This window comes from Talpa europaea (genome assembly GCF_964194135.1).
Source record: "Talpa europaea genome assembly, chromosome: 13".
Lineage (NCBI taxonomy): Eukaryota > Metazoa > Chordata > Mammalia > Eulipotyphla > Talpidae > Talpa > Talpa europaea.
Window position 1 is genome coordinate 14392918 of NC_140080.1, and position 288358 is coordinate 14681275.

The 288358-nt window shown below is 40.6% G+C and overlaps 3 protein-coding genes and 1 pseudogene across 8 annotated transcripts; 3 read left to right on the forward strand and 1 right to left on the reverse strand.

Moving 5' to 3' along the window:
- Nucleotides 1–1841: 1841 nt before the first annotated feature.
- On the forward strand, nucleotides 1842–66149 carry LVRN (laeverin; the record flags this gene model as incomplete). The annotated part of the gene is made up of 20 exons (XM_084251956.1): nucleotides 1842–2536; nucleotides 18474–18616; nucleotides 19641–19777; nucleotides 23618–23744; nucleotides 30520–30674; nucleotides 32789–32902; nucleotides 38345–38488; nucleotides 39016–39081; nucleotides 39167–39232; nucleotides 39622–39794; nucleotides 41892–41968; nucleotides 42317–42456; nucleotides 44446–44501; nucleotides 47463–47616; nucleotides 49234–49328; nucleotides 51802–51909; nucleotides 52620–52787; nucleotides 53280–53417; nucleotides 60859–60934; nucleotides 66006–66149. The coding sequence occupies 20 exons, from the start codon at nucleotides 1842–1844 to the stop codon at nucleotides 66147–66149; spliced, it is 2976 nt and encodes a 991-aa protein (XP_084108082.1).
- A 20667-nt stretch (nucleotides 66150–86816) lies between these two features.
- On the forward strand, nucleotides 86817–92398 carry ARL14EPL (ARF like GTPase 14 effector protein like; the record flags this gene model as incomplete). The annotated part of the gene is made up of 3 exons (XM_084252216.1): nucleotides 86817–87157; nucleotides 88317–88456; nucleotides 92176–92398. The coding sequence occupies exons 1-3, from the start codon at nucleotides 87062–87064 to the stop codon at nucleotides 92396–92398; spliced, it is 459 nt and encodes a 152-aa protein (XP_084108342.1). The 5' UTR covers nucleotides 86817–87061.
- A 944-nt stretch (nucleotides 92399–93342) lies between these two features.
- Nucleotides 93343–95630, reverse strand: LOC311182814 (transport and Golgi organization protein 1 homolog; annotated as a pseudogene). Its single transcript has one exon. The product of its transcript is annotated as a transport and Golgi organization protein 1 homolog (transcript).
- An 8992-nt stretch (nucleotides 95631–104622) lies between these two features.
- On the forward strand, nucleotides 104623–227334 carry COMMD10 (COMM domain containing 10; the record flags this gene model as incomplete). Of its 5 annotated transcripts, XM_084252744.1 has the most annotated exons (7): nucleotides 104623–104799; nucleotides 106532–106622; nucleotides 113861–113971; nucleotides 115348–115503; nucleotides 130657–130767; nucleotides 226533–226592; nucleotides 227296–227334. In XM_084252744.1, the coding sequence occupies 7 exons, from the start codon at nucleotides 104759–104761 to the stop codon at nucleotides 227332–227334; spliced, it is 609 nt and encodes a 202-aa protein (XP_084108870.1). The 5 variants fall into 5 exon arrangements, with proteins under 5 accessions (XP_084108870.1, XP_084108867.1, XP_084108868.1 ...); XM_084252741.1 differs by lacking the exon at nucleotides 130657–130767 and having other exon boundaries at nucleotides 104759–104799; XM_084252742.1 differs by lacking the exon at nucleotides 115348–115503 and having other exon boundaries at nucleotides 104759–104799.
- Between the last annotated feature and the right edge of the window lie 61024 nt (nucleotides 227335–288358).

Below are 288358 nucleotides of genomic sequence, written 5' to 3' on the forward strand. Positions count from 1 at the left end.
TTTTCCCCTTCCTTGGAAGTCTAGAATCTTTCAAGAAATTGTCCTGGGTGGGTGGTAAGGACAATAATGAATTAGCTGGGCATCTGTAACCATCCCCATCTGAATGATGACCCAATTTCAGAGACCCCTGCTAGCTCAATGGCTCCCAATTCTGTCAGCATGATTTATAACAGATTGAGTGGAGAGAAATAGAAGGAAGGTCTCCCTTAGCTCGATCTGGGATTTTCTTTTATTTTAAAATACTTTTATTTTAAAATTCTTTTATTTTAAAATCCTTTTCTGAAGAAAGCAAGTCAAACCTGGAATAAGGTACTGGTCCACAGACCCCAGCACAAACATCTGGATGAACCTGGTGACCGCTCCTTCTTACTCCTTGTTTTACTGGTGGGGGGGCGGTGTTCTTTGTTAAAGTGAGTCGTTTCAGTTGGGGCGAGTGTGGGAGAACAACACCTTTCCCAAGAAATCACCTTGGTCTGCTCCGTCTCTGAACTCAGGTGCAATAGTTTCCTCGCTGGAGAAGAGACACGGTGCAAAACAGGAAAGCAAGTCCGTTTTTATAGCTGCGATGGCAAAATTCTCTAAGCTCTGAAAAACAATACAAAATCGTCTCTGAAGACGAGATGCGCGCACACAGATCTTCAGCCAGCAACCGGATCCTTGACCATCCTGTCTCTTCTCTAGTTCCTCCTCAGTGATTGCAACCCCGTTCCCAATTCGCCGGAATGCGCGCGTGGAGACTCGTACCCTGTCCCCAGGCTCCCCAGGACGCTCCGGGAGCACCCGCTAAATAGCAAACAGATGCCGGGCACGCCAAGACCTCACCCGCTATGGCACCGCCTGGGAAGCAGTTCCAGCCAGGCGCATTCCGGCTGGAGAGGCTGGCCTCTGCATTCTCCTTTGCTCTCGGCTTGAAACGGGCAGATGTTGAGATGTCTCTTTTTCCCCAGGAGGGCTGCGAGCGCCAGGTCCAGCTCTGAGCACCCGCAGATGTGCAGCTAAGCGGTGGCTTCCCTGCTGACCCCTTCGGGAGGTAAAGCGCCTCTTCCTTCCCCATCACCCGGGAGACACCGACGCCAGGTTCCCAGGCTTTTTTGTTACTCATCTGCACCCCTACCCCTGCTCCTCCGCCCCCCCTCGCCAAGCTCCAAGCGCCAGGCGCCAGGCGCCAAAAAGACTCCGGGACCTCATTTCCATCCTCGCAGCGGCTGCTTGGGTTGCGCGAGTTCCCAACTTACTCGAGAAGCGAGTTTTGGGCCAAAGATTTGGCTCGGAAGCCAGTTCTGACGGCGAGGCTGTCCCCCTCAGGGTCATTTACGTGCGCATTCCCAGGTCCTTAAGACTCCGCCGCACCCTCTAGCGCGCGAGCTCGGGGTGGTGCCCGCCGGTGGGTTCGCAGCAGCTGCTCAGGGCAAGCCAAGCGCGCGCGCGGGGTGCTCTGTACCTGTTCCACTCTGCGAACTCCGAGCCGGGCACCCAACACATCCCAGGAACCCGAATATCCCCGTCGGAGGTGTCCAGATTCGAGTTTGGTCCAGTCTGTCCTGCCTCTTCGGCGAGGTCTTTCCCTTCACACCCGATGGGGCGCTGCGCCTCGGTGGGGCGGGTGGGCCTCCCCGCCAGGCTCCTGCGGGGGCGGGGGTGGGTGGGCAGGGACCTGGATCTGATTAGCTGGGAGGGGGAAACCGTGGTCCCAACCGCTGTCTCCTAGCCTCCTAGAGGAGGAGGAGGGGCCGCGCAAGACGGGAGGGGCGGGGGTCCCATCGCTGAGCATCCGCGTCGGGGATTGGAGCCGCCGCGGCCGCGTCTGGGTGCTCACCTCCCCCGGGCGCCGGACGCCCGCCATGGGGTCCCCTTCCAGCTCGGGCTTCTACGTGAGCCGCGCGGTGGCCCTGCTGCTGGCGGGGCTCACGGCCGCGCTCCTGCTGGCGCTGGTGGTCCTCGCCGCCCTGTACGGGCGCTGCGCGCGCGCCCCGCCGTCGGAGCTTCACGGCCGCGGGGACCCCGACGCCGCGTCCTCTCCACCCCGCGAGCAGGCGGAGGCGCGGTCCACCCAGAAGCCCGGCCGGGATGGGGAGCTGGAGGCCCCCACTCCACGCAGCTGGCGACCCCCAGGGCCCTGGGACCAGCTGCGTCTGCCGTCCTGGCTCGTGCCGCTGCACTACGAGCTGGAGCTGTGGCCCCGGCTCCGGCCCGGCGAGCTGTCGGAGCTGGCGCTGCGCTTCACCGGCCGCGTGAACATCACCGTGCGCTGCGCAGTGGCCACCACGCGGCTGCTGCTGCACAGCTTCTTCCTGGACTGTGAGCGCGCCGAGGTGCGGGGCCCGCTGCTCCCGGGCGCAGGAGACGCCGCCGTGGGTCGCGTACAGGTGGACGACGTCTGGTTTGCGCTGGACATGAGCTACATGGTGCTGGAGCTGGGCGAGGCCCTGCAGCCAGGGAGCCGCTACCAGCTGCAGCTCAGCTTTTCGGGCCCGGTGTACCAGGACACCAGGGAGGGGCTCTTCCTCAACGTCTACACCGACCGGGGTGAGCGCAGGTAAGGCCACCCCCCTCCACGCCCCAGTGTCCGGGTGCAGGTGCTTGCAGCGTGCAGGTGCGTATCCCTTTCCCTGCCCAGAGCGCCCAGCCTGTCCCTCGCGACGTCCCCCCCCCATTATTATACATTTTGCATCATTGTTCATTTTTGTGCAGAGTTTGATTTCTCCCCTCAGGTGTAGTCTCCGTAAAATTCTCTCGCGACTTTTTTTATTCAGAGCTAAGGGTGAGCGCCTCCTTCCTCACGGTCTCTCTCCAGGGACCTTGCTTGGAGTAAAGGCTTCAAGACCTCGGTTCTTCTTCCCCTGGCCCATTCCTGCCCATCTAGTTTGTTTCTATCCTTGCCCTTGTTAAGGTCGTTGCTACTCCCAGAAGTTTATCGTCTCAGAAAGTCCCTAACCCAGAATGCCCTTGCTCTCATAAGCAAATCCCTTGCTACTCAAAGATTGGTGCTTGGACCAGCAAGAGCTGTAATATGTGGGGGCGTTTTAGAAATGCAGACTCGTAGGCCCCACCCTCGATCAAGAGGAGCAGAATGAGTTTGGAGGAGATCCTCTAGGGATCCCTGGGCATTAAATTTGCAGAAGAGCAGATTTAGCCAGACTTACTCACTCCGTTGTTTGCTCCCAGAGCACCACTCCACGCTCAGCGCCCAGTTCTAGCTCTAACCTGGGCGCTCTGCAACTGCTACTCTTGCAACAAATGGACCACGTGGTGGCTGTTTGTTTCATGATCATATTTTAAAAAAAAAAATTTTTTTTTTTGCTAAGTTTCTCCAAGGTTCGGAATCCTCTTTAATTCTTCCCCCTGCCCACCCCTCCACCCACTGCCTAGGGCCCACATCTGATTTTGCTAATAAGGGGTCGCATCCTCTATCCCTTCTGGCTATTTGAACAGCTTAGCACTATCAGAGCCTGTGCTTTCAAGCCTACCCCCTCAAATAAATAAATAACTAAATAACTAACTAAATAAATAAATGTGATGACAAGAGCATGTCCCTCTGAGCTTGCAAACTCACGTAGAGTACATGTGTTCTCTTCCACTCATTGGAGATAATGTCTCCCACAGGGAATGTGCCCAGCTTAAGAATGGCTGCTTTCCACTCTGAGACCACATTACTGACCTCCAGCGAGTGCCGGGGAAATGGCTTTTGTGAAAGATACTGGGAAGTTCTTCCCCCCAAACGCGATCTCCTTCACTCACGCACTGATGGAGTCTTTGCGGTTTGCACAACTGCCTGTACTTTGCCCTTTATTATTAAAGAAACTGCTCTCAGATGTTCTCTAAGGGAAAGAAACCCACGAAATTACCCCCTAAATCATCTCCTGCACTAGTTTCAAAACTTCAGGGGGTTTAAAATAAGTTTAATAAGCTGCCTTACTGGATGTGTAATCCGTAACTTGTTTTTAAGGACCGTATGCCTTGTTTCTCTCTCTCTCTCTCAAAAAAAAACAAAACAAAACAAAAACAAAAAACACGTCATTGCTTGAAAAATAGTTCTGAAAAGTTTCTCATTAGTGTGAGTGCTGGTCTTATGGGCACTGGACAGCTTTCAAAATAATTGTGTGTGTAATTTTGGGTGCAAGATTTTTCAGAAGTTATTGAAAACACACACAAACACATAAACACTGCACTTGCCCACACATCTGACACTCTTTTCTGCTGTCAGTCAGTAATTCTTCATATGTTGACCTGTCTCTTCCTTCCTGTCTTAATGGGACCATGGCCTTGACAAACTGCCCAGCAAACATGGGAAAGGAAAGTCCCTTACCATTTTTCAGTTGTGCTGCCAGCTCTAGTGGGAACTAAAAAACCATATTTGAAGAACATTAAAATTCAAATAAGGGCAAATCTTAAAGTCCTGCAGACATTCGCAGACTAAGGTAGAGCTCAGGAAGCGTGGCATCTCAATGGGGCTGTTTGCCTCCATGTTCTTCTGAGTCTCTGCTTCTGAAACCAGAAGGAAAAGAAATCATCCACGGAGCTTGAAGCTAAGGACACAGCAAAGCTGGACAAAATAATGTGAGGAGGCAGCTTTGGAAGCCCAAGTGACCTGAGGTTGAGTTTGAACCTGAGTTGTGTGACTGGAGCCAGTCTCTGCCCCTCTTTCTTTCTTTTTTAAAAAAGATTTATTTATTTATGCATACAAGAGCTGGGGTACAGGCCAGAGGTGCAGGGGGTGAGAGGATTCACCAGAGACAGAGTGGGAACAGAACAGGCAGATTGACCGAAGTACACTGCTGAGGGGAGCAGTGGGCGAGGCAGGAGAGATCTGCTGTGCCATGTAGGTATCTTCCTGGCTGGCTGGGGATCAAACTCATGCTGCAGTGGCTGTGGATTGCTTCATAGTGCGGTGCTTAACCCCTTGCACTACCAGGGAGGCCCCCTGCCCCTCTTTCATTCATGGGAGAGACCATAAGTGCCAGCCAGTAGTGTTCGGAGAAAGGAGGTTAATGAGGAACTGTGGCTTGTGCACAAGCTGTGTACAAGGAGCTACTACCACAAGCTCATGTCCTATGGTTAGGAGCAGTCTCCTGTTACTTAAACATGACCATTCCTGGGAGATAATGAGTGCAAGGAGTTTCCAGATGGGAAAAGCTGCCTGCTGATTGCATGTTTTCTTGGGGTATTTCTAATTCCATCTGCAACTGTTGAACATGTTGGTGACTCCTTATCACAGTCAGAGCAGGCTAATGGTTTTAAGTAATTTTACTCTATGCTAAAGGAAAAGAGAAAGAAATTCATTCCAGGAACAAAAAGAGCATCTTAGACTATATCACACGTCTAAGCTTTAGGTCACGATTTTTAACTTCAGAGGTTGCTTGGGATACTTCCACCTGTTCTCAGCCTTTTTTTTTTTTTTTTAAAGATTTATTTATTTTTATGCAAGAGCTGGGGTATAGGCCAGAGGTGCAGGAGGGTGAGAGGATTCACCAGAGACAGAACGGGGAGCAGAACAGGCAGAAGGACCGAAATACACTGCTGAGGGGAGCAGTGGGTGCGACAGAAGAGGTCTGCCATGCCATGCGAGAATCTCCCTGGCCAGCCAGGAATCGACCCCACGCTGCAGAGGCTGTGGACAGCTTCACAGCATTGAGCTCAACCCGCTGCGCCACTGGGGAGGCCCTCAACCTTTTTTTCAATTGGCATGTCCCCTAAAATTTCTGCCACATAGGAGCCATCATGGAGATTGGTCATGTGCTGCTCTCTGTGCACAGAACATTGAGAGCAAGATCCAAATGTTAATGTCTGTCAAAGCAGTATTTCCTAAACCTCATTCATTGATATATCACTATATCAGATTTCACCATACTCACATATCTTTGGTCATATTATTTGCTTTAAAAGTGACTTGATGTGAGCCTCCCCGGTGGCGCAGCAGGTTGAGTGCCGTGCTATGAAGCTGTCCGCAGCCCCTGCAGCGTGGGTTTGATCCTGGCCGGCTGGTGAGAATCCCACGTGGTGCAGGAGACCTCTTCTGCCACACCTGCTGCTCCCCTCAGCAATGTCTTCTGTCAGTCTGCCTGTTCTGTTCCTCGCTCTGTCTCTGGTGAATTCTCTCACCCTCCTGAGCCTCTGACTGGACCCCAGTTCTTGTATAAATAATAAATCTTAAAAAAAAGTGATTTGATGTGAACAAAGACATTAAGTAGATGTACTAAAAGGCAACTTTATATCATTATCATAAATAGGAAAACACTTGCAGTTGATAGTGTGTAATGGCACAGATTAACAGAATGAAAACAAAACAGTGTTGATACTTCATATCACTACCTATTATTGCTACCTAAGGATTTGAAGGCTGATCTAAATGTGAAGGCTGATCTCTGTTAAAAAGAGAAGGTAGATATTCAACATTAATAACAGCAAATTAAGACTTTCTCTTGACCTAACCGGGATAATTTATAAAATTGCAAAAGGATTGACTTTCTCAGGTCATCGCTATAATACCGTGTCTATTATACAGAGGTCTACTAAATATTTTTCTGTTGCATCGGGCAACAACACACTGATAAAGAAGCGGGAGTCGTACAGCGGGAGTCGTGGAGCAGGCTACATAATGCAGGATGCTGCTGAAGAGCAAGATCCTGGCCTTTTTATGGATAGAAAAATTATCCTGCATCAGTAGAGAGGAAGGAGGAAAAAGAGAAAAGGGAGGCGTGAAACTAGAAAATGTGCTCTGTCATCTAGAGTGTCAGGGGTCTTGAGTCTGATCTCCAGGCACTTCTCATCTGCTAGATGACTTGCTATTGTAATTGAGATCAAGCTCTAGTTCCCCAGCCATGGTTTCAATCTTATCAACAAGGCTTTCCACTGATCAGCTTCTGGGGTCCCTTGTTGTACATCGGTCCTCGGCCCCCTGGGTTTTCCCAGTTGTACCTCGGGATGTATAAGTCAAGAGTACTTTATGCATCCCCGGTCAGACCTCCTGATGCATAGCCTTCCCAGCGTGATCGGACTTTATGCTCTTGATTGATTTGAAAGGCACCTTGCAGGGTTGGGCTCCTGTCCCTAACTGACCAGGCTGTTCTGACCTTGCTTAGGATTTAGAACTGTAGGTAACAAAGTGGTTGCTGAACAGGCAGCTTAGAATTAGCAGACCCACAATTTTCACGATGTATCCTTTGGGAATCCTGACTGACACACTTTAATGTGTATTTATTAAACATGTAGATTTCTGGAGCACCCTCAAATATTCCAGATCAGTGCACCCATGTTCATAGCAACATTTTAGCTACAGGGTAGCAATAATAGCTACAGGATAGAGGCAACCCAAGTGTCCAATGTTGGATAAATGGACAAACAAAATGTGGGATATACATACAATGGAATATTATTCAACCTTAAAAAGAAAGGAAATGGTGGCTTATGATATAACATAGATGAACCTTGAATAGGTTATGTAAGGTACCTAGAGTAGTCAAATGCATAGAAACAGAAAGCAGAATGGTGGTTGTTAGGGGCTGGGGGAGCGGGGGACTGTACTTCAGTGCAGTACATGTGGTTTACTGTTTGGAGGCTATTACAAATGAAGCTTCTACAAAAAAAATTGTATATATGCTCTTGTATAGATGTGACTTTTCATCATTTCTGGGAAAATAACCCAGAAGTGCAATTGCTGTGTATGGTAGATGCATGTTCAATTTTTATAAAGCTGCCAAGCTGTTTCCCAGTGTTACCCACCATTTTACATTCCCATCAAGTGATTGAGTTTCTTGGCACCCTGAGACCATTTTGTATTTCACTGTTTTTTAATTTCAATTGTCCTGACAGGTGTATTGTGATAGCTCACTGTGGTTTTAATTTGATTTTTTTAATTTGATTTTTTTAATAACTAATGGTGAACCATTATTATATTCCATATATGATGAACCTCTTTTGATGCTTACTTGATATATCACCTACAGTAAAATGTCTTTTTATGTCTTTTGCCCATTTTCTAAATGAATTGATTTTTCTTTTAAAGATTTATTTATTTATTTACACAAGCACTAGGTATAGTCAGAAGCGCGGGAGGGTGAGAGGATTCACCAGAGCCAGAGCAGGGAGCAGAACAGGCAGACATACTGAAATACACTGCTGAGAGGAGCAGCAGGCACAGCAGGAGAGGTCTGCGCGCCATGTGGTACCCTTGCCTGGTGGCCGGGGATCGAACCGGTGCTGCGGAGGCTGCGGACAGCTTCGCAGCCCATTGCTCTACCGCTGCGCCACCAGGGGAGGCCCCAATTGATTTTTTTTAACTGTTGAGTTCTTTAAATTTTCTAGATCTGAGTCTATTGTGAGATATTTATTTACAAATACATTCCTCCAGTTTGAAATTTGTCTTTTCTTTCTTAACAAGGTCTTTTAGAGGGTAAAAAATTTAATTTTAATGAAGTCCAATTTATCATTTTTTTTTAAATCATGCTTTTGGTATTATATCTAATTTTTTTTAAAAAAGAATTTATTTTTAAAAACAATTTTAGATTGGCTGCAAGTAAAGGGAGGTACAGATTTCTCCTATACCTTCTGTCAATATTCACAAGTTAAACTTGCTTAGATTTTAACTGAAATTGAAGAATGTCTTATAAAGCCCAAACATAGCCTTCCCCATTATGAACATCAGTCATAAAAACGGTGCATTTATTTTTAACCAAGGAAGAACCTATGCTAACCCATCATCATTAGCACCCAAAGTCAGTAGTTTACCTTAGGGTTCAATCTTGGTATTGTACATTCTATATATTTGAACAATGTAATTTTTCTTTGTGTATTTTATTTTATGTAGTTTTTATTGTTTTACTTTCAATCCTATTGATGTTCTGTCTAGTGCAGTGTCCAATCTGCTTTTAGGCTGATCCAGTGAAATCTTCATCTAAGATGTTGCATTTTTATTTCTAAAACTTCTATTTTTTATATATTTTCCATTCATTTCTCAGTATGTTCATGTTTTCCTTTATATTCTTGAGCATATTGAACATATTTAAGTGTATTAACTTCCTTGTATGCTAATTTCATTATCTCTGTCATCTTTTATTTTGTTTCTGACTTATTTTTTCCAGGTTATAGTGCACATTTTCCTTTTTCTTTGTATTTCTCATAATTTTAAACAGCTTTATTGAAGTCAAATTGACATACAATATGCTGCACATATTTCAAGTGTACAACTCAATACGTTTTGGCATATGCATACACATGGGGTAATAAAACCATCACCATGATCAAGATTATAAACATATCCACTACCTCCAAACATTTCTTGTGCCTCTTTATAATCCTTTCTAATATCCTGACACCATCATCCTTACACAACAATGGACTTGCTTTCTATAACTATAGGTTAGTTTCCATTTTCTACTGCTTTATATGACTAGAAGAACATAGTAGATACTCTTTTCTTTTTGACTTCTTTCATGGAGGAAAATTACCTTGAGATTCATCCTTATTGTTTATAGCAATTCCTTTTTGTTGCTGATAGCATTCCATTGTGTGGCTATATCAGCTTCATTAGTCACATATTAAGGGAAATTTGGATGTTTCCAGCTTAGGGGTTAAACACAGGTCCACAAGGGAATTGAAATAAAGATGATTACCATTCACAGCTTCTTCAAGGGGCCATGTGAGGCCCTCAAGTCAGGGTGAAGGAGCAGAGAATAATAGGATCTAGGGTACCCTAATACCTTTGTTCGGTCCATCAGCAGAGTATTTTGAGGACCAGGGCTAAGGCCAGATTGGGCACATTAAACAAAATTCTGCATGGCAGGCTTTGGGAAGGAGGAGAGTTTTTATCACAGGGCTTTTGGGGGGAGTCATATCAGGAAGTTACATTTGTGACTCTGTGGACTGCTATCTATGGCAGACACTTACATGATGAGGTAACGCCAGTGGAAGACCCCTACGCCACTTGGTCCAACAAAATGGATGCTGAGGCAACAGTACTTTGGAGTAACATAGCTAAGCTCTCAGTCATTCTCTTGTATTTATTGCCTAGGTGAGCTTGCTGTGTTTGACTCTATTTTTACTTCCTCTTTTCTTCTTTAGATGCTCTTTCTTTGTTTTCCTTGCCTAGTTCAGTATCTCAAGTATCCTGTACAGTGTTGAATAAAAGTGATAAGTGAAAATTTTATGTGTTTTCCTGTAGCATTATTATAGATTCCATTTATCAGGTTGAGAAAGTTTTCTTCTTGACTTTATAATTTTCTGAGTTTTTTTTTTTTAAATCAAGAATGGATGTCAGATTTTGTCAAAAGTTTTTTCTGCATCTATTGAGGTAATCATATGGTTGTTGTTTTGTTTGTCTTTTTAGCCTGTTAATATGATAAAGCACATTGATTTCCTAAAGTTAAACTAACCTTATGTTCTTAGGATAAATTCACTTGGTCTTGATATATTACCCTCTTTAGATTTTCATTTGATTTACTAAAATTTTGTTTATAATTTTTGCACCTATGTTCATGAGAGGTTTTGACTTGTAATTTTTTTTTTCTTGCAATGTCTTTGATTTTGGTAGCAGAATAACACTAGCTTTGGAGAATGAGTTTGGAGGTATTCCTTCCTTTACTTTCCAGAAGAATTTTTGTAGAACTGGCATTATTTCTTCCCTGAATGCTTGCTGGATTTCACCAATGAAGATGCCTGGAACTTGGGCCTCCCCGGTGACGCAGCGGGTTGAGTGTAGCGCTGTGAATACGTCTGCAGCCTCTGCAGTGCAGGTTCAATTCCCGGCCGGCCAGGGAGATTCCCACATGGTGCAGCAGACCTCTTCTGTCTCGCCCGCTGCTCCACTCGGCAGTGCTTTCAGTCCTTCTGCCTGTTCTGTTCCCTGCTCTGTCTCTGGTGAATTCTCTCACCCTCCCGCTCCTGGCTTGTACCCCAGTGCTTGTATAAATAAATAAATCTTTAAAAAGAAAAAAAGAAGAAGTTACCTGGAACTTCTTTGTGGGATGGTTTGTAAACACACATATTCTTTAATGATGTGGGAATATTTAGTTATCTGTTTCTTTTTGAGTCAGGTTTGGTAGTTTGGCTCTTTCAAGGAATTTGCCCATTTGATAAAAATCATCAAATTCTTAGAAGAAAGTTGTTCAAAATATTCCTTTATTACTGTTTTGTTATTTGTACTGTCTATAGTGATGTTGCCTCTCTAATTCCTGATATTAGTCACTTGTATCTTCTCTTTGAAAGATTGAGTCCCAGTTCTAGTACCACCACAGCCACTTCTTAGTTCTCTAAACCAATTGTCTAAGCTCCCAGGGTCTCAGTTTTCATATATGTAAATTAAGAGGGTGGGATTGGATTTTGAGGTTACGTGATCAAGGGAGCTGGAATGTAAAGCTAGGTGAACAGAATTTTTTAGCATTTGAGAACACTTTCTCAGAATGCTGGAATATATATCCTGGTGCTTATTCTTTTCATCATGGATTTTCTTTGCATAACCTCAGCAAGTACAGGTTACTAGAGTCTTGGCAGGTCAAGAAGAGTTTTTGGCAGATTTCTGAATGTCTCTCTCTGCATAATGACCTCCTGTTTTATAATCTACAAATTTTAGCTATCTAGACCTCTGGACTCTACTCTCTAGTCTCTGTCTCCTCAACTCTGTGAGACCTCTGACCTCTATTTCAGTTTCCTTCTTCTGCTGCAATTTGAAAATTGCTTCCAGGTAGAAAGATTGAGTGGTTGTAGGGGTCACCTTCTTTATTTCTTTGATCGGGAATCACAATCCTGTACTCCCATTAACTTTTGTCTGAAAACAGTTGTTTCATTTTTTTCATGTTTTTTGTTGCTTTTAGCAGAAGGCTAGTTCTAATTAATATTACTACCTCATAGTGTTAATCAGAAGCCTCCCTATCTCTAGGTTGGTAGTACTAGTAATTATAAAGTTAATCCTTAGAAAATTTCATATTTAGTATGCTTTTAATATTTAGTATATATTTCAAAACAGATGGTGTACTTGAAGGACCCAAGGCTGGAAAACTGGGGAACCTGGTTCTGGTATCATCCCTGCCACTTACTAGTTATTTAATCAGTTGCATAAACTCTTAATGTTAAGATTTAGATGTTGACACTATCGAAGATCTCTACCACTTTTGAAATTCAATAAAAAAGATAATGTATGATCTCACTCTTGTTCAGAGTGTCCTTTGGGAATACTTGTTGCTTTTCTGATCATGCCATTTCCTTTAAGAAAGGCTAAGAAAGAATTTGGCGGTATTAGAGATGAAAATGTAAAAATAAAGAGAAGGAAGTGACTTGCTGTTGTGAAATAACTGGACAGAAATAGAATCTTATTTGGGGACAAATTAAGTTAGAACAGAATAAACAAAATTAATTGATTTGTGCAGGTGTGGAAAGAGTGAACAAAGAGTTTAAATAGCCTTCCTTGCAGTTTCTGTTTATGCTGGAAAATCTGGCCTGGTCCTTTGGGTGTGACACACAAAGAGAAAGTTGAATAATATTAGGAAAGAATTTAGAATTGTCTCAAACAAGGTCAATGAACTCAAGTGCCAGTCATATGATGTTGTTCATATGACAGAGAAAAAAAGATAGCTGTTTTGTTTTCCTATAGACTTATTGAAAGCACTTACTTCATGTGACTGATCAATTTTTCCAGGGAGGTGATTTTGCTCATCAAAGATTTAGATCCTGTATCTTTTGAATAAAGGTTTCACTAATGTATTGAAAAAGCACATGTCAAAATGCAGGAAAATGCAACTGTGTTTCTCTCAAAGTCCTTTTACAACTTAGTTTCTGGGACAATCTTTTCTGTTCTAGCAGCCCATATTTTCCACCTAATTCTTAGGTGACAGATGACCTATAGTTACTGAGTCACAAATGCTGCTCAGATGCAAAGACTAGAAAATCCTCTCCTGTATGACTGAAAACTTTGAACTTAATTTGCTGTTAAATCTCCGCTGCTCCCTCTCCACCCTCACTTCCCCAGGCTTGGGCTGGCTTCAGGATAGAAGTCTGCAGTAAGGTAAGGTGTAGTGGTACTTTTATTTCTCCAACCCATGTTTCTGGTTTTCTCCTTCCATCCTAAAAGCTGCTATTTCAACCCCACCAGTCCCAGTGGGACTGGAAGAGGTGACTAGTGGGGCTGTTTCACTTCAACTAGAACTCTTGTCATTTGGTCTTGCTCTGACCTAACAGATGCCTTTTTCTCTTGAGATGTCTCTTTCCAGGAGTCTAGAGTTTTCTTACTGTTTCTCTTACTCCTATCATTCTGTTGACCTTGCGCGATACTACTTTTATTTCTTTGTTCTGCTGGCCACTTATGATTCCTTTAGCTCCTGGGCAGATGGCTCCATTACTCAGAGCCCAAGACAGTTCCCAAATGGGTCCATCTGTGTCTCAGAACCCACCGTTCTGTCAAGAAACACTGATGCATCCCTTTCCTGGAACTGACATGGATCTTAAGGCAGCAGTACTCTTTGGGTTCTACCTCCAAAGCAGTCAGTTCTTCCTTCCCTTTCAGAATCCCATCTGGGAGAAGTTAGACTCTGCCCAGTGATAATTTCAGCTCTCTCGAGAGCAAGTTGGGCACCACCCTCCAAGTGACTCAACCTTAGGAAATACTTCTCCCTTCTGAGGTATCTTCTCTTCCAACTTAAGGTTAGAAGTTGCCCCTCCTCCCAAGTCATGTGGGCTTGGCAAAATAATATTCCACCTAAGATATCTCTTCTTTGATTTTTCAATCTCCATTCCTTGACCTTTCTATGTCCTGGATGTAGCTTAAAACCTGAGAATCCACAGATTCTTCAGGCCATTTGCTTTGAAAGTCTTCACGGCATGATTTGGTGCTTTTCTTTGAAATTGTATCTATTGTGTTTTGTTTCCTGCTGGAAATTTCAGTTTTAAAATCCTATTACACAAGTAGTAAACAAATATGATTCATGGGCCGATCCTTGAACCTTGATCCAGTGGTATAACATCTGTCTTTGTTAATCATTTGATTTCTGAGTGTGTTATTGTGTTAAAAAAAATATTGGGGGGAGGGAGGGGAATAGTTCTACAAAGAATCTTATTTAATCCTTGACCAGTAATGTTATTTAGCACTTGTCAACTAGAGCTGTAGGCATACGGACTTCATAAAATTATTTGGAATGAAATACGAAGTGGATATTTTTTATGTGGTTGTAGATTGATCCCCAAGGGCATCATGTGGTCTTCACCACTAAGGCCTCTTCCAGCACAAGAAAGTGGTGAGTTCATGATTTTCTGTCTGGAACGTGGCTTTGCAATGCTGAGCCACTAGGAGACAAATTCTCCCGAATTAACTGCATCACAGCTGACCATTCTGAGCTTAGACTTCACAGGCTGCTTAGTAGTATGTCTCGGTGATGTTTGAAGGGAGCAGAGGGTAATGGGTAGTTCTGTGTTCTGAGGTCAAGATTTCCTTACAGGGTTCTTTGAGTCCAAAACAGAAAGAGAAGCGTTATCTCTCACATGTGGCCTAGCCAGATTTTATGTGCTGCTGGCTCTCCCTGGCCTTTGCAGGTAAGATGGAGACCCAGAAAGATGTGTATTGTAGGGATTTCCCCATTTTTTATTGTTTGCATAAAGCCAGGGAGGAAAAAGTCTGCATAAAATCCAAGAGAGTTTCTTTTAGTTCTCTGAAACCTGAATTTTGGAATTAGAAGGCAGCTGCTTAATGTTTGTTTTGTTAAAGAAGTGACTCCCTGAGTTGTTGTTTCTTAACCTTTTTGAGCCTATGTCCTTTCTGAGGCACATAAAAGCTTGCCATTCCTTGAAGAGGCAAAGGTTTTCTTTGTCTGTCCACCTTGCTGCCTCCTTGATGTTCCTATGCTTTCTGACATCATGGGAGCAGAGATGTTATCAAACTTTACTTCCTATAGATTCTATTACAAAAACAACAGGTATTTGTTGACTCTTCAAGTATATAAACAGGTATTATACAGTTGATTGTGCTTTTTCACTCTATGTTACATGTTTTCATGCCAATATGTTGTTGTTGGTACAAAATATCCTTCAATTTCAGAGACCTCCTGAAGGCCATACATGAACTCTCAAGGGATGGTTTCTCCCTGCACTGGTTGACTCAGTGGGCACTCCTAGACTTCTCTTTCCATCCTTAGATATTTTTATCCCTGTTACACTCAAGCTTAGAGCCCTAAGTATACTGAGGTTTGGCTACTACTCCCATCCCTACATTTTTATTGACATGTGTCCAAAGAGTTTAAGCAGCTTTCCCAAAGTTGCACTACTATATTTATGTAGGAGATCCCCAGAAAGAACTCAAGTCACCAAATTATCTGCTTAAAATTCTTTCCATTATAGGGCCTCCCCTGGTGGTGCAGCAGCTGAGCGCTGGGCTGCAAGGATGCCTGCAGCCTCTGCAGCGCTGGTTCGTTCCCCGGCCACTGGCAAGGGTCCCACAGGAAAAAAAAAAAAAATTCTTTCCATTATATTATCAATTGTTTCAATTTTCTCTGTTATCTCATTCCTTCTGAAGACAGTAACCAATACTATAAAACAAATTTGCAGGAAAGAAAAACCTGCAAAAAAAGTTCATATTCTTTTGCACATACTAATATCAAGGTACCTTTATTTTATAGTACCTCCAACACCAAGAAAATACTTGTTCAGTTGCTGTGAACCTGTATTTTTGCCAAACATAATAAACAATACAGAAGAAAAAAAATGTATGTAACTCCTAACTTCTGGCAATTTAAATTTTATTCAGCAGACAAGTCTGGTTTCACATTCGACTGTGACATTCTGGGCTTTTAAAAATGCATTTATATACACAATGGAATAGTATTCAGCAATCAAAAAGGATAAACTCATGCCATTCACAGCAACATGGATGGAACTTGAAGGGATTATGCTCAGTGAAACAAGTCAGAAGGAAAAAGAAAAATACCAGATGGTTTCACTTATAGAAAGAATATAGGGAGTCAAAGAAAAAAAAAGATAATCACAACAACAAAAAAACCCACAACAAAACTAAAATAAACAGACAACTGTAAATCAGAGATGTTCTGCAGCTGAGGGGGAGAGAAAGGAATTAAAATGAGGGTGGAAAGGGCACAAGGGACTATGGTGATGGTGCACAGGTGAATTTATGGTAGAAATTCTATGGGGATTACACCTGAGAAAAGAAAGCAAACATTGCAAGAATAAAAAATAAATAAATTAAAATAATAAAAAAAAATAAAAAACAAGTTATCAACAACGACAAAAAAATAAAATGCATTTATAATTAGTGGTTTTCAGCTCTACACCCCTGCTATATAACTTCTCTCTCCTTGAATTCTCCTGTAGTTCATCTATGTCAAAGAATAATTAGTGAGATTGGAAGGAATATAGGAAAAGTCAAAGGTCATTTATTGGTAAATTTAGTTACCAATATTGGAGCAAAAAATGCTCAAATAATAATAAAAGGTAAATAGTAGTATTATTTTCTAGATGGGGAAACTGAGATTCATGATTATGTGACTTGTTCAGGATAGCTCAGTCAGTAATAGATGGGGCAGAGTCTTGCAGCCAAAATGGCTCGTGGCTGAGCCCACAGACCTGCTTTCAGCCTATGCAAAGAGGGTAAATAAAGTGGGAAAAAGCAAATAGGGAAAAATGGGTTTGGTTAACAATTAGTTTTGTCATGCAGAGGTTATAAGTATAGCAATTACCTGTGTGAGGTTTTTGAACATACTAAGTATTCCTTGTGTCATTCCTAAAGTTGTGCAACTGTTTGTGTGAGCGGGAACATTTCCAAGGTAGAGAAGAGATTCCTAGAGGAGGAACCGGAGGGGTCTTGTTCTCTCTAGCTAGCTTTGTTGATTTTCCCTCTTATTTGTATAAGAACAAGCCTGAAGTAAGAGTAAATACATGAGAGATGTTAAGTCTCAGGCCCCATGTATAAAAAGGGAATTTAACCATCACAGCTGTGATCTGGAAGCAGATTTCCAGGTCACCAAGTGTTGACAATGGGACAGTGACACCATGGGTTCCTGTGAGGAGAAAGCCATTTGCTGTGACCCACCCTCTCGTCAGACTCAGGCAGTGTTTACAGAGGACAACCCACAACACTACACTGACAATCTCCTGGTTTGTTCAGGGCCTTCTTTTTTCTTTTTTTTCAATTTTTTTTTTTTAATATTCCCCATACAGTTGCAACCCCGATTTTGACCCCAATCCCTCCTTCCCTCCGACCCCAAAGAGTGTCTCTGATTCATAGTTGTTTGTTGATTTTGATTTTTTCCTTTCTTATAGTTATTCTTTTTCCTGGTCCCTTATTTAGGTTTTCCTACTATGAGTGAGACCATCCGGTATTTTTCTTTTTCTTTCTGGCTTATTTTGCTGAGCATGATCCCCTCCAGCACCATCCATGTTGCTGCAAATTGCATGTGTTTATCTTTTTTGAATGCTGAGTAATAGTCCATGGTGTCTATGTACCACATCTTCTTGATCCAGTCATCTATTTTTGGGCATTTGGGTTGTTTCCAAAGCTTAGCTATTGTAAATAGTGCTGCTATAAATATGTGGGTGCAGGTGCTCTTTGGAATTAATGTTTCTGTGTCCTATGGGTAAATACCTAGGAGTGAAATTGTTGGATTATGTGGAAGCTCTATCTTTAGTAGGTTGAGGAATCTCCACACAGCTCCCCATAGTGGTTGGACCAGTTTGCACTCCCACCAGCAGTGCAGGAGAGTTCCTTTTTCTCCACACCCACGCCAACATTTGTTGTTGCTAGATTTTTTAATATGTGCCATTCTCACTGGTGTGAGATGGTATCTCATTGTCGTTTTGATTTGCATTTTGTTCAGGGCCTTCTTATCCCTCTGCTTTTCCCTGTAAATCCCTAGTGCCCGGTGGGATAATGTCACTTTTTGTATTTTTCCCTGGAGGTGAGGGAAGAAGAAGTAGGGAGTTGATGAATCTACTCACATGAAAATAAAAGTTGTTTTATTCCGTTGGCATGTCCCTACGTTGTTTACTCCCAAGGGTGTGCAAAGTAAAACTTGTTTATAAGTTTTCAAGCAGTAAGAAGAGGGAACATGGAGAAAAGATTAAAAATATAGACTGTATGAACTGACTTGCTTTTGGGTAGAGAATGAAAGTAACAGACCATTCCCAAAGAAGCAATCCTGGTTTAAAAAATACTTGGTTCCCAAAAACCTGGCATGTGTAGTTGTTTTATTTGTGCCCCCCTTTTTTTTTGGTAGGCGATTTTAAGGGTCTATGACATAGTGGATTTTATTTTCTGGTTGGAATTTAAATAGTCCCTTTGTATATTAGGACTTACAAGAATCCTAAGGTGCATTAAGAATTGGAATGTGTCTGTGTTTGGGGAAATGTGAAGAAGATGAAGGGAAAATATTTTAGTTCCTTCCTGCAAATAATTATAAGTTATTTTACCATAATATTTTTTTTGGTCTGGTCTCCACTGATTTGAGATAAAAATAAATAGATTTTTTTTCCCCAAAAATGTATTTCAGGGCTTTGTTAGCGTCTCAGATGGAGCCAACATTTGCCAGGAATGTTTTCCCTTGTTTTGATGAGCCAGCTCTGAAAGCAACTTTTAATATTACAATTATTCATCATCCAAGTTATGTGGCCCTTTCCAATATGCCACAGCTAGGTAAGTAAAGTTTCTTGTCTCACTTATTATATCATATATATTGTACACATATATATTTAAATATGTTAATTATATATATACACACACACAGTTCTTTAATATCTTTCAGATCAATAGCATTTCTAAGCAATGTGTTGCTGCATCATAATTACAATGGATTATTATTAGGGGACTCTGTCCAACAGGGTCTGTGTCAGCACTCACATCTTAGAGATGGCAAATCGAATTCTTCTTGTATTAGGAGCAGGCACCATTATACTGTTCTACATTGGCAGCCTGTCTGCCCATTAGTTTGGGACTCAACTATTGATCATTAGTGATAACAAGCTTAGCCTGAATCTGGCACACAGATGTGTTTTATTTGGCTCACATGACTTTTTTCTTTTGATTGAGTTGTATCCAACTTTTAAAACTCCAGAGATTTCACATAAAGATTCTTCCTTCCTTGAAAACTCAGAAGCCCTAACAATGCTGGGCCTGCAGGTCCTACATGACAGTGGTAGTTATAGCACAGAAAAGGCTGCCCCCTGAAGGCTGGGCCTGCATCCCCAGCCTTATATGTCCCTGCCATGGCCCATCAGCGGATGTGGGCCACTTCACATCAAGTACCTGGCCCTGGTGGGTATTGGAGTTAGTGATTTTGGTTTTAAAGACTGTACCCTGCCTCCACTGAACAGAATGGCAGAATTGTATCTTTGACCATGGGCCTGGGAAGTTCTTGTTAAAGTGTTGGGAGAAATGGGCTGGACAAGAAAGAGGAGAAGTGTTTGGAACAGAGAGAAGGCTGATGACGGGCCTAACTGACAAGGCTCGTGGATTTGGCCCTCAGTTAAGACCCTGTTAGTCAAGATCTTGATTAAAGACCAAGCTGCTGTCCTGAGATCTTTTTAATATGGTTTTGATACCTTAGAAATCCAAACTGCTGGACTATGAGGAGCTACTGGGTGACAATTGACAAATTATCTCAAAGGTAGCTATTATTGCTTATGTCTACAGTGATTTGGACTAAAGCAAATTTCTCTAGGTCAGTCTGAAAAAGAAGTGAATGGAATTAATTGGACCGTCACCACCTTTTACCCCACGCCCCACATGCCTACTTATTTAGTGGCTTTTGCTCTATGTGACTATGACTATGTCAACAGAACGGAACGGGGCAAGGAGGTGAGTAAGGAAGACTCCAGGTAAGGCACACTTACTACCGATGGTTCTTCCATCTGCTTGTACTCAGGGGTTCTGCTTACACAGCCCACTGTCACCTCCTGATTCTCTCCCCAACTTTTGCAAGCTCTGCTAGAGCTCTTGGTGTGACTTTGTGGAATGGGCTGTAAGAACCCCCCCTGGAGCTCTGTGGAGGGTTTCCATGAAAGGCTGCACACCAAGCCCACCCCCACAAAGCAGCTAGCTTCTGGGCCTCCTCTACCCAGCCAGTGGCTGCCTGTCAGAGGATAAGGGAGAATAGAGAGAGCTGCCACCTTGAAGCTGAGGTTGACTTGTTATCTGTCTAAACTACAAGGTACTGCATTCTTTTTTTTTTTTAAGGATTTATTTATTTATGCATACAAGAGCTGGGGTACAGGCCAGAGGTGTGAGGGGTGAGAGGATTCACCAGAGACAGAGTGGGGAACAGAACATGCAGAGTGACTAAAATACACTGCTGAGGGGAGCAGCAGGTGAGTCAGGAGAGGTCTGCTGTGCCATGTGGGTAGCTCCCTGGCTGGGGATTGAACTCGTGCTGCAAGGCTGTGGATAGCTTCATAAGTTGCGTCTTAACCCCTTGTGCCACCATGGGAGGCCTGGTACTGCATTCTTAATGCTGGGCTGATACTCAAAATGCTTAGCAACAAGTGTCATATGGGTGCCAACCAACCAAAAAGGACAACTCTTGTGGCTAAAATGGCACATGGAAGTTAAATATAAGCCCTATCTTGAAGCAGCACTGCTGGCCCCCTGCACTCTAGGCCATGCGCCACTTCCCTAGTTGGGCACTGTCCTAAACTATCCGGTTTTCACCCAAGTATACATGGTGGGGCTTTCAGATCATATCAGGGTTACAGTAAGAGTTTATCCTTGACGCAATCCCTGTAATCAAATGTAGTGGTAACTAAGGCCAGTGCCTGAGGCCCAGTTCTTTCTCGTTGATCGAGTTCACGGGATTCAGGAATATCTGTCTTTAACTGACTGAAGCTCTCTCCTGGGCCCGAGATCTTCCAGGCTCACACCACTGACTTGAGGAGATAAGAAAGCCATGGGTGAGCCAAGCCTCTCCCCAGAGGAAGAATCACTCAAAGCTTCTCCTCCTCCCTCCTCCTAACCTAGTGATGAATTAATAACACTGTGTTGAATGAGAACAACAGCAGATTTTCTTCCTCAGCTGTTGGCTCCAGCCTGCTTTCCCTTTTTGATGACTCACTGGTAGGTCCTTGATAGCTCAGGTATAGCACTGGCCAAGTCAAACATGCACAGCACATTGATAAATCTGCTCAGGCAGGATTTGCAAGTACTTGCTTGGAAGCTGGCATGAAGGCTGAGGGCCCAGAGCTAACGACGGAGGTGGCCCTTCAGCATCGACATTTCAAATCGCCTTGCTGTCAATGCTGCTGCACAGGGACCAATCCTTACAAAAGAATCAAGGCTGCTTCTTTGTGCAAGATCCCTTGAAAAAGAACACCAGCTGCCATGGAAGCAGAGAGGAAATGGGACATGCCTACAAAAGTAATGTTCTTAGCCAGAAGATTGAAATTTGGGATGAGTTTATCAGTGGAATGTTGCATTTTGGCCGTGGCTCAGCTGTAGGAAGTGAAGGAGTCCTACATACACCCCACAGGGAAGGCAGAATGTATGCTTGGACTAGCATCCAGACTGTACAAAAATTGCTCATTAAGTGAGAGATAAGAATTTAGTGAAATTGAAAATATGGTTAATGTATGGCATGAGGAAAGACACAGTTAGGTAAGATGTAACTGGGGATGAAATGAGCATATTTGGAGTGGAACTTACACACGTGGGCTGTGGAAAGACATCCTCTCCTAGATGCTAAGGTCAGACTAGGAGCGACTCTGCAATAACTTTAATGGCTGCCTCTCCAGAACATTCCTTGCTGGCTTGCATTCCTCAATCCTTGGCCAGGGGTCACCCATCCCTCCGTCCCAGCTTGAAATCACCATCATTTGCCTCGCTTTGGCATATAGAATGGTGGCTTAAGAGAGGAGCTTTAGAAACTGGAAATGAACATATATGCATAAATCATTATTACTGTTATTTTCCAAAGGCTTCAGTTAAAATGTACACACTATCTTGAAAGTGGAGAGACGTGAGGATTATTTCCACTCAGTACTGTGGGCTTTAGTCTAGCAGTCTAACTTCTGAGGCAGTTAGAACTAGAGGACAGAAGTTTACAGTAGGGTAGGCTGAGGCCTGGGCCTCTCTTCCCCAGGATAATAAGACTCCATGACATGAGGAATAGAAGGGGATGAGAGGAAGGAGGAGACCAAGGCAGGAGTCCCCCAAAATAGGTGGTTGGACTTCATGAAAGAGAAACCTTCCTGAAGGCTTTACATAATTCAAAATTTACATAGTTCAAGACAAATGTTCCAGCAGAAGTAAAAGTACAATGGGTATGTTCTTGGAGTACAAAAGTCTGCAAATATTGTTGTGCTGCCTTTTTGTTTTCTTAGCATTTTCTTTAACATTTTGAGAGAGTTCCTTCTTAAATTAACTGTATTCATTGGGACAGTTATTTTAATTCCTTCATCTTTAACTTCTGTTCCAAGGTTATTGATTTTTACACATATTCTTTAGCACCAACACTCCAGACCCCATCAAAAAGTATTTAGATGGTATTGTAGAATAGAAAATGATTTCATATTAAAATAATAATAAATGTTAAATTGATCCCTGCAAATTGATCCCTAAGATCACACAAATAAGTTCCCAAACAACACCACAATTATTTTTTTCTTCAAAATGTCTTTGATTTGCCATTCATTTACAAAAATATGTGTTTGGATGTGTGACTTTATACCTCAACATAGAATACTTTAAACTGAGAAAACATAGTAGGGATTTCTGTGGTGGGGGAGGATTTCTTTTTATCTTCTTTTTTTTTTTTTTTAAGATTTATTTTATTTATTTATTTATTTATTTATTTATTTATTTATTTATTTATTTATTTATACAAGCACTGGGTATAGTCAGAAGCGCGGGAGGGTAAGAGAATTCACCAGAGCCAGAGCGGGGAGCAGAACAGGCAGAAGAACCGAAGTACACTGCTGAGGGGAGCAGCGGGCGGCAGGAGAGGTCTGCACGCCATGTGGGACCCTCCTCTGGTGGCCGGGGAGCAGCCGGGGATCGAACTGGCGCTGCAGAGGCTGCGGGCAACTTCGCAACCCAGCGCTCAACTGCTGCGCCACCGGGGAGGCCCTCTTTTTATCTTCTAAGAGTGTATGTGTCATAAGGAGAGAATATCTTTCACTTTCTTCAACAGCTATAAAATCACAAGACTTTGGTGACTTTCTAAAATTAAGAGACTTAGTTGACCTTACTTCAAAATATAAATATAAGATGGGACTATTAATTCTTTCATTAGCAAACCATTTTAAATCTGCATGTTTCAAATTTGTTTATTATCTTCCAGGCTATGTGACTCCCACTTAGTGCATGAATCTATTTTAGATCATTGGAAATAGGTCCTGCAAAGAGGCCAGATCCACCCTTACCTTACTTACCATCGCTGCATTTCCTGCTCACCACTCCAGGAGTTGTTTTTGAATTACCAACATTATACATGTTTTTGTAAGATTGCAATAACATGTTTTCCGGGGCTACCACTCTTCACAATTTAGTGAGTGCATAGCTCTCTCGGCTTTTCTCAGGGTGTGCATGCCCTTCAACATTTGATTATATAGCATCTTCTGCACAGATAAGACTTGCGCTAAGTGCACCGGCTGCCACTCTCCAAAAATCACTATTTTTCCTAATCAAGCCTTAATTGTCTTCGTTTAGATCCGCATCTGGGCCCGGAAAGATGCCATCGCAAATGGAAATGCAGACTTTGCTTTGAACATCACAGGCCCAATCTTCTCTTTTCTGGAAGATTTATTCAATATTAGTTACCCTCTTCCAAAAACAGGTGAGAAAAAAAAAAGTAAACAAAAGCAAGTAAGGTGTGTTCCCTTCTAATGCAATGAATTTCCTATTATGGGGACCTTGAGATAAGTTCAAAGGGCACCCAGAGTGGAGACCCTTTGTCACCATTTACCATTTATCTACTGTTTTTTAGTTTTTAAAGATTTATTTATACAAGAACAGGGGTACAGGCCAGGTGTGTGGGAGGGTGAGAGGATTCACCCGAGACAGAGTGGGGAGCAGAACAGGCAGACTGACTGAAATACACTGCTGAGGGAAGCAGCAGGTGAGACAGGACAGATCTGCCACACCACGTGGGTTTCTCCCTGGCTGGCAGGGGATCGAACCTGTGCTGCAGAGACTGCGGACAACTTCACAGTGCGGCGCTCAACCACCTGCACCACCAGGGAGAACCCTGTTTTTTTCTTTTTAAAGATTTATTTGTTTATGCATTCAAGAGCTGGGGTACAGGTTAGAGGTGCAGGGGATGAGAGTATTCATCAGAGACAGAGTGGGAAACAAAACAGGGAGATCTACTGAAATACACTGCTGAGGGGAGCAGCAGGCAAGTCAAGCGAGGTCTGCTGCGCCATGTGCGTATCTCCCTGGCCGGGGATCTAACTCCTGCGTGAAGCTTCATACTGCTGACACTTAACCCCTTGCACCACCAGGGAGGCCCACCATTTATCTACTGTTTGGAGTTAGTCTCCTGGCCTTCCATCCCCTGACTAACACAGGGCCTCCCGGCTGCACTTTCTCTTTATAGTGCCTGGCTCCCGGCAGGTCTAGGAGAACTTTCCGTTTTCCACCCCTCCTGACTACCATCGCAGCCTCACATCCTCCTGAAACTGCTTTCTCTCTTGTCTCCTGTGCTTTTCTCTCGTAGCACAAGGGTTCAGTGCAGCATTTTAACGGGCCTGTGTGAGTCGCCCCAGTTCCCTTTAGTAAGTTTTTATTTTTATTTTTTAATATTCTTTAGCTGTGAGTCATTGGATTAGTGCTTGGGGGTCCCATCTGTGAATTTTCGTTGTATAAAATTGGAATCATGTGTGAACATAATATGATCCTTGAGGAAATATGTAAACATTTTATCTCGCATAGATTTGTACGGTATGTCCTTAAAATTGTGTAAGCCACTCAGCTCAGAAAGTTGTTCTGTGTTTTTCTCTCTAAATTGAGGCTATCATGTAAATGGATTTTGTTCCCTTGACATGTTAGCTGAAGTCATGGGAAAAATATGCTTAGCCTATGCTGGCAGATGGTGGAAGACTGGGTACTGAACATTTAGGGGCTCAAGCCTCCTGAACTCCAGGAAGCCAGTAGCTCTGCAGCTCCAGTCTTTTGGCCAAGGAACAATAGAAAATGAAGAAATAGAACCAGTGTTGGCCCATTCTAGGAACTCAAAGGCACTACTGTTGGTTAGAGAGTTGGAGGCTGCAGGACCCTGGGCTTGGAGACCAAATTTGTGGCACTTCTGTGTATGGAGGATCTCAAGATGGCCCTTGTCTAGGCAAGAAAAATTCCATTTGTCTTTGTTCAGCGTAACAATTCCTGACTTATCCTTAATGACCTGTTCCTTCAAATCACCTCCTCCCTCCAATTAGCCTCCTCCTTAGTATCTCCTGCATGTGTTCATTTCTTCCCAGGCCTATAGTTTCTCCCTAACTTACATCACAACATCTGTAACACAACAGCCCTCACCTGAGTGTACCACCTTCCCCTGACTGCCTCCATTCTGTCTCTCACACTGAAACCAGAGGATCTTTCCAAAGAAAAATCTGATCATGTTGCTGTTCTCTTTAAGACCTCTCTGTGGCCTCCCTCTGAGCTGAGGTCAAGACCAGACCCCATACTCTGCCTTTGTAACAGTGTTTTTCTTTTCCGAAGCTCTCAGGGCTTCTGCTAATTCTTCAGAGAGGGAAGGGTGTGCCAGTGCCATCTCTGTCCACTTTTACACGTTTATCTTCCGCTCCTCTCCCCTAGGCTTGTACACTTGCAGTTTGCCATCCTAAATGCCTTCTACTCAACTGGTTAATTTTTTAAAATAAAGTCTTTATTTTTCAAAATGTAGTGTTGGTGGGAAATGGTTATGCATCTTCACAAGGAGCTGGGACAGCTTCACCCTTGGTGTTTCTAGTGGATGTTACTTGAGCCCTGTGTCTTGAAACCAGGGGAATAAGTTCTTTACTAAAGAGCGCCTGACGGGCTGCCCTAGCCAAGGAGCCCTGGATTTTGAGCCTTTCAGATCCAGCAGCTGCGGTTATATGTAGGAATTTCCTTATGGATTTTGTCATATGTGGCTCTGTCAAACAAGACTAGTTTTTTGAGTTTGTCCCGAACTTTGCCTTTTTTACCACTTCCTTTTGGCCTTGCCCTTAGATTTGTTCACTGGATCTTTCTCTTTTCTTTTTTTTTAAAGATTTATTTATTCATGCATACAAGAACTGGGGTACAAGTCAGAGGTGCGGGGGGTGAGAGGATTCACCAGAGACAGTGGGGACCAGAACAGGCAGATTGACTGAAACACACTGCTGAGGGACCAGCGGGCGAGATAGGAGAGGTCTGCCGCTCCATCTGGGTATCTCTCTGGCTGGCCGGGAATCAAACTTGTGCTACAGAGGCTGCGGACAGCTTCACAGCGATGTGCTTAACCCCTTGCGCCACTGGGGGTGGGGCCAGATCTTTGTCTTTCTTGGCTAACTTTCTGGCATCTTTCTACCTTTCTTCTTGTAGTCCTTGGGTAGCATCAAGAAGTTCACTGAGCAGCAGCTACCACGACAGCCTTGCTAAGATATTGACAAACAATAAAAAGCTCAACTGGTTCTACAATGTGCACTTCTTGTAAGTTCCTACAGAGTGCTGCTGCTGCTGGTTTGGGAATCACAGTATGAGTTAAGTGTAGTGTTCTAAAGTAGGGACTGTGAAGCTATCAACTCTGGCCCTTGCCAATTTTTTGCATGTCCCATGACATACAAATGGTTTTCCACTTTAAAGTGGTTTTTAAAAACCAAAGAAGAATGTTTCGTGACTCATGAAATTCATATAAAATTCAAATTTCAGAACCCATAAAGTTTTATTGAATATGCAAAAGAAAACATAGAGCCCCACAAAACCAGAACTATTTACTATATGGTTCTTTATAGAAAAATATGTCCCAGCCCCTGTGCTAAGTGTAAATAGTGGATGCATGGAGGTTTATGTTATCAATAATTTAAGGAGTTAATCATGAAAATAAAATAAACAGGGCCCTGTGTGAATGAATGATAGCTCATCAAGAAACAAGAATTTTGCTTACCCCAATGCTTTTCATCTGAAGTAAAAAAAAAAAAATGTATTTTAAATATTCATCAGGTTTAATAAGAAATGACTTCTTAGAACAGGTGAGATTGGTGGCATTCCCTGGGGGAGGGAAGGATTTCCTGGGAGACCAAGGAGTTCTCACAGAGGAAGTTTCTGTGGTTGCAGAGAACAGAACAGAGAACAAAGGGCATTGTCTTGGGTGCAGCAGAGCAGTCTTTCTTTTTTTAAGATTTATTTATTTATTTATACAAGCACTGGGCACAATCAGAAGTGCAGGAGGGTGAGAGAATTCACCAGAGCCAGAGCGGGAAACAGAACAGGCAGACTGATGAAATACACTGCTGAGGGGAGCATCGGGCACGGCAGGAGAGGTCTGCACGCCATGTGGGACCCTTGCCAGCGGCCAGGGATCGAACTGGTGCTGCAGGAGCTGCGGGCAGCTTTGCAGCCCAGGGCTCAACCACTGTGCCACCAGGGGAGGCCCAGCAGAGCAGTCTTTTGTGAGGAAAGTGGGCGGGATGGATACAGGTGGAGGAAAGGAAGGGTAGAAGTAAGGGATAGACAACTGAGTTTGCCCAAAATTAATATAACAGCACTAACAGGCAGAGGCTATGTGATGACCTGGGTACTTTACCACACTTGTCCATTTCAACCATGTGGAAGGTCAGTCTCAGTGATTTGACACAGCAAAACATAGAATATCATGAGACCAACATGGCATGGATTATAAGAGTGATGTTTCTTCCATTAGCAAAAGAAAATAAACAAAACTTTTTCTTTTGGGCCTCCCTGGTGGCACAAAGTGTTCAGTACCACAATGTGCACTTCTACAATGTGCACTTCTTGTAAGTTACTACTGAGTGCTGCTACTGCTGGTTTGGGAATCACAGTATGAGTTAAGTGTAGTGTTCTAAAGTAGGGACTGTGAAGCTATCAAATCTGGCCCTTACCTATTTTTTGCATGTCCCATGACATACAAATGGTTTTCCCACTTTAAAGTGGTTTTAAAAACTAAGGAGCAATTGCAGCCTCTGCAGCACGAGTTCGATCCCCTGCTGGCCAGGGAGCTACCCACATGGCACAGCAGACCTCTCCTGAGTCGCACACTGCTCCCCTCAGCAGTGTTTCAGTTGGTTTGCCTGTTCTGTCCCCAACTCTATCTCCGGTGAATCCTCTTACCTCCCCTCCCCCCGCACATCTCTGGCCTGAACCTCAGGTCTTGTATGAATAAATAAATCTTTAAAAAAATAAAATCTTAAAAAAAACCTTTTTCTTTTAGCTTTTACAAAGTAATAAATAGTCACATTATAGAAATTTTTAGAAAATAAGGAAAAGCACAAAAAGAAAAGAAAAATTCTCCTAGAATGCTACCCCTCAGAGATAGTCACTGCTGATAGTTTGGCGTGTATTTTCCCAACAATGCCTACTTATCCATTCGACAAATTAATTTATTGAATCCTCTGTGGTTCAAACTTCGCACTGATTCCACACTTTTTGGAGTTACTTAAAAAAACTAAAGGAAACGTCAGGAGATGTGTGCAAATATCCATGCTTATTTATCCAAATAAGCATTTTGCTATTGCTCCAGAAAGATTGCCGCAGTCCACACCCTCACCAATAGCACATGGCAGTTCTCCTGCACCTAATTATTAACACTAACAACAACCAATACTGTTGTAGTTACCAAACTTATATCTTTGAAACCATTGTTATGTCATTGTTTCAAGATTTGTTTTTGATGACTAGTAAAGTTGAGCAATTTAAATAATATTTCTTGGCTTTTGAATTATTTCTTTAGAGATTTATTCACATTTTTGTTTTCTCTTTGTGGCTGGCAGAGCTCTTTCAATATTAAAAAAAAATTATCTAGTTGTTTGCGCTGCAAATATTCTCCCTTGTTTATTAGGTCTTCAAATTTATATACAGTCTTCTGGGGAGCTAAAATACTTAATTAAAGTAGACTTTATTTTTTTAAGCAGTTTTAGGTTTACAGAAAAATTGTACAGAAAGTATAGAGAGTTCTAGTGTACCTCTTCTTCCTCCCTTCCCTTTGACTGCTGCTATCATCCTGCATTAGTGTGAGACATTTATTACCATAGTTGAAATAATATCGACACATTATTATTAACTAAAATCCATAGTTTACATCAGGATTTACTTTCTGTTGTATAGTTCTATGCATTCTGACAAATGAAATTTTACTAATACATAATTACAGTAGCATAGTTCCAATCCTATGCTTTGTCTGTTCATTCTCCTCCCCAAATCCCTGACAACACATATATGTATGTGTATATGTGTTTATATATGTATGTATTTATGCATGTGTGTATATGCATGTGTGTATACACACACACACACACACATATATTCTCTCTTTTTAGTTGCACTTTTTCCATAATGTTATATATTTGGAATCATACCATGTGAAGCTTTTCAGGTTCACTGCTTTTACTAAGCCATATGTGTTTACTTCCTCTATGTAATTTCACAACCTGATAGCTCATTTCTTTTCATCATTGACTAATACTCTACTGCATGTACTTTTTAAAAAAAGTACTATATTCCCAATGAAAAAACAATTATTCAAAAAGTGGGACAGTGAATAAAAACAAGGAAAGGTCTGTGTAAATAGATTCTGGGTGAATTTGTACTGTTTGATGGGTCATAGTGATGAGAATTTACAGCCCATTCAAGGTTCAGGTATTTATATTTGAAGATTGACTTGACAAAGTTCTCTTTGTCTACCCTGTCACCCATTGAAGGCTATCTTGGCCACTCCCATTTTTGGCAATTACAAATAAAGATGCTATAAACATTTGTGCGCAAGCTTCTGTGTGAACATAGGTTTTCTACTCATTTGGGTAAAGAGTTTAGAACTCAACTGGTAGACTAAATGGCAAACCTATGTTTAGCTTTCTAAGAAACCGCTAAACTGTTTTCCTAAGTGTTCTACCATTTTGTCATCTTACAAGCAATGAATCCAAGTTCCTGTTGCTCCACATCTTCTCCAGCATTTGGTGCTGCGTTCTGGCTTTTAACCTTCATTTCAGTTTGTAGAGGTATCCCGCTGATCTTTTAATTTGTAATTTCCTAATAACATAAGATAAGGTGTTGAATATCTTTCATATATTCATTTGCCATTTGTATGTCTTCTTTAGGGTCTATTTAAATCTCTTGCCCATTTTGTAATTGAGGTTATTTTTTTTTTAATTGTTGAGTTTTTGGAAGTTCTTTCTGTATTTTGGCTATAGGTCCTTTCTAGAAAATTCTTGATTTCTTACATGGTCAAAACCAATTTATTTTCTGGCTTCTGTCTGATATTAGTCTTTAAAGCCTACTTTCCTCTCTGATGATAATTATTCACTTGCATTTTCTTTCAGTAATTATGTGATTTCATCTTGAGAGATTTATAACTGGAAATCTCAAATATTTTTGAAGAGATGATTTCATTTCTCCTTCCATTTAACTCCACTTAGATATAATTGCCTTGCCTAATTTTGACAACCGTGCAATGGAAAATTGGGGACTATTGATATTTGATGAATCATTATTATTGCTGCTACCAAGTGATCAACTAACAGAAAAAAAGGCTGTGATCTCCTACATTGTCTCTCATGAGATCGGACATCAGGCATGTGGTAAAATGTTCTTTTTTTATTTTACGTGAAGATACTTTCCAGCTGCTCTACCAAAAATAGCAAATTTCTTTTAAAGTACTATATTCCAAACGAAAAAACAATTCTTCAAAAAAGTAGAACAGTGAAAAAAAACAAGGAAAGGTCTGTGTAAAAAGATCCTGGGTGAATTTGTGCTATTTGATGGATCATAGTGATGAGAATTTACAGTCCATTCAAGGTTCAGGTATTTGTATTTGAAGACTGACTTTACAAAGTTCTCCTTGGGGAAAGTAAACCAAGCAGAGGTATGATAATTTGTTTTTCATACTTTTTAAAATAAGGAATCTTCAGAAAAGGTAGATGTGAAAGATATCCATGTTTCTTCAGCAGACTGTTACAAACTGGTTTTTTTTATTCCGGATAATGGCAAAGGGAGGCAAGTAATATATTAGCAGCAAGGTGAGTGGCAGAAACAAGTATTTTGTTTTTTATGCTTTTATTTATCTACATTTTAAAAGGACAGGTGTATTATGAAAAGGAGAAAAAGACAGGCACCTGCATAGTCACAAGCAGGCAGGATTGCTGATAACCAAGGATTGATTTTATTAGATCTGCGCGCTTTCACACTATGATTTTAGAAGTTTAGCTACTTGACTTGATGGATTTTCTTCCGTTTATATCTTTGTTTAAAAATTTTAAAAGGGCCTCCCTGGTGGTGCAAGGGGTTGAGACACAACCTATGAAGCTATCTGCAGCCAATGTAGCACAAATTCGATCCCCAGCCAGGGAGGTGACCCACATGGCACAGCAGACCTCTCCTGCCTTGCCTGCTGCTCCCCTCAGCAGTGTTTTTCAGTCAGTCTGCCTGTTCTGTTCCCCACTCTGTCTCTGGTGAATCCTCTCACCACCACCACCCCCCACCCTGCACCTCTGGCCTGTATCCCAGTTTTTGTATGCATAGAAAATAAATCTTTAAAAAAAATTGTTTTTAAATACTTATTTATGCATAAAAGAACCGGAGTATAGGCCAGAGGTGTGGGGAGGGAGAGGTGAGAGGAATCACCAGAGACAGAGTGGGGAGCAGAACAAGCTATTGAAATGCACTGCTAAGGGGAGCAGCGGGCAAGACAGGAGAGGTCTGCTGCGCCATTTGGGTCAGATCCCTGGCCGGGAATCGAACTCATGCTGCAGTGGCTGCTGATAGCTTGACAGTGCTGAGACTTTACCCCTTCTGCCACCAGGAAGGCCCACTTCCATCTATATTTTGATCTCTATTAATACAAATTTGTCAAGAGAAAAAGCATGTGAATTAGGAAACTGCTATTTTCTTATGTAAATCCATAAGAAGTTTTGGGAAAGAGTGAATTTCCAGGGTAGAATAGTGCCCCATTACTAGGTCAACACATACTTTCACAAGTTTTGATTAGTTACCCAAAGTGTCATCTTTTATTATATCCTAAGTGACACATTGTTTTGGAATACAGGCTGCTAACTATTAAGTACATCACAGCTGTTATAAGAATTCGGTAAAATAGTAGGGTGTGGATTTGTTGGTTTTGGAAATTATTGTGGTTTTCTTTCCTGATTCTATTCATCATCATTTTGACACTTTCTTTCTGTTCAGCTGAAATAGAAAATAATTATAGTTGAACCACATAGCAGAACATATGATTACTTTAGTGATTTATACATGGTGCATATCAAGTCATGTTTTTAAAACATAACTGCTAGCAACAAAATCCAGTTGTGTTCTGTTCAGAGTAGAAGGTGCTGGCATTTGTAGGGGTTAAGTGAACATTCAGTACTTTTGCTGTATTTGACTCAATTTAACTTTTGGACAAAATGGATAGTTTTAGAAATGTTACTCTAACTTATGTTATTTGCAAACATCACAATTTTAAAACAAAACATTGTTTTCAATCATTGGATGTTAAATAGTTATTTCAGAGAAATGCATAACTGATCCTCTCTTCATATTGAAACAACATGTTTTTTTGGACTCCTCAAGTTTTGTTATTGATAGAAAATAAAGTTTATTTTATGTCTTTGATCTTACATTTATTTGACATGCAATTACAATAAATAGTACTTTAATTGAAGAAAACTTCTTTTCTCCCATCTGCAAAAGTGGTTTGGAAACTTGGTTACCATGAATTGGTGGAACAATATCTGGCTCAATGAAGGTTTTGCATCTTATTTTGAGTTTGGAGTCATTAACTACTTCAATCCCAAACTCCCAAAAGTAAGTATGTCTGTTAAATTTATTGTAATTTATTTCTCCTAATTATAAAAGTGATGCACATTCATTGTTGAAAATGAGTGAAATACAGAAAAATAGAAGGAATACTATCTTGTTTGTAATATCAGAGATGTTAGCATTATCATTTTGTCTTTTTCTTCTTCCAGGCATTTACTTGTTATAACTATTCATTAAAGTGGAAATTATACATAGTAATTCCTGTTTTATCATTGCCATTTCCATAAATCATTAAGTCATTTTTGAAAACAAGATTTTAATGGCTGACATACTTTATTCCATCAACTTATAATGTATTTGTGTATATATGTAATTTTTCCATGTGTTAGATTTTAGGTTATTTTCACTTATACCTATTAGACTAAATTTTAATGCAGTGATATTCAGCAGTCTATGACTTTAATGATAACATGCTGCATTATGTACATTGCAGATATATTGTTTCATATAAGATATAGCTGTTATTTAATTATTAATACCTGTACAAATATGTTATACTGAGATTGTTTTGCTGTTTTGAGTAAATAATAATACTTAAAAGTAAATTAGTGGATATGCAAATCTGATTATTTTGACTGTAAGTTACACTTTGGATAATTTATTTAGAATTATTAAGTCATGCTTTCAAAATGGCATGATAAAGCCACACTGATTTTATTTTATTTGGTTAATTAAATGTTTAGACTTAATATCATCTCTTGACACAGACATCACTTTGTATAGCAAATCAGAGGTCTCCCTTAGCCCCACTTCCTCCTGTTTCAGCTTCCTGTCCTCTCTGTGTGGGGCTTGCGCCTCGTGCTCCACTCTGCTGGCCTCTTCCGGCTCATCTCACCTCCCAAGTGTTTCCAATCCTCGTTTCTTGGCCTCTTTCCTCGCCCCACTACCTGCATGCATTCAAAGAGTTTATTGCTATTGAAATACACATCTCCACTGACCAGACCTTCCTTACAGGCTGTTTGCTCACTTTGAGGAGATGCTAAAAATTTATTCTTTCTATTATATTGGTGGTAAAATTTTAATTTTATGAAATGATGGAGATTGCCAATAGATGATTTGTTCTTCATTGATTTTTTGATAGTAGAAAAAGTTGACAAAGCTTTCTTGACTCTACAGAAACTTAAAAAAAAAAAAAAAAACACATTTTTACCTGTTTGTGAAATTGCATTTTCTGGGAAGTTCTGCTACAGCAGCCTCTTAACACCCCAGTTCCATACCACACTGCCTACACTTTGCAGGTATCCTATAAAATGCCTGGCTCTAGCAGTCAAGCCTCTATTGTACCTCTGCTTTTCCTCCCCTGGATATGCAGAGACACATGTTTGTCCCAAAGGGGAGCTTAGACATCATTGTATAGATCAGGAGAATTAAGAATTGAAAGGTTAAGTAACTTGCCCAAGGTCGTTTTTCCAATGAGGAAAGAACAGTGACTGTAACCCAGTTGTCCAGGCTTAGTCTGGTGATGCATACCATGACAATAAAAACAATAATAATATATTGCCCATTCACTGAACTTTTCGGACTTAAGTGTCAGTCAGTGGGAATTCTTTACATATATCATCTTAAAGAATCTTCAGAGCAGTAGCAGGATGTAGTTAATTGTGGAGACTGAGGCATAGAAACATTAAGTCATCCAAGGCTTCACAGCTATTAAAGTCAGAGATGAGATTCAGTTCCAGGTTTTTCTGACTGCAAAGCCCATTATTTAATCTCCTATACTCTGCAGAGAAGGTGTCCGAGAGTGTTCTTGGCCTCATGGAGTGTGTGTTCTTTATACTGGTCTTTTTTTATATGTTAAACTTGTTACATAGAATAAATATCTGTTGTCCTCAAAAGTCCTTTCTATATACTCTGGTATTTACCAAATTGTTTATATTTCTCTTTTATAAAACAAAATCTACACGTGGTCAGGGTAGCTGTTTCTCAAAGTGTTTGGTTGTATCCTTAATTAACTCCATGCTTAGAGTCAATAAAGACATTCGATTCCCATATCATGATTAAGTTTACCCTCTATTTTCTTAATTGAATAGAACATATCATTAACATCAATCAGTTACCTCAGTGCAACTAAAATACCTAAGATATTCTCATATCTGAGAAAACTCGATGAAAACATATTACTGATGATTGTAAAGTTATAAGGTTAGCTTCTTTCTGCAGCATTTAGTTATTTCTTTTAAACATTACTCTTAATCACTCTTTTGAATCTGCATGTCTCAGTTACTGGTGGAGCTGAATGAATATACCCTTGCCAAAAGAGCTTCAGAGCCCATTGCTTGAGGAAATGGCATTGGGTGAACTTTGTTTTTAAAAAGCTTAAGGCCCTGTTTCAATGATCTTTGAAACGTCAAGAACTTTGGCTTCCTTTAATCTAATAGATTGAAATTGAGTAAGAGAATCACAGAACCACATGCAGTAACATATTTGCATTTTTTTTCTATGTCTTGCTCTAATTGCAACTGAAAGTCATTAAAACATTAGCTGAGTGACTCAGCGTTAAAGACCAATCGCTTTCTTGGCCCCTGAAACTCCAGCTCTGCATTGCTACTCACTGATGTTTCTCTGTCTTTCTTTCTCTTGGTCTCAGGAAGCAGCAGACTTGGTGGAGGGAAAGGCTTGTGGGCACTTTTCAGCCAATTAGATCTTCCTCTTTTCTGATCATTGTAGTTGAAGAAAACAGTCAAACATTTACTTGTAAGCTTTTGTTCTTCATCTATGAAATAAGTTTCATTAAAGTCATTCAGCCTGTTTTTATCAACCAGGAGCTGTTATGATAATGATCATTTACTAAGCACTTGTTATGTGCTTGTAGAGTATTCTATACATTATCTGATTCCATCTTCATAGCAGCTCTGCAGAAATAGTAAGAACAATGTTAACAAGTTATCTCAGCAATGACTTTAAACCTTGTTGAGCATTGCTATCTGCCAGGCACGGTGTTAGGAACTTTATGTAAATTAATTCAGCCCTGATATTAATCTAATGAGGACACTGTTGCTTCCCCCCAATTTCAGATGGTGAAACTGAGTTTCAGGGAGGTCAAGTTGATTGCCTTTCATAGGTCACATAGCTGCTAAGAGCCTGAGATTGCATTCAAACCCAGGTAGCTAGACTCCACAGCCTGTGCTTTTAACCACAGTGGTATTCCATGTACAGTTATCATAGTGGATACTGTTCTATTTCTTCATATAACAATGGGTTTAATAGAAATAGGCCTTATTTTCTGAGATCTCACAGCTTATAGGAAGAAGGTGATGGTGTGTACAAATCCACTTTATCCAATCACTATATGTGATGGCTAGATACATTTTTAAAAACTGTCATCATTTTTTTATGTAGTGATTCCCTCCACCAGGGCTGGGACAGGCTGGGACAAACACGACCTACTTAGGGGAATAGAAGGACTTCCGGGATGCATGTTATGTGCATGTTATGTGATGTCTGGGATGCATGCTTCATTCATTGCAGTTATCTTGTGTGATTTCTATGATACCAAGATTATGTGAAACTTATACCAGACAGCAGAAGAGATACAGACAATCCATCCTGAGGGAAAGTAAACCACAAAATATGGGAAAGGATTTATGTATGGAAGTGTTCATTAAAACTCTATTATATATAGCAAAAATCTGGAGGCAACTTAAATCCCTAACTAATAGGGAATTGATTATGTCAGTTATGGTCTGTTGACCTATACTGCTATGCATTTATTTATTTAAATGTTTCACTTTTGCAAAAGTTGTAACTGTTATTCTTTGAAAAGAAGAAAGTCATCTGTGATTTGATTACCCTGTAATAATCACTGTTAAGTTTTTTCCCTTCCAATTTATTCCAATCATTAATAGGGATAGTTATAAAGATGAGATGCAAAATGTTAATACGAATGGTATTACAAGCTAAGCAGGAGAGAAAATTTTTACAACTGTGAGAATAAATAAATACATAGAAAAGAAGATGGGAATGAGCTGTACTAATATGATTTTTTTTAATTAACATAGGTTTACAATACTGTAAGTTTCAGTTGTATGGCTTCATACATTGGCATCTGTATGTACCACACCACACCTACCAGCAAAGGTTTAGTTACCATCCAACACCATCCATTTGACCTCCTTTGTTTTACCCTCTGCCCCCAATTCCCCTGCCCCTCTGGTAATCACCATTTTGTTGTCAGAATCTTGTACTAACCATGGAATGATGGCAACCTAAGAGTACGGTATTATGACTGTCTCTTATTCATTTTCTGCATTTGCTTATGTGACACACTAGTCAACAATGAGACCCTTTCAAGAATTCTTAAGTGTTAAATTTATAAAACGTATCTTTAATGAATGAATAAGATCAGACTTATGCAAATGTCTCCTCTAAGCCCTTGCTGCTCCAAGTGTTTCTCAAACCAGCAACATCTGCATCATCTGGTAGCATATGTGAAATATAGGCCCCCATCCAGATCAACTGACTTACAATAATCCTCAGGTGATCCTTTCTCACATTCAAGTTTGAGATGCATTGCTGTAAACAACAGACTTTCTCATCTCTAGAAGATCACAGTTGAATAATAGCCTCATCACTGGTATTAATAAATCTAAAAATAATATGCTAATAGGATGGGGTTGATTGGAACACTGGCAAATGCAAGTGGGGAAGAATTTCAAGGTTTATCTGTCACTACTAAGGAATCAAAGAATCAATGGGGAGCTGGAGGGAGGTTCCCCCAGCTTTCCAGGGTAGGCGCTAGCTCACTCTGCAGCTTCTCCACTGCCCTCTCTTCTGCTCTGTCATCCCACACACCTCCTTAGCTAGGCATTGGTTTACATCTAGCTTTCCTTCAGGGAGAAATAGTCTTTGCTTGAGTCTAAGAGAGCTCAAGCCTTTCAGAGAGTTCTGTACTTGGATTAAAAGATAATGAACTGCCTTCTCATAATGTACAAACTATAAACTATAGTGTCTAGTCTGTGGATTTATTTCCAATTACAAATTATTTCATTGGCATCCTTGTGTGTTTGTAAATCGGGCAGGCCTTTGGTTTGTAAATGTCCTTAAAAAAGAGATCAATTTTAAGGGGTGGCTCATAAAATTACCATCACAATCCTAGAGGATTAAACTACCCAGAGATGCTATTCCTTGAAGGGCCCCTTTGGGTTGCTAGGGACTTCTTTATGCGAAATGTAGATTACTTCCTGGGAAACCACATTAGCTCTCATAATTGATTTTTTAAAATTTGAAGTAAAAAGAGATATCAAATGGGAAATAACCTAGAGTTTTATTATTCCAGGAGTCCTGATTTCTTTGGCAGATTGCAATTCCCAGCTCACTTCCCTGTTATTATTTTTCTTCAATGTCAGTTTTTGAAAGTATTTTAGAAACATTGACTTCAGTGTTTCTGCAATACCTCAGAAGATAATATGGTCACTCTTTTCCTTTTAGAATGAGGTATTTTTTTCAAATATTTTGCATGGTGTACTCAGAGAAGACCACGCCCTGGTGTCTAGAGCTGTGTCCATGAAGTTGGAAAATTTCACAGAGACAAGTGAAATAAATGAACTCTTTGACTTATTTACTTACAACAAGGTAAAGTTAATAATAGATTTCCATTTGCCCTGAATTCTTGCAGAAAGTTGCATAAAATGGATTTTAAGGGCCATAAGCTAATGTGTTACTCTGTCACCTCTGATACAAGTCACATTTTTATTCAGTGGATGGATTTCAGAAAATGTGGTTAAATCACTTCTCTTCAAGCACATATGAGCCAAGTCTATAATAAGTGCTCAGTACTTTCCACTATTATAAATAGACTTAACTTGCTACTTTAAGGGCAAATCCTTCAGTTTGGTGGAAATTTACTTCTAATATATAAATATCTCAAGTAAAAATTTTGTGTAGCCTCAACTTTTCATATGTAGGACATTAGTTTTCCTTCTATCTGTTAATTACTGACAGTCTATCATTTTGCTAGCATATTTTGGAGTAATCCAAAATTCAACTAAAATGCACTGTGCACTCAGGAGCACAGCCCAGAGTATTGCTAATCAAAATGGAATGTATCAATCTTTTGTATTGAATTTTGTTCAAATAATGTTCAGCTTCTTCTGTCTTAGGGAGCTTCTCTGGCCCGAATGCTTTCTAGTTTCCTGAATGAGAACTTATTTATCAGCGCACTTAAGGTGAGTCTATAAAATTATTGTGACCTGAAAGGCACACTTGCCCAGGTGTGTATTTATTTTAACCATTACTTTTCTACTTTTACAGTCATATTTGGGTGCATTCTCTTACTCAAATGCTGAGCAAGATGATCTGTGGAGGCATTTTCAAATGGTAATTGTCCTGCTTCCTAACACGATTTTGCAAAGTTGTTTTATATGAACAAGCACAACAATATGGAGAGGCTGTGGGGGTATTGCTGTGCTGCTGGAAAAGAGTTTTGCCTTGTTTGTGAAACTTTCTTATGTCTGGGGTTGTTTTCACCACAGTTTTCCTGGTGCCCAGAACAGACCCTGGCACACAAATACATGATTCATAGATGTGTTCAGTGAATGAGTGAACTAAGGGACAGAGTTCTGAGTTAGGTCCAGAATATCCCCTGCTGGGAATTCCTATCTACTGTACATGCGGAATAGAATAGTGATGTAGTTTCTTTCAGCAGATTGCTACCTCAAAAGATTTTGATGATAAACGTCTGCTTTTGTGATGCTTTTTTAAAACAGGCCATAGATGACCAGAGTAAAATTCTTTTGCCGGCAACAGTGAAAAGCATAATGGACAGTTGGACGCACCAGAGTGGTTTTCCAGTTATCACCTTAAATGTATCCACGGGTATCATGAAACAGGAGCCTTTTTATCTTGGAAAGGTTAAAAATCAGACTCTTCTACCCCACAAGTAGGTAGATTTGCTCCCCTCTCTACACCTTTGCTGGGGTTGAACTCTGATCTAGTGGAACCCAGTCTGTGGGTGAGGAAACGTAACCCTCCTGGGTACACCCCTATATGCCAGTGACACTGGGGTGGTGCCTGGAATGAGGAGAATACCCAACGGTGCTGGGGGGAGGGGAGCACCCAATGTCCTAAGCAAGGCCAGAGTGCTGACTCTCCCCTGAGGTTTCAGGTCACAAAAGAGGCAAAGCGTTAGGTGTTAGGTATCTTGTCCTACTGGAGAGGCCGTGAGATGGATTTGGGGATGGCCCCATGGTAAGAGAAAAGGGTCCCCACTACAAGCTCCACTTCTCATCCCTAGAAATAGAAACTCATGGTAACAGCATGCTTGGGGAACAGTTCTGTCCAAGTCCACACATATCTATAATAGAACCATGACTCCCTTAACCAGGGTTCAAATATCAACCTCAAAAAATTCAAACCTGGACCCTCCTACGTGGCCTACGGTTTAAGTCTCAGCTCCAGCCTGAGTTTGATCCCCAGCCAGCCAGGGAGCTGACCTACATGGCATAGCAGACCTCTCCTGTCTTGCCCACTGCTTCCCCTCAGCAGTGTATTTCAGTGAATCTGCCTGTTCTGCTCCTCACTCTCTCTGGTGATTCTTCTCATCCCCCTGTGCCTCTGTCCTGTACCCCAGTTCTTGTATGCATAAATAAATAAATATTTTTAAAAAATTCAAACCTGGGCCCTCCCAGGTGGCCTAGGGGTTAAGTCTCAGCACTATCACCACTCCAGCCTGAGTTCTATTCCCGGCCAGGGAGCTACCCACATGGCGCAACAGACCTCTCCTGACTCACCCGCTGCTCCCCTCAGCAGTGTATTTCAGTCAGTCTGCCTGTTCTGCTCCCCACTCTGTCTCTGGTGAATCCTCTCACCCTGCTTCGCCTCTGGCCTGTACCCCAGTTCTTGTTTTCATAGATAAATAAATAAATCTTTAAAAAAATTCAAACCTTAGGTAAGTCTTATTTAAAATCTTTGTGTTTCTGTTGCCTTATCTATAAGGCAAATATAATAACACATATCCAAAGGAATTGTTGTAAAAATGAAATGAAATGATGAGTGTGATGAATATAGGGAGTTGAGTGTTCAGCACTTTCCCCTTCCCTTCCCTGTCTTAACTGACTTGATAATTTTCAGCTATTTTTTAAAATTATTTTTTAAGGTTTTTTCATTTTCATACAAGAGCTGGGGTACAGGCCAGTCAGCTATTTTGGATAAACTTTTTGTTCCTTACATCTCAATGTCGGAAGGATCAGCACACATGAATAATTAATTCTCAAAAAATACCATGACCCAAATTTCCAGGTCCCACTACTCTTTTTTCAAAATGCCAGAAGGATCCTTCTCAATAGCCTGTGACCTTTGGGAAGAGGTGTGCTTTAGCTCACCCTTAGCAGGTAAACACAGACTCACGGTTCAAAGCCTTTGAGAAACCAGACTTGTGGGCATTTGAGCAAGATTGGTTACTGCCCCAAATGCAAGGAGAGTCTCGACAGATGACTAATGTCCTCTCTGTGGTCAGCTGCTTCATCCAGGACACGTTGACCAATGTGGGAGAGAATTGAATTTCAGTAAATAAGACTGCTCTGGCCGATTACGGCCGAACACTTCTCGGAGAAGGAGAAAGCTTGCGGTGGAAAAGTATTTTGAAATGTTTCTCAGGTTTTTCTTAAATTGCTCTTCACCTCTCTTGGCATGAATGGATTTGAGTCTGTCTGCAACATTTAAATGACCGCTAACTGAGTCCAGGTGTCTATAATTTAATATAAACAGATCTTGGAGGTTTTGGGTACAAAACAGTCTTGGCAACCACCTTAGTGTTAAGAAGTAAATCTCTAAGACACAAGAGAGAATAAATAAATAGTCCAAGCAAAACTGGCTTGTTAAAAACAACAGTGAATAACCCTAAAAACAAAGTCCCATATATTCAGAGGAAATAACCAAAGATTTGAGTTGGTTATTTTATCATCTCGTTTAATTTTGACTCACAGTTAATACTCTTGTGTATGAAAATTAACTGAATTTTTAATTTTTTTCCAATAAGTAACACATGGATTGTCCCTATTCTTTGGATAAAAAGTGGAACAACCCAGTCATTAGTCTGGCTAGATGAAAACAGCAGTAAGTAACACATTTTAAAAATGTCTTTACTTATACACATGAATATATTAATATATGTATAAAGACAGAGAGTAAAAATTGAAATATCTAGCTTTTGAAAAGCTTTCCATTTAAAATTAAATTATATCATTCTTATTAAACAAAGAACTTTAAAAGACATTTCTAATTAAAAACAATTATGTGTGGAAAGCTGTAATTATGTGGTTAAGGTTGATACATATTTTAGATGCCCTTTATTTTTTGTGTTTTCAGGACTTTATTATTTAGAATGAAGAGGCTATAATATAGACATTGCATCAAACTATGTTTTTAACTATTTTTTTTTATTTTTGACATTTTCCTTTGTAGAAGTATTTCCTGAAATGCAAGTTTCAGATGCAGATCATGACTGGGTGATTTTAAATTTGAATATGACTGGATATTATAGAGTTAATTATGATAAGTTAGGTTGGGAGAGATTAATTCAACAACTTGAAAAAGACCCTAAGGTAAGGATTTTTATTTTTTGTACCTTTTATTAAGTATCATTGCCTTTTACAGGCAGAGCTTTTATAAGCTCTCGCTCCCAGTTATACTGGATCTTCTTCCTTATTCTTAGAAAAAGGGGTTGGTTAGGATTGATGTATCATGCTTTTGAATATTAATCTCACTTCTTCCCAACAGCTTTACCTTTCTAAATAAAAATCAGAATCTATGACCAGTTAATCATTCATTTTGTGATCTTTAGAAAGTTATTGAATGTTCTGTTTCCATTTCTTCACTTTAAAATGAGAACAGCATTCTATCTTTCTTATTCAATATAACAATTAGAGATGATGTAGGTAAAATATACTTAATAATTTTAAGCTTAAAACAGATGCTCAGAGTATGCTAGAAATTTTCAATTTTCTAAAAATCATATTCTCCCTCAGAGGAAAGAATTTAATTCTCCAAGTATCAATAATAATCCCATACTACTTTAAATTGCAAAGCAAGTATAAATGATTGTGTGATGTATAACTATTAAAGCACTGGCTACTTGAATCAATCAGATTTTTAATTACCAAACCTGCATTTTGGAGATGGATCTGACTTTGGACTCTGTGGAGTTGGTTCTGTTGTGAAATCTTGGGCAATTCAGTGAGACTCCATCCATAAAATGAGAGTGTTGAACTAAATGGTGGCTTGGTGTGTTTCTCTCCTGCAAAGTTCTCTGAGATGCTCAGCTGTCTCACTGCTTTTGGTCAGAGCTTGGGTCTCCATCAGATACACATGAGTTCCTACTTTTATTCCTTCTTTACTAGATGTTTGACCTTGGGTCTTTAATTTGGCCAATCATGCCTTCATTTCCTAATCTGCATACTAATGAGTTTAAAAGACTGATCTTAAAAAGTTGCCATGAAGATTAAATGACGTGATGCACATATTATGTTTAACAGAGACCTGACTCAACTCAGGTTTTCGGAACATCTTCAATATATTTTTTTTAAATTCCCTTTGAGCTTTTGAATAAAGACTCACTTAATAATATTTTATTTTAAAGTCTTTTTCAATGTACTAAATTCTTACTAATTCATAGCAGATTGATTCCTTATTACTAGCCATGGAAGCACTAGGCCAGCCCCAACATGATGCTTATGATTTCTTAAGACCATTGTGTGGTCTAATGAAATACCAAGACTGATTATTCCTAAAGCAAATACAACTGCATTTTTACTGTTAATATTAATCTAGAAAATATAAGCATTATCACTAACAGAAAAACTACATTAAGATTATACTTAAGTCCATATAGTATAGCAAGACTGTACTAATGAAAGAATTAAGCTTGGCTTGCTCAAATGCCTGAGGGGATGTTGTGAAGGTAACTTCTCTGGGTCCAAATGCTTGATATGCCTTGCCTGGAGGTGTTGAGGATGCCATAGCCTCTGGGACCCCCAGCTCAAGCAGAGCCCCCAGGGGTGTGGCAACCCGAGAAGGAGCTCAAGCAGATGCCTAAAAAGCCAATGTAGCCTTGGAGATGTGGGTTTTGTTAACAGGATTGTGTCAAATTAGTGAAATCTAGAGATGACAGATACCATTTAAAAGAATTCCTCAATATTACCAAAATAGAGCTAAACAATATTTATTTAAGACATCCTATGCCAAAAATTTCCTCGATTTGAACATTATAATTCAATTGAATGTATACTCTGTTTTGGAGAGATCCTTTAAACTTGGCTTCCCATTTTATTTTTTAACAAGCTGTTTTTCAGGGAGTATTTTGGCATAACTCTATTTCATATTTAAGCTTTATGATTAATGCCCAGAGGGATCATTTATCAAAAACAGATGTGTAATAAATAAGTAATGGGGCTATCCTTAGTAATGATCATTTCTGTGCACATGAGATAACTCAAATAAAAGTGCTTTCTAAGCATTGATGGTCTTTAAATATTATTTTGAAGATTTTTTTTTCAATAAAAGATGTTCTCATCTTTTCTTGATCTAATTTGCAGGCTATTCCTGTTATTCACAGACTTCAGTTGATTGATGATGCCTTTTCCTTGTCTAAGTGAGTATATTTTCTTCTATCTCATGGTTTTAGAATATTAAAAAAAATTGAGAAAAATTCTTTTAAATTTCTCTATATTGAGAAATTTAGAGAAATAGTAACCTCATCACTATGAAATTGGTTCTTTAGTATATATACCTAACTTACTCAGATTCGGGTAAAATTTTCTGATTAGAGTGGAATTTTATAATGTGAAAGTTGCCAGGATATGCAATAATATGAAGGGAGCTTGAGGACTTTATGCCAAGTAAAATAAGACAGTCATAAAACTACCATTTCACTGATATGAAGTACTTAGCATAGTCAGAATCATAAAGACAGAGAGTAGGTGGTGATTGCTGGTGTCTAGGAGGGGAAGTGGTGGAGAGGGAGGACTGGGAAGCTACTCTATAGTGTTTCAGTTTTATAAAAGGAAGAGTAGTAGAAATGGATGGTCATCACGGTCACACAACATTAGGAATGTATTTGACACCCCTGAGCTGTACACTTAAAACTGATTAAGCTGGTCGATTGTATGTAATGTATATTCTATTACAATAAAAAAATAATTGGAAAAGCTAATTTTAAAAAAGTCTATTAGGAAAAAACAATAATGTTCCCTACTGCTAGAAGGAAAGCCATAAAAGTGTTTTTTTACAGTAATTTGAAGGGAAGGAATCTGTTCCTTCTCAGGTCCAAACTTGACAATCTGTTATCAGATTTTTAATACATTTTTTATCAAATTAATGTTGGTGAAAAAGTATTTAAGCTGACCATGGAAATTTTTTTAAAGGTCTTAAAAGAACAGCAAAGATGATTCAATGGTTTAAAAGAAAGAGCTTAAAGGAAAATATCTAAAAGCACGCAGGAGTGAAGCTATGAATAGGAAAAGATAATAATGTTTGAATATAGGATTATTTACAAAAAGTAAAAGTCTTTTCTTTTTATTTTATTATTTCTTTTTCTTTTCTTTTCTTTTTAAAGTGTGTGTGTTTTTTTTTTTTTTTTAAGATAACATTGGTTTACAACACTCTATGTTGGTATACAACACTGTAGGGGTATATTTCACAGACACACCCTCTTCAGATGCATGTCACCACACCACACCCACCACCAAAACCCCACAGTCCTCCACCATAGTCCATTAGACACTCCTCTCCTCTTTGCTTCCACCTCCCACTCTCCCCTTCTTTTAAAAACCCCAATCAAGAATAAAAACGTAGGGCCTCCCTGGTGGCGCAGCAGGTTGAGCTCAGCGGCACAGCAGGTTGAGCTCAGCGCTGTGAAGCTGTCTGCAGCTTCTGCAGCGTGGGTTCGATTCCCGGCTGGCCAGGGAGCTACCCTCATGTTGTGGCAGACCTCTCCTGTCTCACCCGCTGCTCCCCTCAGCAGTGCTTTCTGTCTGTCTGCCTGTTCTGCCCCCCACTCTGTCTCTGGTGAATCCTCTCACCCTCCTGCGCACCTCTTGCATAAAAATAAATCTTTTTTTAAAAAAAGAATAAAAATGTAGATAAAATATAAGTAATTAAAGCTTGCATTAATAAGACTGTTAAATATTAAAATATATAAATATGGGAAGATTATAGAAAATGTGTTCATATCTTTCTATGGTCTTAGAAGTTAAAGAAATAAAGTAACTGACATATTCCTTTAAAAAGTTGTTAAAAGAGAATGTCAATTGAGATTTTGAAGTGATTTCTCTTATTGAAGGGTAATGATTGTATGTATAATGAATGAGATATGGTCTGTATTGTAACTAGTACAGAATTAATGATTTTATTTATATTAAACTTGTTCAATAGAAGCCATGCTGTTAAGTGTTTGACGATTTAAATTAATTTGTGTTCAGAATTTAAATTGTCAGACCATAAAATTAGGGGAGTTTGCAGGAGAAATTTTTCAATGTGTTCTGTTTCTTTGGCCTGGCATATATCTTGACAAGAAAATTCGTTTTTACCCTTAATTTGAGCATTCTTTACTAATGCTTCCCACTGTGACTTATGACACATCTTTCTCACCACTAAGCTGAAACAATTCCCAAGATTACCATGACTTTGATATTTTGGCCTTCTTCTGGAACCCTTGTTTTTAATTTCTTGTGACTTCATTTGCAAACCTGGTTCTCCTGATGTATCTAACTTTTATTCTTGCTATTAGGACATCTTTCTGGTCAGTCATGGCTATGTTATTTTCTCCTTTCTCCCTTAGATAACTCAGGCATTCTTATGCTTCAGTGGTCATTGTATTATGTACCTATATAGTTCCTGGCAGATATAAAGCACTCAAAAAATGTTCGTGGAAGGATATCTTGATGACTTCTAAACCTGCATCTCTTCTTGTCTTCTTTCCTTATCTTCATCCTAACCTACTTTCTTCTTTCTCTTTACCCATTTCAACCTTACCATCCTTCATTGCCCTTCTGCAGTTCCTCCTCTAGGAAGTCCTCTATGACTTTTCCATCATATGCATATTTTATTACATCCATTGCCTTTCCTAGACCCTTTCAAAAACAGCTCCCTGTGCATATATCTTAGCTCCTCACTGAAGTAATAAACCTCTCAATGGCACATAGGCGTGGTGTCTTATATATTAGTTTGTGTACCCACCAGTAGCTAACAGCTATTTAACAGAGAATAGCTTTTTATAAATATTTGTTGACTGAAACTTATACTTTCATAAGATGTACACTTTCATAAGATGCACAAATGTTCTATTGCCCAATAATCTGCCAACACTTGGCCAGGATTTTCTACAGCTCCCAAGACTTTGAGCACTTGTACATGCCAAACTGAAAGGGAGAGTCTGTCGATATTGCTTGGGTTCCATTTTTCAATGAGATGGGCCTTTTACCCTCCAGCTGTTAGATTTTACATGCCTTGTTAAGTCAGCCACTGAACCATGCATGGAACAGATATAGGAAGTGTGCAAATCATTTAGTGAGTGAAGGTTTTATTTGAGTGTGTGTTTTTTTAAACCAAACAGAAACAATTATATTGATATTGAAATAGCTCTTGATTTAACCAAGTATCTTGCTGAAGAAGATGAAATTATAGTATGGCATGCAGTCCTGGCGAGCCTTGTCACCAGAGACCTTGTGTCTGATGTGAACAACTATGACATATACCCATTATTAAAGGTAATTCCATTTTTTGTTATGTGGTTTTAAGAAAAATCTTCCCTTCCTCTTTTCATGTTCTACCCAGCACTGTGAAATCAGTCTTTTGCAAAGCAATCATCTGTTAGCCCTGTATATGTATTAATTTTCTTAGGAATGGCTGATCATTCTTAAAGGAAAAAACCTTAGCTGTAGTACTGATCTAGGAAGTGAGTATAAGAAAAGTTTGGAAAGGTATTTAATTCTTGATGAAGTGACAACGGTCCTAAGAAACCAGGAATGGGTGGAAATTATATTCCTTTTTTTTTTTACTAGAAAAGTAGAATGCTTTTAGTAACTATTTCCTTAAAAGATTGCTAGTCAAACAGAATGACTTTTAACAACTCCCTATTCATAATCGAAATACTCTGATTTACAAGGCCAGCACTTAAAACCAGAGAGGTACATGACATGAAAAGTGAATGTAACTGCTTCTGATGTTGAGAAAAGAGAGAAATTATGATTAGTGAATGAAGAAATGATATCCCATCAGGTCATTGTAAAGGGGAAAATAACATAAAACAACATAAAAGGGAGAAATTCCATTAGAAGATCTTGATCACTGAGCGTAAGAACTATGGCAGAAGTAATCCTCAAAGTCAAGGTTAGGGAGCAATGCTTCCAAGGGCATAGGGCCACGGATAAGCCAGCAAGTGTGCTAAGTGAGTTTGGGGGGCAGTAATGTCACCCTGATACTGGGTGACATCACAGATACTCAGAGATCCCAACTTTCTTTTATCTAGTGTCTGAAGTACTGAAGGGAACCTACTCGGATGTGGGGGTGGTAAGCAATAGAAGAAGGCACTTAAATGTTTGTGGGACTGAGGTTACTAATTGTGGGACCGAAGTTACTGGTTCTGAATAAAGAACTAAAAATGAGCATGTGTTTTTAAAGTATTTTGAAGAATAGCATCTAATTTATTCTTAGGGATATTTTGGTAAGTGTGTATCTTTTATAATCTTATTATTTACCAACTTTTAGCTCAGCAACAACAAAAAAACTATTTCAGACTGAGGACTTAAATTTGCCCAAGGTGTAAATTCTTGTAATCTTGGAAGTATATATATTAATCATGAAATTTTTTCCTTATCTATCTCTCTGTCTCCTCTTCAATTCTATTTATTGAGGTAAAGATGGTTTACATCATTGTATTTGTCTTAGGAGTTATAGGTTTAACCTCTACAAATGTATGTTTTCATACCGTGTCCACCACCAAAGCCTCAATAATCATGGAAGTTTTAAGGTAGAGAGCTTAATAGTTTCATCTTTTCATATTTTTTCCTGTATCTTGAAGACAACTGAAAATGTTTGGGGTGATACTGAATAATAATAATAGTTAATGTTGATTGAGTTCTTACTATGTGCCAAGCAGTGTGTTTGTATGCGTAGTATTATTTATTAATTGTTTACGTACGAGGAAAACAATCGTAGAGAGGTTAAAAAATAACCCAGTTACTCATTTTGTAACATTTTATTTCTTCATCACTGAAGAAATATCCATCACTTCTCTATTATTGTCTTTTTAGAGAAGAAGAAATGTAGAGCAAATTCATTGCTGTGAACCAGAACTAATGGTATATTTTTGTTACCATTTTTAGAAGTATCTATTAAAGAAACTTATCCCAATATGGAATACTTATTCAGCTATAATTCGTGAAAATGTGGCAGCCCTGCAAGATGACTATTTAGCTCTGTAAGTATTCTTTTGAGCAGTTGAATAAAATGGTTCATATTCATATGTTGGTTTCCATTGGTAAACTAGGAACTTAAGACCTATTTAAGAGAGATTTTGTATGCCAGTGAGAACATTAGCTTTAGGATTGGTGAGCTACATATACCCTACTAGGGAAATAATAACCTGAGATCTTTTTAATTTACCTGCAAAGCACATACATGTACTCTGTATTTTCAGATTTCTGGCTAGTGATTGAAATTGAGTGTCTTACTATTTATGACGGGTAATGCTAAATAAAGTCATCTTATACCAATGAATTAAAGAGCATGGGAGAGCCAAATGGGAAAAAAGTTTCCTCTGTGTATTATTAGTAACAGAAATCCTACTGTGATGTAAATATGATTAGGTAGGTTGACAGTGAAGTATATCAGTCACTGGTGTGTGAGCAGAGAAAATATGACAAATGGTTTTCACAGCATTGGTTTGGTGAGACATGATGATCTAGGAAGAGGGTAAAAGGCAATATAGGGTGGTGGTGCCACTGGCATCCCTATGACCCCGGGTTTGGGCGTGTAGTTTGGGTGCCTGGATTTAGGGAGAGAATTTGTAACAAAAAACAGTACAGGGTTTATATTTACAGCTTCAGTCAACATCAAGCTGAAATCAATTAGACCAAGTAAGAAGTGCAAAATGTGATTATTCTCTCTCAAGAGTCTCCTGAGGGGAGAGATTTTAGTGCCAGGTTGTGTGACTGGAGGGCATAGAATTGGATGGACAAAAAGACGAAGGTGTTAAGTGGATAAGGAAGTTGTGTGAATGAATGGAAGGCAAAAGTGTACTCAACCTCATCTAGCTTAACAGCCACAACTCAGCTCTATCATGCTGGGGAGACCTGATTTTTTTTTTAAAGACTCAGAATGGCTAATTTAGTTATTTGCATAGAAGAACTGGGGTGTAGGCCAGAGGTGCAGGGGGTGAGAGGGTTCATCAGAGACAGAGTGGGGAACAGAACAGGCAGATGGACTGAAATACACTGCTGAGGGGAGCAGCAGGTGAGACAGGAGAGGTCTGCTGCGCCATGTGGGTCAGCTTCCAGGCCAGGGATCAAACTCAGCTCATAGTGTTGATAGCGCTGAGACTTAACCCCTAGGCCACCAGAGAGGCCTGAGACCTGCTTTTTGTAGCACTCCTAGCCTAGTTCTTCTTCACCATGGAGAGTTAGTCTTTGCTTCCAGAGAACACCCCCTTGCTGAAACCAACTTGGCAATAGGTAGGAAAAAGGAGTGAGTACAGTGAACTATCTCTCATGGGGCCTCCACCCCTGGACAATCCACTTCTGCTTATTAGAAGATCACCTCTGGTTGGGTTTAAACTGGAGGGTGGAGCAATGGAAATTTGGTTCTTATATTTTCTGGAAATCTTATGCCAGTTTGCATTCCTTTACTTCTGACTGCAAACTCTAAGTGCATGCATCTGCCTCTCAAGGGGCCATTCATCTGGGTTTATTATTGTTCTTTGTTGTATTTCTTTGAATATATTTTATTTTGAACCATAATGTGTACCTCTGCTCAGCTAGAAAAACAAAACAAAAGTACCAATTTTTTTCGTGGACATGATTATGTTAGCCAGGAGGAATAGAGGAAGAAACAGAAGCTGAAGCAAAGCTCCAGGGGAGAAATAAACCATTCCCTCTTGTTTTCATGTCCAGGGAAAGAACTTTTCAAAGTGTATTAGATCAGATACTCAAAAGTCATTTTTTAAAATCCATAAAGCAATTATTGTAAAAGGGAAGAAAAATAAATTGATAACAGATGCAGAATGTGTACACTCCCCTATGTGTTTTAGAAAGATGAAAGTTGGCAGTAATTTATTTCTAACTTTCAAAAAAATACTGGTCTTAGGAGCTTATTTGGTGCCTGAGAATCTCTCAGCAAATATTTCTCTGCATCTTCAATACGTTTGTCATCCACAAAAGCCAATTTTTAAACAAACCTAATGTTATTGAATGGATGTTTTAAATATGCACACTTTTATGAAATACGTATTCTTTTCTTAATTAAAATTTTTATTTAAATAACATAGTAGCATTGCACTATAACATCATATACATTTCAGATATAGGTCATTAAAAATCAACAGAAATATGGGCCTCCGTGGTGGCGCAAAAGGTTAAGTACAGCACTTGTGAAGCTATCCACAACCTCTGCTGTAGCGGGAGTTGGATCTCCAGTCGGCCAGGGAACTACGCACATGGTGCAGCAGACCTCTTCTGTCTCTCCTTCTGCTGCCCTCAGCAGTGCATTTCAGTAGATCTCCACTCTGTCTCTGGTGAATCCTCTCACCCCCCCTACCTCTGGCCTGTACCCCAGTTTGTGTATGCATAAATAAATAAATCTTTTAAAAAATCAATAGAAATACATATTCTTGAAAGCAAAAATAATTAAATGCAGTAATACAAAACAAAATATTTTTCTTTGACTTTCCCTTCAAGAATATCACTGGAGAAACTTTTTGGAACTGCCTGTTGGTTGGGACTTGAAGACTGTCTTCAACTTTCAAGAGACCTCTTCAGAAAATGGGTGAACCATCCAGAGAATGAGTAAGAATGATGTTGTAACTGCCTTTATTTTTGCCCAATTTCAGCACTGACAAGTTTTTTTTTTTTTTAACCTTACTTGACATGCTCACTCTGGGAGTAACTGATTTGGTTTCTTTCAAATATCTTTCTTTATACAACTGTCTAATTGTAGGTCTTTGCAGAATGAGAGGACAGAGTTTATACAGTGAATTGTCTCATAAGACCTTTCATTGCCCCTGATTCCCTAATAAGCCCTTATGCTTATTTTGAATCTTATTTAGGTTGTTCCTAACGATCACTATTGTTCTATTCATTACTACTTCAAAGCACCTTTCTCTATGAGATTGCATTCCCACCGAGAGCTGAGACTAAGACCCTGTAAATTTGCTTTATTATATTCACCTTTAATATATCAGCTCCGATGGACTCTTAGGAAATGTGGTAATAAGATATGAGACCAAACTTAATTATCAACATACACTGTTTGTACTATTCTAATTTACTTCTCTGTTAAAACTCCTTAGTTGTTAAACAGAGTTAATGATCTGTTCTCATGACATTAATGCTAATGGCAGTTTCCACATTTCCTTTCCTGGATTCTTACTTTTTGAACTTTATATCTGAGATCTCAAAGGTTTTCTTCCAGATTTAGACTTTGAAGTATATGGCAACCTAGGTGAACATATAACTCAAACACTATGAGAAATATCATTGTATGTTATACCTTACAGAATACCTTATCCGATTAAAAATGTGATTTTATGTTACGGCATTGCCTTGGGAAATGATAAAGAATGGGACTTTTTGTTAAATGTCTACAATAATAAGACAAAGGAAGAAGAGAGGCTTCAACTTGCTTATGCCATGAGCTGCAGTAAAGATCCGTGGATACTTAACAGGTGATTATTGGCAACTTTACCTCTAAAGCTCCTGGTACAGAAAACCATTAAACCAAAGGGAGAAAAAGAGAAATGGCTAATAGAAAAGTATACTTGCACATCACGAACTTAGAGCCCTAGGGGATTTTATTTTATTTAAAGATTTATTTATGCATATAAGAACCGGGGTGTAAGCCAGAGGTGCAGGGGACAAGAGGATTCACCAGAGTGGGGAGCAGAACAAGCAGATCTACTGAAATACACTGCTGAGGGGAGCAGCAGGCAAGGCAGGAGAGGTCTGCTGTGCCATGTGGGTTGCTCACTGGCCATCCAGGGGTCAGGGATTGAACTCGGGTTGTTGCTGTAGTGGCTGGTGATAGCTTGATAACGCTGTCTTTAACCCTCGTGCTGCCAGGGAGACCCCCCTAGGGGATTTTAATGTCACTTATTTAAATTAACTCTTTATATTGGGCACTTTTTACATATTTATTTTCTGCAAATGCACTTTTGCAGATACATGGAATATGCCATCACCGCATCCCCACTGACTTTTAATGAAACAAATATAATTGAAGCTGTGGCAACATCTGAAGTTGGTCGGTACATCGCAAAAGATTTTTTAGTCAACAACTGGCAGGCTGTGAGTGAAAGGTAAGAGGAAATGTGAGGTTTGGTGTTCAAAGCTTGGCTTTAGTCAGGATAGGTCACAAAAGTTCTTTGCATTAATAAAAAAAAGTGATTAATTTTCTGCACTTAGTCTCCCCGAAAAATGGCTGTACTGTGAAAGAAAAGGTCATTCATCCTCAATTTTGGCTTTCTGCATGAAAATAGATTTGCATAGAATAGTTATCAACCTCATTTTCCCCATTGTGCCCACCAAGAAAGAATCTAATCTTCTAAGACACAGATTAGAGCAAGTTCATGTTATTTGTCATGAATATACATCATTCATTTGTTTATTTTATGAAACCATTGTTATGGCAGCCTGGATATTGCTCTTGACTTTCATTTGTCAAATTGACTTTATGTAATTGGTTTCCATTTTCTTAAGATTTTTAATTTCTCACCTTTTAAAGTTAAATCTTGCTTCCTAGACCCTCTGTTGGGTAAAATACGCGTCAACATGCAAAAACCAGGCAGTATGCCATTGGTTACTGCTTTTTCTAGAACATTACTTAACCATGTAATCTGAAAAGCCTAGAATAATATGTTCTACAAGTATTCACATACTGTTACAGTTGACAGATACAAAGTAGCCAACCGTTCAGTTTCTTTCCATCTGTAAAGTTGGAACTTACTTTTGTAAACTAAGTTTATTCCTTGGAAACAGAAAATACATGTTTAGAATAATTTAGAAATATAGAAGCATTTTGAAATTACAAGATTTCTAAATTCAAATTAGAAAAATTCTAAATCTAGAAGAATTTAGAATGTGAAAGTGACTCTTATAGAACAAAATAATGGAATGTTTCTCTTTTGTAAACATTTATTGAACACTTTATGAAACCAAAAATCTGCTTCCAAATCAAAAGTTTTATTTTATTTTTTAATTTTTTTTAAAGATTTATTTATTTATACAAGAACTGGGGTACAGGCCAGGTGCTTAGAGGGTGAGAGGATTCACCAGAGACAGAGCGGGGAACAGAATAAGCAAATTGAAATACACTGCTGAGGGGAGCAGCCGGCGAGACAGGAGAAATCTGCTGCACCGTGTGTATATCCACGGATGGCGGGGATGGAACCAGCACTGCAGAGGCTGCTGACAACTTCACAGCGCTGCGTTCAACCACCTGCACCACCAGGGAGGCCCAAGTCAGAAATTTTAAATGTGTAGATAAAAGCTTATTTGTTCAGCATCATTTTTAGGCTCTTCAGTGGAAGACTCAGCACTTACTCACATATTGAAAAAATCATCCTTATCTCCTGATTTAAATTATGTACCACTCCAGGGTCATTGCTTCAGAGGGTCTTGTGAGTTCCTTAAATTTTCAGAGATCCCTAAATGGTGTCTGCCATTTTTGCTTTAGTTTTTAAAGATAACACCTTCCCTCACAGACTCTACTTCCTGCTAGAATTTGGGAGTTGGATTATAAATGAGAATTATTTACACAGGTCCCCTTGTTCCAGAGTTTCCAGCCTCATAGTGTTGCCTGTTAGTTTCTGCTCTCTCTTCCTGGATGTGCCTGAGTTTGCTTGGGCTGTGAACCTCTGCTGCTGTGGTCATTTTACCCAAAGACATTCACTTCAGCTACAGTCCTTGACCATCTTCTCCCACACCTTCCTGCTGAGCTGTCTAGTAGCAACTTTGGAATTAAAATGTGGAGAGAACAGCAATTTTAAGAAATATGCCATGATTTGCCTCAAGGCACCAAAGCTGTCACATTCTCCCTTCCTTCTGGTACACACAGGTGCGCAGTTACTTTCCAGGATAGTCTGTGGTAGTCCTGGCATTTGGTGTGCCCTTGTAAAGGTTAAGTGTTGTTCATACTGCTGTGGCCCAAAGTGACACAGTGCCTGTCAGCCCTGCGCCATGTCCTCACTCAGACAGGGGCGCCTAAGCACAGTGCACATCTCTCAGGTGTAGCAGGGCTTCAGGATCAACAGGAGTGGCCAGCGAATCTAAAGCCTCCCAAATCTACTATTCCTTTAACAGCAGAACCTGCTAGAAAGGTCAAGAAGTCAGAACCTTTCACTAGATCTCCAGGTGAACTTGATACAGTTTCACAGTTGACAATGCATTTAATAAGTATGTAAGGCTGCATTGCTCAATATGATAGTTACTGGCTAACATGGGTGTTTAAATTTAAATTAATTCAATAAAAATTAAAATTCAGTTCTGAAGTCATCTAACCCTGTTTTAAATGTGCAGCTACTGTGTCAGACAGCTCAGGTATAGCACGTTTCCATGACTGCAGAGTTCAACGTGAAAACACTGCTCTAAAGGGTTAATGGCCCCTCAATTTTTTATTTCCTCTCTTGCACCATCCACAGGGCGTGTGCCAATTAAATCCTCAAATGGCTTCAAGAAACCCCTGGGAAAGGTTGTTCTTAAATTGAAATGATCTTAAGTGTGTTTTAATTTTTATTCCTCAGAACATTCTGTCTGCATTTAGAGAATAGGAACATATTGGCAACACTTTCTAGAAATTCATTGTCTAGCAGTTTATGTACAAGATTGCACAACTTTAATAAATAAGAGCATAGAAGCAGTAGGTTTTTGAAAAAAACATTATCCCCAAGAAATTCCTAGGATTTTAAATGCATGAACTTTTAGCCATGGCTTGAATATTTTTATCTTTTATCAACAAAATGTCATACTCCTGAAGTTGATGCCAATCTTATTACCTCCAAGGAATTTCTAGAATCAAAATGCATGATCTTTTAACCAAGACTTAGATCTTTTTATCCTTTATCAACAAAATATCATGCTCATAAAATAGATGCCTTTCTACTTGTGGTAAATTCATCCCCTTTCACTCCTCTGCCACATTCTGCCACAAAAAAATCTTTCAAACTCAAACAAATGTGTTTTCTACATATATTGCATTTATAATACATAAATATTTACATTATTTTAAGGTTTGATTTATATTAGCCATTCTTGCTGGATTTTGCTAACAACGTTGTTTGACTAGACATTAAGATTATTTATGGGGCCTCCCTGGTGGTGCAGCGGTTGAGTGCTGGGCTGTGAAGCTGCCTGCAGCCTCTGCAGTGCTGGCTTGATCCCTGACTGCCAGCGAGGGTCCCACATGGTGCGCAGACCTCTGCTGACACGACCGCTGCTTCCCTCAGCAGTGTACTTCATCAGTCTGCCTGTTCTGCTCTCTGCTCTGGCTCTGGTGAATTCTCTCACCCTCCTGTGCTTCTGACTGTACCCAGTGCTTGTATAAATAAATAAATAAATCTTTAAAAAAAAGATTATTTATGAATTGTTAGAAGGAAATAAAAGTACGAATTAATAATAAAAATATTATGTACATTAAAAGAGGCACAGGAATGCTTAATTCTTTGTACATTAGCATATGTAATCATATATTGAAGTTATATTTAATATGAATATTTTACTAGTCTTCATATAATGATGAAATGTAGAAATATAAGTAAACAAATGCTTATGAAATTTAATATTAATTATGTGAAAGAATTTCCTCTGCATTTACTTAACTATAACTGCTCATTGGCAAGCTAGCACTATAATAGTGTTCCTGCAGTGTATTCCACTCAGCATAATTCACGAAGACGTGGGTAAGCCTTCTTTTGACAAGGGAGACAATAGCCCCATGCATTTTGTCTGCTTCAACCTCTGCCTTTGCAAATTCACAGTATATGTTAGCATAGTAAAGGCTCCAAGAAGCCCTGCAGAAGAAAATCTAGAGTTTTCCATATACTTTGCCAGCATCTTATTGCTGTAATCCTGCCATGTACTTTATATGCTAATATAAACATAAACATTTGTCATTAGATCTCTTGTACTGGGGAGAAAGATGAGAAACGAAATTCTTCAGCGTTTTCCTCTGGAACTAAAAACTTGAAGAGCATCTATTTATTACTTGCCTATTTAGTTAGCATTTAGGACTCATATTCCCAGTCTACAAAGTAAGAGACATTGTATATGGTGGGCTCTAAGATTCTTTCTAGTAACTGAAAGTTCTGGGTCTTTTATGCCAAGGTACAGAAAGTTCAAGCTATTAGTGGTGATAGAAAGTAATCAGGTGTGGTATCTGGTAAATGCTGTAGAGATGGGGAGGCTTTGGGGTTTCAAAGGGAAGAACAGGACTGGAGTGGGATTTGAACAGGCCAGGTTTTTGTACATAGAATGACTGAGAAGGAGGCTGGTCAGAGCACAGGGCCCTGGACAGGAGCAGATGGAGCTGGCAGTGTCAGAGTGGAGAACACTGCCAATACTAGTTCAGCGCTCTCCTTTCTAGTCTCAAACTATATTTTGGAATATTTAATTGGCTTGACCCTGCATCTTCCAGGACACTGTGGGGTGATGAGTTCACTGTTGGAGCAACACTGTTGATCTTTTAAGTACCAGTTTGGGAACGTCCACTGACCATAAAGCATCTTCCAGGTCACAGAAAAAACAGTATGTACTTGCATGTGGAAAAGCCTGCAAAAGACTTTGTGGACAGAGATGAAAGCAGGGATTTTTAAGACACTCTCTTTTATGTCCTAGAAACAATATCTCTGTCCTTATCTTCTTTGTCAAGTTGCCTTTGACTTTCTTTAAACAATGTGGGCTTCACCATCTGCAGAAAAATTCTAGTTAGAATAGAATATAGAACATAAGGTGTCATCAGTTTCAAAACCCAACTGGTCTAAAACAAATATTAGCCCTCTTCTTCACCAAACACTGGATCTCTTCAGCAAATACTGGCATATGGTCTAAAGTCCTTGCCTTGAAATTTTCACTGCTACTCTTGTATTTCATGATGGGGAGTACAGAGTTGAAAGGGTTAAATTGGAGCACAGGGGAGCTGAGATGCCATTGCAGTGGCGTCTCTTCCCAAGGACTTGAGAGACTCCTTTCCACCCTTTTTCCAGGTAGGACTGATGCCTTGGGGCCTGTGTTGCCTCAAGAAACCTGGCATGAGGATGTAGGGAGGGAGGGAAATGGAGAAAAGAGAGAGGCAGAAGGCAAGCAGCGGAGAGTACCCGATCACTGTGTCCAGAGTAGTGTTGTATGTTACCCTTCTTTTTTCAGTTGAGGAATATTCCATTCAGTATTTGTCTTTCTCCTTCTGACTTATTTTATTTAGTATAATCACCTCCAGTTACATCCCTGTTGTTGCGAACAGCAAGAGTTCGTATTTTTTTTAAATAGCTGAGTATTACTTCATTATGTGGAATGGAACACTCACATCTTCCTACTCTACTCATCTGTCCTGGGGCACTTAGGTTGTTTTCATACTTTGGCTATTGTGAATAGTGCTACAATGAACATAGGAGTGCATATATCCCTTCAAATTAGTGTTTTCACGTTCTTTGAGTAGATACCTAGAAGTGGAATTATTGGATCATATGGTAAATCTATTTTAATATTTTGAGAAACCTCCATAGGGACTGGACCAGTCTATATCCCACTTGAGGTTTCCTGTTTTCCCACATTCTCCTAAACACTGGTTGTTTCTGGTCATTTTGATATGAGCTGTTCTCACAGGAGTGACACAGTAGTTTTCATTTGCATTTCCCTGATGCTAAATGATAATGAACATGTTTTCATTGTTCCTCTTGTACATCTGTATATGTTCTCTGAAGACGTACCTATTTAATTCTTCTGCATATTTTTTGATTGGGTTATTTGTTTTTGTTTTGTGTGAGATTTTTTTTTTAAGATTTATTTATGCATACAAGAGCTGGGGTGCAGGGCAGAGGTGCTGGGGGCTGAGACAGAGTGGGGAGCAGAACAGGCAGATCTATGAAATACACTGCTGAGGGGAGCAGCAGGCGAGTTAGGAGAGGTCTGCTGCACCAAGTGGGTCAGCTCCCTGGTCGGGGATGGAACTCCTGCTGCAGTGGCTGCAGAGAGTTTCACAGTGCTGAGACTTAACCCCTTGTGCCACCAGTGAGGCCCCTTGTATGAGTTCTTTATAGATCTTGGATATCGGCCCCTTTTCAGATGTTACCCATTTTTTAAAGGGTAACTGTACTCACACCCACTGGCTCTTATTTTTATGTTAACTAGAATGTATTTAAATATTTCTAATGTACTTATTTTTGTTCAGTAAAATTTTTAAACAATTGCTATCACAACAAGAGTGATAAATCATCTCTAACTCAAGAATATTCCATCTTGAAGCTTGGGAGACAGTGTGTGTGCCAGGTATTTGATAAATGCTTCAACCTACATTATCTCGTTCAATCTCAGAACAATGCTTCTCACTATATGTTACTCCTCATTTTTACAATTTAAAGGTTATCCAAGGTCAAGTCAAGCCTACCCTTCCTCTCCCAGTAACCAGCCTCCTGTATCTGATAGAAAATCACGCAATTAGCCCTCTACATCATTTTCCTATTTTCTGCTTTTTTAAACTTTGGTTTCTTTGCAAATTTTGCCAGCTTTCTTGAGTCATCTCACGGACTTTGATTACCTGGCCAATAAAAATGGAGAACTATTTCCTCTTTCCCCTTAGAAATAGGTTTGCTTGCCTGAGTTACATGAAGACTGTCTCTTATTCTCTCCTGTGCTCAAGTACACACAGCTTCCCTTGCAGCTGGGAACTTAAGAACTTCAGTGTCCTCGGCGCTCACCTCCCTGTGGATCACAGCAACCCAGACTCACAATTTCTAATTTCAAGTATATATTTTTGAAGTAAATTGATTACGGGTATTAATAATCAAGGCAGTTCAATCATTTCTTGCTCAATCCACTATATTAACTCTATTTTAATTTTCTTTCTTTTTTAACGCATCCCAAAGTCTTTATAATTTTTTCTACTACAGCAACGCTTTAGGCAGGTATGTATCTGCTTTTTCTCCATAGCAACGCTTCATGACTTTATTTTCAACAACTCTGATTGTATATTCAAGGGCACTAAGCTAAAGGGGAAGTTCTGAGTCCTCTGCCTTCAGTGATGACCCACATGTGAGAATTCAGAAAACAAGGGTCCTCTCTCCAAGAAGCATAGGCAAATACAAAATTTTAAAGAAGCTTTAAGGGTATGGCAATTTGAGTTACTGAAATTGATGAACTGCCAGTTGCCTGAAGGGACTAATTTGCATATCTATTGACTCAGGTATAAATGTTCTTAATTGGAGGCCTGTGACTTCCAGCCTAATCACCTCATTTAAAAAGATAGAAACAGGTATCCTTGTTTTAACTGCTTTCTACAATTGAGTAAAATCTTTAAATGTATGTGTTACACAAATTAGTACTCATAAATGCTTTTTTAGTAATACTAGAATTTTCTAAATAATAGATTTTCTGTTAAAAGATGTGGCTAGACTACGTCATGGCTGGTTTCTCTTAAATTTGCCCAGACAGGTATTAATAGGGGCCACACACTTAGCATTTATCTGCTGTTTCAAATGTACCTTTATCTCGTACAATATTCTCTTCCCTGATCAGCATCTTGTTCTTTTGTAGGTATGGATCACAGTCATTGGTTACCCTGATGTATATTATAGGGAGAAGCATAAGTACAGATTTACAGATCATGGAGGTAAGTACTTTACCTGCTGTGATTTATGATTCGGAAGCCACCTTTTGTGGACATTGGAGTTACTAAATCAAAAATAATGCACTTCTCTCAATTATTATGTTCTGTGCTCCAGGGCTATTCTATTCTGTACTGTTATTGCTGGGCAGAACAGGTTATTTGATCAGATCTTGTTCCTGAAATAGGCAGCCCTCCTTGGTCACAGAGTGCTGGGTTCCCCTGGCTCACCAAATCACTGCAAGAGACCTGGCCAGGCTTGTCTGCCCTCCACCCAATCTTTCATGTTGCTGTCACCGTTGTCACCAAGTCCCAAAGCCTCAGGAACTCATCATAGATTTTAGGAGAAATTTTAAAATCTTTTCATTAATATCCCAAACCACTCCTAACCTGGCCCCTGCCTTGCTCTCTAGCTTCGGTTTTGCCCACATCACCTCCACGTGTCAGAGGAAAAGTGAGTCAGATACTCCCAAATACTTTTCCCCTCACTTTGCTATACCACTTATGTACTTTTGGGGATGATGGTGTCTCACATTTTCTAGGTCTCAGAAACACTCTATCTTCCATCTGCCTAATCATCCATTATCACTCTGTTACAAAGAGCTATTCTGGGAATTTTTAACAAAGCGATTTACACCCTGTCCTGTGTGCTCCCAAATTGTCTTATGAATATGTTTAAAGAGCTCTCACCACAATATTCAGAAATCAGTGCGTGGCTAGTCCTGCATGAACTCCCGGAAGACTATGTTTTAATCACGTCTGTGTTCTGGAACCTAACTTGGGACTTGTCATTGCCAGGCCCTGCCCTCCTCTGGCTGAATTTTCTCTTACACAGGAATTCTCCTTGTGGAGCAAGCATAGGTCCAGGCACAGGTGATCTTTAGTATCCTCAGTCACACAGGAAGGAATCCTTTCTCACCCACTTTACAGGTCTAGCCCTGAAGCAAGGACTCTGGTTGGGCCTGCTTGGGTCATAAGACCCATCAAGGTGGCCAGGCAGAATGCAATGCTTTGACCCTAACCTGGGAGCCAGACCAACTTTGGAGCCAGCCCTACCCAAATCACAGGCCCCAGGATAAGGAAGGGGTCATTGTGGAAAGAAAAGGAAGAGCCAGAAAGTAAATGGATGGGCAAAGGCAAATGACTCCACATGCTCATACAAAGTAAAACAAGACTGATATGAATCCAACCTTTAAATACCCAGCAGGTGGTTAAATTTAGAAAGATTCACTATACCAAATACCAGCAGAGTTGGGGAGTGACTCATTCACTCTCAATCTGCTGGTGGGATGTAGCATGGTACAACCACTCTGGAAAATAGGCAGCTTTTAAAAATGTTAGATAGGGCCTCCCCGGTGGCGCAGCGGTTGAGCGCTGGGTTGCGAAGCTGCCCACAGCCTCTGCAGCGCCGGTTTGATCCCCGGCTGCTCCCCGGCCACCAGAGGAGGGTCCCACATGGCGCGCAGACCCCTTCTGCCGCCCACTGCTCCCCTTAGCAGTGTACTTCCGTCCTTCTGCCTGCTCTGCTCCCCGCTCTGGCTCTGGTGAATTTTCTCACCCTCCCGCACTTCTGACTGTACCCAGTGCTTGTATAAACAAAACAAACAAATAAAAAAAAAATGCCTCTATTAAAAAGATAAATAAATAAAATAAAAATGTTAGATACATGTGACATAACAGTTCCACTTTTAGGGTTTTACTTGAGAAGTTAAAACCAACATCCCCACAAAACTGATGCCCCCCATACATGAATGTTCATCACAGCCTTATTCCCATGAGCCAACAACTAAACTCCATCCAAATGCCTATCAATAGGTGATAAGGAAAATGTAATACAGCCAAACAGTGGCATATTACTCTGCAATAAAAAAAGAAATGTTTGTATAGTAAGATGGACAAATCTTAAGATATTCATGCTGAGTGAAGGTAACCAGGCATTTGCTGGAAACACAAATATAGAGTCCCTCAAGGCAGAGATGGACTGAAAAAGGCTGGAAAGAAAAACATACTGTAATCTCAATTACAGCTGTGGTGTCACTGTCTCCACAATGGTGGAACCCACCAATATGTGTACTTTCAGTGAACATAGTTAATTGTGCATAAATTATGTATCGATAAAGTTGATTTTTAAAAAAAACTTTACCTGAGTGCAGATTAAACACCAGGGTCTGGAATCCTATTTAAAGGAGCAGAAAAGAAAATAACTGCTCCAAAAAATAAACATATGTATGTGATCTACCTATGTAGATCACAGAGAACTGGAATATAATCCTGAGCAAAATAACAAAGAGCAGAAGTGGTCACTTCTGGAGCTATATAATGAGAGAGGAAGAACTGAAATTCCCGAAGGAATTGTGGTGTTAGATTTTGGGGCTGCCTGAGGCTGGGCTGCTGGGACCTGACTTATCAGATGGAGCACAGATGAAGGACTTGCCCAGAAATGCTGGCAGGCAAGCAAGACTGAGCTTGGTTGCTGTTTTCCCCAGGGCATCAAGCTCATCTTTGTCGCTATGAACCCAGCTCTGCTCTCAATGAATGAGTGAAGTGTAACTGTTAGCAATCCTCCAAGTTCTGAAATGCTAGTCACTGATTGTTTATTTTTAAAAGGCAAACATGGATTCAGTGGTGGTTAATTTACTACAAAATTGGAAAACAAGCAAATTAGCTACTATGGCTATTCTTGTCAAAAAGATATTAATGTCTGACAGTCCTACTATAATGTATCAGTTCACACAATAATATCAAAAGTCATTATCAAGGGCCTCCCCGGTGGTGCAGCGGTTGAGCTCTGGGTTGCAAAGCTGCCCGCAGCCTCTGCAGGGCACCGGAGGAGGGTCCCACATGGCACTCAGATCTCTCCTGCCGCCCGCTGCTCCCCTCAGCAGTGTACTTTGGTCCTTCTGCCTGCTCTGCTCCCCGCTCTGGCTCTGGCGGATTCTCTCACCCCCCCGCGCTTCTGACTGTACCCAGTGCTTGGATAAATAAATAAATAAATCTTAAAAAAAAAAAAAGAAAGAAATTAAGCAGCTGAAAATATTTTTTAAAAAAGTCATTATCTAAAGGGAAAATTAAAAAGTCACAAGTCCCTCCTCCCTCCTTATCAGCATAGTTTCCCTATCCTCTGCATCTCCAGCTCCTCTCTGCTGAAGTCTGTCGTCATTCATGCTCTCAAGTTCACATGAAGGCCCCCTTGTACTCCCAAAGACCCCAGTTCCACCCTGCCTGCTGCTGGCATATAGACACAACACCAAGCAGTGGTGTGCGAGGTGTGAATAGGGGTTTCCCATCCTGGCATGTGTGAGCAAGTGGGAGAGAGTAGGAATTTTGTTCCCAGTTCCTCAACCTGCTTTTTCTGTGAACTGCACTTTTCTTTCACATTGCCTTTAGGCTGGACAGCCCTGTGACTACTTAAGTTCAAGTGCATTAGGGTTTAAGAGACCTTTTGTGACCTGGACGGCCATGGTATCGTCTTACAGCAACATGTGTTCTGAGTTCTAATCTATGATGCCAAAATGGGCTTGCAGAATATAACTTAAAAGTCAGTTGAGATCTGGCTCGTACGTAACATTGAAACACATTTCCATAGCTGAATGCTTGAGCTGACCCAATAAAGGAATTGGCCAGTGGATCAATAAACCATCTAAGTATTCTTTCTTGATTAACTCATGCCATTTGCAGCAACATGGCTGAAACTGGAAGGAGTTATACTAAGCAAAATAAGCCGGAAGGAGAAAGACAAATGTACTTGGTGTCACTTCTAGGTGGAATACTGAGAAACCCAACAAACAGTCAGGCAAAGACATACTTTAAGAGCAACCCTTGAAAACTGATCACAGATTTGTGGCTTTCAAGGGGGGAAGGGTGAGAAGGGACAGGGAAAGCACAGTGGACTCAGGTGGAGGTTTATGGGTACTTCGGTGGTAGAAGAACTGCAGTGACTATAACTGAGGAGGGAAATCGTATATAGTCCAAACACCAGCAAGGATGTCACACTATGGCACTTTACTAATAACCGAAATAAAGAAACAGAAGAAGGAACGAACTTCGTGTATGGCAGGATGGTTGTGCAACTCAGTGGGGGCAGGTAAAACTGTTCAGCAGACCCATATCAGACCAGCTGTACATTTAGGGAGACAGTGCAGTTTGGAAATAAATAAACTTTCTTTTTTTTTTGAAAATTTTTAAAAATATTTTTTGATGCAGTAATACTGGTTTAGAAGGAGAACATTTGTAAAGACACATGTGACATGTTAGTTTTGAGCTTTGGAAGTTAACAAGTCTCTTTTGAGGCCAGAAAATGTCTCACTGTCTCTCTGCCCTCAAATCTTGTGTGATATTGTAAGGGCCGGACTGGACACAGGTGCAGGTTTTCTGATCCCATGCAGACCGGGTAAAGGAGGAGTCAGAGTCCTCAGTGGTTTTGCAGGTCTTTTATTGGGGTTCACCAGGCATATGGCAGGCAGGGGTGCTGGCTGGGGGCCTGCCAACCTCCCAGCCCCCAGCAAGTCTTTACTCTATCTGGGCTCTCTGGCGTTCTCTGCTTCTGCTTCAGCTTCTCCTTCAGGTTCTGCTGCTGCTGGCTGGGGCTGCTGCCGTCCCCATGACGCCGCCCTTAAAAGCACAGTCTTAGCTCAGCTGAATCCCATCTACCTATGCCCACACCCTATTCCAGGTGCCCGCCATCAGGCATGCATTCAGGACAAGGATCCATCATCTATCCTGATGGCGGAAGGGCAGAAAAGCCTGATTATTTTCTTTACCCTACAGATATCCAATATGCACTCAGTAAGTCTTATTGAGCACCTACTACATCCCTCAGAAATAGACCAGTGAATAAAACAAACAAAGCTCCCCGCTTTGTGAAGCTTTTAGCCAATCTGCTTCTTAGGGGCAGGTGTGGCCTTCATCACATTCCCTCGGTCACAGTCTCCCCAGGGGACACACAATTTAGGGATACACATTTCCAATCCTTCCAACTGTCATTGCTCATTTGCAAAACCATGTGGCATGAACTCCGTGTTATTTTGTCTAAACAGGAGTTAGGTTGCCCTGACCGACTGTCTCTCTCTCCTTTCAGCTGCAACGTTTTTTCAGTAACATGTTGGAGGAGCACCAGCGGCTTACAGTTCAAGCCAAATTACAGACAATAAAGAAAGAAAATCTGAAAAACAGAAAGCGCAGTGCCAAGATCGCTGCATGGCTGCGGAAACACATAATCTAGCACCAGGTCGGCCTCCTCATGCTCATTAGCATCCTGTTTGCTCACAATTGTATTTCTCAATTGTGCGAGTCTGGGAAACCACACGTTTTATTATCTGTGTTTCACTCCCTCATCCTCCTCAGCATCCTGGCCTCCCCCCACACTGTCATGTTTGCCAAGGGATTGCTGGGGTTCCACCAACATTGCTGTATTTCTGGGGGAGATTTCCCTTCATGTTGGGCTATTAAACCACAAAATTGACTTTAAATGCCTTGTAAAAACAAATCTACCTTAGAAAGTCTTTTAGTCTATTGTGAAAACCTGTGGAACATTAAACCATCAACTAAATGAACACATTCTTTTCTGAGGGAAATACAGATTTGCAATACTCTCGGGCCTATTTAGTTCAGTATTTGGAAGAGTGATGAGCAAATCACATGTCAGGACAAGGAAACAGAAACCAGGAAAATAATATTCTCTGGAAGACAGAAAAGTCAGAGAAAAGCAAGCTTTATAAAGTTAGGAACACAGAATTTCATGAGCCACGTTAAATGTTCTAAAGGCAAGAAATGTGTCTCTTCTTCCCCGTCCTCTCTCCACAGCACCTACCACTCCACACCTCGCCCTGCTGGCTGCTGAGTTCTAGGGTGTCACAAAAGGTGCAAGATTGTAGGATGTGTGAAGCACCCTTAGGACTACAGGTGTGGAGGCCCAATTAGGAGGAAGTCTCTGTGCTCAAGGCCCTTCATAGCATGGGTGGGTTAAGCCCTCTTGCAGCCAAAGTTTATGAGCAAAATTAATGGTGTCAAACAAGAAGAGCAGTTTTGGGGTAATCTTTAGCACAAAGGGAATACATCAAATAAAGGGAACTAGAAGAAGGGCTAGCCAGAGCTTAATCTTTACAGCCGGACACTCAGAGGATTAAATTTGAGATGTCATTTTCCTTGGTATAATTGCATCAACGTGTAATTTGTACAACTTACAGTCACTTACTGTGACTGATTTTCATCAGTCACAATAGATGGAATTAGCTTCGTTTTGTTACCCCTGATTAAGTCAGCTCAGCCAAAGCATCATCCCACTCTAGACTTTGTGTGTATAGGATTTAACCCTGCTAACTTTTGATTTTGTTTTTGTAGAATGGGGGTAAAACTACAGATCTCCTGTCTACCTCAGAGTAATATTGTAAAGATGAAGAAATATATCAATTAAAAGTCTTTAAATATGTTACATAAACTCAAGGTAATGTGACCTAAGGGTTTTTCTCCCTGTCTCTTGTCTAAGTTAATGCAGCCCAAATATAGTGCTCATTCTGTATTTCCTGTGATCCTTCTGATTATAGTCTCATCTTTTTAAAAAATATTTATTTGTTTATGCATACAAAAGCTGGAGTACAGGCCAGAGATGCGGGGAGTGAGAGGATCCACCACAGACAGAGTGGGGAATAGACCAGGCAGACTGACCAAAATACACTGCTGAGGGGAGCAGCGGGAGAGACAGGAGAGGTCTGCTGCGCCATGTGGGTTTCTCCCTGGCCGACTGGGGATTGAGTTCGTGCTGCAGAGGCTGCGGATTGCTTCATAGTGCAGTGCTTAACCCCTTGCGCCACCAGGGAGGCCCTATAGTCTCATCTTTTGATAATCGTGTCACATGCCACAGACAGGGGTCTGATGCCTGTTATTGGATGATGCCAGTGCTGCTAATACAAACAAAGAGCTCTCCAAACCTTTTCTTTTCTTTTTTTTTAAAAAAAGATTTATTTATTTATGCATACAAGAACTGCGGTACAGGCCAGAGGTGTGGGGGGTGAGATGATTCACCAGAGACAGAGTGGGGAACAGAACAGGCAGACTGAAATACACTGCTGAAGGGAGCAGTGGGTGAGACAGGAGAGGTCTGCTGTGCCATGTGGGTAGCTCCCTGGATGGGGGTTGAACTCATGCTGCAGTGGCTATGGATAGCTTCATAGCGCTGTGTCTTAACCTCTTGTGCCACCAGGGAGGCCCCTCCAGACTGTTTCTTGACAATGCAGGACCTGTTACATCTTTATCTGTGTAGTAAATACACAGCATTGTAAGTGCTTATCCAAAATCCAATGCCCAAGTATTTGGTTAATAGTCCTCTCCTTACATGTGGAAAAGAATTTTGAATAATGTACATTTTTTTCTTCCTTGGAAGAGGCCAACTATTCCAGAGAAGCCTTACATTTTATTATACCCCACCTTATACTGAGTATAAAAAGGATTGTTAATTGACTACTGGGATAGCCTGGAAGTTAGACTGAGGCAGATTTTTCCAAATGGTGCAGGCCTTTCATTGACATATAAACCAGCTTTTCTATTAGCATCCCAACTTTTTATTGTTCATTCTTAAACAAGTTAAGATATACAATGTATTTATAGTTTTTTGTTAATTAGAAATTAATGTTTTTTTCTTACAATGTTATGCTCCAGTCCATTCAGTGACTTTCCATTGTTGATTTCAAATAAAAGAGCAAATGCCTTAGTCTTGAAAACTCAAGCTCCACTGCAACTTAGAGCCCTGGTGCTAACCTATATAGCAGTTTATCTAGATGAATGAGTGAAGAAGCAGAATGAACAAGATTAAATCAAGAGTTCTTGACTTTTTTCCTGTTAGCTTCAATGATACCCTTTTTTTTTTTTCCATTCAAACCCTAACAGGATTAGTATGTCAAGCAATGTCTTAAGGGGAACTTACAAGTCCATGTAACACAAAGAATTACATAGAAAAATCAGCAGCATTTGTATCCATTCATACATGGCCTGTACCTTGCTTGCTCTTCTCTTTAATTCCACATCTGCAGAGGATCTTTTCCAGCCCACATGTGAAGGAGTTATTTGGCCTCTTCCTCTTCCCATCTGTTGAGAAGGGTCAAGGCTGTGCTAATAGGTTTCCACAGCCAACAGGAGCCGAGGAGGAGCTGCGGTGACTCCGACCAGGAATGGGGTGTAGGAGCTGAAGCAGAATGAAGAAGGTGTCTACACAGCGGGGTGTGGCAGAGCACATGGGAGGGCAATGATGGATGCTGGGATTTCAGAGATGTACCCCAGAGCAGTAAAGCGATACTATATATGGGGTTTGTGGGACCCCTTCTGTATCCTCAGGCAGCGATCACCCAGTCATTTAGGATGGGCCCTCAACCCTCGTATGTCTTACCTGGGGTCAGTGGAATCTGTTATTCCCATCAGTGTCTCAGAACTAGGACAATCCCTAGTGATGTCAGAGGCCCAGGTCTCATTTAACGATTATCCTAAGAATGTCCCATGGAAAACCCAGTCATTTATTTTTGGGCATTTGGGTTGTTTCCATAGCTTAGCTATTGTATATAGTGCTGCTATAAACATAGGAGTGCAGGTGCCCTTTGGAATTAATGTTTCTGTGTCATTTGGGTAGATACCTAGGAGTGGAATTGCTGGATCCTATGGAAGCTCTATGTTTAGTAGGTCCAGAAATCTCCACACAGCTCTCCATAGTGGTTGGACCAGTTTGCACTCCCACCAGCAGTGCAGAAGAGTTCCTTTTTCTCCACAACCTCGCCAACATTTGTTGTTGCTAGTTTTTTTAATATGTGCCATTCTCACTGGTGTAAGATGGTATCTCATGGTAGTTTTGATTTGCATTTCCCTGATTAAAAGTGGTACATATATACAATGGAATATTACTCCGCAATCAAAAAAGAAAAATGCATGCAGTTTGCAGCAACATGAATGGAGCTAGAAGGGATCATGCTCAGCGAAATAAGTCAAAAAGAAAAAGAAAGATTCCAGATGGTCTCTCTCATAGCAGGAATTTAGAAAACTTAAATAAGAGACCAGGAAAAAGACTAATCAATACAAAGTGAAAATCAAAATCAAAAAGCAACTATAAACCAGAGACACACTATGGTGGGGGAGGGAGAGGAGGGAGAGAAAGGACTAAGGTCAAAATAAGGGGGGGTGCAATTGTATGGGGAATATAACCAAAATGACAATGCATGCATTGTGCAAAGATGAAAAATGATGTAAGAATTATATAAAATAAAACATTAAAAAAAAGAATATGGACAATAAAAAAAAAGAATATCCCATGGAAGAGAACAGAATGTTCCTCAGAGATATCAGCAGAGAATGCAAGGCCTTCCTAATCGCTAGACCAGAGGGTGGCTCCCAGCAATGAGAGGGAGGCTAGACAGGGGACTGACTTCATCAAGGAGATGTCTCCCTCATCGCTTCCCCACCCCCAGCCTGTCAACACACACTCCCAATGTTAGAGAAAATATGCTTAAACAAGTTCTTAAAACAAGGAACTTGTTTTGTTCTAATTAACAAAAAACTATGAACACATTGTATATCTTAACTTGTTTAAGATATACACATTACCAATAGGTTCAGAGAAAAGTTATGACCTACCACATGGAGCAGAGAAGGGAGGTAGTGGGCAGGAAAGTGCTGCCCCTAGAATGAGCCCCCTGCTACTTGGACTCAACCTCCAAATAACCCAGGAGGGGAGTAGCCATCAGGGTCCAGTCAGGACAAAAAGCAGATGGTTTTTGTTGTTGTTTGTTCTAGCAAAAAGATTTAGTTTTTTCTATTTATTTATTTTTATTATTATCTGTTATATATGTTTTACATCATTCTTCCTTTTTGTACAATGTGGGCTTTGTCCTCTCAGGTGCAGGCCCCGTGAAATTCCCACCACCATTTCACCCGCACACCATCACCACAGTGCTCTTGTGTTCTTCCCGCCCCTGTTTTGATCCCTGTCCCTCCTCCGCCCCTGCAGATTGTCTCTGATTAATAGTTGCCTGTTAATTTTAACAAAGAGATGCAAACGTTAGGAATTTGCTCATTGGGATTAGAGAAGTGAGAATATGCAAAAGAAGAACCCAGTTCTAGCGCAGGAAGTAGTTCTCCCTTGAGCTTCCCAGAATATCAGGCAAAGGTTGGAGCTCAGAGACTACAGAGTTTAAAGTGGGGAGCACAGACTTGCTGTTTTATTGGAGCCCACCCACATGTCCCTCTCCCAAGCTCAGGATCTCCTTCCAATCAGGCCGTGAATTAGAATTAGATTGTGACCTTGCAGCCTGCAGAGTAGCTTCAAGAACAAAGAGCTTCCATCATTTTCTTCCTCAGCCTCCGGCACACCCAGAAACCACCATCAGCTCCCAGAAACCACCATCAGCTCCCACAGCAGCCTCTCAGTCAGCAGGTTCCTCCGGGCCGGAAGGCACTTTGCTCAGCAGGTACCTCACTGTGATCAACCACAAGAGACTGATCGATCATCAGGCCAAGGACAGTGCTGCGCCTGACCTCAGAATCCCACCTGTAGCAGGTGTTGGGAAAACAGAGCTAGATCCCCTTTTCTTGAACTGAGAAAACTTATAAGGAAAAGTTATGTGAGGAACTGAAGAGGCAGAAAAAAAGTAACACTGAACTAACACTGAGCTGTTTTGTAACACCAAAATAGAAGAGGTGGGGTTACTTAGAACCAAGAAGCAGGTGCTTCTGCCTCCAAAGCTGAGGTTAAGCGCAGGACAGAGCTGCAGCCCCACACTGGGGAGGGCCAGCTGGTTCTGGGGCTGAGACACTGGTGTGGGGGAACCCTGAAAATGGAATCCTACAGCCACAGTCAGGATCACTGCTGGGGTGAACCTGGTAAAAACAGAAAAAACAAGGACAACCCCCAGCCACTCTCCCTCCCTCTGCCAATCTTTCCGTGTCTCTCAGCACCCCCTGTTGGCAGAATTCGAAATGTGGTTTGCAAAGCCCCTACTCTCCTTCCCCCCAACATCACACAGGCCAAGATAAAAAAAAGGATTGGAACGGAGACATTTTGGATTAATGAGCAACTCAGGTCAGTATAATTGTATGATTTTTAACTCCTGGAAAACAGAAGCTTAAGGCAAGAACCAGAATTTAAAACCCACTCTGTTTACTGTCAAACTCCACTTATTTGGATTTTTTCTTTGCCTTGGTAAGTTAGGACATAGCAAAAGTACTATTTTATGTTGAGAAACCTCATGTGAAGGCTTTTGATCCACACACATCCACCGGAGACCTGAAAGCTAAGGTGTCAAGTAAGCATTTTTATGGCAACAGTAGGCAGAGACTGCCAATAGGTTGGACTCCAGCTCTAAGCATGTTTTTTTTTTTTTTAATAAGAAAAGAAAATTAAGACTTGTATTGAGAAGTGTTAATACAAGCTTCTCATCTGGAAAGTGAAAGCATTGCCATGCGTTAGTGGTTCTCTCTAGGACTTCTTGGAAGTGTTTTATGGATCCCATAGGTGGGGGTGAAGTCTAGCTAGTTCTTGATTACATCAGCCATCGGGGAGAGTCAGGGGAGGGCTCTTGTCTTCAACCTCCTCTGAAATCAAGGAGTTCCAGTGTGTTGCTTTCGTATATGAAGATTTGTTTAGAGAGAAATCTAAAAAAAGACATTTGAAAAGGGATGGGACTATATCATTGCCAAAGTCCTTTTCATCCACTTTATTGCTCAAGAATCCTCACAGGTCACCTTGCTCTGCAACCTCCTGTGTTCCACACATCCCCGATTTACCTCTGAAATGACTGACACTGGCTGTAAGAGGTTAACCAAATTATAGTTAATGGGAATGAAAATTAGGGAGACAGTGTCTATTTTGACTGACCCTGGTCGGGAAACATGCCCTGGGGACACAGCTATCTTGAGGCAGTAAAGGTTACTGCTTTGGGGGGGGGGGGGATCTGTTTTAATTTTGGCTGAAGGTTTTTGCGCCATCTGCTGGACATATATATTTTGGACATACTGTGAGAGAACGGTAGTGTATTCTCAGAAGCATCTTTTTAAAATATTTGTTAATGCTTTAAAAATTATAAAATATATGATTATTATAGGAAATCAGTAAGAATGGGAAATAATCAAGGATAAGACAAAAATCCAGAGATACCTTCTAGTACCTTGCAGTATTTCTTTACACACACACCAAATATGTGATTGTAAGGTGTGTTGTTTGTTTAAAACACAGATCTGAGATCAACCCTATATTGATTTAGGTTGTGACAAAGATAAATAGAAAAGAATGCCTGGAAGATACGAAATTCACCAGAAGGGGCTGCTCTCCGCCCCTGTCCTGTGTGTGAGCTGTAAGTTTTACTTTGCCTGTTAAGCAGAAACCCAATTTTTTTTTTTAAAGATTTATTTATTTATGCAAGAACTGGGGTACAGTCAGGGGCAGGGGAAGGTGAGAGAATTCACCAGAGACAGAGAGGAGAGAAGAACAGGCAGATGGACCAAAGACACTGCTGAGGGGTGCAGCGGGCCTAACAGGAGAGGTCTGCCGCACCATGTGGGTTTCTCCCTGGCCAGCCGGGAATCGAACCCGCACTACAGAGGCTGCGGATAGCTTCGCAATATAGCGCTCAACCCGCTGAGCCACCAGGGAGGCCCCAGAAACCCAATTTAACAGTATTGGGGAGTGGGTTAGAGCCTGGCAAAAGTGCCATATGTTGCTCAGACTCTCAGGAAATGAATCCCCAAGTTACTGTTCCTGCAGGTAAATGTGCTTTTACTCCTTACTGGTAGTAGAAGGCGGCCCCAAGGTGCCAGTGCTGCGGCATGAGCTATAGGATGAAGGGTCTGGCAGATGCTGCCTGGAGGGGACAGAAAAGCAGGGGAGATCAGGATGTAAATAAATCACTACTGTGCGAGCTTGCAAACAGAAGCTGGCCTGCTTATCCTAGCTGGACGACAGTCCCATTCTGGACTTCTCCTTGCACACTGACAAATAAAACTTACAACTAATAAAAAGTATAGACCAAATACACTATAATGAACTAGAAAAACAAAATACAAAGGAAGGATGGAAGGGGGGAGAGAGAGAGAGAGAGAGAGAGCAGGAAATATAAACGAGCTTCTTCATGGAATAAAAAAAATTACAAAAAATTTCTTCTTTGAATCAAGAGGTCAAATCAGGAAGAGGACTCCAAAGAGACCATAAATGGACAAAAGAAGATAAAAAGCAAACTGGGGTGGCAGTGCACTGGCAGAGACAGACCTAATGATATTTATATCCACAAATGTTCATATTAAGGGGGAAAAGATAGGAAACTAACGAGCTAAGCATGTCTTAAGACACAAGAAAAACAACATTAATATAGAACCAAAACAAAGAATAATGAACTAGAAAAACAAAATACAGAGAAAGGAAGGATGAAAAGGGGAGAGAGAGACAGATCGAGAGAGAGGGAGAAAATGAAAGAAAAGGAAAGAAGGAGGGAAGCAAGGAGGGAAGGACAGAGGGAGAAAGTTTAACAAGATGAAAACTGAGAGAGAAGGCACAAATAATAATAGGACTAGGGCCTCCCCTGGTGGCGCAGCGGTTGAGTGCTGGGCTGCAAGGCTGCCCGCAGCCTCTGCAGCGCCAGTTCATTCCCTGGCTGCTGGCAAGGTTCCCACAAAAAAAAAAAAAATTAAAAAAAAAATAATAATAGGACTAAAAAGAGAGACATAGCTCCAGATGCTGCAAATAAAATAAAATGTGATTATGACCAACTTATGTTAATAAGTTTGAAATCTTGGAAAAAATGGTTCTGTTCCTAGAAAAATGTGATTTACCAAAACCGTTTCAAAAAAAAAAAAAACTTAGATTCTCATTTGGCATCTGCTTTCTTAACAATGGTATGTATATTTTTCTTTCTAGCAACAAATATATGTCCAAATTACCGTTTTATATACAATGATGATAGTGTATTGTATTACATTATTTGATGATTAAGTTGTTAGATTTTTGCTCTTCCAAACTGGCAACTCTATAAAGTAACAGTCATATAAGATGCCATTTTTTTTTTCCTCAAGGACCTTTATCTTTCCTTAACAGAAGTTTCCCAAAGAAGAATTCTGGGTCAGAGATATCTATTTTAAATCTTTTATTGCGCACTGAATGGTTATAATCTTTCTTTTTTGTTTGTTTGTTTGTTTATTTATATATTTATACTAGCACTGGGTACAGTCAGAAGCGCAGGAGGGTGAGAGAATTCACCAGAGCCAGAGTGGGGAGCAGAGCAGACAGAAGAACCGAAGCACACTGCTGAGGGGAGCAGCGGGCGGCAGGAGAGGTCTGCGCGCCATGTGGGACCCTCCTCCAGTGGCCGGGGAGCAGCTGGGGATCAAACTGGTGCTGCAGAGGCTGCAGGCAGCTTCGCAACCCAGCGCTCAACCGCTGCGCCACCGGGGAGGCCTGGTTATAATCTTTTGAAAGTGTGAAGTGAAGCTGTTCCTGGTAAAGAGAATAACAGGAACAAATTTGGTATTTACAGCAATGATAAAATGTGCCCTGAGAATGGCAATTTTAGTCTATAGTTAAATGTAATATGACATTACTAGATCAAATTAGTAGGGAATATTAGCACAATCATTATAATTGGGATGCATATGGACACAATATTTTATAATCATAAATGATACTACAATAAATAAGCTCATGAGTTGTGTTGCTTTTGAGGTACAGGGCAAATTACAGATTAATATACAGCTACAAACTTATAAAATAAGTTAATACAATTATAAAGTTTTCCACTGTCCAGGAATTAATAAACAGAGCATTATTTCAGCATGTGAATTCTTCATTTGAAAAAGCAGCCAATGTTGATTTACATTCAACTGATCCTCTAGAAAATCTGAGCACTCCGAAGAAAAGAAATACTTTTTCTGAGTAAAAGTCATCTCAAAGTTGAATAAACTCTGGACTTGCACATCTAGAGGTATTATTAACTTTGAAAAGTACTCTTCCAGTTTTTAATATAAAGTTCTTCAGAAGATTTGCCAGTTAAACCATTAATTCAGAAAGCTCTTAGCTTTTTGCTTGAGAAACTTGGAAATAATACAGGGTAAATTATTTGGTATGATTTATTTTGTATTTTATTTCAAAAAAAAAATAGTAGCAAAGTAATGGTTTTTGGTCCTGTGGCATACTGTTATTTCCTTAGCACTTTATTTTTTAAAACTATTATCTGCACTTTTCTTTTTTTTTAAATTTATTTTATTTCTTCAGGCATACAAGAACAGGGGTATAGGCCAGAGGAGCGGAGGGTGAGAGAATTCACCAGAGACAGAGCGGGGAACAGAATAAGCAAATTGAAATACACTGCTGAGGGGAGCAGCCGGCGAGACAGGAGAGGTCTGCTGCGCCATGTGGGCAGCTCCCTGGACGGGGATTGAACTCGTTCTGCAATGGCTGCAGATAGCTTCACAGTGCTGAGGCTTAACCCCTTGCACCACGTGGATACCATCCTCATCCTTTAGATTTCCCTCTGTCTGATTAGTTTTAGGATGACTGCCCTTGCATTTGGTTGTTGCGATGTTTGCTATTTTGGGGTTCATTTTGGCCTCTCCAAGCCTCTCCAAGATGTCCAGAACAGACGTGTCACCCTGCCCTCTGGGTTGTTTAAGCTGAGGTCTGTGGATACCCTGCAGGCTCAGGAGATCTTTTACCATTGCCTTACCTGCCTAGAATAATGAAGATTGGGGGCATTATCCAGATTTAGGGTTATCTCCGTAAATAACTTTTCTTGATCAGAAAAGTTTCTTTTCTATATGGCAGAGAGTATCTGGTTTGTCATGTGAGTCCCCCTCCTTCCTCCTTGATGCCCCAGGCCTCTACATCACCCCTTAGCCCAAGATAAAAAACCTCAGCTTGCCCTATTTACACTGAAAGGTAAAGCAATGTGGACTCTTCACACACAATAATTAAATTTCTTCTTTTTTTCCTTCTAAGCTATCTGATGTTAAGTTGATTGCTTGACTAGCCAGAGATGACCCCAAATAGGGGTAGAAGGGAGTTTTCCCTCTGTTTCTACAGGTAAAATCAGTGGAGACTGCCTTTTCCCACTGATTGTTGGCGAGGGAATGTGTTTTTATAAGTTGTGATTGATGGTGGAGAAGACTGGCAGGATATTTACCTGCTGTGAAGTTTAGCAAAACATAATGGCAAGTTGGCCATGTTTGATATGTCAAATTTACATAGTAATCTCAAAAATATGGCCGTTGCTTCATGGAGGTAAAGTTTAGGTCAAACCTACTTCTACTACCACCTTAAGGTTTTACTTCATTGCCAGATGGGGTGCAAGCTATTGTACCGGAAGATTTTGTTGCCTTTTCTTGTTCTTTGCAGCGAAAGTAATTTGAAATGAACTGGTGATTTTATTCTATGATTCACAAATGAATGGGGCGGGTATTCATGTGCCCGTGAAGTGGTTTTAATGACTCATAACAAATCTGAGTCCTACTGGCAGATGACAGGGGTTGGAGAGCTGTCATTTAGAGATGAATACATGGCTTAGCTTAGCTGATCACTGGGGCTTATATGCTCTTGGGACAGCATGTTTTTGTTCTCATATGGCAATAGAGATATCGGCAGAGATAGATAGAGGTAGATTTCTAGAAACTTAGATATAGACCAAAGTTTAAAATAGCCACTGGTAGCGGTGAACTTATTGTAGTATATACAGTTGTTAATTCTCAATGATGAACAATGAAAGTTACATGTTGTAATGCTGTGTTATTCAATAGGCAGGAAGGAAGAGAGGAAGAAGGGAAGTTATAATTTGCAAGATTATGGGGGAAAAAGGTTGGGAATAATTGGGTGTTAATATTAGTTCAACACCTCAAGTCAAAATATGACATGTCAGAAAGCGAAAGACAGGTATCAGATGGTTTCACTCATTGGTAGAATATAAGTCACTGAAGTAAACAAACTGGCAAAGCACAACAAAAGAAATTCTTAGACTCTGGAGAAAATGTACTGGAGAGGAGGGATGGGAAAAAATGGGGTTGGGGCATTGGCATAGGAGTTTTGGTGGAGGGTGAGTGAAACATATACTGGCGAGGAAACATACCCCCAAAGTTATATAGGCATATAAGTGATGGCAAAACAATAAAACTTGAGGGGAAAAATAAAGAATGGTTTCTGGGTAAAGCACATTTTCCCAAGGACTAAATTTAGCTTCTCTACTTCCCCTTCCCCCCACCCTCTAAAAAGTAGACTTAAAATATAAGACTCAAAACTTAAATTCTAAATTTATGACTTATTGCAAATGGAAGATGGACAAGAAGATGAATATTCACTGGCGGATTGCTTGTGATTTTACAACAGACGGCAGTGGGAGAGAGTTAACAATCTCTTCTCCTCCCAGCTGATATTATAAAGTGTTAAATTGTTAGGAGCACCTTAGAGGCCTTATGACTTTTTCCCTGGAGGGGTCTATGGTTTCTCAGCAAAACAAAGGAAACAAGGCAGGACAGTTTCTCTTTCCCCCTGTATTTTTTCCTCCTTGTTCATCCAGCTGGAAGGTACGTGCACTCCTCTTGACCGTGACCCAGGCCGCTTTCGCCCGCAGGCAGGGCCTCAGGCTGCGAAAGGGCCCCTTCTTCAGCAGTGGCTCCTTTAACCCTGATTCCCTCTGAGGCTGGTAGACAGAAGAAGCAAAAGCAAGTCACGGGATGTGGACTCTGAACATCTACTGTGATATTGCTGTGTTGTAGTGAGGTGTGGAGGGAAACTGAACTGGGGTTCTTCGGTTGCTGTGCGGTCTGAAATAAAGTGGAAGTCAAGAAGTGAGTGTTCAAGGGCCTTAGGGATCTGGGAGAAAGAACATTCACAAGCAAAAGACGGGGTGAGTGGTTCTGAACTCTGTGAGGATAATGCTGGATGTATCTATCGGGAACCCTGAGAATCGCCCAGTCTTCTGGTCTCCTCAAAGAGTTTTCTTCCTTGTTTCCATTGATGCGTACAGATTGCAAGGAAGAACTTAAGCGGGTGATTCCTGGGATCCCAATAGAAACGATATGTGGCTAAAGAGGCCCTGGTGGAGGCTGACCTGAGACTGACCTGAGAGCTGGATGGCAGCTTTCAAGGCATTAGCAGTCTTGACTATGCGGTTGTGTTGTGTTTCACACCTTGTCAAATTCTTTGCTGAGTGAGCTTGCAAATTATTTTAAGTATTTGATATTCATTTTCACATTATTTTATATTGAGCCACAGAAGTGTGTGTGTGTGTGTGTGTGTGTGTATGTGAGAGAGAGAGAGAGAGAGAGAGAGAGAGAGAAATACAGCAGTCAAAGGATCGCTAGGAATCTTTACCTATTGTAAGTAGTTACTCTGAAAGCTAGCATTGCTTATCTGAAAACATTGTAGATCTTGGCCAGGGAGATTTGGGGAGAGGCTGTTGGGCAGTTTTGGGACTTTGGAAACAGCTGAATGGCTGGGAGGGAGAAGCCAGGAAATGACTTAATTGCTCCCCTGCACCGGAGCTGTTTCTCTTTACCAGACAAATCCCTGGTGGGAGTTGACTCACCTGTCCATTATCACCATGACCTGTCATTTTTAGCAAGTATAGGAAGGAAGCCTGGAGACTGGATGAGGGTAACAAACTGGACTCTCTGCAGTGATTGCTTTGGGTGGAAACCTGTCTGAGCCACTGCTGCTTTATCCCCTTGAGGTTCTCTGAGTGTATGTTCATGTGTGTGTCTTTTACATCTACTTTCCCAGGGGTATTTTGCAGATAGTGTCTCTGAATAGTCTCATCATCTGCTACTGAATAAAAGCAGAGACCAACTTTGGGGCTAGACTTTTCTTAAGTCGCTAATATCCTTAGAAACAAAAGTGAAAAAAAGACTTATTCTCCATTGTGTGACACAATCAGCTCACACATATTCAATTCTACATGCTGACAGCACTGGAAAGATAAGACTAAGAGGTTCCAGCATGAGTCCTTTGCCTGCATTTCCTTCCATGACCCTGGCCTCAAAGTGAGCAGAAAAGAGGAGCCAGACCTGGAGCTGCTTCCTCCGGGTCCGTGGGGGTGGAGGTGGGGGTGGGTCTGAAGTTTAAAGATAAGCATAATTTAGACACATTGACTCCTATGCTTGAGCCTACAGCTTTATCAGCAGTTCCACCTAAGACGGGCATTACTTGTCCCAAAACTGGAGGAATGCCTGGGTGTGCAGAGCTATTCCTTTGGAAGGGATTTTCTAGGCTACTTTTGTCTATGTACGATTTCCAAATCCAGTGCTCAGGTCAGATGTGGGGTGTGTGTGTGAGGCGGGAGGGAGTTTTTCCCCTGCGCACACTTAGAGATGTGTGCTATGACAGAAGAGACAGAGCAGGCAAATTTGGGGTTATCTAAAGTGCATTCTCCTTTAATCCCCTAGGCTTCTTTTAGAAAAGACTGTGTAGCTGGCATTGACTGCATCTCCTCCCTCTACAATATCCTGTGTACAGATGGTGGTGATCATTAAAATAAATCTTTTTTTTTTAAACTTTGGATCACTGCTTTTTTTTTTTTTTTTTAAAGATTTATTTATTTATTTAAACAAGCACTGGGTACAGTCAGAAGCGCGGAGGGTGAGAGAATTCACCAGAGCCAGAGAGGGGAGCAGAGCAGTCAGAAGGACCTAAGTACACTGCTGCGGGGAGCAGTGGGCGGCAGGAGAGGCCTGCGTGCCATGTGGGACCCTCCTCTGGTGGCCGGGGAGCAGCCGGGGATCGAACCGGTGCTGCAGAGGCTGCGGGCAGCTTCGCAACCCAGCACTCAGCCGCTACACCACCGGGGAGGCCCTAAAATAAATCTAAGGCAGCATAATATCCTGGAAAGGATTTAATTTGGGGGCCAGACATATCTGGGTTTCAAACCATGGAGCCTACTAATAACTCTGAGCTAAATGACCTTTCTGGGGCCTCCTCATTGATGCAGTGGGTTAAGCACTGCGCCGCAGCCTCTGCAGCGCCAGTTCGATTCCCAGCTGGCCAGGGAGAAATCCACATGGTGCACAGACCTCTCCTGCCTCGCCTGCTGCTCCCCTCAGCAGAGTACTTTGGTCCTTCTGCCTGTTCTGCTCCCCGCTCTCTCTTGTGAATTCTCTCACCCTCCCGTGCCTCTTACCTGTACCCCAGTTCTTGTATAAATAAATAAATCTTATAAAAAAATAATTAAATTGACATAAGACATTTACAGGAGAAAAATAAAATAAAATAAATGACCTTTCTGGGTCCTAGTTTTCCTCATCCATAAAATGGAGATAACCATGTGACCTTCACGGTGTTGTGGAATGAAATGAAGTAGCATATATAGCCTTTTAGCAGGGTGCTTGGCACAGAGTAGGTGCCTGATACAGACATGCTTCGCGCAAGGATGTTTCGGTCAATGGAGGATGGTGTGGACCCTGGTGTCCCCCCGCTGTGCCTCAGTGTGTGTGGCAGGGGATTGCAGCTGCATTTGTGTGATTATTCTGTGATGTTTGCACAGTGATGAGATTGCTTACCAACATGTTTCTCAGCAGCCTTCTCCATTGCTAAGGGATAATTGTGGCCTTTTATTGAGCACTAATTAGGCACCAGTTGTGGTCTTGCTGGGGGCAAGGGGAGGTAGAGGGCTGTGTCCACATTAAGGACCTAGTAGAAATAGGAGCTTGTTTGTGAAAATTGAACCAGCCACAGAGACAGATGAGTGTCACAACCAACACAAACTCCAGTGCCACTCATGGTCCCTGTTTATAGTGAATCAAGGAATTTATGCTGAATGTAAATCAGGGAAATGCCTCCTCCAGGAAGATGGTGTTGCTTGAAGGAAAATGTCAGCTGCATGCCCAGTGCACTGAGTGAGGCAGCTGCTTCCATTCTGGCCCCTGCCTGCTCTGGGCATCTATCAGGTTGCCCTCAGGGGGAGCCTCTGCTCTTTGTGCTAGACCTGGTCTTGGCCTTTCATTCTGCTGTAATGTTAGGAGCAAGGAGAGTATTAGGTTGATTTCAAGGTGGTAACCAGGATATACCACCTCACTGCAGTCCTCTGTTGGGGGGGGGTCAGCCGCCTCTGTAGCCTCTGTAACCAGGAGCTGTGGCTTCTCATCACCACCTGCAGTGGAGGTGGTGGTTGTGTATCCTCTCAGCCTCTTTGCAAGGGCTCGTAATCTTATTTTTCATATCATGGATCCTTCTATCCAACTCTGATCTGTGGACCATTTCTCAAAAGGATGTTTTGAATCAGATAAAATAACATGTGTAAGATTACAAAGAAAGGCAATTAGATCGAAAGACACCAAAAGGTTAAAAACAATCTGTGATAGTAATAGAACTGTTTCATTAATGTATCCTATAATAATCTAGCAGCGGGTCTCAGAACCATCATCATTTTGAAGAAATGACGATCGTAAATAATGTTTTGACATATCTACACCAACTCTAATGGGTTATGAAAAAATGTGTTTTCATCTGTAACGAAGCTAAAACTATTGCTCAAACTATTGTGGTTTGCTGGTTGCATTATAGTAGAAGGAAATGCTAGAATTTCAGTTAGAGGTTCGTGAAAACAGATATGTGTTCATTATTACTCATGCCAGTCAAGGTTCCCCCTGCATGCATTCTCCAGCTCAGAACCCCTACCATGCAGAGGGGGAAGGAGTTCTGAGCCTTTTTATTCTTTTTCTTTTTTTCTGGGACAGATATTTGGGGCTTGTAATAAAATCCAATTATGATTTCAGTCCCCGGTGAAATGCTATTACAATTTCCAGGTGCTTTATTTGGAACACAAAGGAACAAGTTTTCCTCCCAATCTATTTGTGGAGACCTACATTTCATGAAGAACTTAGACAAAGTCTTCTCAGGCAGAGGATTTGCCTAAGAAGCTCATTTCTCCCAATCAGTTACCTGGATCCCTTTTCAGGAAAAGGTCTTGCTTACAATGATGATCCTAATTTATTAACCACATTTATTCCCACAAGAAGAAAATGTTGTTACCTGGGGAAGCTAGAAGGTTTGGGGACCCCTTTGCCGGGATTTTTTTTCTTTTGAGTAAGTTTCAAGATGAGTAAAAGGCATCTTTGTGTGGAGTAAAGTGAACAGGGAAGGCTTTTCGGAACAGAGGGAGGGACCAGAGTTGAAAGGGGAAGAGCTAAGGGGAATGAGAAGGTGTGTGAGCGGAAGCAGGGAGTTAGGTAGCTCTGGCCCAAGTGAGGATGGAGCAGGAGTGATCCTGAGCAGGTAGGAGAGCAGACAGGTATGATGAACCTGCACCCATAGGCCAGGGGTGCAGAATATCACTGACGGGGAAGTCACTGAAGCCTCTTAATAGAAATGAGGGGATATTTCTCACTTAGAAATATTAACGATATCATAGGTGCACTGGGGGTGGGCAGAAAATAGGGCCAATGACCTCACAATCCACTGGCAAGACTGGATGGAAGAACATGACACACCTGGAGAACTTGCTGCTTTTATAGATGACCAAGGTTCTCTACCGAAAGTGGTAACTCCGGAATATCTGGGATTTGAAAGGGAATTTATCAATATTAAAACAGTTCCATGTACTTTTATCTTCAGACAGTTGGAAACCTTACACCCCAGAAATGTTTGGCTGATCAGATGATCAGATGTGAAATTGCCTGTGAAGATGTCAAAGCAAAATTTGCCCTGGACAGAATGAAATGGGCAAAGGAGAAGTTATTTCAGGCTTTCTATATGAATAGGGGAAAGGCCAGAACTCAGTGAGAGCTTGACTCCACTGAAACAAAAGGCAGGAGGAAAATACCACAGGGCAGTGGGGATGTAGTGGATCCTTGGGGTGTGGTCTGAGCATTGAGGTATTCCCCAATTTGCAAATGTTTTTCTCTGTGATTAGGCCATCTGTGTTTGCTAATTGGCATCCATCGATTCCCAATTAGGCTCCTGCCCTCCCACAGAGACTGGCAGACAGGGGCCTTCTCTTCCCCACTGATTGCGTGTTAGGGGGGTGGCAACTAATCCTGGAGAAAGCCATCCTGGGTGGTGAGACTGGCAGGAGGCTGTGAGATTGCCATGTCAATGAGGCAGAGGAGGAATTGACAATTTCAAGTTCTCTGAAGTAAATGCTTCTAGAAAACGGAAATCAGGGCCTGGAGTCAATCTAGAGTTTAGCAAAGCGAAGGGAGCTAAGGCGATGCTGGCTATCGGTAAGATATTTCTGTTACAGGTTCTGAAGGGTCCGTGCAAAATGAAATAAAGCCAGACTGGACTCCCGGCTTCCACCAGCTAACCCCACCCCCCATTTTGAAAAATCCAATAATAGGTTTCAACCAAGGAACATTTATTGTGGTCTACACAACTGAAGAGGGGCAGCAACAGCCCTGAGCCACATTCTTGGCCTGAGAGCAGTGGGGGGCATCCCAGCTTTATGGGGTTGATTACCAGGGTGTGGTATGGGGAGCAGTGTCATGGTGTGTTTTAGGTTGGGCTACACTGGGGCATGCCCAGATGCGTCTTCATACGTCGCACTTCACAGACATCCCCCTTGGTGTCTGACTGACCAGGGATTGTGGAATTCTTAGCAACCTGGGGGCTCAATAACAGGAAGATGAGGCCGGCCAGGTGTAGGTCTAGGGGCCTTATAATACTGCTGTTGCTGCTACTACTGTTAGCTGTCAGGGTGAGGGGCACTTCAGCACCCCCAAACTTGCATGCTCTGAACAGGTTCTGCCATCCACCACATACAGATAAAATATGCTTAGTGCGTAAAACCTTCAATGGAAAAGAACTTTAATAGAAGTAGCACGTGATAGAGAGAAGAGAAAGAATATAATTTCCAAATCAAGCACCCAATGTAAACTATTTCCTCGTGGGTAAAAGCCCAGCCAAACAGGGTTGGCCCAGAGCAGGACCACTGAGGCCCAAAAGCTTGCCATGAGTCTAAGGCACCTTCTGGGGGTGACCCACAGGAAAGGGGCAGAAGGGGCCAGGCAATTATGGAAGGGAAAAACAAAATCAAAATCAAAGTGAACATAAAGATGGGGGTATAGCTCAGTGGTAGAGCATTTGACTGCAAAGTGAACATAAAGGCTGCCATTGTCATCCTGCCCACAGGCCTCTCACCCACATCTCTGTCACTTTCAAGTGTCTCCTGCCGTGTCCCCCAGGTCCCTGCTACACGTCCACAGCTTCTTCACATGTCTGTCTGCTCTGTGTACCTCCTCCCAATCTTCTTGTCTCCTGCTTCTTCCTTCCTTGCTCCTTATTCTTCCCTGTGTTTTCTAGACTGACCTCCCTTCCCAGCCTTTCTTAGGGTGGGAGTACCCCGCTTTCCCTGCTATATTACTACTGCTGCTGGCGGGCAGTAGTACTATTGCCAGCATCTTTAATGTGGAGTCTGCCTGATAGAGAGTAGAAAGAATCCACCTTGGGAATATCAACTTTCCTCCCACACTTAATGTTGGGAATTGAGGCAGGGCCTCCAGAAGAGTCTAGAGACTTGGCTGGGGAGAATGAAGATGCATGGAGACAGCTGGGATTTCCAATTGGCAGGCAAAGTGCTGATGCCAACCGACTCAGTAAATTGGGGTGCTTAGCTTCCTTGGGGAGAACCAGCTCACTGATGTGCCTCTGGAGCTGATGGGAGGGAGGGGCAGCAGCAGGCTGTGGCTCATCCTTGGAACACTGCACTCTGAGGAGCACTGCGAGCTGCCAGCCTCTGCAGTTATCCTGGTGTGGTTTTTGGAGTTAGTGCGGGGTCCTTGGGGTCACTCTGGGAAAGGTGCTACTAGAGCTTCCCTTTCAGTGGCACGCGGTGAGTTTCCCAGGCGAGTTTCTCCATGAGACAGAGACGCTAGTTATATTTAAAGGGCAGGTTTATGAGTGAAAGGGACAAAAGAGTAAAAGCCACTTGCATAGACACAAGTGTGCAGGCAGAGCTGCCCCAGAAGGGACAGGTTTGCGGAGAGAGGCCTGCATGGTGGCAGGCAGGCAGCCTTGAGGAGAGTGGCCTCCACTGAGAGAGGTCAGTGAAGAGAATTCCTGGCATGTACAGGTCACGGGCAGGCAGGGAGGCTGCTGCCCTGCAGAGGAAGAGAGATGGTGAAAAGAGGCACCTGCAGAGTCACAGGTGGGCAGTGGGGGTGCTGCCCCCAGCCTGTGCAGAGACTGCACTGGTACAGTCTTCTTCTATTTGGGAGGGGTCACTCCTCCGTGGAGTGGGTAACAGGCAAAACCAGGAAGGACCAGAGATTTGTTGCTGATGTTGGGTAACAGGCAAAACCAGGAAGGACCAGAGATTCCAGGGTGGGCCCAATCTCCATATCTTTACCCTCAGGCCTGTGCTCCACTCCCTAGAGCATTCTGATCCTGCTTGGGTCTTGTGCCCTGTGATAAGGCACTGATGCCTAAGGGTCCTGATCTCTACAGCTGGGTTAATGGTCATGTTATTCCCCTCCACCTCCTTGTGAGTCAGGTTCTGGTCTTGGGGTCCCTCCTTTGCAGTCTTTCTATTCTTGTCCTCCATCAAACTTGTGTGAGTGTCACTTCTGCGAGGTACCATTGTGCCCCCTGTATGTCTACTGAAAGCATTTAGAAGTAAGGAACAGGCATTTCTGCAGCTGGGTTTTATGGGAAAGAGATGACTTCCATTTAGCACACGCTGTATGAGAAATTTGTCAGAAAAGTTGAGTGAGGAGGCCAGGGCTTTGTGAGCAGCTTGGGGAGTGATCCCTGAGGAGGTGACAGCTGAAGCCATGGGGGTGTATGACATTCGTGTGTCTTACTTTCTTCCAAGGGAGTAAGAGTAGAGGGCGCAGAATGGAAGTCTAAGGACCCTAATCCTCTTACCCAGGATGACTGGCCTCAAGGTTGTTGGCTCCAGATAAGGCGATGATGCTAAGAACTGTGAATGGTGCATTAGATTTGCTCATAGAACACCCAGCAGGGAAGAGCATCAGGAAAAAGATGTGGGGGAGTCAAATGCAAGAGTGAACCTTTAAAAAAAAAACGGATGCCAGCAGTGCAGATGGCTTTTTTTTTTTTTTTTTTTTTTTAAGGAAACCTGGCTTCGAAGGGAAATAAAATGCAGGGAGAGAGCAGAAAAGTCACAGGGTTACGTTACTGAGGATGTATGATATTAATGTGTTTTAATTTTTTCCATTTGCTTTTTTTAGTGATCAGAAATGAGTGAACAATCAGAAAAAAACAATTCCACGCAAGAGGGACACCCAGGTCAAAGTTCTCCTGAGAAAAGCTGTCCAATAGGACAGAAGCAGCTGGTATGGTGTATGGAAATTCTGACTCGTGGTATTTGGGGAGTGCCCAGCTCTCTGATCTCTGAGGTGCCCTGACTTGGGTGGGCTGGTGGGCTGAGTCACCTCAGGAAAGATCTAAGCTCCCAAGGCTGATGGAGTGCAGTTAACCAAATAAACTAAATGAACTGCAGAAAAACCTGAGGTTCTGTTACCTGTTTATTATTTTGAAATTCATACATTAAAAGTCCTGCCCTTATGCCCAAAGGCAGCAAAGACCGAAGTAAAAGCCCCATTTAGTCCTGATCTAATCTTTACATATTTTTTTCCTTACAGTTGCTATTTTTTTTTTTTTAAACAGGGAGAAGAAGTAATGAGCTTGCTAGAAAAAAAACTTTCTCCTTTGCCTTTTGTTTCCAGGTGTTGAATTTTGTGCAGATGTCAGCCTACAAATTTGGGGGCTATTCTGATTATTTTCTTCTGAAAATCCTTCAAGAATATATCCTACCCTCATGACGTGTGTGATACACATTTAAAGATATTATCAAAGTCATTGAAGTATCTTTGTTGCTCTCTTCTAGATTAGGCGCCATTTAATTTCAAATTATAATTGTCCCCCAATGAGACTTCTGAGAATATTCTAGAAAGTTGTGGTAGCAAGGTTTTCTTCAAATTTGGCCTTGACAGAGTAGATACTTCAGGGGTCTGTGTTTACACAGATGCCTGGATGGAGGCCATGGTCCAGGGTAGTGAGTGTGTGTTGGGGGGGGGAGGCGACCCTTAACCCTGAAGGGGAAGGGCTGTGTGAACTTTGGACTCTCCCTGTGGTTTCAGAACCACACAGCACAGCTCGCCTGCTTCTCTAACACCTGTGGAAGGGCCTTTACTCCCATGTCCTTGGCCTTTTACAGGTATATTCAGGTGTGTATCCCATATCTCGTCTGACTGGTTTTTACATTTTTATTTTATGAGTTTTATACTATGTGTTTCTTCATCTGGAAAAAATAACCTACTTTCACAAAATTCACATCCTTTTTTAAACTTCATCTGATTAAGCTTTATTTCTCTAGATGAAAACATCTAGACCTTCATGTCGTGATGGTAAAAGTTACAGGAAGTTCTTTTTGATATGTCAAACCAGTAAAAATATGCGGTTCTTATACTTGGCCTTTTATTTGTTTCATAGCAACAGATAGAGCGGCAGTTAAAATGTTTGGCATTTCAAAACCCTGGACCGCAGGTAGCTGACTTTAATCCAGAAACAAGGCAGCAGAAAAAGAAAGCCCGGATGTCAAAGATGAATGAGTACTTTTCTGCAAAATACAAGTAAGGTCATGATTTGCTCTATTTGATTTGTGGGTTTGTAATATGCGTGAATTCTGCTTGACAAAGTAATTAAAGGTTGCCTCTTTTATGATTTAAAGTGTTTTCTATAATGCAATGTTTTCTATAATACATGTGTCCACAAGTTGGCAACTTGAAGACTTAGACTATAACCTCAAAAATGGAATCAGTTTTTTTAAAGAATTCAGATGCCCTGAGATGAAATGAATGACTTAGTAGAAAAGAGGATTAAAAATAAGAAAGAGAAATCATTTGAAGGAGAAGTAATAGAACATTGGGAATGGATTCAGGTATCAAATTTGCACAAAATGATCATGAAATATAAGGGTTATTAGCTTAGCAGAAGTAGAAACTAAGCAAAACACAAGGAAAAAGTCAATCAATTTAACTACATTAAGATGAAGAATTTATGTTTATTAAAAGATATTGTCCCTGCTCAGCTCCACCCTTCCTGGGGGTGGGGGAAGGGCTGGGAACTGGGAACCTCCCCTTTCTCTGGGGACCACCCTGTTACAATACCTCCCCTCCTACCCATGGGAGACAAATCACTAAGTAGGAGAAGTTATCAGTATCCAAAATATAGAGAGAATCCTACAAGTCAATATGAGAAAGGTGCATATCTTATGAGAAAAATAAGGCAAACAATCAACAGACATTTCACAGAAGACAAGGCTAATAACACCCAGGATGATGAACCTCTTCAGTGTAAGGTGAGAAAGTGTTTCACTCCCCAGAAAGGCAAAGAGGTTAGTCTGACAGTATCATTGTTGATGAAGCTACAGGCATGGGTGCAAAATGGCACCAACCCTATTTAAAAACAGCCTGCCGTGACCTGCATTCATTCTAGCCTAACTTCTTCACTCCTGGGTGAAGTGAAGAAGGAAAACTTATACATGGGCAACAGAAGATACATTCCAGAAGTTTCATAACTTCAATAGTAAAGAAAGTAAAGTAGTAATCTTGCAATAGTCCACCTGTCATTCTTACAGTGGGATACATATAGAAGGAAAAAATGCTTGATTACAGCTACATTACTGTGAAGGGTGAATCTCAAACTGTGATGTATTGATAGAATAGAAAAAGAAAATTGCAGAAAAAGAAATGCAACCTGGAGCGACCTAGCCATGTGGCATTACTGAAGCTCGGAGATGATTTTTATAACATCAAGGTGTATTTCCTCTTGTGGGGTCCGGTGGGGTATGCAATGGGTGGGTTATGATGAGGACTATAAAGGCATCATCCTCTTTAAGTATTAAGTATTTTTGATCAGTGGACGCATGGACATTTGTTCTTCTTTATCTGTGCGTGTATTTTTTATATGCTTTTGTATATATGATTAAGTATTTTACAAAATTCAGCATTGGGTATGCAGGAGAGTGTAAAATTTGTCTTGATGTGTGAATGTTTGGGTTAAGGCAAAGGGAGGACAGAATCTGATCTGTGCAACAAGTGGCCCTCACACAATCACACATTCTCATCATTCTCATAATGGATTTTATTTTTATTTTTTTTAAGAGGCATGTATTTTATTTATTTGTTTGTTTGTTTGTTTGTTTGTTTTGTTTATACAAGCACTGGGTACAGTCAGAAGCGCGGGAGGGTGAGAAAATTCACCAGAGCCAGAGCGGGGAGCAGAGCAGGCAGAAGGACCGAAGTACACTGCTGAGGGGAGCAGCGGGCGGTAGGAGAGGTCTGCGAGCCATGTGGGACCCTCCTCCGGTGGCCGGGGAGCAGCCAGGGATCGAACTGGTGCTGCAGAGGCCGCGGGCAGCTTCACAACCCAGCGCTTAACCGCTGCGCCACCGGGAAGGCCCCACATAATAGATTTTAAATCTCCTGTTCTGCCACCTGAATTTCCCAGCAGCCTTGGTGGGGCGGGGGTTTTATTTCACAGATGAAATGCTTCAGTGTAAAATCCTCATGGGGAGTCATTCCCCCACAGTGTGATAAGTATCCATAATGAGTACATGTAATGATCCCCAATCTTCTCCCTGCTTTATTAGGAAAAGGAAGGGGCTGGAACGAGAATACTTAACTGAAGAGGAAAGTGCTAGGCTAACATAGGCAGTGTGTGGCTGTCCCCACTCAGAAATGACCAGGTTGTAATGTAATCCAGAAGGCATTCGTCTGAGTATAGGGACCGTGCTCCAGATCCACAACCAAGGGGCACTTCCAAGCTGTGGTTCACCAGAGTCAAGGTTCAGGGGATCATGGATCTAGGGGAGTGGTCTAAATTCTAAGATTACGATTATTTGAAATTCTGGGTTGGTGACAGGAGTGTTCAGGTAGAAAAGTGCAGTGTAGAAAGTCTCTTTGTAACAACTATCGTTAGTAACAGCGGCCTTCCTGTTTCCTTTCTAGCCACTGATAAAGAACAGGGCCTTGACGTTCTTCCCTCATCAGTTTAACCTCAATACAGAGAAATCCCGAGTGCACCTTCTCTCAGAGTTGCTGACAGGGAGTTGAGTCTTTCCCCTAGAAGCCTCTTTTTTTTTTTTTTTAAGATTTGTTTATTTATTTATACAAGCACTGGGTACAGTCAGAAGCAAGAGAGGATGAGAGAATTCACCAGAGCCAGAGCGGGGAGCAGAGCAGGCAGAAGGACCGAAGTACACTGCTGAGGGGAGCAGCGGGCGGCAGGAGAGGTCTGCGCGCCATGTGGGACCCTCGCCTGGTGGCCGGGGATAGAACCGGTGCTACAGAAGCTGCAGGCAGCTTCGCAGCCCAGTGCTCAACTGCTGCACCACCAGGGGAGGCCCTCCCCTGGAAGCCTCTTTATAACAGTTAGAGACAAAGAGTCTGACTCAAAATAGGTTCCACAGCTCTGGGGAGATAAAGGGTGGTGCTGAAATTCCTAATTTCACCACCCTAGTTTAGGGTCAGCCTTTAAGAAATGTCCACTGGTATAACTGTAATACGTAAGCTGTACAGAGGGACCATTGTTTCTCCAGGATTTCTAGGCAGCTGATTGGAAGGATTATTTCAAAATGGGTCGGTTTGGAGAGGAAGGTGAAATTCTTGTGAAAGCTTTTGTCTTGTGCACACGTTGCAGAGGCTGACAGAGAAAGTGTGAGGTGTGGATGCTAGTGTTCTACGCTAACCTCATGCCTCCCCTCAACTTAGGATGGATCCTGCCCTCTTGCTCACTTACTTTCTCTTGGCCACTGGGCAAAAACCAGAATCAGAAAGGGAGCAGAGCAATGGACCTGGGTGGGGACTATGAGCCAAGGAGTGTTCTTTTTTTTTTTTAAATGGTGACAGTGTAGTAGCTGACATTTCTGATGTTTATCTCGAGTCATTCAAAAATGTGATTGCATTCACTCTATTGCTTTTTCTTAAGAATTGCAGAGTATAATTTACAAAGGAAAATACCATCCAGGGTGGTAATTTTAGAGGGACACTGGGGACATTTGTAGGAGGAAACTTGAATGAACCGGTCCTCATAATTTGCTTAGGCGGGATACTAGATCCCCAATAGGCCTGGAAAATGAAGTGTTTCTCTCAGTGGCAAGTCAGGGTGGGGTTGACTGAGTTTCCCGGGACACCACCACCCCATTCAGTTCTGAAGGGCTGCAGGGTAATATGTAGGGTGCTGTTTCCTCAGAGTAGAGGATGATGTGTGTGAAGCTGGCTGCAGGGCCATGTACTCTCGGTGCTGAGGGAAGGTGCCCGCCATGGTAGCGCCATGCTTGTCTTGGCAGAGTTATGAGGAAGTATGACAAGAGCGGCAGGCTCCTCTGTAACGATGCTGACCTGTGCGACTGCCTGGAGAAGAACTGCCTGGGCTGCTTCTATCCCTGTCCCAAATGCAACTCCAACAAGTGTGGGCCCGAATGTCGCTGCAACCGGCGCTGGGTCTACGACGCCATCGTCACTGAATCCGGAGAGGTCATCAGCGCGCTACCCTTCAGCGTTCCTGACTAGGGCCTGCTCATCTGGACTGACTCGTTTGCTCTTCTTGACATTTAAGTCAACCCTTTCGCTCACTGAATTCTAGGTCAAGTCAACCCTTTCTCTCAGTGAATTCTAGATCCTGGGAAAAGTGTTGGATAAACATACTCAAGAGTCTTGTTCTTGGAATTTGTGGAACCCTCCACAGAACTGGCAGTCGACCCATTGTCTTCTCTCATATCCCTTCCCCTGTGACCACAGACTGTCTCCGTGGGTGCGTCTCGGTGTCTCTCACCAGCACCCCCATCTCTACACTGCCCTCAAATGAAAATTCCTTTTCCTCTCGGCTCTTCCTGAAAAAATGTAGTTTTAAGATGTTCAGTATTCTGTAATATTTTTTCTTACATCAGACACAGACACATACTTTTATATTGCAGTTATCCTTTATCTTTTACACATCACTAGTTCTAAATCAGAATTGTCACTTAAGTTTTGTTTTAACTTTTTTTTATAGTTTAGTGACCGTTTAGTAAACACTTTTTAGTGTAACAGTCTTTGCAACCAGGTTTTTTTAAAAAAAAAAATCAAGCTTATACACACCATTGCTCTGTATTGACTGGTGTTCATTAAAAATAAGATAGCAAATGGAAATACACGTTCTTATGGCATTTCCACAGGAAATGTTCATATTTTTTCATGACACTCTAAATCATTTAGCAATTACATATGCCACATCAACTGAAACACAGGTATTCTTTATTGTACCTTTTAAAATTATAAGGAGTGTTTAGGTTATTAGGTGATTTGGAGGGGAAATAATATTTTTTAATTGTTTGGCTCAAAAATGCATGCTGCCAGGGCAGCTTATGTCTAAAAATAAACCTTTTAAAAGAATTTTTTGGATTGTAAAGCCAATGAAATCTTTGACTGTAATGAATAGTACATAGTATGCTTTCTTTTCCGACTACATGTGAGAACTATGCGCTCTGTTTTAAAGCCTGCAATCAGTCCTGACTATTGATCTGAGAGGCAGGAGGGGGCTGGTCTCTAGAGACAGAAGCTAAGAAGTTTCTTGCAGCAGGTGGAGGTGGATAATCCTGGAACCCATAGGGTGGGGGTGGTATTCGGGGACCAGGAAAAAAATACTCTCTTGGGCCAGGAGGACCAAAAGGTCTAAAAGGTGGGTGTCCTGGTACAAACTCTAGAGGATCAAAAGACAGTTTTCCTGGTGAAATGCCTGGTACATACTCCCTTGGGCCTAGAGGTGGACGCATACCAGGCCCAAATGGTGGAGGAAGTGGTCATGGCCCAAAAGGCCCACAGAATGCAGGAGGTGGTCCATATCGAATGGGTGGTGGTGGAATAGGGCCCCCCATGGGGGAGCTCATGTAGGGTACCACCCCTGGGAAAGGAGGGGGGCCTTTTGCAGCAATGTTAACCTTGCCCTCATCCAGCACCTTACTAGGTGAAGGGCCTTGTGAGTTGCTGTTCATCATGGGAGCTGCGCCAGAGCGCGATCAAATTCACCTGGAGGCACCTCCATTGGACCAAGTGTAGCAGAGAGCAGTCTAACAGGTGAGTCAGCTGTCAGTGGGGGGCAGCACTCTCCACAGCTCACGGGAGATGGGCCGAAAGAGCCCTTACTGCTGAAAGGACCTCTCAGAGGAGGGTTCTGTATAATGGGCCTTCCTGGCATTGGTTTTACAATCACAGGTTCTTCTTGCAACACTGCTGTCTTTTGGGTGACTTCCAACAATTGGTGTCTTAAGTTAGCAGCTTCCCTTTTCTCTTCAGCCATAGCGCCTCTGCAGCACGAGCTTTGAGCCAGTTATCGTGCACTTTCTGCTCATGAGTAGCTATCTGGCTTTTAAATGAGCGTTCCGTTTTCTGTAATTCTTCCTCCATTTCTTTAATTCTCTGCTTGTAAGTTTTCACTTCCCCTGCAGCCAAAACTGCCTCCTCATCTGCAGCTGACAGCTGTTGCTCTCTCTCTTGCTGTTCGTACAACTTCTTTTGCAGAGCTGTCTCCTCCTGCTGGTAGAGTTCGTTCAGAATCTCCACTTTCTGCCTCAGGGTTTTGCATTCATTCTGCAGTCCAGCTTTGACAGAGTGCAGAGTGCACTGATCATCTTCCAATTTCTTTATTTCATCTTCCAGGTTACATTTAGTGGACATCGAGGCTCTTAGTTTATACCGTAAAAGTTTTAGATCCTCTTCACCTACTGAAAAAGCAGTTGGTGGTTGGTGTCGGAGAAACATCCATCAGGTGCTGATCTGAGCTTTCATTTTCTCACTAAGATCACCTGCCTCTTCTCCATTTGCTAATTCATCTAATTCATCATTTGCTAATTCATTTAGTTTGACCCTCAGGTTCAGATTCACAATGTAATCGATATAACTGTGTGATACAATCAGTCAAAGCATTAATATTATCCTCCTTACGAGTGAGAGTTACTTCCAGATCTTTCTGAGATTTCTCAAATGATTTGATTTGCTCACTGACTTCAGCATGAGATTTACTCTAGTTGTTTATCTCCTGCTGCAACTGTCTTTTCTTCTTTTTAAGCTTAGCATGTTCTTCTTGAACTCAGTGGCATTCAGATTTCACCTTCTCTTCATTTAGTTTTGCCTCATTAAGAGCAGTTTGAACCTCTGATAATTCTGAGGCATTCATTGAAATAACATCCTTTAACTTCTCTACAGATTTCTTGTTTTCCAGAATCAAGTCCTTATTTGTTGCAGTTTCTTCTCGTTCAGATTCTAACATAACACACAGCCTGTGAGCTGTATCACCCAGAGCTTCTTTATGTTCTTCAAGTGTCTTGATTTTATTCTTAAATTTAACCACTTCATCTGATAGAATAGTGTTTTGTTTCTCGGTTTCCTGGACGTGCTTCTTTGATTCCTTTATCTTCTGTTCATAATCTGACAACTTTTGTACAAGTTCTGCGTTTTCTTTCATGATATTCTTGATCTTCTCAGATATCTGCTGTTCAGTGACTTGATAGACTCTACTCTTTACAGCAAGAACAATTCTCCAGAAGAAAATGGAGAATGAAGCAATTCCCAAAAAGACAGTCATGAGAACAGGCTTCCACGGCAGTCCATAAAAATCAGGCCCAGGCTGAGCATCATCAGGCAACTGAGCCACCAACTCCAGGAGCTTAGTTATCAGGGCTGTGTAGAGCATCGACAACGATCCCAGAACCTCCGGGTTTCCCGGAGAAACAGGTGCAGAAGACCCAGTAGCCAGAACCGAGTCCATGGCGTCTTGACAGCGCGGGGAAGGCGATGCCTCCCAGCCGAAAGGCGCTGGGCCCTGCTCCTTGACCGCTTCCTCTCAGTGAAAGCGCCAGCTCAGGGGAGATCCACTGATCCACACCAGTGAACGTCGCCTCCCCAACTGCCCACGCTATTGCCAAGGAGAGCAAAGCACGTCACAAACGCCTCCCCCACCCCTTGGAAGTGAGCGCACTTCCCAGAGGGCGGGGCCAGCACTTGGGTTTTTTTTTCTTTTTCTCTTTAAGATTTATTTATTTATGTATATAAGAACTGGGGTACAGACCAGAGGTGGGGGGCGGAATGAGAGGATTCACCAGAGACAAAGCAGGGAACAGAACAGGCAGATGGACTGAAATGCACAGCTGAGGGGAGCAGCAGGCGAGGCAGGAGAGGTCTGCTGTGCCATGTGGGTATCTCCCTGGCTGGGGATCGATCTCATGCTGCAGTGGCTGGGATAGCTTCATAGGTTGCGTCTTAACCCCTTGCGGCACCAGGGAGGCCCTTACTTGGGCTTTTTTTAAAGAGGAAAATGAGATTTTTGTACTGTATCGCCATAGCCTTATTTTTTTTTATCGTTTTAATAATAAAACTTAAACATGGTAATGTGGTCTATTAAAATATGTATTTTACATACAAAATCGACAAGTTAGGGCTTGCAAATCCTAAAAAACCTGTAGTTAACTTTTTTTTTTTTTTAATTTCAGGATCGGTATTTCAGAATTTTTTTTTAAGGGAGAAAGAAACTCAGGTTCTTATAGAAAATTGGTTGTTATCCTTGCTCATTGAGCATTGTAAGGAAAATGGGTTAAAATAGGGTTATTTTCCACCTTCCATGCAATAGACAGCCCGTACCTTGAAATGCGATATTTCCACCATTTAGACATCTAAGCAAATGGATGGTCTTGTGTTTGCAACCATGTGTGGGCTGTGGCTGTGGGCAGTGGAGTTTCTCTTCTGCCTCTCTCAGAGTTTTGGAGTCTCTCTTGCTCTTTCTGCCTCCCATTGTGTATGGTGCCCTGTCTCCGCATTAAAGGACTCCAAAAATCTACCAAAGTCTCCAAATTCTCTATGGTCTGTGAGAACTGACAATGAACCTGCCAGGCCTGGGACAGTTACATATTGATAGAGAATTTACTAGTGACACTGTGTTTTGTTTTGTTTTTTTCTATTTTGATATACAGAAGGAGGTTTATTTGTTTGCTTATTTGTTTAAGATTTATATTTTATGCATACAATAACTGGGGTACAGGCTAGAGATGTGGGGAGGTGAAAGGATTCACCAGAGACAGAGTGGGGAACAGAACAGGCAGACTGACTGAAATACACTGCTGAAGGGAGCAGCGGGCGAGACAGGAGAGGTCTGCTGTACCATGTGGGTTGCTCCCTGGCTGGCCAGGGATCCAACTCGTGCTGCAGAGGCTGCAGATAGCTTCACAGTGCCGTGCTTAACCCCTTGCGCCACCAGCTAGGCCCCACAGTAGGAGGTTTAGAGAGAGTTGAATTCAGCCTTCTTTAATTTTGTTTCAGGACAGAGTCCTGTTTGCCTTGCATCAAAAGTTCTCATATTTCAGTGTCTTTTAGAATCACTGGGAAGACTTGTTACATCATGGATTTTGTTCTCCCACCTCCAAGGTTTCTGATTCATTAGATCTGAGCTGAGGCACATGAATTTACATTTCCCAGGTGACACTGAAGCTGCTTGGTAGGGGCCACACTTTGAGAATCATTCATTTAAGTTCTATGGGTGCCTAATATATGTAAATGTTTGAACAGAGTAATTAATGCTTTTTAAAAAAAAAATGGTATGAGCATTTGCTCAAGGTAAACTTGAAATGTTACTCAGGGTTTATTTTCCTCCACACTCAGTTTCAAAAAACTTATTTCTGCATATTCCACATGTATGGGGGGGGAGGGGGGATTTCCTGATAATTCTGGATTTCTTTCTTTTAATAATGACCTGGGACAAAAGTAACCACAGTCCTGAAAGTCACGCTGTGACTCCAGCACTTCTGTATGTGTCGTGGGAGAACTTAATCTGTTTTCTGCAGAACTTACTGGCTTTCTAAATTCAGCTTGCTTTTATTCAGCATTTACTGTGAGCCAAGCAATGTGCTAAGTGCTTCCAGTTCATTCCCTTTACAGGTCACAGCCTGGGGCCTGTCCTGAGGACACTGCAGCCAGAAGACCAGACAAAAGGAGTGGGGGCTTTTTGGGTTTTCAGTTTGTTTTGTTTGGGGAATAATTATTATTTTCTAAATGACTGACCAAATGAATTGCCTTATTATTTATCTATTTTAGAATCATAGATTTTTAAAGTTAAAGGGAAGCTGACAGCTCCTCTAAATAATGAGTTAGTCTCCAATACCAACCCTCAGGCTATCTGTGCACAGAGACCAGGCTGGGCCTATGGGATTGAGCGAAACCGGACTCCTGTTTTCAGGGGGTTTTAGAGACTAAAGCCTGTCTTTTTGTTGTTTGTTTGTTTAATTTTTAACAACGGTGAGAGTTTATGCAGGTTTGAACCCTAAGACCAGATCTGTGTTCTTTCCATGACATCAAGTATTTCCCAAGTGTGACTGATCATAGAACTCATCCAGGTGCTTTGAAAAATACATAATCCCGAGCCCCCTGCCAGCCCTCAGGAATCAGAACCTCTAGGGATGGGACCAGGGAGTCCATATTTTTAAACAAGCAACACAGGTAAGTTTCATGAGCTGGTAAGTTTGGGAAACCTTTCCTTGTCTCTACATTTCCAAATTACATATTTAAAAAAAATTCATGCAAATAAACATTAGAATACCTTTCCCTTCTGTCTCCTCTTGTCACCCAGTCTTAAATATTAGGTGAGATAATCTGCTTTCAAGTGGTTTGGTTTAAAAAGTGTGTCAGCAGTCTGTGGCGCAGCAGTTAAAGACAGTACTATCGAGCTATCACCAGCCACTGCAGTACAAGTTCGATCCCCAGCCAGCCAGGGAGCAACCCACATGGCGCAGCAGACCTCTCCTGTCTCACCCCCTGTTCCCCTCAGCAGTGTATTTCAATAGATCTGCTTGTGCTCCCTGCTCTGTCTCTGGTGAATCCTCTCACACACACACCCCCCCTCCCCTGCACCTCTGGCTTACATCCCAGGTCCTGTATGCATAAATAAATAAATCTTAAAAAATAAATAAATAAAAAGTGTGTTGGCAAATTATGTTGGTGAGTTTTCAAGTAAAGTGAAAAATAAAATTAAAAACTGCATAATTACTAAGCAGACAGCTCATCCAGATTTTATGAAAGACTTGTAAAACATCTGATGAATTCCTTTTTTCTTGAAATCAGGTTGTTTCATCTTTATCTAATGGCAATTCAATGCCTTTTTAAAAAAACCTCCTGCACTAAATGATCATTGCAAAAATGATTTATGTGAATTGTCAGAAATTCATTCTGCAAGTATCTAATTTTATCACAAATGAATAAAGGTCTTTAGTTATTTGAACCAAATTCATATTAACCAGGAACATAGCTGGGTTATCTGATTACATTAACTAAGGAAATTGTCCTGTCAGCCGTAATAGGATTTTTCTCTTTCTGCATGGCTGTCTTTCAATACTGATGTTGTGTCTTCATGAATATGTAAAGTAATGGTAAGAAAAGCTCTTTCACAGAAGGTCATTTAAATATAAGGTGTTATGCATGGAGAATTTTACACAAGTTGCCTATGACCATTTACGTAAGGATTTACCGCTGGAATGCTATATCACATCAGTTTGCACAATAACTTTGTGTCTAATTGGTAAGAGCTTAAGACTATCCATACGGTGTCTAAGGCGATCCCACAGCTCCCCCTTCCCTGGATACAGCATCCTGGGTTCATTGCAGGTAGAGTCTCTGGAATGTTATTCACAGAAAAATCATCTCACCTCTTTGTGTTTACTTGCTTTTCTGAAAAGTGAACTATGTTGACTTGGATGTTTTGTGGGTGTCATAGATTGTAGTTTTATAGTGCCTTGGTGATTTGAAACATTTGGGCTCTTTGCTGCCTGTTCAGAAGGTGCTTTTCACATACCTACGATGCCAACATCACCCCCTAGAGTTGAACTGTAGGCATTGCAACTGCGGTCATTAGATATATGGATTATTTTTAAAATTTTTATTAAAGTAATACTGTATTATAAGATTAAATACGTTTCAGCTGTGCATCATTATAAATCAACTGGATTCTTGATTAACATTTATTCACACTTGGTAGGTGCTAGACATTGAGTGCTTTAGCTGAGTTTGTATTCCTGTATAAAAATTATTAAAAGAAAATCCTTACATATTGTTTCTTTCCCTTTGACTTCTTTATTCTGCATGGTGTCTACAACAGCAGAAGACAGTTCTGGGGCTATTTAGGACAGTGGTCCATGTATATAATTTCACCTAAGCATCTCCTCCCTGTCCCAATCTATATTTTAAACCTACATTTGGAATGTTCTTTTTCATATTCACCGATTTTATAAAGTTCTGCTTCTCCCATATTATTTTCCTTCATTCTGCAGAAGGGATACAACTCTCCTCATTACTCTTTGGGCCTAGTAAGCTGTTTATTTTGTATCTATACCTTTAGTAGACTTGCCCTAAACACTCCCTCTTTGGGTGGTTGTCTTTTTTTTTTTTTAAAGATGTATTTATTTATTTATTTATACAAGCACTGGGTACAGTCAGAAGCGCAGGAGGGAGAGAGAATTCACCAGAGCCAGAGCGGGGAGCAGAGCAGGCAGAAGGACCGAAGGACACTGCTGAGGGGAGCAGTGGGCGGCAGGAGAGGTCTGCGCGCCATGTGGGACCCTCCTCTGGTGGCCGGGGAGCAGCCGGGGATCGAACCAGCGCTGCAGAGGCTGCGGGCAGCTTCGCAACCCAGCGCTCAACCGCTGCGCCACCGGGGAGGCCCTGGGTGGTTGTCTTTGTTCTTTTTAAATTAGTTAATGGTTGGTCAGGCATAATACATTCAAGAGACAGAGGACTGACTTGAATTCTTTTTCCTTTGATAGGGCTTTTACTGACCATTCATTCATTAGCACCACTTACCACACACTTTACTAGATGCCGAGGGTGCAGTGGGTAAGACAATACACCCTGGGGTATACAGAATCCAAAGGAAACCCAAGCACTTATCACAGCGCTGTTCAGCATGCCCAAGGTGCGACCCCCTGTCTTCCCCACTGTCCCTCTACCCTTTAGCTCTGCTTTGTGTTTGTTTTATTTACTATCCAGAGATTTTAGCTGCACTTGGTGGAAAGAATCATAAAGTACCTGTACCTCATCTTCTCAGAAGTGGAAGTCCCCTGTTGGGCTTTGATATCAAGGTCATCTAGACTCACAGAGGAGTCCAGGATTATTTTCTCTTTGATCTTCCCTGGAAGGCTTTCTGACATTTTTCTTCCTTAAACATTTGTTAGAAATTTACCAGTAAAACATTTGGGCCTTATTTATAAGAAGGTCTTTTAATAATACATCATCTGCAAAATTTTTTTTATTTTCATATCAGTTTTGGAGAGTTCTATCTTTCTAGTAATTTTATCTAAATTATTGCCTAATATTTCCAATGTGTGAACATTAAGTTGTATGAAATAATATCACCATTTTAAATTTTAAAATATTTGCTCTCATTTCATTTTATTTTTAAAAAAGATTTATTTGTTTCTATAAGAACCGGGGTACAGGCCAGATGCATGGGAGGGTGAGAGGGTTCGCCAGAGACAGAGCAGGGAACAGAACAGGCAGACTGACAAAATACACTGCTGAAGGGAGCAGCGGGCGAGACAGGAGAGGTCTGCCACACCATGTGGGACCCTCGCTGGCCAGGCTGGGATGAACCAGCGCTGCAGAGGCTGCGGACAGCTTCACAGCACTGCGCTCAACTGCCTGCGCCAGCAGGGGAGGCCCTGCCCCCATTTTAATTACAAGTTAATAAAAGGAGACTATAAACAAGAACCCTCTCAAATTAGTCAGAGTTGGATTTTCTTGCTTCTCAACAAAACACCCTGGCTAACAGGGTATTGTCCAGAAAATGGAGAGAGGCTTGTATCCAGTAATTTGTTTCAGTGAACTTTCACAATAAAGTGTTCCCTCTCCTTCCTAGTATACCCCTAAGGCCTGGTCTAAGAGGTCTGAGCTTAGGCCCTATTGCCTCTTTTCAGGACTTCTTTACCCAGTATTAGCCAGTGTGTGCCCTGAAGATGAACTAGAGAGTTGTGGCTCTGTCCATAGTTTGAGTCAACTGATAGAGAACACTAACTACCTAGCTTTGGGGGTGTTGCTAAACAAGTCCCAGAGAGAAGTGAGAAAAACAAAAGGAGAAGAGAAAGAGGGAGGGAGAGAGGGATTTCAAGAGACAGGAACAGATCATTTTTTGAACACCTTCAGATTCCCAATCTATCTTTAAAATTTGTTTATAGGGCCTCCCTGGTGGCGCAAGGGGTTAAGACACAACCTATGAAGCTATCCACTGCCACTTCAGCATAAGTTCGATCCCCTGGCTGGCCAGGGAGCTACCCACATGGCACAGCAGACCTCTCCTGACTCACTGGCTGCTCCCCTCAGCAGTGTACTTCTGTCAATCTGCCTGTTCTGTTCCCCACTCTGTCTCTGGTGAATCCTCTCACTCCCCACACCTCTGATGTGTACCCCAGTTATTGTATGCATAAATGAATAAATCTTTAAAAAATTGTTTATAAAGCACTTGGCAGCTAGGAGCATTGAAATTATATCCTTTATATCATTTTTGCATGTATTCTTGAAAGATGAGGGTCTCTTGCACCTTGTGGTTCTTAGCCCACCTTTCCAAAAGCTAAGTAGAAAAGAAAAAATTTGCATGAATGTTTTTGCCTCCCTCTGCTGGCCATTCACATGTACTGTCAGTTTTATCCAGAGCAGAACTGAATACCCCCTCTTTTTCCCTCAGCTCTCCTCTCCTCCCATCCCCTCTCCCTTGAAGGTCCTCTACTGGCCAAGAAAATGTCTACCTGTCATGGCGTTGCACCCCACAACTTGTATGTAATAACAGTCATTTCCTATCTGGCATCTTTGCTTACTTCTTTTTAATGTAATCATGCCAATGTAATCTTCAACACAGTTTGCCTAAAAACGTTTAATGACTCCCTATTTTCTTTTTTTTTTAAAGACTTATTTATGCATATAAGAACTGGGGTGCAGGCCAGAGGTACAGAGGGTGGGAGTGAGAGGATTCACTAGAGACAGAGTGGGGAGCAGAACAGGCAGATCTATTGAAATATTCTGCTGAGGGGAGCAGCAGGAGAGGTCTGCTGTGCCATGTGGGTAGTTCCCTGGCCAGCCAGGGATCGAACTTGTGCTTCAGAGGCTGCAGATAGCTTCACAGGACTGTGCTTAACTCCTTGTGCAACCAGGGAGGACCCGAGTCCCTGTTTTCTACCAAATTAAGTACATATGCCACCATCCAGCACCCAAAACATCACGCCCCCCTGCCACAGAAAGCTTTCCTGGTCCTTGTTCAGATGGCTTATTATTGTTCTCACCTCTGAACCTCCTTAACTACACTATATATGCTTTTGTCTAAGGTACAACAAGGTATTTGTGAAACCCTCTGAGATCCTCAATGGCAGTCTCTGCAGTGCTGGCTTCCAAAGAGGTCACAACAAATACTTGTCCATCCGAACTCTGCAAACCGCAAGGGCAGAATTTTGGCCTTTTGTATCCTGTGTCTAGCACAGTGCCTGGCACATGGCAGGCACAGTGCTCTGGGGATGTGGCTTAAGGGAAGACCCAGAGCCCTGATTGATCACACAGTGTCCAGGCCAATGTTGTGGGCCGCACCTCACTTGTTGGGGGTCATGTGTGGGGCCCTGGGCTCAAACTCAGTGGTTTTGGATGGTGAAGAATTTCTTTGAGTTGACGTCAAGGAAGTTTGTCACTGACCTCTAGACTTAAACTATGAAACATGAATATTTGCGCTAGAAATAGTTTATTTATTTTTTAAAATAAATTTTATTTTTATATTCCCCATACAATTGCAATCCCCTTATTTTGACCCTAATCCCTCCTCTCCCTGCCCCCCACCCCCCATAAAGTGTCTCTGGTTCATAGTTTTTTGTTGATTTTGATTTTCACTTTCTTATAGTTATTCATTTTCCTGGTCCCTTATTTAAGTTTTCTAGATTCCTGCTATGAGTGAGACCATCCGGCATTTTTCTTTTTCTTTCTGGCTTATTTCGCTGAGCATGATCCCTTCCAGCGCCATCCATGTTGCTGCAAATGGCATGAGTTTATCTTTTTTTAATGCTGAGTAATATTCCATGGTGTATATGTACCACATCTTCTTGATCCAGTCATCTATTTTTGGGCATTTGGGTTGTTTCCAAAGCTTAGCTATTGTAAACAGTGCTGCTATAAACATAGGGGTGGAGGTGCTCTTTGGAGTTGATGTTTCTGTGTCCTTTGGGTAAATACCTAGGAGTGGAATTGCTGGATCATATGGAAGCTCTATGTTTAGTAGGTCTAGAAATCTCCACACAGCTCTCCATAGTGGTTGGACCAGTTTGCACTCCCACCAATAGTGCAGAAGAGTTCCTTTTTCTCCACAACCTCGCCAACATTTGTTGTTGCTAGTTTTTTTAATTTGTGCCATTCTCACTGGTGTGAGATGGTATCTCATGGTAGTTTTGATTTGCATAGAAATAGTTTTTTTTTAAAACAATTAAGAAATACGATAGAAAAAAAAAGTGCATGTATGGGTACACAGGCCTAAATGTATGTTTATACACGTACAACGTTCATAATACAGAACACAGATACACAGTCACATCCAGTTATGCGTACACATATATCATGAATGTGTGTATACATGAGTGGATACATGTACTGCCTTTTTTTTTTTGTTTTTTGCTTTTATATATATTTTTTAATTTTCTTTTTATTTATATTAACTCCCAAAGGGAGGCCGGGGGAAGCCACCGCCTCCTGCAGTTCCTGGATCACCCAGCAGGGGGACCCTCAGCAGTCCGGGCGGCTCTGCGCGGCTTGGCCCTTCCGGCTTCCCGTCCACCTCGGCCCCCATTGGCTGGGCCCAGATCAGCTGACCCGCAGCGACCCGGCGTGGGAGCTTCGAAGATGGCGGCGTCCGCAGCTCCGATTCTGCGGGAGAGCCCCAGGTAGCCGGCGGCTGCGCTTGCGGGAGCTGCCCCCAGGATGGCGCGGCCAGGGCGGGCGTAAAGTCGCCCCTGCCGTCCGTGGCCTTGGCGCCGAGGAGCGCGAGGCCGGGCGGGGCGGGCGCGGGCCTCCGAGGTCGGGAGAAGTGGGAGCCTAGCGGCCCAGGTCGCAGTGTGTGCCCGCAGGTTCCAGTGGGAGAGCGCGGATCGCCGCCGGCTCCACCTTCACGGTGGCTCACCTGCCTGGGGCCACAGGGCGCCTGGCAGCTGAGGTCGTCGCGACGGTGTGCGGCGTCTGTCACTGGCCCCCGAGTGTAGCATCACGGGAGCGCGGGCCTGCAGGGCGTGGTGTTGAATCACGTGCAAAGAGCTTCCGTTTCCGCTTTCAATTATGTTTTCAGAATTTTTGATTCTGATAAATGCTCCCATTGGTACTGGAAGGACTTTAATATCTCATAGGCGTTCATACCCCTTTTCAATCCTGATAGAATAGACCCCAGGCCAGGGCGTTTGGGGCTGGTAGGAGAGACCAGAATTTGGAGTCTGGCTTTACTTTAGTTTTAACTTTATTTTGCGTTGAACTAATTACTGTAAGTTAGGTCGACTGCCCTTAGTGGTGATGTAAAGTTCTTTTTTCAAATAAATTTATTTGAAAATGGCTCAGTTTAATGAAAAGTAACAGTGCAGGTGGTATTTGAATATGGAAAAAATGCTGAAGTATATAGTATAATTGAAGTTGGAAAACAATTTATTTGTGTCCAAATTGGGCAAGAATCTCCTTAAAGGTAGTTTTCATTTCATTTTTTTTAAGATTTGTTTTTATTTGTGCATACAAGAACTGGGGTGTAGGCCAGAAGTGTGGGGGAGTTGAGAGGATTCACCAGAGACAGATTGGGGAGCAGGACAGGTGGATCTACTGAAATACACTGCTGAGGGGAGCAGCAGGTGACACAGGAGAGGTCTGCTGTGCCATGTGGGTCAGTTCCCTGGCTGGGCATGGAACTTATGCCACAGTGACTGGCGATAGCTTAATAGCTCTGAAACTTAATCCCTTGCACCACCAGGGAGGCCCAGTTGTCATTTTAAAGTTTTGCTGTCTTCCTGGATTTCTTGAGTTCTGACAGCTAGTTCCTTTCCTCACACTAGTGTCCTGGTAACACTACATCAATAAATGATGTCCCATATGTTGTAGTGGAATGGCTGTTATCAGGTAATTTAAAATTGATCATTACAGGTGAGGCAGAGCTTTCAAACAACTCTATTTAGTAATCCTAAATGCTTTTGTATGTGTTGTTATTTTTTAGTCCATTATCTGCACTACAAATTTCTTTTCTTTGTTGGGTGGTTTTTTTTTTTTACCCCTGGTGTCATTGCCTTAGTTACCACTTCCCTCTTTCCACTCTTTTCAGAGTCCCTGTTTGGGTTAAGTGGATACTTATACACTCATTGCTAACTTACTGCTCATTCCCAGAGTGCAATCTTCCCCTGCTACTTTGCCTTCCCCACAGAAAGAGAACATTTTTCAAGTGGGCCTTTGAACAGGAATTATTTTGAAGGACATTGTTTTTTGTATGGCAGTCTTGTTTTTCTTTATTTCACTGCTCCTTACCTTGTAGCAATCAAAGTTGTTAAAATGAACACTTGTGTAGACAATCACAGTTATAAACAACTATTTATAGCAAGTACAGTTTCATTTGGAAAACTAATTTTAAAATTTGGCTTATGAATTTTTTAGCATGAAGAAAGCAGTGTCGCTGATAAATGAAATAGATATAGGAAGATTTCCAAGATTGCTCACCCGAATTCTTCAAAAACTTCACCTGAAGGTTTGTGGTTTTGCATTTCTATGTTTTGTAATACTTCCTTATAATTTCACTGAAACTGTATTTCTACTTGGAGAACTTTTTGTGAAGTCTAGTACTCTCCAGTGTATTCTTGGGAACACTAGGTCTCTGGAAAATTTGATAATGTCCCATGATCAAAAGTTTTGGAAACTCCGTCCTAATTAATTGTCTTTTACTATGGAATTTTTCAGAGTTTTTTTTTTTTTTTTTAATGCCAGTGTTTATTGGAAATATTTAAGCGTGAATATGGTGTGTAACATTTTCCAAAATGTGTTTGACCTTGAAACTGCTTTATCACTTATGTAATTTGGGACTAAAGTTCTATGAAACATACAATGGGAAAATCCATGGAAGATTGCATGATTTCATTTTTCTATTTTTTGCTGTCAGCCAATATTTAAGCTTGCATTTAACTTGTTCACTTTTATTTCAAGGGTGTGGTTATTTTGGACATATTGATGTTTAGTAAATCACTGCTTAGTCTCCAGTCTAAGTCCATTTATCAGTTTAAAAAATATTAATTCCCTCCAATACGTTTACAGAGCTCCTACTGACTGCTCTGTCTGTTGCCAGGAATTCATATTAAATGAAAACAGGGACTCACTTCCCCATTTCCGCCCCCCTAGTCAGGAGCCAGCTGCAAAAGCCCTCGGACGTGTCTTTCAAATCTAAATTCTCAGCCCTGATGGAGGTCCTCATTTTCTCTCTCTTTGTTCTACACTCACCTTCAGATTGGTATGTTTGCATACAGTATCCTTGTCTGTCACTTCTTCACAATGCTATTCCATTTCTCTCTCCAACTTACTTATCTTAAAAAAAAAGGTTGATCATGTCTTTAGTGTTCAGAATCATCAATTCCTTTTTTTTTTTGCCCCATGGAGAAAAGTTACATATTTTTAACATTGTGGTATAGTAATATATCTGCATTGCATATTATAATAGAGCATCTCACATATTATAATAATATAACATTTGGTACCACTGTTATGTGGCTATAAACTATGTTCTTCACACTTTGCAGCTGCTTTGTTCACACTAGACTGGGTGCTTTTTTACTAGAATATGTGAGGAAATTTTGATCTCTGCGTCTGCATATGCTCCTTCCTTTGCCAGCAGATGTCCTTCTTTCCTGCTTTAGTGAATAAACTGTTCATCCTTCAGGGAGTTCACCATTGCACTCCCATCACTCTCTCTCTTCTGTGCTTCTAAAACGCTTTGTTCATTCTCACCTCACTTTAGTGCTGTAGCAGTGTGTTTGTTTCATGGGTAGAGGGTCTTTGACCTTGAATACCTCGTTTTACTCATCTTTGTATTTCCTGTACTTAATATAGACATTTAATGTAACTCTTCTTGGAGTCAGTATTTTCCTTCCCTGGGGAACACAGACAAATGTAGATCCTCTAAATACCTGCCTGTAATGAATTGGTGATGTATATGGAGAGGCAGGAAGAAGAACAGCAGCAACACAGGCTACATTTACAGTCACATTGTTCCCTCTGTGAGTGGAGCTGTTTCAATGGCTCTGTATCATTAGCACATCTGATCTTTACAGTGGCTTTAGGAAGTGGATTCTATTGTCATCCATTTATCCATGAGGAAACTGAGATAGAGGTCAATGAGGTAGATTGCCCAAGGTCACTTGGTTCCAGAATCTACCCCTTTACACCATTACAGTAAGCCCCAGGAAAGAACACAAAATACTGGATATGTCATTCTAAAAGTGAATGACGCAGTCACTAAAGATGGAAGTTTTGCTTTGGTTTCTGGAGCTGTTTGCTGCCTTCTTAAACAGGTAAAACCAAATGCGACAAGAATCTTATACACATCTTTTAGTCTCCAGCTTGAGGGAGGATGGAATATTTGGAGGGGAGATTGAGATGTGTAGCTTTCCCTTTGTCTGCTCCGTCACCTCGGGAGGTGAGAGTAAGCTCGTGTCATCGTAGCGTAAGGAAGCCTTGCACAGAGGCATATGAACGCTGAACACATCACAAGTGGGGAGTAGAGGTGAGAAGTTGTGATTGTTGAGAGCTGAAGCATCTGAAGGCAGAAACTGCTGATATGTGTGTGAATACTTGTCTGTTGAGAGAGAAAGAGAAGGAGCAATTTATATCCTGAACCAATTCAGGAAAATCTCTTTTTGGAGGGATTCCTCTTGTGATAAGGGCTCCTCTATCAAATAAGGCTTGTACTTGCCATTGAGGATCTGCCCAGTTTCTCTTCTGCACTCTTGATCTGTCCTATGGCTTTTGCCTTGAGACAGGCAGAGCCTTTGGGACAGTGAAACCTGATGTAGGTGGATTAGTGAAGAAGTTTGGGGATGGGTTTGCTGTTCTAATTGTTACCGACTTGACAGTTTGATTTAACTAAGGTTTCCTGCCTCAGGGCAGAAGGTATCTGTTTTTCTCCAGACTGGTTCTTTGGAATACCTAGTAGGAAGAACCACGGGCAAACTAAGCTTTTGAAACGTGTGCCTGTCCAAACCTGGGTTTGCAAGTCCTCTGAACTGGCCATCTTCCTGGCCCATCCTGGCATATTGAGATATGTGGGGATGTTTTTTTGGTTGTTATAATGAGTGGAAGATGCTGTGGGTGCTTAATGCCCAGGTGCTTTAAAGGATTCGGATTGTGCACAGCAGTCCTGCTGGAGAATCATCCCATCCCGTGTGCTGACAGAGCGCACTTTGGGAACATTGGGAAGTCAGACTAGCTTCTGTAGCTGGGAACTTAGGCATAAATATTTATGGCTTCTGAGTTTTAAAAATAGCTGTCACTACTCATGCAATAAAGAGAACTCATATACTTCACGTCACAGAAGAGCCTTTTAGGCCCTCACAGAAAGCCTATTGATGGACCTATATAGTGTGTCTGGTTGGGAGGGGTTAACTGTCTGGATTCCTGGCCATGGCAGGCTGCAAATAGCAAAGTGAGGGTTTAAGGTGCTGCTATGATGAGGCATGTAGGCAGTTTCAAGAATTGATCATGGATGAAATAGGCATATTATGAAAATCAGACACAAGAAATATAAAAGCACAGAAATCTGAGTTTTTTTTTTTCCCCTGACCTGAAAAATCAACAGCATATCCGAGAAGTTCTTTAGGATACTGCAGGATATCACTCTGGTGCTCATAATTATGACCTGACTTGTCATAAGAAATTAAGCCAAATACTTTGTTAGCCAAATCTAGAATGGGTTCCATATAGTTTAGGAACGTTTCTTTCAGAAGTTTAAAGTGCATGCACATGTACGTGTGGGGGGGAGCGGTGAGTCAGCTTGAACTCTGGATCACAGAGTTCTCTCTAATTTATGTTCTGAGTTTTAAAACCATAATTGCATTAATAATTTCTTAGATTATGTATGTATATTTATATTTATATGCATTTATAGAAAACCTTTATAATTTTCTGACAGATGTGACCTGATATCAACTATATATGGACTTGAGATTAGTTCCCTATCATATATGTTAAAATGAGCTTTTCCTCCAAAGAAATAAAAACTTGGAAGAATGGATTTTTTTTTTAAAGATTTATTTATTCATGCATACAAGAAGCGGGGTATAGGCCAGATGTGCAGGAGGGTGAGAGGATTCACCAGAGACATAGCGGGGAACAGAACAGGCAGGTCTATTAAAATACACTGCGGAGGGGAGCAGCAGGTGAGACAGGAGAGGTCTGCCGCGCCATGTGGGATTCTCGCCAGCTGGATGAGATTGACCCCACGCTGCAGAGGCTGCGGACAGCTTCACAGTGCTGTGCTCAACCGCCTGCACCACCAGGGGAGGCCCCCAAGAATGGATCTTTTAATTTACTTTTTTAGTGCCCTTGAAGTTCAGCATGCTTAGAGTGTTTACATTAAAATTTTAATAACATTTTAAATTGCACATATAGTTTACAAATAAGTTTTTGTTCTAAAAAATTTAAGCAGTGTGGACATACTGAAGTGACCCCTGGGTTAACTCTTACCCTCCTCCCGCTTTAATCCTCTCCTGTGTTAGCTTTGTATTGCTGCATTCTGAATTGCCACAAAAAATAGCAGGGGGCCTCCCCGGTGGCGCAGCGGTTGAGCGCCGGGCTGCGAGGCTGCCCGCGGCCTTTGCAGCGCGGGTTCCATCCCCAGTTGCTCCCCGGCCACTGGAGGAGGGTCCCGCATGGCGCGCAGACCTCTCCTGCCGCCCGCTGCTCCCCTCAGCGGTGTACTTCGGTCCTTCTGCCTGCTCTGCTCCCCACTCTGGCTCTGGTGAGTTCTCTCACCCTCCCACGCTTCTGACTGTACCCAGTGCATGTATAAACAAAACAAACAAACAAACAAATAAATAAATAAAACATGCCTCTATAAAAAAAAAATAGCAGGTTGAAACTATAGTAAACATTAATTATCTCTCATAGTTCCTATAGATCAAGAATTCAGGAATGGCTGGGTTGGGTGGTTGTGCCTTGGGATTTCTTAAGAAGTTGCTGTCAGGTATTGCTTGGCTGCTATTATCTGTAGGCTGGCCTGGCGCTGGAGGATTTCTTTCCAAAGGAGTTAGCTGCTGGAGGATGTTGGTGGGAGACCTCCAGGACTGCTACAGCAAGGGAGCCAGGAGAGGGAGGTGCTGTCCCTTGTGTGACCCAGACTTGGGTATCACATAGCTCCACTCTCATTGTGTTCTGTTTGGTAGAAGTAAGCTGTCAAGTCTGGCTCACACTCAAGGGAAGGGAAATCGGCTTCATCTTTTGAAGGGAGGAGTTTTAAAAAATTGGCAGGTATAATAAAGCCCTCACACTTCCCAAGAGGTAGCCTTTGTTGTTAATTGGGTTTTTATCTTTCCAGAACTTTTCTCATGCACTAATAAATGCAGATGTGCACAGAAGTGCACACACATGCATGCACAGGCAGTTGAGTCTGTGGGTGATGTGTTATTGTGTAAGTGGCATCATACTGTATACATCTCTTTTTGTGTGAATCATCTTTTCCCTTAACACTTTATCTGAGATCTTTCCATGTTAATCTGAATAGCATGATCTTATTCTTCGTATGTGGTGTTTGCCCATTTTGCCTGTGTATGTATTTATGACATATATAGAAAAAAACATCCACTTTCCACTTTAAAACTTACATTTCTTGGACATTTCATCTCTAATTATGTAAGTCTGGGACTTAATTTCCTCCCAGTTGAGAGGATAAAAAAATAGTATATCTTCTGTACTTTTTTCTCAGTTTTCAGATCTTGTACTTTGCTTTTGGTAGATAGAAAAAAATTGAACTGCTGCTCCCCCAAAAGAGGGACTTCCATTTAATGTTTCTCAGCTTCATAATTGGAGCAAGATGTTGAATATATGTCTGTACCTTTGTTTTATAGCTGTGTTCTCCATTTGCTGTTCGGCTGACAGATTTTAAGGTCTTCCTTATTTTAAAGGTGCATGATGATGTACCAGTGGATGGGGGGAGGTGAATGTCCCCTTGTCTGCGTCACTTTATTAATATCATGTCCTCAAAGATCCTGAGAGCATCCCTTTTGTTGCACTATCTTTGTACATGTTGGGAGCACTAAATTTAATTTTTTACATTCCAGTTACTTTTTTTTAAATTTTGTCAAAACGGCTTATTTGGTGTATAAGGAAGGTGTAAAAGGTAAAGGTGTAAGGTGTAAAAGGAACCAGATTGACCGACTTGGAAATTAAATTATAAATAAATGTTCATTGGATTTGATGCAATGTGTGGTTGAAGGGGAAAGATTTAGGTGATCTGAAGAGAAATCAGATATATAGAATCATGTGGTTTAGTGATTATATAGAGATAATGCTATTTTATTCCTTGCACTGATAAAACCTGGTACTATAGCTCATTAGTTCAAGAAGATGTATCCTAATCACAAATTTGGGACTTTCAAATCCAGCATTGCTCTTGAGGTGAGCGAGTGACATTTTGGCTGAATTGGGTTCCTGCTTTTGTCAGGCACAGAACATGTAATAGGTGAGCGAGTGACATTTTGGCTGAATTGGGTTCCTTCTTTTGTCAGGCACAGAACATGTAATAGGTACAAGGCATTTTGGTAACTAGCTTTCAGAAACCAAAAGTACGTCTGCTTAGATTTTTTTTTTTTTAATAGAGGCATGTTTATTTATTTATTTATTTGTTTGTTTGTTTGTTTTTGTTTATACATGCACTGGGTACAGTCAGAAGCGCGGGAGGGTGAGAGGATTCACCAGAGCCAGAGCAGGGAGCAGAGCAGGCAGAAGGACCGAAGTACACTGCTGAGGGGAGCAGTGGACGGCAGGAGAGGTCTGCGCGCCATGTGGGACCCTCCTCCGGTGGCCGGGGAGCAGCCGGGGATCGAACCGGTGCTGCAGAGGCTGCAGGCAGCTTCGCAACCCCCCGCTCAACCGCTGGGCCACCGGGGAGGCCCTGCTTAGAGTTTTGTGCTGCTTCAGCAGAGCAGTTGAAAATCACCCCTAGATGCCAAGAAGAGACTTATGGAACTTCTGAGTCTTCTCCATATTGCTGTTAGAGAGAGGCTGCTGCGGGGAAAGTTATTTTTAGTATTTACGGTTATTTTAAAACTGTTCTAAAGTTGTGCATGTTTCATATTTGATAAATCAGTATCTTTAGCTCAAGAAGATTATTTTGGAAATGAAAGAAAGGAGACCAACCAGAGATTACAGTTAGATGGCTGTCTTCCGTATATTGCTTGTAAAAGTATATATGTTATGGAAAATATTGAAATTCTAGAAAAGTTATAATTTCCTGCTCTTGATATTATAAATTATACTGTGTTGTATGTTCTTAAAGTAAACCCTACCTTTGCAGAACTTTTCCAAATAGAAATTTGGTAATTATTTGATTTTAAGTCTTTCTGATTTGTCTATTTTATGCCTGACTTCATGAACTGTGTGTCTATGGAGCATATAGTAGATACCCAGTAGCTATTTTTGACTTGTGAAGATGGAAATTACTATTAATTAACATTTAGAGTTTTACCTTCTAATTTGTTCTAAATGTTCTTTTGTTATATTATTTGCTGTTATTTTCCACCTCCTGGAAATCGTGGAATTTAAAATACTGTTCTTTAAAGATGAACTTTCTTTGGCAAATTCCAAAAGAACTGTATTATGGTTATGAGGTATTGAAATTTACAAATGCATCAGCTTCTTTCTTTCAAGTTCTCATTCATATGTGAATGAATGGGTCTTCTGCTAGCTGAGTTTTGAATACCTGAATGTGGGCTTTATGTTTTATAGACTGAGAACAGTTTCAGTGATGAAGAGGAAGAAAAACTTCAAGCTGCATTTTCTCTAGAGAAACAAGATCTTCACCTAGTTCTTGAGACAATATCGTTCATTTTAGAACAGGTATTTTTATTAACCCAAATTTTGTAACCATGGTTTGTTGACTACATGTTTGTATTGCTATTGTGTCTATAACTTTCTGTGCTCTAAAAAAACGTGTGCAGGTGGAAGCTGTGAATATATTTTAATCAAGAAGTTAATGTAGTTAAAAAAATATTTGAATAGATGATTTTCCCCCATATTGTTATATTCCACAAAGCAGTCTTCATATCGAGTTGCCTGCCAAAGTACTTGACAGTAGAAATCAGGCCTTCATTAACTTGAGACAGAAAAGATTTTAATTTGTTGTTTGGTATAATAAGTTGGAAAAATGAGCACATTTTATTTAAGTGATTTGGGAGAAATTGTTTCACCAGGATGATAAATGAAACATTTAGGAAAGAAATAGTTGTCTGAGGAGCTTTTGTCATACTATTTCTTCCCACTCAGCTTCCCCCTACATCCCTTTTTTCCATCTAAATTGTATTCATTATTTAAATTCCCATTCAAGTAATATCTCCTCTCTCTGCAGCCCTGACCTCTCACACATACAGTCTTCCCCTTATTTGAATTCCCTTTCTCCTTGGCTCATCATAGTAGAGACCTTGTTAGTCTTATTTCATATGTGTCACTTATGTCTCCTTCACTGGATTCTGAATTTTTGGGGGTCAGGGGCATATTTTTGCGTATTTTGTGGAAACCTAACACATAGCTGGGTTTAACATAGATTTTCAAGAAATTCCTCTTTGTTATAATGTGATGCTTGTGAAATAAAAGTTTCAGTAGTACTGTAGCTTCCTGAACATTCTTGTGAGCAGACATGTCTGGGAGAACAAGCTGCTAGGCATTGCAGCACACAGCCTTAGACAGGCTGCACATCATAAAGATGACTCACCCTTGGTGGGTGATCAAATAGGACAGAGCAGCATTGGGCTAATGGGGAAGTTGTAACAGAATAATGCAAGAAATAGAACAGATACCAATGTCACAGATTTTTTACGATTTTTTATATCACCTAGGAATTTGGTAGAGGAAGTTAGTTTTGAGAAAATTGTTCTTGAAAAAAGGTTGTTCCTTAGGCAAGAAAGTCATTATACATTTCTTTAAAATGCTTAATTGAAGCAATTAGGGTATCAATGTATGTAGCTAAAGAAAAGACCTGTTTCAGTGAAGTGGAGTTAGGACTACTTAAACCATAGGGCGAAAAGGTTAGTCTGAATAATTTATGTCATTTAGTCTTGAATCTTCCAGCCATTGGCTGTATATGTTGTTTTTTGTAAAACAAACATTTGTGCTATAGAAGTCTGAATATTCTTTCGCTTTCCATCATCTGCAAATATAGTTTTATCTTTGATTTTCATCTGAGGTCTTTGTATGACTATCAGATTTTCCTCCCACAGGCCGTGTATCACAACATGAAGCCAGCAGCTCTGCAGCAGCAGTTAGAAAACATACACCTCAGAGCAGACAGAGCAGACGCGTTCGTCCACGCTTGGTCTTCTATGGGTCAAGAGACTGTCGAAAAGTTCAGGCAGAGGGTTCTCGCTCCCCACAAGGTATGGGATATACCACCCAGACATCGTTTTCAATAATGTATGCGATAGATCATTATACTCAAAGGGTTTTTGCAGAGAGGTAGAGTCAGGTAAGAGAAAGACTATATGCATTATTCCTATAAAGTTATTTCCATGTATTATTATGGAACTTAACCCTTTGCACTCTGAACCATTCTGGACATTGGCTACCAATGTCCCCTGAGAGGGGACAGCGGAGTGCAAAGGGTTAATTGTAATTGCTAGTTTAAAATCATGCCTCTTCGGGCCTCCCCTGGTGGCGCAGCGGTTGAGCGCTGGGCTGCAAAGCTGCCCGCAGCCTCTGTAGCGCCGGTTCGATCCCCAGCTGCCGGTGAGGGTCCCACATGGCACGCAGACCTCTCCTGTCTCTCCCGCTGCTCCCCTCAGCAGTATATTTTGTCAGTCTGCCTGTTCTGTTCCCCAGTCTGGCTCTGGTGAATTCTCTCACCCTCCTGTGCTTCTGACTGTACCCAATGTTTGTATAAATAAATAAATCAATCTTTAAAAATAAATAAAATCATGCCTCTTCAATTTAAGAAAAGAAATGAAACTTTTTTCTGAGTCCTAAGGCAGAGTTGGTTGTTCTTTTAACAGTCTTCCTTTGTGGAGACCATACTATTATTTTTACTGATAATAAAATAATTTGTTTTGTGTCTGTAATAATGACTAGTACAATGCCTTGCATATAAAAGGTACTCAGTATTTGTTTAGCATGAAAGAGTTAACAAAATAAATACTTTGGGAAAAATATAAACATTGTCACAAAACCCTTTAGTAACCTTTAGTCACTCCTAATGGAGGTTAAGATCATACAGATTTTCCCTTTTTTTTCTAATGAATATGTTATAATACATAATTTCTTTTCAGGTCTTCAGCGAAGTTTGTAATCTTTCTTGTCTAATGCTTTTAGATGTTGTGTTTGATTGGCTACTGGTTTCATTTTTTTTTAAGATTTATGTATTTATTTATGCATGTAAGAGCTAGGGTACAGGCCAGAGGTGTGGGGGTGGGGGGTGAGAGGATTCACCAGAGACAGAGTGGGGAACAGAACAGGCAGATGGACCGAAGTACACTGCTGAGGGGAGCAGCGGACAAGTCAGGAGAGGTCTGCTGCGCCATGTGGGTTGCTCCCTGGCTGGCTGGGAATCGAACTTGTGCTGCAGTAGCTGCGGATTGATTCATAGGTTGCGTCTCAACCCTTGTGCTACCAGGGAGGCCCTGGCTAATGGTTCTTAAGAATCTTTCCATGTATGTTCCTGAGTGATACTGGTCTGTAGTTTTCTTATGATGCCTTGGGTAGCCTGAGGGTAATACAGACCTCAGAAAATGAATCGCAGCGTGTTTCCCCTTGGTATTATTCTGCAGTTCCATCAATAGCATTAGAGAGTTCCAGGCTTTGTAAAATCTTGTCAGCACTTCACATTGTCAGTTGTTCCTAATAAAGCCATTCTGCCAGGTTTGTAACCGCACTTTGTGCACGGGCGGGTGAGCGGATTCACTAGAGACAGACTGGGGAGCAGAACAGGCAGATTTACTGAAATACACTGCTAAGGGGAGCAGCAGGTGAGACAGGAGAGGTCTGTTGCACCATGTGGGTATCTCCCTGGCTGGCTGGGAATCGAACCTGCGCTGCAGAGGCTGCGGACAGCTTCACAGCGTGGTGCTCAACCCACTGTACCACTGGGGAGGCCTGGTCAAAGTATTTTGTTGTGATCATATCCCGCTATGACTCAAATTTGTGTAATGTGTTTTATCTTTGAAAAGGAAAAAAATAAATATTTAGAAAGTGTAACTTTACCATGTTAATCCAAGTGGTTCAAGATGAAGCTGAGAGAGGAATCAGATCTCGTGTGTAAACCTGTTGCCTTTATTCTCATGCTCCTGCTGGCAGCTGTAGCACTTTCTATAATACTTTTGTCTGATAACTACTTAGGATATGGAGGTTAAAATAGCCATGCATAAAAATAGATATTGTCACTTAAATTGTGACAAGAATATGTGGCAGTGACTTAGATAATGAAAGAAAGGTGTGTTTACAATGACTTGTTTTATGGTAATGTAGGGGCTGGCTCACATGAACTGTGAGTGGTGCTTGCAGTGCAACCTCTGCCAGTGAGCATTCCAAATTCAGAGTCAACTTTAATTACACAATACAGTCAACTTTAATTACACAATTAAAAAAGCAAAAGGTGCTTATTTTTAATTCAGCTTATTTTTGTTTTCTATTTTTATTTATTTTTTTATTTTAAAAAGATTATTTATTTTTAAAAGATTTATTCATTTATTTATTTATACAAGCACTGGGTACAGTCAGAAGCGCGGGAGGGTGAGAGAATTCACCAGAGCCAGAGGAGAGAGCAGAGCAGTCAGAGTGACAAAGTACACTGCTGAGGGGAGCAGCGGGAGGCAGGAGAGGTCTGCTCACGATGTGGGACCCTCACCGGCAGCCGGGGATTGAACCGGCGCTGCAGAGGCTGCGGGCAGCTTCCCAGTCCAGCGCTCAACCGCTGGGCCACCGTGGAGGCCCTGTTTTCTATTTTTAGACCCGATAAGTAAGAGGTTGACAGTTGATCTTAATGATAGCTTTTTCAGGAAATGACTGAGGCATTTTAAAATTTTATCCCATCTCACTTTTAAAAAAACTTACACTTAACCTCTTTGGAGACTTGAAACTGAAATGTCACCGCTACTTAACTTCAATTTGTATTCTTCCCTCTTTTATCACTATTGACTGTGTCAGCAGTGTTCTTCTGACAGGATTTTTTGCTTAATTTTTGTTATAATGCCTGTGTAAAGAGGGTGTTTATTAAGTTATGAATCCCCTTTCAGACAGAACCTGAGTACTATAATTTTACTCCTTAAAATCTATTTCGAGTTCCTTAACATGTTTTTTTAAAGAAGTGTTTATTTTGGTAAGATTTCTTTATTTATGCATACAAGAACTGGGGTATAAACCAGAGATGGGGGTGGCGGGGTAAGAGGATTCACCAGAGACAGAGCGGGGAACAAAACAGGCAGACTGATGAAATACACTGCTGAGGGGAGCAGTGGGCGAGTCAGGAGAGGTCTGCTGCACCATGTGGGTATCTCTCTGGCTGGGAATCAAACTCGTGCTGCAGTGGCTGCAGACAGCTTTATAGTGCTGTGTCTCAACCCTTGCGCCACTAGACAGGCCCCTAAAAAGTTTTTAATAAATTCACTTTTCAGTTGAGGAAACATTAGCACCTCCCCCTTTCCCCCCAGTTATCACCACCATGCATATGTTTATACTATATTAAATATAAGAACTTACATACCAAATATTATTGGCATATATATCTTTTTTCTGAGACATTATGGAGAAGAATTAAGTTCTTCTTTATATAATATTTTTCTAAACTGTCTGTGACATTCATCTCTTACCGTCCTCCACCTGCCTGCTTTGGAGACTGTTTAGCTCCAGAACCCTTCTCTGGATGTTCAGATGTTTGGCTTTTTTTTTTTTTTTTTTTTTTTTTTTTTTAGCTTTTTATTCAGATGTCAGATCTATTGGTTCCTCTTATGATCATCATAGTTAAACTGTCCCCACTTCTGTGGTACTTTTTTTTTTTTTTAAAGATTTATTTATTCATTTACACAAGAACCAGGGTACAGTCCAGATGCGTGGGAGGATGAGAGGATTCACCAGAGACAGAGCAGGGAACAGAACAGGCAGACTGACGAAATACACTGCTGAGGGGAGCAGCGGGCGAGACAGGAGAGGTCTGCCGTGCCATATGGGACCCTTGCTGGCTGGCTGGGATGGAACTGGCACTGCAGAGGCTGCGGACAGCTTCACGGCGCGGCGCTCAACCGCCTGCCCCGCCAGAGAAGGCCCACTTCTGTGGTACTTTCTGACTTCATTGTCCCCCATAATATTTATTCTTATTTGTCCATTCTGTATTGCAGATGTGCATTGATTTTCTTGTCTTTATTACTAAACTGTAAGCTCTGCAAAGCTAGGAATTTTTGTCTTTTTTGTTCACTTACTGTCTCTTCACTGCTTTAAATGGCCCTTAGTAGATAGTGATTTCTCAGTATATAGTTGTTGAATGAGTAAATGCACCTATCCCTGCTTTACAGATTATGCTATTTTGATGTTGTTGAGTCTATTAGGTTTTCTTACAAAGATGGGTATTTGTATTGATTGGCAGAGAAAAGAGCAGTAAAGTCAGGAGGGTGTGGATTACATTTTGTATTTCCTAGTGTGCTTTTGTATTTTCATCTGGTTGTCTTTAAGTCGTGGTGTGTTTATTTCATGACTCTTGAGTTTTGCTACAATACTACATTCAGTCATTTGCTTTTTTTCACCTTTAAAAGTGGGGATATAGAAAGACTTGCTTAAACTTGAAATGGAAATTCCCTAGGAAAAAATAGATGATGTCATTAGCTGTTGATGCAGCGATCAATTTAAAGAATTTTAGATCTAAGGGACCCTTAATCAGCCTTACTAGAAATAGAAATATGTTCTCTGCTTTATAAACAATTGGCTAAAACCAGAGCCATTAACAAATTAAATAAAGATTTTGCTAATGCCAAAGATGTGTGCTGTTAGAGAAATGGCTTCTTATGTCATAGTTTCAAAGATGTTCTCTTGCTAAATAGAGCTGATGTGCTTTTTTCGAGCGTTGCCAATTGTGAGAGCATTAGTTGAATGACATTACAGTGTCCTTAAACTTGTATTGTTATCTTCATACATCCTTGACAAGGGGGTGGTGGTAAACAGTTTGAAGGGTGATTCACTGATACTTCCCCTCAATACCTTGCAGTTTAGATATGAAGCCATAATTAGTTATTTGTGCTGAGTCAAGGAGATCGTTAAGTTCCATGCCACCCTAGCAGTAAGAGGAGGTTGACTTTCCTGTATCTAAACTTGAGGGTATAGGTTAGGGCATCTTCCTAAGTTGTGGTGTTTGTAATTAAACATTTGTACCTCTTGTTCAGATTAGATATAGGGCAGCATTGTTCCAGTCCTTTTTGGATCTCTGATGTCCCCTGGGGACTGCCTAGTGGGGCCTGTGCGGTATGAGTTGTGCAGAGTGCCGTGGAGGTAGGCTGCCTCCTGGCTGCAGGATAGCTCCTGTATTAACTTTAAGATTTTTATCTGTCTGCATGTATTCAATCTAATAGATTCACATCTGTGTAATACGGATACCCTAAAGCATAATAGTCATTTCTGAGGACCTCACATTGTCTTTGCATACTTAGCCTTGTCAGATACGTTTATTTCTCCAGGAGGCAAGTAGGAGAGTTGCCTGGGCCTGGACCCTTGTAGCCTAATGTTGCCAGTGACAAGCAGAGGATGGGCAGATTGAAGATGCTGTAGCATTGCATCTCTACATTCTTCTGTTATAGCTTTTTGCAGATTGAAACTTTTTAGAAATAATGTTACTGAATTATACTTCACGTAGTTTAACAACTGTATTCTTTTAAATTGTGTAGTTCCATGATTTTGATAGATGTATACCCATGAGATTATTACCGTAGTCAAGATCCAGAGCATTTTCATTACACTCAGATCTTTTCTCATGCCCCTTTGCTGTCTCTTCACCCCTCCTCCCTGAAACCTGACCCAGGGAAACCACTGATCTGCTTTCTGTCTCTATACATTACATTTTCTAGGATTTTATATAAATGCAATCATACAGGTGTATTTGTTTTCTGTCTGCCTTCTTCCACTGAGGATGATTTTGAACTTAATCCATGTTGTGGCATGCACTGGTAGTTGCTTTATTGCAGGGTGGCATTCTCTCATATGGCTTGTCCCTTCACCTGTTGCTTGTTGATAGGTGTTTGGGCCTTCTCCATTTCTTGGCCACTTTGAATAAGTCCATTAACATTCATGTACATGTTTTTGTTGGACCTATATTTTCACTTTTCTTGGGGGAGTACTTAGAGGTGGATTGATTAGGTTGTAGGATAATATATTAATTTGAAGAGAAACTGCCAGTTTTCCAAAGTGCTTAGCCATTCCAAAAGCAGCAATTTATTTTGGCTAACATTTGGTACTTTCAGTCTGTTAAATTTCAGCCACCTGATTAATAATGTAAGGATATTAAACATAAGCATGTTCAACATCATTTTCTGTGTTTATTTGGTTGCTGTTACTTAATAATAAGTCTTGAATTTAGGTAGTTTGGCTCCTTGTTTAAACTTAAAAAAAAAATCACGTTGACTCTTTTAGGGTCAAGTTTATTTCCATTTCCATTTTAGAATCAGCTCATCAGTGAATGGTTCCCTACACTCTTTCTATTAAGTTACTTGGTGACTTAACCACTACTTAAAATTTTACTCTATTTGTCAATTTATTCTAAGTTCCAAGCAAGTTGATTTTTTAGAGTGTAGCTGCATAAATTGGGTACTGTGAACTTAAAAATGAGAACTAATATCTGGAATCTCCAGGAGAGCTTCTAATTGACAAATGGTTGAAATTTTGCCGATATGATCAATGAACCTATTTGGGCTGATCACAAGTACGTTCTTCATATTCTATAGCATTTTCTTTCCAAAGGCAAAAAGTGAACTATTGAGGTATAGTCATCTGTGCTCTTATTGTGGACAGGTATGCGGATGTTGCCAATGAATTGTACTCCTAAATTGGTGGTGTCATCTTGTTTCCTTTGGGAAAACTCTGTACATATATTGCCTTAGGAAATAAATCTCCATATAGTATAGTAGAAATGATGGAAACTTGGCGTGACAGACTTCTCCTGCCATGCCTGCTGCACCCTTCAGCAGTGTATTTTGTCACTCTGCCTGTTCTGTTTCCCACTCTGGCTCGGTGAATTCTCTCACCCTCCCGTGCCTCTGACTGTACCCAGTGCTTGTATAAATAAATAAATAAATAAATAATTTTTTTTTAAATTATTATTTTTTTTTTGAAGATTTATTTATTTATTTATTTATTTATACAAGCACTGGGTATAGTCAGAAGCGCGGGAGGGTGAGAGAACTCACCAGAGTCAGAGCAGGGAGCAGAACAGGCAGAAGGACAGAAGCACACCGCTGAGGGGAGCAGCGGGCGGCAGGAGAGGTCTGCGCGCCATGTGGGACCCTCCTCCGGTGGCTGGGGAGCAGCCGGGGATCGAACCGGCACCGCAGAGGCTGCGGGCAGCATAGCAACCCAGCGCTCAACCGCTGCGCCACCGGGGAGGCCCAATTTTTTTTTTTTTAAAAAAGAAATGAGGGAAACTTGTCTATCTTAAAGAAAAATAAAATTATTCTGAATCCACTTAAATGCAGGTTTAATTGTATACATATACATATACACATGCCATTTTTGAAGGATCTTCTGTCATTGAATTTCCCAGCAGATAATGTTTTCTGATGATACAGGTTTATAATGAGAAACATTTCAAGAGGCTAACCTAACGCAGGTTACATCAAATTGAAAAATGTCTTTCACTGTGTGACAGATTTAGAAAAGTTTGTATATCATGCTTCATTCTGTATGTGTAATTTTAGAATACAGAGAATATGCAAAAGCCATCTAGAATTATAGAACCTTGTGGAGGAATAGGTTTGTTTTAAATACCAAAATCAGATACTGAAGAATGAGATGTAAATATGAATGTGCAAATTTTCCATAGTTATTCATATTTCTCTTCTCTTCTTCATGCCTCTTCCCTTTAAAAAAAAAAAATCAGGGCCTCCCCTGGTGGTGCAGCGGTTGAGCACTGGGCTGCAAAGCCCGCTACTCCCCTCAGCAGTGTACTTTATCAGTCTGCCTGTTCTGTTTCCCGCTCTGGCTTTGGTGAATTCTCTCACCCTCCTGCACTTCTGACTGTACCCAATGCTTATATAAATAAATAAATAAATCTTTAAAAAAAAATCAGGGCCTCCCCTGGTGGTGCAGCGGTTGAATGCTGGGCTGTAAAGCTGCCTGCCGCCTCTGCAGCGCCGGTTCTATCCCCGGCCACCGGCGAGGGTCCCACATGGTGCGTAGACCTCTCCTGCCGTCCACTGCTCCCCTCAGCAGTGTATTTCGTCAGTCTGCCTGTTCTGTTCCCTGCTCTGGCTCTGGTGAATTCTCTCACCCTCCCCCGCTTCTGACTATACCCAGTGCTTTTATAAATAAACAAATAAATTTAAAAAAATCAGTCTCGAGGCAATTGTAGATTTGCATACAATTGTGAAATAACACAGGGAGATCCCAGGTATCTTTTACTCAGTTTCCCCCAATGGTAACATCTTGAATTTTTTATTTCAGATTTAGTCTCCTTTTAGGAGATTTAATCTCCTTTTTTAGAAATTTGATCTCTAGTTTTCTTCCTTCATGATTCAGTTTTGATCGGTTGTATGTTCTAAGAATTTACCCATTTGTTGTAGTTTGTCTAATTTGTTGGTGTGTAGTTATAGTATGCTCTTATTATCCTGTGTATTTCTGTGATATCTGTTGTAATGTTTCCTTTTTTGTTTCTTTTTTTCTTTTTTTAAAGTTTATTTATGCATACAAGAACTGGAATACAGGCCAGAGGTGTGTGGGGGGGGTGAGAGGATTCACCAGAGACAGCGTGGGGAACAGAACAGGCAGATTGTCTGAAATACACTGCTGAGGGGAGCAGCGGGTGAGACAGGAGAGGTCTGCTGTGCCATATGGGTAGCTCCCTGGCTGGGGATTGAACTCGTGCTGCAGCAGCTGCAGATTGCTTCATAGTCGGTGCTTAACCCCTTGCGTCACCAGGGAGGCCCTAGTTTTGGTATATTTCATTTACATTTTTGTTTTCTCATGGTATTTTTTTTTTTTTTTAATTTCTTCTTTGGTTCATTGGTTTTCAGCATTGCATTATGTTTTCATTCTCCACACATTACAAAAGCAACCCTGAGAAAGGAGAGAGGAGGTTTATATATTACCTGACTGTGAACTTTACTGTAAAACAACAGTATTAAAAGCAATTTGGTATTGGCACAAAAGAAGATACATGGATCAATGAAATAGAATCGAAAGGCCAGAAATAAAACCATATACATATACACACTAGCACCTAATGAGCATAAAATGGGGAAAAGACAGTCTTTGTAATAAATGGTGCAAGGAAAATTGGAAAGCTACATGTAAAAGAATGAAGATAGATTACTTTGCTAGTACCACACACAAAAATCTCTGAATGAATTAAAGATTTAGATATATGACCCGCAATACTCAAATACATAGAAGAAAACATAGGCGATATATTCCATGATGTTAACAACAAAGATAGTTTTGGTCACTGAACTCCTGTAGCAAGATAATTAGGAGTAAAATAAAAATTGGAATTACCTCTATACAGTGAAAGAAAATACAAGATGATTAAAGTGATACCCTGTTGAATGGGAGAAAAAATTTAGGTAATATATAATTGAGAGGAGATTGATATCCAAGATATATAAAAAATGTATATAATTCACCAATAAAATTAATAAATGGACAGCCAGTGTAAACAGACAGATCACCGAAGAGGATATCCAGAAGGCCGAAAGACATGAAAAATTGTTCCTTCTCACGTCTAATGAGAGACAGTAGATTAATACGACAGTGAGATACCACCTCATGCCTGTGAGGATGACATTTTAAAAATCCTCCAATAACAAGTGTTTGAGAGGATGTGGAGAAAAAAGAACCCTGTTTCACTGTTGGTAGGAATGTGAACTGGTGTAACCGTTAATAGAAATTAATCTGGATTTACCTCAAACAACGAAAAATGGAAATAATGATAGGATCCAGCAATCCCACTGATGGGCATATATCTACAGAATATGAAACTGTCAAATGGAAATCCTTATGTTCCACAGTGTTCATAGCTAGGACATGGAAGCAGCCTAAATATCCTTCAAAGATTAATGGATCAAGAGGATGTGGGATTTACATACCATAGAGTATTATATAGCCATAAGAAAGGATGAAATGCAGCCATTTGCAACAAGATGGAGGGAATTTGAGAGAATTATTTGCAGCAAAGTCAGAATGATAAAAGCAAATATTGGATATTTTCATAGCACATAATTCAATAATATAAAAACATTTTCAAAAACCGGTGGGCCTCAGTAAACATCCTGAGGACTTTGGTTAGGAGGGAGTGGGGAGAGAAAGGCCATGGGGACACAAGGATGATGGGGTGGCGGGGGGCAATACTTTAAAAATACTAGCCAGTGAGCAAGCCAGCAAATAAATATGGTTAAAAAAAACAAACCACAAGCCCATATAATGTCTTTTTGTTCTGTAAAGAGACCTCAGCTTTTTTTTTTTTTTATTTTGTCAAGAGTTTATAGATGTTGTTTGTGTGTTTTTTTTAATGTGCACTGCTTGATACCAGTACATACTGTTTTTAAGTTGGAAATTCCATGTAAATAATCGTTACTTTGTACAGGATGGCGTTATTAAAATCGAGACAAGTTCTGAAGAAAAATTTGTGGAACAGGTATTTAAGTAAGTCTAAAAATAGGTTCATGTTCTTCTTATATTAAATACATGCTCAACTTCTTAACTAGTATTGACTCATTATGTAATGAATTTCTGAAATGCTTATTGTATTTGCCAGGTTTTTTTTTTTTTATTTTATTTTTTTTAGAGATTTATTTTTATTTATTTATACAAGCACTGGGTATAGTCAGAAGCTTGGGAGGGTGAGAGGATTCACCAGAGCCAGAGCAGGGAACAGAACAGACAGTCGGACGAAATATACTGCTGAGGGGAGCAGCGGGCGGCAGGAGAGGTCTGCGCGCCATGTGGGACCCTCCCTCCGGTGGCTGGGGAGCAGCTGGGGATCGAACCGGTGCTGCAGAGACTGCGGGCAGCTTCGCAACCCAGCGCTCAACCGCTGCGCCACCAGGGAGGCCCTGTATTTGCCAGTTTTAAGATAAAATGTGGATTATAATGACAATATGGATAGTATATTCCAGTTTAGCAGTTATAGCTCTAATTTTATGTTTATTCATTATTTATTATAATATCAGTAAATGATTGTTTGATGAATAGCCATGCACACAATTCCTAAAACCCTTCAGTATTCCTTCAGTATTTTTAAACAGTATTTTAAAACTGTAGGTAGCCTGTAGATGGTGATTTAGTGGGTAATAAAATCAACCTAGAGGGTTTTGAAATAGCATTTAAAAAAACAAAGAAGGAACATAAAGACATGGAAGAATACTGTTCTGGGTAAAATTGTTTTGTGGAACTTTTTGTTTATCAGTTTACAACCTAAGATGTATTTCCTGCCTTGTGATGTCATCCAAACAGTGGCTATTGTTTTAGAGAACCACTAGTTAAAATCTGGCGATAACTTTACATTTTTCTGTTGCAATTTAGAAGAGTAAATATTATTGTACTTTAGACTAATTTTTTATGTGCTTAGAATTGTGGTTTATGAAGCAATTATAAAAATCTAAGCTTATATTGTAGTTGTTACTTGGAAATTAGAGGAAGAACAAAGATACTGTATTTTGAACTAACATCTTAGTAACATTGTCAGGTAAGAAGTGAAATGCATAAAAATTACCATTTTAACAGTTTTGGCATGTGTTGAAAAACATTAAAAATATTAGTGACTCATTTTCTTTGGGTTTTATATTGTTTTGATGACATTAAAGCTAGGGGGTTGATTGATGTATAAGGTCTCAGATTTAAATTTGAATATGAAATAAATCCAGTTAGATGAACATGGTGCTTGGGTATTTTAATTTATAAATGTCTGAGATACACAGGATAGAAATGTGTTTTAAATAGAAGCAAATGTAGTTTAGCTACCTTCAGGCAAAATTCTACACTAGATTTTGTTGCTTCGTAGGTAATTAAAATATTGATGACTTTCATATTTGTTTTTCAGTTATGAGTCTCAGAGGAACAATTAAATAATATGCTGTAAGATTTTCACCTTGGCAAAGGGTTTTTTTCTTACTCATGTTTATATCACTTACTATTGACCAGAGAAATAATATAATAATGTGTTCTAGTAATGCAAGGCATTACTTGCTTGTCTCAGCTTTTCCTTGCCTTATAGGACTTTGATGTTTGAAGCTTACATCCTACTTATTTTATGTGATATTTCCACTTTTAATTTTTCTGTTATTTTTCATGATCAAATTTGGATCCTGATGTTTTGGCTAGGAAATTGCCTAAGTGACATGTGGGCCTCACAGGATGCCATAACTAGACGCATGTCTGTTTGCCACTTTTTGCTGATGTCAATTTTGACCTTTTAGCTAAGATGTTGTTTGTTTTTTTCCATAGCATAATTATTGTTTTTCTTTTGTAACTAAAAAGCATGTGTGGGTAGACACTTTGTGACTGTATAAGCATCCCATTCCAAATCAAACTTTCCTCACTTAGATTTAGTTTCCTTTGATAATTCTTAGATAAATTCCTTGTAACTTTTGACTTATTTTGATATAATTCCCAGGTTTGAGAAAAGTTGCAACGATCACCACAGGAACCTCCATAAACTTTACTATAATTCACCAGTTGTTTGTATTTTTCATTTTTACATGGGAATAGAGTACCTATCTCAAGTAGTGTGGGCTTTCTTTGTCTCCTGCTTTCACTGAAAAAAGACTTTGCTTTTTTTGTCTTGCTCTAATGAATTGTAAAATTTCTTTAATTTCTGGTTATCCTCTCTGTATTTCCTCATTTGAGGTTTCTATCAGTCGTTTTCTCTGAAATTTTATGTGTAAGTGTATGTATGGGCACATGCCTATGTATAAACTTAGCAATTTTTTTTTTTTGTTTTTTTCAGTTACTCTTTTGTGTGGACAAAGGGCAAATATTTTTAAATCACAGAATTTAATAGTAAGTTCTGGAAATTTAAAAAGCCAACCCACAAACATTTAAATCATAAATCTTAAATATTATCTTTCTTTGGGTCTCCCCTGGTGGTGCAGCGGTTGAGCACTGGGCTGCGAGGCTGCCCGCAGCCTCTGCAGCGCCGGTTCGTTCCCCTGCCGCCTGCGAGGGTCCCACAAAAAAAAAAAAGATTATCTTTCATTGTGAATATTTTGTTAATTTCAATTTAATTTAACAGAGAATGCCCACTATATTGAAAAGATACTAGAGAAAAAAATTAATTGCCAAAGTAACTTATATTTACAATGCTGTTTCCAAAACCTGTAAGTGTGCATTTTCCTATTAGACATTATCAGTAACTCAAAAAAGCAGATAGGTGGATTTATTTCCATTTTTCATAAAGGAATGGAGATCTTGAAAGATTGTGACTTTAGCACAGTCATATAACTAGTGAGTAACAGCTTAAGCTTCAAGCAAAACATAAGGTTGGGCCTCCCCTGGTGGCGCAGCGCTTGAGCATTGGGCTGCAAAGCTGTGCACAGCCTCAGCAGCAGCGGTTCGATCCCCAGTCGCCAGGCGAGGGTCCCACATGATGCACAGACCTCTCCTGCTGCCCGCTGCTCCCCGCATTCTGCTCTCCGCTCTGGCTCTGGTGAATTCTCTCACCCTCCCGCGCTTCTGACTGTGCCCAGTGCTTGTATGTATGTATGTATGTATGTATGTATGTATGTATGTATAAATAAATAAATAAATAAATCTTTAAAAAAAAGCTTAAAATTCAGTGTTTTTTAATTCTCCCAACACTGTAGCTATGAGGGACAAACTGAGTTAATTTATACGTAGACCAGACCACAGTGGGATTATTTTTTAATTTGTAAACTCACTATCTTCATCATTTATCTTAAGTGGTTAAAGCATAAGAATCTGATCGGTTGAAAGAAGTGATAGCAATGTCAAAAAGTCCATGTGAATACCTAGAAGGTGCTTTTTAATACAGTGATATGTATCAGAGTGCTTGCATATGTGAAAAGTAGTTATAGCGTGTTTTTTCCTGTTTTATTGAAGAGTCTGTTGCGTGTGACCGTGGAATACAGTGGTTACTGTTAGACACTCCGCTTACTATTACCAGTATTAAAAATCTGTACATCAAGGATCCTTATTTAATATGCACCATGGAGTTGGTTTCTTACTTATGGTGTTAGGGATGATGTCTCCACAATGTGTTCCCCCCTTTTACCCATAAACTTTAAAAGGTTCAGTGCCAGAAAGAACAGAACTGTATCTTTATTTTCTCATCACATCCTCTCTCGAATAGATAATACTTTCATTGCTCTCTTTCCAATTTGGCTTTGAGTCACTGCTGTGATTCTAGCTGTTGAACAGTCTTTCAAGTTAGCAATTAGTATTCTGGTGAAGTAAAATTTGTTGTGAAACTGCCATTCTTACCAGTGTAACTAAGGTAGTTTTAATAAATAATTTATTAGGGGCATGTTGTCAGAGGTATATGACAGTTGTATTTTGCAAAACTTCCGTAAGTCTTGGTACTCATAATTTCTTGGAAATTAAATCTTATACTGAATATTCATAGATTCAGGGTTGGAGAAAGCAGTAAGTTGTCAAGTTCAATACAGCCACATTTATGCCATTTGATATTTTAAAAGAAATCTTAAACTGTTTAGTCTGTCTTTATTTTTTTCTTACTTGATTAAATTTTACTGTCATGTTAATTAATTGGTTCAAAGGAAATGATCTAATTAGTTTGAGTCACAAATGAGAACCACAGGAACTTAAGAGAACTTTGGAAAGCCTTGATAATCTGCTGGTAGCACCTCCTCGGTGGAACATGTCAGGTTTTTGTCTGACCATATTGTGCTGTGTGTGAACCTTTCACCATCTGGGCGCTTCAGTTTCCCTTCAGATTAAAAAAAGAAGTCTGTCTTGGTATTACACCTAATGCCCACATTTTTGAAAGACAATAAATACATTAAAGTATTTATCATCAGTGTATACAACTTGCTATTTAGAATTTTTTAACATTTTTAATTTCAAGATGTGCTGTTTTGAAATAGTAATTCACTATTTAACAAACACTGACTCTCTTAGCATACTTCATTGCGTTGTCTTAGAACTTTTATTTTTAGAACACAGTTTATTTAAAGACCAATCTCATTGTTGAATTTGACAGGCGTGACGTGAGGCCAAGCTCATGAGCCCAGAGGGAGAATTTGCAGAATGAGAATCTTGGAACTTACTTTCTACTTCTATGCTATCCATGTTCATTCCTGCTTAGTGGAGATTTGCTTAAAGTTGACTGTTTTCATCTTCTGTGCCATCTGATTCCAATCTGCACTTGTCTTTTATAGCTCGAGACGGTTGGATGGCAGCTTAACCTTCAGATGGCTCACTCCGCTCAAGCAAAACTGAAATCTCCACAAGCTGTCTTACAGCTGGGAGTGAGCAACGAAGATTCAAAGGTAAGGACTGGTGGCCCATTTAGATGATATATTTTGTTTATGAGGTCTTGTATTTTATTGTTAACAGAGTCTTTGGTCTCTGGTTTGAAAGTCTAATATAACTCAATTAAAATTATACCAGGGCCAACAAATTGACAGATCTTTATTTGTGACAGATTTTGATGTCAGATTCACATATCACCGCTATTTAAAGAAATTGCTTGTCTTGCAAGGTGCCTTTCTAAAATTCTTGCAAGAATCTTAAAATATGTTTTAAATTTTGCAGGGGGAAAAAACTGGGAATAGCCACCTAAAATATTGTAGGTATTTGTGGTTATTTCTGGGTATTTTGTGAGTTCGTCTGCATACCTATGGTAGAGGAGATACTTTCATCTCTCCAGTGCCTGGAATATGAAGATGCTGGGATTGTGTTTGTGTGTTTGTGTATTTGTGTGCATGTGTTTCAATCTCAGCTCTTGCAAAATAGAATTTTGGATTAGTTTTATCCTACATGGTAATTTCCTCTTTAGTATTAATTTTGGAGAACTTGAACATGCTATGAAAGGTTAGAGAGTTAGGCATTTGTTTTTCTTCTTGCATCATATAGAGATATATATTTCATATGTCAGTGAGCGTTATTATGATAATAATATTAATTTTTAAGATAGAGAAGGATGAGCGATATGATCCCACCTAAATGAATGATGTTTTGTCTCATCTTAAGACAAAATAGAGATGAGTGTCTGAGGAAGGAGAGATTGCAATGGCAGGATTATTCAGAGCATAATAGGAGAAATATTGAAGGATGGTGCTAGTACTGCTTTGTTATTAGCACCTTTGCTATTTGTTACAACATGTGTGTTTCTGTCTCTCTTAAGAGCTGGGGCCAGTGACTATTCCAGGTTATTTTAAGCAGTTGAGTTGGGTCTTATTATGTACTTAATTTATAAATTCACTACAGTTTTCACAAGAAAATAATATAAACTTAGTTGTTAGGAGTTAAAGTGTATTATGTATGCTTCATACTAGTGGTATAACTTTGGGCTGGTCACTTAATTTTATGATTGTCAGTTTCTCCATCTGTAATATGGGGTGATGTTACCTGTTTCACAGGATTTTTATGAAGACAGGGTACCCAGTGTATGTAAAGTGCTTAGTTTTACTCCTAGTATTATGGCACATGCTTAATAAATACCCAATGAGTCACATTTTTGGTCCAATGAATAAGTAAATATATCTGTTTTAAACTGAAGCTCTTACTAAATTTATTTCCTCATAACATTAACCTTCCCCTCCCCCCCTTCTTGCATTCTTTATCCCTTTTATTTTGTGGTCATATTTTTCACATTTATGCTTACGAGGAATTGGGGAGGGAAAGGATAGCCTGGAAAGGATAGCCTGGAAAGTCCTTTTTCCCTTCTGCTTTGAACTCGGGAAGACTTCCTTCAAGTTTAGGAAAATCACCCAGAAGTCGCTGGTGTGGACTAGGACATTCCATGAGTAAACATACACACACACAGAGCTATATAATAGATACATACATACAATTCTCTATATATCTTCACTGTTACATTTCTCATGGCTGCCATATGTTAAGTCTGAGGAGCTAAAAACAACTGGCACTGGTTGAAGGATACTATTTTGACCATCTGTTGGCTCTTCTTTAAGCATCATGACTGGCGGTGAGTGTCTTTGGGATTCTTGCGTCCTTCTAACTCCTTTGTTATGTCTTCAAAATATGCCTGTGTGTCTGTTACAGTTGTAGCCAGTAGGAATGAATGAATAGTGCTTCTAGTAAAAGAATTTTCAGTTCATATTATTCAGGAAATCAGTATCGATGTGAAATCCAGCACGTTCAAGATACAGGCTTGACTACATTTGTGTTTTTCTGCGTGTTGCTATTTTGAAATTTTGAATGAACATTTGATTAATCCTCATAACTTGCGGAACTTGAGTAATTTTATTAACAGACACACACTTTGGAAGAAAGTAGCGCACAAATGTAAGAGATATTTGCATTTTGTGTGTACCTCAGTGGACTGTTTCTCTGTATTGTCTCTCTCCCCTGTAGCGTTGTATGGACTTGGTTCCTATTTTTTGTATCTCCTAGATAATAGGCATGTCATGGCGTGTACATCCACTGTCAACCTGGGTAGAAAGTTGTTGCCTCCAGGTGACGTGGTGTGTCCTGGCTATGAAGGGACACTTCACTGCTGCCCCTCTGCTGTTCAGTGAACTGCTGCCTGGAGTTTTTAATTTTCCTTTTGTTTATATTCTCCCTGCTTTTATGATCTGTACTCTATTCTTTGTTCTCTTCTTACATCTGGTTCTTGGATGTTAATTTTTATGTAACTCCTGTTATTAAGGACCACACACTACTTTACCCTCAAACATTTGTTTTTTTCTGAAATGAGAATTGTAATTCTTGTCAGGTTGAAACATTAGGTAAAAGGAACAGGGGGAGGGGGCATGTTTTAAAAACCAAGTTTGTTCATGGACAGTAGAGCTTTGATTTAAAGGCAGATTTAAAGTTATCACTGGTTTGTTTATGATGCAAAGTACCATAAAGCATAGTTGTGAAATTGACATTTTTAAAAGCAGGACGCATTTAGATAAAAGTCTTCTAAGTGTATGTTTTATAGGTAGATGTCCTGAAAATATTCCTATGTTAAAACAATTCCGAGAGGATGAGAGTCAGCGCAAATTGAGACTATTTTGATATAATTTATTTTTGAGCAACTGTACTGCAAATGTGCTGTGATTCACTGAAGAGTCTGTTTTCTAAGAATCTCTTTCTTCTCATTCACTTCCAACATACACATGCGAAGTGTGGCCTGCAGTGGAGTGTAGCAGCTATCACATTAGATAACATTGTTGTACTGGTCTCCTTTCTCTTAGAACATTTCTGTCTCAAGGCTTTCCTGTTTTGCTACTAATTTTATCTTGAAAGCTGGGTGATTATAGCTTTTCCTATGGTATTTTGATATATAGTCTAGTTGTTTTCAGTTAATTGTGTTTGTCTACTACTGCATTTAGCAAAGTAAGATTATTTTCCTTTTTCACAGATACCTCAAAAATAGTTTTCTTAGTGTTTTTTTTTCATTTATTTCAATAGGGGGCAGTAGAACTCTTTGCTTACCTAACCTCTGGCATTCACAGTGTTATTTGAAATAACATTAAGAATAATTGTCAAGTCAGTAGTTGTGGGAAATGTTAAGTATTTACATTTCTAATCTGTATATAACAATAGAGTTATCTTGTTTCCATCAACAAAATTAATGCCTATTAATCAGATATGTACAGAACAAATAAATGAAATCATCGTGATTTTAGCCTGGGTTAATTTGTATATGATCATTTGCCAAGATGAAATTTATTATAAAGCTTTCTACACTACTGACTTTTTTGTTTGTAGGTACTTGTATTAATTTCTTTTTAAAGGAGAAAAGTGAATAAAATAATCCCCAAGCTAGTTAAATGACTCCTTTAGGCTATAATGTAACTAGGTCCAGACTAAAATAGGCAGTTGAAAGTTCTTTATGTATAGAGAATAGCAATTTTGTATGTAACAAGTATGATTTTAAATGACATAGACACTTTAAGTTTGAATATCATAAAACACTGAAATATTTAAATTTTTCTATTAATTTTTGCATTATTGCATTTCCCCCAGTACAGTAATTTTACTGTGGTACATTTGCTTTTATAGCCATATGTAAACCTTTTCATAGATACTCACATATTGGCGATTTTCAATGAGGGAAGTGGATCTTAGAAATCTTATCTTTGTGTTAGAGGGAATTCTGGTAACTGCTAAAGTCTGGATTTTTTTGTTGCAAGGTAAAACTCTTTTCTAGGGGTGAACATGTTTGGACATATAGTTTGAAATGTCTTTTGTAAAAAATTGTGTGTGTGTTTATTAATTCATGAAGTTCTCAAATGAAGAAAATTTGCTTCTCTCCCTCTCCTTCCTCATATTCTTTTCTTCTGTATAATGGAGTAGAAAAACAGTTTTTCAGATATCCTATTTATCTTAAGGGGTTCCAACTCATTTGTCTTAAAAGAATACTTTTACCCCAAGTTAAGATGTTGTCACTCCTTGATAAGGGCAATATAATAAAAACTCCAAAATAGCTTTTGTAATTCTAAGTAGTAAAACGATGGAAGAAGTCTTGTTTTCCAGCAGAAAGAGATCTTAGGTAGGGCCTCCCCGGTGGCGCAGCGGTTGAGCGCTGGGTTGCGAAGCTGCCCGCGGCCTCTGCAGCGCCGGTTCGATCCCCGGCTGCTCCCCGGCCACCGGAGGAGGGTCCCACATGGCGCGCAGACCTCTCCTGCCGCCTGCTGCTCCCCTCAGCAGTGTACTTCGGTCCTTCTGCCTGCTCTGCTCCCCGCTCTGGCTCTGGTGAATTCTCTCACCCTCCTGCGCTTCTGACTGTACCCAGTGCATGTGTAAACAAAACAAACAAACAAACCAGCAAACAAATAAATAAAGCATGCCTCTATTAAAAAAAAAAAAAAAAAAGAGAGATCTTAGGTAGATTTGGCTCTGAAGTTTTAGAGATGACCCCAAAAGCATGAACAACCACAAAACAGGAAAATTGGAAATACAAATCCAAATCGGATACCACTTCACATTCATTAGGATAGCTATAATTATAAAAAAGAAAAAGAAAAATAACAATTGTTGGTGAAGACATGGGGAAATTAAATTAGGACCCTCATATGTTGCTGGTAGAAATGCTAAGTGGTTCAGCCACTGTGGAAAATAGTTTGCCATTTCCTCAAAAATTCAAACAATCTTCATGTGACTCCATAATTTAACTTCTTGATCTATAACCCAAGAATTGAAAACAGGGCCAAGTACATGTACATGCATGTTTGTGACAGCACTAGTCACAGTCACCAAAAGGTGTACCCAACCCAAATGTCCATCAGTGGATAAATAATTAATGGTTTAGATGTATCCGCACAACAGATTATTACTGAGCAATAAAAAGGAATTAAGTTCTGACACATGCTACAGTGTGGATGAATCTCACAAATACTCATTTTTGCTCCGTGAAAGAAGTCACATGTAAGGTTACATATTACGCATTTCCATTTATATATAATGTCCAGTTTAGGACATTAAGATTGGGGAGTGAAAGAGGTTATAGATTTCTTTTTGGGGTGATGACATTGTTCTGGAATAAGACAGTGAATTACAGCATTGTGAATGTATTGGAAGCCACTGACTTATACATTGAGAATCTTGAAAATATAAAATGGGAGTGGGATATAAAAGAGGAAGACTTTGAATATGGGAGAGGGAGACCTTAGGAACATTTCAACCCTCTCAGTTTACTAATGAGATAAGGAAGACCCAGGGAGGTTAAATGATTTGTCAGTCAGTGTTAGCAGAGCCAGATGTGACCCTAGTCACTCCTAATGGAGGGATTTGTATGCAGAGAGGGAAGACTGAGTTTTAAATTCTTAGACCTTATGCAAGAATCTAAATATTTCTGTGGCAGATTTCCCATTTTGAAAATGTGTCTACTTATACTTGCCTCTTAGAACTATTGACAGAATTAAATGAGAGGATGTCTGTGAACTGCCTGTGATGTCTCTCACGTAGCAGGCCCTGAGTGTTAATTGAATTGGAATTTGGGATGGTGGTGTTTAACATTGTGTTAGGAATATAAGTTACTCTGGATAATATAGGAATACATGATCTTTGAAGGAGAGTTGAGTGCTGGCTTAGTGAGCAAAATAGGTTGTTCTTTTAAAACAATCGTTCAGCATTAAAATAGTCTCCTTTGTAACCAGTCTGTTAAAATTAAGATTGAATTACCTGTGGATACCTTTTTTTTTTTAAACAAATCATTGTTCCTTTTCTCTTAATCAGTAGAAATGACTCTCAAATGAATATAGAGCAAGAGTACCACTTTCTTAATTACTAATATTGCATTGTAGGCCACTTAAACTCCCTGTGGGATTTTTTTTTTGTCCCACTCACAGTGACCTTTCATAGAGTATGTGCTCTGAAGAACAAATCCACAGCCGGTATTATGGCAGCATGCCAATTACAAATCTAATTTTCTATTATATTGAACTAGCTCTGCTTTTATATCACCATTCTCATTTATAATACTTTGTATTTACTTAGTAGCTTTCAGCTACAGGGCTCAAAACTCTACCAATATTAAATTTTAAAATACTCCTCTGAGGCAGGCATGCTATAATCATTCTATTTGTTACAAAAGGAGAGTTTCATCATTAATACTATAATAATACTATAAGAGAAGAAAACATTAATGAAAATGTTGCTGTCTATAGGATGGTCTTTTTTTTTTTTTTAATAAGCCAAAATTTCTTCTGCTTCATATAAATGATGGTCAGATTTTCATTCCCATTTTAATCTGGGTATTTCCTTTTCATCTGATTGTAATGTAATATTAACTTATTTTGATTCTAGATTGTAAGAAAATATGAAAGTTGTAACATGTACCAAAAGTGATTTGCTTGAACTATTTGAATTTATCAACCTTTTTGCTATAGATAGATGAGTAAAATAATTCATAGATTTCTTTTTTTTTAAAGATTTATTTAAAAAAACATTTATTTAAAGATTTGTTTATTTATATAAGCACTGGGTACAGTCAGAAGCGCGGGAGGGTGAGAGAATTCACCAGAGCCAGAGCGGGGAACGTAACAGGCAGACTGACGAAATACACTGCTGAGGGGAGCAGTGGGCATAACAGGAGAGGTCTGCGCGCCATGTGGGACCCTTGCCAGCAGCCGGGGATTGAACCGGTGCTGCAGAGGCTGTGGGCAGCTTTGCAGCCCAGCAGTCAACCACTGAGCCACCAGGGGAGGCCCATTTCATAGATTTCTTAGCTTTGATGTTTTGTATATTCAGTTACCATCACATAATAGTGTCCTCAAATATTTTAGATTGGCATCATAACAACTATTTAACAATAGCATTGCTGCCATCTAAGTGCATTTATGCTTCTCTTTTAGCGATACACATGCCTTTTGTGAATAAAGTATTATCTGATCCTGTATTTGTCAGTTTCTAAAATCTCCCTTAGTGTACACATTGAGAAGAAACACATTCCCATTTCCCATCTTGTACTCACTCTAGGACTTATACTCATTTTGGAAAATGGTGGACTTTTTTTTTTTTAAGATTTATTTATGCATACAAGAACTGGGGTACAGGCCAGAGGTGTGGGGGGTGAGAGGATTCACCAGAGACAGAGTGGGGAACAGAACAGGCAGACTGACTGAAGTACACTGCTGAGGGGAGCAGCGGGTGAGACAGGAGAGGTCTGTGTGCCATGTGGGTAGCTCTCTGGCTGGGGATTGAACTTGTGCTGCATTAGCTGTGGATAGCTTTATAGGTTGTGTCTTAACCCTTTGCACCACCAGGGAGGCCCGAAAATGAACTTAATTGCCAGTGTTATTTAATTATGCTTTCTCTGCAAAGTGTATAGTTGAATTCATAGAAGTGAATCATGGTGAAATTGATGTGAATTAAATATTGTGTCATTCTTCTATATTAACTGAAGACCTGTGTTGTTTGTACTTTGTCCCTCTTATGTTTTACTTATTCATGCCCTCAGAATCTGCAAATCCTCATTTCTTGTAATTCAGTAATATTACTGTGTTCACTAAGAAAGTCCCTTGCCTGTTACCAACTTCCTACTGACTTACAGGATCATTTCATTATAAACCGATAAGTTTAATACTTATCTTATATTTGTATATTCTTTAAAAAAATTTTTTTTTAATTTTTTACATCATTGTTCATTTTTAAACGATATTTGCTTCCCCCCACCCCCTCAGGTGTAGTCCCCATAGAGTTTCCTTCCCCAAGGCACCTGTGCACCATCACCTCAGTCCCCTGTGCTGCTCCCTCCCTCCCTCTGATCCCTCTCCCTGCCCCTCCCCTGCAGGGTGTCTCTGGTTTATAATTGTCTGTTTTTTGCTTTGTTGTGTTTTGTACTGTTACTGTTTTTTTTATGATGTCTTATTTGGTTCCCCTATATTCCTGCTATAAGTGAAACCATCCGATATTTTTCTTTTTCCTCCTGGCTTGTTTCACTGAGCATAATTCCTCCTAGCTCCATCCACATTGCTGTGAATGGCATGAGTTTATCTTTTTTGATTGCTGAATAATATTCCATTCTGTGTATTTATATTTGTATATTCTTGTAGAAATCTTGTGAACATTCTGTGTGTCCCAGTAAAAAGAGGGGGGGGTAAGATATAATTGGTTTAGGTGTTAACTTTCAAATTGATGTACTGACCTGGTGAGTGCCAGTTTGAAGAATTCTATTTCTATTATGATTCTTTTTCTCCAAATGTATTGAGTCTGGTTATGTTGCTACCAGCCAAGTTATTTTAATTGTATTCACATTCAGATATGACCATCTCCTATGGTTTCCACTCTTGTAAGCTCTGTTTCTATTGCTTTATATAGTAGAGGTTTGCCTTTATTTATATTGGCAGCTTTAATCACTTACTAACTTTTCTATATTTTAAGCCATTAAGACATATTACATTCATTTGTATAAGATCAAATTCTGACCTTAAACTTAGACAATAACAGCTACTCCACAAGGCTTTTTGGAAAATTAAATATGATCAGAAATGTAAAAATGTCTATTACATTGCAGATACTGCAGTGACAACTCATTGCCTGAGAGGTCTTGCCAGGCTAGGGCAGGTGAAGCGCCATGTCAGGCTCTTCATAACGCCATTCATTGTTGAGTCTTGCCAACAGGGGAACTAACTGCAAATGTAGAAGACATAAACAAGATAATTCCTTCTTCATCTTTTAAAATAATTTTTCAAATGTCTTTAGGGTAAATTACTGTTTATAGCAGTTGGCAGAAAATATGTGAGGGAGTAGGTATGTTAAAAGACCTTGCTGACTTTGATGCTGGAGATCCTTTTTTTTAAGCATTTGAGGCAAAGTTGAAAAGAATATTGAATAAACATTCAAGCAAAAACTTGGGTCCAGTTTTCTTACTTTCTGGTTTACTTTAGTTACTCAACAACTGTATATCTCTTCAGAGAGATGTCAACTTCAGGGGTACTGGAAGATAGGCAGTGTGGAAAGAAAACTTGTTATATTTGGAAATAGAAAATAAAAAAATAGATTTTATTACAACATTTTGGAGAAAGTATACAAATCACCAGATAAGAACATTAATTTTTATTGGAAAAGTGCATATGAAATAGAAATTGGGGGTTAGTGGCACCCTAATTTCATATTTGTAATAAAGACCGGAAAAATTAAATGTTTTCAGATTTTGAATTTCTAACTAGAGAAAGCTTATTTTCTATGAATATATATATTTATACAAATCAACTACCAACTTGTTTCTTAAGTGGTTATTTAAATCCTGCAGAAATTTCATCTGAATTAGTTAGTTTTAGCAGCATGTAGTATCAATAATTATAATATAAAGTCAGCGTGATATCTGAATCTTTTAAAACTGTTTCGTGAAATTTGCTCAATGCAATTTTATCCAAATGTGAAGTGACTTTGGATTTTTTAAGCAATACCAGTCACAGTGGTGTCCTGCAAAAGAAGCTTCAGTAAACTAAAGATATTTTAAAATTACTTAATGATCATACTTGGTCAAGAGAAATTACCATATTACTTCCCTCAATTGAAAAGAACAGAAGCAGTGAAGTAGATTTAAAAATAAAATGAGTTTGCATCAATTAAGGCCAGGAAGGGAAATTTACAGAAAATTCTGTTGTTGATATAAAGACTTAAACAATATACTGGAAAAATATTAACCATTCAAGTATGCATTAAAAGTTGTAAAGGGAGACATATGTTTTTCTTTTTGCCCAGGTTCCAGGACTAACGAGAACATTACAATAGTACACGTCCATTTCTCCCCTCCTGGCTTTTGCTATTATTGTCATACATTTTCCTTACATTTCTTATAACCTCATACCGTGTTATTTTTGTTTAAAGTGATTTAATTAAAGTCCCAAATCAGTCAGTTTAAGAAAGGGAAATTATATAGATGGGCCTGAGCAAATAAGGCATGGCCTTTAAAAGCATAAAGTTTTCTCTGGAGGCAAAAGAAGCTACTAAGTTAGTGGTAATTAGTTATGCAGCAATAAAAAACAGACCTCCAGCTGCGGAACTAGATCTGTCCCACTAGAATGAGTGTGAAGCAGATTCGTCCATTGAGCCTGTGAGACCTAAAACTGAAAACCCAGCCAGGCCTGTCTAAAGTTCTGACCTGCAGAGCTGGGAACTAATCATTAGGTATTTGAAGCCACTAAGTTAGTGCTAATTAGTTCTGCAGAAATGAAAAACAAAAGTCTTAGAACACTTTTTGCTTATTGGAACGTTTCTATTAGGCCCTGTATTAGGTATTAGATCTTTGTGAAGTCTTAACATAACACTTACAGGCCCACGCTGGATTTGACCTGTACCCGGAAGCCTTTTCCTTATTTCAGAAGGATTTTGTCATCAAGGTGCTTGTTACATTTCATGGTTTTATTGTGTATGCAAACATGCCCCTGCTCCTCTATAGTTAACAGTTCATTCTTTTTCTAAGATTTATTTATTTATACAAGAACCTGGGTATAGGCCAGATGTGTGGGAGGGTAAGAGGATTCACCAGAGACAGAATAGAGAACAGAACAGGCAGACTGACTGAAATACACTGCTGAGGGGAGCAGCAGGTGAGACAGGACAGGTCTGCCAGGCCATGTGGGTATTTCCCCGGCTGGCTGGGATTGAACCGGCACTACAGAGGCTTCACATAGCTTCACAGTGCTGCGCTCAACCGCCTGCACTACCAGAGAGACCCTAACAGTTCATTCTTGAGCCCATCTCTTTGCCCTCATACGTTAGCATAGGCAGCTAGAAGAACCTGGGGTGCCCTCAGTCATTGAGATCCGTTAGGAACATTTCTCATTTTCATGTTTTCTGCCCACTGAGATGTTTCTCAACTTTCTTCCACAATGAAATAAGGATCCTCTTCCTGTAATCTCCAATAACATTTCCTCCCATTATTTTAAACCCTCACCAGATATGTTTCTGCCATTTAGGCTTCACTGCGCTATCCTCAGTGCTCTTTAGACTCTAATAGTCTCTACCTGGTCCTATTGCCAATGGCAGCTAAACTCCTAAGACAGGAGGACATCACAGTTTCGTGACTTAGCTTCTGAAATCACTTAGCATCATTTCTCTTGTCCTGTATGCAGTCGCAAAAATCTGCCAGGCTGTATCTATCTCTAAAGGAGAAGTGCTAAAAAGTCACATTTTTAAAAAAAAATTTTTATTTATTTATTTATTTAGACAAGCACTGGGGTACAGTCAGAAGCGCGTGAGGGTGAGAGGATTCACTGGAAACAGAGCAGGGAGCAGAACAGGCAGACTGACGAAATATACTGGTGAGGGGAGCAGCGGGCACGGCAGGAGAGGTCTGCGCCATGTGGGACCCTTGCTGGCGGCCAGGGATCTAACCAGGCTGCAGAGGCTGCGGGCAGCTTTACAACCCAGCGCTCGACTGCTGTGCCACCGGGGAGGCCCAAAAAAGTCACATTTTAAAAGGTTCATGTGGGAGAATAGACACTATTTATATTTGGAGAATTAACTTTACCACAGATCTCAACATTTTAGCTTGTCATTTAAAGTTGCTCTTTGTCTGATTTGTAATGGTCTTTAAAAATCAAATGCTACTAACCCTGTAGCCCCTTTCACAATTATGAATCATAGGAAAATTGAAAGTTTCATTTATAGTATATCCAGAACTAACATTAGCCAACTGGTACATTCTAAACTTAAGTAACCCAAGCAGAATTTTTTTTTCCCTTGTTTAATGAGTTTTCACTAAAAAAAAAAAAAAAAAAATTCTCTTAATTGAAACAGTCTGTAACCCCCTTTTGTGCTTTTTGTTACAGATTTCCAAACTGAGCAATAGAATACAAAGTAGACAAATGTTGATTATGGTGTATGAATTCTAGCATTTGTTTTAAAGTGTTCCCTCTTTTTTTCTATAAGAGACTGTTCTAATGGCAGCTAGGTATGATAGCCTGTTATTGTCTATTGTCTTGCTTATGTCTTATAAAAAATCAAGTTGATAGGGCCTCCCCGGTGGCGCAGCGGTTGAGCACTGGGTTGCAAAGCCGCCCGCAACCTCTGCTGCGCCAGTTCGATCCCTGGCTGCTCCCCAGCCACCAGAGGAGGGTCCCACATGGCGCCAGACCTCTCCTGCCGCCCGCTGCTCCCCTCAGCAGTGTACTTCGGTCCTTCTGCCTGCTCTGCTCCCCGCTCTGGCTCTGGTGAATTCTCTCACCCTCCCGTGCTTCTGACTGTACCCAGTGCTTGTATGTATGTATGTATAAATCAATCAATCAATAAATAAATAAAAAAAAAAATCAAGTTGATAATCTTCTGGGGTGCAGTACCCCATCCTTGTGGGACATCATATCTTATGGACTCTCATCTCTGATTTTTCCCTAGTGGAAAAATCAAGACTTGTACTTTCAGCTGTAACAGTACTAGGAGGGAATTCTACTCAAATGCTTTTCATTACAGTAGACATTCACTCACAATTTCTGAAGAACAACTAGATAAATGATGGAAGAATAATTTATCAGAACTTTTTGAACTGCTATTGAGCACAAATCTCTGTAAACCATTACTAAAAATGAATGGTGCTCCTGATCAGAGGCAGTCACAGTTCATGTAGATTTTATAGAGAACCCTCTTTTTCCCCTTTAAACAGAATAACAAAATAAATACATGTTGTTTATATAAGTTGAATAAAATCGCAGCACAGCATATCATTTAAAAAAATAGTTCTAGGGTCTCCCTGGTGATGCAGCAGGTTGAATGCAGCGCTGTGAAGCTGTCCGTAGCTTCTGCAGCTCAGATTTGATTCCCGGCTGGCCAGGAAGATACCCACATGGCACGGCAGACCTCTACTGTCTCACCTGCTGCTCCCCTCAGCTGTGAATTTCAGTCAGTCTGCCTGTTCTGTTCCCCACTCTGTCTCTGGTGAATTCTCTCTCCTGCACCTCTGGAGTGTACTCCAGTTCGTGTATAAATAAATAAATCTTAAAAAAATTAAAATAAATAAATTGTTCTAGTTCTTAGTTTTTTTTACTATGACAGGCTCACCAGTGGCCTTACTTCCTCACATCTCTTACATATGCTAAATTATGTACATAGAGAAAAGTGCATAAAACACAGATGTACTGTTAACCAAAAGCTCTCATCTGTGTAACTACTACCTAGATCGATGTATAAAATATTGCCATCCTGTCAGAAGTCTCCTTGGTTTCCTCTAAATAACTTCCTCTTCTCTTTCCTCTCATGTAATTTACCCTCTATAATAATATTGTCTTGTCTCTTTATATTTTTATCCCCTAATTATATATGCCTAAACATCATAGTTTAGTTCGTGATGTTTTATTTTCAACCTTATTTAGAAGGAGTCATATTGATTATATTCTTATGTTTCTGGCTACATCAAAATTATGTTTGTGATACTCTTACTATAGGTAGTTGTAGTTTATTCACTTCTTATGGATATATAGAATTTTATGTTAAGATTAGACCATATTTTATTTATTCATTGTTTTGATAGGCATTTGGGTAGTTTCCAGTTTTTAACAATTGCTAATACTTCTGCTCCGGATGTTCTTGTCCCATGTGATCATCCATTTCTGATGGCTGTCTGCCTGGGTGTGGAATTTCTGGGTGTTGTGATATGGCAGAAGCCGCACTTGGAATAATTTCTGAGACCCGTGTCTTTGTGCAGGCTTACTTTGGTGGTGCTTGACTGTGAGATAGCACCTTTAAGTCTGCGAAAGGTCTTTTGTTAAGCTGAGAGGATCTCCACAATTCTTATGAGACATTAGTACAATGCTTTATGCTCTTCGTTTGACTTGGCCTAGTTATAGAAGATACTGCGTTTGGGCATTGTTTTGCCCCTTGAGAGACTGGACCTGAGACACAGTTGAGTCTTTCAACTCAGCCAGTCCTGCTCCTTTTTGTCCTTTTAAATTTTGCTTGTGAACTGATCAGTTTTTTTCTTTAGCTCATCTCTTTCTTACCACATTACCTCATGATACTCACTGAGGAAATCAGCCAGCTGATTTTCACCATCTTGCCTAGAGATCTCAGGCAAATCCAAATATTTATTTATTTATTTTTAAAGATTTAGTTATTTATGCACACAAGAGCTGAGGAACAGGCCAGAGGTGTGTGTGTGTGGTGGGGGGGAGATGAGAAGACTCACCAGAGACAGAGTGGGGAACAGAACAGGCAGACTGACTGAAATACACTGCTGAGGGGAGCGGTAGGTGAGACAGGAGAGGTCTGCATGACATGTGGGTTGCTCCCTGTCTGTCCGGGAATCAAACTTGTGCTGCAGTGGCTGCAGACAGCCCCATAGGTTGCGTCCTAACCCTTGCGCCACCAGAGAGGCCTCAAATCCAAATATTTATAAAGTAACTTTCTCCAAGTTACTATAGGCCACACAATTTGGTCAGTTTGTTTTGTTGCTATATAACATGGGTTCCTGTTTTTTCAGCCTCCGTTTGAAATTGCAGGCTAGTTTAGGATGACTGCTCAGTGCAGTGAGTGGGCCTCAGGTACTATTTATCTTCATTCTATAAATGAACAGCCAAGCAAGATCGTATGTCTAGTAAGATACTGAGCTGAGATTTTGAACCCAGATATGTCTCACTCCAATGTAATAAAGCCTTCTTCAGTGAGTAACTCTCCTGAGTTAGAGATAAAAGTTATTTCAGCAGTTGACTTTCTATATAAAGCTGGGGGTGGGGAAAGGTCAGGAATGAGGGTATGAAATGTGAAAAGTGTATTGATGCTGAGCAATCAATTATTTATGTCAGTTTCAAGTGTAGAAAAACGTCAAGAATCAAAACTTGAAGATGCAGATCAAATTATAGTCTTCATATTTTGGGAATACACAGTTGTATATTTCTGTTAATAAAAAGCCCATTGTAAATAAAGTGTGAATATTTGTTCAAAACTTATTATGTGCCAAGCTCTGTGAGAGGTGTTGAGTGAATAAAAATGGGGAATTTTCCTCCTCTGGATAAAAATCAGTGATACAAGATGGAAAGACTGGGAAACAGTGCAGATGTTTGGAAAATATGTTAAACACCTAAACATACTTGGTGTCCAAAATCTGAGCTGCTTCTAGATTGTATTGAATTATGAAGGCTTAGGCCTCCCTGGTGGTGCAGGGGCTAAGTCTCAGTGCTATCAAGCATTCACCAGCCACTGTGGCATGAGTTCGATTCCCAGCCAGGGAGCTAACCCACATGGCGCAGCAGACCTCTCCTGTCTTGCCCGCTGCTCCCCTCAACAGTGTATTTCAGTAGATCTGCCTGTTCTGCTTCCCACTCTGTCTCTGGTGTGTCCTCTTACTCCCTGCTGAACTGGCTTACACCCCAGTTCTTGTATGCATAGATAAATAAGAGTATATCTTTTTATTTAATTTTAATTTTAATTTTTTATTTTTTTTAAACAATATTTGCTTTTCCCCCAACCCCCTCAGGTTGAGTCCCCATAGAATTTCCTTCCCCAAGGCACCCGTGCACCATCACCACAGTCCCCTGTGCTCCTCCCTCCCTTCCTCTGATCCCTTTCCCTCCTCCTCCCCTGCAGGATGTCTCTGATTTATAATTGTCTGTTTTTGCTTTGTTGTGTTTTGTACTGTTATTATTATTTTTTACATTGATGTCTTACTTGGTTCCCCTATATTCCTGTTATAAGTGAAACCATCCAGTATTTTTCTTTTCCCTTCTGGCTTATTTCACTGAGCATAACTCCTTCTAGCTCCATCCATGTTGCTGCGAATGGCATGAGTTTATCTTTTTTGATCACTGAATAATATTCCATTGTGTATATATACCACATCAATAAGAGTAAATCTTTAAAAAAAAAGAATTATGGGGCCTCCCCGTTGGCGCAGCGGTTGAGCGCTGGGTTGCGAGGCTGCCCGCGGCCTCTGCAGCGCCGGTTCGATCCCCGGCTGCTCCCCGGTCACCGGATGAGGGTCCCACATGGCGCGCAGACCTCTCCTGCCGCCCGGTGCTCCCCTCAGCAGTGTACTTTGGTCCTTCTGCCTGCTCTGCTCCCCGCTCTGGCTCTGGTGAATTCTCTCACCCTCCCGCGCTTCTGACTGTACCCAGTGCATATATAAACAAACAAACAAACAAATAAATAAAAACATGCCTCTATAAAAAAAAATTAAAAAAAAAGAATTAGGAAGGCTTATTCATCGTGCAGTGTGAGCACACAGTAGGTGGGCTTGATCTTGTCTACATCCATAGAGAAGGCTGCACAGAGGAGTAGACACTTGAATTAGACCTTCAATGTGAGGTAATGGATAGTCTGAGTGAGGGTAAGAGTACATGCAATGATTAAATTTGGTAAGCTTAAACCTAAATATATTGTCCAGAAAAATCTTAATTCACCTCCCTCATAGCTTTCTTTTTCCTATTAGAAAGCCTTTCATTTACAGTATTAGGAGATTCATCCATGAACATTGTATTCTGTCCTTAAATGGAGTCAGTGACAAAATCAGGACTTTTTTTTTTAATCTTTGAGCATTATAGCTATATTACCTAGGTGTACTGTATAAAGTGTAGTAGGTCAATCGGGGTACTCTTTAATCCTCAAAAAGGAGACTTTTCCAAGTGTTTTTTGGTTTACAAAAATTATTTCATACAACTTTATTTCCAGGTGATCATTTAGAAGCTTTAGATGGCCAGTGAGTGTGACCCACTCTTAAGACTTCTTAGTACAATTCGGGATGAAATAATGATGCATCAGAGATTGGAGGCTATAGATTATTTAATGTGGTAGCTAATAACCTAGATGCTCATAAATGATAACAGATTACAGAGGGCAGTTCTGAGTGTAGTTGGATGACAAATGGTGACTTGGATTCTGTCTCTTGGCTTTCCTCCCATGACCCTTGACTTTATCCTCTAAAATTAAGACTTAGAGACATGAAAGAGACTGCTGTGAGTATTTAGATATGTTCTCAGAATGGTCAGAACTTTTACTGTTGGTCTCTCTTTTGAAGATTACCTTTTTTAAGAAAATGTAAATTTAGTATGAGCATTTATTTAGCTTTAATTTATTGATATTTGACACTTATCTGGCATTGGCGATAAGCTAATGCATTCCTTGTGTATTGACCTTCAAATAGTAATTTAGTCTCCTAGTACCAGAAGCTGCATCAAAACACGAGGAAGACCAGGTCCTTAATCTTTTTAATTAAATGTGATAGATAAGAGTAGAAGGACAGGAAAGCAACTGAAGATGGATGAGTCTCTTACATATAAGGTATTAGATCTGTACTCTTCAGTTGCTTTTTTGATTGTATCAGATACAAAGATTTTGTATTTGGAGGGAAAACCTATAGAAGGACTGCTGCTACCTGTGGAAACACATAGTAACACTGGAAATATAATAGTAAATCTGGAAATAATACCAGAAGTTCCTGTAACTTATTTTTAAGCCTCTTTGTTTTTAGAGCCTTGGCACTTTAAACTTCGAGAAAACCAATGTCTTTGGTCAAGGTGTTGGACGCCCTACCACCTTTGTACTGAAATTAGGAAGAGGGAGTAGGATAATGGTTTTCACTTCTCTTTTACTGGACGCTGTGTTTCAGAGCAGTTGCCACTTACCTGTCAAAGGACCTTGGCTGGGCTGGTGAAAAATTTCAGTGTAAGGTGGTCAACTGCTCTTTCTTCAGAAGACTTGTTTCTTATTTTGAGATTATAGTCATCCTTTTGTCTCCAAGGGGACTGATTCTAGAATCCACTGTGGATACCAAAATTTGTGGATGCTTCAGTCCCTTTTATAAAATAAGTACAGTATTTGAATATAACCTTACGTATATCCTCTTGTATATTTTAAGTCATTTCTAGATACTTAAAATAACATAATCTGAGTGCTATGTATGTAGTTACACTGTATTGTTCAAGGAATAAGGGCAAGAAAAAAGTCTGTGCATGTTCTGTACTGACACAACCATATAGGGCTAACCCCATGGTATGAATTTTATCCTCCATTGGTTGAATCAGTGGAACCAGTGGTATGGAGGGCAGACTGTATATCTTTCTGTTCTTCTTTGTGTTGTTACTTTGTTTCATAATATAATCCTAATGGTAAATAGTAGAGCTTTTAAAAAATATATCACAGTCACATAACTTACAGTACAGTACATTGTTATAATTTATTGTATTTTTTTATTATGGTTAATCTCATATTGTGCCTGTTATAAATTAAAATTTATCATAAGTATATATGTATAGGAAAATGGTTAGAGTATATATGGTTTGGTACTGTTCATGATTTCAGGCATCCACTGGGGGTCTTAGATTATATACCTTGAAAATAAGGGGGTACAACTATAATCAGAGCCAGATCCTAAGAGAACTCATATAGTGTTTGTTGCATTTATTTATGACAGAGAACTTTATTAGAATCCAGTGCATTTTAAGCATTTTACTTTTCCTCTCTTGCGTCCTATGAAACATTTTAATCCATATTCTTACAAAGTAGGAGTTTTATAAAGAGAGTGATTTCCCTGAGGTCACATCACTGACCTTATAATCAGAAGCAGAATCTGTCTAACCACTAACCCCTTGCTTGTTCTGATATCTGGTGACTGCACTTGTTGCCATGGTGGTTGTATAAAACCAGCCAAAGGAAATCTTTCTTGTGCAGATGGTTGGACTAGATGACCCAGATGCTTTGTTCCAGGTTTATGAGCAACTAAATTTTTTGATTTACATATTTTACAGAACCCTTTTTAAATTGCTTTGAACACCTGGAGATTTCCATGTAAAGTAATTCAACTGGACCAAATCTGTGCAAATCAACTCTCATTTAGTAACATAGATTATATAGATCTTATTCGTAGTCAACTACATGTTTTTGTAAGGGGTGTGTGTGTATATATATATAAATAGAGAAATAGGTGCAGTATGTGTGTATTTAAAAATTTTAATTGGGAATGAGCTGTAACCTTTGATGACTCTTTGTCTTTATAATTAGGCACCCAGCCACCAGGATAGGTTGTGTTCTAGCCCAGTAGACTTTGGTAAATTTCTTTGCTCTGAGAAGAATATATGACAGGTCTCAAATAACATCTTTTCATTGGACGTTGTTTCTGCGACACTGATGAGAAAAAAGGAAACCTGAATGAAATATTGTGATTGGAGGACATGATTTCATTTTCTGTCATTTTTTTTAAAGTTACAGTTTCCAAGAACCTATCAAGGACAGTGGGTGAGGATTTAGCGTGTTTGGGAGGTGGAGGTGACCAAGCCCCAGGCTGCCTGGATGGATTATGTATATTCATAATTCTCCAAAATTGAACTTGGTAATTTAAAACTAATTTTGGTTGCAGGTTTTAAAGTATAGATAACAGAACAGTATAATGAGCAACAAAAATGTGCACCTTGATGTCTGAATGGACAGTCTGTATGCTATCTTGTCAATTTTGTGAGATAGGAAATATACATCTTCGGGAGGAGATACTCGCACATGTCCTCATTGATGTCTGATTATCATATAGAGAACACATTATCAGATCTCCTTTGGAGGAACAATTTTGGAGCTATTTTTGATGCACACCTTTTCAAATAAATCTAATATTCCAAGGCATTCTCAATCTCTCTCTCTCTCTCTTTCTCTCTCTCTCCACACACACACATACACACACACACGTATTTGACAAAGATGAAGCTACTCTTGTTGGGTAAACTGGCCTCCCCTTACTTCCCCTTTTGGGCTTTTCTCTGCCACTTTAGGATTCCTTACTACTTCTTTAGAGAATCAAGTAAGAAAAGACTGAAAGACTAAGCTAATAGGAAAGAATTACTTATTTGAGTGAAAAAGATTTAAATAATACAGCAGTTAACTAGACATATGCAATATTTTTAATATTAAAAGACAAAACTTGTTAGTACGTCATAACAAGATTTGCTCAGATTTTTTAAAAAGCATCTTAAGATTTATTTTTAAAATGTCAGTATTTTGTCCTTGAAAAGATCTTAAAATTAAAAAACCCTCAAAACCAGTATGAGGAAAGTGTGTTGATTATTTGTTCATAGTTATGTTTGGATTTATTTTGTGGCATTACATTCTTGAATTAGTAAGAGATTACTCTCTTGCTGTTACCAGGTGAAGTACCAAGTGATATTTTACTTTTAATCCATTTTTTTTTAATAATTTTTTTTTTTATAGAGGCATGCTTTATTTTTTATTTGTTTGCTGGTTTGTTTGTTTGTTTTGTTTATACATGCACTGGGTACAGTCAGAAGTGCGGGAGGGAGGGTGAGAGAATTCACCAGAGCCAGAGCGGGGAGCAGAGCAGGCAGAAGGACCGAAGTACACTGCTGAGGGGAGCAGCGGGCGGCAGGAGAGGTCTGCGCGCCATGTGGGACCCTCCTCTGGTGGCCGGGGAGCAGCCGGGGATCGAACCGGTGCCGCAGAGGCCGCGCGCAGTTTCGCAACCCAGCGCTCAACCGCTGCGCCACCGGGGAGGCCCACTTTTAATCCATTTTTTAAAGATAGTGCACTTTCTGATTTCTTTAAAAGATGAACTGATGTACTTATTTTATTTTGAAAACTGAATGATGCACAAAGAAAAAAGCCACCCAATTTCCATTTGAATGAAATTTATGTGTAAGTTTCTAATTATATCTGGTATGAGTAAATAAATATACTTTTTTCCCTTTCCCCATTGAAGCTATGGATTTATGAAAGTATGTGTGTAGATTAGTTTGAGATTAGTAATTATTTTCCCTAACCAATAGCAACAAATGCTGAATTAGTATATTTTGAATTATGGGCTAATATTCCCCTACCTCCAAATGTGGGTGACTAACTGTTGTTTGTCCAAAGATTTGGATTGATAGATGATGAAATTTTCTTCAATTTAGAATTAGTCCTCCTGTGTATATGCTTGTATTATCAAAGTTTCATCCCATTACTGCTAATGAAATCAACATTAATTATAAAAACTGCCATGCTTGACAAATGGCCCCATTTAACTTTATTTCAAGGAAATTGTGGGATATTTTTTATTTACTCATAATATGGGAAATCATAAAACAAAGACTATGGTTCTGGGCTTTATTGCTTAGTAGTAAGATTAATACTAAGACTCTATTTCATAATTTTTGGGGAAAAGCATTTACTTTTATGAAGGGGTTTTGTTGTGTAGCTCAAATAGAATATTTTTGATAGTCACTTAATAAACTATAATACAATATAATGTGCTCTTGGCAAAGTTGAATGAACAGGGCCTATCGTCTGAGCCCTGTTTAAAGTTTGAGCTCAATTTTAAGTCCTTAGAGGATATAGTAAAGTACCCCTTAAAGACCTGGAAGTGAAGAAAATAATTTGTGCTTGGAGAGTTTTCTTGTCTGTACACAGAATGGATTGTGGCCAAAGTATGAGAAGTCACTGATGCAGCCAGTGTTGGTCACAGCCTGTAGCTTGTAGCTTTTCCAGATGTTAGAATCTTTAAGGAAAGTATGTGCTGCTCTGAAGTACCTGAAGTGGCCTTTTTCTCTTCACACTGGAGTCTCTGAAATACCGACCAGGATTGGCCATGCACAGGGACAGAACTGTAACACAGAAAAATCTGAACTATCTGTTGCTATTGTTAAGGGAGTGCCCATGGCAAGAAGGATTTTTAGACTATTAGAATGTCCTGTTCATCAAACTCTGGTGATTTTGGTTAGTGGCTCCAAGCACAGTTCTAGCAAGGAGTACAGTTGATGATGTTATATTTTGGGTAATTACACTTTGTTATTGTGAATTTATAATTAGTCACTTTAATAGGTGTTATGTCTGGTGTATTAGTCTGGTAGGGCTGCCATAATGAAATACCAGACTGTGTGGCTTGAGAAATCGGTATTTTTTTCTCTCAGTTCTAGAGGCTGGGAAGTTCAAGATAAAAGTGCCAGGAAATTCACCCTTTGGTGAGAGCTGTCTTCCTGGCTTATAGACAGCTGCTTTTGCCCTCTGTGGTCACATGACCTTATTCAGACGTGCTCTGCTGCAGAGCAGGTGAGCTTTCTGGTGTCTCTTATTATAAAAATGCTAAACCCTTATGGCTTCATTTTACCTTAATTCCTTAGAGGCCCTATCCAAATACACCGGTGCTGGAAGTTAGGGCTTCAACATGTGAGGGGTGTGGGTGTGTGCTTGCTTGTGTACATGTATTCAGTCCACAGGCCAAAGTCCAGGACTGAAACTATAGAAATACTTTAATGTGCTGTTGTTTGTTTTTTTTTTTTTTTTTCATCTGTACTGTGTCCAGCTGTGCTAGAAGGGATGCAGGGTAGCTCCCGAAGAGCTTAGAATGACACATGTTGCCACCACAGTACACTTGCAAACAAGGAAAGGTCCCAAACTTAATTTGATCAAGAATATGTAAGGGAGACACATCTCGCAGGGCAGATGAAGGGTAACTAAGTGTTATGGTCAGTTACTACATGAAAACAAGATTCACGGATAAGAAACGTTTATTATTGCTAAGGAATTTAGGAGATTCACCAAAGCTATCAAGGATTAAGAGAAAAGCAGTTTATTTGGGGGGATTTTAATACTGACATTCACAGAAATTAAAAAGTTAGAGAGTCAAGTTAGAAGGCATTAAAATTCAAGCCAAATTGCGCAGACCTCTCCTGCCGCCCGCTGCTCCCCTCAGCAATGTATTTCGTCAGTCTGCCTGTTTTGCTCCCCGCTCTGGCTCTGGTGAATTCTCTCACTCTCCTGCGCTTCTGACTGTACCCAGTGCTTGTATAAATAAATAAATAAATCTTTAAAAAAATAAAATAAAATTCAAGCCAAATGGAAAAAGGGAGATGCCTAGTAGGTAAGTGAAAACAATAAATCAATAAATAATCATAGAGAGATTATTGGTGAGCAAGGTCATTGGCTCATCAGAGAATACACAGAATAATTACAATGCACAGAGAATATCTAACATGATAGTTGAAATATGAAGTATTAGTATTCATAGGGGACACTGAAGGAATAGTTCCAGAATTGAAAATTCAGTTTCTAGAGGATCTAAATCCTAAAGATCTTAGTATTCTCCTTGAGAATAAAATGTAAATGCCTGAAGTAGTTTTGCAAATCTGAGTTTAGCTAGCTTGTGCCCTAGAATTTCAATGATTGCGTAAAATGTAAAAACCAAATGTCAGTCTTGTTTGTATTTTTAATGTTGCACTCAGTTCTCCATGGGACTGTTAGAAGGACGTATATAATCCATATCCTTATGAAAGTGAATGATGGGCCTCCTTGAAATTAATTAGGGTAAAGACTGTCTGAGTAGTGTTCAGTTTAAACTTGTGGCTTAGTTTCAAAAGAAAGCTGTGTTCCAAGACAGATCTGTTTCTTTACCTTTGAAAGAAACATACCATTTCTGTTTTGTTCACAAATATATATTCCCTACACTTAGTACTGCCAGAGACATACTGAGCATTTGGTAAATGCTTGCAGAATAAATGAATCAGTATGAATTTTACTTTCAGTTTTGGATTTTTCTAGGAAGCTGATAAAATATAAAGCAGTTCATGTGTGGTGCCCTAGGAAACATGAGACCTACCTGGCCGGTCTACAGTTATCTGTGTTTTGAATGTAGTATATCAGATCTTTTGTATTCATTCCCTAATTATGTATTCATTGTTTTATTAATTATATATTCTGCCTTTAGTACTTTTTCTGAAGCTCTTGATGAAAATCAACTTTCCTTTAGAATAATTTGAATTTTGGGGTGCTCCTTTTCTCATGATCCTGTAATTCACTGATTATTTGCTCAAATATTTGTTTCCATAACCTTTGTTACTTTTATGTAGATACATTTTAGTGTTGGATTTTCATCTCCAGCTAAATTTTATGGCTTAATAATAGTGGTTTACACTAACTCCTGGGACAGAATCATGAGTCATGTAGACATAAAATTATAGCATAATGAACACCAAACCTAAAGATGCAACATCTACTTTTACTCCAGCAAATGTGGAGAGAATAATTTTTTTCCAAAAGAAAACAGATTGAGCAGAGAGCTGTTGGAGTGACTGTGTTATACACTATTAATATAAAATATTATATGATAATTCACAGGGATTGAGCTGCTTTTAATGTTATATATGAGAAAAACATTTATGGGTTTTTAGCTACAGATTTTTGCAGATATTTTTGTGTTTAAAAGGAGCCTTTGGTTAATTTTTCAACTACATTGTTGATGTTAAAAAAATACTCCATCATCCTATCTGCATATGAACAATGAAAGTGACAGATTTGGGGCATCACAACAAAGTAGATTAAATGAACTCTCAATTACTTCATGTATTAACATTTACATGTAAGTATATTCCCAGCATATTCTAAGTCAGGCCCACAACCAAAATGTAAAAATGAATATATTTTCTATTTAACTGAGTTGAGAAAACGTATTTTAGTAATTAAGTTTTTTTAGAAATAAAATTGCTAGCTTCCAAGTACTTATACTTTAATTAAAACAACAACTGTATGTTGTAAGCTAATTTCTCTTAAATAATTTCTTTTTATCTTTTACTTTATTTTTCTTTAAGTTACAGCGCTGTGTCTTGGGTAGCAGAGTAGAAGGATAATGATGGACTTTCCCCCGAAAGTACAGAAGCAGTTTGGTAACAGGAGTTGAGTGACATTGTTTCCTCCCAGTGTGTAGGTCCAGTCTGGATGGGCATCTGGGAGTAAGCTAACACGTCATGTGAGCTTGCAACAGAAGGTTGACTGTTAGTTTCCAGTAGCTACCACGCACACTGACCCAGAGGAATGTTGGTCTCCTGTGTCTTACTTTGCTCCATCAGTTATACCGTTTATGTTGAAGGAAGAAGCACCTTGTCCATGATGGGCATCACCTACTCTAGAAGCTCAGAATTCAGCCTCCTTGGTTTACTGATTGCCTTAAGCCACTGCAAGCACGTTGTACTTGAGGGAAGTTTGAGGGACGGGGACAAGGATAGGGTGGAACTATTTTTTTAATTTTTAATTTATTTTTAATTTATTTATACAAGAACCAGGGTACAGGCCAGATGCACGGAAGGGTGAGAGGACTCACCAGAGACAGAGCGGGGAACAGAACAGGCAGACTGACGAAATATACTGCTGAGGGGAGCAGCGGGCGAGACAGGAGAGGTCTGCCATGCCATGTGGGACCCTTGCCGGCCGGCGGGGATCGAACCGGCGCTGCAGAGGCTGCCGACAGCTTCACAGCGCAGCGCTCAACCACCTGCGCTACCAGGGGAGGCCCTAGGATGGAACTTTTTTTTTTTTTTTCAGGAATTCTATAAGTGAAATTAGAGCTAAAAGAGTTGATTAGAGTAGCCTGTTTTTGCTTGTTTTCTGCCTAAATCGTGTTGATTTTGGAGATATATTTCTTTCGTTTCTTTTCAGTAAAGAGGATGCTATTAAATAGTATCATGGTAAAAACAATGTTTACTTCATAACCACTGAAACCTTGCTTTTATGAGAATAATGAATTACATTTATGAATGGCTCATTATATACTAGGGTTTATTCCAGCTTTCTGAGTTTGCCCTTCCCTCCTTGAAAGCCCGTTTGGACCACATCGTTCTCTCATGTCTCTTGATACAGCTGAGAGTTTTGAGCACGAGACTTACACCCACCTGGTTAAAAACTCTTCGTGAAACTTCACATCTGAAAAAAAAATCCGCAGAAACCGGGGACACTTTTGAACCATCCCTCTTGCTCTGCACCCATGTGCATGGAGGCCCAGGTACCCTAGTGCTGGTGGTGCCGGCAGAGGCCTTCCCTCAGTGTGATCTAGATTGCAATTCTAGCTCTTTATTCTTTAGTTCTGCCTTGTTTTCCAAACCTTTTTTTTCAGTGTCATCATTTTTGTGTCCTACCTGAGTCCTTTTCTGCTTCAGTTAACAGAGATTGTTTCTGTTCTTTGCAATAAAGAACTCTGACTAGTACAGTTATTTTTGGCATAAATTGGTCTTAATCTCTAGCTATTTGTAAATATGTACTTTTTTTTGGGGGGGGGTGGACATTGCTGCTCAAACCGTGAATTTTAGTTATCATTATAAAAGGAATTTAAAGGGGTGAGTATAAGTTTTACTTAAGTAGTGGCATCAGAAGAAACCAATGAAAATCTAAAGAATACTGTTTATAAGAAACTTTATATTTTTCACCAAATTGAAAAGGATAGCACTTTTTTGGTAGATGTTATTGTTGTTCATATAACCTTCATTATGAAAGGAGACAAAAACTGCTCTTAGGGGAAGGCCACCCCACCAGGCTACTCAAAGGGGCTGTGCACAACTTACACCCACACAGTCTTGAACAGCATCTCCTCAGATACAGATTGGGTGCATATCAGTGCACATATATAACAGTACACTTTGACTTGAAAGATGGCTGTCGCAGCTACAAGCATGCCTCACACATCACGCGGGGCTAGACAAGGAGACCAACATAAAAGAAAGCAGATCTGAGAGAGAGAGAAACAGTCCTGATGATATATCTAAATCCAGCCATGCCTGCAGCTATCCCTATTCCTGTGTATTTACTCCTGTGAGCCAATATGTGACCTTTCTGTTTGTGGCAGCTTGGGTTAAGTTCTCTGTCCTTGGCAACCAAGGAACTTGGAAACCAAGTTTCTTTGGAAAGTAAATACTAAATCATCTTGTGGTAGCATGACAATATATTGCTATCACATTTTTAGGATTAACTTTTCTATGATATCTTAGTTATATATAACTTTTGTACCCACAGTATTAGCCAGGAAAGCCAACCAATACTTGAAATACCAATCCAGAAAGAGATGAGCATGAAAATTCAAATCTTCAATTCTGTAAAACTTGGAGATAACTGCGTTTTTCTTCCAATATGATGTAAAACTCTAAAGCACAACTTGGGAAATAAAAGCTTAAAAGAATATTTAAGTCACGTAAAATGTGTATTTGTAAAGAGTTAAAATTAGCAGCCATATTATAAACATTTGCTGGATTATATTTGCTTTGTAACAAACACTTTCTTATAATAATATTTAAATTCTAATGTTACCTCATTATATATAACTTTAGACAGTTTTGACATTGTAACATCATTTTCTCTTAAATCTCAAGATTGAAAAATATGACCGTAAGGATAAGAATAACACTGGCTCCAGATTTTTGTTGAAAAATATATTTATTAATGTTGCTTTTAACAGCTCCAGTTTCTATATATCCCAGTAATAATCCTCCCCTAATCATCTTTGATTTGAAATTGATTTTCTTCATTTCCTTTGTCATTTACTGCCTCCTTAGATACAGGAATAAGTAAGGAACAAACAAAGTGCTCCATGGGGAAGGTGAAGAAACCCATGTTAGTTGGGATTGTCTTGGGTGCTAGTATTTGAGACCTAATACATTAAAATCTACTGGGTCTAATAACTGCTAAGGAACAAGAGGTGTTTCTCTGATCTCAGTCGTGACTGGCCTCGAGGGTTCAAGCAATATCCCCACTGCTTTTTCTCTGCATGTTTCCATTTTGCTTTTCTCTGTGTTGCCCATGTTCTCTGGCAGGTGCTCTTCATGGGCTGCATGTGTCCAGCTGTATCATTCTTACAGCTGCAAATCTCAGGTAAGTGTGTGTGACTGTTGTAATCCCCAGTGACAATTAAAAATCTCCAAGAAAAAACCCAAACCAAAAAAAATAAAGCACATTGGCCTGGCTTGATTCTTATGGCCACCAGGATTGGGAGAGGAAGGAATGTTGTCGAGAAAGTTCCCAGTAGCACTAATCAACTTCTGTTTACAAACTTTTCTGCTTACTTTTGTTTCACTACCTGATGTCTGAAATCCTTTTTCAAAGGTAAAAATAATACTTACGGCAGCATTTAGTTATTTTCTTTTTTTTTTTTTAAAGATTTATTTATTTATACAAGCACTGGGTACAGTCAGAAGCAGGGGAGGGTGAGAGAATTCACCAGAGCCAGAGAGGGGAACAGAGCAGGCAGACTGAAGTACACTGCTGAGGGGAGCAGCGGGCATGGCAGGAGAGGTCTGCGCGCCATGTGGGACCCTTGCCAGTGGCCTGGAATTGAACTGGCGCTGCAGAGGCTGTGGGCAGCTTTGCAGCCCAGCGCTCAACCACTGCGCCACCAGGGGAGGCCCAGCATTTAGTTATTTTCATCCAGGGTAAATCACCATGACTTCTGAGATGCAGCTGGAATCACCTGGATTGCAGAACTGGGGATTTTGACTGTGGAAGGGAAAAGTGTGGTGATTTAGCAATCACCACAGCAGCTTGGACTTGGAGAGGCAGCATGGACTTGTGGAGTCATGTTGACTGGCTGTGACTTGATCTCTTCCCAGCCAGGTGACTTCAGACCAGTCACTTAAGTTTTCAAAGTCTGATGTTTTTAATCTGTAAGATGAAAATAATACTTAGCTCATACAGTAGTATTGAATATTAAACAAGGTAAAATATGTAAAGTGGTGGGTGTTCAGCACATGATAGCTGACACTGTTAATCACACAACTGATCATGGTAATAGTGAACTCTGCCCCTTACACCTCTGTTCCCAGGCAGCCCCCAACTACCTAGGGTTCTGAGTTTTCAACATTCCTGCAGTTCAACTACATTAAGGTTTACATCAAATTTTACAGAGAAGTCTGGAAGCCTGATTGCTGGTCATACCATTGGTGATATGGGGGAAATTTTCTTCAGCCTCAGGATGATATTTTTGTAACCCAACACTTGCTCCATTTTTTTTTATTTTTTCTAATTGTTTCTTTTATGAGGGTCAGGCAATCAAATAAGGATCAGAAACCATTCAGTACATTATTAGATCTAAGGTATATTCTAGAATAATAAAATATATTTGTACAGGCTGCTGACTGCTATAAAGTTGTATCCTGATTATGTGACTTGCTCTGGGGACTGTTTAACTTGGAGCCTCATTAAGCTACAAATGAAAATACAAGCTTTTTCATTGGGTTTTTGTATTCAGGTATTTAACATTTCACTTTAAAAGTCCTGTCATAATTTGTGGTACTTTATAGTGGAGGGCTGATAGACTCATTATGAGGAAATGTGGTTATGGCAAAAAATTTTCTTTAACTTAAGACTATCGTTGTGAAAACTGATCTCAGTGAAAGTCACACCAGTATGTCAGGATAAATGTACAGCTACTCAGGGACAGCCAAGAGAGCATGCTGTCTGTGGTTTTGTCAGTGATGTGTGTGTGTGTGTGTTTGTGTGTGTATACATATGGTTGAATATTTTGGAAACTATTCATACTCAGAGAATTTGAGACTTGTACTTCTGCAAATTTGCAGTTTCTCAACTGTTGGTGATCAGTGAGAGTAAGTAATTTATGAGTGAACAATTTTAGAAATACTGAGCTCCAATGATTTCTTTCTGGTATAAAAACTTTACAGCCAAATCTTTGAATACTGTCATGCTTGCTTCAGCTAATGTAAGTGATTGTCACAAGATATTAAGGAATAAGAGTTATGAGTTGATGCTATACTGACTCGTTAAAGAAAGTTTACTATTTTGATCTGTAGACATTGCATGGCACGCTTACATTTAAATATCCTCATCCTTTTGTTCATCGTCAGTATGTTAAATGTGTGCATATGAGTGGCTTGTCACAATCTAATGTTATTGGAAAATAGCTAATATAGTATATTCTAAATGATGGCTTTTTATCTTCAAATGTTAAAGAGAGCATATTACTAATTTTCAAGAAAAGATGTTACCAAAAAAACCCTTAAAAATTAATGGATATTGGTTTATAGTAAGAGGTGATTTTCTAAATAAAATCTGGAAGCATTGTTGTAACTGTATTCCCTCTTTTAGTGTACTTACAGATAACATCTTCATGATCTATGTCTTCCCTTTTTGGGTTGTCAGTGATTTACATCGGGAGTATATAATCAAGAAAGTATAATTGTTTCTGACAAATAAATATCTATCCTTTTTAATTATTTTCTGCAGTAAACACTTTTGGTATTTTTAATGTGTGGTTGTCTTTCATATTTCACATCATCTACTCACAATCATAGAGTCTTCAGTTTTGGAAGAGACCATAAAGGTCATTTATTCATTCCTGGTGTATTTGATGGTAATGTGCTCTTGCAGATGTAATACGAAATTAACACCTTAGGGAACATTTTTTACTTTCTAAAATGTCATTGTATTTCATGTAAACAGCTTTTTTTTTTTTTTTTATCTTTCTTGCCAGTAAGAATTATAAGTAGAATTGAGGACAGAATTTCATTTTTTTTAAAGATTTATTTATTTATGCATACAAGAGCTGGGGCACAGGCCAGAGATGTGGGGGGTGCAGGTGAGAGGATCCACCAGAGACAGAGAGGGGAACAGAACAGGCAGATTGACTGAAATACACTGCTGATGGGAGCTGCGGGCGCCACAGGAGAGGTCTGCTGTGACATGTGGGTTTCTCCCTGGCTGGCCAGGGATCGAACTTGTGCTGCAGGCGCTGCAGATTGCTTCGTAGTACTGTGCTTAACCCCTTGCACCACCAGGGAGGCCCAGAATTTCATTTTTGTAGAAATCGAAAATCTTTGAAAGAGACTCTGTTACATTTTCTTCCTTTCTGATAAGGGGGAAATACGATGTGAGTTATCATATAGACTCCCATAGGCATAGCCAGTTACCCTTTGAGTATAATCCAGTCCAGATCCACAAGAACTTGCTGGGATTATGTACTGAGTTAGTGTTTATTAGAGATGAATTGAAATACTAGGCCCGATTGCCAGGTCAGTTCAGCGCAGAGCCATGGATGCTTTCCTTGTGTTATAATGTAAAGTGTTGACAACCAAAGGCATAAAGAGAGTCGCCTCTCCTTGCGTCTTTCCCTCTCCAGTTTCCTCCCTAACTTTCCTCGTGCCTCCCCCTTCCACACAGTCTCGATGATTTTAATCATTTTTCCCCCATCATACACACATGCAATCACACACACACCCATACACAGTTTTGGTAAGTTTTTAAAAAAATTTCATTTTATAACTTTAAGTCAAGGTATCTGAAGTGCCCATTGCTACCCTTAAAAGATTTTAATATTAGTCACAGCTGGAGACAGAAGAGGAAGCCTAGAAGGAGCACTTCAGTTTTCAAGTACATTCTGGTTTTTTCCTTACCATAAATTGTTGATGCTTATTTTTAGTAGATGTTCGCTTTAGAAACCTGTCTTTTGCCCTCGTCATCAGTTGGTTTCTGCGGAAATCACTTCAGCATCATAGGCTGACACCCTGACTCTCCAACAGTGTTTAATGAAGAGAGTAAGTTATTTGGTTTTGAGTCTGTAAAGCAAATTCCAGGAAGGTTTTTCATTTACCCAAAGTTATATAACCTGTATGTGACAGAGTTGGGACTAGAACCTAAATGTTTGCAATCTCTATCAAATTCTCTTCCTACTGCAATAAATTCCATTTTTTAGAAAATAATATGAATGGTTCATGGAGCGATATGTTACCTGAGGCTTAAGTGATTGTTGTCTCCGAAGTGTTTTCTCTCCCCTCATTCTTTTCCACACTTCTTTATTAATTTTCAGCTTGGATCTGGTTCTTTATTGTGCTGAATTTTTAGAGAAATATGTCATTTTTTAAGGATAAAATAGCTAATGATATAACCTTCTTTCTCTAAGTTCAAATCTGCCTTCTCCTTTTTTAAAATTTGGATTTATAATACATGTCAAAATCATTTGTAATGTTTTTGTTTTGCAAACCAAAAAATCATGCAGTTTGGAACTACTTACATGTTAAGAATTCATCACCACATTTAAATTGCAAAATTTAATGTCATTATATTTGATTTAATGTTAGTATTTGATCTTACTTATAATGTCTGATTGTGAGTTCTTTCTTTATTGTGGAGGTCATGATACCCATTATTAAAGAAGACTTAACTAGACTTGATTTTCCTTATGAGCGCCCAGGTTCCCCTAGCAATTTCAGGCAACACATGCTGTTTTACTGGAAGAGTAACTGGACGATAAAGTCTGATTACTTTTTACCTCCCATGATAAACCTTCTGTTTGTTTTCTGAGTTTACTAGTTAAAGGTACATGATAAACTTCCTGTCTCTGTTTGATGCTGCTAAATCAGACAGTAATAAAATGGCTGCCAAGCTGTAGTAGCTCTTCTCTTAATTCTATTAAGCATGGATTTCCTAGATGGTCATGCATCTGGTGTGTCCAGAACCTTCTTACTTTGAAAGCACTAACATCTGCAATATCAATTTTAAACTTCAAATGATAGGTTAGGAAGGGGCTTCCACGTAAGTGAAGATGAAGTGTTCTTCCAATTTTTTATGGAAATTTATTTTCACTTTTCTGACTATGATCTGCTTTTCCTAGCAATATGCAACAATTCTCTGCAGTCATTCTCACTTAATTGTTGAAGCAGAAAAGTACATTAAATCTTAATTAGCCATACTACCTATAGTAGCATCTGGTGTTACTGATTTTTTGCTGGCATCCAAAAGCTGTGCAGTAATCACTCCTTACCTGGAGGAAAAGACTCCAGCATTCTATTTCATTAGGTAATTTTTCTAGCATTTCTTTCAGTTCTATGATTTATGGGGAAAAGGACTGTACTTATCCAGTTACATGATTTGTTAAAAGTACATGTATCTGTATATGTACACACATTCATGTACACATGTGTATGGCTTATATATATGTGTGCTCCTTTTGAAATAGTATTCTCTTTTGTACCTTGAAAAATAGAAAAGAACCAAAAAATAAGGTCAAGATGGCTTTTTTTTTTAAGATTTATTTATTTATACAAGAACTGGGGTACAGGTCAGAGGTGTGAGAAGGTGAGAGAATTCACCAGAGTCAGAGCAGGGAGCAGAACAGGCAGACTGACGAAATACACTGCTGAGGGGAGCAGCAGGCACGACAGGAGAGGTCTGCTGCGCCATTGGGTATCTCCCTGGCCGGCCAGGAATCGAACCTGCACTGCAGAGGCTGTGGACAGCTCCACAGTGCAGCGCTCAACCCGCTGCACCACTGGGAGGTCCCGAGATGGCTTCTTTAAAGGATTGTTCCCCTGCTTCATTTCATCTCACATCTAAAATATCTTCAGTACTTTTAATTTGGTTTAGATATTTTTTAGCATGTGTTTGGTTTCTACTTTCGTTTTTTGATACTCACTGTGCTTCCTCTTCTTCTCAGTGTTTATTTCTCTAAAACACTCTGAATTCACTTACATTGATTCTGTCCCCTGCTTTGTTAGTTTACATATCAGTTGTGTGGTAATATTTGAAAGTAAAAGTGCAATTTAGAAAGTTGAGTAAAATTTCTTTTTTTTTTTTTTTTGATTTTTTTATTTATACATACAAGAGCTGGGGTATAGGCCGTAGATGAAGGGGCATGAGAGGAGTCACCAGAGACAGAGTGAGGAGCAGAACAGGCAGACTGACTGAAATACACTATTGAGGGGAGCAGTGGGCGAGACAGGAAAGGTCTGCCTCGCCATGTGGGTTTCTCCCTTGCTAGCCAGGGATCAAACTAATGCTGCAGCGGTAGCAGTTGCTTCATAGTGCAGTGCTTAACCCCTTGTGCCACCAGGGAGGCCCTAAAATTTCGTTCTTAATGAATCATGAGTCTCAGATCTGAAGATTATTTACTGAAATTATTAGCTCATTGTTGAATTATCTTTCAGATGTTATCATTCAAGATATTAGCTATCAGGTGCTTCACAGTTTAGCTTGTGGTCGGGGAATAATTGTATATTGCGTAAAATTCATAGAGGACATGTCTGTAAGTTTGTCATGAGTTATCCTCTAACTGAACTTCCTGATCCACTTGTACCATGAGTAGCCTTAGAATTGAAATAGCACTTTCCACTTTCCTTAGGGGCAGGTAAACCCATGGATACGTTAATGATTTCTAACACTAGGAAAAGAGAATTGGATGAGTTTGCTAGCTGGCATTTAAAGGAGAAAGGGTTGGAGGGAGGGGCATTGATTTTTCCAAACATAGGACTAATGTGAATTGTACGTATTATATTTTGTTACAATAGTATTTGATGAATTTGTATATTCAAATCTTGACCCAGTAAGATGCATAATTTCCTGTATTAGAGAAAAATCCCCTGAATTCTTCCTGGCCCTTCAAGAGATTGCATGAAAATAATGTAGGTGTTCTGTCTTGCTCTTCAGGTGCTCCCAGTTGACTACAGAACATTGCAGTATGGAGTGGTGGGCAGGAAATCAGTAGTTTTCTGTATCACATCCCTCACTGTGAGCACTGTTTTCTGGTTCTGTCTTTTGGCCATCATTTAATGAGTCCCTCCCGTGAGGCAGACATCACACCAGCTCTGGTGGTAAGTGACCTTTGTCATCCCTGCCATTACAGAGTTAGTGTAATGGTGGTGGCAAGTAAAATCATGGGGACTCCTGAGTCCTGCTACCTGGGCTCTAGTCTCCATTATATCACTTCCTGGTGAAATTGGACAAGTCATTTCATGCCACCTCACAGGACAGCAGCGTTGGGGGCAGTGCCAGACAAGAGATGGATTACTCAGAGTCCAAACCGGCTAGAGCAATGAGAAGCCTAGAGGGGCTACACTGGAAAGTAATGTGCAGCCCCGATCCCAAGGTAGTCTCGTATGTATGTATGTATGTATGTATTTATTTATTTATTTAAATTTTTTTAAAGATTTATTTATTTATACAAAAACCGGGGTACAGGCCAGATGCGCAGAAGGTACAGGCCAGATGCGCAGAAGGGTGAGAGGCTTCACCAGAGATAGAGTGGAGAACAGAACAGGCGGACTGACGAAATACACTGCTGAGGGGAGCAGTGGGCAAGACAGGAGAGGTCTGCTGTGCCATGTGGGACCCTCAAGGGCCGGCCGGTATTGAACCAGCGCTGCTGAGGCTGCAGACAGCTTCACAGCGCTGCGTTCTACTGCCTGCGCCACCAGGGGAGGCCCTCTCGTATTTATTTAGAATTAAGTTCAAAGAAGGTGGTTAGGCACGTAGGGAACGTACATGTGTGGGAATGGTGTTGGGGGATGCCGTTACTGCCTCATGCACTCTAGGGTGGAGTGACCAGGGGCTCTTACTTGGGGGTCTCCATTGTTCCTGCCAGTCAAAGTGTATTATCTCTGTTCTCTAGACTTACCTAACTTTCTGTGAATCTCTGCAAATAAGGTGTTTTAGCTGATCTTGTTAATCTGGCCATATCTGCCTGCTGTTTTCAGCAGATACTGGTTTTCAAGTATGTTCCTCATACCAGGACCTTGTCCTTGGTGAGAGGCACCCTGCCTGACTGGACATTTAGTTGACCAGCAAGAACTCTGAATTCCGCGACAGTGGCCCCGAGAACAAGGAGGGCCGGGGATCCCACAATTTTATCATTTGTTCCATCTTTCTCTTGTGAAAATGAATATAGCAACTCTGGTGAATGAGATACTGCTTGGAGTAAATGAGGAAACATTCAACACATAGAAAACATTAGCATTGCTGTTAGGAAAGGGTGTTGTAGCTTGCTGTGTCTACTCTTCCAAAAGTGATTTGACAGTTATATGTTCTTTTATTTTTGGAGCCCTTTCCCAGTGACACTTTAACCTCTGGCATGTACATTATTCCCCTTTCCTTTTTCTTTCAAAAAACTCCTTCTTGGAAGCCTGTTGACTCTAAGACTCCTGGCTGGACCTTTCTCTCCATGCAGCCCCAAGACTCTGTTCCACAGTGTGCAGCAGTGCGTGGTGTCTCTCTCATCCTGCATGTTGCCAATGTGGCTTGTATTTGTTTCTTTGACGTGTGACTCATGGCGTAGCGGTTGAGCCCTGGGCTGCAAAGCTACCTGCAACCTCTGCAGCGCCGGTTCAATCCCCAGCTGCCGGGCGAGGGTCCCACATGGCATGCAGACCTCTCCTGCCGCGCCCGCTGCTCCCCTCAGCAGTGTATTTCGTCAGTCTGCCTGTTCTGCTCCCAGCTCTATCTCTGGTGAATCCTCTCACCCTCTCGCACATCTGGTCTGTACCCCGATTCTTGTATAAATAAATCAATAAATCTTAAAAAAAAAAAAGAAGGGAAGAAACTAGCCACCTGCACGCTAGGCATTTAAAAATTGAAATAAATAAAAGCAACTTCCATTCTCCATAGAAGTAAGCATAGCTCTTTTTCCACTGGTCTGTTTCTGTGGTTGAGAGCAAGCAGTGCCCAGAACTGGCCTGTTATTTTATCTGTTAAATGCAAAAGCATAGCAATTTCTGTTGAACCCTTTGTAGAACAAGTTACCTCTTTCATTCTTAGGCTTCAACACAGTTTTGACTGTATTTATAGGAGATACATACTATTTCTCCACTGCATTGGTTAGATCAAACTTTGCAGGTATCTTTTATTTGAATGGTATTTTTCTACATAATTCCTTTTCGATTTTTCTGCCAGATTCTTTTCTGTTACTGAGATGCTCATCTCTGATGCCTTTCCCATAGTTACTTAATGTTTCCTAAGTGTTATGCAAAAGCTTTTCAAATATAGCGACTTTGACAAGCCATTACTTAACACCCAGTAATTTTGGATTTGCACAACTCTATGACCCTGCATTTCCAGGTGTTAACACCAGAGAATATTTATATAAGGCAGTTGTTATTTTACTGCATAATGGTGACTGAGTGGAACAGTGTGATGATCTTTTCTAGCTGGATAATTAAACAGGTTTATTTTCTACAGTGAGACATTGTATTGCAGTTATTGTGGGAGAGTTAGACTTCCATGTTGTTGATATAGATACATTTCAGAAAGCAGTGCTGACTTAAAAATAAAGCAAGTCGTAAAATGAAGTACAGTTTGTTAACAATTTTATAAAAATTTAAGACAAAATATTATAAAATGTTTTATGCAATAGAAGTAAGAAAGACAAAAAACATCTTCATAGCTTATAAATTACCTCTTTTTTCCTATAAGGTGTACTTAGAGGCTTGGGGGAAGAAAGGTGAAATATAAAAGTTAATGTTACTTGAAATTGCCACTCGGTTAGCAAACTTTCAGTTTTGCTGCTTGATGTACTACGAGGAGATCATGTTGTTAAATAAAAGTGTGATGATAACTTAATTTAGCCTGCTATTTTTACTCATTAGTATGTTAATATAAATTTGTGTGAAGGAATTTCTAGTAAAGCTGAAATCACACATACAGATGAAGTTTTTCTGTTGCTTTTCAAATATATGGTGAATTTTAAATACATAAATTATGAGAATCAAAACAAGTTTATTTAATACACATCTATTTGTTAACTACATTTTACATACACACAAACATGCTGGTGGTCAACAATTCCTGATATTAAATTATATTATAGAGTGATATTTAAAACTTGAAATACATACACAAGACAGTGAAATATAGTGGTTAAAATTACACGGTAAAACTGCATTTGAATTTCTTACTGGCAAGTTTGGATCAGGTAAAACTGCATTTGAATTCCTTACTGGCAAGTTAATTTACCTTTCTGAGCTTTGAATGCCTTAGAACATGTTAAAGAGTTATAATTCTTACTTCATTGTATTGATTTAATGAGAATATATCTAAACCACTTAGCTCAGTAATACTCGCTATTTTCATTTTAACTCTGTTTTCCTGAAAAACAGTTTGATAAATACCACTTGTGTTTCTGTTCCAGCTATCCAACATTGATCCATAATGTAACACGGAATACTATAAATAGCACCTAGAGTGCAGTGGCCATCTGTAACAGTGGTTTCAGTGGAAAATACAGTCTGAGTTCTAATTTGAGAAGCCAGAAACAGTATTTCCCCCTCCTGAAGTTTCAGGAATACAAGCAGTAATCCTCTGCCCACACCCTTCTCCTTTGAGAAGTAGCAGTAAATACTGTCACGTCCAAGCCAGGGTGGTGACTTCAGTTGCCTGGTGCTGGGACCCTGGGGGCTTTTTGGCAGAGTGGGGTTTGCAAGGGGATTGAAGATTAGAAATGAGGTTCCAGTGACAGGAGGTGCTGAAACGCCATGTGTGTCTGGGGAAGGGGTGTTGTGGGAATGGGCAGATGGATAAAGGCAGGTGTAAAGTGGTAGACCAGGGAGATGGGCGTGTAGAACTTCTGATTTAAAAAAAAAAACAAAAACCCACAAAAACATGTCAGCTGTCAAAAATTGCTCTTGGCATTCTGTTGAAATTAAATAATGTATTTATCACATTTTATGATCCCAGCCTTCTTTATTTTAAGAAAACCAACTGAATTTTAAGTGGTTTGCTTTAATGTGATGATGGTATATGAGTGAGTACAGATAATGAAGGCTGCCAGAAACACATTAGAACTTTGTTGAATCTAGGAACTGAAGAATATTCTAAATATATCTAACCCTTATACCTACTAATTTTAGGGTGTCTGTAATAAGACTTTTGTCTCATGGATCTTTGTGGTTGGCATTTTAAGAAATAAGCCTAGTGGGTAATATATATTGAGTGCTCTTAGACAGTTAGTGTGTCATTTTTCTCTTATCTCTAAACTACACTAGGAAGTAACAAAATAGGGATTTAATAAATATGTTAATGAATGATTATCTGTGGAGATAATATATATTATTTCATTTGATTTGTTATCTTTTATAAGGCTTTTTTTCTTTTAGAGAATCTTCATGGTAGGGCTTTGCTATAGAACTTGAGGATATGAAAGCACTTTGTACCTTTCTTATTATGACAAGTTCAAAGACCTTTTGAATTATATCACTGAAGCACTTTTTGAAATTCTTCTACTAATAATAAGTTGTGAAGATGCCTGAGATGTGAATCCCAGGCTCCCTTGATAATTGAGTGACTTGCAGCTTTACATCAGTCTCTCAACTTTCTTTAAATGTGATTCAACTGGGTATCTCCGCGAAATAACAGATTTCCACACCATGGTCCTGTGTCATGGGGAAAGTACTCGTTGACCATCAGAGGTTGGTAAGAATTCGTGACCTGGATATATTCTGTTTTCAGAAGGTCTGTGAAGCTCCTGAATTTCTTCTGTGCTCTGTATTATGTGTGCATATACATTTTTTTCCCTGAGAAGTCTGTAGTATTTATGAGTACTGTCAAGTCTGAAACCCAAGAAAGGTTGAGGACTAATGGATTAGGAAACTCCTCAGAGATCTTTTACCTTGAATACACATTGACATCTCATTTCCTTGATATACAACATACACCCCTGGAGGAGTAAAGATACCCTGTGTATTTATCAGTGTTATTTTAATTTAAGTCTAGAAAATTTGTGGCCTTTTTATAATATAGTAGCATTCCTTTTTAAATGTGAATTCATATTTTAATGCAAAAGCCAGTGCTACTGAGTGAATGTGATTGATAAAATAGGACTGAAGCTTTATATGGTTTTATTATTTATGTACCTGAATTAATTATTAAGAGTGGGGAAAGGAAAGTTTCATATTTTACATGCAGCTCTTTTTGTGGAGTGGAATATTTTAAAATCACTTTTGGATTTCATTTTTAATTTTCATATTCAAAAAATACTGCTCTTATGGCTGTATATAATTCCAACTCATCCTGTAGCTCTTCGAAAATAGTGGTATAGTATCGAGAGAAGCCTAATAATGGTTATTATCTGTGCACGTGAATATTTTATTGGATTTCAGCTGACTTTATGACAGAGTCACACTTCATCTTTGAAACCTGAGCTGTTGTTTCCTGGATATTGTGTTACTTAAGGGAAACAAACTTCCTTGATAGTGGAACTATCAAAAAAGTTGAAAAGAAACAAGAGAAGAATTAGGAGATATAATTGCAATCTAATCTTAATGTTTTGAACTAGACAGTGGGTAATTTATTTCAAGGTCCCCATACCCACTGTCATGAAATTTACCACTTAAATGAGTAAATGTGCTGCTGTTTTGCTGACTCAGCAATTATATTTTTGCGCATAAGCCATTTTCATTCTGTCATCCAAAAGGACACTGGTTATGTAAATTAATAATTTATAAATATTTATTAATTAATATTTATTCAAAGTAAAATATTAGAGTTAATGGCCACCTGTTGGGCCCCTGTTACAGACAACTTTTATATGCCAGTTCATTTGATGTTTATAAGCATGTGGATAAACAGTATTGCGATTTTCACGCGGAAGCTGAAATGTAGGATAGATAGCTCATTCATGGTGTTCTTTGGAATCTTTAAAATTAGGTGGTAGTAGGTGTTCCATATTTGTTAAATTGAATTACATTGATATTGTGATTCTGTGACCACTTCTTTTTTTAGTGTTTCCGTATCCCCCATTTGTCTGTGGTTGTATTATACCTGTAGGGCTATCGTCCTTGATACACATAACAGGGAAATATATCCAGTGAAATATATGTAATGCTGTTAATAAGCTTCTATAGCATTTAGGAGAAATCTGATTCTGTGTTTTAATTCGATGTAAAAGCTAAGCAAAGCAGATTTCCTGTATCTCCACTCCTACTTATTAATCACCAGTTACTGGACTAGAGATTGGTTGAAATGTATTGAAGGTCTTTTATGCACTAACTTCCATGCCAGTGGATTTGGTTCCTCATTTTCTTAATACTTGGGTTAAGTAATTATCCATATTGCTTTTGCTCATTTTCAGATAGTCTTTAATTCTGTGAATAACTATCTAATTTGTGTATTATGTCATATGAGAAAAACAAAGGAAACATTACATTGTATCATCAGCATTTTATGAAGATCTAGGTATACAAAGAAAATTTATTTAAATAAAGTTAATACCATAGAATATTTGAAGTGTTAGGGAGCTAGTATTTGTGCATTATAGCTGAGGGCATTTTGTTGAAGGGAATGTGATAGAAAATAATTTTGTCTTGTACTGCAATGAACTTTTATAAAATGGAGCAATTTAAAAAGTAAAGTTTATAAAATATTTTGATTATGCAGATATGGTACTTAATATAGAAATAAATGGCTTTCTCTATAATCCTTTTAATCTTTATATTCCCTATAATTCTTTATAATCACTGCATTGTAGCTCAATGAAGAGAGGGTTTTTTTTTTAAATAAAGTTTTTCTTTATGAAGAACATTTTGTTATGAATAGTGGAAGTTATACTGAGTGCCTGGAAGAAAAACAAGGTTTTTTTCCTTCTTAATATAGAGGTCAGAATAAAAACCCTGCTTCTGAAGTTGCCTCGTGTGGGAAAGGAAAGGCCTTATCATTACAGAATTTTATATCAAGGGTACAGTTGTATTTAAGTAAGACAACACAGACCATTTACAGCACTGATAACTTTCTCCAATTGGACAGATTAGAGTTTTAATCCTAAAAGAACAAAGTGTCCATTATTTTGTGATAGTGTTTTTTGCACTGAAAAGAAATATTTTTAACATTAAGGAAATCCTTTTCCCTTTGACTTACATATTTAACCATTACATAATGTTTTTATTGTTGTAAAAAAAAATAAGATGGCAAGCATGAGGAGATTTAACATTGAGGAGAAAATTGGAAGTTTTGCAGTTTTTATTAGCAATATTTCCTGTTTCTGTTAAGTCAGAAGATTGTTTTACATCTCAATTATGTACATGAAGAAAAGGGAGAAAAATAATCACATAAAATCCACATAGTATGTGTATAGTATTTACATGGATGTTCTCATAAATAATTTGAAAATATTGTTATCTTTTATGTAAGATCCATATTTCCATTAAAATTATTTCAAACATCATAATCACTAGTAAATTTTACACACGCCCAGCATAGGACTCCCTAGAATGGATATGTAAGTTAAGTATAGTATTTCTAAATTATAATTTTGTGCAAATTTTTACTGTCTTCCTATAACTCCTGCACTGGATCTTATGTATGAAAAAGGTGAAAACTTTTAAACTTAGATTGTAGGATTCAGAAGGATTGTGTGGAGGGATAGATTTGAATAGATCTTTTAGTAAATGTAGTCATTAGCTAATACTAAGAACTCAAAAATGTGTGTATTTTTTATCAAAGACTTTTGAAATTCTAAAAGCAAACAGATGACCATTATAGAGGATTTGGGAAATGTAGACAAATAGAGAAAGAAAAAAATACCCCCACTTGCACCACCCAACACCTTAAACAGTAAACTCTGTGTTAATCTTGACTACTGTGTAGATTTAGGTCGTTTATTCATTTTCAGTGTTAAACACAATTTGCTTTTTATAGTTTCTCAGGGTACTTACTAATTGTAGCTGAACAGAGGTTTCTAAATAAATAGAACCCAATCTAAATAAATAAACAAAACCAACGGTTCTTTATTTAGAACTTTAGGAACAAGTGCACGGGCTGGTTGTAGGAGCTTACCTGACAGGTTTGACATAGCTTTTACAGAAGCGGGGAAACTAGAGTCTTATTTCCCGAAAGCAGTTTCTTGGCAAGATAGGATAGAAGAAAGAACAGGCACTATGAGAAGCCTATAGGAGCTGTCTTGGACAGTAGAATAGTAAGTGCTCAAACAAGCATGTAAATTCAGTCTCTTGTCATTAGAAAAATCCAGTTAGCCTTTAATAGGGCTTGACTCTTCCCTGGTATGAACCTTCACAGAGTGTTGTGGACTGAATTGTGTTTTCCCAAAATTCACCTGCTGAAGTGCCGACCCCCAATGCTATTGCTTCGTTGGAGATAGGACCTTTAAAGAGGTCTTTGAGGTTAAATGATTCCATGAGGGTGGTGTCCTTGTAAGTAGAGGAAAGACACCAGAGATGCTTGTGAGGACATAGCAAGATGGTGGCCATCTGCAAGCCAACTAGATGCTGCCATCTTGATCTTGGATGTCCAAATAAATAAATTTCTGTTTTTTAAGACACCTGTTTTGTGGTATTTTATGATGCCAGCCCTAGCAAACTTACGGAGATCAATCTTTTTCTTTATTTTTTTTGTTTTGCTTTTTAAGAAGCTTTAGGATTTATTTTATTTTTAAAGATTTATTTATTTATACAAGAACTGGGGTACAGGCCAGAGGTGTGGGGGTGGGGGTGAGAGGATTGACCAGAGACAGAGTGGGGAACAGAACAGGCAGACTGACTGAAATACACTGCTGAGGGGAGCAGCAGGTGAGACAGGAGAGGTTGGCTGTGCTGTGTGGGTATCTCCCTGGCTGGCCGGAAATCGAACCTGCACTGCAGAGGCTGCAGACAGCTTCACAGCGTTGAGCCCAACCCACTGCACCACCAGGGAGGCCCTCTTTCTTTTTCTTTTTTTTTTTAAGGAATAATGTGATAGGATAATGACTCCCCAGATACCCAGTGCTAACCTCTGGACCCTGTAGGTGTTTTCATTGTAAGGAAAGGGTTTTTTCCAGATTTGGTTAAATTCAGGATTTTTTTGAAGATTGATTTATTTATGCATACAAGAACTGGGGTACAGGCCAGAGGTGTGTGTGTGCAGGGGTAAAGGTGAGAGGAGTCACCAGAGACAGAATGGGGAACAGAAGAGATTGACTGAAATACACTGCTGAGGGGAGCAGGAGGCGAGACAGGAGAGGTCTGCTGCACCATGTGGGTAGTTCCCTGGCTGGGGATCGAACTCATGCTGCAGTGGCTGCAGATAGCTTCGTAGGTTGTGTCTTAACCCCTTGCGCCACCAGGGAAGCCCAAATTCAGAATCTTGAGATGAGAGATTATATTGAATTATCTGGATCGATCCTAAATACAACCACAGATATACTTGTAAGTGAGTGACAAGGAGATTTGGCACAGGCACACATGGAAGTTGAAGAGAGTCCTAAGGTAGAGAGTAGAGAATATGACCACAAATCAAGGAATGTTGGCCGCCACCGGAAGCTTGAATAGGCAAGAAGCAGGTTCCAGAGGGAACACAGCTCTACTGACAGGTACCTTGGTTTTGACCCGGTGAGAATGGTCTCAGACTTTGTAAGTTTCCCTTGTTTTAAGTCATCAAGATTGTGGCAATTTGTTAGACAGTTCTAGGAAATTTGGCTACTAAGTTTACCAAATACCTTTCAGCATCTACTGATAGGTAACCTTAGGATTTTGTATTATATGACCTTTTTTTTTTTTGCTTTCTATTTTATGAAGTGATGAATTACATTGATAACTTTTCTGTTGTTGAATAATCATCTACTTATCCTGTTCATTTGTTTAACGCAGCATTGCATTTGATAATATTTTGAAGGTAGAATGTTAGACTTTCTTTCCTGTTTAAAGGATGGAATTAGTCTCCAGTTGTCTTTTTTTTTTTTTTTAGTACCATCTTTGTCATGTTTTGTTTTTTAAATAAGTTTGAAAATATAACAGGAGCCCAGATTATGCTAATCTTGAGAACCATGCATCAGAGCTGGAGTTTCTTCTCATAGGTAGTTGGGAGCTCTTGCTGGTTCATAGGCAGGAGTAGTAACTTCATGATAGGCGGTTTAGATGAGAAAATATACAGGTACATCCAAGTCACCTGTAGTTTACCTGTAGAGCATAATCAGATATTACAGATAACAATCCATGTACTGAGATTTTGAGCATATTCCCCTCGCTTATGTTCCTCAAGAGTGAGAGCAAATTATATGGCATCTAGCCAGGAAGCAAAGGCACTCAGCGCCATACAGAATGTCACCATGGATGACTGTGTCATCTTACTTATATTCGCCTTGTGATTCTTCCATTCCATTTTGTTCTTGTTAGGAGAGATGGGTATCACAGTGTCAAAAGTCTGGCAATGTTAGTGGATGACAAGAAATTATCTCTATAGATCCAGAGTTTCTGAGCTTGTGGCCTTGGACTCTATGAAAGAAAGAGGGATGGAGTTAGGGTCTGCGCACCCATACACAACCCAGGCATTATGTAAACACCAAAAAAATAGCACTGCTTACATTTGTTATTACAGATTTTCAAAAATACACAATTATCTGTCTCACAAATACCTGTCCAGATGCCCTGTATAAACCACCAACTGAACAATTATGTGTTTTCATTTGTGGTACCTTCAATTGTTAATGATTTCAGCAACAAATAATAAGAACCTGTCATAAAGTTGTTTAATTTTTAAATTCTAAAGGGACTGTCTTCTAAATAATCAGCCTTTTCTCATCTCATCGCTGAGAATATTAATTTCTTTGTATTTTCAGTCTAGTCAGCTGGTTAGGAGTAGCCCTGCTGATTGTTTTGGCTATTATTTTTTAGTTCTTTCCACCATTTAAGTAGGTAGTAAGAAGAAAATAGGGTGGATAGTAACCTTTGTTCATTTTTCCAGATTTTTTTCTTACCAGAAGAAAAATAGCATATTGATAAATATAAATGGACAGACTTCATCCAGAAAATAAAATGTAGCCTGTGCAGCAAGATTGTGAGCTGAACTCAACCCCCTGGCTGGCTCATATTCTTTAGTTAGCAGGTGGACGTGGTGGCCTCAACTCAACAGCCACCGATGATCAGTGTGTGATAGATTCTAAATAGAGGTGTGATGAAAGGAGGGAAAATTGTTAGAGCTCCCAGGGGTATTAAAGAGTTGAGGGAGGGGACAGAACTTCATGAAAAAGAAATGGACACCCTACTCTCTGGCAGTCATTGAGTCCAATATAAACCTGTAACAATATTCAGAGTAGAAAAGAATAAATTGTAGGACACTTTATGTGGCACTTAAGAAAAGTAGTGTTGGCTATGAGAATTAAATTTTAATAGTTTAATTTGGAAATCTACTCATCCTGAAATCTTTCTTGGTAAAAACATGAAAACTTGTAATACGGTTAGAATTCTTTTGGTTAGCAATTATACTTTCTGTATTCAATAGCTATCAAGCTCTTATATTCCAGATGATATTAAATAGACTCATTGAGTCATCTAGTTAAATGGGATATGCTTTTGGAAGTACAATAGAGTCTACTGGTGGTTGTAAACTTGACACTGTGTTTTATGAGGACATTTAATTTTCTATTCAGGAACAGGAACCTGGACAGAAAGATAATTTTATAAGAAATTATCTCATTTATTCATTTTGACCTTTGGTCACCACTGAAACTAGAATTCAAAGGATAATAACACTTAGACTTTTTTAATACTATGGTTATGTTAGTCGATTGGTAGCTACAGAGCGCTCAAGTAGAGTATAGCATTTTATGTTATTTAATTTTGTTTGTGTGTCTTGTTGCTTTCAAGCTGACCTTTCTCTATATTTTTTCTATCCATTTATAGATTATTCATTGACAGTCTTTACAGAATCAGATATATTTCATATTAAATGATACTTTTCTCAAAATAGAAAAAAAAGGATAAAATGTGGGGAAATCAAATCTAGGAAATTTTATTAGAAATAGTGGATTTCTACTTATTCTGTAATGAGGAGTATAAAGTTAAATTTATACACCAGAAAAAGAGTTTCCATTTCTAAGAGTTAATATGTGAAGCAAGAAATAACAGCAGTTTGCTTATCCGTATTTTAATTGAATGCCATTTATTCAAGAAATATGTATTTAAAAGTAGGTGCTTGGATCCCCCCTAGTGGCCTAGGCCTCAAGTCTCGGCATTATCACCTCTATGATCTGAGTTTGATCCCTGGCCAGGGAGCTAACCCACACAGGGCACAGCAGACCTCTCCCATCTTGCCCGCTGCTCCCTCCAGCAGTGTATTTCAGTCAGTCTGCCTGTTCTGCTCCCCACTCTGTCTCTGGTGAATCCTCTCACCCCTCACACCTTTGGCCTCACCTCAGTCTTCTATGCCAAAAAACCAAAAAAACAAAAAACAAAAAACAAAAACAACAAACAAAACACCACGAAACCAACAGAGACATTTAAAAAAAGAAAGAAAGAAAGAAAGAAAGAAAAGAAAGGAGAAAGAAAGGAAGGAAGACTGTAGTATACATTAGGGAGCTCTGAAAGGTGTTTATGGTCCCTGGAATGGAGTCAGTCACATGAGGTGAAGTCAGCCTAGAATGATTCAGAAGGCAGCACTTGAAATCTTCTGATTAAACTAAGGTACTCAAGGTAGCTCTACGGAGGAAGGTATTCCGATTGGTGCTCCTTGCCTAATTGCCTCCGAGCCTTTTAATGATCTAAGTGCTGAGTTCATTTTACTTATTTATTTTTTTTAAGGAAAGCCTATATTAGAAGCACCAATATAAATCCACAGAAATGATTTTGCTCTTAATTTCTTCCTTTGTAGTGTGTTTTCAAAGAACAGAGCATTTAAAACTTCTGTTATCATGTTTTTTCATTTAATTGTAGTCGTCCCTCTCCTTCAGTCCAAGTCCTCTAGGGACACTGAGTTTGGAAGTTTAACTCAATCCTTTTTTTTTTTTTTTTTTTTTACTAATTGAGCCAATACTTTTTCACTGAGAAATAGACCATGCGTCTTGCTGCTTCAGTAAGTCATTAATCTGTATGAAGACTTTGGTAGGGAAGCTCCTTTATGTATGTTCCCTGGAATTACAGGATGGTGTCACTTGTATGTGGAATAGAGAGAAACATAAGGGCCAGTGAAAACCAAATCAGTAATCAACTCTTTAACATAAGATGGCAAATCTGAGGCAACCAACCAGATTTGAAGGGGAGGGAAGGGGTAGGAGAAGAGGATGGAAGAGTCCCAGCAGAACATGGTAGAGGATTGTTGGGGCACTCGTGGTTGGCAGAGTGGGGAAATTCACTTTGGTAGAGGTTTGACCCTCTAACTGTGGAGCTTATTGAGGTAAACCTTTACCTCACTAAACAGATGATGGAGGGTTAGGGGGGAAGTACACTTAGATAGGAAACATCTTTGATATTTCTTATCATCATATCTCCAGTGCCCAGCAATTGCTGGTTGTAGCATTGACGCTTTATAAACTTAATTGATTGAAGTCACACTAAACTTTTTCTTCTAAGTTCTGTTATTTCACAGTTTCCGTGGTTCTATGGTAAAATCTAGGCATAAGGTGAAGTATTATAGTATGATTTGAGTAATTTTTTCCCTTTAATTATAAATATAAGATGGATGAGAATATTATTTTGACATTTAGATTATTTGTACCCGCCCAAAGATTTCCCTCAGGAATGTTGGAAATCTGTTCTTGTCCCTAACCCATGTCAACTACTGGTTTGCTTTCTGTTCATTTAGATTTGTCTTTCCTGGAAATTCCTAGTGAACAGAGCCATGCAATGTATGGTATTTTGCTTCTGATCTCTTTCACTTGACGTTATATTTTTGAGGTTGCTCAATGTAGAATATATCAGTGGTTAATTACCTCTTACTGTTTAATAGTGTTTCTGTAGTATAAATATATTCTGTTTATCCATCTAACAGTAGATAGACATTTGGATTTTTTTCCCTCCTCAATGTGACATCCTTCCACTGGGATTGCTTTTTATAAGTGACATGAAAGCTTCTTGAAAGCTCCCATTAACTGGAGCATTCCAATACCCTACCCTTAGATTATAAGACTAGATAAGCATTATACAACACACCTAAGCTGATTTTTGTTATTTCTTTGCCCTATTCAGATTCATTTTCCATTTAGTAGACAAGATACACAAAATAAGGATGCCCTAAAATTCAAACTCTTAGTGAAACTAATCATTTCTGTGGTTGTTAGAAATATCACACCTACATACTTAATGATGTTTAATTCTTAGTAATTTTTAATGTCTTTTGCAGCCTTTACATATCCTGAAATCTGAGAAAACGAAAGAAGCTGATATGCTAATTAAATGTAGACAGAGGAAGAATATTTTGTAGTATGGTTGTTGAGTGAGATGGGGTCAGTTGGTTGGTTTACAAAGCTTAAATGTTTATTTTTCAAGAGAAATTATTCCTTTGCACAAATATTCATGCTTTATATTTCAGGAACACAAATCAGTGCCAAAGTTTCAGGGATGTAAAGCTAATAAAATCCTTTATGTTTCAAGATCACTTTGTACTTTGAAAGCTACTGGCCTTCTTCACCTTCTTTAGCATCTCTCATGGAGTCATACTATCTGCAAAAATTTGCACCTTCCTTCTTTCTTGATTCAACCACAGAAACTTACAGAAAGCTACATGTGAAACTGCTAATAGCATGTTAAGGGTCATAAAAAATCTGCTATTATTGTTATGAATAAGTATGGAATTGCAGTTCTCCTGAAGTTTCGAGCTGGACATTTAAAAATTACCACTGCTTAAGGACTAGATTCGGTTTGCTGATAGGAATTCTTTCCTCTTTATTTCTCTCTTGCAGAACCCTGGCTCTTACCTAATTGCCTCCTTCAGACATCTCGTTTTTAATTCACATGACTTGAATTCCTTTGAGCAGACATTATTATTCCTACCAATAGTTTTCTTAATTTTCTGGTTAACTGATAACTCTTACCTATCTTTTTTATTCTCTTATCACTTCATTTTAGGAATTCTTTTCTTTTTTAAGATTTTTTTATTTATACAAGAACCGGGGTACAGGCCAGATGTGCTAGTGGGTGAGAGGATTCACCAGAGACAGATTGGCGAGCAGAACAGGCAGACTGACTGAAATACACTGCTGAGGGGAGCAGCGGGCATGGCAGGAGAGGTCTGCGCGCCATGTGTGTTGCTCCACAGCTGGCGGGGATCGAACCGGCGCTGCAGAGGCTGCAGACAGTTTCACAGCGCTGCGCTCAACTGCCTGTGCCACCAGGGAGGCCCCATTTTAGAATTCTTTTATTTTCCTTATCTTCTCTTACATTGTATCTTTGAAAGACTCCTTTTATTTTACAAAATCTTCTTCCCCTTTATTTTACACCCTCACTACCCGCAAGGAATTTTTATTCAGTGCATAGTACTTGTTATTTCATAGAGTCATACTATCTTTTCAATTCCACTTTTGTGTCTTATCTCCTGCCTTCTAGCTGCCAGTCTCCTTGCTCCTGTGGTTTATAGGGGACATGGGAACACGGCCAGAAGGATGAAGACCACCCACTGATGTGATTTCATTCCTGTTTTCTCCTTTCCCGAAGGTATTGGCTTCGGGATTACTTTTCCTTGTGTCAGCACAGGGCTAAGTTTCCTGACATGGCCTGGTGATGCCGAACATTCGCAGCTTTTCAGTTTCTCTGTTGAGAAGCAAGGAATTTTTAAAAGTCACTATCGATGCCTTTTTTATCACAAAAAAGACAAGTAGAAGGAACTAGTTTGTCTCCCCCAGGGATGTCAGCGTCTGTATATCAGTGGGAGCCAGATAGCTGGTCTAGGTAAAATCACTTATCACAGTGCACCTTCTTTTCACTGTGGTAATTTTAGCTGAACCAGGTCATGTTATAAATGTCAACAAAGCAAGAGAGAAAATAAAATGTCATCAGAAAAATGCACATATACTTATATTTCAGTAGAACTTGAAATCTTTCAGACCAATCAGCAATCAGAATTAGATTTTACTTTTTTCCTCCGGTATAGTGATCAGTGTGAATACAGTGACTGTCACTATGACTCTGCGTTAGGTGTTCATTTTGGCCTCATCCCTTCTTTTCTTAAATTAGAAAAGAATCTCAGTTTTACTATTGGGAATTGGTGCAGATTAGAGCTATTCAACAAATTAGATAATAGTCGTAGTGGTTTGAGTTAAAAATGCTCTATCAGGGCCTCCCTGGTGGCGCAGCGGGTTGAGCGCTGCGCTGTGAAGCTGTCGGCAGCCTCTGCAATTCGGATTCAATCCCTGCCAGCTGGTGAGAATCCCACGTGGTGTGGCAGACCTCTCCTGTCTCACCCGCTGCTCCCCTCAGCAGTGTATTTCTGTCGTCTGCCTGTTCTACTCCCTGCTCTCTCTCTGGTGAGTCCTCTCACCCTCCCGCACCTCTGGTCTGTACCCCAGCTCTTGTATAAAAATAAATAAATCTTAAAAAAAAAATCTCTATCAGTTCACCTTTACACATGACCTGGGGGATGAAGTGGAGTGTGGAGTGAGCAACAAAACCACCATTTGATAGCATCATTTCCATTCGAGACCAGAGTGTTAAATTTCAAAAATAATAAAATAAAATTTTATTCATTATTGTTAATTTTGTGTGACACAAAGTAGATGGAATTTTAATTTAAATTTATTTAGGCCAAGTAATTAAAGTGAGGAAGAATTACATTTATAATGTTCATCTATAGTAACTTTTTTCTTGGAATGACTTTTTCTATTTCAAGAAATAATTATATATAAAAGGGTATAATAAAATTGATTTGTCAAATAATAGGCCACTGTCTTTTTTTTTCCTTTAAAGTTTAAATTAAACTTAAGGAGATAATATAGTCCTGTTACAATTTTATTTTATTTATTTATTTTTAAGATTTATTTATTTATTATTTATACAAGCACTGGGTACAGTCAGAAGTGCGGGAGGGTGAGAGAATTCACCAGAGATAAAGCAGGGAGCAGAACAGGCAGACTGATGAAATACACTGCTGAGGGGAGCAGCGGGCGAGGAGGAGCCGTCTGTCGCACCATGTGGAACCCTCGCTGGCGGGCAGGGATTGAACCGGCGCTGCAGAGGCTGCGGGCAGCTTTGCAGCCCAGCGCTCAACTGCTGCACCACCAGGGGAGGCCCTCTGTTACGATTTTAAATGAATGTTTTCCTGGTTGTATAAATTGTAGTTTGTCATGAATTGGAGGATTGTAAATGACAGTCAAATCTGGGTTCTAATCCTTTTTTCTTCTCAAGTTCCCCTCTACAAAAATTTCTTCATTTTGGTCAGTGAGCACTGAGACATAGTTTTACATTTAGAAACTAAAGTTACTATGAGAATTATTTATTTAGTTTTATCTCCCACCCGTGAGAGGGTTAAAGTAGATTACTTATCTTCTTGTAAAATAGTGTGAAGGGGCCTTCCTGGTGGTACAAGGAGTTAAATCTCAGCTGTCACCAGCTGCTGCAGCACAAGTTCGATCCCCAGCCTGGGAGCTGACCCACATGGTGCAGCAGACCTCTCCTGTCTCTCCTGTTGCTCCCCACAGTAGTGTATTTCATTAGATTCACCTGTTCTGCTCTGCACTCTGTCTCTGGTGAATCCACTCATACCCCTCACCTCTGGCCTACACCCCAGCTCTTGTAAGCATAAATAAATTAATCTTTAAAACAATTAAAATTTTAAAATATCACTTTTATTATAAATTATAAAAATATAAAATATAATTTATAAAATTATAAAATAGACTTCACTATTTAAAATAGTAGAGTTTCACTTTAGAACAGACTAACCTCCCTTCTCATTTGTACATAAAAATGCTAGCCTGTGGGGAGCATTTACAATTGATCTACTTTAAAACTATTTTTATTATTTCTCAATTCACTGTTTTCTAATTCTCAATTGTAGAATGAAAGATGTGGGCAGTGAACGTTCCAGAGCAATCTTTTGTTTGGTGTCAGATGCAAGCTAGTAAAGGCTAGTAAATTGGTATAGGTTTTCGGGTTCAGTGTGTAGGTGACAGGTAGTTGTGTGTAATAAAACTCACCACTCGAACTGGCATTGATTGTCGTCATTGATAATCCTGGCAGGAGCAGCATTGATTGAATAAATGTAAAGATTGAATTTGCCTTCTTCCAGCAAAGTAGTCACAGAAGCAGGTTGAAGTATAAAACCTGACAGCACCCCGGCATTAAATCTATTCAACTGTACCTCAGAGAAAAGAAATGCCACTGATTAAAGTTACTGTTCAATTCAACAAGCATGTATTGAACAGTTCTTTTCCCACTGCTATGTTAGCTGCTGGCTGATAGAAAAGGAGAAAATGGTATAATTTGCCCAAAAGAAGTTTATCTCTAACTTGGGAGACAAATGGCGCATCTATGAAACAGTTGGAGAACAAAATATGACAATGTATAATTGAGTGTGGGGTTTGTGCAACAAAATGCAAGCACAATGAACTTTTCCTGTAGTTGAAAAGATCTACCTGTATGATAGAGTTCTTTGCGGTGACATCAAGTGACATAGCCTGGGTTACTTTAGACTTTTGGTTATTTAAAATGAAAAAAGGTCATTTAAAAGATGTTTATTTAAACTAACCTTTAGCCTACTAAACACCAATTAGATATGTGATCACTTCACACATAAGACACTAAATAAATTCAAGAACACTTTGTTCCCTTTTAATGGCTTAATCCATTGTGCATAAATTTTACTAGGTTTTACCCACGTTTCTTTCTTTGCCTCTGGTATCCTAAAGACGCATTCACTCTATTTTGTAGTACGTCATCCATGCATCTAGATAGTTTATTTTCTAACTTGAAGGTGTGTGTATACACACACACACACACACACACACACACCCCATTATTAATCAAGTCCTGTTATTTTACATCCCTGTTAATTTTTTCCACAATGTAGGATTTGTTCCCTACTTTGGTGTGGCCTTGCAGGTATTCTGGATTGTGAATGTTGCCTCAGAGAGCAGAGCCATTCGCTCAGTCATGTGTAAGGCTGCCCTCTGTCAGTGCAGCTTCACTACAGCCTAATCTTTGTTATATTTTTCTTCATTGCTTGCTCAGTATTACTTGTCTTGGAGGGTTTTTTTAAAATTATTATAGTAAGAACAATTAACGTGTGACCTATACTTCTAACACATTTTAAGGTTGTCTTTAGACACAGTGTATGCAGCACATCTCTAGAACTTAATCACCTGAGTAACTGAATCTCTGTGCTTATTGCATAGGGTCTCCTGTTTACCCCCACCCTGCCCCCAGCCCTTGGCACCATCGTTCTGCTCTCTGCTTCTGTGACTTTGACTATTTTAGACCCCTTGTATAAGTGGAATCATGCATTATCTGTCCTTCCACGACTGTCTTATTTCATCTAGCATCATGTCTTCCAAGGTCATCCATCTTATTGCATATGGCAGGGGTTCCTTTCTTTTTAAGGCTGGAGAATATTCCACCCTATGTGTATTGCACATTTCCCCTTTCCATCCATTTATTCGTTGATGTACCTTGCAGGTTGTCTCCACATACTACCTCCTGTGAGTGATGTGGAGTGGACATTTGTGAGTCAGGCTGACTGTGTAACCTGGCGGTGGTGGGCCGTAGAGCTCTCAGGTTGACTTGAAATACAATCATCCATCCAGTAAATAAACAAGTCAAATTTTTGGTGTTGCAGTTTTTCATAGGAGAAAATTTTAATGTCAACTGGTTATTTTTGACCAAACTACATTTTCTTAGTTAAGTGCTTAAACATCCAGATAGTTGGAGAATACAGCTCTACCTAGCAGCAAATAGGAATTCTAAGTATTATATTATTTTGGACTATTTTCTTCAAAATCATTATTTCAGAAACCAAGGCATTTAACTTTTCATTTTTGTAGGTGATATTTCCTGCCAGTGAATACAAGAAATTTTCCAGTTAAGTTTAAAGGAGTGAAATTTGAAGTTGTTGTTTTTGTTGAGGCTTTTCCTGAACACCTGTTTCAAATGCAAATGAAGACGGTTGGGTTTGGCCTTCTTTTAACTGTAGCCTGCTGGTCTTAAAAGCACTGAAATAATATCTGGGATGTTACATGTTGCAAATATGTGGGCTACCGCTGCGATTTCCTTTACTGGGAGTGTAATAATCAGTGCTAATCCTAACTTTAATTTATGACAAGTTTTTATTTTTTTTTATCCTGTTTCTTGGACATCACATTCCCTTCAGGTTATTACTGAAATTCCTGGCCAGGGCATTATTTAATGAACGTAAATAAGAGGACAAAGAAAGTATTTTAAAACATGTATTTTAATTAGCATTTAAAAAATCAGGCATTTCATTGATATGATTCGAGATGCATTCCTTCAACTTGATCAGAATTTTATCTGCTTGTAAAAGTCCACTTCAAATATACTTCTTTATTACTTTGTTTTTATTGAGGCTCCATTGATTTGCAATACTGTGTATGATCTAGAGGTGTCGGATCACCCCCCTCAGGTGTATGTTACCACAGCCACCACCCAGACAAAAGGCTTTTCATTTTCAATCTCTTCTGTTTCTTTTTGCCTTCCTCTCTTCTCCTTTCTCTTCCCTGATTTTTCTACATATCTGTCTTTCTTTTCCCATGTTATATCTTCCATTCTTTCTCCTATTTGTCTGCACTTTTTCATTTCCTTTTTCTTATGTATTTTTCACTTGCCATTCTGTATTCCCGTTTTTGAATCTAAGAAAGGACATATTCTGGCCTCATGGAGCGATCCATTGTCCACTTCTCCTTCCTGTGCTCATTTGTTTCAAACAAATAAGAAGGAGAATAAGAGTTTGGAGAAATAGAGTTTCATTAAAATAACATGTTATTAGCTGTAACAAATTTTGTGAGAATTGTTAACTAACCAAAAGTGTGTACAATCCACTGTGATCCTTGAAGGAAAAGAGTTATGTTAGAATAGTGTTAGAATAGTATTCTTGGTTTATAGCTTGGTTTTGATTGAGTAAAAGTCTGTGAATAACATTAAAAAAACAAGCTTTGCTCTTCCTTTCTCTCTAATCAGACAGACAATAGAAAATTTATATTTTTAAAAAACAACTTGTTGATGCAGTATTGTGCTATAGAATTCCTTTAAGCTTGAAGCAAAACTGAAAACAACAGCTTGCAAAACTAAATGCAAAGTCTTCAAAGCAGTTTTGGATCCTCCAACTAGTCTAAATATTGAGGACATTAAACAGACCGACATTTGTGACTGGCAGAAGTGATTACTGACTTAGGTATTATTCAGCAGGACTTTGTCAGAACCGAGTCTCCCTCACGACCCTGGTCCTGTGCTTTGCTGGGGGCTCCTACCCCAGGAGTTTGCACCACGTTAGGAGTCTGGACTTGGATTTTTCATATTGTTGCCAGTAGGAATTGGTTTTTATGGCTTAAGTAGAATTGATATTGTTCAGTTTAATATGAACTCCTGGGGAGCCTACACATTTTTCTAATTTTCAAAACCAACTGTTAGATTAATGTTGAAATACACTTCTAATCCTGTTACAGCATAGAGGGTACTTGCTTGTAAGATTCTCAGAGCAGAACCTTGAGGTTTGTTGAATAAAACTTAATGGGAATTTAAGCTGATTTCTAACTATTAACAGATGTAACATTTAGGGAAATGCTTTAAAATTATATTAAACCAGTTAAAAGTGGTCAGGACGATAATCAGAGATTTGAAAGTTGCCCAGTGTAGATTCATTGAAAACTCCTGCCGCTTAACTTTGATTTAATCATGAAAACGTTCTGTTCTTAATTGTTATGTGTACAGTAAATCTGAGCAGTTTTTCTGTGTCACCAATGCTGTGAATAATTAAGCTGACGATTTCCTGATAATGCCTTATTGTGGTGCTTGCAAGCAATTCTGGAAACAGTATTTTAAGAAATATCTTGCTTAGAAGCATCATTTATTCCAGGAAATAGCCTTTCAGATTGGTCTAAAAAGTTCAAGAATATGGCATCCCATTGTAGCTCTGGGGTGTTACCATTTTCAGACTTTGTCTGTAGGTGATATTGATTTCCATATGATACGAATTTATTCAAAACAGGAGATTGTAATGTTCTAAGGGCAGATTGTTTTTAGCTTTATTAAATTTACTTTGATTACAACTAAGAAAATTGCCCTGAAACAATGACATTGTATTCTGACCTCCCTTAGCTTTGCTGTTGATAAACTTTTCCAGTGTTTCCACTGTTACCCTAGCTACTCTCACTAAGAGTTGATGGCATTAGTAAAATCAGGACATGAGAGATTTGACAACACTGGTGTGCAAGAAATGCAAGCGTATTTATAGCAGTTTTTGTTTTAAATAAAAATGCAGCTTTTAAGTTAGGCATTTGTTGGAAGACATAGGTAACAAAATGTCAACAAGGCTCTTGAGGAACCTCACTGGATAGCTGCTTCTGGAACATACTGTGCAAAAGTAATATGTGCTTGATAGTGTGAACATTAATATTCAGAACCCTACTTCTAGGTCTGAAGGTTAGAGAGTATACCCATAAACTGCATTTTTCCTTAATAAATATAACCAGATGAGCTTTGCTAAGTAGTAATTTCACCATACAATATAAAGTAGATTACAGATAATTACTACTTATATGATTGAAATATTTTCCAAGAGTATTTCATCTTATAAAGCTTGCATGCTATTTTTTTCTGTAATATTTATTTACATTTTAGAATAGAAGCATGGTGTAATATTTCTTTCAAAAATTTTAAGCTTGTGATAGAAGTAAATTACAAATAAAATTATTGTCATTTCTTTACTTGGATCATTAGAGGTTTTAATAATACTGCCAATCAAAAGAGAACATGGTCAAACTTTAACCATTATTCTTTCATTCAGACTCAGAAATCTCTACATTAGCCTGCAAAATCCTAAATGATGTGACTCCCTAGAGATTCTCTCTCTGATCTAATTTTCCTTGACTCTGTTTCCCTTACTCAGTTCACTTCACTCACACTAACCTTACTGTTCCTCAATAGGCCGGGGACTTTCTGATTTGGATCTTTGTCATTGTCACATTTCTTCATGGAATGTTCTTCCTCAGATAACCACATAACCATTTCTCTACTTGCTCATAGGCCAGCTTCTCAGTGAAGCCTACCTTGATCATCATATTTAAAAATGACAACTTGTACATACCTCCTTATTCTGCTCTACTTTTTTGTTTCCTATAGCATTTATTGTTCTAACAAATGTGTAGCATTCTTATTTTTAAAGAACATAACGGGTGAAATAAAACACAAAGGATATTCAAAGGTAATGGAGGGGCACAAATTATGTGCAGAGAGAAAATTAAGTAAATAATAACAACTAGGATTATAATAATGATGATGATGAAAATCACAAGACCCAAAGAAAGCTATTAAACTTCAAATGGAAAGGCCGAGCAAGGTATCAAGCAGAATAAATGAATAAGATACTCCTATGTATAAATATGCTCTTCAAGTTTTACTCTGCCAAAGATAAAAAAGAAAATCCTAAGAGAGTCCAAAGGGAAAAAAAGTGGATTACCAACAAAAGAACACAAATCAACAACTTTTCATCAGCAACTCTGCATTCAGGGTGCAGTAGAGAAAATGGCTTTAGGATTCTGTAGGGAATGATTTTGAAACCACAAGTCTATTCCCGTGACTCTGTTTATGAAATGTGAGAGCAGGAAAGATAGCTCAGACATGCAGGAACTCTGAAAAGTGAGTCTCCGGTAAAATCACAGTAGATGAAGAGTTGAGAGCCACGAGACAGAGACTCTAACCCAGGAGTGTAGTAAGCAGGTGGAATACCTGCCACACAGAAGTGACACCTTTGCAGCTGTCCAAGAAAAACAGCTCATTCAGATGGGAACTCAAAATTGAACACACAGTGGCAGCCCTATAATTAGCAGCCAAAGGGAGTTACAGCTTTTATGATTCTGAGTCCTGAAGGACCAGGAAGGCTCCTCGAAGGAATTAAGAAGTATTCATTTTCAACCTGTTCTGTTTTTAATCTATGTTTTTGATTATGGGCTTCATTGTTTTTATTGAGGTATAATTTACATAACATGTTACTTTTTTTATATAGAATTTTTTTTAAAGATTTATTTATTTATTTATTTATTTATTTATACAAGCACTGTACCCCGCCAGAAGCGCAGGAGGGTGAGAGAATTCACCAGAGTCAAAGGGGGAGAGCAGAGCAGGCAGACTGACGAAGTACACTGCTGAGGGGAGCAGCAGGTGGCAGAAAGGTCTACGCGCCATGTGGGAACCTCGCCTGGTGGCCAGGGATCGAACTGGCACTGCAGAGGCTGTGGGCAGCATCACAACCCAGCGTTCAACTGCTGCGCCACCAGGGGAGGCCCTACATAACATGTTGCTTTAAAGTGTATAACATAACGGACGATTCGATATTTGTATTTACTGCAGAATAAGCACCACCCTCATCTAGTTTAAGATCGGTCACCATACCCACTTAAAATTTTTTTTTTCATGATGAGAATGTTTAAGATTTATTCTCTTAGCGACTTTCAGACATGCAACAGATTATTAACTGTAGTTACCGTGTTCTTCATTACAGACCCATGACTTACATATTTTATAATTCAAGTTTGTATCTTTTGACCTTCCTCACATACTTCAGCTACTACCTTTCTGTTTTTTATGACTGAGTACTATTTTATTGTTCATGAAGCTCTTTCCTTAATTGTGTCAGGGTTGCTTGTTGTTGTTGTTTTTTTTAAGATGAGTAGATTTGGCAAATTTCCAAATGGAAAAATAAAAGGCAGCGTGTTAAAAGGCAAAGATCTGAAATTATGTCACACAAATGATTGATTTCTATGTCCTACAAATGGTAGCTTCGAAGAGTAGAGTTCATTGGTAGGATGGTGGATAAACCGTGTAAGGGTTTTCTAGCAAGTGAAAAATGTCAGTCCCCATGGAGAATACTGGACTCCTGCTGAGTGACTGCTTAGTGGAGCCATTGCCTTTCCCCCCAATATCCCAGAGGCCCCAAATATGCTGCTTCCTGTGCTTCCCCAGCTATTTCTACTCTAGGGGATTTCTTTACAAAAGGGACTCTGAGATGCTTTTAAAATGAGTGCTATTTAACCTTAGAGCTGAAATGTTCCTATTGGGTATGTTTTTAGAACTCATATTATTTCTTAGCTAGTTCATAACTCAACCTGTGTGTAAATTATTTACAGATAAGTGCAGTTCCAGCCAAATTGCCTTATTTAAATGCATCATTACTGGACACTTCAATAGCTTCTCTATTTGAACACTGAATTCTACTTCATTTCAAATGTATTGCATAAGCAGGCTATGTCATTCCTTATTCATCCATTTTACTGTATTAAAGTAATAATTTTACCCATCTTCAAATCCATATGCATTTGATTATTACTCCCATGAGAATTCATATGTGGATCTGGGTATGTTTTTCAGTTTCTATGACCTTCTTTTGATGATTATTACAAAATTGAAATTGTTTTCCCCTCACTGCTATCTCATGCTTTCTTAGTTTTTAAAACAGGCAGTCTTTGACATGCCTGACTTGAGTGTTAGCACAGTTGCCCCACCTGCTTGGCATAGCTGTCCAACGACGCTGTCTCCTCCCTTGTGAGTATTTCTGTGAGGGATTTATTGTCTTACCCTGCTACTGTCCTTACTCTCCTATTTTCCTTTGTTACTTCTGCCTCCACTGTCACCTGGCTTCTGTGGCAGATGTCAATTCAGACCCAAAACTTCTAACTTCACTGCAAGTGAAAATTTTTGCCTCTTCCTTTCTCACTGCCAACAGGGTTGCTGACTCTTCAGGTGTGTCAACTTTACTGATGTTACAGTTTCCCCGGTTTTTTGTTACTTGCTTTTCTTTTGTTAGTGCAGAACCCCACTTTTCCAATGACCAGAGACTCTTTGAAGTATTGGTTTTCTGTGCAGATCCCTCAAATGGCTTCCCACGTAAAGAATGGCCAGAATCCCGGCAATGGTCTTAGATAATCTGTCCCACCACTGCCTCTCTTACCTGATCTGCTCAGCTGCCTCTTGCATATTGTGTTCTAGCTTTTCGGTCACCATGTTGTTTCTAAAAGACACCAAGTACACTTTGTCCTCAGGGACTTGGCACTTGCTGATTTCCCTTCTGGTATGGTCTACTCTCGACATACTCTTACTTTTTTTATACCTTTATTTCTTTCAAATTTTTACTCATATGTCACCTTATCAGTGAGACGTTCTCTATCCATCTTATGAAATAACAATTCATTGTGTTTCCAGCATTCTCTATGTCCATATAGACAAACTGTATGTTTTATTACCTATCAGACTCTATGGGAATACAAAACTCCACAAGGGCAGAGGACTGTTAGTGTCATGAATTATTACATTCTGAGCAATTAGAATAGTGCCTGGCCCTTTGCAAGTACTCAATAAATATTGTTGAATGAATGAATATATAAGTGCCACAGTGCTCCGTATCTTACGCAGTTATAGGCTGTAGCTAGAATTGACCTGTCTCTTTTGTCAAGCATGGAATTACAGTCACCCTGCCTTAGTTCAAATGCTATTCATGTGATCTTGTTCAAGTCCTTGACTTCTTTGTGTCTCATTCTGTATCACATAGTTTGCTTGAGGATTAAATGAGTTAAAGCAATTATAACAATATCTGGCATATATGCGTAATCTATAGTTTTAGGTCTAAGAAAATATTCCACATTATCAAACTTGCTTTTGTGATTTTTTCCAGAAGATGGGCATTGTTATTTATGAATATTTATGCCAGGGTCCTTTGGAGGTGAAAAGTACTAATTCTGACACTGCAAAACATAAATGTTTTTCTAACTCATTTTTTGATAGCATGATTTTCATACTTCAATATAACAAACTTTCTGTAGTATGGAAGTGCTAAACTTGTCTACAGTGTTATATATTCCTATTTTTGAACCCCACTTTAAGATCAAAGCCCTCACTTTCTAATCAGTGTTGTGTTGATTCAACCCAGTTTACTTCAAACCATCTAACCAATAAATAAATTGGAAAGGCAGGTAACAAAACAAATATGCCAAGATGTCCTGGCCTTCTGAAAATAGATGCAGTGGGCAATCTTGACTTGCTGTTTTATGTAGGAACCCTGGTTTCTGCCCCTTAAACTGTGGCAGTGCACTTTGTAGTTCTGTAGGTCTTCAGCTCAGCATGAAGTGACTCCAGCTTGAGACAGTTGAGTTCAGCTGATTAAGATAATCTCTCTATCTTGGGGGAGCAGGAAATAGTGTCATTTAGATCAGAAGTCTCTGTTTTTATTCCTGTCTTAAACAGTTCTTTAAATATAGCTTGACTTATATTTTATGTAAAAAGCATTTCATTTTATGCTCTTTTGTCTGTTCATTTCTGCATTGCCTGGAAGTAATTATTCAAACATTCATGTTCACCTGTTACTTCCCAGTTGGTTTTTTTGAAGACTTATAAGTTTCCAGTGACTGTTATATAAAAATTCAAATAACTAATATACTTGCTAAATGATGATTTTGAAAGAATGAGTTCATATTAGCTTTTAGACTAAAATAACTTCACCTTTCCCATTAGTCATTAGGACTCTGTGCAAAGTTAGGAGAAAAAGTTGGCCATTGTTTAAGAAAGTAAATTCGCCTTCAGACTAAAGCTGCTTAAGTTAGTGTTTGGTCTCCATATGTTTAAAAAAACCTACCTACAGTGTTATGTATACCTATTTTTGAACCCCCACTTTAAGATTGAAGCTAGTGTTTTTCATTCTATTTTCTTATTGGAGTAATGTTGGTTTACAATACTGTATATGATTCAGAGGTACAGGTTCAGACTTCTTCAAATGTGTTATTAGATCACATCTACCATCAAGTTACCCATATTCCTCCACCATAGTTCACTGGCCCTCACCCCCCCTTTTTGCTCCTTACCCCCAGTATGGGCTAATTTATCTGATTTATTACTTTCTTTATTTCTTGTGTGCTACCTACTTTCTGTGCTCTATTTAAGAAATTTCATTCTAATGTCATGAAACATTCTCCAGTGTTACTGTCTGAAAATTTTTTTTGTTTCAGTGATTTAATGATTGTATGTGCTATCAATAAAATTTTTGGAGTATGTACTCTCTCTTTACGTATAATTTATTTATATATTTTTTCAAAGATTTATTTATTTATTTATGCAAGCACTGGGTATAGTCAGAAGTGCAGGAGGGTGAGAGAATTCACCAGAACCAGAGCGGGGAACAGAACAGGCAGACTGACCGAAATACACTGCTGAGGGGAGCAGTGGGTGCAGCAGGAGAGGTCTGCGCGCCATGTGGGACCCTCACTGGTGGCCGGGGATCGAACCGGTGCTGCAGAGGCTGCTGGCAGCTTCGCAGCCCAGCAGCTCTCAACCGCTGCGCCACCAGGGGAGGCCCTATATGTTTCTTATATAAAACAAAAAACCCAGAAAATACTGAATAGAATAGGTAAGTATATGTGTTCTTTCTTGATACCTCAGCAATTTATTTTGTATTTCCTGACTGATGCACACTGCACTGTGTCGTCCTTTTTAGAATCAAAGAATATTTTCAAGTAAATTATTTTAAACTGTAAAGTAGGACATTTAACTCATTGATAAATCTGGTTATAAAAATATTATTTGGGAATTTTCACTTGATGTCACATTGAAAAAATACCCTATTTATGAGGTAGAATAGTTATTGCCTAAATTTTAATACATCTTGTAATTTAGAACTTCCATAGTCACCAATTACTTTGGCACAGGACACATATTCAGAAAATAATGCAACTCAATTTTTTCCAAAGTGTAGATTTAATCATTTTATTTCCCTACTTTAAATCCTCATATGATTCACCAATCAGCTTCTTACATATTTGTCTAAAGATTTTCTTATTTTTATAATATTTGATCAGATAGTGAAAAGGCTTGACCTAACCACGAAAGGTTAAGAAAAAGAAATTTCCTACTTTTCTTTTTTTAATAGTTGAGAAAAAGACTTGAAAAGAATTCTCCTATTTTCCAGTACATCAGTTAGTGGTCTTTGATGACTTTTGTAACTAAGCCAATAAATGTTCTTCCACTATCTTTCTCTCTCAGAAAGCTCCTTACATATGGAATCAGCTGTCCCCAAAACAGACCATTTAGAAATGGTGTTTTGAAATAAGTGGATACTGATATCTCTTTTCTACAGGAATTGACATACTTTAAAAGAAGTCTTTTCTCAACTCAAAACTACTAATTTGACTTTCTCAACTATTTGTTTCTTGGACAACTTAATTTGGCATCTTTACAAAAAGATTAGAAAATAGAGGTTATTTCTGACTTTTAAGGAATTATCCTCTTAGTGTTGGAAAATATTCTTCTGCCTCAAAAATAAAACTTTGCATTAATGAGTGTTTTCTTCAATCCTTATATGAGAGTAAGGTCAAATGAAAAATAATGTCTTAGTATTAATTAAATTTCAAAGCAATGAAGAAGGAAATAGTTTTCCTGGAATTTTGGCATCTGGTTTCCCACTGTATTGCCATTAGTTTTAAAAGTTGATTTCATAGTTATCAGGACAATTGGATTCTGATAAGATGCAATTTTAATGCATTTGAGTCAGGGTAAATAGTTTTAGGCTTGGAAATAAAGAGTGGAAAAAAAGAAAAGTCTGATGTAGCTAAAATTTTTTTGTACCAGATGATTTCTAGAGTATAGTCACTTAGTTACCATAAATATGTTGTCCTAAGTGGTAAATGTGATAAATTGTGTACATGTCATTAGACACATGTCATTAGAGTTATGATATTCTGAATGCAGAATAAGTAAGAAATTAGAAATTATGAGAGTGAAATAAAGTTTATTTGAAAAGCACGATATATATTTTAAAAAAAAGAGATTATAGACGTGAATTTAAAAATGGACCATATGCATGTAACTATTTCTAGACCATATAATCAATTTAAATCCAGAAGAGGGGCACCATGCAACCCCACTACAGTAGATCCCCTGTAATCACTGATTAAGTTTTCCTTATCATGGAGAGATTATTGAAGAAAAGATTATGAAAGTTTCCCCCCTGAGATGGTTGACTTCCAAGCTATCTTATCTTGAGTATTGAAATCTGCTAGGTATAAACAGATAATGTCACCCAGTTCACCCACTGCACTGCTTTGCCCCCCAAATTCATGCTCTTGCTTTTCCACAATTCATGTCTTGCTTTTCTTAAATGTATCAAGGATCAAAACCTGAGTATTTTCCCTTATGCTCTGGACTGCCATATGCTCAGAACATTCATTAAGCAGTCATCTGTCTGTGACCTTGAATTCCCCTTAAATAAAATTATAGCGTGCATAAATTGACTTCAGGGTAGCTTTGGGGCAATGCTGACAGTTACAGTTCTGATACAGGTGAACTGCAAGGCAACCCTGTGAGGAATGATTAGTAAAATTATAATGTGAAAGTTAGGGAGATAAACCAGAAGGCAGAGAAAGGAGATTTTTAGCAAAGCCTTGGGAAAGATAAAGGAGGACATGAGAAAGGAAAGCTGGTACCCCAGGTCTGTGCCAGGGGTGCCAGACACTCGCCATTCATCAGAATAGCCTATGAATTTGGGCTTTATTTTTGTGATTTTCTTTTGTTCTCTTTTATTTATTTATTTATTTATTTATTTATTTATTTATTTATTTATTTATTTTTATTTAAATATTTTATTTTATATAATTCTTACATCTTTTTTCATCTTTGCACAATGTATGCATTTTCATTTTGGTTATATTTCCCATACAATTGCACCCCCCTTATTTTGACTCTAGTCCTTCCTCTCCCCGCCACCCCCACCCCCCCCCCTCCCGTAGTGTGTCTCTGGTTTATAGTTGCTTGTTGATTTTGATTTTTACTTTGTATTGTTTAGTCTTTCTCCTGGTCCCTTATTTAGGGTTTTCTAAATTCCTTCTATGAGTGAGACCATCCGGTATTTTTCTTTTTCTTTCTGGCTTATTTCGCTGAGCATGATCCCTTCCAGTGCCATCCATGTTGTTGCAAACTGCTTACATCTGCCCTGGCCTGAAGATTTACAGAATCTTTATGAGTGACCCTGAGCATAGAAAATTTTCATAGATGTTGGTTCTGTTAGTGCCAAAGTTGAGAACTGTTGTGACCTACTTGCTACTGCTCTTTAAAAACAAAGCTTAAATAAAAACCTTAGATGTGACATTTTAGGTGATCCATGGATGTCTCTGTTTCTTGGGTCCTGAAATGTACAAACACAATTGAAATCTAATCCAGAGATAGAAAGAAGGGTGGCAGGGGAGAGGGGAGAAAGGCAGGCAGTTTTTTAATGTGCGAGTTTCTTGAAGCAAAACGAATTTTGTTTACTGACATCTTGTTTAAACATCCCTGAGATGGAATAATAATAGAAATAAATAGACAGTAATAATTATTACAACTCTGAGCTGTGTTAAATGTCAATAATATTATCTTTAGCAACTTTTTTTATTTGTTTTTAGTAAAAGAAAAAATGTTAGACTATTATTTCACTTGATAAGATGTTGCCACCTATAGTCTTCCTTTAAAATTTAAGCTTTCTCAGGCCTCCCCGGTGGCGCAGTGGTTGAACACTGGGCTGCAATGCTGCCCGCAGCCTCTGCAGTGCCAGTTCAATCCCCGGCCGCTGACGAGGATCCCACATGGCGTGACAGATCTCTCCTGCCGCCCGCTGCTCCCCTCAGCAGTGTACTTCGGTTCTTGTGCCTGTTCTGTTCCCCGCTCTGGCTCTGGTGAATTCTCTCACCCTCCCGCGCTCCTGACTGTACCCAGTGCTTGTGTGTATGTATGTATGTACGTATAAACAAACAAACAAATAATAAATAAATAAATAAATAAATAAATAAATAAATAAATAAATAAAATCAAAGCTTTCTCCACATAATTCTCTTTACATTTGTTATATTCAAGACTCCTATCAGGGCTATTGCAAACATAGAAATGATTACAAATGAGTATTGACCTTTTATTTTTAAGATGTTCACTTTTTGTCTTGTGACAAATTAGGTAGCTCTGAAACATTGCTTCAGTGATTATCATGGATTAGTATTTGTTCTTTCATTTATAATACATCTGGATAAATCAAATGACCTAGCCATAGTAAGGCACAGTCGTATTTTTTTAGTGCTCATTTGTCTTAGTGTAAGATTTTAACTGTAAGATTTTTGAATTACTGTGTTATTGAATAAAAGTTGACTTTTATTTTAATTGTAATAAAGTATTAACACACACAGAATTTGAATTCTAAAAGATTAAAAGATAATGCTAGCATAGCTGAGATGTTCCATGGGTGTATCAAATAAACTATACAATATAGTTTTTAAAACTGTTTTTCTCTATATATAACTAATTAAAATCTTAAAAATAGTCTTGTAATACAGTGCAGATTTTTAAACTGCCTTTAGGACTTGTGCTTCTTGTTATATTTCTGTTTCTTTGGGAATACTTGGACAGAGTTCAGTTCCACATCTGATTTTATGAACCAACAATGAGAGAATGGCAGTAAAGTAATAAATCAACATAATGATTCAATTAATTGTGTTTCACATAAGTCACTTAACAATCATGTTTGTTATTCAGTGGTATGTTTGTCATAAAGTTATTATCTGTTTCTTGAATTTGTAAGGATTACATTATTGCTGTTTTTTTTCCCAAATTTGATTGTATAAATAATGGTAATTTCTATTCTCCCAAATGTCCTTATACTATTGTAGTTAATCCTCTTTTTGTTTTGTTTTGTTTTTTGCTTTTTTAGTGGGGGCAAGAGAATTTTTATTTTCAAACTTTAGTTTTCTTTATCTTGTAGTTAACTGATAGTTTGAAATATTTCTCAGTGTCTCAAATAGCAATTGGTTTAGATATTTGGAAAAAAAATGTATTTTTTTTCTTTTAGCTTGTTAAGGAAATCTTTGAACCTGAAACAAACTGAATTTTTTTGAGATTTGCGAGGTGGATTAGGTTTTTTAAGCTCAGCATTGGGTGTAGTCATAGTAATTTGTTATCCTTCAGGTAGACAGAGGGAATGGCTTTCCTACCCATAGACAATTGATATTAAATTGAAATGCTGTGGAGTTTAAAATGTGTTTATGTCTTAGAATGGTTAGCTGGTCTACAAGTCAAAGACAAGATTTTTATACCCAACTACAGGCCATAGATCGATGTATGATCTGGTTAGAAATTTTAAAAGTATTCTTCTCTGGTGTAAGGTGGAGGGAAACCTGAGCATATATGCTGACTTCTCATCCCTCCTGAGACCTCCCTAAAACAGATGCATAGCAGCAGATAAAGGAACAGATCTATGCAATAAAGAAAATTGGAGACTCACAGTACTTGTAGGCTTCAAGAAATTACTGGGAGAAGAAAAGATGAGGGATGAGTTGCTGGTGAAACAAGCGATGAGGAGGTGAGGGGAAACTCACCTCCTCCTGCCTGAACTGGAAAGGCCCGCTTCATGGAGAACTGCGAATTTGAAGTAGGGCTGGAAGAAGATAGGGCTAAAACAGAGGAATAATTCCTGACTGTACCTGAAACTAGGACAATTGGCTCCCCTTCCTGGCATCTGTAGCCCAGGCCAGGAACCAGACCCTCCTCTTAGAACAAAGGGAAAGACCCATCTGGCATGGGTACCAGTATTGTTTTGCATCCTGGCACTTGACTAAGAAGCTTCCATCATTCTAGTCTTTGAGGAGCTGCAGCTTGACAGCCTACCTGCTCCCTACAGCTCCCTCCTATTGTGAAGCTTGCCTGTGTCCAGGCCTACCCATGTATGCAGAGCTCTTGGTTAATTCTCCTAGACAACAAATGAAACCTAATGTTACGATTATGTGCATCCTTTTTTTCTGACGTCTTCATCTAGTGTAAGTGTTACTGGGCAGGAAGAGCAGCATCCTGTTATATAAGTACTTAATTTTCTGTTATATTTGTCTTTTCATTTTTATTGTTTATTAAGCATTTGTTTCCCATTATAAATTTTCTTCACAATTAAAGCGACTGTTTCACTGGTAATTAAGTTTTGATATCTCAGTCCTAGGGATCAACCAGGAACCATTTTTTCCTCTGAAGATGTTTTCTTTGGCTAATACATTGATGGGATATGATTTAGGAGCAATTAGGCAGTTTTTACAGTTCATAATCTTAGTTTAAATTTAATGATAGCATAAACTATCACTGATAGTTAATAACACGCATGTGGGCTAAAGCAAAATTCAGATTTATTTAGCTCCTTAGATTGTATCTCTTTAGCCTGTAAGATAGAGATTGCTTTATTATAACTCTTGATAAGTGTTGATCTCACTAAGTGCAAAAGGGAACCTACTATCTTTAAAATAGTAATGTGAATTGAGTTGTAGTGTACAGAAATATTGCAGTCAGACCCAATATTTAATTTTTCTCATTTCCTTACATTTATGGATATGCATATTGAGCTATTTTTGTATTCATTTTCAGCTAAATAAATCATCCCAAATATGCATGCCTGAAATTACCTTCTATAAAAAAAATTCCAGAAGCATTTGAAAAATCTCCCAAGGGTGGCAAGTCCGTAATATTTTACTTTATTAAAATGCTGTTCCTGGCTTCTGGATGGATATATGATTAGAAGAAAAGAATCTAAAAATGTAATGAAAGTTAACCATACTGCTGTAAAGTCCAGAATGATCTTACATCATTGAAGGGGACTGACCTTGTTGACTAGTGGAAACCAGGAGCAGCAAAGTTTCCAATTTCTATTCATTTTGGAGTTTTTGAGGATATGAAGAATACCTGTTCCTGAAGGTCACTAAGCATGGACGTAGTTATGCTAACATATAATTTGAGTATTAGTTTTAATCTGTAATAGTCTTTAATGTTATGTACTTAGGGTGCTGTAGAAATTAGCTTTCTCGTGAATTCATGTGACAGTTGAGACCTGAAGAGTCTTGAGTAATGGTCCTTGCATTTATGTTTCAAAAAGCCACAGTGTGACCATTTCTGTCCTCTGCTTCACGTTAGCATTTGAAACAAGATGTAAATAATCTGTAGATCTTGCAAAGGCCCTTTATAGATTATTAAATATATGGCTTCTTCTTGTCTGCTGTGTAGAAAGATAGACTTCTTATTTTCAACCTCCGTATTATACATGGCCACATCCCCTGTGCTGTAGGAATATTTATTTATTTCCTTCTGAAATTTATGAAAGGAAAATGCAAAACATTTTAGCGAAACAATATAGAAAGATTAGCTATTGACAGCCAATTTGCTTTTAATGAGTCCATAGTAAATTGAAGGCTCATTTTGACCCTGGAAATTAACTTCCATGAGCATTCTTAGTAGCGGTTTCTCTACCTGAAATCATGGTATTAATTTAGGACTTTGTGTTCTTTCCTTGTAAATACTAGTTCTTTTGAAAATTCGTTCTGTTTCTCAGAAAGAAAAATAAGATCTCAAGTTTATTTACTGAAAAAAATGAAGAATATTGTGGTGGGGTCAGGTCACTTTTAATTTTAACATAAATGGTAGATAATTTGGAGATTCTTGTATATGGATGGGCTTTGTGTACTGTAACTTCATGATAACTTCTGTGTTCATTTGAATTTGGGGGGAATTTTCTTAGAATTAATACTGAAGTTTTCCAAGTCACAGTTTCATATGTCTGATTTCACTATTTGGTTACATGTCATGTTGGACATTCACAGTCATATGTAATCATTTTTGTGTAATTAGTTTGAAAGAGGGTTTAGCATCTCTTTGAATAGTTTAATGGTGATATTTACACACCATTTTTGATAAAGATTATTGGCAAGGTTTATTGATAAACAAAAATAGGAATATCTAGAGAAAAGCAAACTAATATTAAATCTGGAGGTGCTGAAATTGGATTTTTCCCTATTATCAGTATCCTTTTAATATAACCAAATGAGGGCCTCCCCAGTGGCGCAGCGGTTGAGCGCTGGGTTGCGAAGCTGCCCGCAGCCTCTGCGGTGCCGGTTCGATCCTCAGCTGCTCCCCGGCTACCGGAGGAGGGTCCCACATGGCGCGCAGACCTCTCCTGCCGCCCGCTGCTCCCCTCAGCAGTGTACTTCGGTCCTTCTGCCTGCTCTGCTCCCCGCTCTGGCTCTGGTGAATTCTCTCACCCTCCCACGCTTCTGACTGTACCCAGTGCATGTATAAACAAAACAAACAAACAAACAAATAAATGAATAAAAACATGCCTCTATAAAATAAATAAATAAAAATAATACAACCAAATGATATAAATATTTTGATAACTTAAAAAATCTTGCTGAGCACTATTTACAATAGCTAAGCTTTGGAAACAAACCAAATGCCCAAAAATAGATGACTGGATCAAGAAGATGTGGTACATATACACCATGGAATATTACTCAGCAATCAAAAAAGATAAATACATGCAATTTGCAGCAACATGGATGGCGCTGGAAGGGATCATGCTCAGCAAAATAGGACAGAAAGAAAAAGAAAAATACCGGATGGTCTCACTCATAGCAGGAATCTAGAAAACCTAAATAAGGGACCAGGAAAAAGAATAACTATAAGAAAGAAAATATCAAAATCAACAAACAACTAGGAACCAGAGACACTCTATGGGTGGTGGGAGGCGGGGAAAGGAGGGCTTGGGGTCAAAATAAGGGGGTTGTAATTGTATAGGGAATATAAAAATAAAATTTAAATAAAAATAAAAAAAATCTTGCTGAATGTTGCCATTCTTTTCTAACAGTGTCTAGAGTTTTAAAAAGTATATATATATATGTATATATATATAAAATATTCTGAACTTTTGTACTTTAATTTTAGATTCTAATTTCTTTTTAAATTATGTATCAGTAATTACTTAAATTGAACTTTACTGTTTTTTGAGCATTAAAATTTCCGTTATTTCATATCTCCCTTGTTTTTGGATTAACTTTTTTTGTTCTATGGAAATGAACATTTAGTAATTCTTTTGGATTGTATTTGAAGTTAACCTGAGTTTTTGCTTTATTGAAAATGTATATTTAATCTCTCATTTGATTGTTAATTATGTTTGACATACTATTCTACATAGAAATATTTTTACCTTAGAATTTTAAAGACATGTACTGTTTCCTTCTGTTGTTTGATTTTGCTAAAAAGAATTTTGATCTCAATATAAATTTCTGTTGCAGGTTATCCTTTTCTCTTCCTTTTGACTCTATCCCCTGACTCTACCCCTTCCCCCTGCTGCCTCTTGGAAGATCTTGAAGTTTGTATTCTTGGAGTTCTGGTATTATACAACCATGTGATTAAGTGTTTTTATTATTACTTTTCTTCAGTTGCTTCCACCTTGTTGTCTGGAAACCTGAATCTTTCCTGGACTCAGGAAAATTTTCTTCTTTATTTCTGCAATTATGCTTTCATCTAGTTCTGCTTTAACCTTGTACTGTGTTGATTTTGGGACTTCTGTATCTACCTTCCACTTTCCTTTCCTTGTTTTTTCTCATTTTGCAGTAGATTCTGGAGAATTTCTTGTCTTGATTGTCTGGCTCAGTAAATAATTTGATCTTTAAATTTTCAGCCCATTTTTTAAGACTTTATTTTATTGTTATTTTATCAATCATGATTTTAATTGTTAGAACTTACTTTAAATAACCTGTTCTCTTTTGATGTTGCTGATGTGCCATCTTTTTGTCTGTTCCAGAAAGTTAGTTTTATTTAAATTTTTCTTCCAGTTTTTTTTTTAATTCTCCCTGAATGTTATTTTTGAAGTTTAAATTTGATGACTTTTTTTGCTTAATTTTCTTCGACTGTCTGGTGATTCTTGGTTGGCTGGCAGTATATGTGTAGTACAAAGCATAACTGAACGGGTTTGTGTGGTTGGAGAGTATTCCTTAATACAAATGAAAATCCATCTGTATTTACTTCATGGGGTAATAAGATTCTTACTACAGATGCCTTCATCCAGTGACTGCAGGGCAAAAAATGAGCAGGGTGGTCTTGTAGGAATTTGTAATCAGGGTTTGGGACTCCCTTCCCATATATTTCCTGCTACCATGTTCTGTTCCTCTAATCCTAAGGACCACTTTAGGACTCTCCACAGTCAGAAATCACATTTGAAAAACTATGCTCCTGTTTTGCTAGGTATTGACCTTGAGCTTTGTGTTTCTCTGTGCCTATGCAGTAACTTTGCTATTGCTTGTTTTAGCTTCAGTCTCTGGTTTGATTGTTTCCCTTTCAATTGCTCATATATCCTCTGGTTTTTAGTTTATAGAACATCCTCAAATGTTCTGACCTGCCTTGGTATTCTTTCTCGTTTCCTATGCTATTACGTTTTTTTTTTTTTTAACTTTTATAGATATATAATAAATACAAAATGCATTGTATGAAATTTAATAAGAGAGAGGTAAATATGTCCTCACCATCATGATCTATTTTCTTTTAAGCTAAATGTAAAAGTACAAATTTCAAAGTTAAGAGAAACTAGAAAGATGATGAAAGATGGATTTCATGGAGGCTTATCAACATATTTTAAAGAAGGAAATTGTGCTGAATGTTTATAGTGCTTAATGAGTTTATAAAAGCCATTTATTTAGCATTAACCTTCTTCATCATGAGCTCATTTTGTTACTAAAAAAAAACAAATGGAAACTACTGACTTTGGAGAAATTTCTTGTTAGTTATCCTGTTTAAGAAGAACTTGCTTAAATTGTATTTTTATTTCATGCTAACAGTGACTCTTTTAAAATTGTTATTAGCGTATCCTTTTAATTGAAGTAACACTAGGATTCTCTCCATCAGGTATTTCCTCCATAGGGTAACCCACCACCAGTCACCCATAGTTCACCACCATAGTCCATTGTGCTCCCGTCACTCTTTGTTCTAACCCCTCCTGCCCTGCCTTTTCTGGATGTTTCAGTTCTATAATCAACTTTCAATGGTTACTTATTTTTTTTAAAGATTTATTTATTTTTATACAAGAACTGGGGTACAGGCCAGTGGTGCGGGAGGGTGAGAGAATTCACCAGAGACAGAGCAGGGAGCAGAAAAGCATATCTGCTGAAATACACTGCTGAGGGGAGCAGTGGGCAAGACAGGAGAGGTCTGCCGCGCCGTGTGGGTATCCCTCTGGTAGGCCGGGAATCGAACCCGCCCTGCATAGGCTGTGGACAGCGCTGCGCTCAACCTGCTGAGCCACTGGGGAGGCCCCAATGGTTACTTTTTAAATTAGTCTTCCGCTGGCTTTGGCTTTGGTTTCTCTATATTCCACTTATTAGTAACACCATCTGGTATTCATCTTCTGAATTATTTCACTTATTGTTGTCCCTTCTAACCCCATCTGTATTGCTGCAAATGGCTTGCGTTTATCTTTTTTGATTGCTGAGTAATAACAAATAGATCATTTTGATTCTTAGTATTGACCTATTTTATTAAGTAGACATTGTTTTCAAAAGTCGCATGACATGTCAGCATTTTGATTGGTAAATTTTAGTTTAATTTTAAAAGAAGGAAATTATTAGGTACCATAGTGGGAATTATAAAAGAATTTTACTGTCTTGTTCTAGGAAAGAGGCAGTGAAAGGAGAAAATCAGATATATTGATAATCATGCAAAGCAATAGCTAATCTAGACAAGTGAATTGTGTATTAAAATGGACCAGTTGAATTGTTTATAGCCTCATTTTAAATAATTACATTTTTGAAATGGGAATGCAATTTACAATTAAACCCAAGGCTCGAATTTGTCATATTTTTCCTAATTGTATTTTGAAACAAAAATTCTAATATGTGTTTAAAAGGAAATGAGGAAAGACTTTAGTGGGCATAGTTCTGGGTTAATAGTGTATTTTATATTTTTTCATTAAACTTCTCAAAATAGGGAGACATGAAACAGTATGTCTCCTGTGAAAGTTAGAAATTATTAGTAAGTCAGTAAGAGTGCATTTGTATATGATTGCCTCATGGAGATTTACAAAATAGGATTTCATTTTTGTCTTTTACTTTTTTCCTAGCAAAACCAGTTCCTACTTAAAGACAGCAGTAGCCCATGGAAATTTGTTGCTTATCTTTGAAAAGTGCACCTGGATCCAAAACTGATTAAAAACACACTTAGCAAGAAAACTACCATAATGAATTACATTTCTCTGTAATACCTAATTTGCCAATATGACTAGTTTTGATTAAAAAGAAGTTGATTATAATGTTCAAAAGTGTTTATTGAACAGAAAAGCGGGATGCAATCAGAAATCAGAAGTGAACCCGTGGAGATACTGAATCTGAAATCTTGATGTGAAGATTCCTGTTTCCTTTTGAGATTTTACGAGTGTTGCTAGGGTTATACTGCAAGTGTTTCCAATATTTCTTGTTGGGGAGGTAGAGTAAGGCTTCTTGCTTTTATTTTCTAGCAAGTTTAGAGTGATGGTAATGTGTATTTTTATTATAAGTAAAACTATTTGTCAAATTGATCAGTACAGTCCGCACCTGAGTACTACTGGAAATATGTTATCATGATTAGAAGTTTTCTTTTCAGGGTATTTATCTGACAGCATTCTGTCAGCTAGAAAATTATTGTTGACCAAAACACTCGACTTTTGCCTCTTCCTTCTCCTGCATGACATCATGTTGTTCATCTCTTTTGCCTTTCTTAGAATGTATTTTTTCAAGCTAGCAGCTTGATCTGTCACAGTTTGCAAAATGTCTTGAGCACCTTGAGAAACAGGTGCCATCTAAACACGAAATTTCTTTTAGTTTGAGACATTTAATTTGCCTTGGCATTTAGGACAACATTGACCACTTTAAAGAAGGCTATACTGTGACCTATAATACTTACCATGATTAGGTTTCTGTCTCCAAAATCTCAGATACTATGTTCAGAGTACCTGGTATTTCATTTTGTTTTCTCATGTTCATAAAATATTAGTGAAAATATTTCTCAAATTAATATTGTGACTTCATCTCTGAATTGTTTACCATTGAAAATGAACTTGATAAACTCATTAAATAAATTTTGGTAGTTACATATTTGATAGTTAAATATTTGGTAGTTACATATTTTGCATTAATGTCTTCAAGACACATTAGATCTAAAAATAATTATGGTTTGAATATGAAGCAGTGTCACATGGGAAAGGAAGCCATCTCTCCATGTGCTCTCTGCCTAGAGCATAACACTCTTATCTATCTATCTATCTATCTATCTATCTATCTATCTATCTATCTATCTATCAAGATTTATTTATGCATACAAGACCTAGGGCACAGGCCAGAGATGCGGTGGGTGAGAGGATCCAGAACAGGCAGATTGACTGAAATACACTGCTGAGGGGAGCAGCAGCGGGCGAGTCAGGAGAGGTCTGCCTTGACATGTGGGTTTCTCCCTTGCTGGCTGGGGATCGAAATCATGCTGCAGAGGCCGTAGGTTGCTTCATAATGCAGTGCTTAACCCGTTACACCACCAGGGAAGCCAACACTCTTATTTTAAACATTACATTTGAGAGAGTTTTGTTCTCTCTAAGTGTTTTCCATGTGACTTTATTATCCATTTGATTTGAACAACAACAAAAAATTCTATTCAAGTTAGCAAACATTCATTAAACATTTTTTGTATATTCAAGGCCCTGGGATAGTACACATGGGGTATAAGAAGCAGTGATGAGGAGGCGCAGGATGGTGATGATGATGATGACTGAAAATAGTTACAATATTGGTTTCTTATTGATTACCAGACTGGGCCACTCACCTAACTTTATACTTCTTAATTCCCTCATAGCTTCATTGGGTAGGCACTATTATAACCCCATGTTATAAGTGAGGAAAATAAGAATTTTTGGTAATTCTGTAATTTGCTCAACTAGTTGCTTGTGAAGACTGTCCTAAAACACAAGCAGTGTGAGCCCAGTGATCACACACTTATCCATTGTGCTAACCTGAGATGAAGATGAGATTCAACCCTAAAGCCGCTTCTGTCCTACAGGAAAATTGGTGATATATTCAGGGGAGAAATGGAGTAGAAGATAGAATGTGTTAGGTACTGCTCTCCTGGCTCAGTTGTGGAGGACACTGGATCTCAGGAGAGATGCATTCCTTCTGGGAGATGGAGGACACTCTCGTTCAAGAGAGGTTCAGCTCTTCCTTGAAAGCAGGATTTTGCCATCTGAAAGTTAGGACACGTTCTCACTGAAGGGGGCAGTAGAATAAAGATGTTGTCTTGGGAAAATACAGACGTGTTGAAGGATGGGAATTGGCAAATTTGTATAGCATCCTTGGACAGGGGTTAGGGGGAAGGTAGTGGGCCTTGAATTGTGGGAGGATTGAAATGGCAACTTAGGAAACTTGAACTTTTACCAGTAGTGAAGAATCGTTGAAGGTGTCTTAAACTCCAGAAAAAAAGTGTTTGGTCAGAGTTGCATGGACTGAAGGTGGAAGAAAAAACTGACCCAGAACTTTATAAATCTTGGCCAGGAAGCATATTTAGGAATTTTATAAAATATGTAGACTATATCTTACTCTGAAACGGAATGAAAATCAGGGTTGCTAAAGTTAATTGAAACATGGAAAAGAAAGTCTGTGCTTACACAGATTCTTGACTATAATGTGTATGTTTTTATTTGAGTTGGAAACTTTACATTTTTTGAAGCTATGATTAAATCATAGATCCATATAATAGATTATTTTAAAATTGAATTATTAATTTTTTTTTACTGTAGGACAGAATTTCAATGAAAAGGTATCCAAATAAATTGTAATGTATTACATCTAAACTTAGAAGACATGGTCTATAGCTGAACTAATATGTCTGAGTTGATATAAGAGGAATAAACTCACCTTCTATAGAACTACTGTTATTGCATTCTTCAGTTTAAAATTCTTTCCACATCAGCCAATATTTAAAATGTAACATTAAAGAGAGTTCACGTACAGCAAAATTTCCATTTTACTACTTTGTAAATGGTTTCAGATGACTACCTTAGTCAGAGTACTGAAATAGCATTCAGAATGTAGTATTTCTAGAGAAAAGATGTCTTATCTCGCCTATCAAGGGAAAGCTGATATTTCTGGAGAATTTGTGGGCTACCCACCAAATCTGTGATTTCCTGACCGAATTTGTGAACCAAATTATACACTATGGTCATTATGCAATGATTTCTGCTTATGACGTTCATGGTTTCATTTTTTCATTTCCCCTTTTTCAGTGTAATTTGTTAGTAATTTCTCTTTTTAAATTGCATCTAGAGCCTTTTATTGCCTTAATTTTAAAAATTATGCTGAAATATTTTCCCCACCTCTTTGACTCTATTTCTCTCCTCCTTCCCACTTAACCTCGAGAACCTCACTTAGGTTATCAGTGTCCTATAGTTTATAATTATTTAGCTTTGCCAAAATCACCTTGATTTCTTATTTTACTCATATATGTGAAATGGTTCAATATTTGTCTTTGTCTTTCTGACTTACCTTCCTGCACTTAATTACTTAAAACTGAAAAATAGTTCATCATGTGAATATACCACTTCTTTGTCCAATCCTGTCATTGGACACTTAGGTTGCTTCCAAATCCTACCAGTTGTAATAATGTTGCAGTGAATACTGTAGGGTGTATTATTTTTTAGTTGATGGTTTCATATACTTTGGCTAGATACTCAAAAGTGGGATCCCTAATCATGTGGTAACTTTAGTGTTAGTTTTCTGAGGTAGGTTCTGCTTTCTAAAATAGCTATATCAGTTTATATTCCCAACAATATTTAGGGGCTCCTCTTTCTTACCATCCTCTCCAGCACTTATTATTAGAGATCTTTTGAATATGTGCCCCTTTTTGTAGGTATGAGATGCTATCTCATTGTACTTTGGACTTGTATCAACCATATGAAAATTGATGATGAGTGTTTTTCCATATTTTTGTTGGCCTTCTGTGTATCCTCTTTGGTAAATTGTCTTTTCAAATCTGCTGCCCATTTTTTTTTTTAAAGATTTATTTATTTATTTATACAAGCACTGGGTACAGTCAGAAGCGCGGGAGGGTGAGAGAATTCACCAGAGAGAGAGCAGGGAACAGAACAGGCAGACTGACGAAATACACTGCTGAGGGGAGCAGCAGGCAGCAGGAGAGGTCTGCACGCCATGTGGGACCCTCCCCGGTGGTGGCCGGGGATCGAACCAGCACTGCAGAGGCTGCCGGCAGCTTTGTAACCCAGCTCTCAACCGCTGGGCCACCGGGGAGACCCTGCTGCCCATTTTTTTTTAAACTGAGTTGCTTTTGTCCTTCTTATTGGATGAATTATTGATATAACTTGGATATTAACCTGTTGTTAGTTGTGTGATGTGTGACTGTCTTCTCTAATTCAGTAGGATTGTTACGGAGCAACCCCGATATAAAACGGGTTGCCTGGCTGTGGGTCCTCACCCGCACGCTTAAAAGGGACTTATTACTACTCCACTACAGGCACACAAAAGGTTAATAAAAGATTTATTTACAAGGGAAAGGGAATTAAGGAAATGTACAACTCAGGGAGAAAATAGGGAAATAAAGTCTTTAATGCGTCCTACCCCATCCGCCAACCTGGAAACCCAAAGGCACTCTCAGAGCTGGCCACGTTCTGCGAGCTGGCGGGGAGCCAAAATGGGGGATCCCCTCCAAAGCCCACGTGTCTGGTTTTACCAAAGCTGGCTGCTTAACCCCACCCTCAGGTTCCAGCCACCTTCCCTTTGGTGGAGAAGAGATTTGGAGTTCCCAGTGTCTTTTGGCTTTGGTCTGGAGTAGGGGTGGAGTCCACAAAGCCTGTATGGAATTAGCTTTAGGACATCCTTTTCCCCCTAACAGGATGTCTCTTGTGATCTACTTTTCCTGTGTAAACGCTTTTAAATTTGAGGTGGTCCTATTTTTTTTTTTCTTTTATTCCTTTGTCATGGATGTCAAGTTTCCAGATTGTTTACCCTGGATTTCATGAAATGTGATGCCAGTGTTTTCCAGTATGTATTGTATTTTGTGGGTCTTATGCCTAAGTCTTGAGTCCATTTTGAATTTGTTTTTGTGCATGTGATTAGCTTTATTTTTTTTTTTTAATAAATGTCTATCCAGTTTTTCCTGAACTATTTGTTAGATTCTCCTTTATTGTGTTTTCCTGGCTTCTTTGTCATAAATGAGGTATTGAGATATGTGTGTGTGTGTGTGTGTATATATATATATATATATATATATATATATATATATATATATATATGGTTTCATATATAAATAATATAATGTAAATTAGGTAACATGAGGCCTCCATTTTTCTTTTTTTCCTTTTTTCTCAGCTTTGCTTGAGCTTTCCAGGGTACTTTTGGTTCTGTATAGATTTTACTATTTTTTTTTTATTTGGTTGCTTAAAAAATACGGAATTTTAATGGAGATCGCATTAAGTGGTCATTCTCTCCTTACATAAACATGGAGTATCTTCCCATCTCTTTATGTCTTCTATATCCTGTAATAGTATCTTGCAGTTTTCATCATGTAAATCTTCATCTCCTTAGAATAATTCCTTGTTTATTCTTTTTGATTCAGTTGTATATGGCATTATTTTCTAAATTTCTTTTTCTTTTCTTCTTCTTTTTTAAAGATTTATTTATTTATTTATACAAGAACCAGGGTACAGGCCACATGTGCGGGAGGGTGAGAGGATTCATCAGAGACAGAGTGGGGAACAGAACAGGCAGACTGATGAATACACTGCTGAGGGGAGCAGCGGGCGCAACAGGAGAGGTCTGCTGCGCCATGTGGGACCCTTGCTGGCAGGCCGGGATCGAACCGGCACTGCAGAGGCTGTGGACAGCTTCACAGCACTGCGCTCAACTGCCTGCACCACCAGGGGAGGCCCTAAATTTCTTTTTCTTCTCACTAATTTTTTGTATATAAAAAGACAGCACACTTTCATTTGTTCATTTTGTAACCAGTCATTTTACTTTATTCATTTATTGTTTCTGCTAGCCTTTTGGTAGCATTTCTAGGCCTTTCTCTATACAATATCATCTGAGAAAAATGATAGTTTCACTTCTTTTCGAATCCAGATTCCTCCTATTTCCTCTTGTTGTCTGATCGCTCTAGCTAAAAATTCTAATACTACATAAAACAAATGTGGAGACAGTGGGCATCCTTAGCATGTTCCTGATCTCTCAAGGAAAACTTTCAGTTTTTCACCACTAAATAAAATATTAATTATGAGTTTGCGGTATATGGTCTATATTATGTTGAAGTAAGTTCCTTCTTTTCCCATCTCATTAAGACTTTTTGTCATAATGGGTGCTGTATTGTAAATGCTTTCTCTGCTTCTATTGATATTTTGGTTTTTGTCCTTTCTTTTCTTGATGTAATGCATAACATTTGTTGCTTTGTATGTGTTAAACCATTCTTGCCTCTCTGGAATAAATCCCATTTGGTCACAGTGTATAATCTTTGTAATTTGTTGAATTCAACATTTTGTTGAGAATTTTTGCATCAGTATTCATCAGAGATATCAGTCAGTATGAATTTTACACTTTACTTCACAGGTTTTATTGACCTTTGGATTTTAGTCAGTAAATAAAAAAATCTTAGTTCAAGTTAGAAAAAGTAAGATTAATCTGAGCCATTATTTTTGCCTAGTTTCTTTTTTATGTTATTTTTAATGTTTTTAATATAATTATATATTCTTAATTTTAGGATTTTTCCTTATTTATAAAAATACTGCTTAAATACCATACTGATTCTTTTCAGATATTTTAGCCTCTTCTTAATCACCTCCCCACCCCCAACCCCCAGCTTTTCCATAACCATAGGTATGTACTCAGGAATCATTTTTGTCAATTGTTTTGGTTTTCAGTTTGTAAACATCTTGGTTTGTGTACATACAGGGTATTAAAGATGGCGGTTGGCCCCACCACTTGTGATCTGTGTTTTGCCACTCTAGTTCTGTATCCTTTGTTGCAGGTAATAGAATAGGTAGAAGGTGGGATAGTTTATGAATAGTCTCCATCCCACTTCTGCATATTCAGATTCTGTCTCCAAAGACTTGATCTAATTTCACCTCTATTACAAGATATGAAATAAAGGTAACAGTGGTATTAATTGCCATTCATTATTATTTTCTTAACTTCTTTTCAGCTTTTTAACCTAACACCAATAATTGGGTAACTGAAAAAAAAAAAAAGATTCTTCTCATCTTGATATGGTTAAGAATTATTAAATTATATTTTTATTAAAATTACATTTTTAGTTTTTTTCTTAATTGTCTTTACTTTGTATTTTTATTTCCAACAAGTCTTTATCCTTCTACTACAGGGAAGGTGATGGGATCAGTGGTGGTAGCTTTCGGTGGTTTTCTTCGTTTATTTTTTTAAAGGCATAATGTTAATCTGAGTTATATCTGAGTTTTGGGTTACATGAATATCAGTTCGTGTAACCGGTAGTTTTAGTATTTTAAATATTTCATCATTAAAAAGAAAAAAAGTAGATTGCAATGAGTTTATGGAAAGCTTTGACTTCTAGGCAAAAAAGGCAGAACTTTAACCATTGGTAATGGGGGAGATATTGACTATTTTTAGTAGAAGAGCAACCTAATCAAAGGTAGTATTGAAAAAAAATTGAATTCAGGGGCCTCCCCGGTGGCACAGCGGTTGAGCGCTGGGTTGCGAAGCTGCCCGCAGCCTCTGCGGCGCCGGTTCGATCCCCGGCTGCTCCCCGGCCACCGGAGGAGGGTCCCACATGGCGCGCAGACCTCTCCTGCCGCCCGCTGCTCCCCTCAGCAATGTACTTTGGTCCTTCTGCCTGCTCTGCTCCCCACTCTGGCTCTGGTGAATTCTCTCACCCTCCCGCACTTCTGACTGTACCCAGTGCTTGTATAAATAAATAAATAAATAAATAAATAAATAAATAAATAAATAAATAAATAAATCTTAAAAAAAAAGATAAAGAAAAAAATTGAATTCAGTGTCTATTTAGAATGATCTGGAATGATCAATGAACTGAAGAAATGGAATTTATGCAAGTTCAGCATTTTCATTTTTGAGAAACAAACCTTTCTGCCTGGGAGTGGGCTGGGGAATGCCAAGGTAAGGGAAAAAAGATGCTAAGCATTTTTTAAGCATGCCCAAATGAAAGATTGGTGTGACCACTACTGCTTTATTAAGTATTTTGTATATCTCAAGTACTCTTACTGCATAAATAGAAGCACCCTCCATGACCAGACCGAAAGCATGACTGGTAATAGGTTGTTACCCCAAGTGCCCATGTGGAAGGTGATCTTTGAAGAGGGGTGACAGTAAGTTCTGTCGCCAGTAATACTGCTTTCAAATGGCCCATTTAGGAGGAGGCTGTGTCTTTTTTTGAGAGAGTTCTCATTTGCAACTTAGTCCTGGCTGTTTCTGTAGGTTCCTGCTCACTTTTAGTTAAGACATTTCTTCTTAAACATCTAAACCCATTCTTTGACCCCACCTTAAATAACTTTGCTCCACTCAGACATTTTATATTTGTGTAAAATCAATGACTTTTCTAACTCCATGACTTAAATGAGTAATTTTTTTCACAGCTCTTTGGGTAAATCCCACCATCCTTATCAATTTTGTATTTGTGAACTCAGATCTGACATGAAAATAAAGATTACTTGTAATCACTTTGGGGTTAAACAGTTTTAACCTTATCTCATATTGTATTCCATTCTCTGTGGAATAATCTGTGTCTTAATTCCCTATTCCATTAATCTGTGCTTTTGAAGAAGCCCTATATGCCCTATATGTGACCTGTAATGAGAAAGTGATGTTTGCTAGATATTCTCACCATTCTGTCATGTTTTTTCCCCAGCCAGGATAGAAAATGCCTTTGAAAACCTTGTTTGTTTCCAGCGTTTCTTTTCTATAAAAGAATTCTATAAAGCAATTTAAAATTCAAAGTTATTATTGAGAACTTAATAGGATATTTAAAGGTTTGTTTTATTAACTTGGCCTAGGTCACAAAACTCTTTAATATTAATGACTAGACTAGCCTCTCTAATAATCAGCAGATACAAATTGTTAAACCAAATTGTGTTAGCTTAATTATGAGTCATTTCAGTCAAAGACCAGATATAATGAGCAAAAAGCTAAGCAGTCTAGTTTTTTAATGTTTCTTTTGACGTCAAACTTTTGACTTCCTGTATCTGTTTTTTTTTTAAGATTTATTTATTTTTGTATATAAGAGCTGGGATGTAGGCCAAAGGTGTGGGGTGCGGGGGCCGGTGAGAGGATTCACCAGAGACAGAGTGGAGAGCAGAACTGGCAGATCTACTGAAATACACTGCTGAGGGGAGCAGCGGGCAACACAGGAGAGGTCTGCTGCGCCATGTGGGTCAGTTCCCTGGCTGGGATCAAACTCCTACTGCAGTGGCTGCGGATACTTAATCCCTTGTGCCACAGGGGAGGCCTGACTTCTTGTATTTTTATGTAGATAAACTGGAGTTTAAAAAATTGATGCTCAGACTATTTTTTATGGACTTCACGTGAATGTACATGTCTCATTAATAATAAAAGCATTTACTATTTATAAATTTCAGAGGAGGCAAAATTTACTTTTTAAAAAAATATCAGTTTTATTTTATTTTTTATTTATTTATTTTTTTTTTACAACACAGACACATTCCCTGAACTCATGGAAATGACATACTAGTGGAGAAAAGACAATAAGCCAATAAATGAACAAACGAATGAAACAATTTCATGTGACAATAAATGCTAGAAAGAAAGCAGAATAAGGTGATTTTTAATGATGGGAGAGTCATTTTGGATAATGTGATCAGGTGAGATTTTTCTAAAGTAATGTCATTTTTTTTTTCTTTTTTTAAAGATTTATTTATTTATGCATACAAGAACAGGGGTCTAGGCCAGAGGTACAGGGCGTGAGCGGATTCACCAGAGACAGAGTGGGGAGCAGAACAGGCGGATCCACTGAAATATACTGCTGAGGGAAGCAGCGGGCTAGACAGGAGAGATGTGCTGTGCCGTGTGGGTCAGCTCCCTGGCCAGGGATTGAACTTGTGCTGCAGTGGCTGTGGATAGCTTCACAGTGTTGACAGTTAAAATGACATTTGTTTTTCTCTTAAAGAGTTTACATAAAATGAGACATGAGGCTGTATTAGTTTGAAAATTTGTATAATTATGAGCTGCTAAGTGAGGTATTTTGTTTATTTTAAAGTATAATTTAATAGTCTCTGTGAGTGTCCCAGCCTTGCCTCTGAAACAGCAGTGCATCAGATGAACAGGGCCAGAAATCTTAACCTTGAGATGACTGCACTATATTCAGTACAACTGATTTTACTTCCGCTTACATGTAAATAGGAGATAATTTTTAAGTGACGATAGTGAATATAATGTGGAATGTGGGTGTTTAGTCCGTTCCTTTTTATAAATACAGCTAATACTTTGAGTAAAAGTTTGGCAAACTTTTCTGCAGAGGACCAAGTAATGAATATTTTAAGCTTGAAGCTATATATACTTCTGCACTTAAAACACAAAGCGTGATTGTGCTCCAATAAACCTTTGTTTACAGAAACTGCCAGCAAGCCAGATTTGGCCTGTGGACTATAGTTTACCAACCCTTGGTCTGCATTTACTCACTTCCTCACTTTATAGTCACCCTTCTCAGCTCAGTCTGGCTTCTCCCCAACAATCTCCCAAAAATATTTTTGCCAGTGTCAGTAACTTTCTCCTTGTCATTGAATCTAAAATAGAAACTTAACCAAATCCTTGCCTCAGTTGGTTCTTGGGAGCTTTTAACACTTTAAACACTTTCTTTAAAAGTATCTTTCCTTAGGGCCCATGATAGCAGAGTTTTTATCCTGTCTCAAGGTTTTCCTCAGGTTTTTTTAAATTATTTATTTTTTACATCATTGTTCATTTGCTACCCCCTCCCAGGTTTAGTCCCCATAGAATTTTGATAAAAGTGTGGTAGACCCTATAGCAAGAGGAGGTGCACTGCATCACCCTCAGTTTTTGTTTTTGCAAAGTCCCACTGTTTTCATAGCCCATACCTTAAATATTGGTGCAAACAAGGAATCTGTTTTTGATTTTTTCCTACATAGCTTCCTCGGGCTCTACTCTGTATGCCTGAGAGCTGAACTCCTCCACCTGTACTAGCCGGTCTTTTGAACCTTTTCCACTTCAGTGTCCAAAGGAACTTAACAATCATGTCTTGAACTGAAATTGTAGTTCACACTTTCCAGTCTCTCCCCAAGACTTTTTGTCTCCACCACATCCTTTGTCAGTGCATTTCCCTACCCATCTTTCAGTTGCCCAAGTCAGATACCAGTGCCTCATCCTTGAGTCTTTTTTTTTAAAGATGTATTTATTTGTGCATACAAGAGCTGGGGTACAGGCCAGAGGTACAGGGGCTGAGAGGATTCACCAGAGACAGAGTGGGGAACAGAACAGGCAGACTGACTGAAATACACTGCTGAGGGGAGCAGTGGGCGAGACAGGAGAGGTCTGCTGTGCCATGTGGGTTGCTCCCTGGTGAGGTATTGAACTCGTTGCTTCACAGTGCTGTGCTTAACCCCTTTCACCATCAGGGAGGCCCTCCTCCTTAATTCTTTTTTTTTTTTTCTTTCAAAGATTTATTTATTTATTTATTTATACAAGCACTGGGTACAGTCAGAAGCACGGGAGGGTGAAACAATTCACCAGAGCCAGAGCGGGGAGCAGAGCAGGCAGAAGGACCGAAGTACACTGCTGAGGGGAGCAGCGGGCGGCAGGAGAGGTCTGCGCGCCATGTGAGACCTTCCTCCGGTGGCCGGGGAGCAGCCGGGGATCGAACCTGCGCTGCAGAAGCTGCGGGCAGCTTTGCAACCCAGCGCTCAACTGCTGCGCCACCGGGGAGGCCCCTCCTTAATTCTTAACTCATCCTCTCTCTCGCTTCAATTTCTCCATAGAGAATCACTGAATGTTGTGGATTTACCTTTTGAATAGTTTTTAAATCCATGTGATTGTTTTAAATTTAAAAGAATTAAAATACTTTTTATTTTAACTGCTTTTACTCTGGTTCAGCATGCAGGTCAACAGTTGATTTTCAGGTGTCCCTCATATGATAGTTAGTGGCCTTCATCAAATAAAGCAAATGCTGAGCTTGTCTTTTTTATTTTGCTTTCCATTAGCTGATAAATGTAAATCGTAACTAATTTTTTTATATTCATTTAGGTGCACATATTAGTCTTTCCAGAAGATTGACCTGGCAGCACAGGATGAAAAAAAAAAAATTAGATCAACCAATGTTTTTAAGTACCTTTTTTCTTAATTACATTAGGGTATTTAATTTAGGATACAAAATACTTAGTGCTTCTTGAAAACACATGCGCATCATCCAAATTTCTGTCTATGACTACAATAAAGTGAATTTATGAACAAAGGAGAAGCCCAAAATTGGGCATTGAGCTCAGAGTCTTTAAAATTAAATAAGGGAATATAATATGATTTCAAATTGGTGCCTGCAATTTACCTAGAATCTCTCAGCTAGGACACACATTTCAAGAAGTTAAGTAGTACAGCCATTTTAAATTTGTAATGATAATTTAGCAGTAATTAGATGAGTACTTATAATTAGAATGAAGTAAAAGTTCCACAAAAAGTACCACCTGTAATACTTATTACAGGAAAAAATCTTTTTTTTTTTTACTGTCAGTGCTTTTCTTCACAATTTTTCACATTTAAGGAGCTTCGTGTAATCATATTCAAAACCTCTTGCTGATTACATTCAGCAACCATAGCTAAATATTTCAGTACCAAAGCTGAAAATCATGATGACATATCGGCATGCACATAATAAGTTACAGTTAAAGGCTACTATGGGAGATGCAGCCGATTGGCTCCAAGTTTGTGATCTGCTCATGCATAGCACATTTATCTTTTTTTTTTTTTTAAAGATTTATTTACTTATTTATACAAGCACTGGGTACAGTCAGAAGCGGGGGAGGGTGAGAGAATTCACCAGAGCCAGAGCGGGGAACAGAATAGGCAGACCGAAGAAATACACTGCTGAGGGGAGCAGCGGGCGGCAGGAGAGGTCTGCGTGCCATGTGGGACCCTCGCCGGCGACTGGGGATTGAACCATTGAACCAGTGCTGCAAAGACTGCTGGCACCTTTGCAGCCCAGCACTCAACCTCTGCACCACCAGGGGAGGCCTGCACTTTCTATCTTTAAAGGGACAGAAAATAGGGTGATGATATGGCTGCCAAGCCTGTAGTTTCTTCTACATAAAAGCAAAGTAATGTTTTGCCCAGCTGAAAGGGACATATACAGATAACAGGTTAAATTTCCTAATAGCTGAATTAGACACCTCTGAGTAAACATTTACTAACAGTTTTTAAAATTATTTCATTTTATATAGTTCTTACATCATTTTTCATTTTTGCACAATGTATGCATTTTCATTTTGGTGATATTCCCCATACAATTCCCTCCCCCCTATTTTGACCTTAATCCCTCCTCTCTTCCTCCCACCCCCCAGTGTGTCTCTGGTTTATAGTTGCTTGTTGAACTATTTCATGTACACGTTTACACAATTTTTATATTAACTCAAAGTTTCTAGCCCAAAAAGCTTTGTTGTTATGTTGACAGCCAAAACTATTACATTTTCAGCTAAGCATGTATAAAACCTCAAATCTTCTGAATTTAACTAATTGAGACAGGGGCCTTTAAATATGGGAAGCCACTTTTCAAATTAAAGAATCAATATTTATAGTTTCATTATTGTACTGTTATGTAACCTGATGTATTTACTAAATAAACAGGAATTCTGAGACCTACACGATGATGGTCATCTATCGTGATTGGACATTAGCCATCATTTATGCAAAATCTGCTTATTCTGATACTCCCTATATATACTGTCCCCCCACACACACCCCCACACACCCCCACACCACACACAGACACAGAAGAAAGCACATTTAGCAACCACTTCTTTTTAAGCTGGATTTAAATTTAAGCTGAAAAAACATATATTAAGGGAGTGTTTATTAAGGGAGTAAGTGCTATCCTCAGGTACTGTGCCAGGCTATTGGACTACAGTAAAGGAAAATGAAGCATAGTTTCCAGTCTGTGGTACAAAGGCAGGTGTTTCCATCCAGTGTTGGAGGGAAAGGCAAACTTGAAATAGACATCGGGTGCTAGACTATTTGGAACTGAAGACAAAAGGCTAGCCCAATGCAGTGGCTGGTATATGGGCACAGGTATACATATGCGGTGCTCACAGAGCACTGCTGGATGATCACTGGGCACAGCAGAACTCAACCTGCAGGGCGTTATGCAAAGCGCTCTGGCACCGCTGCCAGGCCAGTGAGAGGCTGCTGGATGCTAAGGCTGCAGGAGACATCCTGGTGAGGCTTTGGAAGTCTTGAATGCCACGCTAACAAGCTTGAAATTTGGTCTTGCCATTTGTACACTGCTTATATCCTTAAATAGACAAGCATTTTGTCAAACTGTACTTTTCCAAGAGTGAAGCAAGGGAGGGGATCATTTGCTCTAGTTAACTCTGGGAGAACATCTTTTGTGGTGTGCACCCCATACGTAGCATGACAGTTGTCCTTTTCGTAGTGTTTATCAAGCTTTGCCCAGGGTTTTCAGGGGCCCACTTCCCTCCTCCGCACACCCCATGAGGCCTTGGGGCCTGCTGCACTGGGCAGTACTATAATGAAGAGCCTGGAAAATCACAGGGCTTGAGCAATCAACGAAAAAAATCAACTTTATTTACGTGAAAGTGATGATTTCTTTTACTCTGTTTTTTGTATGATGTATTATATTCGTTGAGTTATCTTATTTTTGTTGGTTTGGATTAGAATTTTAAACATGGCAATGTGTGCCTCCCCTGGTGGCACAGTGGTTGAGCACTGGGCTGCGAAGCTGCTCCCTGGCTCTTCAGTGCCAGTTCGATCACCGGCCACTGGTGAGGGTCCCACATGGCATGACAGACCTCTCCTGCCACACCTGCTGCTCCCCTCAGTAGTGTATTTTGTTGGTCTGCCTGTTCTGTTCCCTACTCTGGCTCTGGTGAATTCTCTCCCCTTCCTGCGCTTCTGACTGTACCCAGTGCTTGTGTACATAAATCTTAAAAAAAAAAAATCCTTTATTTAAACAAAAAATAAATATGGCAATGGTACTATGTTAACTTTTTTGAAAATTTCTCCTTGGCTTTTTCAGAAATGTAACCAAAACAAAAAAGTTTGCTTATATTTTTTTCTGAAAGCTTTTGAGAATTTGAGGACTTTAACCTCACATTAACACTATTTCTTGAGATACTTTTGCACTTCATCAGCCATATTTATCAACATATGTACCCTAAGTACAGCTTTTATGTATTTCTGTGTAGAATGAAGAACAAAAGGGAAGTTATTATACAAGTTCATGGGGAATTTTTTTCCCTATGAGTTAGCATGATTTACGGGTAAGAAGGCCTGTTTTTTCTTCAGTTACCCCAAGAATGCAGTGGAAAGAATGACTGGTCTCACCACTGTCTACTTTGTTAGTTCATCTTGGTGGGGCAGGTTTCCTCATCTATATTTTTATAAGAGAATTGAACTAGGTAAGCTCTTTCTTCTGACATTGTAGTTCCTTATCTTAGCTCACAGTTTAATTAGCTTATATAGGTGTGCTTTTCAGTCTCCTAGAATTCAGCAGCACAGAACTGAATATAACCATGGGACATCCCATAGTGTGGCAGCCTCACAGAGAAGTGGAGACTTGTTTTCTCCCTCTATCTGGAATGCTTTTGCCTGCACCTTCTGAAACTGGCTCCCTTGGAATCAGAGCTGGTGGGAGCAACCTCTTTGGTTGTCAGGCTGACCCCATGATCTGACAGGTGGGCAGAGGACCCTCTCCGATACATTCTTCATATGGTTGCCCCTTAGGTGGGAGGCCAGCCTACCTCCTTAGAGAAGGCTCTTTCTGTGGTTGAGAGTAGAATCTTTCCATAGCTTGTTTGTCTTTGTGTCTATGCATTTTAAATGTTTATTGTAGGAATGAATATTATGGGTAACAGAAATGGCTAATGCTTGTTTGTATGAGTAGAGTTTCATGATCTTTCCAGTCTATGGTGGAAGCTTAAATTATATTCCCTAGTTCTTTTTAAAAAACAATAATGGTAAAGATTGTCAACAAACTGGAATATATTTATATATATAAATATATATTATTTATATATTTATATTATGTTATTTACATATTTATTTATATTATTTATATATTTATTTATATATTTATATATATACTGGAATATATTTATAATTACACATAACTGTCTACAGTTATAGAGAATATAATCCAATGATTTTTGTTTTAGAAACCCATTAAGTAAAACTTGAAATATAATTATAATTTTATCACTGTCCTTCATTTCTGTAATTGAAAGAAAACTTCCTCTTTAAGTAACTAGCAATTATTTTAAGATTCAACTAGGACAAGAGGTTGTTTTACTGGAATCCTCCATTCTTGACTTCTTAGGTGAAAAGATATCATTTCTAATTCTGATGTTCAACTTGAGTTTCAAAGTTAAGCACTATAAATTTAGTTTAATTCTAATTTAACTTATATCTATATTATTTAGATATTTCTGCTTATATAATTTGTGAAGAAGCTAATGCATTTCTCATGGAAAATTTATGTATTCCTAATTCCTTATTACTGGGAAAGCAAAGGACATTTTTACTGTCAGCTTTCATCAAGTTAGACCTCTCTGAAGACCTTACTGAATTCTGCTTCTATGGGAATTTGGCTAATGGATACGTGCAACATAATGTAGGTACTTGTAGATAGGATTATAAATGAAAAACAAAACAGAATGGGCAAATAAATAGATTTTTTTCTTTTTAAAGAAATTGGCAGATTGTTAATCTTTGCACTTTCATTTTCTTTTAGCAATGTTTTCAGACAGGAGGAAGAAATTCTAATTTGGTATAAAGTACATGAGACCACCTTAGACATTATAAGTAATGAATTTTCTGAATAGGTTCTTGGTTGTAATCTTATATGTACAAAGAGTTATAAAGAGTAAATCTAGTAAATCTTCTAGCCTGTGTGTGTTCAGTTAACAATATTAGTGACTTTAATGGGTTTTACAGGAAAATGGAAGATTGAAGGCATATTTAAAAATAAGCCAACCAGTTTTATTGCCTGTATACTAACTTATGAAATTTTTTTGATTCATCTAATAAATGCCCACCATACATTTCCACATGTCATGCAGAAAGCTTTTGTGGATCTTCATTTATAGAACACCTGCCTACCCTAGAAGCTGGAGTTTCTTAAGGTCCAGCCACAGGCTACCCTCCCCTCTCACACTGCATTCTTATCCTAGGAAATCTCATTTACTTTTATGGTTTTAAATTGCAATTTATCTGTCATTCCCCAACATTTATCTTTTACTTGAGTCTCGTTTCTGGCTCTCTAGACTTATTTCGTTTATTTTTCAGGGAACTCTTAGACCTATCAAGCTAATTGTGTAGAAACTGCAACTTTGATTCTCCCATTCTTCAGATCTGCCCCTCTACCATCTCTGGAGTCATTTCCATCCAGCCAGTTTCACCTGCCAGAGACCTGTGATTCTTGACTCCATCTATTCCTTACCCCCTCCCACCGCCAGCTCAAATTTGTTACCAAATGCTATCTCTGCCACCTTGAGACCATGTCTCAAGTTTTTCACTTTTCTTTATCACTGTTGCCATCACATAAAATCAAGTCATTATCTTTTGTCTGGACTGGTTTTGTCTCCTAACCAGTGTCTCCACATCTAAGCCTCCGTGACTTAGAAAAGCCAAGGTGAAATGCTACGCATGTATACATAATTATCTTGGTGCACTTAGCTATTAAAGTAGTTTTTTTTTTTGTTTTTTTGTTTTACCAGATGTAGTAAATATTTCTCTTGAGTTTTCCCGGATAATAACAGTACCCATTGATACTCCTGTTAAGCAACAAAAAGCCCTCATAGAATAATTTGTATAAACTTACTATCATTATATTCCTTTGGAAGATTACATAGATTCTCTTCTACAATTATCAATGTCTTTAAGAATATTTAAAATCTTTTCACTTAAAAGATGATTTGCATGGTATGAAAATATCCTTTGTATCTCATTACTAGAAGACTGGAATGTAACTTTTTCCCAAACATTTGTAAAATGATAAGATACAGCACTATTTAAAGATACGTGTGTATACAGACACACACACACACACACACAATACACATATCTATCAGAAGGTTATACTTATTTGGTTTCACCAAGTGATTAGAGTTAGGCAGTTCAATTTTATTTATTTATTTTTATAAAGATTTATTTATTTATTTATTTATTTATTTATTTATTTATTTATTTATTTATTTATTTATACAAGCACTGGGTACAGTCAGAAGCGCGGGAGGGTGAGAGAATTCACCAGAATCAAAGGGGGAGAGCAGAGCAGGCAGACTGACGAAGTACACTGCTGAGGGGAGCAGCAGGCGGCAGGAGAGGTCTGCGCGCCATGTGGGACCCTCACCCGGTGGCCAGGGGTCGAACCGGGGCTGCAGAGGCTGTGGGCAGCTTCACAACCCAGTGCTCAACCCCTGGGCCACCAGGGAGGCCCAGTAGTTCAATTTTAAAATAGTTTAGGTTTATGATTGACAAGATGAAAATGCATTTTGGTATCTTGCTATTGTAGTTTCATGCTCCTTAGATATTTCCCCTCCTGTTTGGTTATGACATGATAAGCTACATTTTATTATCCAGACTGTCTTTCTAGCTCTCAGGAGGAAAAAATAGGACCAAGTAGTCAAGTCTCATTACCTAATGACAGGGATAGAAAGCACATGGGTAACTAAATCTGTTGTCAAATACAGTCTATAAAACTACTTTAGTCAGAAATTTTTACCTCTACCTCCAGAAAACCTGTTAGAACTGCTAAGAGTGAAATAGTGGGTAGGAATTTCATTTCATTTTCTCCTCCTTTTCTCTTAGCAAAGATTCTAAACCATGAGTTGAGTCAAAAGACAGGAGTTGTATAGAGATTTGTAGAACTGAATAATTCAAAAAGAAGTACCCCTGGAATACTAATTGAACTCTTACTTAATTTAGTGTTTTTCTTATATCCTATTGGGTATGGACAAACATTGATTTGTATCCAGACCTTAAATGAAGAAAAACTATTTGAAAGCATGTTTCCTTAATAGGCCTACCCTTCCATACATTCTGAAGAGTGAGCAGTCAAGTTAGACAATTGATTCTAGTTTGCTAAGCAAATTTGTGACTTTCTAGTTATTCACAAAGAAAGCTAGAAATGTATTTTCCTCCTAGAAATGTCAGGGTCCCAGGAAAGATTTTGAACAGGCCCGCTCCTAATATGTGTGGGACGTGAAAGCATGTGTGAAAAAAGGGAACCGTGGACCATATGTCTAAATTTGAAATTACGAGTAAAACTATCAGACTGTTCAATGAAAATGTGATCTGTATTCCTTTCTTGTTACGATACATGGACTCAGAACGTGACAAAGTGGGCATATGGTCGCTGCCCAGTCCCCCTTTGCTTTCAGTCCTACACGTGTAAGTTCCATCCTTATCTCCCTAAAAGCAGCTGCCTTTGATCACCCCTAGGAAAATACAGATTTGCAAGTTCTGCGGATACACATGTACTCGAAACACTTCCAAACTACTCCCCTATTCTCAGGGTCTCCTTACAGTCACTTTGAATTGAATAGAAAATTATAGTGATGATAGCTCCCTGTGATTATGCCAGACATAGGTATGGGTGCCTTGCTAATTTCATCTGAGGTATCAGCATTTTTCTTTCTTGGAGCTAAGTATGTCAGTAGAGCATGATACTAAATTTATATAATGTGAAATTATAGTGTGTATAAATACATGTCTATATATACATGCATACACATCATCTTAGCTGTTGTTATTTTAAGACATTTGCTTTCACAGTCACGCTTTTCCCTTTCCTCTGTGGAACACTTTAGGAAACTCTACCTTAAAGGAAAGCAAGCAGCATTCAGGAAACAAGAATCTTGTTTAGCTGCTGCCTCCAGGGGTGCAGCACGTTGGTGGTTTACGTACCGATTGAGTCTTTAGTCCCTACTAACTTTTGGTGTGGTAGGGGAGTAATGAACGTGCCTTGCTTTTCCCTAGGGTAAACCAAGGCCTATCATTGCCATTTAACTGCTGGGTGGAAATGTAGCATTGCTGGAGGATGCTGGGCAACCTGTGGAAGTTCAGTGATATTGCCAGTTAGCCAACTAATTTTTCTTATAGTTTGAAAAACTAGTTTTGTCTCATTCCTGAAGGATAAGGATTTAAAGTAGCTATTCTTTTTTCATTTATTCTAAAACCAAAATACTTTACAAAAATCAGTATGCAGGGGGCCTCCCCGGTGGTGCAGCGGTTGAGCGCTGGGTTGTGAAGCTGCCCACAGCCTCTACAGCGCCGGTTCGATCCCCGGCTGCTCCCGGCCACCAGAGGAGGGTCCCACATGGCGCGCAGACCTCTCCTGCTGCCCGCTGCTCCCCTCAGCAATGTACTTCGCTCCTTCTGCCTGCTCTGCTCCCCGCTCTGGCTCTGGTGAATTCTCTCACCCTCCCACGCTTCTGACTGTACCCAGTGCTTGTATGTATGTATGTATCAATCAATCAATCAATAAATAAATCTTTAAAAAAAAATCAGTATGCAAACAGTGAACTAGAAGAGAAAGAAATCAGGACAATAATCCCATTTACAATCTCATCAAAAAGAATTGAATACCTTGGAGTAAACTTAACAAAGAAGTGTTTCCTCAGTTTACAAATTCAACCAAAAGCAGGTTGAGTTGTGTTAATGTTGCCACCATACATACATACATATGCAATATTAATTAGCATCCATAAAGGTTCTCCATTGCAAGTGAGGTAAAAGGAAGGCAGGTGTCTAAGTCCCAGCCTTGAAGCTGTTGTGTTAATTGTTAACTTTTGCTGAGTCTGTACATTCAAAAAGGTAACCATCTCAGCATGTTAAGATCATAACTGTTAGATTAATGCTCTGAGGCAGCAGCTGTGCTGATGTGAGGCATTAATGGCTGGATGAGTTCAATCAGATATCCCGCCTCCAGTGTCTTTCTTTGTGTAATGGTATTTACTAAATTTCAAGTGGACTGCTGAGAAAGATGAAATATAATCTCATGTATTATCTCTGTCTTGAAAAAAAAATAGATAATGAAATTATTCTTGCTGGCATATATTTTATTAACCTTTGTGGAAACAACTTAAAAAACAGATGTCCCTGTAGAGTTGAAACCTTTTGGTAATGTGGAGTGCTATTAGGTACGTTTATGAGTTCTCGGAACAGCAGAGTTGAGTAGGTAAGTATTTTTGTAAAAACCATACAGAATAATATGGCATATTTTGCGATTAACTGGATAGAAAGAAATGCAGAATAAATTGTTTACAACCGATTTCTCTTTGTCTGTCTTCCTTACAGAGCCTGGAGAAAGTTCTTGTGGAATTCAATCATAAGGAATTGTTTGATTTCTATAACAAGGTCTGTATTTTTAAAATTATTTCTGATTTTTAAAAAATGTTTCCATTCATATTTTTAAATGCCCTATAATGGAGCTAATAAGTTCTTTACGTTTCCCTTATAAACACCTCTGTTTGACAGTAGGAAACATGGCTGAGATGCAGAGAATCTGACAAGCTAAATCAGCGAGAAACTGGAAATGGTTTTCACTGAAACAATAGGATTGTTACTATAATGTGAAGCTTGAAGTAATGAACTTTGTAGTTCCTGGCCACAGAGGCACTTTAGCTATGAGTAATGTTAAATATTTTAATTTCTGAGCCCAAGAGAGAAGGTGGATGCCAGTCTTGAAAGATTTATCTTTGAGCATAATTTGTTTCTTTCCAAATACTGATTTCATCATCTTGGAAAATATATTACCTCCCATTCCCTATAAAGTCTTATGTACTGATCATTTAAACTGAAACAGCTGGGTGTATTTAAGAAGTATTATTTAGAAATCCTCCTTTACAAATTTGAAAACTTAGATTGCAAGCATGGAGTCTAATATCTTCACATAAAAGGAAAACTTTTCTAAGTGGTACTTTTATTGCTGTGTGAATGGATTTAAAATGCACAGTTATCAGTGCCATTCCTCTCCTTCTAGCAGCATCTTTCTAAACAGTGCTTCTTCTGAAGCTCTCTCCCTTCACCAACATCCTCTCTCATTTTTCTTTGTAAACAGCTGGAGACTATCCAGGCACAGCTGGATTCCCTCACATGATGCTCTGGAAGACCCCGTCTCTATCACACTCCTGCCACCTCGTTATTTTTCCTTGAAGATAGACTTCCAGGTTGTGTTTGCTGAAGGATTCAGTGGTTGTCTTCTTGTAAATTATGTGGATTATTGCTTCTTAGACAAATAGCAGCCAAGAGAGATAATTGTTCTGAGTCCTGAAGTTCCAATACACATTCCCCAGTTCTGCAAGCCAGCAGGAAGCCAGTACTGTCCTACTGTTGCTTCTTTGCCTGACCTGATTGTTTTCTGCATACTTGATGACACCTTTATTTGTCCAAAGGGCCCATGGATACAAGATATGAAGTCTTCCTTAGAACACAAAACTTTATGCACACATTAATAAAAGTAAGAAAGTAGTCACATGCCATCAGACACATTATGGTATTTTTCCTTGCATATTTTTCCAAATATGTTTCATTTGGGAAATGATATAAGAAAGAAATATAAAATAGTGCTGGTATTAGCAGACCCCCATTCTAGTGTGGCCTTCTCTGCGCACTTTAATTTTTTTCTGAGTGTAATGATTTCCTAACAGGTTTTCTCATATGCTTTTCTTTATGCAGCATATTAATGATTCTCTTCATAGTGTTGGAGACAGATTCAGATCACGAATAAAAATAATTGTAATTTGTGCTAAAATGGGTATCCTTAAAATTGCAAGGCAAATTTTACATTCTCTGTAAATATGTTACTTAACTTCGGTCAATAAATTTTTTACGTTTTAGGATGAGTTGAACTGAAGGGTGTAGCATTTTATGGTATGAATGTATACAAATGTGAGTGTGGTTGCCTGTATAAAATAATGCCAGTTGAATTTTTTATGAGTAAAATAGCTTTCCTATATTGTTTTCGGAAAAGAGGTAGGAGCAGAGGGGAGAATGTAAGAGTAATAATCCAAATAGCTAAGGAAAATTATGAAGATTAAATGCGATCACTCATGTTAAATATTTAGCATAATTCCTGACTTGGAATAATCACATAATGTGTGCACTGTCATTTTCATAGTCACTAAGAAAATGACCAGGTTTTCCATTGAAATCATTCCAATTCAGGTTTGGATTCAAGTCAAAATTATAGGAAGCGTGGTCATGAAGCCCCTTCACTTAGAATTTCCTTGGCATTCCAGTAAGTAATCTTTATCTTTTGATTGCTAGGTTCAAACATAACGCCAGCCTAGCCTACTCTTACTTTTTATTGTCAAAATAAGATAACAGATATGTTATGGGATGGGATCAGAGTCTTAAGAGTTTGTTTTTCTATGACTGTCTTTCTACATAGTTTTTCTCATTCTCAGAAACTTCTGTCATTGCTATTCAATGAATTTTGATTATTCCTCTTACACAGTGTCTTCCACACTGTGCTCATTAGACCAGGACAGCAAGCAATGGTCTGTGGGCCTGGTCCTGCCACCTGGTTTTATGCAGTTTGTTGGAACACAGCTGTGGCGGACAGACCTCCTATCATCCTCCACACCCATTGACAAGCCTCTTGCACCTGCTACTTGCTTCTAACCAAATGAATATGACTAAGGGGGTGGGATGTCATTCCCATGATGTGTTACTTTATGTAAAATTCTGTCACACTTGCAGTCTCTCCCTAGAGACTTTCTCCTCCTTGGTTCTGAAGAAACAAGCTGCTGTTTTGGGAAGGATCTGTGAATGGGGGACTGGGCCTCTGGTTGCTGAGGGTGACCACTAGCCAGCAAGAAACTGAGGTCCTCAGCCCTCCGCCCTTCAGCCACAAGGAAATAAGTTCTGCAAACATCCTGATGAGTTTGGAGGTAGAGTTTATCCCAGACAAGCTTCCAGGATAGAACACAGCCCAACTGACTGTGACTGCAGCCTTGTGAGGTCCCGTGTGAAAGAGCCAGACTGCTGACCCACGGAAATTGTGAGTTAATAAATGTGTGTTGACTTAAACTCTAGATTCATAGTTACAGTAGCTAACACAGCAGCCCTGCTCTTCCTAGTCACACAGACTGCAGCTGCTTTTGCATCACAATGGCAGAGTTGAGTCGTGGCAACAGAGAACATAGGATCCACCAAGCCTAAAATACTTATTGCCTGACTTTGTACAGAAAAAGTTTGCAAACTCATGCCTGTAGCATGCTTCCTAAACTGGAGCACACTTAGAGGACTCAGACACTCGCAGGGAATACATAACGCCAAAAGATGGCTGCGGCCTGTATTGGGTTTTTGGAAAAGTCATGATGCATTTTGCTTGAAAAACAGAAAAAATAAATCATGACTTTTATGACAATCCAGTGTTTCTGTAACACTCATGGTTTGCCAGGCACATGGCTATCCAGCTAGCAATTCTGTTTTCCATTTTCTGCAGCTTGCTGCAGCTGTGTGAGTAGGTTTCACCAATGAAAGTTAGTGCAAGTGATATTCATCTCCTCTTTTCTTTCCCTTTTCTGTGAACTAAAACATACATTGGGAGATGAGTCAACTTGGACTGATCAGATGAGGATGATGGATTAATGGGTAGCGAGCAACAAGATGGAAGGAAGCTGGATCCCTGAATGTCTTGGAGCAGTTCTCCTGATAGGCCCATGACAAGTTGCTGGTGCATGAGAAATAAAACTTGTCTGGGCAACTGCACTTGGGATCTTTTTAATGCAGCAGTTTAGCTTATAGCTTAAGTAATACAGGGTAACATGATTCAATTAGCCAGTTTATATGTATATTTTTTAAAGATTTATTTATTTATTTTTACAAGCACTGGGTACAGTCAGAAGCGCGGGAGGGTGAGAGAATTCACCAGAACCAGAGCGGGGAATAGAACAGGCAGACCGACGAAATACACTGCTGAGGGGAGCAGCGGGCACGGCAGGAGAGGTCTGCATGCCATGTGGGACCCTTGCCCAGTGATCGGGGATTGAACCGGTGCTGCAGAGGCTGTGGGCAGCTTTGCAGCCCAGTGCTCAACCGCTGCGCCACCAGGGGAGGCCCGAGAGTTTATATTTTTAAAGAGAACAGAATATTTGATGGCTTATAGTTCAAGATACATACAGAAGTCAAAGAGAAAATGCAAAACTTCAGAAACCTTTTGCTACAATCCGCGACTTCAAGCTGAACTCTCAGGGGTGCTGGGAGGATGGTCCCTCTCCTTCCCCAGTGTGGCTACTTGGGTGGGAAAGTTTGAAAACCCATAGGTATCTACTGTCAATTTCCTCAGAAGTTTTAATACTAAGCCCTTTTCTGTTGTGGGGGAAGCGGGCCAGGGCAATTCTGAATTGCTAGGCTTATTAGTTAGGAGCTGCTCAGGAATTAGAATTTCAGCTTCAGATGAATCAGTTTTGCTTCTCTATAACTTTGATTTTTGTCATCATTATGCAAATAGTTCTCAGTAGACCACCCTCACTTAATGCTAAAATTAGTTAATTTCAGGCAGTGCATAGTAAAACTTAATGGCATTTATAATTTGAGGGATTTAAAGGATTTTATCATTGTGTCCTCCCTACCGACCCCTGCCACTCATATACTCAAATCTTTTTAGAGTTCTTTTGCTTTTTCTCCGAAGTGTGAGGTGGTGATGTCTGACTGGAGACCTGTAACTCAGTTCCGGGTGTTGGCATTGTCATAGCTTGTTTTCCTTGAAATAAAAAGTTGTTCATTTTTTTGGACCTCCCCAGTGGCGCAGTGGTTGAGCGCTGGGTTGCGAAGCTGCCAGCAGCCTCTGCAGCGCCGGTTTGATCCCCGGCCACCGGGTGAAGGTCCTACATGGCGCGCAGACCTCTCCTGCCGCCCGCTGCTCCCCTCAGCAGTGTATTTCGTCGGTCTGCCTATTCTATTCCCCACTCTGGTTCTGGTGAATTCTCTCACCCTCCCGCGCTTCTGACTGTACCCAGTGCTTGTATAAATAAATAAATAAATCTTAAAAAAAAAAAGTTGTTCATTTTCATTTCAAAAGAAAAAGGCATCAAAGACAATAAAATTCAGTTTATAAGCAGATTCAATTTATAAACCTGTAAGGAAGAAAATTCTGGGAACTTTTAATCTCAAAGGTAGGAAAAATAATGACTGTATAATAATGTTCCCTTAAGAAAACCAGAGTCCAGTCATTTTTAGTGTTGTTTAGTGAGCATTTGAGAATCTCATTTTATAAATGACTTAATTTTTTAAAATGTCCTTTTAATCAGAGCAATCTCAGGAAAGAAAAGAGGGGGAAGGCAGTTGATCATAAATTCAGTAGTGGCTTTTATTTGAGAAGGTGAGTTTTAAAGAACACAATATATCCCATCTGAATTTTTCATGGAAAACCCAATGATTAAGTTTCTCTCATCTGTACTAGATGTTGATATGCTGTGAGGCATGGAGCTCAGCCTTACCCCATGCCTCCTTGGTCCTGAGATTGCTCGCCTGCCTATGTGCTTTGTGCTGGTCCACATTTTAGATTCTTCCTGCAGGTTCAGCCAGGCTACCTATGAACAAAGCAAAATGCTGTCCACAGCACTTCAACCCTAGGAGTTTAGTTCCCCCCTTGCAGGGGTGCGGTTAGGCGTTGGCCACAGAGCACGGTACTTTTCCACTTGAGCCGGGAGAAGAGTGACTCACATCCCAGACCATGTGGTCCACTTTGCAGTCCAGTCTCGGGCTGCTCTACATGCTGATGTAAGTAGTCCTGTCAATATCAGCATACTTAAGAAATATATTGGCTAAATGAATTAATGGAGTGCACGAGAGCTTTGTCCCCTCTGCCTCTCATTTGCACGGTACCATCTGATTTCTCCAAAACAAAGTCATCATAAACCTCAGATTTACAGGAGTAGTTTTCAAACTGCTTTAGCCAAATACATCCATAATCCTGTTGGGGCAGGTGGGGGGCATATCTCTCCTGGGGGTATCTGCTGCAGTCACAGATCCTTTTGTTCCTCCAGTAGATTTGTATGAGGGGAATAAGAAAGCCTGCTAACCTGCTAGAGGCGCAGATTTCTCCCAAATGCTCAGGCAGTCTCCCACGGTGGTTAGATTTATGATCGGAATGAAGTTGACCTAGACATGCTTCTGGTACTGATGCTGCAAAGACTAAAAAGTAATTGTGATCCCTCCCAAATTCAGGGGTGATTTATGACAGGGTGAAATGAAGATCATCCAGATAGACAGCAATACAATGTTCTTGTATTGAGATGCATGTTAAGTTTGTATGGATTTTGAGCTCATCACTCAGGTTTTAATTTCCTGTTGAAAAGAATGTGCCTTGATTTTAAAGACACATGCATAACGACTCAGGTGACACAGTTTCAGAATGAAGGCTCAGACTGCTACCAGTTATCACAAATATACAAGCTTGGCAAAAATCTGAAACCATTCAGATAGTTAACGCAGAATGCCAGCAAGATGCAGACAGCCGTGTAGAAAACTGTTCAGTGACATGTCAGTTTAGATTTTCCCTGTGCAACCAAGACTGTGTCTTTTCAGAGTCCAGTGTGAGAGATCGGTTTCTTCTTGATGGGGTGATGACTCATGATAGCTCACTTTTCTACCTCACGGCAGAAAAAGCCCTCTTGGTCAGTTTTGGTGGTTCTTATTGCAAAGTATATTCTGTACTTTATTGTGTGGTGTAGAGTAACTCGAGTAGTAATAAAATCAGCAGGTTTGTGAGCAGCGGCTGTTGGACTTACAAATTGCCCTGTGCAGGCCTCCCCAATTCAGCAGGCTGGAGGCTCTGGGAGTGGCCGCCTTTGCTGCATCTCCTCGAAGCCTCCCTTTTGTGTTTGAGCCTTACTAAGTTCTCCCAGGCAGGCCCAGATGTGTGCATAGGTACCTCCGGCTCATGGGTTAGTGGAACATGCACCCCATCTGCAGGATTATTTCTCCAGGCTCTCAGCAAGAACTTGCCTAAGGGCACCAATGTTAAGGTGCTTGCTTCTTCCATTTCTGGCTTCTCACTCTGATTCAAAAACATTTTAAATCACTATTGTATTTAGCTCTGTAGTTTATTTTATTTAAGAGATTTTTATTTATGCATACAAAAACTGGGGTACAGGCCAGAGGTGCGGAGGGGTGAGAGGATTCACCAGAGACAGAGCGGGGAGCAGAACAGGCAGAATGACCGAAATACACTGCTGAGGGGAGCAGTGGGTGAGTCAGGAGAGGTCTGCCGCGCCATGTGAATAGCTCCCTAGCTGGGAATCAAACTCATGCTGCAGTGGCTGTGAATAGCTTCACAGGTTGCATATTAACCCCCTGTACTGCCAGAGAGCACTGGCTCTGGAGTTTATGCAGGGGGATCTAGAGTTACAAAAATGTCTGCTTGAAAAGGTAGGGCCACAGAAAGGCCTATTTTCTTCCTATAGAATCTTATTTTTTTTAGAATAATAAATTCTATAATTAATCACTCCTTATTTCATCAACTTTCCATGACAAATACATGTTTTGGATTTTGCTAAAGAAGCTCCCTCAGAAGATTCTCTGTATAGGCTTTCAAATGGAACCCTTGAAGGGAGCAAACAAGTGTTTTCTAGGGGAGGAAACGCTCCTGATTCTCCACCTGCTTTCCTGTTGTCTCTCTCAGCTCCCCCACAGCCCTTGCTTCTGTCTCATCCGTTGGGAAACACTGCATGGCCATCTGTACTGACAGGCAGAACAGAGGCCAGTCTGTGCGTGCTGACCCTCTTGCACTCCTGTTTTGCTCAAGGGCTTGGGATTTCCAGTGGAACCAGGGAGCCCTTGGGGGCCAGCAATCTTTCTCTGCCTCTGCCATGCATTATTGCTATCGTTTTGTGCCCTGTAGCTGGCAGAGCGCTATTCAGAATCCAAATTTGAGGTGTGGGAGTGGAGGGCAAGAGCAGCCTACTTGGGCCCTAAGAGTGAACCCCTGGGCCTCACCATCACTGAAAGCTAATCAGGTGTCACTGTGTTTCCCATTTGCTGTCAGTCCTTCTTACAGCTTCCTTGGGAATATCAAGGGTTGTGGAGTGATTGGTGGGACAAGATTTGGGCATTTGAAGTGTTCCTGGTGAGATGCAATTAAATGCAATCATGGTTCCCCCCCACCCCCACCCCATGCCTTAGAGCTCTTCTTAGCAGATCCGTGTCTCTCTCTCTCTCTCTCTCTCTCTCTCTTTTGGTGCTAAACATGTGTAGAGAGCTATGGACAAAAATAATTTTCAAGAATCTCATTCATACCTTCCAGCTCTCAAGTGGGCAGGGGTATGTCATTAATGACATTTAGCTTTAAAAAAGCATGTAACATTTCAGTTCCCTGCAAGGGGCTGTGAAAAGTCCCAGGGTATGTTTCAGAGTAATTAAACTTGCTTGCCTCTTTCTGCTTCTCCTTCAGGACTGCCATTGTGGGGGAGGAGACCAGATGGCAGGAGGCTCCTCCCCCAGACCAGTCAGCATGTCCTCAGTTTTGGCCCCCTCCAGCCACAGCTTGTTCCCAGCTTCCTCCTCACATGAATCAGCAGCTAAGGGAGCCTCAGACCACCAGGAAGTTCCCTTCACTCAGAGAGAGATTCTTCAGACCTCAGACAGCAGTGCCCAAGATGCCCAGAGTTCTGGTACATTTTACTGTGAGATCTCTGCTGCGAAAATCCAGTAAATGAATGAATAAGTCAGCAGTTGCTTGTGCATATGCCCAGATTTCTCCTTCTATTTTACTAAAAGGGAGAAAGTAATAGAGACCAGAATGGACAAAGATTTTTGTATTTTGTAAAAGGCATTATTTTTAGGAAAAAAAAATTTGGGATCCTTATGATTAGCGTATTCAAACAGAAGGCTAGACAAGACCTTAACTGGGCAACTCTGCTTATTCATCCATTCATTTACACGTTTACTAATCCACCAACTGTTCATTGGCTAGCGTGTTAAGTCCCGCTGGAACACCCTTGTTTGAGTAGCAGGGGCTACAGCAAAGGCCCTCGCCCTGGTCCTTAGGAGGAGGCTGGTCCCGGCCAGAGAGGCTCTCCCTACTACCTTCTCTAGCAGCTTCCAGGTGTTAGGAGGAAAGATGGGGAAACATCAGTCTGGGCCACCTTGGAGAGGTTGTGCCTGGCCCTGCGTTGGTCAGTCACAGCATTACCTTCAGCTTTAGCTCCTCAGTTCATGAGACTGTCAGTAAGTTTTTAAATTACACAGTGCAATTCTGGTAACAAAGACTCATTAACTGTCTGCTTTGTGCCAGTCAGTGTGTTAGGTGCCAGCAATTCAAAATAAGTAAAACTGGACTTCATCTCTGTGGCTTGATTTCCAGGCAGAACGTCATCTAGCTGGATGTGCTAGTGAGCACAGCAGTGGCTCACAGGACATGTGCAGCACTCTGCAGAGTCCTTTCATGCATGTGATCTCATCTGATCCTCAGTGTAGTCTTACTTAGTAAATCGGATGAGTTATTTCCATTTTATAAATGAATGAACTATGATGTAAGAAGCCACTTGCTCAAGATCACAGAGCTGAACTTAGAATTCCTGACCCCAAGTTTAGGGCTCTCTTGAGAACCATTCTTGCCTCTTGGCTCAGGTGTGCCCTTCAGTACCTGCTCTGTGCAGTGACTGTTCAGCCCTGTGAGCGCTTCCCACTTACCCGGAACACCACACAAGCTTTCTCAGTGGAGTGCCCTGGGAGGACAGTGCAGGACAAAGGGGGCTTCTCTCACAGATCCCACCCACTGCCTGGTTACCCCTGTGGACGTGAGGGCATCTGGGGCTGTCTGCCCACCCCGGATGCAGAGCAGGCAGTCCTCGCCTTGCCCTGGCCTCACCTGGCCATCACCTTCCCACCCCTGCCATTACTGCCCAGAGCAGAGCTCCAGCCCCTCTGCCTGCTCTCTCTTGTGCCCACTGACTCACTCACCTGTGCCCTGATTCCCTCTTCTCACACCTCCCTGCCCTTCAGGCTTGTCCCCTTGGCGTTGGCACAGCTGTGCCAGACCTCCCGTACCTATGAGCCTCCCCTGGTGCTGGGGCTATCTGGTCACTGACTGGATCACCTACTCCTCAGGGGGCTGCTTCCTGTTCTCCCAGCTGTGCTGAACCAGCTGTGGCCTGGGCTAACCAAAAGACTTGTCTTTCAACTACTGGACTTCAGTTGTACCTCTTCCAAGCAGGTATGAACCCTACTTTGAGAAGGGGGATCCCCTTGCGCGGTTATTCTCCCCTGGGTATGCTCCTTCAGTGGTACCCTATAAAGTTCTCTTACCATCATTTAATAATTCTTTACGTAAAATTTCCCTTACTAATTGTGTGGTATCTCTCCCGATTGCACCCCGATGGCTGTGGTGTAGAGACACTGACAAGGTAAAGGAAAGAGCTCAGTGTCTCAATGGTGGTGATCTTGTTCTGTCTTTGACATGCAAGTGCCGCCTGTCTGCTTTGATGTCTGGCGCATGGAAAGTCCTAAATAAGGACTGAGCGAGGACAGTTTAAGTTCATTTAACTCCCCTTTTTGTTAGAAAGCACTGCAGCCCACAGAAAGGGCCAGCATGCCGGAGGGAGCCAGAAATGTGTCTATATCTGTGGCTGTTCACTCATTTGTCAATAAATGGCTGAAATGCCAGCTGGGAGCAATAGCATCAGCCCGATAGCAGGTCATACAGCAGCACTTGGTCCCCAGTTGTGGGGGTACAGGGAGTAAGTAAATGGTTGCTATTAGAGCACAAGCTAAAAGATTGTTCTGGCAAATAGTGTGCAATCATCATGGGTAAAGCTGGAACTAGGGAAATACCATGTGATCTAACCACTGTGCGCTTCAGAGAAGGGAACTGACTGGACGAGCATCTGGCCCCTCGGGGAGGAGGCAGGATGGGAAGCAGCGGTCACCTGCTCTCATCCAAGTCCCGGCCCTTGTGCATCACCGCTTCTCCCCAGGGGCGGGAAGTGCGGCTGATGCACACTGCATCTCAGGAAGTGGGGGGGCGATACCCCAAAACGTGGATACCATGTCCATTTTGGGGATCCTAGAAATTTCCCAGCTGATTGTCTTACCCTTTGGGAAGCAACTAGTAGTCTGTTAAATAGGTTGAATTTGGGGTTTGACTCCCTTCAACGTAACTGATCACCTGTCAGCCCACCGCATCCAGCCAGTTGGAGCAAAGCAAAGCATTCCCTGCCCAAGCCTCCTCCGAGCATCACTAGTGTCTCTGAGGTGGTCTCACACCCCCTACAGAAACCCTTTCCATCACTCCAACATCTGCAGCTTAATTATGCTAATGACATTGCTTTATCATGTTGGTTTACTTAGCAGAACATTTTGCTATTTTTGATCAGATGTTTTTCCAGTGGTCCAAGTCATGGAATCCTTTATTAAGGGAGGGGGCAGCCCACAGAGCCTGTTCCATGTACTCTGACGTATCCCTCAAAGCATGACTTCTTGTTTGAATTTGACCATAAGCGTACGGGCACAAGTGAGGCACTGTGTGTCATTAATTTTACAACAGATGGGTAACATATGAGCCAGGGAGGCGTGTGGATGTAGCAAGAGCTACGTGAGCATAGTCAAGCCACGTTTGGAATGTGTTTGCTGTCTGTCATTGAGAGGCGCCCACGCCGATTAATTGACTTGGGATGTGCACACACCTCTGTGTTGAGCAAGAGACGCGTGGGTCCAGAGGAAGTGGGCCAGTCTGTGAGCATCCTGGGGGAAGCCCCACACTCTTCAAGAACTTCCAGGGAAATGCGAGGTGTGCTTTGCCTGCCAGCTCTGGCTGGAGATGACGCTCGGTACTGGTTGCAGGTGCAGGGAAAGTGTCATGGGGGAATCTGTGCCAGTGAAAATGAGGCTGTTTACCTGGCCCAGTGAGATGCATGAGGAAGGACACAGCTAGAGTTTAAAAAGCATAGTCTGTGCTACAGAGCCTGGGCTCTGTAACCAAGGCATTTTGCTGATCTGATGGTTGTCCTCCAAGCCACTTGTTTTCTGTGTCCTCTCCTGACTGGCTCCATTCTGCGTGTGTACTGTTCCAGAGATCTCAGGTTTTCTCCTCATCTATTCAAGAGACACTCAGTCTTCATATTGTCACCCAGTCCTAGCACTGAGTATAGGATTCTGTAAACAGATATATTCGCAGTAGCAGACTTCTAACCCTGGGGTGTCACTGACATGGGGAAGAAGGCAGCCTCAGGCAGGCTCCAGGAGCCAGCTACAGCTCAGCCTTGGAATGGGGCAGCCCCCTTGCAGTGTGTGTCCTCATGCGCTCTGCTGTCTGTCTGAAAACTACACGATCAGGATTTATTTTTTATTTGTAGTTAGTGGTTTTTTTTAATTCAATTTACACATAATAAAATATACCTATTTTAATTGTACAGTGAGTTTTGACCATGAACCTGCCATTATTGTCAAAGATGCTGTGCTTTTTCACCCTCCCAAAAGACCCCTGTATGCTCCCAGCACTCAGTGTCCTTTTTCCCTGGCTTCAGGCGATCATGACTTTGTTTTCTGTTGTTATTAATTCATCTTGCCTATCTTAAAATTTCACATAAACGAGAAGCACGGCATGTACTGTTTTGTGCCTGCCCGCCTTTTGTTCGGCATATTTTTAATAATTTATCCACACCGTTGTATGTATTGACAGTTTATTCCTTCCTATTGCTGAGTAGCTTCCCATTGTTTGGATATGCTCCGAAAATGGTTAACTGGTCATCCATTGATCAGATTTTGAATTATTTCTAGGTTTGAGCTTTCGGTACTAATGCTGCTATGAACATCTGTGTCTGACTTTTGGGAGGATACGTTTTCATTTCTCTTGTAGAAATACCTGCGAACTAATGAGTTCTAAGGGATCAGAATCTACTTTCAAATAGTATTATGCTACTTTATGTGTGGTGTAAAGACCTTTTAACAGTATCTTACCAGTGCTTCCCACTCACCCTTTGTGCTATTATTCTAAAGTTTACTTCTAGATCAGCTGTAAATAATGCATTGTTACTGTTTTACTTTATACTTTTTTTAATAAGGCTTAGATGTGAAAGATAATTGCTTAATCTAATCAGGGACCAAGCTAAGAAAATGTTTAGTTGCAATTTTAAGTTTCAGTCCACCTCTGTCTCACCCCTGTTCCTAAAATATCATCCTTCCTCTCCATTGAGAGCCTTGTCTGGTTGCTCTTTTTGCTCAGTTTTAAAAGCAATGCTTTGTTTTCTCATCACTGTGATGAGAATCCCAAACTCCATTCCACTTGCTCAAAGGCTTCCTCTTAGATTTTTCGGGTTATAAAGGCTAACTCTTAGGTTTTTTGGGTTCTCAAGGCTTCCTCTTAGATTTTTTGGGTTCTCAAGGCTTCCTCTTAGATTTTTCAGTCTGTGAAGTCTTCCTCTTAGATTTTTCGGGTTGTAAGGGCTTCCTCTTAGATTTTTAGTGTTATAATTTGGCAAATGTCTTTAGGTAAAAATGAGAGGATCTCTGGCTCTGTAAGTCTGCCCAGAAATTCTGCTAAACTCTCTGCCTGTTCTCTGGCCTGGTTCTCTCAGTGGTTTGGCCCATTAGCCAAAATCAACAAATGTCTCTAGTGAAAAACAATAGCTATAGAGGGTCAGTTTACTTCTCTTCAGTCTCTCTGTAGAATCTTTAAAAAAAAAAATTGGGGGGGCCTCCCCGGTGGCACAGCAGTTGAGCGCCAAGTTGCGAGGCTGCCCGCTGCCTCTGTGGCGCCGGTTAGGTCCCCGGCTGCTCCCTGGCCACTGGAGGAGGGTCCCGCGTGGCACGCAGACCTCTCCTGCCACCCGCTGCTCCCCTCAGCAGTGTACTTCGGTCCTTCTGCCTGCTCTGCTCCCCGCTCTGGCTCTGGTGAATTCTCTCACCCTCCTGCGCTTCTGACTGTACCCAGTGCTTGTATAAATAAATACATAAATCTTTAAAAAAAATTTTTTTTTGTTATTGAATAGACCTGGCTTGCTAGGACTATGTAAGCATGTAACCCCACCAATTCTAGGTTCCATTCACCACCTTTCTTTTTCCACCCCATAACTCCCTCCCCCTCTGATCACCCTCAGACTTCTCTGAGGATACGTGTTTGTGTTTGATTTAGTTTGTTTATTTGCTTTGTTTCTTTATACTCCACATGTGAACACAATCATAGGATGTTTTTGTTTTACTGTCTCACTTGTCTCACTAAGCATAACCCCGTCTCGGTTCATCAATATTGCTGCAAATACCAGCACGTCATCTCTTCTCATAGTTGTATCTGTGCCTCTTCATCTGCTCATCCCTCAGTGGGCACTTAGTTTATTTCCTTATCTCGGCAGTGGTGAATAGTACTGCGATGAATATAGGGGTGCTATCTCTTTACACATTCATGTGTTCATATCTCTTGGATAAATAGCCCAGAAGTGGAATTTGTTGCATCATATGATACTACTCTAATAATTTTTAGGAATCTTTCTCCCTCATCCCTGTTTTCCTTGTCTTTGTGATAATAAACTTCTAACCAGTGTGTCTCTCCAGAGTCTTCACCCCTGTGGTCTCCTCAGATGTCTTCATGCAAGACTTAGGAAAACAAATTACGTGGCTTTTTGTGTCAGGGGCTATCTGTCATCAGTGATGTTAGTGGGAGCCTTAGTCTGTCACAAGTGAGAAGCCAGCCTGTGAGGAAAAGTAATATTAAACCAGTAAAACAAGAGAGAAACCTGAATAGACCACCTAGGACAATATTTTGTGAACAGAAGACTCCGATCTACCCTAAACTTGACATTCACTCAGCAGCCAGAGCTGGAGAGGAAAAGCAGAGAGAAAAGAATTTCACACACATCTCACCTCTCTCCACCTTGCCACATGCTTTCTCTTCACCAAAAACATGCTAGTTCTCAAACAAAGCACAAGAACCGGTATGAACAGTCCAACTTCACATTTCTGCTCTCAAGGTAAATGGTGAATCTACCAGGGAAAGTGTGTCCTTGAGGAGGCATGAGCCCAGAGGGGCCTTTTTCATCTCTTGACACCCCTTCAGCAGGGAAGGCAGAGTAGCACTTTCCTTCTCAGGGAGGAGGCTCCCCACGGTGCCAACCCTGTTCATGCACTGTGTGTGTGCACCGTCTGCTCTGTGTCCAGCGGCAGGTACGCTCGTAGTAGCACACACTGTGAAATGGAGTGCAAATCTCTGCCCACGGCCTCAGCAGCCGTCACAGCAGCTTCGGCGTGTCCAGGGCCTAACTGTTGCTGAGGGAAGGTATTAGCGTGCTCGGTGAAACGTCCTATGTCTCCTTCCTGCTGTATCTTCTACTGACTTTCTGCCTACCCGGTTATGCCTGCCAGGATGAAAGCTGTCAGCAAGAGAAATGAGAAAGTTTTGAACTACTCATAGCTTGAAACTGACCCCACAGGCCACTTGTCGTGTGAGAAACACATTAACATCATTCTCAGAGCTTTGCCACTGTGTTGAAAATGGAGAAGAAACTCTTTTATGGGGATTATGATAGCAACCAGATTCAATCAAGCCTGGGTCCTTTTTTGATAAGGTAACTGGGGAGATTACTGTCTAATGGTTGCCAGACAGTAATAATTAATCTTTGAATCTGTATGTGAATAAAATGTTAGCATTGCTGACTTGCAGAGAATATACAAATCTAAATTGTATCATAAGAAACAGTCCCAAACGGGCAGCTTTAAAAATACCAAATTCTACTAGCAATTACTTCCAGAGACTTAAAAATTAAGTTTCTTTCCCTGGAGTGGCAGAACTGTCAGAATGGTTACTTCTGTTATCTGCCCATCCAAAATTATTCCGTTGATTTAATCCCCTCAAAATTAGCGGATTTTCACCATGGGATTTAACCAGGGGATTTTTCCAGCTCTGCTGATAGCAACATTTAAAGTGATTATGTATAATCTTTTTCCTTTCCTCTATTTCATCTTAGAAAATACTGTTTTTCCAAATTCTCTGTCTTCAGCAGAAAGGAGATTAGGACTGGGTATGCTATCAGCGCTCAGCTCTGCGCCATTTACTGGACAAAATCGCTGTAAGAGTTGTTGCCGAGGTCTCTCTGGCAGTGGATTCTCTTTCCAGAACCCTGATATGTCCCTGCTACAACTGTGCACCAGCCATGGAGTGTAGACTGTTGGGTTGTTGATCTAAGAAAAGGTGTAGATAACCCAGAAAACATTTGGAGATACAGTCAGAAGTCTTAGTAATAAATACATCCCCTCTGAGCATCTCTGTTCAGAGTGACTGGAGGCCAGGGCAGAGGATGACCAGTGTTTTTTTTTTTTTTAACCTCCAATTTTTTTTCAGTGTCACGGGGGTGGTGGGAATTGACTGAACTCTGTTACAGAGATTGGAGTCTAAGCCCTAATTGCAAAGGCGTAGAATGCACAGTAGGTTTTACATAACTTTAAAAAACTGGACCATTTATGATACTCAAGTACTAACCCCTTCACCATATGTTCCCAGCTTTGTATAGAACAAGGACCAGAGTGTGGATGTAGGACATGAAACAACTCAGATATGGTTCTGAATGGCTCGTTTTCTAGGACTAGGGTCTAAATCTTTGAGATAAAATTATTTTGGGGAGCAATTATCCAAAACAACCTGTGGTTCCTCGAGTCTTTGGGAAGTGTGAAGTTTTGAGCAGAAACATGGGACGATTCTGCAGTCGTCTTTTTCCTCCCTAGTCTGTTTCTTCTGGGCTTGAATGCTGAGCTGCTGCAAATGTGTCCATAGGGCCCCTTGAGTCTGTAGTTAATTACCAATCTGTGTGTGCGGATTTGTTCAAGGAATTAAGGGAAACACGTACATAATGAGACAAATGGAAAAACCCCACAAAGTTGGAAGCGAACAATGTCCAAGATAAAATATTACAGAGAAACTGTAGGATAAACAATTCCCAGAGCCCACATAGGACTGGGGATTGTTTGAATAGTGTCCATGGAAAGGCTGAATGGAAGGATATTCAGTGGAGACCTCGGGAGGGCCAGGTCTTACCATTGTGGCAAAATAGTCCCTTTTCAAAAGAGCTTTTAAAAAGTACTTTAAAAGGGCCAGATTAATTTGAAGCTAAGTTAGCTCTCTGCCAGAAAATAAATAAAACAATACCGCAAAACTGATCATTCCACAATGTTCAGTTCACATTTGGCCATACAAATGCTGTACATACAAAGTGTCAGGAAAACCATCAATACACATAAATATGATAGAGATGATGAAATTAAAAGGATATTAAATCTTCTAATACAAATATTTCATAATTGTTCAAGTAATTTTAAAAAAACATGGCTTTAGTGAAAAGGAAAATGGAAGAAATAAAAGAGAATTAAATGGTGGAGTATCAGGCAAAGAAAAATCTCCAAAATGAAAATATCCTGAGTGGGTTTAAAAACAGATTAGACACTGAGAAAGGAAAGACCAGTGAACATGAAGTTATACAAATACAAATATGGAAATATTTATCCAAAATGAAACAGAAAACAGATTTCCTAAAATGAACAGAGCCGTGAGCTTGGGTCAATATTAAGCAAACATACATGTGATTGGAGTCCAGATGGAGAGGAGTTGGGGGGAGCAGAAAAAAGTACTTGAAAACAGAGCCAAAATTGTTTCAGATGTAAGACAGATACAAGAAGCTCAATGAACCTCAAACAGAAACAGACTTAAGAAATCACACCAAAGACATTATAGTCAAATTCTGAGAACAGGTGATAAAGAGAAAAATCTTTAAAAATATCCAGCCTTCTGGATTGACATGTGAGGAGCTTGAAAGTTGTCACTTAACCCTAACGACAAGGAAAAGACTGGAAAAAAATAAAACAAAGCAAACTGAATACTCAACTCTCCTTAGATCTACCAGAGAAGTAAGATCACAGGGCAAACCGCTACCCATCTCCCCTAACTCGGAGAGACAGGTACAGAGAATGACAACTTACTGGGACAGAAACCCAAGAACAGAAACTGATGTAGAACCTAGGCCCAGGTAGAAAACATACTATAATTAAAAAATTGCTGGAGGCTCGAGGTGGACAATCTCAGTGTTAGAAGCTCAAAGGGGCCTCTACATTTTGCCTTCAGGAGTCTCTGAGATATTTGTAATTGTTGGAGAAAAACCCCATCATGTTTCTGATAGGTGAAGGGGAAAGTAACTATTTGAAATATGCCAAAGTATTCTGTTCTTTACAAAACCTACCCTCAAGAAAAACTTTTAACAGAGACTTTTGGGGTTTTATTAGAACCTACCCAGTCTGGGGGAAGGAAAGTACCCAACTCCAGCTGCCACTGCCCATCCTATCCCTCCTGACAGGACCGAAACACTGAGAAGAGCTTGTGGAATTCAGATCTCAGGCCACAGTTTCACTAAAAGATTGAGACCTGGTTTAGACCACTAGAATATCTTCTCTTTCCTCATGTCTTAACCACCACATAGCCAAAGGGCTATTTACCAGTGTCTTTTACCCAGTACAGCGCATCTGGATTTCAACAGAAAATTTCATGACATATAAAAGGCAAAAATTACACTTTGAAGAGACCAAGCAGGCATTAGAACCACCCAAAGACATGGCAGGGATATTGAAATGATCAGGCTGGAAATTTAAAACAATGTAGAAGTCAAAGACACTGTGACAGAAGTGAATGCCTTTCAAAAAAAAAAAGGGGGGGGGACTCCTTGGTGGCGCAGCGGTTGAGTGCTGGGTTGCTAAGCTGCCCACAGCCTCTGCAGCGCCGGTTCGATCCCTGGCCACCGGGCGAGGGTCCCACATGGCACGCAGACCTCTTCTGCCGCCCACTGCCCCCTTCAGCAGTGTACTTCATCAGTCTGCCTGTTCTGTTCCCCGCTCTGGCTCTGGTGAATTCTCTCACCCTCCCGAGCTTCTGACTGTAACCAGTCCTTGTATAAATAAATAAATAAATCTTAAAAAAAAAAAAAGAGAGAGAAAAAGTGAATGCCTTTCACGGACTCATTCATAGACTGGACACAACTGAGGAAAGAATCGCTGAGTTTGAGGACATGTGAATAGAGACTTCTGAACATGAAAAGCAAAGATAATAAATAAAGACTGGGGGAAAAAATTGAGCAACATATCCAAGAACTGTGGGAGTATTAAAAAAGGCAAAGCATACACCTAACAGCAATACCAGAAGGCGAATATAGGAGCAGAAACAATGTTCGAATCAATAATGATTGAGAATTTTCCCCAAATTAATGTCAGACTCCAAGCCTATTCCAAGCCGATCCAAGAAGCTCAGAGACTACCAGGCAGCCATAAATGGAAAAACAAAAGCAAAAACTCCTGATGCCACGGCATGTTATATTCCAACTGCAGAATTTAAAAGATAAAGAAAAAATCTTGAAAGAGCAGAGGGAACAAATTGTTTATAGAGGAGCAAAGATACGAATTACTTCCAACTTCCCAGAAACCACGTAATCAAGAAGAAAGTGCAGTGACATATCTGAAGAACCGAGGGAAAAAACATCAATCCAATATTCTGTTTCCTGCGAAAATAACTTCAAGAGAAGAAGAAAAGACTTTCTCAGGCAAACAGAAATTGAGGGGATTTCTTGTCTGCAGATTTGATTTACAAGAAACAGTAAAATAAGTTCTTCAGAGAGAAGGAAGATGACACGAGTGAGAAACTCACATTGACTTAAAGAAAAAGCACATAGGGCAAGAATAAATGAAGGCCAGCACATCTAAAGTAACATTACACATTGCAAATAGAGAAATGAAGGTAAATATGACAGCGGACTGCTAGAGAATATGCTCAAATCACATCTTTAAAGTGCAGAGGGAGAGGAGAAAGCCATCAGCCTAGAATTTAAACCTAATAAAAACATTAAAAGATGAAAAGACTTTCAGGCAAATGAAAGCTAAGAAAATTCTTTGCTGCCTTTTGGCACTAGCAAGCTGTGTCAAAGGAAGCTTTTAGACTGAAGGAAAATGGTTTCTGATGGAAAATTGAAATCACACACACACACACACACACACACACATATACATCACACTATTGAAGAGCATTGGAAACATTACATCTGTGGGTAAATAGAAAATAAATATTTTTTTCTAATATTTACTCTTATAAATATCATTGTTTAAAACAAAAATAGTAGCAGTGGTCTGTGGGACTTAAAATATTGAGTAAATTGTATGGGGATAAAGGGTGAGAAAAGGAAATGGAAGCAGACTTGTAAGAGTCTTTAAACTTACACCGATTTGTACAATATTATGTGAGGGTAAACTGGTAAATTAGAGATATATGGGGTAAACCGTAGTGTGACCACTAGAAAATAAAAATGAGATATAATAAACTAATAGCAGTTAAGCTAAAATACTAAAAAATATTCAGTTGAATTGGAAAGAGAAAAAGAGGACAAAGAATAACTGTAAAAAAATAGAAAACACAAGGAATATGATAGCTATAAATCCTCCAATTTGATAATTACATTAAATATAAGTGGCCTAAGTGCTGCAATTAAAGGAGATCATAAAGAAAAAAGTAGGGACCAGCTTTGTGATCGTTTATAAGAAACATACTTTCACTGTAAAGATAGAAGTACGTTGAAAGGGAAAGAAGGGGAAAGATATATAAATACTGGAGAAAAAAAAAAAGCAAGAGTGCTCATATTAATATAAGATAGACTTCAGAAGAGGAAATATTTCCAGAAATGAAATCCATTTATACATTGTCAGTGTATCAGAATATCAACAAGACATATCAGCCATGGTTGCGTGCACCTTACCACAGAACCTTCAAAAACTGATAAAGCCAAAAAAGAAGAAAGGACAAATCTATGGATATCGTTGAAGACTTCAGTTAATAGACAAAATTATTTGCCAGCGGACAAAAATAAATCTGTAATCTTCGGCAACTTTATACGCACTGTCAATCAACTTAACCCCACTGACACTTAGAGAATGTACTGCCCAGAATGCAACACACAAAGAGGAAAAAAAATTGCTTCCGAGTTTTTAATGTGTAAAAAATAAAATCATAAAAGCATGAGAAGAAATCACTTGAGAAGCATTGTGTTTTTAATCTTGGAATAGAGAGGATCAAACTATAAAGTATAACTCAAGTAGCTCTCAGAAAAGGAGCATAAATAAAACTATATGCAAGTTAAGGACTGCTTCGTGGTAAGAACAAAATTCAAAAGATAAACTAAGGAAAATATTTGCTTATTCCAATTATCTAAGAAATCGGTAGTCACTATATAAAGTGCTTCTACACATAAATAAGAAAATATGCCTAAAGAAAAATACAAAGGACATAAACAACTCTTAGGAAGGACAGTGTTCACAAGCATCTCACTAGAAAGGTATAGAATGCGTTTGTTGCTGTCAGATCTATGAGCACTGAAATACTTGCTGACACTGGGTCAAGATAGCGACAGAGCTGCTTTTGGGGCGTCTCTGCCCAGCTCCCCATTCAGCACCTCACATCGCTAGCTTAAAATCAGCCGTGCTGAAAGTATTTATATCGGAAATTGGAAAATGCTACAGATCAAGTTTTTCCACCCCAGAAACTCAGTGGCTCATCATTTGCCAGCAGCCACCTGAACAGAGTATGAACAAACAGACCTCTCGTTGTTGTTTTGAATATAAAGCAGCATGACCTTCACACAGCACAGCATTTTGTTAATATCTAGTTATGACTGCACACACCTTTGAAAGCATTGATTCTGCTTCGAGGAACCTAACCTAGGTATCCTTGCATGTGTATAGAATGGCATGCATTTTTTTAATAGCACTAATATCTGTCAATAGAGGGTTGCTTTTAATAATTGCCGCACAGGGCCTCCCTGTGGCATCGGAGGTTAAGCATCAACACTATAAAGTTATCCACAACTGCTGCAGCAAGAGTTCGATCCCCAGCCAGGGAGGTAACCACATAGCGCAGCAGACCTCTCCTGTCTTGCCCTCTGCTCCCCTCAGCAGTGTGTTTCGGTACCTCTCCCTGTTCTGCTCCCCACTCTGTCTCTGGTGACTCTTCTCACGCCTTGCACCTCTGGCCTGTACTCCAGCTGTTGTATGCATACATAAATAAATCTTGAGAAAATTGCAGCACGATAAGAGTACCAGGCAGCTATTAAAATATACAATATGTGAGAATTTAATTTGCTCACATGGAATGAGATCCATGCAATTTCTAAAACTGAAATAAGTAATATTTTCATAAGAGAAAATAAATCTAACACATACCAGAATGTCTTTGAAAGTAGTTAAAGTGTCTCTGGAGAAGAGAAGGGAAATTACACTGCAGTAATTTTTTTTTTAATTTTGCTTTATATTCAGATTACTTACTAAATTAAATTTAAATTTCATAAAAGCATCAAAGTGTTGTGACACAGTTCTGTATGCATTACTGATGACACTGTGAGTTGGGATGATCTTTCTCAAAAGCAGTTTGGTAATACCTGCTCTTTAAGATGGCATTTACACATTTTAGTATCTATGCTGAGAAAATAAGCAGAGATGAAAACAAAGAGTTACATGAAAGTTGTTCGTTGTGGTGGTATTTATAACAGTGAAAAATTAGAAACAGCCTAGATCTCCAGTGAGATGGAAATAGTTGAATAAACTTGGTTCATACATGCAATAGATTAATTAGATACCCACTGACAATAAAATTTTGAAAAAAATTTAGCATGCTGAAAATACTGTAAATGGAGGAGGTGCAAAGTTTTACATGCTAAGTATGACCATAATTCTGCTACAAAGTTTTATTCACACTCACATACTTACATACACACACAGGAACATGCATGTAATTGTGTAGCACATGAGTGCATGAGTGTGTAACCTCAGTGACACATAGTCTGAGGACTGTCCTAACACCCTCTTCCCCAAGGCAAGAAATCCCTTCTGACCCCTTCCTTCTTGACCACCCCACCCCCAACAGCAGGGACACCTTCCTCCTGGCCATAGGCATATCAGAAGGGGAGGTACAGAAAGTACTTGCACTCAGCAAACACCTTGCATTTGTGTTTCTGGTGGGGCAAATCTTTCGGAGTGTGATGTTTCCATTTTCCACTATTTCCATGTCCTTTAGAAGAGGGACCTGGTGTTTTCTGTTTCCTCTGCTCAGGGCTTTCCTCTCCCTCCTCCAAGGAAGTCTGCCATTTTTAGAGATGTTCTTTGAGCTTTTGAGACGCAGATTTAAAAGAAGGGAAAGGCAAGATGTAGGGGGGAATTTTGGAAGAGAAATAGTAGAGGGGGTGGGATATATAATAAAAGACTTAGAAGGAGAGAAGCGGGATTTTTAGAACAGTTCTTGTGGAATGTGTATCACCTTCATGGTATTTAAGATTGTGAGGGAGGCAGCAAAGAAGAAAGCGAGAAAGTTAATGTTACCTTGGAAATTCTGTTTTGGCTGCTAGTCTGAATTTCTTCAACCATAACATAGCTCTTAGATGGGCCATCTGAGTCCACTTCATTAATGAAACTGGTTTAAAAGCTCACACACCATAAGTAGATTGTGTGGGCTTGGAAAAAACTCTTGGGAGCCTGCCAATCATGCAGTTTCTTTGATTAGAAAGGAGAGAGGAAGTGAGCAGATTCTGGAACATCGAGGGAAAAGAATAGCAGCGCTGAAATTAGTGTCTTAGTCACTCAGGTAACTGCATCCCAATCAGAAAAGCAGAGTTAGGAAGACTGAATGGTCCTGCATCCTGAAGGAAGTTTTCTGGGTTGTGTTTTTTTTGTTTTTTGTTTTGCATATAAAAACTGGGGTTTAGGCTATGGTGCTGGGCTGGGGGCGGTGAGAGGATGCACCAGAGACAGAGTGGGGGAGCAGAACAGGCGGATCTAGTGAAATACACTGCTGAGGGGAGCAGCGGGCGAGACAGGAGAGGTCTGCTGTGCCATATGTGGGTTAGCTCCCTGGCCTGGGATTGAACTCAGGCCTTAGTGGTGTTAGCACTGAGACTTAACCACTACGCCACCAGGAAGGCTCCCAGATTTCTGTTCTGAAAAAAAAAAAAAAAAAAAAAAAACGTAATCCAAAAGCCAAACTTCCCACAGGACAAACTGATGAAGAGAAGGAAGAATCAAGGCAGAAGCTGAAAAGAGCAATTACACCACCTGCAGCCCAGGTAGCTCATTGGATAGTAACAGTGCAATAAACGCAGTTTGAAAAGAAATGCAAATAATCCTGAGACAGTGTTTGTCAAGGCTCAGAGCATGCAAGGAAAATATTGACAAAACTCAGTGCTAGAAAGGATGCCAGTGGATGGGCACTTTGGTAGACTGGTGAAAGGCTGGGGACTTGATAAATCTCTCTGGACAAGAGTTTGTCAATATAGTACAAAACCTCCTCTTAAATGCATATAACTGATGTGGCAATTCTCTTTGTAGGAATTTTCTCTGAGGATATAAATAACCAAGTACATAAAGATGGCAAAGATTTATAAAAGTTACTTTATATAATAGCAAAAAACAAAGCCCTTGTGAATAATTGAATTACGCATCAGTGTGAGTCTTGGTTTAATAAATTAAGAACATCCATACAGTGGAAAACGATGCACTGAAGCTTTGAAGCCAGACTGAGTTTGGAGTCACACTATATAATTGTGAGAACATTGTTTACTGTCTCTTTGCCTAAATTTCCAATCTATAAAATAGCATTATAATCTATAAAATTTATCTCATAAAGTTGTTACAAAGATTAAATTGAGTTAACCCATTGAAAGTCCATATACATAGTAAGTATTCAATAAGCGTTAGATATTATTATTATGAAAACATTATAAATTATATCTAATTGTAATAATAAGAAGAATGATACCATTGAACGAAAGTTACAGACTAGCTAGTAATATAGGTTTATACTTACTTAGAATAATTTATGTGTGAGTGTATGTATAAAAAAATTCTGTAAAGACATTACTATGATTTTCACACTAGACCTCTGATAATGGTATTTCAGATTATTATTGTTTTCTGTTTTCTTCTTTCCTGGCTGGTTATTTTTAATTAACTTATAATAAGTTCTAAATGGTAAGCATACATTTAGATCTGCTTTCCTACTGAGGAAAGCCAAATTATCTAAACTATTGCAGAGGAAGACCCAAAAATAAATCAGTTTGTTAAAGAAAATACAGAGAAGATGAGAGACACAAATGGTTATTATTATTTGGAGCGAAAAGACCGCAAATACTTTGAGTCTCAGAAGAACAGGGAGAGAATGAGACAGAGGCAAATATAGGAAATAATTGCTTATAATTTTCCAGAACTAAATGCAGCGTTTCAAGGAACCCATCAGGTGCCAAACAGCGTAAATAAAAAGAAATCCATCCCATCACAATGAAATGACAGAAAAACAAACCAAAGAAAAAATCTTACAAGGGGAGGAAAGCTAACCATCAAAGGAACAATGACTAGACTGACAACAGACTTCTCAGTGGCCATGTGGAGGCTGGTGAGCTGCGGCTGATGAAGAGGTCAGTGTTTTCAAAGAGCAGTAATCTACCCACCAGGAATTCGTACCAAAGGTAATTTTTAAGAATAAAGAAGAAATGCGAGCATCATAATATCTAGATCTCAAAATGATGGGGCAATTTTGCCACCTAGTAGACTCACCCATAGAACATTCCAAAGGATGTACTTGCTTTAGGCAGGAAGACAGCGATTCCAGATGGAAAATCTAAGACCTGAGAAGGAATAAAAAACAAAGTGGAAAATACTTGGGTAAATCCTAAAAGATCTCTGATTGTATCCACCATGATAGTTTCTTGTAGGTGTTTTATAACACAGGATTAAAATGCAACTCTGTGTGTGTGTGCGCGCACGTGCACAACAGACACATGAACAACTGGAAATTTAAAAACATCCCTTTCTTGAGTTCTAGGGCAGTGTGGTGAGAATGCCACCTACCAGTCCAGGGAGTGGAGCAGGTGAGGTTAGGTTGATGAGGAGGGCTCTGAGCCCCAGGCAGTGGCTGATTTCAGTTGGCTGGCAGCCGGCTTCAGTCTCCTGGTGGGCTTTGTTTTGCCACCTAACTTTTCATGGGTGCAGAAAAAATAACTTCTTGGAACCTTTGGATATTACACAGAACCCTCCACAGTCAAACCACAAATTATCTGTGGATAGTTCTGCAGAAGCAAGACCTGGATTTTAAAATACACGGATTTCTGAAGGATCACCGGGAAAACATAAGGACAGTTTTGTTGGTCACAGAGATTTATTTGTACCTGGGAATTACAAATTGCTAAAGAAGAGATGCTGGATATCCACGTTCATCACTTCGTAGAGGCTAAGATTAGCACTCACTTGTGCTATGGAGTTAGGTATATTTAGAAAATGTTGCAGGACTTGGGAGTAAGGGTGAGAAAAATCTCATTTTAGCCCATGTTCCTGGGCAGCAACTCACAGGCATATGGCCCTTGTCTGGGATTTGGTAGAGACTTTTCTTGCATGTGATTGCTGAGGCATCGTATGCATGTCTTCGCTTTGCAACATAAGTCTTGATCCCCTCGTCCTTGGTCCCTGCCCTCTGCCTCCTCCTGCCAAGTTAGAGCGGCATTATTTCTTAATTTTCAGGAACAAAGACATTCCACCTCCCCCAGTCCGGGAGAATGTCCTTGGAACATGCTGCTCAAATACATCTTGTCAAACACGTGTCCTACCTCAGGAAGGGGCAGGAACCCCAGATCGTGCGTGTTCAACAGAGAACAGAAGCAGCCAGGGTGCAGGGCCAGCTGGGGAAGTGGCTGTACACCTGCAATCAGGAAGGGGGCCGTGGCTTCTGGCCGGGGCTCAGCTTTTCCTGGCTCAGGCGCAGTGACCCAGAGCCCACTCTCTCTCCAGGTGGGCTGGGAGGTCCAGGGGGTTGCCTCCAGGGGAGCTTTGAAGCAGCAGGCAGCTGTGCTTTGTTGTTAGCAGCTGGGAAGGATCTGAAATAGGCGGGCTGATAACTAATTCTGCTGGAAATTCCAAATTTGGGGGTCATCCCTTCCTTTTTTTTCTTTATGCTTGAAAAGAATCTAAAACACATTGTCTGAGAGCATGGCTATTTATTTTTGTTTTTCTAAAACCATCAAGTGTTTCTCCTTTCATGTAGGGCTTTCAAGTACTTGTCCTTATCTGAGGAAGTGAACACTGGTAGTCCTGCTTTCCTCTCCCCGCCCGCCTTGCTGCTTACCAGCACCATCACTCCCTCCTGCACGCAGCTCTGCCCTGGGTTTGAAGCCCCCGCTTGAGAGCGTCCACCACTGACAGCTCTTCTGTCAGAACCACCTGATGTGCAAACCTACGCGTTAAGTCTCACACCGGGGCTGAGCACCTACTAAGTGCACGACACAGGGGCAGATACTGGACACATTCTGGATGACGCCCCACCATCAGGGAGCTTGTCTGCATCAGCTGTTGTTCTGAAACAGGCCTGGCTTCATGAGAGGTGGGGCCAGTTCTGCTTTGACTCCCAGAGTAACTTAAAGATTTTGCAAGAAACGTACCAGTCCCGAGCACAAGGGTGACTGCTGTGTCCAGTCACTTCGGGTGAGTGACCAGTGTCACAGTCCAGAAGGGTCTCTGACCTGAAAGCCCAGGGCACCTTTCTCCTCTGGGGTGGGGCTGCCCTACAGCCTTGGAAAAGACTTGCAAAATAGAAAACTAGTCAGATGGAGCCTCTGGGTTATTCATCAGAGAAGCCAATTTACATTTCCTTACAAATTTCTCCTCTTGGTGTTTCTTTCCCATTGACCCCAGCTCACTCTGCTAGCTGTGAAGTCCAGGGTGGGTCCCAGAGCAGTTTGGTGCTCTAGGTCTCCTGAAAAAATGCACACCCTGTTCCTTTATTCTACCCTGTCCAGTTTGCTCTGCCCGGAGGGTGTCTATTTTTTTATTATTGGGGAACATTGGCTTTCAGCACTGTATATGACTTTGAGGTATAAGATTACCCCTTCCAGGGGCCTCCCTGGTAGCGCAACGGGATGTCTCAGTACTATGAAGCTGTCCGCAGCCACTGCAGCACAAATTCAATCCCCGGCCAGGGAGGTGATCCACGTGGTGCAGCAGACCTCTCCTGACTCACCCATTGCTCCCCCAGCAGTGTATTTCAGTCACTCTGTCTGTTCTGCTCCCCACTCTGTCCCTGGTGAGTCCTCTCACCCCCTGCACTTTGGCCTGCACCCCAGCTCTCGTATGCATAAAAAAATCTTTTAAAAAAAAATAAGATCACCCCCTCCAGGTGTATGTTACCACAGCCACCACCCTGACTCCCACAGCCTTGCATAGTCCCGCCCCCTGCCCTAGTAACCTCAGTTCCACAGTCAGGTTTCGAGGGTTTGTCCTTGGTTTGGTTTTATCTGACCCTTTGTTTGGTTTCTCCATCTACATAGAAGTGACACCATCCAGTGTTTGTCTTTCTTGCTGGTCTCTGGCCGCTGGTTTGTATGAGCCCACGTCCTGCTGTCCTGGGACAGCACGCGTGCCCTGAGCGGTCATTCCCTCGCCTGGGCATCCCGTCGGGCCGCATGGATGCATCGGTGACTGGCGACGTACATGTCCGGGTACATGGCCTAAGGGCACAAAGCCACATCTCAGAAGACTTGACTGTGAGTGGGAAACAGATTTCAGAAAGAGGGGAGAACCAGAAATTAAAGGGGGGAGTAGGGGCACTTTGAATTTGATTTGCAATATCAATCCGGGCACAAATACTCAGAGATGGGATGAAGGGAGGAGGAGCAAGGCTGAGCTCTCGCCGCCTTTGCTCACACAGCTCAGCTCTACTCTCACCCTTGGGATCAAAAGCTCCACCAGAGCCTCTGGCCCCGCCTAGGTGCAGCGTCCTCACAGAAGGGACTGGGAGAATTATGAGCCAATTTAGAACCAGGTGGATTGGCCTGGCCTGGCCTCCTGAGAGATGGTGACATATCAGTCATGTCACTGCTGAGGCCTGCGAACCTCCACCTTCCAGTGTTGCTCCTCAAGCCCGTGAGGGCCCAGGGGCTCCATGCTGTGAGCTGGGTCTCCCCTCGACCCCATTCACCACAGCCCTTTGTCCCAAGTAAAGGTTCCAGACAGGTTTGGAGACAGGGTAATTTATTGAGCATTTACTTTGCCTATGTTCTCCTTCATTTAATTCCCCCACCCCCTTGTTAGTAGGGATTAGGGCCTTAAGATTCTGTGTCTCAGAGGCTTTTGCAGGCGGAAAGCAAAAGCACAGATTTAAAAACACTGCCCTTCCCCAGTCTGATGTCATAGAGGAAAGCCTACTCAGGGCCTCTGTTCTTTTCCAAGCACTGCCGTAACAAAATACCATCAACTGGTTGACTTAAGATACCAGGAAAGTGTTTTCTCACGCTTCTGTCGTGCCCAAGTCCCGATCAAGCTGTGGGCAAGGTTGCTTCCTCCCAGAGGCTCCATGCCTGCTCGTAGCTCTGCGGCCGGGGCGGGCCTGACCTTGCTGGGCTTTGGCGTGACGCGGCCTCTGTGCTGTCTGTCTCCTCTGAGGACACTGGTCATGGAATTCAGGGCCTTCTCTTACTCGGGGTGATCTCCACTCCCAATCCCAGCAGCAAAGACCCTTATTCCAAATAAGGCCACTTTCTCGGACCCTAAGAAGACATATCTTTTGTGGCGGGCAGCAATTAACACACACTAGGACCCATGTGGGCAGTGAGTGAGGAGAAGGGAAGATTTTTCTCTTGACCTAAAGATGTTGGTGCTCTGGGGAAAGAGAGCGTGGCCCTCACTCCCCGTTGCAGCCACTTCCTAGAAAGAGTGAAATCCAGAGGGGAGTGAAATCCATCCCAGGCAGTTGGAGGCGCTTCCTAAAATAAGCCTCCCTATTTCCAGTCCAGCCTGGAAGGAGGGCCTGACAGTGGCTAGATGGACTCTGACTAGTGGCAACTCAGAGTTGGATTTTAAGTTCAAGAAAACACAGCTAGACTCCCCAGAGGGGCTTCTTACTACACTGTTGAGTTAAATCCGCAGGTACAGGCTCCATGGAGGGGTTCCCTGGGTCTGGTTTACCTGGGTGTCAGCCACGTGACTCCCCCTCCAGTGACCCCGCGAGGCCTGGGGCCACAGCTCGTGGTCCTCGGATGCTGACCACAGTCAGGGACACGGGGTATCACAATTACACAGAGGCTGTGACCTCTGGCCCCACCTCAGAGGTCAGCCCGCTCCTGGGACTGAGTCCTGAAACCCAGCTTGAGCCTCCAGTGGGGCCTTGGGGCACTTTCCTTTCTGAATGGAATCCTGCTTCCCTCTGGCATCATTTCCTTATGGAGAAGGAGTCTAGAATGAGGAAGGCCTCCCTCTGGGGGACAGGTAGGGAAAGGCGCAGGGAGCCGGCTTAGGAGAAGCAAGAGAAGGCTGGGGCTGTCATTTCCGTTGTAGATGCTGCGCGGGGCATGTGGGCTGGAGCCGGTTTGGTGTCTACATTAGAACATTTCCCCTGCAACAAGCCAGCAGCACTCCCTTCCTCTTCTCACTAGAGGGTGCGGATGGGAGCTCTTGCCACACTTTGCTGTGTTTTTCCCAACTGAAGCTCTTTCATCTCACACCTCTCAGCTGCAGATTTTCCCTCTGTAGTCACTCCTCTGCCCCACCTCCTTTTTTCTGTGAGTGTGCTGGTCCTTCTAATAAGCTCAGCGCAGATCTGCCATTTCTTGACCACCACCTGTGTGCCAGGTATGTGTTCAGTCCCGTACACCCCCTGGCTTACTGCTTTAGGTGTGCTAGCGCCACATGACACAAGAAAAAGCAAGCCCAGAGAGGTTCAGTAACTTGCCCAAGGTTGCACAGCTTGTAAGTGGTGGAACTGGGATTTGAGGTTATGTCAGTCTGATCCTAGGGACGGTGCTTCCCGGCCTGAACTGCCCTGTGAGGGAAGAGGCAGCCCTTCCACATCACTTTAGTATCCGTGATGCTGGAGGAGGCTGAAAGAATCTTGCCTCTCAGCTGCTATTCCCAGGGACCAGCAGGAGTGCACCAGGTGTTTGCCCTTGGCCAGAGCTCCTCCAGGCCTGCCTGATGCTCCCAGCAGGCGTCAGGGACCGCCCCCCCACTCCCCCACCATGACCACCACACACACCCAGGGAGGCAGCTGTTCTTTGCAGCTCACTGATGTGAGCAGGCCTCCCAGAGAAAGAGTTACTGCAGACCTGGCCCTTACTCCTGCCTTTCCCTGTGTTTGCAACTCCTGGCTCTGGCTGGAGGTCGAGACTGCAAGATAAGGAAGGAGCTGTGCCAACTTTCTGGTCGCTTCTTGGCACTGAGCTCTCGTGTTTTGACAGCAGCCACAGGTCCTGCATCCTTCCTGGAGACCCTAGGGTGGAACACAAGCAAACTTAGCTCCCTCTTCCCCAGCCCCTGCGTGCGGCTGTCTTGATTTGCTGTGCTTGCGCCTGCCTTTGCTGGGGGAGGCGGGGAGTGGGGGGCTCCCATCTGGCCCCCATGAGAAGGGGATAGTTTTCCGAGGGGCTCCTGGAAATGTGTTGCAGGTGGGCTCCTGGACACCGGCCGGCCTACTGCCTCTCCAGCTCTGTTTGCTTTGCCTAATTGTGTTTTCTCTACTGATTTGTCTGAGTAGTTTTTCTTCCCCCCTTTGTCCAAGGTCTGTGCTGTGCATCTGGTACCCATTTGGCTGGAGAGGGCCAGTAGCAGGGTGGGTAATTGAGTGCTTGGCACAGGGCTGTAAGAAGCGAATTGGGGAGAAAGCAGGGACTAGGAGCGCTAGAGAGGGGGGCGGGGCCTTTGCACAGCACCCAGACACCACCACCTCCATCCTGCACTGCCTTTCTGTGTAGAAGCAGGGCCTCGAGAAGGTCACCGAAGGGCTTTGATGTGATTCTGAAACCAGATTGCAACCCCTGCTTCCGTGAAGCCCTGCGGTGCCCTGTCTTCCTTTCACAGGGCCAGGGCTTCCTGACAGGTGGACCTGGAGCCAGGAGGCCCTGACCGTGGACAGGGGAGAAAGGAAGGCCTGGGGAGGATCGCGTGTCTCTAGTCTTGTGTTCGTCTGGTTTGGACTCGGGCCTCTCATTCTGCAGCAGGAATTTTGGCTCCAGACCCTGGTCTGCTTCCAGAATGCCGAGAACAAGTAAAAGTGAAGCAGCACTGGTTGGAATCCCCACATCTGACCGGGCCCCAGGGCCGGACCCTCCTCATCTGGGATGCCCTCTGCCTGTTTAACCGTCTGTCTGTCCATCTGCTTTCTGTGCCTCTGACTTTGCAGACCAAAAAGAGCACAAAAAGGGTCATAAGGTTTGGGTTTCACATCTCAGCTCCTGCTACCTGCTTGTTATCTGGTCAGTGCTGCGGACTCTGGAGCTGGAGGCCCCTTCTGTAAAATGTCCCAGTGTGCCGAAGAGTAAGTGAAATAACTCAGGCAGAGAAATGCTCAGTGTTGTGTCCACAGTCTGACAGCCCAGAAGTGGCAGAGCTGAGTCACCAGGCTGGGGACTGGCTGGACCCTGCACATGAAGGCCCTGCTCTCCTGCAGCGGAAGTTCCTGGCACCCATGGTGCTGGCGGAGAGGGGGTGCGATGCCCACCGAGCAGCCTAGCCCGGGGGTTATTGTGGGCTGCCATCTAGAAAGACAACCGCACGAGGACCCGCCAACAGCACAAAAATGAGATGTGAGGAGAGAAGGCTTTGGTCACACATGCAAGGTCCGCAGGCACCCCCAGGTAGAGGAGGGGACACCCCCAAACAGGGACCCCTGGCCCGTCTGCCCCAGGCTTGCTCCTGCTCAGACTTCCCTCCATGGAACCCTTGAAATCCACATGGTCTTTTCCACCCCGCTCCGAGGACCTCACGGCAGACCTGATAGCTCGCCCAGCAGTGTGCTGCTATCTGCCATAAATATATCTCCAGATTTAGGGTTCCTCCCTCCCCCATTGTACTTCTTTTAGCTGCCTGGTCCTTTTAAGTGGGACAGACATGCTCCCAGGACTTGATGGCCAGCCTCTGCCTCTCCTTGATGGGAGTTGGTTTCAAATTTGCCTTCTGCTGCTTTCCTGCCCCCTCCCCATGCTGGCCTTACTGTGGTGTTGCAGCAGCCAGCCCAGGCCCAGGTCTCCTCCCAGGAGGGGGGATAGAGCTGCTGGTCAGCCCCACGGGCTACATTGAACCCTGCCAGGCTTGACCCACTGGGTGTTGCCGACGGGAGCTTGTGGGAAGAGAGTGAAGAGGGAGAAAAGTGCACTTACCAGATTGACTTGAGGAAATCCCACTGTTGTTCTGTCCAAGGGACCTCACTCCCAAAAGAACAGTGAGGAAAGAAGCAAAGAGCCACAGCGGAGCAGGCATGGAGGGCAAGAGGCCTCAGGGAGCATGCTGTCTGGCTGATGGTCGCAGTGCACGTTTTTATATATTTTACACAAATGTCAACCAGGCTGAGTCAGAAGGAGTGTCCTCACACATCACCCCCTATACGTTACGGCCCCAGAGTACAGTCCTGGGACTGACAGCAGGAGCCCGGACCCAGTCCTGAGGGTGAGCTCAAACTCTTGAGTTAGTTTCCTGCTCTCAACTTCAGCTTACAAAATTCGGATGACCATGTCATTCTCCCTCGAAACAAGTCACCTGAACACTTGGCACATAGTAGGTAGTCAGGAAAATATAGGCCCTACTTTGTGAAGTTAATGAAGAAGGCCTTGCATCCCTCCCACTCCTTTGTAAAACTGGGAACTTCAAGGTTCTTACTTTCACCCAGGTTCAGTGCCCTCATGTTCCTCTCTCACTCCTCATCCCTGTGAGGGCAGGCCTGCTGCCAGCTAGCCAGGGAGGGCTGTTGGAACTCTGGGCATCCAGTACTTTCTTGTCTGGTAACTCTGGTGAATTCAGCCACCATGACCTGAGGATGCCCCGCCACCCGCAAGACGTCAACTCTCAGTCTCTGGAGGTAAAGACCCAGAATGTGCATTTGGAAAAAATCCTCTTCCAAGCCATTTAATATACACACCCCTCACCACCGCCTCCAACCCTGTTTTCTTTCTACAGGGAATTGCTTTACCCAGAAGCTAGTCTTTCCTCTCCCAAATGCCACTGCTCAGATAATGATAGTGAGCAAGATGTAGTTTGTCAGTCAAAGGTGGGCCAGAGCATTTATCAGAGGGACCAGATGCCCTGAGCCCTAACCTTGTGGGCCGATGGCCAAAGAGTAGGCAGCACTATTTTTACAGCCCCATTCTTTGGGCATTTCTCCATTCAAATGCATAAGAATGAGACCTGAATCAGCACAGCTCAGTTTTGTTGCTGTTGTTTCTGAGTTTTGGTTTAACGTCAGAGCATGCCTAGCAGTTGACAACCTAGGCACTGGCTCCCTTGGAGGAGGGTGGCTCTGGGACAGTTGCCGGGGGAAGAAGAGAAGGCATGGGGTCGTGGTGGGGGTTAACCCAGTATACTGAGCTCAGGCCTGAGTCTGGGGGCCCCTAAATCCCCGCCACCTAGAAATGTGCTAGTAGGGAATCTACAAAAACTTGTTAAACTGAAATTTAAGAAAAGCAGCAGTAAGTCAAAAAGATAGCAGTTTAGGAGAATTCATTGGTTTTCACCTGCAGGAAAGAAAGTGGCTGCAGAGAACCACAGTTTTTTGCTGAGCCAACCTAGGATTAAAATTGAAGAGCAAAATAAAATTACTGATATGCAAGGATTCTAAGATTGCTACCTACAGACCAACTCTGAGCAGAAACTCAAGTTTGTTGCAAGAAAAATGAGCCTGATCAACAAGTAATAAGAAATTGATAAACCGGGCCTCCCCGGTGGCGCAGCGGTTGAGCGCTAGGTTGTGAAGCTGCCCACACACAGCCTCTGCAGCGCCAGTTCGCTCCCCGGCTGCTCCCTGGCCACCAGAGGAGGGTCCCACATGGCGCGCAGACCTCTCCTGCCACCCGCTGCTCCCCTCAGCAGTGTACTTCGGTCCTTCTGCCCGCTCTGCTCCCCTCTCTGGCTCTGGTGAATTCTCTCACCCTCCCACGCTTCTGACTGTACCCAGTGCTTGTATAAATAAATAAATAAAAATCTTAAAAAAAAATTTTTTAAAAAGAAATTGATAAACCTATAAACTTGTAGAATTAACAGTGAAGTCTGAAAAGGTGTTGAAAATATAACAAATAATTAACAGAGTTAAGCTAGAATTAAAATCCCAAATGGTATCAATATGGTGGATTTGATACAAGGAAGAAAGTAAAAGCAGACTGATATTAGAAGTGTATCAGGTCAATAGAAAACTTTTCAGGGAAAGTAGAGAGATATTCAATAATACCAGAGATTTATAGAAAAAAATGATTACATGTGTTTAAATGTGAACATAATCACCCGAAAAAATAGCAATAAGATATATAACATCCAAAATACCACAGGAAAATAATTCAAAGAATTGAAAATCCACTAAACAAATGATCAAAAGGGGAAAACCAAGAAGATTTTTTAAAGTAGGATGCATGGAAATGATAAAATAAGAGTCTATGAATATACCCAGTCATATTAGTGATCACAATATATGTAAATGGGTAAAATTCCCCCATTAAAAGACAGATATTCTCAAATTAAATCATGTAGTTGGTGAAATTAAATCATGTGGTCAGGATGTGAAAGGTTGGAAAGCACTAGGTCTAGGGCATATATCTAGGAGTAAACCTTTTGAATCAAAGAGTTTGTGCTTGTTTGGTTTTACTAGATAATGCCTCGTTGCTTTCCAATATAATTGTATTCATTCACCTTTGTGTGTTAGAACTTATATTGTCAAATCTTGATATTGTTAGACAAAGATTTTGCTCGTATATCAGGTTTTGAGTTTTATCTCATTTTTATTAAACATATATATTTATTTCATTTGTTTTTTAAATATTTTCCAGAATAACTGGGGTATAGGCCAGAGGATTCACCAGAGACAGAGGGGGGAGCAGAACAGACTTATTGCATGAAATACACTGCTGAGGGGAGCAGTGGGTGAGACAGGAGAGGTCTGCTGCCCCATACATGGGTTAGCTCCTTGGCCGGGAATCGAACTCAGGCTATAGAGGTGATAGCGCTCAGACTTAACCCCTAGGCCACCAGGGAAGCCGTTATTATATTTTGTTCCTTTATTACTAATGAGGTTGAGCACCTTTGTGTGTGTGTATTGATTATTCCATTTATTATGTGAATGGCCTGTGTCTGTCATCTGTCTACCCAGTTTACATATACTGTGTTTTTATTGGTTGTAGAATTTCTTTTTTAAAAAAACAATTTATTTATTCATGCATACAAGAACCGGGGTACAGGCCAGATGCGTGGGAGGGTGAGAGGACTAACCAGAGACAGAGTGGGGAACAGAACAGGCAGACTGACTGAAATATACTGCTGAGGGAAGTAGCGGGCAAGACAGGAGAGGTCTGCTGCACCATGTGGGATTCTCATCAATCATCCGGGATTGAACCCACGCTGCAGAGGCTGCGGACTGCTTCACAGCGCTGCGCTCAACCGCCTGTGCTACCAGGGGAGGCTCAGTTGTAGAATTTCTTTAGAAGTTTATATTACAACTTTTTGTCAGCCATATGCAGTACAATACCTTCTTTGACTTGTCTTTTCAGTTGGTTTATAATTTTTTTTGACCTATGGACATTTTAAGTTTAATGCATTCGAATTTTAAGGATTATATTTATTGTGATTTCCTTAAGCCACATTATTCTTTATTTTTTAATTTTTTAATTTTTTTAAGATTTATTTATTAATACATACGAGAGCTGGGCTACAGGCCAGAGATGCAGGGGGTGAGAGGATTCACCAGAGACAGTGGGGAACAGAACAGGCAGACTTACTGAAATACACTGCTGAGGGGAGCAGCAGGCAAGTCAGGAGAGGTCTGCAGCGCCATGTGGGTTGCTCCCTGGCTGGCCGGGGATCGAAATCATGCTGCAGAGGCTGCAGATTGCTTCATAGTGCAGTGCTTAACCCCTTGCACCCCCAGGGAGGCCCAGGCCACAATATTCTTTACATCAAAACCAGATTCTCCTCAGCAGCAAATAGCCCAAACATCTCTTCCTTAAGAAAACCTTATCCTCAAAATCATGTCTTGTTATGGGCTCTTGTGGTCTCTCCCTTACTGTATTTATCCTCCTGTAATTATACATTTATTTGTGTGATTATTTGACCAAAAGTCTAGTTCCTGTGATGAAATGAAAGCTCGCTGAGGCCTCAGATCATGTGTTACATCCCTCTTTCAACACTACATGTACGTACCTACTAATAGAATCTCTGGTTTGTAGGGTAGGAGTATGTTTAATTTTGTTAGAAAGTGCCAAAAACGATCACTGTTTTTCAAAGTGATTGTGCCATTTTATACTAACGTAAGCAATGTGCAGGGGATTTTGCCCCACTTTCTCACCAACATTTGTTATTTACCTCTTTAAAACCGCACCCCTTTGGTAGACAGCCAGTGCTCTCTGCATTTCACTGATGACACTAATATTGAATACCTTTTCACATGTTTGTCCTTCAGATACCTTCTTTTATCAATTACCCATTCAAACTTTTGCCCTTTTTTCACTGGGTTGTTTTTTCATTATTGAGTTATAGGAGTTCTTCTAGACACATCTACCAAGATATTTTTACACATCCTTTTACATAACTGTTTAGTCATACGTGGAATATGGAGAAACAAAACAAAGGAACTTGCAAAACTAAACCAAAACAAACCCTAGAAATCTGGCTGCAGGATTGAGGCTGCTGTAGGGAGAGGGAGGGGTGCAGGTGGTAACAGAGCAAGGACAGTGGTCTAGGGGGAAGGACTCTGAGTGCTTTGGTGATGGGTGTGGTGTGGTGTCATTCATCTGAGGAGGAATGAACTTATTCCCCTAAATCATATACAGTTTTATAAACCAATATTTCCTCAATTAAAAAAAATTAAAAATTACTCCTGAGTTCAAAAGCTCTTACTGAAGTTACAAACAAGTTGGGAATACATAAAAGTACGATCTTAATATTAGAACAAAAAGCTTGTGGAATGCATGCAAAATGGCATTAAGAGGACATTTTATAACCTTATTATTTATTTTTTTAAAGATTTATTTATTTTTGCATACAAGTACGGGGGTGCAGGCCAGAGGTGGGGGGGTGAGAGGATTCACCAGAGACAGAGTGGGGAGCAGAACAGGCAGATCGACTGAAATATACTGCTGAGGGGAGCAGTGGGCAAGGCAGGAGAGGTCTGCCACACCATGTGGGTAGCTTCCTGGCCAGGGATTGAACTTGTGCTGTGGTCAGCTTCATAGGTTGTGTCCCAACCAGAGAGGCCCCATTTTATAACTTTAAATGACACAATGAGAGAGTTTTGTAAAAATGAACTATACTTATGAGTCAAGAACTTGTACAATGAATTATTAGGTAAACCCCTAAAAATGTAGAAGAATTAATAAACATGTAAAAATACTGGGAGTTATGGAATAAAAGCATGATAATAATCATCATCATCATCAAGTATTTACAAGTTCAACTATGAACAAGGAGGAAATTAATAAAATAGAAATAAGAAAAGATAGATATTGTTAGGACATCTAAAACAAAAGAAAACATGCTCAACTTCATTAAATAAATTTTTAAAATCTATATTAAAAAATGGGTGATTTACGGGTACATATAGTTTATAAACTTGCCTGAAGACATAAACAGTTACAGAAACATGTAAGTTCATCAAAGTCATAAAGCTCTGATCACCAAGGGACAGATAATGTTGAGGTTATATCACTTCTTTCAGAACTTGGAAGCTTTTCAACTCATCTTTGAGGCTTGTATAACCATGTACTAAGACTAAACAAAGACACCGTGGGAAAAGAAAACTATAGATTAGTCATATCTATGAACAAAGATACAGAAATCCCAAGGAAAACATTAGCAAATTAAATCCATTTGTATACTGATATTGTAATACATCTTAACTCAGTAGAGAGCTTATTCCTGGAACACCAGGGTATTTCAGCAATAGGAGATCCACTCATGGAATTCATTTCATCAAAAATTAAGAGGGGGGAAATCGTAACATCACCTTGATAGATTTAGAATAAATATTTACTGAATTCAACAAAGACCTATTTATGATTTAAAAAAAAAAACACATAGAAAGAAAGAAAAAAAGCCTCATTTTAAGAAAGGGCAGAAACCTTAGATAAACATCTTCGGCAATGGTGAGTCACTGGCTTGAGATCAGAAAGGCAGGCAAGACACCAATACTATTATTATTCCAACAGTTATTACAATAAAGTGATCAGAAGAAATAAAACTTAAACGTCTTTGCTTGCAGATAATATAATTGCTCATGTAGCAAATCCATGCCAATCGACTAAAAAGTGATTTGAACGGCTCAGAGAATTTAGGAAGTTAGTCAGATTATTATACACCCCACTAATAAAGAATTGAAAACATGTCATGAGAAAAAAAAAGATGACATTTATAAAACTCTCAGCTATTCAGGAATAAACTAAATAAAAAAAGTGTGAGATCTACATGGGAAAAAAATGTGAAACAATTTCCTAAAGTGTTAAGGAAACTGGATTTACTAGGTATCAGCCTCGAGGAGCCATGAGGGATGTGTCTGGGTGAGATGGGTTAATATTTCATCAAGATCATGCATTTTCTTTTTTTCATTAAAGTTTTCTGAAATTTTAAGTAACACTCCCCTGTAGTCCGTATGGGGGCTTTGGTGGTGGGTGTCATGTGGCCACATATACCTAAGGAGGTGTGAAGCTGTGCCCCTGAATCACATACAGTGTTGTAAACCAATGTGATCCCAATTTAAAAAGTACCTAAAAATTGGGCCTCCCCGGTGGTGCAGCGGTTGAGCGCTGGGTTGCGAGACTGCCCGCAGCCTCTGCAGCACCGGTTCAATCCCCGGCCACCGGGCAAGGTTCCCACATGGCATGACAGACCTCCTGCCACCCGCTGCTCCCCTCAGCAGTGTACTTCGTCGGTCTGCCTGTTCTGTTCTCCGCTCTGGCTCTGGTGAATTCTCTCACCCTCCCGCGCTTCTGACTGTACCCAGTGCTTGTATAAATAAATAAATAATCTTTTTTTTAAAAAAAAAAAACTTTATTTAAAAAAATAAATAAAAATAAAAAGTACCTAAAAATAAAGTAACTATCCCATCCACCTGTCAAAATTAGATCTTTATTTTTTTAGCCTCTTACCTCGATGACTCCAAACTATATATATAAAATCAAGGCAGCTGAGTAATTCATTTATACCAAATTATTTAGTTAGGCTGAGGCATTTTCTCAGCCTCCTGAAGGCTGAGCTCAGGTGGGTTTTTCCCCAACGCAGAGGCAGCTTGGTGACAGAATGGATGGTTCTCGTGGGTCCCTATGTGAGTGCCTCCCTTTTTTTTTTAAAGATTTATTTATTTATGCATACAAGAACAGGGGTACTGACCAGAGATATGGGGGGGTGAGAGAATTCACCAGAGACAGAGTGGGGAACAGAACAGGCAGACTGACTGAAATACACTGCTGAGAGGAGCAGCAGGCGAGTCAGGAGAGGTCTGCTGTGCCATGTGGGTATCTCCCGGGCTGGGAATCGAACTCGTGCTGCAGTGGTTGTGAAGAGCTTCATAGGCTGGATCTTAACCTCTTGCACCACCAAGGAGGCCTGAGTGCCTCCCTTTGACACTAGCCTGGTAGCTGCATCAAGGCCTAACCTTCATGCACAAGCTGGGAACTCTGAGACATGAGGACCTGCCCTGGGAATCAGTTTTCAAGAGGGCTTTGAAGTTTCGGGGGAGAATGAGAGAGAATTTGATGGGGAAGTTTCTGGGGACACTAAGGATCAAGCAGCCTGAGGACAAAGAAGAGATGAATGCCAGCCCCAGCTTGGAGTTATAGGTATTAGGAAAGAGCCCTTCCCAGGAAGTCAGTAGCTTGTCTTGAGGTTAGAGGGAGTCATAAAAATGATACCTTTCCAGGGCTGGAGTTGACCTAAAAAAATTCCACTACATAAAGTGTTTTAACAATTGAATTACAGATTCTGGGAGAGCCACAGGCATGTTCTTGCACGAACCCTCTTGGATGCTCGTTGCAGCATTGTTGGTTTGTCCAGTGGATGTTAACATCAGGCCTGTCAGCTTCCCGGGCCAGGAGCACCTATCAGTGTAGAAATCAGGTACCTCTTTGGGTTTTGCCTCTTTCTGCTAAGCACCTTTCTGGACATGAACCATGGACACTGTAGCTAACGTGATTTCCAGATAGTAGCTGGAGCTAGGAGAGCACAGCTAGTCTCTCAACTCTACTTCTGCTTCTGAGGGCAAAATAGGAAATCACTTGTCCACTTGCGCCCAGTTTGGACACCTGGCAGATGACACCGACAACAGTGACAGCAGCAACAGTGACAGCAGCAACAGCGTAGGTAGTTTTCTGGTTTGAGAGCAAAGTAAAGCAGAATATCCTGTGTGACTAAGCTTGAGTGTGGTGACAGCTCTGGATCCAGTAGGCTGCTCGTTTATCTCCTTGACATGCAGGGTCTGAGTTTTGTGTCCTGCAAATCCCACATCTCCTGGCTGCTCAGGTGTCACCCGCAGCCCTGTCTGACACCCAGGCCGGGTTGTCTGGGGACACCAGCAGCCAGGCAGGATTTCTGCTCCACATCAGGTTTTGCATCTATCTCGAGTTCTTTGCTCACCTTTTTCTTCAGTCAAATTAGAATAATGACTCGCATTGTCTTTGCTTAAAGGTACCTTGTATCCTGTGGCTGAATTAGTTTCGAAATGTGAGCCCAGCAACAGGAGGATGAGCTTCTCAGTCAACTGTCCAGATTCCTTTAGGTGAAAGGGACAGATACAGATACAGCTGCTCCAGTGGAGAATTTAAAGCAAGTAATTCAGGCAGGGTTTTGAAAGCCCCCATTTGAAATTATAATTGTATTTTTAAACCAACAGGTTTGGCAGTAATGAGACTTCCCCCCAGAAATCTTGTTTTGCATATGACCCTTAAAGTGCCTGCTTCACCTTCTCCTTGGAATTTAAATTGATTGTCACAGTGTCTTAGGGGGTTGCCTAAAGTTCTTTTGACTGCAGCCACTCTGGAAAAGGAAGTTTGTTTCTTTACCTGTTGAAGTTCTACATTTTCTCTGGGGCATTTGGAAAGAGCGCTTGAGTAGAATTCAGTATATTTAGAAGTCTTTTAAAAAATCAAATATCATAGGATGAAAAGAAGGCCACAAAAAGGAAATATTGTTTGCATAAAACTGGCGTTCCCTGACTTTGCCAGATTTTGTTCCAGAGGTTAGTAACCTTCTGTTTCAAAACAGGAAAGAAGCTGAATCACAGGGAGTCACCTACACATGAGCTTTGCTGGAGAATTATTGAGCTGACAGTTCAGAGAACTTAACCAACCCTGCGCCGTGGTCTCTGAAGACTGAATTCATTATGTGTTGAACAAGAGAAAAAAAATCCCATTGGGATTTTCAGATCTTAGTGCTTTCTTTAAATATGTGTTTACCTGTTTAAGGACTTGGCAAAGAAGGAAAAAATACCTTTCTCAACAATTACATCTCAGGCTTTAATTATTCCTATTTTTGATCTCCTAGCTGTAGATCTAGAATTAAACCGTTTCCTTTAATGTGGGTAGCTGCCTTTAAAAAACAAGCCTTTTTCAACTTGTAGACTTTAAAATATCTTCCTCAGTATGAACAGCTTGGGGTGGAGAGAGAAAAGAAAGTTCCAGTAATGGCTTTTTGTATTGCTGGGAAGGTGATGAGCAAGTGTTTGGAAATGTCTGGAGAATCTTGGGTCTTGCCCACCAAAAGAAGGCCGGAGGATGAAGCTGGATTTCTTCACCCAGGTCTTTCTCTGGCTCTTTGCTTGAGGAGGAAGTGACCACATGGGCTGGGGGGTCCCGGGGGGGGGGGTGTCTAGATAGGGTTAGGGTGTTGGAGGTCTTAGGAACATTATTTCTTTTGTGTTTGCCTAAGTGGCAAAGAAAGATTTACCTTAAAGACTTCTTTTTAAATTCTATTCCTCTGTTGTCATATTTTTAAAAAAGAGATAATTGTTGGGGGGGGGAGGCATATATTAGGAAAAATCAAAGCATTGTCTGATATCTCCCACATTAGGGAGAGTGAGGGGCATAGCTTAATTGCCCCCTTTTCTCCCATCTGTAGCCATGGCATGGGGTGAGCAAGGTGGTGGTGGTGATGAGGTTGACTCTTTGGGTTTTTTGAATATTTTTTTTAACTGAGTGTATATCTGTGTGTGAAATATAGCTCTATAGATCTCTCTGTGTAAGTGGGGAAGCGTGGACGTACAGAAATACAAGTAAACAGGTTGTTCCGGAAACAGAGGAACTGTCCCAAGAACAGGAAGGACAGAGCTGACTGGGATCACAGTAAACAGGCAGAGATAGTCCAGCTTTGTGTTGCAAGATGATGGATGATCAACACAGTGTCCTGCGGGAGAGCTGACTGGGCAGTCCCAGGCCCTCTCTCAGGAGAGGAGACACCTGTGAAGATCCCTGCTCATTATGGGGTGTCACTGAGGCCTGAGGAAGCAATAGCACAGCCCCCAGCAGTAATATGGCGTGCACTATATTCCCGCCACGAATCTGAGAGCTTGACATGGGTGAACCCATTTAATCCTCACATCAACCTTGCGAAGGAGGAACTGTTACTGTCCCCTGCTTTACAGTTACAGGAATGGATACACAGACATTAAGTAACTTTTTAAAAAAAATTATTTATTTTTTAAATTTATTTATTTATACAAGCACTGGGTACAGTCCGAAGCACGGGAGGGTGAGAGAATTCACCAGAGCCAGAGCGGGGAACAGAACAGGCAGACTGACGAAATACACTGCTGAGGGGAGCAGCGGGCGGCAGAGAGGTTTGTGCACCATGTAGGACCCTTGAACGGCAGCTGGGGATCGAACCGGCGCTGCAGAGGCTGCGATCAGCTTCACAGCCCAGCGCTCAACTGCTGCGCTACCGGGGAGGCCCGGCATTAAGTAACTTGACTAAAATCATAGGAAGTTTAAGCAGCACTTAAACTCGGGTACTCCGGGACCAGAGTCCCTGCTATTAGTGACTAAGAGTTGATAGTAAGAAATAATAATATAATAAGAAATAATAAAATAATACTGACAGCGAGGCAAGGTGGGCAACCTGTCACCCAGACTTGAAGGAGCTGAGTTGGGGCTGGAAGTCCCACTGGAGGAACTGGAGGTGCTCCTGGGAAAGAAAGAAGAGGAGGGTTTCCTGTGTACCCCATGGGAGCCACGACCCCCCAGAATCACCAAGTCCCCACCACCTTCCACCATGATGTGGATGCTCTGGGGGCAGGAGATTGCTAGAGGGAATCAGTGCCCGTGGCCCTGTTCTGTTCCCTCCTGCGTGTTCCCAGGATGAGTACCCGTGTGTGACGGGACCTTGCTCTCGGCTGGTTGAGCTTGGAGTCTCCGGGGCCTTCCTGTCTGTGGTCTCAGGGGAGGAGCTGCCTGCTATGCTATTGCTGGGGAGACACCAGATGGTTAACAGAACTGCCTACTCGCCCCTGGTGGATCTTAAACTCCGTGGACTTGGCAGCAGCAAACGTTTAACTCAGAGCACGGTCTCCAGCATGACCCCGGAAGGGTTATTAGTCAGCTTTGGCCTTCCCCTCAGAAAGGAGGAAGCATGGCTTCAGAAAATTTCGGCAACTTGTCCACAGCTGTGCAGCTGGCAAACTGCAGGGTCGGAATGAGTGGCGGTGTCCTTGACCCACTGCTTCAGCCACACGTGCCACATGAAGCCCCCCGCCCCCCGCCATTCCTCTTGTGTGCCATTAGACAAGCTCTTCTCTGATGAAGCTTGGGTCACCTGAATGCCCAAACCGTGACCGAAAGTTCCCTTCTGTTTCACGTGGAACACTAATGAGCATAGGTGTGATTGGAGTGCTCGGGCTTGGGAGGAGGGCGGCAAGAATGACTCATTCCTCACCTCTGTCTGCGAACGGCAGAGGTGCTGCTTTGGACCTGGGCGCTATGAAGTCACAAGCACCAAAATCAGAGCTGCTGGCTCGTGGCCAGTGATTGCTTCACGCCTACCCCAAACCCGAAGGTTCTGCAGTCCCTGCCCCTTCACCCAGGAGAGGCATGCATAGCAGATCAAACGTAGGGCCTGTGATGCCCTGTCCTTGCGGGAGACTTCTGGGGAACACAGAGGGAGTTTGGGCATCCTGGGCACTTGGTGTGAATGGTCTCACTGAATCAGCACGTCAACCTTACGAGGTGGGGACTGTTTCTAAACCCACCTTACAGGTGAGGTTTAGGTGACTAAGGCTGAAGCAGATGGAGTCACTTCTGTTCTCCAGGAAGCAGGGAATGGGAGCCTGAGAGGGTGGCCGCTCGGAGCGGCGTTTCGCCGCTGTGATTGCGTGCATTGTGCACATCGGTTGCAGTGGATGGAGTTTGGAATCTGATCTGCTGTCTGAGGCCTAAAGAGAAACCGATTCTGCCTATTTCTCAGTGCCCTGACCCTCTGAAGCCGTGGGAGTCCCGAAAAGGGAGGTCATCCACCTCCCAGAGGAAGGAAGTGCCTCATCATTCCCCCAGATGAAGCCTCCCATTTCCTCACCTGCCAGGGATTTGGAAGGAGTTCTGGGTTTCATCTGGGATTAAGGATCTAGGATTCAGCAAGCTACGAAATTTCAGATCTGGTCCGGGGTCCTCAGTAGGGGAAGAAAATATCTTTAACTGCCAAATCTGAATGATTGGCTGGAACCTTCAAGATCTTTCTGAACCGAGAAAATGAGTTTGTGAGCTAGAACCAGTTAGATGAGCAGGATTATAGTCCAAGGTGGAGTTTCCCTGCAGAGTAAAACTGTAGAACAAAGCATGGGCTCAGTCAAAGTGTCTGCCTCTAGAACTTGCCTGGAGTTCAGGGCTGGGGGTGATGTTTTCTCTGCAAGTTGTGGTATATAGATTTTGGCAGTGAGATGGTCTTTGGAGATAGATCATTTTTTATATTAATAAAATCTCTTCCTTTTGCTGCTGAGGGAAATGAGGCCCAGACTTTCCCCAGGTCATTCCTGACAGGGAGGCCTAAGTCTTGGATCTCTGTTGCTTGACCTCTGGCCCACATCCCAAGACTTGCTCATGTCCATTCTCAGGCTTCGAATGCTCAACTCGTGGCCTAACTCGGGCATTTGGATAGATCTTTCCTCACCGTTCCTCTTCTCCGAAGAGAACGCACTATTCTGGCTAATACAGGATAGTTTTCAAGAAGGATGTCTAGGATCTCATGAGCGTGCATTTAAAAACCCAGTTCCCTGCTTCCTTGAGAACAAAGTGGAAAGCTCTCCTGTTGCACACCTCTTCAAAATACTTCTGCTTTACTCAGGAAAGTTTAATGAGTGTAATAAACATTTTCACATGATTCCAAATGTTGCAGTATCTTAAGGTCATCACCCTCGAGCTCTCTGTGGGTAGTTCCTAGGACACAATCCAGTTTGACATTTTCTGGAGGGTTTTTTTTTTTTTTTTTGGTCATTTGCCCTTTCATGTTTATCAAAATAGAAGTGTGACAGCTGATTAACTAAGATGGCTCAGTGAGATGGATTCTGGGTAGTCGAGGTCTTTGTTAATGCTCCATGACCTGCTCAACCTATGTCCTCCTAACTTCCTCAAACAAATCTTGAAGAGTCTTTAATGGCATAGAAATTTCTTGATAGCTATAAAAATACTGTGCTCCCTAGCCAACAGCATGTTCATTGTAAATCCAACAGAAAAAAAGATAAAAGATCTAAGTGATTGACACCCAGCCTAGAACACCAATCTACCCAACCCTCCCGCAGCCTCTCAGCTGTAGTTATGTTCTCAGAGGCCGAAGCAGGCAGAGCAGGGTTTTGACCTCTCCTCAGGCCAAGCCTGCTGCGGTCCTGCCTAGAGGAAGGTCTGCAGGCGCCTGGCATCACTTCAATCTCTCAAGTCTCCACAGGGACAACCTCCCAGAGGGAGGATCAGACATCCTCTCTCTTCCTCCGAGGCCATCAGGTTACCCAGTCTGTACAGAAGGCACTGCCTTGACTGCCCACATCATCCTCTCTAGCCTGCGGATTGCCTCATAAGTCAGGGCCTTTGTCTTCCTTCCTTTAATCAGTTGAATAATAACAACTAATTGTATTCTTAATTGAATCACCCTTTTCTTGTGGGGCCCTGGGAAACAAGTGTCCCCAAGATGTTTGTTGTTTTTAAGGGAGGCATAGAGACTTCTGGAAACTAGTCCAAGTAAAGGGGATTAGTGTGAAGGTATCTGTGGAACAGTGAGGAGGGCCAGAAACCAAAGTATCTCGGGGTTACCTGACGATGGAGGATCAATCCAAGTGGGCCTCTTTCTCACTCCAAGCTGGAGCTCACCCATGGCCCCAGGTAACCCTAAAATATGACCCTATAGTTCAAAGATTGTCTTCAGAAGTAAATTCTCCTGCCAATAGGAAACCCTTCTGTGACTCACAGAGAGAGAGATTTACTAATTGGTTCATTCTTCCTCTTCTTTGTGTTTTAAACATTGGAAAGGTAGCAGTTGGTTCTGGTTGTGGGTTAGGTCTCCAATGCCCGGTCCAGTAAACTACATGGGAAAGGGGTGGGTGGTGAGGAATGGTCCAAGAGTAGGCCTCTAAGCTGCCAGGGTTTTACATGGGCCAGTTTCCCTCTAACTTGTGGGTCATTGGTCATTGGTTGGAGCAGACATGGAGTACCCCCAATACAGCCAGCGTATCTGTGTGTTTGAGTATGTTTTCATTGGGCCCTTAAACTGTCCATACGCAATCACCTCTCTGGAGGCCTTGGTTCCAGAGGAGACTAGATAAAGCTGAGAGTAGGTGAGATGTGTGTCTTAGGCTTAACAGTCCAACACACGTTTTTCAATTTATGGAATTAAACACCAAGACGTGTGTGCATGTGTGTGTGTTGGGGGGGGCACACTCAGGGGCAGGAATACAGGGACTGCTGGGGAGGATGTGAAACTGCCCTGCAGCCTCAATGGGAAGTCTCTGATGCCCCTCTCTGCTTAGCTTGAATTGAGAAGCCTGCGACAGCACCTGCCCTTTCCAAAAGAAATGCCTACAGAGCTGCTATTGTTTCCCTCAGGTAACAAATGCCACCGGCCTGGGCTGGCCAAGGCATCCTGGAGCCCAGCTGCTTCCGCGCCATCAAATGAGAAGGGCGCTTTGTTTTAATTGTCATATTTGTTGTTTGGAAGGATGCTCTTTGACCGCAGCGTTTTCTGGATGACCTTTTCATAAGAATTGCATGCAAATGTTCCAGCAAAAGTTGGGATTGGTCTGGAAAGGTTATCGTCATTCATCTAGACTGTTGTCTTCACAGAAGAAACAAGTTCAGGCCAGAGTCTCAGGGATGGAAACAACTGTGGAGAAAGGTCATCTGGTCTACCTACTCTGCTCACTGGGCCCCACCTGCAGGGGGTGCTTTACTCGCGTCTCAGCTTGGCCTGGAATAACCCTGCTGGCTGACAAGTGTCCAGAGTGTCCATCCATGGCCTGTTTTCTCAGAACAGTCTCTCTGAGCATATCTAATACATCCCCTCATTGCCCTGAGATAAGCCGGGCAGAGGAATCACCCATCTGAATAACCAAGGCTCTGTTAATATGTCGACATATTAATGGTTCACCCTCCTAACAACTCTATTTGAATAACTGGCCTTTCTGAACAACAGTTAAAAAAAAAAATGAATCTCTCTGGAAACTCAGCTCAGATTAATGTGTTCCTTATTACCACGGAGCAGGCTGATAACACTTTTTCCCCAGTCTCAGCCTGGCAGTGGGTGAGAGATGGATTTTAAATGAGACATACTCAGATTTAAGGTGCTGAAGCCAAAGGCCTGCACTATGATTTATGTTGGGGGTAGGGATGGATTTCTCACCCCCTGCCTAGTCCTTTTCAGAGAAATCAGACTATTTATTTTCCTTCTGGGTGGAAGCCTGGAGGTGGCCTAATTAACCTTGGAGGTCGCTGGGAGTGAGGCTGAGGGGAAGCAAGGCCGGGGCGCTGGGGCAGGAACACAGGGCCTGGGGCTGTAGGGCTGTGGGTGGGGGTCTGCAGAGGAGGGGCAGGAGGCCTGAGGGGACCGCATGGGAGGAGTGTGAAGACCTAATGAATCCTGTCAGCTGTTGACCCGGGATTCACAACAAACAGCTGCATGTGCAAGTCGCAGCCCAGTCCTCGGGGAAGCAGGTGGCGGTGATGCAGCGGCAGCCTGCCCCAACCTGCCTCCATTAGCTGTAATTATGCTTCTGACTTCTGCTGGGGGGAGGGGAGATGGGCAGCAAGGACCCACCAAGCCTGGGAGGACTATCAGAGGCCCGCACTTTGAGCTGGTGGTCAGTCAGCTGTAAAATGGGTCACAGTTGGCACCATCAGGAGCCTGAGGTCTGAAGCAATTTTTCTTTGAAATCAGCTTCTAAATGGCAGGGAGTGCAAATAAATGGACACATTTCCTAGCTGGAGTCCCTTTGCCATTCCTGCTCTGTGGCCTCAGCTGGGCCTCTCCGTGCTGAAGCGGTGCTGGGGGTGGGGCGCGGGAGGGGCTCTCTGCAGCACAGGAAGGGGTGCTCAGCTGTTTGCAGGGCAGTCACAGGAGGATGCTCAGGGGAGGGTTTGTCTGAGCCGCATGTCATTACCGGCGTGACTGAGTGCATTGCAGCCTCACAAACTGAAAACATTTTTCACAAAAGAAACCTATAATTTACAGGGAAACCCCCATAAAATGAAAAACCAAGGGGCACCTAGTGCTCATTCCAAGATAAATACACCTTGCACCCCAAGTCGTAGGCTTGCTCCCCAGCCCACCCTCCTGGGCAGAGGAAGCCACCTTCCAAGGTAACAGGATTCCCTGATGATTTCGCTGGTTTAGATTCTGGGGTGACTTCTTCCCTAATCAGAACTGAAATAAATGACTGAAGAGACCCCCATGAGGCCTTTAACATTTGACTGGTTGCTTAGCACTTACAGGCGGCAGTGACTCTTCACCTGGATTGTGCAGTTGAGCTAGGGGCTGTCCTCAGGGGACTTAGGGGGGACAGTGTCCTTAGGGGGACTTAGGGGGCACAGGGGACTTAGTGGCAGTAGACAAGTCTCTGCGCAGGTGGCGAGTTCAGGGACAGAGCTGCAGGCCAGCCATGATCGCGGTGGGGCCACTGACTGGCTGGGTGACCTTGAACAAAGAACTTTATCTTTCCATGGAGCTCAATCTCCCTCCATAAGTGGGTGTGCAATTACCGCACACTATTGGGGTGTCAGAAAAGTCATGACATATTTTTTCTGTTTTCTATGCAAAAAATCGTCATGACTTTTCCAAAAACCCAGTGGCTTCTGTGGGGTGACGTGCTCTGAGCATCCTATTCTAAGTCTCCCACGGTGGCTCTGCTCCCATGATCAAACCCGCCTGCCCCAGTGTGTCCAGCACATGGCATTTGTGGAGACTCACTATGTGCAGGTAATGTGTTCACACCTTATCAAATGGCTTCACATGCAAAAAATGAGGTGGCGACCCTTCAAGTCACATTTCTTCACAAGGGGCAGAGGTGCCCACCAGGCAGAGGTCCCTGTCTGGCCTGGGCTGTTCAGGTTGCAGTCGGGGTCGATGTGGCAGTGGTAGGATTTTGCCCCTGACCACGACTACAGGGACCACTGGTTCTTCGCGAAATCTACCCAGTGGAGATGCCCACACCGCGTCAGCTTGCCTGGCTGGAAGTGAGCGTTGCAGTGGCTTGTTCTCAGACCAGCTGATACTCCCCGCCTGGCTTCTGTGAGCTGGCAATGGGAGAAGACACAAGGGAGCCCCATTTTCCAGATTCAAGGGAATGCATTTGCCATTAAAGGGCAGCCTCAGCTGCTCTGTGACTTTCGAGACCCAGGGACTGGCGGTACAATGGTTTCCATGGGAGTGGAAGATGTGGCTAGACACTTACATCCCTCAGATGCCCGCTCACTGTACCGAGCAGTGTGTCTGCGTGGGCCCCCGGGCAGATGAGATGACAGAAAAACTTCCAAAACTGAAGCAAAATATGCAACAATGTATGTATTCATGGGAGGAAAACATGGAGATGAGGAGAAAGACAAGGAAGGTAGACGGGCCTCCCAAGGCGGCCTTTTATAGAAAGATGGAATGAAACCTCAGTGTCTATCTCCAGAGTGCCATATTTTGTCATCCTTCCCACGCAGTGCTGTGCTATTTTGGGTTCTGCTATTTTTTCCCCTTCTCTCACCTCACTAGGCCCAAGATGTCTGACAAATGAACGTGTAAGAAAATGCTTTCTTTTCCCAGCTCGGAGGGAGAATTTATTACGGAAAGTGCATCTCCAAGCGTGCTCTCTGCCTCCTCCGTGTCGTCATGCTCAAGATTTTGGCTGAGAGCAGAAGCCCAATTAATTCGCCAGATAAGGTCTTGTGCCCCGGAACTGACACCCTAGTGCTGTCCCCTGGTACAATCCCGTTCCTCGGCCGCAGAGCCAAGCAGAATGCCAGCTGCCCCGCGGAAAAGACAGCCCACCCCCCCTCACCCTGAACGCAGGCTGTGCCAGAGAGTTCTGTGTTCTGCTTTGTCTCATTTCCCTTGTTAAGAAACAAAACAACACAAAACCAAAAGAAAAAAAACCCCCACAAAACTTGGAACTCTTTTGAGGACAAGGAAGGAGAAGCCAGAGGAAGTGGAGGCATTTGATGTTATCTCATTGCCATCTGTTACTTAAGTTAGCCTGAATCAAATGAACAATCTGGAGCCTGCATAGACCAGGAGACTGACAGCCCCGCATGCTCCCCACTCCTTCCTGGCTGCCCTTTTGTCAGGCCTGCTCGAGGCCCGGCTACACCTTCCTGCTTTGTGTGCATTTCCCTCTGAGGACCCGACCAGAGCGGCCCCTGGCTCTTCCTCCCCTCTCCAAGGGGCTGTCCCTGAGGCTGTGAGGTGAGGCCGCTAGTGTCTATACCTAGGAGGTTGGGACTGCCCTTAACAGAGTTTTTTTTTTTTTTTTTAAGATTGATTTATTTATACAAGAACCGGGTGTAGGCCAGATGTGCAGGAAGGTGAGAAGATTCACCAGCGCCAGAGCAGGGAGCAGAACAGGCAGACTGACGAAATACACTGCTGAGGGGAGCAGCGGGCAACACAGGAGAGGTCTGCCGCGCCATGTGGGTATCTCACTGGCCGGCCGGGATCAAATTCATGCTGCAGAGGCTGAGGACAGCTTCACAGCTAGGAGGCTACCTCTTTCTGACAGTGGTGATTCCAGCTAGGGGAGCAGTCCATAGACTTAAGAAGCTTTGCATTTTTTCCAGCAGGGGAGGAGAAGGGAGAGGGATCAGAGGGCGGGAGGGAGGAGCACAGGGGACTGAGGCGATGGTGCACGGGTGCATTAGGGAAGGAAACTCTATGGGGACTAAAAGAGGGGGGAGCGAACATTGTTTAAAAACGAACAATGTAAAAAAATTAATTAATTAATTATTTTAAAAAGGAAGCTGCCCTCCAAGGGGCTCGTGTTCCCTGAGCCCCTGGGCCTGGACCACACTGTGGGCTGGTCCCCACCCAGCTAGAGCAGCCATCTGCTAAGATCAAGTCATTTCTCTGGAACTTAATGACACGTCACCCTAGAATGAGAACTGAGCCGGTGGGAGGCATCTGCTTGGGTCTGTTCTGACTCCGAGCACGTCATGTGATGTTTCCCGAGGAGAGTTTGCAGCGCAAGTGGAGGGCCAGAAGGGCGGCTGCCTAGGTTTCATTCTTCATGGTCAGGGACCCTTCCTAGTCTTCCCAGACACACGGTCCTCCATTTTGCTGTTTTTCTGCTTCTCCGGGAGGGAATCAGACCTGAACAAGCCCTGTGCTGCTTGGGAGGTTTATGTTATGATATAAAATGCATGACCTCCTCTCCCCAAGCCATTTTCACCCTTTCCTCCCGTGATTTCCCTGTAAGTTTGTAGCTGCAAGATTTGCTGTTTCCCTGTAAGCTGTGTGTTTCTCCTGTGCTTCTACCGTCATGTCATTTCTACCTGGAAAGCTTCTCCCAGGGGTCTGGTTATCCAAATCCATCTGTCCTTAAGGTTTCACACCCATACCACACCCTCCGTGAAAACTTGGCTGAGCTCCTGGCCCTCCTGTGTTCCCCACCCAGAGATGATCGCCTTTTCCTTTGGAGGCACATTTATTGTAGCCACTTTTAGGGACCCCATTCATGCCTGCATCACTCGATGGTTATCTTGCTTCATCGTAGTGGTTGAGTCTGTGGCATCTGGAGGTAGAGTTTGGGGGGAAAAAAACCCAACCTTAGGCATTTATTGTGTGAACTTGGGCAAATTATTTAGCTCTCTGTGCCTCACTTTTCTCATCTGTAAGATGGGGATAAGAGCTAATTACTCCACAGGACTCTTCTGCACATCAAATGAGCAAATGTCCCAAGATGCTGGGAATGCTCGGCCATCTTTATCGTGTTACTACTAATAACATTATCATTATTATATCTGATCTTTAAACTTCCTGATAGTAGAAGTCCTTTTTTTTCCTGCTCCACCACCTGATGCTCTGCCTATCGACACGTGTTTATTTACTTTGCAGACTGATGCGTGCTTATAAAATAAATGAGTAGATGCCAAAGAAAAAATAAGACTTCGATTGCCTACAAATGGTTCCAATTTTCATCCATTAGTTTTGAGCTACAGGGGACTGATAAACCGATAGAGACTTTAGATGACACTATTAACACATTTTCCTAAATATAATACATCAGATGATCTCAGCGTGGCCTCTAATGCTGTCCTTGCCGGGAGGCAATATCAGGGCTCACTGGGTGGCATTGTGTGTGGAGAGGGCAGAAAGCCAGTCCTGGACCTCAAAGATCCACAGCCCAAACCAATCCTTCTAGCAAGAGGCCAATAATGAACACTTCAGTGCTGGGCCTAGACCTGTCTAGTCGTGCCTGGCACCTGGCAGAGATTTTCAGTCCTGCCTGGAGAGGTTAGCCCCATAAGACTAGAGGAGTCCTGAATTGCTTACAGGACTAGGCAGGAAAGACCTGGCAAACTTGGGTTTGGGGGTTATCTTGGCTAACTGGAAGGGGATGGTGTCACGTGATTCAGACCCCCCCTGAGATCTGGGAAGCACTTTACAGGAGTCATGGAATTTTGTCATAGACATAGCGTGACCCCTTTATATTGTGGGCTCTGTCCCCACGCAGGTGCCGCTGCTGCTGTCCTGAGGATCATTTCCTATAAGGACCTGGTTGTTTTTCTGAACCTGGGCCCTCCTGGACCCACCTGCTGGTTCCTGTCCTACATGTCTTTGTAATTTTAGAACAAGAGAGAGGGGGAAGAATTCGGGGTAGGGAGAGGGAGGATGGGGGAGGGAGAGAGAGAGGTATCGGACATGAATAACCACAGTGCAAATTAAGGGAGAAAAAGGAGAGGTTTCAGTCTTGACATCTTTTTTCCACTGTTGTTAACATGAGCGAAACAATCGGACCTGTCTGAAATATTGATCAGCTGAAGGCTGAGCAGCGGTCTTGCAGGTGCGGGCCTGGGCAGGCCAGCCCCAGGGTGCAGAAAAGGTGCCCTGTGTTATAATGAAGCACTCAGAAATCTTCTTGTCTCTCTTGATGACAAATCTGCAATTTTTACACTGTGACAGAGTAAATGTAACTGTGACTTATGATTCCCAATTTGTGTCGTTTGACCCTGGGTCCTGCTTCTGATCTGCGCGGGGCTTTATTGTTCTCACCTCCATACCGAGAAGCTTCAGAGTTGAGGGGGGCACCGGGCCCACTCCATGCTCAAGGCATGTTCATGGCGGAGGTTGCTTTATTTATTTAAATCCATTCACTCAACCAACTGGGCAGGAGTCCTGAGTCGCTTACAGGACCAGACAGGAAAGACCCGGCACACTTGGGGTTGGGGTTATCTTGGCTAACTTAGAGGTGATGGCGTCACAGCGTACAGTTTCTGTACTTTGTGACGTCTTCAACCTCAGTCACAAGTACTAGAAAACGGGGTGCTGCCCCCCTGGAGGTAGTCAGATGAGATGACTACCTCCAGAAGGGGATCCAGAGGGAGCCCATAGCAGCAACGAGTCACCCGGGGGGGGGGCTTTATTGAGTCCCCTTTCAAGCTCGTGATTTCTGTTGAAAGCAAATGTGATTACATTGATTTCAGCAATTTAAGGACCAGATGAAACCTTAGCAAAGCAGGCCAAGGTGTTAAGAAGAAATCTCACATGCTTAATGCTGGCAATTGATTTTGACCCACCTTGAAGTGAGGGGACGGACTGCCCAGAAGTGGTGCGTGTGAGGCAGAGACAGCTTCTCCTGGTTTCTGGGGAAGGTGAGGCCACTGCGGCTTGCGCTTGACTTCCCTTCCTGAAGGATGAGGTGAGGGAATTGTGTCAGGAGCTGAACTTTGTGCAGCGTGAATACTTGAAGAAATAACAGCCCTGGCCAGGTCCTTTACTCCCAGGCTAGAACATCAAGGTCAGGTTGTACGCACTTTGTACCAGTAGCTGCCCTCAGAGTAGTTGGAGGCTCCAGATTTTGGGGGATGGGCTCCCTTCCTCTACCATGGCCTGAGTTCATCCCCAGTTTTGTTCCCTCTCATGGTCTACAGTCCTTCACCCAAGATGCCGTGTCCCCATCTTGCCTGAGGTGCCATCACAAAGGACCCTCGCTCTGCTTGGCCAGGACACCCACCCTTTGCCAGGGCTGGAGACACCCTGGTCATGGCAGAACCCAGCAAAGACCTAAGGCCCCCGATAATGTCCTTGCCCCCAGCTCAGTCACAAGTAACATGACCCTTGGGGGTATCAGACCAAGCCATCTAATAAAGAGTAGCTGAACTGGACCTCCCCAGTGGCTCAGCGGTTGAGCTCTGGGTTGCGAAGCTGCCCGCAGCCTCTGCAGCACCAGTTCGATCCCCGGCTGCCGGGTGAGGGTCCCACAAGGCACTACAGACCTCTCCTGCCACGCCCGCTGCTCCCCTCAGCAGTGTACTTCGTTAGTCTGCCTGTTCTGTTCCCCGCTCTGGCTCTGGTGAATTCTCTCACCCTCCCACACTTCTGACTGTACTCAGTGCTTGCATAAATAAATAAATAAATAAATAAAATCTTAAAAATAAAAAAGAGTAGCTTAGGAGATAACAAACTCATTTGGGAGAACAAAATGGAGCAGTAGCTGGCAATGTCTGTGTGCACTTTAAAGCAATTTACCCCTGAATCTGGGATCTCCACTTTGGGTCATCTGTATTCAAGGTAGGCAAATACTCCCTGTCAGGTGATGAGAGTCAAAGATTAGACTCAACTCAAGTAATTATTAATAGGGAACAAATACATATATACATCTACAAAGTGGAATACTACTACCTGATAAAAAATGAGATAGATCTGTAAGAATTGATTTGGAAAGCTGTCTTCGAGGAGGTGGAAAATATGCAGAGAGCAGAATATGTATTTTGTAGACTATTTTCTGAAATATTGTTTCTCAACTTTTTCATTAGCATACCCCTAAGAAACCTTTTAAAGATATTTTTCCCTAATTGCCACCCACCATGAAATTTTAATCCCATGTATAGCTTGTTTAAGTGCTTTATGTATAATGTATGTCTGTGGCTCATACATAAGACGAGGAAGAATTTTTCACATCTGTCCATAAAGCAATTTTCACCCTGTTGGGGGTGATATCACACTTGCTGAGAATGCCTGTTCCATAAGAAAGAGAGAAAATAAGTATATCACGTAATAGACTGGAAGGATACCTAAGAAACTGTTAAAACTGGTTACCTATCAGGAAGGGAAGTGAGAGCAAATAGGAGCAAGATTTCCACACAGATTGCTCTTGATATTATTTTTGTTTCTGGATTATGCAAATGCCTGTTCAAAAAATTAATTGAAAGATTTATAAATACACTTTTTCTGACAGCAAATAGTCAGACAGAGGACATCTGAGAAACTGCCAGACAAAACAAATAAGCAACAAAACCTGCAGCTCTGTTGTCGCCCACCTCGGAACCTGGCAGGCCCTGTCCTGGCAGGAGGTACCCCACGTTGTCCCCTGACCCCTCTGCTCCCCAGCAACTGTATTTTGTCCTCCCAGGCTTATGTTTCAGCACAAAGGAGACGGAGTATGTGCTGCACCCCTAGAAGGGTCTTTTGGGCATCAGTTAGTTTGAGGCACTGTTTGTGTGTTTGGGTTTTTTTTTTTTTTTGGTATCATTTTTTATTGAGCTAATGTTGGTTTACAACACTATATCTGATTTAGGGGTACAGGTTCACACCTCTTCAGATGTGTGTGACCACACTGAGTCCACCACCAAGGCATCAGGATCTACCATCACAGTTCAGTGGACCCACTTCCTCTCTAGAAGCCTCAGTTGTACAGTCAGATTTCTAGGGTTTCTCTTGCCTGTCCCTTTTATTCCACATATGAGACCCTCGGGTATTTTCTTTTTCCTTCTGACTTTTTTTTTTTTAAGATTTATTTATTTATGCATACAAGATCTGGGGTATAGGCCAGACATGTGTGGGGATGAGAGGATTCACCAGAGACAGAGTTGGGAGCAGAACAGGCAGATCTACTGAAATACACTGCTGAGGGGAGCAGCGGGTGAGACAGGAGAGGTCTGCTGCACCATGTGGGTAGCTCCCTGTGGCAATTGAAATTGTGCTGCAGAGGTTACAGACAGCTTCACAGTGCTGTGCTTAACGCCTTGCGCCACCAGGGAGACCCCACTTCTGACATATTTAGCTTAGCATCACCCTCTCGCTCCATCCATGTAGCTGCAGATGGCTGAGTTGCATTCCATCATGTGTGTGCACCACGTCTTCTCCATCCACTCATCTGTCTTTGGGCACTTAGCTGCAGCCGTAGTTTGGCTGTTGTTTATAGTGCTGCAGTGAACTTGTAGCTCCTGTTTTCAAAACCTCCATGGGTTGGAATGCCAGAGAAGGCTGTGAGGAGGCTCAGCCAGCCTTTCTTTCTGAGAGACTGTGACACGGAGGAAATTACTCTTACCCTCTCTTCCTCCCAAGGTACACACAGGCCCTGTCAGGAAGGGACCAGGATGGGGCACTGTAGCCCAGCTTGTGAGAGGTCAAGGGCTGGAGAGCTGGGTCTGCTTAGCTTTCTGGTCTGTGGGGTAACCAGGTCGGCTTCCCCCAACAAACTGTTTCCTCCTTCCAGAGAGTGGGCTCCGGAGGAAAGGCCTTGCTTAAGGTTGATTAGTAGACCAGAAATTCCACAGTGGGATTAACAAAAGAAAAAATTGGGCTTATATTCATTGTCTCAGCAACTTTAATTTGATTGTGTAATGAGGCAAGATGATAAATAAGATTTGCATGATTATGCCCTTTGCTTGATAGCAAACATTGCGATGCATATTTGGAATAAAGGGCTGCCTTTGAATGAGTTTTGTTTTCTAAACGCTCCAGTGAGTTACCTAGGAAAGAGAGAGTCAGCCCATTGAAGTCAAGTCTTGCCTGTTCCCCTAAGCTTCAGTTTTCCCCTCTGTGGAACTGGTCTATCTACATGATAAAGCTGTTGTGATGAGTGAATGATTTGTAAAGGGAAATGTTTCATAAGAGTAAGATATTGTCATTGTTGACATTGTTATTACTAGAAGAGGGAGCGGGTCTTGCTTTTGTATTTTAAATTTGGGGGATGTCTTGCTTTTAGAATTCAGTAGATAACTCTCAACAAACATGTTAAACTGAATTATGGCGTTGAATTGAAATGTCTCCCCCACTGAGGACAAGGTAGACAAACATCGCCCTTCTGTAATATGGGTTCATTTGTCAACCCTTTCAGAAACATGGAAGCCACTTATGAGTGGGTGATTTAGAGATCCAGGTGGAGGGAGGGTGCAAAATGGAGCTCTGTTGCTGGGTAGATGCCTTCTTGCTACTATCATCCTGTAGGACCTCAGTGGTGTCACTTAATTTTCTGTCTTTTCATCTATTTGCATCTATCAGTGCTGTTCTTTGAAGTACACATTGGGGAATGTTTTAGGAAGCAGGAGTTTTAGGAAGCAGGAGTAAATGAGCAACATGTACTCCTGATCATTCACCCAGTGCTGAGTTCCAGACTGAACATTAGCTCGCTCTCTGAATTGCTGTCCTCAGCATCATTTTATAGCACAGCAAATTGCTATTATTGTCCACCCTACTAACATAGGTTCCTGGTAAAATAATCAGAGCTTTTTTGCTTTAAATTAAAGGAAAAGGGCCTCCCTGGTGGTGCAAGGGGTTAAGATGCAACTTATGAAACTATCTGCAGCTGCTGCAGCACAAGTTTGATCCCCAGCCAGGGAGCTACCCACATGGCGCAGCAGACCTCTTCTGACTCACCCGCTGCCCCCCTCAGCAGTGTGTTTCAGTCACTCTGCTGTTCTGTTCCCCACTCTGTCTCTGGTGAATCCTCTCACCCCCCACACCTTGTCCTGTACCTCAGTTCTTATATGCATAAATAAATAAATTAAAAAAAAAAAAGGAGGGCCTCCCCTGGTGGCACAGCGGTTGAGCGCTGGGTTGCGAAGTTGCCCGCAGTCTCTGCAGCGCCGGTTTGATCCCCGGCCACCGGCAAGGGTCCCACATGGCACAACAGACCTCTCCTGCTGTGCCCGCTGCTCCCCTCAGCAGTGTATTTCATCAGTCTGCCTGTTCTGTTCCCTGCTCTGGCTCTGGTGAATTCTCTCACCCTCCCGTGTTTCTGACTGTACCCAGTGCATGTATAAATAAATAAATAAATCTTAAAAAAAAAAAAAAGGAAAAAAGATAGAGATGCTTATTGTAGAAAAATTTATAAAATAAACATAAAATGTATGCAGAAAAAGGAAATAGACATTAATCATAATTCCAATATTTAAGAAATATGGAAGATCGACGCCTGTATGTAGACAGACATCTATATGATTATTTATTAATGCCCAGTATGTGTTTACATATTCACTAATATGTCCACATATTAACATTTATATAGTTTTATTTGTTCATTTTACTTTTTATACTCAAATGGGATCTGCTCTATATTCTTATAAAAATTTGATAATATATAAAATGACCTAATAACCTTCAGTAATACCTTACAAACAACCGTCTATATTTCAGTTTTTAGCATGATAAGTTTGCATAAGTTCTTTGCTCAGAATCTCATTTATTTCTTTAAGATAAGTTTTAAAATCTGCACTTCCTTGCACGTGTTACAAATACGGAGGGTGGATGGATCTGTATTTTCACCAGCCGTACTTGACAGAGCCCTTCGCTAATTAGCATTGACTTTTAGCTTTTTATTTAATCTTGCCAGTTGTTCTTTCTAGTTCAGAATGTCTTTCCCCCTATACCTGTCATGTCATGAATTCAGAGGGAGTGGGGCCCCAGCTGCTCAGCTCCTTCCCCTGGGTTCTCACCGTGTCCTTCTGTGTATCCAAGTACTTTTCTCTTTGGCTTCCCTTTTTTTAATGATCATTTTCTTTCATGTTTCAGGATGCTCTCTCAGCTCTTGAGTGTGCTGATATGTACAAAATGAATATTAATTCTCTTGGCCAGAATCTGGCCCTTTACTGGTTTGTTTACAGCAATGCCAACTGCAGACTGGGGAACATTGTAGATGCTGGGGGCCTCCCTTGTGGCACAAGGGGTTAAGCATCAGCACTAGTGAAGCTATCTGCAGCCACTGCAGCATGAATTTGATCCCGGCCAGGGAGCTACCCACATGGCACAGCAGACCTCTCCTGACTCACCCGCTCAGCAGTGTATTTCAGTAGATCTGCCTGTTCTGTTCTCCACTTTGTCTCTGGTGAATCCTCTTACCCCCCCCCACACCTCTGGCCTGTACCCCAGTTCTTGTATGCATAAATAAATAAATCTTAAAAAAAAAAACAACATTGTAGGTGCTTTTGGTTTTGCCATGGTAGCTTGTGTGGGGCGTTCCTTTTCAAAGAATATCCATCCCTTTCATGTCTCTTTTCTTGTAATTTCTCATGGTTGTGGCCAGAGGGACAACTCTATGTTTTCTACAGGCCTAGACAACATACATAGCAGGGGCCTCCCCTCTTCCCTTTGGATGGTCGTGTTGGCAACTTATTGGAAGGTGGGGGGTTCCAGCTGAAAGGCGCCAATTATATTTTGAAATATTTTCCTTGTGAAGTTGTATGTTTTCTCATGTCTTTCTTCTTTTGCAACATTCTTCTTCTTGTCTTTTGCCCATTTTTTTCAAAGAAAGTATTTATTACCTTCTAATTTAGAATATTTGCTTATTCTTATTAAACAGTCACTCAACCTAATAGGTAGCATTGGCTGCCCCAGCCCAGCCTACATTCAGTCTAAGTAGCACCTCCAGACCAATCTTCCTAAGCTCTATTCAAAAAGAAGCTGAACTAAAAGCCAATTATTTCCCCAGCACATATTCCAAAGTTTTGTCCATGTTGTTTATTGCTTCCCTATCCCAACAAAATGAGAAACTTCAGTTCCCCCACCATCTAAAGAAAGGTCATTCCTCATCCCAAAGCCTCCAACTAGGTGATTCCTATTTCTCAAGTTCTGGTTCAAATATGACCTATTCCGGTGAATCTCCTTGATTTCTCCAATTTCTCCAGCTTTTCTTCACCCTTTCTCTCAATCTTGGAGAACTTGGTGTCTGTATCACAGATTTTACCACTTTTTTTTTAAGATTTATTTATGCATACAAGAACTGGGGTACAGGCCAGAGATGCAGGGGGTGAGAGGAGTTACTAGAGGCAGAATGGGGAACAAAACAGGCAGACTGAGCGAAGTACACCGCTGAGGGGAGCAGCAGGCAAAGCAGGAGAGGTCTGCTGTGCCATGTGGGTTGCTCCCTGGCCGGCCAGGGATCGAACTGCTGCTGCAGAGGCTTCAGACCACTTATAGTGTGGTTCTTACCCCTTGTGCCACCAGGGAGGCCCTGATTTTAGCATTTTTATATAGTCTCATATTCCATTGGTCCTTGAAGGACTCAGGGATTTCTAGTACTCCTTCAAAATGTCCTTTAGACACTAGGTCAGAAGTGGTCAGTTGTTCATTGATTGGCTACCTGACTACTTAAGAAAGAAAGTGTTTCTGTGCTCTCAAGCAAAGCTGGAATAATAAGACTACAGAAGGTAACGACCAGTGATAGATCCCCCTCTGTATGTTCTCTCTGAACCAAATATAATACCCACCCCAGTCAACTAGTGAGCAGTAAGCTTACAGGGGAGGTTGAATGG